This window comes from Periplaneta americana, chromosome 11 (assembly GCF_040183065.1).
Source record: "Periplaneta americana isolate PAMFEO1 chromosome 11, P.americana_PAMFEO1_priV1, whole genome shotgun sequence".
Classification (NCBI taxonomy): Eukaryota; Metazoa; Arthropoda; class Insecta; order Blattodea; family Blattidae; genus Periplaneta; species Periplaneta americana.
The window spans coordinates 65,715,908-65,999,601 of record NC_091127.1 but is presented as its reverse complement, the minus strand read 5'-3'; the positions used below and the strand labels follow the sequence as shown (position 1 = coordinate 65,999,601).

Sequence of the window (283,694 nt, the reverse complement as noted above, 5' to 3'; positions counted from 1 at the left end):
AATAATAATAGTAATAATAATAATGATAATTATAAAAATAACAATAGAAATAATCATAATAATAATATTTTTTATTTTTATTTTAGTAGGTTATTTTACGACGCTTTATCAACATCTCTGGTTATTTAGCGTCCGAATGAGATGAAGGTGACAATGCCGGTGAAATGAATCCGGGGTCCAACACCGAAAGTTACCCAGCATTTGCTCATGTTGGGTTGAGGGAAAACCCCGGAAAAAACCTCAACCAGGTAACTTTCCCCGACCGGGAATGGAACCCGGGCCACCTGGTTTCGCTGCCAGACGCACTAGCCGTTACTCCACAGGTGTGGACAATATACAATAATAATAATAATAATAATAATAATAACAATAATAATAGTAGTAGTAGTAGTAAAATAGTGCATACAATGAATACAATATTTTTAAGTACACACAGTAAGGAAAATTATGATTATATATAGCTCAACGTATCACATTATAGATATACCATTATCGGAAAATATGAAAACAAAAATATAATATAAGTTAAATATCACTAGAACATTAAAAAATGTGAATACGTGGAAACATGCAATACAACACTTGTCATAATAGTAAGTTAGTTTGGCAACTCGTCATAAGATAATTTTCTAACTTGGATTTGAAAGATTTCAATGTTAGGCAGCCCTTGACTTCAGGCGGCAGAGAGTTCCATTGACGAGAGGTAGCAACAGTGAAAGATGAGGAATACAGAGATGATGTGTACGTGGCGGACCTAAGTAAATAATGACGATCTACTATCAATTACAGAAACATTATACTCACAGATAACACTTTTTTCTATGGAAACTTCAATAGTTTAACAAAAATTTTTATGAGGATTTTTGTTCAATAATTTGTGCTCTATCTGCCAGAATTTTTGGCAGTTTATATCGTTTATACGCTGTCTAGTCATACCGACTTGTCATCACTTTACAAACTTATACATACAGGAATCATGTCTCACTTTCAGATCCAAAAATTCCATAGTTCTCTGACACACGCATCCAATACCGAAGACGAAGTGAAACGCATGGTAACATAGCCTTTCGCGCAATATTGTCAAGTTGTACACGAATATATGAAACTGTTGACTACTTTACTCCCACTTGATGAACGAAATAGCTAGTTATTATTATTATTATTATTATTATTATTATTATTATTATTATTTGATTGAAGAAATCAATTTAATTTGTATTTTTTATATTATTGCCACATGCTGCAATAAAAATAAAATACCTGGAATAAAATATAGCTCACACTAGTCTGAGCAACCTCATGTTCGGGAGGGGGAGGTAGTTTCTATAAATAACTATTTTTCACTAAAAGGCAATGTAAAAAAAAATAAATAATAATACAAAATATACTACCGTAGTCAGAAGATAGGAATTATTAAGATGTAAATCAGAGAGTGAAAACAAGAACAAAATATAACTTTGGGTGAATAAATTATTCTGACAATTTCGTTTATATGACGTTATTCCATTTTAGACCAATAAAGTGTAATGAAATTTTGAATTCCAACCAATCACAATCAAACATCGCGATAATTTCAGCAGCTAGATTTATCGCTATAAATTTATCGCATGGTCGTTATTTTGTTTAGTCTGTGTCGCCAACTGTTTCCCCGTAAATCGATGAGCATGAATCCATTAAGATGCATCTACACGGTTAAACGTTTCTCAGAATTCTAAGCATTCAAGCAATGAATGCAAGGTTGATATTTAATTTTAATATTAATATATTTGCAAGGGCTATTCATAAAGTAACTTCCGTTTTCATATAGCGTGCGTAACAACAGAGACAGTGGCGTCGCTCTTGCTATGGAGTATACCTTGAAGAAGTACGCATCGAGCAGCGGTAGAGTCAAGGTCGTGTCTTTGTTCTCTCTGAGCCACAAGCTGTCAAAATGTGTGATGCAATCGCAAATCCCGCCAGGTGTGAGGTACTGTCTGTAATAAGATTTCTTGTGGCCAAAAACTGTAAAGCTTGTGAAATTCATCGCCAACTTTGTGAAGTTTATGGACCAGGCGTAATGAGTGAAGGTGGTGTAAGACAGTGGTGCCGTATGTTCAAAAATGGGCGAACCAATTTCCATGATGAAGAGAGAAGTTGTCGACCGAGTATCGTGAAGGCAGATCTGATTCGTTTGGTTGACGAAAGGGTTAGAGTAAACCGCAGGTTCATCATGAAGACGTGGCTTGGCTCGAAGTGCTTTGACGATGACGAAGAGTTGAAAATCAGCGTCGTAGGTTGGCTTCAGTCGCTGGCGGCCGAATTCTACGACTGCGGAATTTGAACGCTCTCCAGACGCTACTGCAATTGTCTCAATGTTACTGGAAACTATGTGGAAAAATAAACTACAGTGTATACTTTCAAATGTATTGTAACCAAATTCTGTAACGTCATTCACAGGTTTGTAAAAAATAAACGGAAGTTACTTTATGAATAGCCCTCGTATGTAGTGAAGACGACGTTCAAAACACCTCGCCATGTAGACACAAAATCTTCATGCGTCTTGATTGAACGTACGTTTAAAACTTGATTATTTCAATATTCTTTCCAGATTGCATGCATACGCGCATGGAAAATTGAACTGTGTAGATGCAGCTTCAGTCCCGTTTCACACTACAGTGAGAATACGTTTGTCAAGCTATGGAAAGTGCTTTCCTGCAGCACGGAGTAACAGTCGAAATAAGGCACAGCTGACATTGGCCCGCTCCCACAGGTAACTAACCTAATTGTAGCCTATAAAATTTGTATTACGTGAATGAAATAAAAAAATTAATAAAAAGTCATATGTTGAAATTTATGTAACATCAGCACATATCAAACCCAAAGATCTTGTATAGTATTATATACAAGGTGTCTGATCGAACTTCATTCCTTATGGCGTAATAAAATACGTGTTTTAATTATCTATACAGAGATGGCTTCACTGTGTAGCAACATATATCTCACTGTAGTGTGAATACATAAGCATTGCTATATAGCTGTCTCCACATATATTATGTAACGATGAAGTACTAAAAAAGTACGAAATTCTACTTCCACATCTACATCTTTATGTTCTAATTCCATGTTCATTGTAGGCTGTCTGAAGAATAAATTAAATTATGGTTTCAGCAGATAATAAAAATGTATTTCTGTTATAATAATAAGAGAAAAGGGCAATATAAGTAATTAACATTGTTAAACCTGTATCTCCCTTTTCGCAATTGGTATTACTAATAACATTAAATTTCTTTATAGCAGTAATCGATATTCATCTATTTCAACTTCACAATGTCTGGATAGGTTAAGTGTTCGTAAATATACAATTATTAATATTTTGTGATCGAAATTTAGGGATATATTAGCCTATTTACATTTTTATTTTATTCACGAAATAAACCTAATAAATGTCATTCGAGTTCTGAGATAAATCTCAGAACTCTCGTCACATTATTACAGATAAGAAGAAAGAAGAAATAAATAAGGAAAAAGGACATGAATATTAAATGATTGGCTTAATTTTGTCTTAAATTTATCAGAATTGGAATTACGTAACAATTGATATAAGAGAAGAAGAATTCTCTCCGGCGCCGTGGATTGAACCCGAATCATTGGTTCTACGTACCAAGCGCTCTAACCATTGAGCTACACCGAAGTTCAATCCACAGCACCGGATCGAATACCTCTCCTCCAGTGATTCTCCCTTTGTGGCCTGTATGTATGTTGACATTTTATATTAAGTCAACTGCCTCTAATATCATTTGTTACCATAACAGATATATTCTGTAGTACCAAAAAAATTAATCTTTAGGTAGAATTATGCAGGCCTGGGTTTATTATCGATATGAACTTGTATAACCTTCCTTGTAACTCTGAATGTGATTTACTCCAGTGGTGGTGTAACACTTAGGTTCAGCTAAAAGATATGTCATATTTCTTTCGTGTAAAATTAACATGCGGTTCACCTTTATAATATTGACGAATATTTGTATAATATTTTACTGATGTATATTTATGTAAGTTATAGGCCATACGTTATCTCGTGAAATATACTTACACATGAAGGGAAGAGGGGAAGAGAAGGCCTGATGGCCTTATCTCTACCAGGTTAAATAAATAAATAAATAAATAAATAAATAAATAAATAAATAAATAAAATGTGGGCTGGGAAGATAACAGAACGTCTTGGCAAAATGTAGACTTCATTTAATAGAATGATCTGTATGTGTAAAATCTTTTACTAGCATCCTGCGCTATTCGACATGAAGTGACGTTACACAAAACTTTGTTGTGTCCATAGCATGAAGACATACGTGAAATGATCGTACTGCAAATTGAAATTCTGGATGTGCAAGTAGTGTGACGGTTACTTGATCGAATCACACGGGTCCTGTATGCTGATTGCATGGTGGGTAATCTATTTGTCATGGTGTAATGAAGTTATCAGCTCCAGTGTAAACAGAATCGGAACTCAAGAGAAATCTGCCAAAGTGAACTACACAGGATGTGAGCCCAGTCTTTGCAAAGTGTCAGAGCTGGGACTCCTTTGAGACTCTCAATTCAATTTCTTCACCCTAAAAGTCACTAACATTTCAAAAGGGGTTGGTCAGATTCACTTCCTAAACTTTGCCCCCAAGTGTTAGACTTCATGGCGCTTCACTGTCTCATCGTACATTTGACAGAAGTTTATTAAAATCATAAATTTTATGAAAATTAACAGCTACATAGCGATGCTTCAATTACTGTCTATTTATTACTAAGGACCGGATTTGTAGCTTTCGCCTATTGTTTTCCTTGCTTCCGAACTCTCAATTTCTTCAATACTTTTCCGAATTATGATCGTAGAAATCGTATTTGTAAATTTTATTCAACCTAAAAAACCTAAATTTGACCTTAGTACCTAAAAGACGTAAATCATTGTTGATAAGCGTTATCCTGTATTTACTGCATTATGTGTTGATTGTTTTTTTATTTTGAGAGAATTATCAATGCATTTCGAGAGAGGAAAAACACAGTCGACGTGAGGGAGGCCGCATCAATCCCTGAGGCAAAATCTGTACTTAGCAGTGACAACATCTATTTATGGCTCCCTTGCTGGAAATTAAAACTGAAGAAAGTATTGCAAAGCAATCCAGGGTTTGAAAAAATGAAAAATGTGTGTTCCATTCTGCAGGGGGAAAGCTTCAATTGTTAGTTACCGAGGGTACCTGCTGCATTGCCAGCGATGAAATTTGAACCTATGACGTCATGTGCTGTCTAAAGAACCATTTCGTTCTTGAAATGTATTTTGAGAGATGATAGAAAAATTTCTCTGTCGAGAATTTTGAAAAGTATTTGGTCATATATTGCAACCAGGTATAGCACCAGTAAAGAATGTTTTGTTTATCTGTTACTTTTTAAAATAATTCTTGATCAAGTTTGAACAAATTTAATTCAAAAGTTGTGTGTGTGTGTGTGTGTGTGTGTGTGTGTGTACTGTACCTTTTATCTAATGAAGACTGAAATTTATGTAGTTATATGAAGGCAAATTATATTAGACAAAATGTTAAATGTTGCAACAATTTATTCAAGACTACAAATAATATTAAAGGGGAAGGAACAAAAACTTCGTATGTTATAAAATTGGATAAATAGTTTGGTCCTTAAAAAGGTCAGTTTCGTGGTCCGTGTTGCCTTAATAAATATGTGTTTATTTTTAAACAATAACTGCAAGAATACATTTTTAACGAGCTGACAGGTTTTGCAACCTCTTTCACAGGTTAGATATAAAACCTAATAAAAACTATTTCACCTATTCCAAAACCTAAAATAGTCTTTTTAAAAACCTAAAAATCTGGTCCGTATTTATTATGTAATTTAAATGCACTATTCTCTCTTTACCACTGACAACACCACAATATTGTCGAATTCATTGTCGTCGCTGTCATTATCAATATCAACATCATCAGTAATAAAAAATATTACGAAATACTAGGGCATTCAATAAGTAATGGCAACAATACTGTAAATCAGCGCTCATAACGGTGAACATCGGAATATTTTACTCTTATTGGAAGTTATCTTGAACTTTCTGAGCGGGGTCAGAGGGGCAGTGGGAAGGAAGCGCGTAACGTGGGTGGAGCCAACCGAGTTGTTTGCGCATGCTCCGCATCATAATCTCTTGTCAAGAAACATAGAGCTATTTCCTTCACTGCGTACCAGTAGTATTAACATGGAGCACAACCACAGGGTAGGAATTATGGTGAAATCATACCACTGCGGAGAAAGTAGCGCTGTTATCCGCAACGGAAAAAGAGAAATTATCACAAATATAATTAAGTGTTGAGAGGAAGAAAAATTAAACAAATGTTTGATGGAACCTCTTGATAAGGAATATGAGAGAGCGGCTAAATACTCTGGCAAAAGTATTAGTTCCGTGAAGAGAATTAAGACGAATATCGCATTACAACCAAATGAACCTCACACTACTCCGAGAAAGAATAGGTATGTAATGTTTATAAATTATTGCTATAGTTATGTACAATAGTGTGTATACTGTGAGCGACATAAAGAATTACTGTTGTAAGTTATTATTTTGTTATAGTTCTGCAAAACATATTACTTCATTCCAGAATTAGGACTTGTGTAAAGTTGAAGTGGACGACTTCGATCAACATATCATTCGGGATACAATAGAAGAATTCTATCTTGTTCAGAAAGTAGTACCTACGATTAAGACGATAATTCCGAGTGGATGATGCCATTGACGAAATAATAATCAATTTTGGACCAAGCGATGAAGACAATGACGATCATGGCGCAATGATAGGGATATGGATTGTGTATAATTGTAAATTCAAATAATAAGCCTGTAAAATATTGTTATAAGAATATATACATATCAGCTCTAGGTGTAAGTTATGTAGGCCTATATAATGTATAGAAATAGCTGTAGTAACTCCGCCATTGCCGCTCCCCAGCCCGGATGATAGAGGAGGAGTGTACAAACGATTATATTTAGATACTTACTCATTACAGGTTAATTAAAACCTGCTACGAAACCATGTTCTCCTCTCAAAACCGGAGTGTCATGAGATAATGATGTCTGTAAAGAACCAAATTCTTTTACAGTAGAGAGCCGTAAAGTGAAAGAACCAACGTTTTATGAAAAGAGTCACGTTACCCGAGGGAGGGGCATCATTGCCGTGCCGTTACGTTGATGAGTACATGCCGTACCGAACAGTTCGAAAGACAGACTTATGGGATGTAAGGTTCAAGATAACTTGCAATAACAGTAGTACTACGTAATATAGAAGCGGAATACAGGGAATTTCCTGAATTGTATCAAGTAATACCTCTCTAATAATGTTCAGTAGATATGAACAAAGATGCTTCATAAAAATACAGGTTGCAAGATGAAAAAATGTAACCAGTGCTTTACGACATCACAAGAAACTTGTGGGAGGAAAGTCCTACCAAATTGAACTTTTGTAAGATGAGTGGAAGCGAGGCATTCCTTTCAATCAAGAGTTGGCATCCGAATAGTTTTACATATGTCAGTGAAAAAAGAGATCCAGAAATGATGCTGCAGATGAAGTCTACAGTCTTCCAAGGATTTGTCAACATACTGTTGACATGGCATAATTCCAAAAGCACCTAAATAAATTTAGTAAGAAACAGTAACTATGTTGCCATTACTTGTCGAATGCCCTAGTAGATTTGATCAGACATTATTAAACTGTAAGATTTTCCTTCCTTATGAAGTAATAGAGAATTTAGGGAGGAAGATTCATAGTTCTTTTAATATGTTTATTTTATTTCATTATATTTTCAGTTCAGAAAATACGAATATATATATATATATATTCTACATTTAATAAGACTGTTATGAATAACATGAATTTCATAAAAATAATTAGAAACATATTCTGGTAAATTTATTTAGACGCAGCAATAGCCGAATGGCAAGCGCAGTTGAAATATGATTTTAAAGTAGGATCGACGATTTTAAATACTATTCTATTTGCCGATGACCAAGTAGTCTTTGCTGATAAGGAGGACAAACTGCAGCTAGCTCTCTTTCAGCTAAACAAAACAATGTCCAAGTACAATCTAACTGTCTCTCATGAAAAAACGAAGGTCATGGCCTTTATTGGGAAATATCAGATACGTTCCAAAATTATCCTCAATAATATGATATTAGAACAGGTGCGACATTTTAATTATTTGGGGTGTGATATATCTTTCGATGAGGAGCGAGATCTCAAACAAAAGGTGCATAAATTTCAAAGTATATGTGGCACCATAAAACGAACATTAAAAAAAACAAAACACGAAGAGACACGGTTTTAAAATTTTATAAAACAATGGCAGTACCAGTATTGGCTTATGGAGTTGAGACTTGGGCCATGAACAGAAGTGATAAAAGAATAATAGAGACAGCTGAAATGAGATTCTTAAGATATGTCGCTGGCTGTACTCTTAGAGATCATATTAGAAGTGAAGATATAAGAGCACACCTGAATATTTTTTGTTTGAATAAGAGAATTGAAGAAAATCAAGTTCAGTGGAAGGAACATATATCCCGGATGCCGGATGAAAGATTAGTAAAACAGGTTCTGCAATATCGCCCAACAGGGGTGCGTGATATCGGCAGACCTAGGCGTCGTTGGGAAGACAACTTCTGAGACGAAACAGGCCAAATGGCCTATCTTGTTGTTGATGATGATGATGATGATGATATTCGAAGTGTAGGCCTACGTGGGAAAAACAATGTCACAGTTCTCTTAAAGGTGATGTCATCGCCTAATTCATTGCATTACTGCAAAATTTATTGGAGTTCTTGCTGAAAAAGCAGGAAAGGATGACTGTATCCGTGGTGATATTTCTCCTTCACCATTTTTGATAAGAAAAACACTAAGGTTTGCAGTCATGTACTGAATTAGATGATGACATCACCCTATGAGAATTGTGACCTGGATTGTTTTTCTCCTGTACTCTTCATTTACTTCTAATTAATACATTTTCACGATTACATCACAATTATTACTAAGTTAACATTTCGACTGAAAAAGATACTAATTTTATCCGCTATTGAAATTCAAAATTAATTTAATTACGAAACTTAAACCTATTAAACAGTGAACTTATTCCAGCGTGTTGATTTTGAATACTATGTATTAAGTTATCATTTTTCTATAGTGATTACTGCCACAGAGCGTTCGCCTGGAAACAGGTTTCACTCTGGTAAATTATGACTATCTTCTTATTTTACACAATTTTCAACTAGACGTTCATCCGTCAGTGTTCAGCCGCGCTTGGCGGCTGGAAGCACGGATTTTGCCGGCAGAGTCGGGTATTCATAGACCCATCAGTCAAGCACATAGATACTTCATACAAATTACAATTACAAAAACCACATACCTTTGTCATAGAATTTTTTGGAAATTATGTCCTTGTGGCACCACATATTTCTCACGCCTTTTAAGAAAATTTTCATTGACTCGCATTGGTTCTCCTTCTGAAGTTTCTGCATGTTCCCTTCTTATATTTTCTTTCAGTTCTTCCAGCATATGGGGGTTATTCCTACACACTTTTTTAAGTTGTGCCATAAATATAAATTGCTCTCGGTATTACAAGAATAGTCACTGTAAGATCTCGTAATTAATGTATCTAATAAAATAATAACCATGTGCCTCATTATTTGTTCAGGAATTGCAGTAACATGATAATATTAGTGTAGTAAATTTCTGTAATTGGATATTGGATAATGTTAATAATGGCTCTAATGATTCATATTTAATTTTTTTACGGAAGAAGCACAGTTTTATTTATATGGTCGTGTAGCGGCATAGAACAACAGATACTGGAGTGCAGTGAAACCCGATCTTGTCCACGAAATGTCATTGTATGACCAAAGAATTAGTGTATGGTGAGTAGTGAATCCTTACAGAATTGAGGACGTCCTCAGAAAAAAGGATGTAACATCACATTAATGAACTTAGGTGGAAAAAGTAATTTTGAAGCATTCATTTATCACAATAAATGTTTACATCCAATAGCTGAATAAACTTCTTTCCTTTATTAATATAATGGCGTTGCTATGAGATATAGGCCTAACGAAATGTACCCTTGGAATTATTTTCTTTCTCCTGAAACTTGTGTTACAGATTTGTTGGTTACACTCCTATTCTGGGGAGGTCTTCAATTACAGGACCATTTTTTAACACCGTTAATAGCTAGAGGTAAAGGGATAACATACCGACACCATTCCTGGAACAATTATTTGACGTACAAACATTTTTTGAACAACACTTTCTTATAGCGCATACATCAGATCTCTCGTTAACATTAATTGCGAACATTGTGAAGCTATGGTTATCAGGAAGAGAATACGGCCAGATGGTACCGTCTGCGATTGCTATTTATGGGTGGGGGAACTCAAAAAATAAAGAAAATGAAATGTATCAAAATAACCCGTATAGACTGGAAGAACCGAAAGAAATATAGTAAGGGAAATATCAGCAATTTCAAGAGAAGAAATAACGCGTGTTAATGACAGTCTTCTTAGAAGTTGTGAGAGATGTTTGGGGGCTAAAGGATAGCCTTTTCAAAATAATGTAAAACAAAGGTACAAGGTAGTTGTAATTTCCATGAGCAATTTATGCGCTTAACTTAAGGGGCTATGCATATCCGACTCTGTCAGTAAACAGCGTGCTTCCAGCCGCCAAGCGCTGCCACACACTCACGGATGAGAGTAATTTTGAATGTCCTGTATATTGACTTCGTTAACCGCTGCCTTTTCAGCAATAATTCCAAACTGATATAATACTTCGCTCGTGTTTATTTAGACATTAATATAGGCCTACATGGATTGAAGGTGTTGTTTTAAGAGTGGAAACCTCGTCGGAAGTGGGAGTATTAAGTGGTCACCAGTGTCTAGAAAACTTTTGAAGTTGGTATGTATATTTCGGATCTCTTCGCGTTTCTTTGTCCACAGAAGGATCTGCTTAGGGGATTGCATTTCTATGAACTGACTGCGTAACACACGAATCTGACAAGACTCGTGTACAGTCGTGTACTCGTACGTTCTTTCACTATTCAAAGGAGATTAATTTCTGCTGTGCTATTACACTGTTATTTATTTGATATGCAAAGGAGATTTCGCATACACAAAATGGTATTTATTTCATTTGCTATCTCTTTCCACATCATTGCATACAACTGGCTCAAAATTCGTCACCTGAAATATTAAAAACCGAGGTATGCTTGCAGAAGATAGAATCTTTTAGGTGTGACAGTTTTATGTTAATATTTATATTTAAAGCTTGTTACTGAAAAAATGATAAGTTCACATCAGCCTTACCTGTAATATGTAATAAAATTTTAAAAACTTCGGATGAAAATAAAGCGTAAATTTTAAGGAAGAATAAAGAAAGTACTATTTTGTTCTAGTGATGTCCAGATGTTAAATATAATTTTCCGCTAGTTATCAGTGTTAAATATTTTCTTTGTAGCAACAGATGTTGGAATGGAATATATGTTGAAAAATTCTCGGAACTGTGTAATAAAGCTAGATCTAAAACATGAGTACTTTTCTTTTCCAGGTAAGATGCTCATAGGCCCTACTGTTCCACATAGCAGTGTTGTATGGAAAATTGCAGTCTACAAGACTCGTTTGTTGTCCAAGGTATAGTCTATGCAATTATTCTTTTTTATATATAAAGTATGAAGAACACACATTATTTGCATGCATTTAGTCGTACATAAATACATGTCAGTGGCTAAAATGTGGCAGCTCTTATCTTCAAATTGGTCATTTAGTTTAACTACCATATTATTTTATTAACTACATCATTATTATGTTCACAAAATTGGTCAGTTAACTAATATTTTCACCTCGAGTAGAAGGTCCTGTAAAGCAGGAACATATATAAAAGTTTGTCTATTTCGAGAAAAATTTAAATATAAACAGTTTTTTAATTCACCTGAAAATTTACAGATACGAAATATCACTTAGTCATCGATATTCTAAATGAGCGAAATTTTCTACTAGTTTGTAGATTTCTCTCTATTGTTTTGTGATGTAGCATACTCTTCTAGGACTATCTTCGTCCATTCTTTTAGTTGTTTTCGTTATAATTGAAATATACTTAAAAAAATTGAATTATTAAAGAATAAAAATAAATTCTTACATTCGGCTTATATGAAAAGTATGAAACGACATCTTACTAATAAATTTATACTATCTAGTAAGTGTGAGACAAAATATGAAAGGTACTCTTATAATGACTGAGTTGTGAGTTTTAATGACTGTCATTGAATACTTGAAATGTGGAACAACAAAACAATAATAGGAAAAAGAGAACAATGAACACGTAGGTATTCTTTTCATTTTGAGATTTGTGATTTAAACATCTTATAATAATTAGAATTCTTTATGAAAACTTTCAGTGGAATTTTCTGCTTTGCAGCTCACTTGGTGTAGTGTAATTGTTTGGCCAATATACAAAATAAGTGTGAAACATTTAGCGAAATTAATAGAGTTGCTACTACGTGAAAAAGAGAAATAGGATTTCTTCTCATTTAGAAAGAGCAATACGCTGTGTACTTTCATCCTGCCAAAGGAATTTGTTCAATATCCTTCCTAAATTGCTTCTAAAATAATTTTATATTGCCTTTGTGAGCAATATAATGAATATAACGCTTTCGTAACTTTGTCTTTTCTAATTCAGATCCTACTATTTTATACTAAATATTGTCCAATATTTATGAAATTTTGTATGTTCAAAGACACCATGCCCTAGATCACTGTCAAATATTTATTTTGCATAGGTAAACTTGCATGTGACTCGAATAATAATGTTTTTTTTTATAGTTGTCAAATTAAGAAACAAATTAATTATAAATTTTGAAGGCAGTAATCATTACAAAACTAAAGGGAATTGTAGGAATAGTGATACTTGGTGTTATTTATCTAACCATTCTGCACCACATATTAAAATTTGATGAATTTAGAATTAAATTTCACTACAAATACATAGTTCTTAAAAATACTGAAATATGATAATTAAACATTTATTATTCAAAAACTAGGAAATTAATTACTTTCAAATATTTAATAATTCAATGCAATGTCGATGGGAACTTACCGTGAAAATTTGGTTGAAACCTGTGAAATAAAAACAAGTTGTGAAAGTGTCCCTTTAATGTTACCGCCTATCTATTGGCGCAACTTTTGGTTCTCACATTCGATTTTACACTTCCTTATGGGAATAATATCAAATGGTGGCATTATTGCAACCTGTCCTTTAAATCCGCCTTTGAATAATTGAATTTATTTCGGAAAATTATTTTATTATTGCAACATTTACATTCGGTAAAATTCTCATATCCTCCCATGACCAAATAAAAGATACTCACGAGCAAATAATGCATAAATGACTACCTCGTAATTCCCATTTAAGTTACACTTTGTTCGATTATCGGGCAAACGAAAATTTTTACGTTCTCTTTATGGGAATATGCCTAAGTCTCTTGTCATGTACCGACCTGTGTTATCACTGCGGTGGACTTGTGTGGTGCTAAACCCAATACCAGGTAGGCCTAAAATGTGTACATGATTACTATTGTCCTTTCGTGTTTAAATTCCACTGCTATAGACGCAGCAGAGTGGTCACAAAATGATATAGGAAAGAGTATCTGCCCCACCCGACAAAATGATCGCTTTTCCAAAGCATTATTGTTAGAAATTATAGTCTCATTTGCTATGTATGGCCGCAGAAGTAGTATTCATAACATTCCTTTCTGAATTATTAGGACTATTGTTTATTAAAAAGAATGAATATGCTTAGACAATTAATATCATCCACTTATATATCTTGTAATTACACTGTTATTGGTGATTAGTTCAATATATTGCAAAATAACGCTAGAAATTTTACAATACGCGAACAGCAATTGTAATGCCGACTTAATGGTATAAACTTCATAAAAAACTAATATACATTAGTACATTAGTTTCTGGTATCGTAAGAAAGTCCTATTGTGAACAATCTTTTAAATTAAAATTTATCCCTTAATTTGAGTAGACATATAACTGATTCCCTATGTTATATACACAGTGATCCGTTTGGTTATGGATAAAATAAAAATACCGTAAAACATTTAGTAATGAACTTTATTTGTTAATACATTGTGGAAACAACACTGAAAGACTGGAGATTCCTCAGAGCTCAACATGACCCCCATTGCGCACCCTCACAACTCATAACGGTGATGAAATTCAGCCAATGTCCGTTGAAACATAAGAGGAGTGATTTATTGAAAAACATCAATGTTCCTGAGTTTATGTGAATAGACAATGTATTTAACAAAACCCTACACGAAGAAGTCAGGATGGGTTAAATCTGGGGAGTATGGGGACCAAGCCAAGAGATAGCTGGTTCTCGTACTGGGTTCCGCCTGCGGCCTCCTGCAAGTTTCATTTTTTTTAACACAGAACCTGTTTCTACAAATGTTCGATACTACAACATGATGGAATCCTATTTAGGTACATTACGCACAACGTATTCACGTCGAAATTCTCTTTGAACTCTTTTAACACTCTCAAATTTAGCATAACAAAGAACACATTGTGCTCGCTGTTGATTTGTAGTAGCCATTTTAATCATCTACGATTTTCATTTGTCCTTTCAGAACATGCATTGTTCTCATATATGAAGAGTCGACTGCAAGAATGATGGATGTCACTTTCTTGTCGAAAATGAACCAAGACTGTCAATGCATAGCTTAAGACATATAGAATGTACATACAGAGTTATATGGCATTAACACTGATACTAATTGTCTAGTAATAATCGGAAAATCACAGTTAAGCTTCGAGCGCTAAGCATTTCAAACTTTCAGTAGCTTCTCCTGCAACATGTATTCCAAATGACATCCATCATTCTTGCAGTGGACTCTTCATATGGAAACTCCCATCTTTTAATCATAATATAACCAGTAAGAAATTTTTCCTACTGTCATAATAGCTTTATAATAATAAATTAATATTATATATTATACATATTATGTTACTGTTATTTAGTCAACTGTCCGAAGACATGTCTAGATCCCAAAAGTGACATTCAACAAAGCATTACTCATTAGGCAACTAGGCCAGGATATAATGAGGTAGGGTGGCTAGTTCCTTTCCCTCTCCATTGCATACATCGCTCTCTAGTTACATATTATACTAATCAGACTTCAGATATATACAAATACATTTTTCTTCCTCTGATACATATCGTCAATTGAGATTTACACTACTGCCTGATAATAAATGTAAGGTATGAGCCAGAGTCTCTGTCAGAGAAGTGTGTGTCTATATAGTCAGAAAATTAAACAAAAGACGGAATGTCACTCGCGAGATAACACAAGAACAGAATTGTCTCGAAACACGTAAAACGTACAAGAGAGAGAGAGACATAAAAATTGTTATAGCTGCCCTTTCTAAGTGTTACCATGAAGATACAGCCTACTGATCAATCAAAATAAGATAATATTTTAATTTATGTATGCTAGTAATTTGTAATGCAATAGTACAATAACTGTTTTTGTTTTGTTTATGTAACTTTGAGTGTGCAGCTATCGCTTTAAAAAATTATTCCATTTTAATTTTTAAGAATATAAATGTTTATGTAGCCTGCTCTAACTAAGGAGTCTCTTAAGATTTGCAGCCCGATGTCTTCTTTGTGATACTAATATCTTTAAATATCATTTGAGACGTCCTTTATAATTCTTTCTCGCAGAAGAAAGCCAACTTATATGTACATGTGACGTCACCCAGAAGTCCACTTCCACGGAAGACTATTCCACAATCTTCTGGTGCTCCGAGGGATGGTTCACCAGGATGCCACTTTACGAATCCAGTAGAATTCAGACTATTATCTGTTAAATTAAATAATATATCAAATATTTTATGGCACTTATTAGTTTCTTACAAGATACTCTATTTATATAGTTCAACACAACATATATTCTTTTTATTCGCTGTATTTCAGTAACCTATATTGGCGAAATGATATTGATATGATATCTGACAGTAGAAAAAATCTTGTGTTTAAAAGTCAGCTATTCGCAATAGATGTTTTATTGGTTTATGAAGGTATGATAACTTTGACAAACTGAGATACTCTTGAGTCAATATATGAATTCAAAATCCCAGTGGCCGGATGTGTGGCTTGTGAGTAGAAGGGCATTTTAGAGGAATGTGCCCTTTTTGAGTAAAACGTTTTATTGCATTCTCTGATCTGTTATGCATATGAGAACCAACTTGTAGTTCAATATTGTGATCATAGGGGTCAGGAGTACCCAAAATGTAAAGGAATCCATAGATCACATTATTACGGTTTGAATTTTCAACATCAATATTCTCGAAACTTGCATTTCTTGCACCCAACCCCTCAATTATTGTAATCAATTGCAACCATAATCCTTGTATAGAGTAACCCTAATCCAACGTAATTAGGACTTTCATGTTTGATTGGAAGCACTGTATGTTGCGGTCAGTTTTGTTCTATTCTATACCAATTCTTTCTTCTATATCTTCCAAAAATTAACAGAAGAAAACAAACATTGAAAGTATCAGTGCTAGTAGTGGTGTTGCATAGCGATTTATAAAGACACTAACATAAAAATATCCAAAATCAATGTTAAAAGGGATATAACTGAATTCATTTGACTTAGTAATAGATATCATAGTAGTAAACAAACTTGCCCTAATATAGTGGGTGCCCTGAAGGACTATGTATACCAAATATAATTACAAGTATTAGTGAATCCGTACAATTGTATGAAAATGTTTTCGTGAGATATATTATTATTACTTACATATTTACTTACTTACTTACTTATTGGCTTTTAAGGAATCCAGAGGTTCATTGACGCCCTCACATAAGCCCGCCATTGGTCCCTATCCTGAGCAATATTAATCCAGTCTCTACCATCATGTCCCACCTCCCTCAACTGAATTTTAATATTATCCTCCCATCTACGTCTCGGCCTCCCCAAAGATCTTATACCCTCCGGCCTCCCAACTAACACTCTATATGCATTTCTGGATTCGCCCATACGTGCTACATGCCCTGCCCATCTCAAAGTCTGGATTTAATGTTCCTAATTATGTCAGGCGAAGAATACAATGCGTGCAGCTCTGCGTTGTGTAACTTTCTCCATCCTCCTGTAACTTCATCCCTCTTAGCCCCAAATATTTTCCTAAGAACCTTATTCTCAAACATCCTTAATCTCTCTTCCTCTCTCAAAGTGAGAGTCCAAGTTTCACAGCCATACAGAACAACCGGTAATATAACATACTGTTTTATAAATTCTAACTTTCAGATTTTTTGACAGCAGAATAGATGACAAAAACTTCTCAACCGAATAATAACAGATGTTTCCCATATTTATTCTGCGTTTAAATTCCTCCCGAGTGTCATTTATATTTGTTACTGTTGCTCCAAGATATTTGAGTTTTTCCACCTCTTCTAAGGATAAATCTCCAATAATAATAATAATAATAATAATAATAATAATAATAATAATACTAATAATATAATTATATTATAAATTTACTGTATATATGTGATTTCTCAGAAGATAGATTGAAAATTTTAGAGCTATCAAATAAACAGTCTTGGCCAAAGAAGATTCAAGATTGAATTCTTTACAAAAATTAATAAATTTTTGTTTTTGTAATCGTGCCTCTAGCACCCACTAATAACCCAATAATTTCTAGTAGATAACGTCGAATACGATGCAGCAGCTGAAAAGGTACGAAGCCTAATGCAGTAGTAATAAGCAAAGGATTTGCTTCTAATTAAATCGAGGCCTTTCAGTGAGGAGGGGATCGATAATAGCTAATTTTTAGTCAAATCTGCTTTCAAAAGACGAAAATTCATACATGCGCAGTTATTTTTACGAATAAAGTAAACAGACCGGAATACTTTAAGATAACCTCGCAATAATGGGAAACATTAGTAAGCTAATTCTGAACATCAGTAGGTCTATTTTAATAAGATTTTCTGAATAACAAAAAACAGTAGGAACTTACTAACATATCCATACTTTCAGCTGAATCACACTGCAAAAAATAAAAATAAATTGAACTTGAACTTGGGCAATAATCAATTCTGTGAAAAAAAAAATAAGAAAATAAAATAAACTTTGTAACACATAAAGGTAGTTCAAGGAAAAATTGTTCCGGCGCCGGGTATCGATCCCGGGAACCTTCACTTAGCGAGCGAACGCTCTTCCGACTGAGCTACCCCAGGAACTATACACGACACCGTCATAATTTTTCCTTTGTATCCACACAACTCACATGAGCTGACAAGACGCCAGAACTCAACTATGAGTGCACACAAATACTCAGCTATCTAGTGGAGTGCAGTGTGTATTCTCAGTAACTGTTTCACGTTACTTACCTAATGCTACAGAACAGTATGAAGGAATCTAAAGACGGAAAAGTGGTGATCAGGCAAATTCTTTCAATGTTGCATGGGAAAATACTTATTTTTTCATAGCTGCTGGAGTAAATACTCAGTGCTTTATCTGCCACAACATTTTGAAAGGTAGAAAGAAACGTAACATAATGCGTCATTACGAGTCCAGACATAAAGATACTAAAGATATTGATCTTCAACAATTTAAATATCTCTCTTCAGGGAAAAGGCCAGCTCAGTGTTGCTATGTTGAATAAATTACGGGATTTCAGTCGTAAACTTACACTTTTCGTAAGTCAGTTTCGGGAAGGTAATGTGGCTTACTTTCGAACGATAGAAACTGCTCGTGATGAAGCCACGTTAAACGATTATGTGCAAATATTAATTGAAATTCAAAATGAATTTAATTCTAGGTTCCAAGATCTTGTCTTAAAGTCCACACCTGTGGAGGAACGGTTAGCGCGTCTAGCCGCGAAACCAGGTGGCCCGGGTTCGATTCCCGGGTCAAGTTACCTGGTTGAGGCTTTTCCGGGGTTTTCCCTCATCTCAGTATGAGCAAACGCTGAGTTACTTTCGATGTTGGACCCCGGACTCATTTCACCGGCATTATCACCTTCTCATTCAGACGCTAAATGACATAAGCTATTGATAAAGCGTCGTAAAATAACCTACTAAAAATCTTGTCTGAATTGGAAAGAAGATTAAAGTTATCATAATAAATTCTTCAACATCAGTTGAAACAATGCCATATAAGTTACAGGTGGCCTTGGTTGGCGCAGTTGGTATAGCGCTGGCCTTCTATGCCCGAGGTTGCGGGTTCGATTCCGAGCCAGGTCGATTGCATTTAAGTGGGCTCATATAACCTCGACAGTTGCGAGCGTCGTTAAATAAAACATAACATTTAACGATTTACAGCTCGGACTTATTGATCTTCAATGTGGCCTAAGGGGTAAAGATCGTTTGAATAATACTACTATCCTGGTTGAGTTTTACAAGACTAAACATTAGCAATAATATCCACGACTGCACAGGCTGGCTGTGAAAATGATTGCTATGTTTGGTTCAACATTTATATTTGTGAGAAACTGTTTTCTATAATCAACTTTAATAAAGGCAGACATCGAACATCTGTCACTGATGTTTCATTACGATCAGTAGGCTCTGTTCCTTTCACCTGCAACAGCATAAAACCTCGTTTTGATGTACTGATAAATAAAAATATAACAAAATGATATTGTATATTTAAGTAGGTATAAAATTTCTATTATTTCTGTAAAATAAATATTTCTATATTAATTAATAAGTCCAAGATAGTTTTGCAAACACTGAACGGGAATTCATTTCATAAACACTCGTACTAGTACTTCCATTTTTGTATATTTTGTACGATATCACCCCTTCTTCCAGTCCACCCTATATTGAGCGAAGCTAATATCTGCATTCCGCTTATGAGCTGTGAGCCGGCTCGGAGAGCGGAAAACTTGTGCAAGCCTGGTCTAAACCGTTATTCAAATACCAAAATGACATTTGACTTTTTGGTTACTTACACCCTAAAGATTGTGTTCTTAAAATTAATGCAGTTATACTCATTTCACTCTTTATCTATAATGATAATCTAATAGCTTGATATGCTAATATAAGCATAATGTAATACAATTTGACTTACTGAAAATAGTGACGTACTGCCCTTCAATATCTTTGTCGTGAAATCCAACGTATGCACAATTGTTTTTCCAGTCGGTATATAATTGTGGATGGGGATCCCAAAATGGCTTCAAAGCGTCGGACTCTTCGTCAGAATTTATTATTGCCAGATGAGTTCCTTCCTCGGCACACGCCTTGACTGCGTCGTTGAAGTCTTTGAAATCCGTGTGGAATTTGTAGAATCCCAAGCCGGGCACGAGCTCGTAGCCTGGACCTGGTCTCTGTGGAGGAGCTACAACAAGACCATCAAGAAGCATCTGATAAGATTCACGAAGCGCCTGAATAAGCTGCTGATATGCTGACATGCTCTTCAGTGTCCGTTACGATCCACATTCTTTCGTCGATATTGCATTGTTCCAAAAGGATTATACAACTTTGTAAGCTTCTAGAAATTTATTTAGAAAACATAGAGATTTGAGTTTAATGCCCTGTAATAATAAAACTCGCCAAGTTTTCACTCAATGTGGTTCAATGTGACTTCCTTTGGTAATGTGGGAGACATCCAACCTCAACTCAATTTCTTGCCAAACTCGCTGCAGCATATCCGGCGTTACTACCTCAACTGCGACGGTGATTCGATTTCTCAGCTCAGCGAGATTGGCAGGTAAGGATGGAACGTACACTTGTTCTTTAAAGAACCCTCATGAGAAGAAATCAAGCGGTGTCAAGTCGGGGGACCGATGTGTCCATCATGTCGGTCCTCCACGACCGATCCACCGAACAGGAAACCTGAAGTCGAGAAAATCACGGACGTTTTGGAGGTAGTGTGGAGGTGCACCATCCTGCTGAAATGGATTTCCCCTTCTTGACCATCTTCATCTATATGCGGGATGAGAAAATTTTGTAGAATATCTAGATAGACAAAACCACGATAATTTTTTTTCCTAGAAGAAGAAGGGGTCGTACTCTTTAGTTTCACTTAAGGCACTTCTCTTGTTCGACCACAGCATCATCGACACGTGGACGTCCGGGAGATTTGCCATGGGTAATAGAACAGCCAGTCTCAACAAAAGTACGGTGCCAAGAATAAATTGTTGCCCTGGTAGGAGGATCCTTGCCATACTGGGTACGAAATCTACACTGAACCATTTTCGCAGATTTAGTTTCTTCAAACAAAAACGCACAGCGAGCTCGCTCTGCACCTGTGAAAGCAGCCATTTTGAAATAAACTACGTTAGCACACGCGGTGACAGAAATAGGTACTACAAAAATATGTCAGTGAAAACTTGATGAGTTTTGCTATCAAATGGCATTGCAACCAGCTTCGTATGTTTTCTAAATAAATTTATATAAACTTACAGAGTTGTATAGTCCTTTTGGAATCACCGTGTATTAGTGTTTAACAACTATGGCATATTCCAGCCGCGGCGAAAATGTGACTCACGAGCACATTGAGGCCCGCAATGGTACCTGTACATTTCTCTTGCTTCCTATCTTCTCCAACCCCCACCCTCTCACTCACTGGAGTCAAACTCCGTTCCATTTGTATTTGTGTTTTACATGCGAATGGCGTATCGTCGCAATGTCTCTCTCGAAGCCATGTACCTCTACAAAAACGAAAGTTTCAAGTAGGATGGGAGAACGCATTTTTTGCTGTCAATATGATGAGAATATTAAATATATGATTTGTTGACAAGTATTACGAGGAAAACGGTTGTATAATATAAAACGGAAATATAAGTTACTACATGTTACTGATGAAACATTAAAAGGTTAAGTGTTGTTATTATTATCATCATCATCATCATCTCTGTACGTCGATCCTTTTTCAGTAGATGTACGAATAACGCGATTAGATCATCAATTTAAACTCACAGATTTACAGTGTGATGTTAAATGAAAGCTAGATGTAAGGGCTTGACAAATGTTGAACTTTTCAAGCCTTTGCCAAAAAATAAATATCCGAAGCTTCGTTCTTTCGCTTGGTCGTTGAAGCCATGTTCGCTACAACTTACGCTTGTGACAAAATATTTTCAACAATGAAAATAGTAAAAAAACAAATTTAGGTCATGACTGACAAACAAATACCTTCGTGATCAACTACGACTGGCAGTAAGTGACATAATTCCTGATTCTGAAACTCTGTCGCAGAGACATTGTGAAGAAAGTTAATTTTAGGTTGTGATAATGTGTCCTATGTTTTTTTGTTCATTTCTTTCTTTGTTACACGTACTAAACATTAGTTTGTAACCTTCTACTGTATAAAATTATATTGAAGTGCTTGACGTAAGGAAAATGAAAATCCGTTAATAAGTCAGACAGTTGCTTCACTTCCCCTTCGGGTGTCCGCCTCCCTCCATAGGTGCTATACACGTTGCAGGTTACACAGTGGCTCGTCGCACGATTACATTTTCGCCACGGCTAGCATATACCGTGTGAAATCGGACAGTAGCCTAAGCCACTTCCAATACGAAATTACTGTCATACGTCTCTGCATTGCGTTCATTGTCCATCTACATATCAGTGGTATTGAGATTGAAGCTTTACACAAGCTCACCTGTAATCTAGGGTACATCTAGGATTGACTCACTTCCTTTGCATTTCTTTGCAATATGATTACCAGAGCTGAGATTCCTTTAACTTGCGCTGTGCTGTAAACTATGGAGCGACTATGTTTCTAGAGGTAAGAAAGGGACAGAGAATACCTTTAAGATCCCATTCGGAAGCATTGCTCGCGTGTTTACAGGTACAATCGGATGAAAAATATTCTAGCAAGTCAGTGAACAAATATTCCATATGTACTTAATTTTTCATTATTGAGCAACATTTGCACTGCAATTTAACACAGTAAACTTCATAAAATTTTGAAAAGTAATTAATTAAAATACATACAATAAACTTCTATGAATATCGAATACTAATAACTACAGTTCGACATATATAAATAAATTGTACTTCTATGCATAACAAATACCAGTATATGGTTCACTGATCTTTATGACAATAAATTACAATATACATTCTGATTGTATCAAAAGAAAAAGAGGTGCAGTTGGGTGAAAAATCTTGTTGGGTACTTGTACTCCGTGACGTGGACGGGAGTTATTCCTGTTGTGTTTTAACATTAATTTTCATAAGTTGACTATGTCTTCTTGAATTACAATGTGATTGAACGAAATGTATTTTTATTCCGCTCTTATTTCCACATTACATACTTTACAAAATATATTACAACCTATGACACAAAAGTATTCCTGGCCAAATTCATTTACCAATATTTATCGCATGTTGTGTTTTCTTATTTTCGGTATATTTCTGAACAACGTAAGACTACGTTGTGACTACCGCTTGTGCTCGTAACAAATTAAATGTTCATGCACCTGAGTAAGGAAAACAAACCTTCACGGTATAACTCACTTTGATATCGTATTCTCGTTGCGAGTGTACGTTCGTAATTCTACACGTCAGACTACAGCTATAGTCTAGACACCACTAACCTATTTTCATTGTTTTGGTTAAATGAATCGCAGCTCTGATGATTACTGTCAAGGGTAACTATAGATCCATTTACCTATATTACAATATATATTGAAAGAAAAAATCCTCACCTGTGACTCTGGCTACTATCTGGACTGATTCGCTGTCGGTGCACTTCTCTATGGTGTGATCAACGTCCACTTCCAAAGGGCCCAGAACACTCTGCTCAGCGTCGTGTCCTAACTTCACCTGTTTTCAATTAATCATGAGTCTGTGTAAAGAGCGTAAACCTTTTCGGCAAACTGAAAATTTACTTATTAATACTTTCATTGTGGATGAGGAAGAAAAATGTCAGCTAGTGAAGAAATGCTCCTTTTATTAAACATTTTCATAAATTATTGATTATGCTAAGCTTTTTAATTCTACTGATATAATTATAAATTTTATTGAAATTTCTCTTATTAAGCAAGATATATACATATTGATATCCTAATCTATATGTATGTATGTATGTATGTATGTATGTATGTATATATATGTATATGTATATATATATATATATATATGTATATATATATATATATATATATATATATATATAATTTGAACTGGTAATGGAAATTACAGGAAAACGGCTGAACGGATTTTAATAAATGAACTGTCATTTTGAAGCTTGGCATCCAAGGATTTTCAGAAATATAGTAACTTCCAGTGAATCGTTAGTTTTCCTACATAATTTTCCTATTTTCCAAAATCCATCTTTCTTTCAGTTTTGAGAACTAATTGCATTTCAGCAAGGCCGTGATTTCAGAATAAAACAAAACGCACACTACAATAAACAATAGGTTATTACACGAAGGCCATGACCTGCAAGATTGCTGACGTATTTAGAGTTCAAATTCAATTGGTTATTAAAAACTTCAAGACTTGCTAAAATAATTAACAGGTCTCATTTTGGGGTGTGTAATTTTCTGATTACAGCTATGTATTGGATATTAAAATCTACAAAACTTGAGGTGGTTTGATAAAATTATTACTATTAGAAATGAAATATTATTATACAGTTAATGCCATTATGTGACAATTTTTCATTAATTATACATATTAATGCTATATTGATGACATGAAAGTGAAACATTTTTGGGTTATATAAGTAGATGTAGAGAATATCTTAAATTAGATCTTCATTTCTATAATTTACAGAGTGGCGGCTATTTTGCAAATGAACTTACAAAACTTACATAAGAGAGAAATGTTATTAACAATCAAATATTTTCATACTCATTAATCAAGTGGAGTTGGGTCTTTTTCATAAACTTATTGGCGGTGTGGTGTAGATATATTTATATGCGTCATTCTCTTCAGTATTGGCTCGAGAGAGCGCAAAAATTACAGTTCCTAAGGAAAGACCAAAGGTATTACTTACATTTAAAATTGAGGCCTACAAAATTTTGTAGTCTCCCGATCATTTCAGCAAGATCTCTTAACAGGATAAAATAATTTTACCCTCTGCATTTCATTTCAAGCTCTACATGCAGTATCTATACTAAGATGCTATGTCTATTGTTCGAAAACACAGCAAACCTGACTTTTTTAACTTTCACCTACAATCCACAATGACTTGAAATAGCTATTCTTTACTCACACATGAAAAACCCACTGATCGTCCTGACATTGTTACTTGCGTTTTTGCGTTTAAACTCAAAAACTGAAGGTGAATAAGTTCAAGAAAAAGTATTTGGCAATAAACAACATTCAGAGGGCGTATATTTCATTATTATGGAAGCAAATAAATTTCAAAATGTCTGGTATTCTTCATTGAAAATAAATCTGAAAAAATTTTATTTGAACGTCTAATGAACTAAGTTCGCAGAATTTGCTGCACAAGCCACTAGTTATTATATAATTAGAGGCGGATCTGTGTGCGGTTAGAAAACGAAACAAGTTACACGCGACGATAGCAGTAGAAACACAGTCCATGCATTGCATAGGACGCGAGCAGTAGCAACACAGTCAATGCACACTCAACTTCAGGGACAATGCACATAGATCCGCCCTCTAATTATAACTAATTGTTCTGACTGTTACATTTTTACTACGTAATACTGATTTGACCAATAAAACAGTAAGGGACGACGTGTTTCAACCAATCATGGCCACTTATTCTACAATTTTTATCACCTCCCTAGCATTTGTTTGTTTTTATCACATCCCTAGCATTTGTTCATTTGTTTTCCGACATTGTACTTTGAATAATTGTACCTTTTAAAATGATTCACGTTCATTTCATCATCCTTAATGAAAACGTTTCTGTCATTTATCTTGTTTATATTATTTATGTTATTTTACGACTTCTGCTGTATGAGATTATGGATAGTCACGTATCAGAAATTGTTTAGGCCTAATATATATTGATAACCGAAGTGGAATGCAACTGTTTTAATAAAAATGAAACTGAATCAACAAAGCCTTCTTGGCTAGTTCGTCCATAGAGTTATATTTGATACAACTGCTAACAAGAGAACAGCTGATCATAACACATTACTGCCATCTAGCGGAATATTTGTAATGATGAGATGGTCAAATAATACATTTGCAAGACAATTTAATATTATAGTAAGTCGATTATTATTTTATTGTATTAGAGTATTTTATTTCTTCTTATCTTTATATATTTTCTTCTAATCGCGTAATAGTCAATTAAACCCAACTCGAGATTTGATTTCTCTAAATAAATGAAAAACTCCAAGTGAGATTACTGTATATAAAATTACAAAATTTTCTGAAAATGTTCTCTTTATTAACCATTTTATAGTTTACTGATTTTGTTCAATTTATTAAAACTGCATTGTGAGTAGGGTGTCACATTTTCCGGTTTTATAAATCCTTAAGTTATGGAGCTACCAAATAACTTCGGACTTAGAACCACTGTTTAAACAACATTTTTCTGTGTATTTGGTTTTCCTAAGTTTTATAATTGAAGAGGTGGCTTCGAAACTCTCCTATGTCACAGTGATAAATTATGAGAAAAACGACAAAAATTGATAAAACAAATTTTAGGCTCGTAGTGCCTGCATTATTATTTTTTTTTCAAACGGATCTATGTCAAGACTTAGAAGAGTCTGTTAAACGGATTTACCTAAGTGTAACAACTCCAATGAGTACGCTATCTATAAGTTTTTTTGTTCTACTGCTTTCACCTGCAGAAGACAGTAGAACTAACCTTCGAAACGGTATGAATTTTTGCATTCACAATCATAAATAAAGATATCCAAATCTCATATCTTCTTTTTAACAATTGCTTAAAAAACCTATTTTTAACTCTGTATTATATTTATTTTGGATAAGATGTTTTTGAAGAATGTCGGTCACATAGTAGCTTTAATGATGCAACCATAATAAAAATTCCGAAGATGAAACCGTACGGAACAGGATTCTGTTGCAGATTAAGTATCTCTCCCAAAATGCTAATATAATTTCACAAATGTGCCATGATCGGGAATCCTGGTTTTAGGTCCGAATTTCACGTTTTCCTTTGCCAGTAATTAGTTTAAATGCTGTAATTCTCATACTTATAATCGTGAGGGGAGTAAAACTCAAGAGATTGTGAATACAATGCAGTAATAAATAATAGAAGTATGAAGTACGCTATTGAGATCTCTCTTTTCTTAGTCATTTTATTCAAAACTTCATTAGAATATTTGCAAAATTATTTTTTAATCCTTAAAATCTGTGTATTTAATATGTTTAGTGTTTATTCTTCAAAACTAAATGTAGGCCTGTTGTAATACCATATTTAGTATTCATGTCTGGAGAAACATATTTTAAACCTGTAGGCAATGTGCAGTGGAATATTTATAATTGTGTATGCAACATTAAAATAAATAATTTTCTGTGAACTACTATTAAATATTTTATTTTTTCTTTTCATCAAATTAAGAAGCCGAATTATCCTTTCGGTAGAATTTGAAAGATGAAAGATTCAAAACTGACACAGGTGCTTTAGCAGAGTGTACTGAAAGGAAAAAAAAATTCTAATAATAATTTATTTTATTTTAATATTATATGAAGTATAAAGAGAAATTGCTTTGTTGGAGTAAGATATTTACTGCGAGATTCTTAGAAATACTCATATTCAGCACTTGGTTTTTGAACATTCTATCTGTCCGTTTACCACTAAACAGCAATTTCTTCCCAACTTCTGGATGAATTTTGTTCAAATTCTGAACCTTCGAGTTACAAAACAATATACTGTCGAATAATGCACATGAAGTACAATAACTTTGCGGAAAAAGAATGCTAAGTCTTTCTTTGAAATCAAGAGCACAGAAATCTTTTAGTATGTTCACGATTTGAAGAGCCACATTTCTGTGAAAATTCTTTAAGACTGGTTTTCTACATCGCGGACAGTATGTACCCTTATTCTATGCTCTTCCACCATTTTAGTAGCCAATTATGATTTTTTATTTTTTATATGTAGAACTGTTTACCCCGTTTTCGAGTCATAATGTGATACATAAAATCGGATGGAGGTGTAATAAATAGTTTAAGAAACCGAACTATGAAAAAATATATAATTTTTTTCCAAACATGCGAGTAGACTAAATTATTTAACTTCCCTTCGTACAAATAGTAACGAATAGGCCTATGCTGTTTGATTCAATTTCCAAACAAATCGTAAATGGAATATATTACGAATTGAAAGCAAACGGTATTTCATCAAGCCACAAGAGCCCTTTATATCACATTGCGCAATTTTACAAAAGAAAAATGTAACAATAACAAGCGGACAAATAATAGGAAGTGTACTGAAATAGATTTCTTAATATTTTGGCAGTTTTCTATTCTTAAACACCTTGTTATGAGATTACAGAGGATTAGAAAACGTTAGCTAATCATTCTCACTCACTCTCTCTCTCTCTCTCTCTCTCTTGCAAGCACAAACATGATATTTGAGTGCTGTGTAGGAGTTTGCCAGGTTTACTAACTTCAGCGATCCAGTGACCTGAAGAGTTACGACGGCTGTTGACAGAGAACTTGAAGGCGGAGGATTGAGGGGAAATGCACCGTAATCCATTGGAAATCCCAGCACACCAAACTACCAGGAAACCCAGCAACATGATCTGTACAATCTTGGGTCTACAGGAACACATTCTGTAGTCCTACAATAATAAATACATAAGATTAAAGACATATGAGGCTTGGGTTAACCTAACATAATGGAAGTAAAACCGTCTGCTTTTGCATTGCCGAACATGAAGCATTTAAAGGAGTAGATGGATTTGAAGGTGTGGACAACATTGCTCTCATAATGTAGTTTCGAAACGTCGAAAGACACTCCAAACTCACAGTTGGATTGGTAGTTAATAGCTGGAAAGTAACACTTACTCGCATTTGTAGTATGTCATTCATTCGGTACATTTCAAAGGATTTTCACGACCCACTAGTGAACTTCGGATATATTGTGTGGGATGATAACGACTAAATTGCCAATGAAAAGTTAACCCTTAAATTCACAAAGTATTCTATAGGATACAACAGCTTAATAGGTTATCTATATATATAATTTGAACTGGTAATGGAAATTACGGGAAAACGGCTGAACGGATTTTAATAAACGACCCATCATTTTGAAGCTTGGAATTCAAAGTTTTTCAGAAAAATAGTAGTTTTCAGAGAAATGTCAATTTTTCAACATAATTTTCCTATTTTCCAAAATCCATCTGTCGTCAATTTTGAGAACTTGCTAATTGCATTCACGGCCTACTTGATGCTCGCTTCGCTAAAAGCGAAGGTAAGATCAAGTCGGCCGTGTTGCATTTCAGAATAAAACAAAACACACACTACAGTAAACAATATTACACGAAGGCCATGATCTGCAAGAATGCTGACATATTTAAAGCTCAAATTAAATTGGTTATTGAAAACTTAACTTACTAAAAATAATTTACAGGTTCGATTCTGTGGTGTGTAATTTTCTGGGTACAGCTGTGTATTGGATATTAAAAACTACAAAACTTGAGGTGGTTTGATGACATTATTACCATTAGAAATGGAATATTATTGTAGTTAATGCCATGATGTGACTATTTTTCATTAATTATATATATTAATGCTATATTGATGATTTGAAAGTGAAACGGTTTGGGGTTAGGCCTATATAAGTAGATGTAGAGAATAACTTAAATTACATTTTGATTTCTATATTTTACTGAGTGGCGGCTATATAGTATATATAGTAGGCCTATATGTTACTGAAAGCCATAAAACTTACGTAAGATAATAATATTATTAAAAATAAAATATTTTTGTAGTTATTAATCAAGTGGGGTTGGGTCTTTTTCATATATTTAATGGCGGTGTGGTATACATATTTGTATGCGTGGTTCACTTCAGTATGGCTCGAGAGAAAGAGTATCTTTCATTATTATGGAAGCAAATAACTTTCAAAGTGTCTGGTATTCTGCATTGAAAATAAGTCTAAAAAAATTTCATTTGAACGTCTAATGAACTTAGTTTGCAGCATTTGCTGCACAGGCCACTAGTATCCTATAATTTTAATAGAACAATAGAAAACAATTGTTAGGAAAATTAAATTTAACCAAAATTTCACAATACTATATTATTGTACAACACATAAATTAATATGGACAATGCGATAGTTTATTTTCTTCACAGTCCGACACGGTTTACTAAACTGGTGTGAGAAATGAAGTTTTGCCAATAAGGGTTAATGCTCCGAAATAATTTGAGCCATGGGATAAAAAAGATTTGAAAGAAAGCCACAAACATTTCCTTTCCAATATATCATTCCAAAATATGCCATTTTTTAATCGTTTGAAGTCTTCAAAGTTTGTTTTAATTAAAAGAAATGTATAATTTTTAATCTTACTGTATTAGTGCATATCGACTTGAACAGCGTGCAAACCATAGTCTAGTGTCTAAATCTACTGACACGAGCCTGTCGTATTTAAGTACACTTAAATGCCATTGACCTGGCCAGGGATCAAACACACAACTTTGGGCATAGAAGACCAGCGCTATAACAACTCGCTAATCAGGTCGACCGTACTTACTGTGATCAAAATTAGAATTATTGATCTTGTTGTATTCTGTTGGTAACAAAAATACAAGTTCTTGTAATTTTTTTATTTAAATTTCGTTTTTCAGAAATATTCAATTAATATTTCTTAAGTAACATGTTTAGGTCGTATTTATTTTTCGAAATAAAATATATGTTTCTAAGAATAAATTCTTTGTACACGTACAGACAGATTTATTTCAACTACTACGATACTGCAAATAAATCTGATGGGACACAATTTGTTTATTTATTGAGATTCGTTCAACAATAAAATTATTCTTAACCCTGACACATGGCGCACCGCCACAATTTTTCAATCCTTGCTCAGTACACTCATCCCTCCATCGTTCACGGTACGAGATATGTAAACAGTCCTTAAGGGCAACACGCTTCGCAAGGTCGCGCGTGTGCACGAGAGTCTTGTTCTAGATCGTGTAATATGGCATTGTTCTGTTTCTACTACCCTAGCACTTTTCAGATCAACCTTAAAATTTAAAATCCCCTACCTTTTTGTCACGCCTCTATTTATCAGTTAGTGCGTGGAGAACAATGTCATACGTTATCAAGAACTGAAGCGCTTTGCTTTGAATGTTGCCTGACTACATTATACCACTAATATTAGCCTACTGCTACAGGTTATATTCCTATTCTTACTACAGTTACTACTGCTGCTACTACCATTATCACTATCAATATGACTGTTCTCTCTCTCTCTCTCTCTCTCTCTCTCCTTGAGGCCGAGAGAGGAACATCCCTGTGCCCCACGACCTGAGGTCTAATGTGTGCCCATGGGATGAGTTGTAGCCCATCGACAGCACATATGCAGAAGCGACTTAATCGCTAACGCCCAGCGACCAGTCCCACCATCCCTCTAAGTCCGTATACCATTTCACACCAACAGCCTCCCCACAGTCCCCCCTCAAACGGTCTGAGGTTTAAACCACCCTTCTCGTCTCCTCAACGGTCTGAGGTGTAGACCCCCTCTCCCGTCGGGAGGGAAGGGGGTTCCGCTGCTGGGTCATCAGCTACCATGCTTGACATATCCATGGAGGCCGGCCGAGAGTGTCAGCAGCTCCGGAGGGCCGCCGCAGGCGCGATCTGAAAACCAAGGAAGGCAATCGGAATGATGAGGAAATGACGATGAGGCAGGAAAGGAAGTCGCGAGAATGAGTGGGGTTCTATGTGGCTGATAAAGTTACCTGATATTCATCCATACCAGCGAGGGAAAAACCCCTAAAAAATCTCATCCAGGCTACTCTTTCCAAGAGGGAAATCGAACATCGGCCCGATGGGTTCGGGAGAGAAGACGCTACCACAAGACCACAGCGGTGGACACTACTACTATTACAGCTATTACAAAGGATTATTTATGCTATTACTGCTATTAATAAAATAATCTTAATATCAACATTGACTGTAGTCAACAGTAATTTTATCATTGAAAAAAATGGATAGTCGAGTTCAGTAGTCTCACAAATATATTAAAATATTTTATTATGGTATTTACAAGTCGGGCAGCTTATTATCCAGTTGTTTTTAAATTCAGGCACCAAAGGATTTTAAAAGACCGTCATTAAGATGCTCAAGATCATCAAAACGCAACGACATACAACAAATAATAAGTAGTAATAAAATTGCGGTATATAGAATTATTTACACACTAGTGTTATGCGTATGATAAATGGAAATTTCATAATTTTACAATAGTAGTAATGATTTTTATTATGGAAATTTATGATAAACAATCTGCCTATCTTACAATTTATTTGATTTAATGAATAACCGGTAATCTCGTTGTTTAAGTAATGGGTTGTCAGTTAAACCAGCAAGCAAAAGAACAAATTATCATTATAACAAGTTATTTTATCCCATCCCTACCAAATACGGACGCAGTGTGACCATAGCCATTAGCAGTGACCATAGTTATAAGTAACCACACAGCGGATTTTGGCTCTCTACCATTGAGCTCTATACTAGACTGGAGGCACCACCGCAATGCTCATTCCTGTCTGAAAGCGTGACTTTTCGTGGGGTATTGCCCTCTCTTTCTAACTAATGTGTTTGAATGAGTCTTTCGTGAGGTTAATGTTGCACATGCGCAGTAAGCAATAAAAACCGTTAGTGTATGATAGCATTCACTGCAAGAGAGACAAGGACGACACTATGTTAGAAAGAGATAGCCAGGCGCTGAGCATTCGCGTCGCATTGAGTTTTGCCTCCAGTTTAGTATAGAGCTCACTTCTCTCTACACAGCGACAAGACGTCACGGAGGAAGTGTAGGAATGAGTTCAATGACCTCACTTTTTGACTTACTTACCGAAAACTGCTTATAATTGAGTCCTGTCACTTGTGAATTTCCAATCACGATTCAGAATTCTCAAACAATGCGGGCCTTTGTTTAATCCACAAATTTTACTAAATTTGTAATGCCTATATGTAACGGTACCACAATGACATTTAACTTATCGACATTGAAGAATCCGTTCTTGCGTCTTCAGTACCACGTGTATATTTCTTCTGGATGCTAGAAATATGGCGCCGTACTTTTATACCTTCTTGAGAACCTCATTAAAAGATTATCTTAGGTAATGCGATTATTAAAATGAGAACAGATTACCTGTACGTAAGCCCTTGTTATTCCATCCCACCTTGTACAGCTGCATCGTGATGTCATAATACATGTCTCTTTAACACTTTTCCTCGCTAAAAGGATTCGTTGATGAAGTCAGCTTTCATTTTACATAAACTAAAGCAATAATGTTTTTAATACAATGGAGGATGATTAATACAACTTCCAGAGAACTGATACAGGAGGTTTTATGTCAAAAAAGTGCGTTCGTGTGCTATTCTTAACAACTGGAAATGGTACTTATAGGGAGATACTATGCTTGTGTCCGTGCAAGAGGTATTGCATCTTGCAGTGATGCTGGCAATTATCATAACAAAGAGAAGAACATAATATGCTTTTTCTTGCCTTTTTGTGTCTTCCATAGTTCTTCAAAAATACATTTCTGAACTGGGTAATCCGATATATTTTCACGGAATGCAGGACACAAAAATCCTGTCTTCCTTGCCAATGATGTGGAACCGATACATAACTCAGAAACTTTGGCTGTTGCAGCCTACAAATGTGGCATAATACAAAAACACAAAAATATCTAATGGCGTGAACACCTTGAATACCTCAAATGTTCGTGTGTATAGAATGTGTTACTAGTGGAGAATGATTCAAATATTGGGGTACTTTGTCGACCCGTTCTGGTGCAATGATTTACCTCCAAATTGAATTTCAACATAGGAAGTAAGAAACAAATAGTCATTTTTCAGTGACAAAATTCATCTAAATACGTAAAGCTATTCATCCGTGGCTTCATATGAGACTCTAAAGCAATATAAAATGAACGGCTAATGAGTTATGAGACATTAATTGATGGGGTTCCCACCTATGTAGCATTTCCTCCACATCAGATGTTACATTTAATCCTCCTTCCCTAGTACAGTGACATAAGAATACGTTTGTAAAGGACCTTATCTAGATCGGTACTTCTTTTTACGAAAGTGAAGCATGGGCAATGAGAAATACTGATATCAGCAGAATAGAACTCCAATTACTCGCACAACCAGTTTCGCAGTTTATAAACAAGTACCAGCTGCAGTGAGAAAATCATGTACAACGAATAAATCGTAATAGACTTGCAAAAGCCATGCCTCAATATCGATCCCAAGAGAAGAGATCTTTGGACCGTTCAAAAAAAAAAAAAAAAAGTGGATTTTTTTCCAGAATTACTCACTGAAACCGTACGGGTTATAGGCCTTTTACCTGTTTGGATGATGATAATGATGATGATGCAGCTGATGATGATGATGATGGAGAAGAAAAAGAAGAAGAACAAAAAAAAAGGACGAGCATTTCAGCTTTACTTATTTTCCGAAAATCATATGCTAAGGTGTTCGCAATTCAATAATAATAATAATAATAATAATAATAATAATAATAATAATAATATAATTACTAACATTATTATTTATTATTATTATTATTATTATTATTATTATTATTATTATTATTATTATTAACAACGTTGTACATAAAACTGTGACACGGAATTAAACTTGTTATACAGTGTTTATGCATATTTTTTTGTTGTACAAATTGTTTTAAACTGCGAAAGGTGCCTGGAGAAAATTAAAACATCAAATTACGGTAGCTATTGTTTACATATAAGTTTTATCCTCAATAAAAATTTAGACAGAACTTAAAAACGTATTTGAATTTAAGCGAACAAATGAGAATTACATTTTTAGCTCTCACATATAGAAACGGATACATGAGGAATAGGAAATTCAATTAGTTGACAGTGGTATTTACGAAGGGCACAATCGTTTAGTATGAGAAGTACTCGATTATGTTAATTACCTATGCTGTAGATGCACTGATTTTCCTTTTACATTCCTTGTAATGTTGTTAGGGCGTTATTTGTGATATTGAAAGTGGATTGTATGAGTGACTCCCACTAGATTTTCGTGGGTACTCGCAAGTTCAGAGTACAGCCAGAAAATGCAATGGTGGGTTTATTTTACAATTCGATTCAACTCTGTTATCACATCACTTTTGTCTTTTGAATGGCTGAAGTATTTACTACCACACAACAAATGCAAGCTTTAGAAACTATAGTTACTGACCTGATTTCATGTAGTTATTTTTGAATCTGTGTATGAATTGTTAATAGTCGCATTTATTACAGAGTTTCCTTGCTTTCATTCTAACCTTAAAGGGATACTGAACTAATAATCACATTCTGGGATGATATATTCTAAATAACATGCATTTCATTAAATGCACAATGGAGCAAACTAGATCTCCCCCATGAGTAATGGTTTCCAACTAAAATACCTCATAAACGTGGATACTGGCGATGAATGTGACGTCACACTGCCACGCGGCACCTCAGTGAGTCCATTCTTTCTTTAGTTAATCATGTTACACTCATTGCAATTCATATCCAAATCGCGAAAAAAATACCGTTCTTATTTTCATAACAAAGTGTTAAAAACGTGTAATCTTACACAACGCAAGCCACGCGTGCGGCAGTGTTACGTCAGCAGCAATGGTGGACAAAATTCCTCTGCTCGTATATTGAGAACCATTTGATATTTTGAGTTGAGATTTTCAGTACTGTCATCAACTTCCTGTTGTCAACAACGTGATTTGAAAAAAAAAAAGGTTGTTTTTCAGTGCGTCTTAAGTTTACATTCAAATCTGTACATGGAATGAAGAATTAAAATCCCAGAATATGAGATCGTACTAAAGGATGATGATGATTATGATTATGTTTATAATAGTGATGTTAAATAGAGCTCGTCAGTATCTGTGACTATTCCATCCATTATCTAAAGTTCTTTAAAACAATAGCATAACTAAATACGAACACGAGTTAAAAACGTCATCACACTAAAATGGGGCATACTTATTCATTAATGACAAAGTGATTCGTTACATGCCATAAAAAGTGAACAGTTTATTAGGGCCTATTACACTCAAATCGTATTGAAGGAATGACTAAATTTACCGTTAGAACATTGAACCTAGTGCCCAGCATAAATGCATCGTTGTTCACCAAGCAATCACTGGCAGCGACAGAATATAAGATAAAAATCACTCTGTGTTTACAATTCACAATAAATTATCTATGATCAACATTTATAGTAAATTTTCTTCTAGATGTATGAGGATCGTTCCGAAAGCAATACTTCGTATTTATTTTCGCAGGACTACAACAGATGCAGAGAGTTTAGTAACACAGTTAAATGGAGCAAGATTTCAGCTGCATACAATTATTTTTCCTCATAGCCACCACCATTCGTTGTACACTTTTGTCCTGTATGGTCAGCTCGTAAAAATGTGAACATGCAGAAGAAAACCACTTTGTTACAGTTGTGATTACAGCACCCTTGTCTGAAAAATGTTGTCCACGTAGTCCATTTTTCATAGGCCCAAAGAGATGGAAGTCTGAAGACGCTAAATACGGACTATACTGTGGATGTGGTAGAACAGTCCAGCCAAATTTTGCATCGTGCTCTGAGGTCGCGAAAGCGGTATGGGGCCTGGTGTTATCACAGTCTAGTATATACAGTCACGAAGCTCAATATGTAATAATTATGCATCCGTAGATAGTTCCTAACCACTAGGATCGCTACTATCGTCTCATTAAAACAATGCGAAATAATACCTGCACAGTCTATTGTTCCTAGCTACCTCACAACTCAAGCTTCGTGACTGTATATACTAGACTGTGGTGTTGTCATGTTACAAGCTAAAGATTTTCTTCTCTAGCCTAACTCTGGAAATTCAGGCTTTGAGCTTAGCCACAGTCTCCTTGTAGCGTTCAGAATTGATAGTTTTTCCAGGATCTAGGTTATCCTAAAGAATCACATTAGTCTACACCTATCCTAGAAGACCGTCATTTTCGTCACTGTCGAAACGCACTACCCACCACTTCGCATCAACTAGGCTTATATCACCTCTGTACAGACGAATTATTTAGTCCTGACAGCTCACCGACGCGAAAGTGGGGAAGTAATAGGAGTAGTGGAGAGAGCTTCGGAGTAGAGATAAGGGTGAGCGATCAGTAAGGAAATGCGGTAAAGCTTAACTGTATTTGAAACATACCGCTCTACAGCACGTGTGACATCCGATCGCTCTGAATGCAAGCGACTGAGAAACCCGAACACCCCTTGGCGTAACTTAATGGACTCGCTTGACCCAGACGCACATTGTCGGCGACAGTCAAGACTAAATATTCGTAGTGTACACTATTAGCAATCGTCAATGGATGCAATAGTGGTGCAATTTGTTCGACAGTGAGGAATTCCATAACACATCTATGCTTCTTACGCATCTCTATATCAGATATGATTTTGGTAGACTGCCCTGCTGCCACTATTTGTCGCAGAGTAGCCAAACTAACAAGACATTAGCGTGAGGATTCAACCTTTATTAGAAGCCAACTGATATCTGGCTCAGACGTTACAAGTCAACACAAAAAATAGGCGGCATTATTTTCGTAACGACTCTCGTATTAAATTACAAGTTCGACAATTTATGTATTAATTTGTCCATATAAATCTTACTCATTGTACGTTTACAGTGTGTGTCGACACCTGCAATTAAAATTGTTTCAAAAAGTAATTATTTGTTCCATTAATACAGCTTACTGTATAAAATTACTTTTCCTAGTTTAGTATATGTGACACACACGGTATTTCTCTGCATGTTACCGGAGCATTGACATATTTCTTCACCCATTCAGCTATTTGATAAGTTGCTATGTGTACAATAATTACTTCGTAACCTTCTTTAGTTTTGTTTATCGGCTGTTTATAGACACTGACAGCAAAAACACCTCCTTGACATACTATTGGCGATCCGTAGTCACCATCCCAGTCTTGCAATCCTCGTTTTGCATAAGAACACAAATAATAATCAAAATTGAATAAAGAAGGCAATTCATGTTTCTCAAACATTTCAGAGCACAGATATAGACGGTTTATATAACTGTAAGTCAGAGATTTTGTAGACTCCCACCTAGTGAAGCCGTAACCCATAGTTTCACACTCCACTGAACTGAGCTTAAGTTTCAATAAAGATATAGGTATTGGGCCTACAAAAAGATTGAATTTAAATTTATTTGTAGTTTTGATAAGAGCGACAGATATCCCTGTTTCATTTTTGGTTTTGTTTCTGTTGTCCTGTTTCAGAATTCTCTTCCCGTAAAGTATTTGTGCACTTCTTGTTTCGTACCTCGCCCTGTAAGAAATTATTCCAGCGTGTATCTTGTACTGTTCTGGTGGCACTTCCTTCTTGATGCAGCAGTCTGCAGTTAGGACCCAAGTTGTAGACAGGATCGTTCCAGTGCAAAATGAAATGGAGAGATTTCCCACGACAATAGAAACTATAAATGGGAACTGACTTATCTCGGCTTGGAGACTAACAGTATTATGTTCGTCAAATGACGTAAACGCCAGAGCACAGTTCAGTAAAAGTAGCACATTAAAAATATTTTGTATCACTTTCACTTCCATTACAATTGGTATACTAGATTTTGTGGGAAATTGTTCGAAATCTGTTTAAATCAAAACCTAGTTGCTTTTCAACACTGATGACTTCCTTTTGTTGGTTCGCAGGTTAATACTCTTTGATTGTGGGATCGATTACAGTTACGATGTTAAAACATTCTGAAGAACACTAAACTTTGATCTAGTTTCAAAAATAACATACACTTCTTCACTCACACTATTTCCAAAATACAGTCTAAACACTGATTTGATGTCAACGACACACATGTTGAAATTTCATTTGTAATCTACACACTTGATATAGCATCCTCTCATGCACAACTCGGAAAGTTCTGGTTTCACGTAAAACATCGCCTGTACTGCAACGAGAGCTTCCGTAACTACTATCATAAGGAAATATAAAGTTAAAAGAAGCAGGCAAGTGGTAATAAAAAGGTCGTAATATAAGTTAATTAAAAGTCATGGAGACTGAAACAATGGCACTATTTTCTGATATTATTGGTAAAATTCAATCAAGCTTTTAAATATAATTGATCATTAATTTGAAGAAAAAACTGGTTTTGATAAAGAACTGTTACGTAACAATCAATGTACTATAAAGTGTCTTTTATTACGTTCTCTGATATCGAAATGCAGACGTGTTCCAAGTTACGCAAAGGTCTGTTTGAATAAATGCATGGAAATTAATGGGATGTTCAGTAAGTTCTTATGCTGTATTCAGATATGTGCAATAACTAATATTCGTTTCCCTCATTTTTGGGTATAATTGAATTTTGTATCAATTGTGACTAGTGCTGTTTATTTGACAAAAACAACCTGAGTTTACAGACACTTTCAGTGTTGAAATATATCTTTGTTATGTGTTCCTCAAAATAACAATTTTAATTTTACGCTAAGAAGGAAATATTCACTGTATATTATTTCACATTATAATGCATTATAACACTTAAGCCTGTGTTTTTCTGAACTAACGCATGCGAATTGAGAGGTCTAGGCTACCTTGCACCTCGCAATTGTCATACATCCTTTCAGAGAAACCAAGGCTTTACTTTACATTGAGTTGTATTCTGTGACGTAACATTTTTAGGCCTATGCATTAGAATGAAAATTTCTTTTCGTAAGATTTTTATCTTTGTTGGGAATTTAGCAAATCATGTTCTAAAGAAGAATCTTACAAGTTTTGCAGACTAATTGCATTAAAGGCCACTCCATACCAAATCCTTTGTAGCAGGCCACGGTCAGTGGCTGCTGTGATGCGGGCGCGTAGGTCGTCCAGTGTCGTGTCGTTGGAAATGGTGGTACGTGAACATGATCCATTACAAAATCCCACATGAAGAAATCACATGGGATCAAATCAGGAGAGCGAGGTGGCCAACGAAGCAGATGTTCATCCCTTACACATGCACGGCCTAGCCATCGTCGTTGCAATGCATCATTGAGATGGTCCCGAACTCTTTCGTGGTAATGCGAAAGGGCACCGTTCAGTTGAAGAATGAAGCCTGCTCTATCCTCTTCAAGCTGCGGGAGGAGCCATCGTTGCATCATATCAAGGAAGACATGTCCTGTCACAGTGCGTTCATTGAATAAATAGGGTTCATAAATCTTTTTTATGGAAATGGCACAGAATATATTTAATTTAAGGGAATCACAGAGTTGTTTACGAGATAATCAAGCACGCAGAAGTATTTATGTTCTGCAGTCAACGCCACTTTCCCTTATTGCTATGCTGTTGACTCCTTGCGGGCGAAAGTGGAAACAATGTGGGGAAATTGAACTTTAAAAATTTATCTTTCACAATACAATGCGTTCACTACATTTCACACAATAAATTAGTGAATTTGGGTCCACAATTTTTACTTTCCCTGTACATAGGCGTCAGAGTAATGAAGCAGTGTTAAACCTAAATCAATGCTACATCACTTTTTTGTAGAAATATGCCTGTCTTTATATCTTAAAATTTAGACACTAAAGTAAAGTTCTAGCAGAATCTTAGAGGAGGAGAAAGAATCGGGGAAGAAAGGAAATATCCCTCCGGGTCTGAAGCTCCATATCATATTCCCAGTACGACTCAACGTACAAGATGATACAGAACGTAACTGCAAGTAGTAATATTACTAATACACACTGCTTCATGAGGCCTGAAAGTCTCAATAAAAGCAGCATCTGAAAGTAAGGCAGTTACTGATAAGTAGGCGGTTGGCTTCCAGAGACACATTTGAACGCCGCTCTCATGTTCAGGAAAAAGCCCATATCCCTGACATCAACTCTGAGCCCCAAGCTGAGGCTTTCGCGTTGCTATGGATACGAAGGCCAAAGTTCTCACCAACACTTGAGGCAGAAATATCATTTCGGTTGCAGTATTCCTCAGCATTATTTTTCTGAAGTACCGGTACTAAATAAAAGAAAGAAATTGATCTGGAAAGCTGAAATTGACAAATTGTAAATGAAATTCGACTCTGCAATATGTATTGTGCAATAACTTACAATATCTCTGAACACTATAATACACAGTATCGTTAACATATGTTTAAATTAATACTCATTTTAAGGTAAACCACGGTTTTGGAGGTGCATCCAATTGGCAATTAACGAAAATATCTTCAAAGTTGACATTATCTATAGTGAAACACGTATACATAGTGTCCCAAAAACGCAATCAATTTCGTAAAGTTAAAGTATGTATACACGTGGTGAAAATGTTTTTCATTTGTAGTTCTACTTTTGTACGAAGCACTGGTTAAGATATAAATGATGTGTTTTTTGTTATTTCTATGCTTTTATATCCGAATAGAACAATCTGGTAACATACTTTTCTAGACTACACAGAAGTCGGTACAGAAACATTGCAGTAGGCTTTGTACTATTTTTATGTTTAAATTGTGTTTATTTGAGACAGAATGAAACACAGGATCACTCTGATTGATATTCGTTCCAGAAAACTGTCGTACACAATGACAGCTGTTGAAGCACCGGTAACGTCAAATTCTGCGCATAACAGATAATTTCGAGTGTTAATGATTCAAACATAAGCCTAGCCTACTACTACTACTACTACTACTACTACTACTACTACTACTACTACTACTACTAATACTACTACTACTACTACTACTACTACTACTGCTGCTGCTGATACTAAATAATAATTTTAATAAAATTATGATAATAATAATAATAATAATAATAATAATAATAATAATAATAATAATAATAGTTCGGTTAGATGGAGCTAAATTCATAGAAATAATCAAAGCGAAATAAATACTATTGTCTTCTAAGCTTTAACAGTCTTCCAAATGAAAGGACGCTAATTTCAAATGTAGATCTACGCATAGGCCTACCAGAAAGAAGTAACTAAAGCGTACAAGTCTACTCGGAATATTAGTTAAATATTAAAAATCGTAAAACCAGCAACCATACATTTTTGAAGAGCGTGATTTGTATCTATGTGCGTGTCAACATCTACTGGCGTCTGATCGGAGTTCATGGCATTTTAGAGTTGCCTATTGGAATAATATGGACGGCGTTTCAGGGACAACCTGTATAACTACACATAAAGTGTAACTTGCTTGTGAAGGGAAACATAATGACGTCTTGAATGCGGCCAGCAATGTTGTCGGCTGTATTGCATCCTTTGACTTTAGATGAGTCAAACTCACGTACTGACTGTGAATGTTGTATCCTCTTTGCCTGTTGGAGAACCAACAGTCTATTGGGAAATAAACAGTTCTTACTTTAATTCGGTTCGAAGTTTATTCTGAACACTCTCGTATAAGTTACCAAAAAAAAGAATCTGAAATATTCACGTAAAAGTGAAATTAAAATAGGGAAAAACAACTTAGAATTGGTTACTTAAATTACGATTAACCTTGTGATAATAACTTCTGCACACTATCACAATATTTTTAGCACGCAGAAACAGTGTTTCGACACAGCAGCGAATCTTTTGGGTTTAAACTCTTGACGAATTATTTAAATCCGGTATCTTCTCCCACTCTAAGCGACTTCAAGTCCCTTGATATAAATTTAATTAAAAGTTTATCCAATTTGTCACTATTCGATGGGCCAGCTAAAAGCTCGAGCTTCTGTCCAACAGTATTGCCTTCCCTAACTTCAAGCTCGCGAGGGTGAGAGCGCTTCAAATAGGCTGGCAAATTTGAAGTTTCACCACCTTTAGAGTGAACTTGTCTAGAATATCTCTCTTCAAATGTTTTTATCCTTACATTGCTGAGCTGAAATCCTGTCGATTTGATTATTTTTAATGTTTCTTTATCAGCTACAAATCCAATAATTTTTACATGATTAAAGTAATTTAAGTGAAGTAGGAATTTCTTTGTGAATTTGTGAAGATGATAGCATTGAACCATCTGTCTAATCGTACACTAATTTGTCTCATAAATCAATTTAATTTGTTGCCTTCCTATTTCTTGACCTTGGAATACTCATGTTCGTTTCTTCTGCCAATATTTGTCCTTTTTCCGTATTCTTCATTTCTGTATATTGCCTTTCTATTTACAGTAGTTTACTTTAGTCCCTGGAACTTTTGTACACATCTCGCGGTATATCTTGAGCGATAGTGGACACTGATTGAGCTAAAACGCATCAGTTATATTAGAAGTTTCTAGTTTTCTGTATACGAACGCCATTTAATGCTCTAGTTTAACGTTCACTGACATCACCCAACTATCAAGGTACACCACGAGATGTGTAGCTTATCGTAAAGGAATAACTATTTTGAAATATGTGTTATTTGTCTTGCTCGTGTTAAATTCTATCGTATCTGGTTAACATGTTTCGCCCTGTTAAACAGGTATGAGAGAATGTAACACGAGAAAGAGATATAACACAGATTCCAAAGTGATATAGTGTTAAAAGTTGTGTAATCAAGGTGAATAACTATTGTACTTTTCTCTTTTCCTTATTCATCACAGTACTTGATTACATTATAAACTAAGCGTCTGGCTTGACTGCGTAAAATAGTTGTTTACTGGAAGATATTTGTGGACCACATACATTATTAATACTTGTTAACAGACCAGTGAAATCATTTAAGACTGATAGCCGGAACGCGATAATCAGTGTCCCTGTCCTTCACCGATGCGTATTTTCGCTGTGTAGAGCAGTACAGTGTCAATATAGGAAATTTTGTTGTGATTTTGCCGTGCAAAATGACAGTTACTGCATATAAATTAAGTAAGTTAATAGTCTTTCCTAGAGCAAAAGGAAACCCAGAGCCTGAATAAATTATTTTTTAAACAGTAAATCTTAAAATATTCACGCCACACGTTTCTTTTACCCTTTTCTGAAATTCAGTTTAATATATTTTACATTAAACTACCGATCCGGAGTTGCGCTCGGGCGTGGGTTCAATTCCCGCTTGGGCTGATTACCTGATTGTATTTTTTCCGAGGTTTTTCCCAACCTTAAGGCAAATGTCAGGTAATCTATGGCGAATCCTCGGCCTCATCTCGCCACATATAATCTCGTTATCACAATCTCGTCGACGCTAAATAACGTTGCAGTTGATACAGCGTCATTAAATAACCAAGTAAAAAAAGTTTAACTAAATCGATTAGACTAATTGACAGTAACTGTTTGTGAATAAACTAGTGTTTCCAGAAGAACTACTAAATGTTTACATTAGTCGCTGAAAAACTTCACTTTTGCTGTGGGATTCGAAATTGAATTTAATTATATTAATTTTATCAATAATATGAAATTAATAAGCCCTTACACACGTGCTATGAATTTCAAACGTAGAAAAAATCTGTCGGCTAAGGTGGCACTTTAAGCGAAAGAGAGAGAGAGAGAGAGAGAGAGAGAAGGGGGGAAAATTAGAATAAACAAAAAATTACACACTTAGTAAAAAAAACGAATGTTAGCGGATTCGAACCCCTAAAAGATAGCCTACGATTTAAGAATTGCTCGGTGGACAGTGTACGTCTGCGCCACAGCACATACACAACCTGCTATCCTGTCCATAGGAAAGTTGTCGCGGCATCAGGTAACAGGAGATCTCCGATTAAAAGTGCGCAAACAAAAGCTACGGAGATTATCTAATCATGCGCAGCACTAATAACAAGAGAAACAAGCGATATTAACTTGTAAGCTTGTAAGAGGGTCTTTAGCTTGTAAGAGGGTCTTAGACTAGAAATGTTTAGTTTAAATGTAGTTCTGTTTATAAGTATGAATAAGGGTGTAATTGTTTGTCTTATTAGAACTGTTGTGTCAGTGAACCGTCATGAGTCAGTGAAGTTATGGTTTTACGTTGCAGTGAATAGTTTCGATCAGTATGAACCCATTAGCTTATTTAGCTTACTTTTCTAATATAATGTTTGGTTTGGAATACATTTAGGTGTATGGTGCAAAAAAAGTTTTGATATTTTAGGTAATAGTTTAATTCTGGTTCTAAAGTGTCAGTGAAATGTGTCACAGTGCCAGTACAATTGTGTGAGATGAGAGTAAAGTGAAAGATTATTATCAGTACCAATGTGAAACTTATGTAGGGCCTATACATATGTAGGTTGTAATGAAAAATTAGGGTCACTTATAGTTAGGTTATTTTATGTATTATTATTAATTGCAATTTTTATCCATAATTGTATTGTGTATATTATTGTATTGTGTATTTAATTGTATTGTTTATATTGTGTGTACCACTGCCACCGGTTGCTTGCTCACTTGCAGTGTAAATAAATACATACATACAACTAACAAATAAAGTGTTAAGATACATGAAAAAAGTAATATCAGTCTTTTTCCAAAATAAGATGTTATAATGGTGGTGTCAAAAAGTTCTGATGAATCTCAATATGGTCATGGTTGGTAGTCGAACACAGTAGCCAACCGTTCTGCAAGTCTGACATAACTTGTCGCACAATATAAAAGAGTTGCTTTTAGAAGTAGCCTAAAGTAAAACTTAATATTATAACTTGTGTGCAGTAAGAAACGCGCACAACATAATTGATATCAGGAGTGCGACACGACACAATAGTACGTTTAATCCATCATTTTATCAAATTAGGCTTGACTGCATGTATTTTTTAAGAACTGTTGATACTGTTCATGGGTACCTTATTAAGAGCGCCTTAACTTCAAGAAATGATTCAAAAGGTGGCATTTTATTGTCTACTCATCAATTTATGTCGCATTCTCGGAATATATTGCAGGACAAGTGGCGGTCTCTGGTATGTAAATAAATTGATTATTGCAGAGAATGAAATACTAGCACCTTCTCTCGCAAATATCTATGACATATTTTCAAGACTCTTAAAAAAGAAAGGTGCGTGCGCTTGATAAGCAAGTATGACTTTACTAGGGAGCGGTCATTGGTATAAACTTATAAAGAAATCATCATTATCCCTGTTACTACATAGTATTGATTCGTATTATTAGTGCATGCCATGATATTACATTAGCCTATTATTACGTAATATGACAAAGTCCTATTACGCAATATACCACATTATTATATACACAAATTTTTTGTACAAGGGCATATCTTTCAGTGCAAATCCGGCATCCCCCATTCTTTCCTATTTTCAGTCTTCCTCTTAGATTAGTCTATATATGAACCATTGTATCTTAATGCTGTCAATCTTCTGATATTTCCTTCTGCCCAGAACGTTTTTCCCGTTCACCGTTCCTTCCAGTGTATCCTTCAGTAGACAGTTTCTCCTTAGCTAGTGACCCAGCAAATTTCTTTTTCTCTTCCTGATCAGTTTCAATAAGTCTAGGCCCCTACCATTTTTTCTCTACCTACTCGTTCCAATGCAGCTTCATTTCTTATTCTGTCTGTCCATTTCATACGTTCCAGTCTTCTTCCTATCCACATTTCAAATGATTCTAGTCGTTTCTCTTTACTTCGTCGCAATGTCCATGTTTCTTCTCCATAAAATGCCACACTCTAAACAAACACTTCACCAGTCTCTTCCTTAGTTATTTTGCAGAGGCCCGCAAAACAAGCTTATTTTTCAATTAAAAGCTTTCTTTGCCATTGATATCCTCCCCTTCGTGTTAGTATTTATAGTACATACCAATAATTTCAATCTGTCCACTTGTTCTACTGTCTCATTTCGAACTCAACGTTTACCTTTTTTAGTTTTCTTCCGATAAGCATGTTGTTCATCTAATTTGCATATATTTTCTTCACATACTCCTTATAGTAACAAAAGAGCTATCAAAATCACATGATAGCCTTTTTCGAAGGTAATGGATTAACTAAATGCGCTCTGAACAGGTTTGAATTTAAATACGACGAATCCAAATAGCAGCCATGGAGAAAATAATTTCTCCAAGCGGCAAATTTCTCCTTGGGAAGATAATGACGGTGCTTCTATGGTGACAGCATGCAGTGTGGCCAATATTCTGCAACTTATATTTTTATAGATTCCGGAATAAATCATATTGATTAAAACAGTTGAGCGCTATAAAATATATATTTTTCTAATATACATACATATAGATATGTTAATATGTTTTATGTGCATTCAATTTAATTATTTATTTTGTAGTATTGGTTACAATATTTTTATACTTCTTTGTGACTTTAATGCTTTGTTATTATAAAGCAATTTTTTAATAGCTTCAGGTGATTGCCGCGATCTCTTTCTAATGTAAATACGGTATTTACAAGAGATATAATAATGCAAATAGGAGACATTTCAATCTCCAAACAGTTAATGTAATAGCTGTTATAATTAAAATTACCATGAAGTGCCGACATTTAAAAGAGACATTACAATTTATCCAAGAAATACAAACATTTTTCTTTCTTAAAATAAACATTGTCAGTCTTTAAATTACGGTTTATTTAACGACGCTTGCACCTGCCTAGGTTATATCAGCGTCGCCGGTGTGCCGGAATTTTGTCCCGCAGGACTTCTTTTACATGCCACTATGATTAGTGACATGTCGCATATAAGCTCACGTAAATGTCATCGACTTGGGCAGGGCTCAAACCCGCAACCTCGGGCACAGAAGACCAGCGCTATACAAACTGCGTCATTCAGGACGACTTATCGGTCTTAATTTTGATCCAATAAACTTATAAAAAAATTAAGTTGTTCATATGATTTTATCTTTATCTCTCTTAGAATGAAGTGAATTAATTCCTCGTTAAGACACTGACTTCGAAACTTAACTGGACTTTATCAGAATTTTATTACAGACATTAAAGAGCTAGGGTTATTTAATGCTACCAATAATCAAATTAAAGCCATTTCACTGTACAGCGTTATCAAGCGGCAATATAATTTTATGCTGTAATGTTTTGCATATGTATGTTTCGATATATTTTTTGGTAATACTGCATCAACAGATTATGGAAATAGATTGCTTTCTTAATTCACTTAGTCTATTATATATAGTACATAGTTATTTAAGTTTTAAATCCAAGTATGTGCATTTTGTCTGCACTTTAGGGAAGATAATAATTGATACTTTTCTAAATAAAACGAATTCTATAAAATACTGTACTATTCAATTAAAATTTAAAGACACATCGTAACAATAGGCCTAAGACTTCCTACTATCACAGCAGCGACATTGTACGAGTATTCTCAAAATTTCCTCTGTGCCTAATGGTACCGTGAATATCTTAGAATCCAATGTAAGTGATTTCGATTGTGATAGGGGACGAAAGAGTTTTATACGTAAAAATACTAACAAAAGACGTTTGACAATGGGAGGCATGAAATTGTGATGAAATACACCTAGTCCCGCTTAGAGGTATCGAGAAATAAGTGACAATTTCAAGTGTAAGTAATGGTTTATTAACATAACTTTTTACATAACTTGATGTAAGAACTCTCCGAGTTCCGGAGAATGCTGAATGAAACTCAATGTGTGCGTCTTGACTAGCTCTGGAGGCAATTAACGACGGTATTCAACCTCCCGCCAATTGTTTGTGGTATTTGTGGAGTCACTAGCGCAGCTGCATTTGTGATCCGTTGTCTCAGTTCCTCCAAAGTGTTAGCTCTGCCTCTTTAGTACAAGCATTCTTCACAAAGCCTCAGAAAAAAATGCAAGGGAATCAGATCGGATGACCTGATTGGCCAGGCAATTGGTCCTCGTCTTCCAATCCACCTACGGCTTTGTTTCTTCTGCTAGCCATAGCACACACTGAACCTTCTGTTGTGGTGTCCACATGTTGACCATGGCGTGTTCTCGTACAAAATGGCACCAGGCTTGTTTTAGCAACAAAGAAACGAAAATTACGTATGCAGCTGTTTTCAAACTTGTTGCGTAAATTTGGACAGTTTCCCTATTTTGTCAGACGTAAATCTCAACTATATCTTTATCTGATTTTAAGTGGTGAGCATTTATTTCTCGATCTCTCTAAGCGGGACACTGTATGATAAAAAAGCGGAATGAAAAACATACACGGAGGCGTCCATTGTTAAAAACAAAACTTTTTATAACTCTGTTGTCAACAGGTATTATGACTACATGTCAGTTGAAACTCATTTTCTCGGGGTGAGCGAAGCTTAACGGATATGAATGTAGATTGAGCAGGATGGACGAAAATGCTCATTATGCTGTAGGTGTAACATTAAAATCCCCTGTCAAGAACGCTCCTCGCTTGAGCGTTGACTAGAACATGAAGGTGTCTGAAGGTGTTTCGTAGGACGAAGATAATTTGTACACAACATTATGTATTTCGTGGACTTTTTTTTCTATGAATAGCTAGAAGGAGAATATTTTTTTACACTGGCGTTCGAAGATATTACTCGACCGAGGCCAGCGGAGTCCTGCAGTCCGCAGCGCCACTTGTACTGCTCCTGCGTTCGTATAGCGTCATCGCGATAGTTCACATTACTCCCGCGGCTCCACTCGCCTCGGTCGAGTAATATTTGATCTCTACTAATCGACAGCGACCGATAATTATAATTTGTTCGTGTAAATGTGGATTTTTAGTTATTAATTCTATTAATAGATGGCGAAGATAACACTCAATAGCACCTACATAAATATACCTGCATTATAGAATTAAACATTTCATTCCCCTATGCTGATTACAAAAGCACTAGGCGTAGTGGGAAGCAGCTGGTATAGTCAATTCAGAGTATAAATTATACTTAAAAAAAACTTCATCATTTCCTCCAACACCTTTTCATCCTTCCCAATAAAAATGTCACCTATTGAAAACTAGGAGAACTATTTCAAACTCTCCACACCTGTGGAGTAACGTTAGCGCGTCTGGCCGCGAAACTAGGTGGTCCTGGTTCGATTCCCGGCCGGGAAAAGTTACCTGGTGAGGTTTTTTTCGGGGTTTTCCCTCAACCCAATATGAGCAAATGCTGGGTAACTTTCGGTGTAGGACCCTGGACTCATTTCACCGACATTATCACCTTCATCTCATTCAGACGCTAAATAACCTAAGACGTTGATAAAGCGTCGTAAAATAACCTAATAAAATAAATAAAAATATTTCAAACATTATCCATTTCTTATATCTTTGGTCCCGACTAATCTCGTGGTAAGAATGTTCGTTTCTACGACCAAAACTTTCTAGGCCAGTGTGCGAAGCACGATCGTAAAACAAAATGCCGTATTTGTGATAATTTGCTATATTTATTCCATCTATAATTTAATCCTTAAATTCACAAAGTATCCTACAAGATACAACAGGTTAATAATTAGGCCTATAGGGTATAATTCTAATACAACAATAGAAAAAAAATGTAAGAAAATTAAATTAAATTTACTATAATATTGCACAACATATAAAATATGGACATTGCGATAGTTGTTTTCTTTATAGTCCGACACGGTTTAATAAACTAGTGTGAGAAATGAAGTTTTGCTAATTTAAGGGTTAAAATCCACTTTCGCCCATCATAAAGATAAAGATAAAATAATGTACCATAAAGATCTAGAATAAAAGCACTACAGAATAATTTAGAAAGACAAAAAGATTAAATATACAAGAATTGTTTGGTAAAACATCCAGATAAATGAAACCCAATAGAATAATCAATGGCCAAAATATAAATGATAATGTAATATTTGGATTGAATCCTTAAGAATATTCAATGATATTTTTTTAATTAAAAAAAAATCGTAGACCCAGTGCTTTTAAAATATTCCATGTGAATTTTGGAAGTGTGCCACGTGCACCAAACAAAAGACCAGAAACACTCCACTGACTAGTGGGAAGGTTATATTTCTCACTTACATATGGGATGCAGAACTCATAAATCGATTTCTTCTCCTCATCAACGTGTTTTGCCTGCAGGGCATCCCTCTCAAACCGGATTGTAGGATCAAGAACTATTCCCTTAGATTGAGTCCTGTGGATGGCTATGGCTACAATATCACACAGGGCTAACGGCTTCGAAGCTGGGTACCTGGTTCTAATGAAGTGCACTGGAAGCAATTTAAAACATGGGGGCATGAGATAGTTACTCTGCCTGCCATTAAAATTCACTTCAATCAAATCTCCAAGGTCTCTGCCTGCCATTAAAATTCACTTCAATCAAATCCCCGAGGTAAAAAAAGCTACAATATCTGCTCTTCTGTTCGAATCTATGGATGAAACGCAGTGGATCTCCTCGTACACCTTCCATCCACGACGCTTGAGGACATCAGCAGTACCGGTCCTGGCCTTATGGTGTCGACTGCTGCGCAGCAGCTCCGTTTTTCGACAGAATCCCAACACGTGACCAAGAGTTTCCGTCTCGTTGCAGCCAGGATGACGTCAACGGGTTGTGTTGAAACTTCTGCCGGGCACGGATCTAACCACAGATAGATTGCTGGACATTTTAATTGCATTAATGTATTCTGAAAGAGGTTAATAATTAGGCCTCTGTGATATAATTTTAATAGAACAATAGAAAAAAAATAGTAAGAAAATTAATTTTAATTTACTATTATATTGTACAACATATAAAATATGAACATCGCGATAGTTGTTTTCTTTACAGCCCGACACGGTTTAATAAACTAGTGTGAGAAATGGAGTTTTGCCAATTTAAGGGTTAAGATTCATTTTCGCCTAACGTAAGGATAAAGATAAAGTACTGTACTATAAAGATCCAGAATAAAAGCACTACATAATAATTTAGAAAGACAAAACCATTAAATGCAAGAATTGTTTGGTAAAACATCCAGAGAAATGCAAACCCAATAGAATCATCAATGGCCAAAATATAAATGATAATGTAATATTTGGATTGAATCCTTAAGTATATTAAATGAATTTTTTTAATTTAAAATTATCGCAGACCGAGTGCTGTTAAAAATATTCCATGTGAATTTAGGAAGTGTGCCACGCGCACCAAAAAAAAGACCAGAAACACTCCACTGACTAGTGGGCAGGTTATATATTTATCACTTACATATGGGATGCAGGACTCATAAATGGATTTCTTCTCCTCATCAACGTGTTTTGCCTGCAGGGCATCCCTCTCACACCGGATTGTAGGATCAAGAACTATTCCCTTAGATTGAGTCCTGTGGATGGCTACAATATCTGCTCTTCTGTTCGAATCTATGGATGAAACGCAGTGGATCTCCTCGTGTACCTCCCATCCGCGACGCTGGAGGACATCAGCAATACCGGTCCTGGCCTTATGGTGTCGATTGTTGCGTAGCAGCTCCGTTTTTCGACAGAATCCCAACACGTGGCCAAGAGTTTCCGTCTCGTTGCAGCCAGGATGGCAACAACGGGTTGTGTTGAAACTTCTGCCGGGCACAGATCTAACCGCAGATAGATTGCTGGACATTTTAATTGCATTAATGTATTCTGAAATTGATAAATTTGCTTTAGAAGGCATCCAGGAATTTGCCTTGGCGCACTCAGAATACAGGATAACACCTTTGCCCTTATGAGGTAATTTACACCATGATTCAAACTTCTGTTCCGCAAGATCTCCCTCAATTGTCGACCTTTAGTGTTGAGAGCATTAGAAGACTTATTGATGTTTAGTCTACGTAGACTCAGTTGCTGTTCAAGGTGCAGGTTCCTTTTCAAAGTTAAGATGCACACCATTAATACAGTGAAGATGATTAGGGGAGAGTCGGGTAGTATCGGACATCGGGTAATATCGGACAGTGAGTTTCTTTCATCTACCACACGATGATAGTACCTGATTGACATGGTTACGTTTCTGTGATGTCGCATAAATAAATGTAACCATGTCATTCAGGTACTACCATATGGTGGTAGATGAAAGAAACGCACTGTCCGATACTACCAGATGTCCGATACTACCCGACTCTCCCCTACAGATGTTATAATGTAGACTGCTGGCCTCCCACTCTGCACAAAGAATTCCCAAACTTCGGACTTTTTCACTTGCGTATAACATTGAATTTGGCGTATCATCGGGCAGCTTTATAATTTCCTTCACAGCACTTCTAATAATTTTGTCAAGATCTCGTAAGAATGTATCAGATAACTGAGGTAATGAAGCACGTTGCACAGGGTAAATCAAATTTGGCCATATATATTCGTTTATAACTTTTAATTTTTGGTCTGATTTCAATAATTTTGTTTGGACGAGTCCATGCAAGTCTGAAGATAGGTTTTTGATAGTCTTGGTTTTATTGAAGGAGATTTTGTCTGTGAAATCTATTCCGAGATATCGGATACGCTAATTTTTATCACGAAACTAAGAAACAACATAGCCTTGTAGAAAGATAATGTCATCTGCACATAGCTTGCTCTTTCGTAAAACTATTGCCTTGCTTTTAGCTGGATTTATGTGAAGACCAATTTCAGTTAAGCTTTAGTGCTACCAATTAAAGCAAGGTCATCAGCGAAGGCTAGCGCAGACAAATGAGGTAGTTGATCTGATAAAGAATAGCCATATTTAGTAGAAATATCATAATCAGTCAGATTTTGTGTCACATGATTAGTTGCCAAATTAAATAATATGGGTGATAACGGAGAACCTTGTGCTACGCCAAAATTTAAGGCTATAGGTTTTGTTTTTAGAAAATTTGATTCAATTTGAATAGTATTTGCTGATAACGAAGAAGAAATTAAATTGTAGAGATCCCGTGGAATGCTTGCATGCGTAAGGACTCTTTTTGTATGTTCATGTCCGATGGAGTCGAAGGCCTTAGATACATCAACAAATACGATACAGCAATTTATTATTATTATTATTATTATTATTATTATTATTATTATTATTTTATTTTTTTTTTGCTGATTGAAGACAACCATTAACAATTGATGAATTTATATGCGTGCCAGGCAGAGCCATAAATCCTCGCTGATATTGATTTAATGCAATATAACTTCTCAATTTTGAATAAAACACTCTTTCAATAATTCTTCGCAAGACAGGAAATATGGTTATCGGTCTCCAGTTTTTTACATTTTTTTCATCACCGCCATTATAAATTAAAACTGTCCGAGCGTGTTTCAGAGGAGAAGGCATACAAGAAAATTGTAACATTGCATTGGTAAATAAGGTTAGGAATTTCGTTGTTTTGAGATGCCTTAATATGCGAACAGTAACGCGGTCCGGGCCGGGGGACGTGTCAATCTTAATGCCATAAAGAGCCTTATGAATGTCTTCTTCAGTAACGGTAATGTTGTCTGGTAAATCACTATTAGGAGCGAAATTGGACAGTGGTAAAACATTATTTTCCGAGCAAAATACATCTTCAAAATGATCAGAAATAACATTAAGAGAATTTTGCAGCATTGTTGTTTGCTTGATTTTCGCAAAATTTGTCGGGCTGTTTTCCTTCTTTGATTATAAAAATTACACTGCGCCAACTCATATTCGTATTTTTTTCTATTTACTTCCCTCTTTCGAATAGATTTTCTCACAGGATTATTAGATGACTGAAAATTATACTTATATTGAGTGTTTAATTTGCGATTTTTGTAATGTCGTATAGCTGGATGTTGAGGGCCAGGCAGTTCAGTGGTTTCATCAAGAAAAAAAATTAATATGAGCAACAATTTATTCAGAACGTGAAAATTACCGGAACGTTTTATATCACAGTTTTGTTATTAGCAAAGGTGAAGGGCTGCAGATCTTTGGAGTTGTACAAGGATTGGCGTTATTGCAATGGATCCCATGATCATTCTTCACGATGACGGTGTTACTATTAGCAGTATGCGCCTTAATTAATAGCGGTGGCTGAAGAAGTGTAGCCAGTAGTTGCGAAATTAGATTATTTATGATTTAATTATGCAGAAATGTGAAGCATTTTCAGAAAAAGATATCGTGTCTTCTAAAATATCCAAGCATTTATTTACTATAAGGAATGAGGAAATTAAAATATTACGTCTAGTTGACTGATTATAAGCATTTTTACGACAAGAATTTCTTTGCTATATTAGCTGACAACTGCCTCTATATAAGTTACGAGTGTAACTCTGTCTTCGTGTCCAATGTAATTATGCCATCAGATTAGATTTACTTTGGAACAAAATCCTAAAAGTTAAATATGACTAGGGGAACATTCATTACTTTTCAAAAATTTAATTCATCTTAACCATTAAGAAAATGTAGGCTATCGAAATAGACCTTATTTTTAAGCAGAACTTTATTTTTCCGAAGACTAAGTATGCACTCTCAGAACTGCACATCTTTCTCGTGAGGAATAATTTAAAAGATCTTCTAGGTACAAAAAGATTAATTCTTTAGGAACATTATTGCAAACTGTGACCGAAATATTATATTTTGCATCATTAGCATTTTAAAATAATGGTGAGAACGTGGTAATTGCTTTTCATAATAGTCCTTCTGTTGGTAATTTTAAATATTCCTGTCAATAAATTTCAAATGACAGATTTCTATAATAACATGTTAAATAATAGAAGGGATTAATGTATACGAATTTTAATTTATTGGTCTGTCCCAATATTTTGGGTTTGCCATGCGACACAGAATAGCTCGAAATAAAATCTAAAATGAAAAATTATATAAACAGGTTTCAGACAAAAGTGATTAAGACATAAAAAAATAGAACCAAGTATAATTTAAACTGAATGTACGCCATAAAGATGCTGACGAAATATCGCTACAGAAAATTTTACAATAGTGGTGACGATGGCATCTTGAAGATCTCTCGTCAGCTTGTATTTTTCCCTCCGCTTTACAAAGGCTTTCGGAATGGTGCCTCTCGCTCCAAAGAAGAGACCGCTAACTGTGATTTTTTCAATGTTGTATTTCGCTAATAGGTACTGAATCGTGGGCTCGTAGATTTTTTTTTCTCTTCTTTCACTTCAGATGGTTGAGTGGCTGAGATTTCAAATCTGATCGTAGGATCAATTATTTCTGCTGTCTGTTTATTCATATTTATAGCTATGATATCGATCCTGCGATTGCTTCCACCATCAGCAATACAATGAACTTCCTCGTGAACGTATAGATTTTTGGATCGATTGGATGTTAAGTTATGCAAATATTAGAGATGTACATTTACTGGTACAGTACAATCTAAAATTAAATACTTACGTTTATGGGGTTAATTCTAATTTTGTAATTTTATAAATTTTAACCAAAAATACTAGGAATAATTTATTTTAAATTTTGTAATTTTCACACTCTTTGTCACGTTCTCATGTTCGTAGACTGCATTCTGCTACCACCTTGCAGAGCTGAAATGAAAGAGAAAATGAGATTTTATAACTCTCGATAATGAGGAGTGATCATTTTTTTAAACGAAATTCTGACAAAGAAAAAGAATGTTGCATTAAAACATGGTGATATTTATAATTTCATTTTGTGATTAAGTATATATGTATGGTATCTTCCCTGGCAAAGCATAGTCACTTACACCGATCTGTACATACGTGTATATAGCCTAGAACAAAATTCAAGTTATCGTTATGAAATTTTGTGTTTCATATGTAGAATTTTTTATTTGTCGTGTTGAACAAACTAATACGATAACCGAACATTTCGTGCTTTCATTTATTGGCGATATTGTGCGATTATATAATGGCTGTTAACTTAATTATATACGCACACGATGTGCAGTGTATTGCCCAGTTTACATAACAATTGAATTATGGCCAATAAAAACACGCTCGTATAAAATTAGATTTACTTTTACGTAGCTATATAATCTTTACGCCATACCAGCCGTATCGAGGCATGACAGCTTTCGTCATTTTGAAGAGATAGAATAAGAGTTTATGCAGTGTGCGTCAATTTTGTGGTTGTGTTATACGTAATGCGTTAGAAATAATCTAATAAATTTCAACCTGGGTTTCATCCTTCCCAGGAATTATAATACGCAGTATTTGGCTCTATTGGTAGAAGCTACTTTGTTCCAGAAGTTTCTGAGTTCGAATCAAGGAACAGGAGATATATGAAGAATGTTAGCATTTTTACAGTAAGGATTTAATAACATTGAAACGAAAATAACATTCGGGAATAAACTTACAGAAAATGTAATTTTAAGTTTACAGAATTGATTTAATAGTGATAAAAGGAACATGATTCTAAGTGAGAATAAAAAATGATTCATTCTTGAGTCAAATACCTTAAATAATACTTGAAGGACTAACAACCTAAATGTGCTAAGTGACAAATTTTCAAATTTCATTCTATTCAATCTAAGGAAGGAACATCCAGATGACAATATCATACTATATTGTCTCTGTCGTAGCTCAACTGTAAGTGACTCATTCCTGTGCCAAAATTTGGTGTTGTAGGTATCTCAACGTACATTTCGCAGTGTGTTTTTCAACAATATCTTAGAAAGTTGTTTCTGTCACTTAGCATATTTAGAATGTTAGATCCAAATTGTATATCAGTAACGATAAATAATCCCTTTTAAATTAACAAATTCTATATACACCTTACTCTTTCAAATTAGGAAACTTAATATAGTACTTTACCTTATTTCAATTTACAGTGTGATTTTAAACTTATAGTGCGGTTATGCACGTTGTACCTGCTTATTCTTGCGTGGTGTCTTGTAGTGTAGGTAGTGATGCTGTGTTTAGGATTAGTAGTGTCATGACGAAAAGAGTGTGCATTCTGAAATTCGATTGAGTATTGAGGGTGTGCTTTGAATGAGATTGTGTGCGCCTGTACAAGTATATTTCTCATTGTTCCAGTATATTTTAATTTTAGCTTCTGTGTTCAATATTCAAAACTTCCAAAGTAATATGCAATAGTTGTAACGATATCTACATTGGACAAACTGGGAAATCTTTTCAAACATTTCAAAACGAACACATCACAGCTATAACCAATCCACACAATACATACATCTAAGTAGAAAACATCGCAAACTCCAACCACAATTACAAAAATATAGAAACAGATAATGACAGTTTTACACGTTGAACCCCAGTGCGTGCCAATTGCAAACACACTTTCGTCATTGCCTAGGCCACATATTCCTCGCTACATGACACGAGCAAAACCTGACTAGAAGTTTGAAAATGCCGACGGATCACTTCGAGACTAATCATTGAGGTAAAGTACCATAATAAATTTCATAAATTAGTCCTGTGAAGTATATATATATTTAATTTAACAAGTTTTAATTGGATTAAGATTAGTTGTAAAGAATTATTTATGTATAATTGAGACGGTCAGAAGCAAAGGGGTGTAAATGCGCTTACTTTATTTTCCATAAAATATGATTAAAAGTTATTAAGCGTTCCTAAATTTCGTGAAATTGTAATTTTAAATATTGATGTTAAGCTACCGAAGTGGTTAATGTGATTGGGTTGATTCTTCTTCAGTAAATATATTTTGTAACGTGCGTTAGAATGGTTGTAATTATTAATTAAAATAAATGTACTTAGCTTTATTTGTAAGTTAGAAGTTTCGATTTGCATCTTAATAATACATTCTTAATAGAGTAAGCTATTGCTAACTTAAAAATTAATAAAGGAAAATGTTGTAATGTTTCAAATTTAATTTTTATTTTAGACATAAATTGTGTTTGATAACTCATATATTCTATACCATAACAATAAATCTGAAATCATAGTAACATAGTAACAACTTCAACTTAATTACAGTAATAAAATCCTATAACAAACTAGGAGTTATTCTATTGAATAATTTAAGGTCACGATATCCAACTTATTGTGGAACATGTAAAAAAAAAACTCTTTTAGAGTTTTGTTATAATGTTCGCAGTATCATGTTTGAAATAAGTCAGTCCATCAGAAAGATTTAAATATATGGTAATTTTAAAAGTTGTGAACAGGAAATATTTCTTTGTTACATATTTCGTTTAAGTACCTTTTTCAAAACTGTTGTATGTATTTCAATATTTAATGACATAACAATTGAAGGATTCAGAATCATAGTGGGCTAAGCGCCGTTTACTAAAACCGTAGAAAAAAAAGGGTTAAAATTAAGTTATTACCATATTTTAATGAAAACATATAGCAAGTAAAATGAAGTATACACATTAAAACTATAAGATATGTACAGTAAATCTTCATTAAACTATGGTATTCGCTTAACTTTAACCCTTGCTTTCTCCGTTTTTAATAAATGGCGCTTGGCCCACTATGGCTCTGAACCCTTCAAATTAGTCATAATTGTACGTCGCAATTTTTCCTTAAGTTTTATACATACCTATTCTGTTAAGTGAACTTGGCTTTTAAAGAGATAAATACTTAGGTACAAGAAATTTTTCTCTCAAATACCATTGTATATTCTATACACAATATGAATCACAATTTCATTTATCTTGTACCCCTGCACGTCATTTGTGTGTATGTATAATCATCTCGTAGCACCCTGTCTTGCTTGTGTATCACAGATTGTTGCGGATCTCTTGGCACTGCATTAACATTCCTTTGCATCATACATAGACCCAAACATGTGTTGCTTGTTCGTTCTGCTGCATTTTTTGTTCATCCCTCTTTAGATGACTACAGGAATGTCCTTCTCACAGAAGAATGGTAGAGAGTAAAAGCATGGTACATCTCTCGTCCTTCCCTCGATGTGGAATGTGACGCAGGATTCTCCTGGGTCAGCGTTGTCTGGCTCGTTCACAAACCAAATTGGGAAACCGGGGTTGAAAGGCTTGCCTAAGAAATAATAATGCAAATAATATTTTCACAAATTGCACGTCTAAATACAAACTTGTTACATTTTAAAATAAATCGTCCTCAAGATAACCAACATCACCAATACCACCACCAATATCATCATATGAAGGGTTCATAACCATAGTGGGCCAAGCGCCATTTACTAAAACCGTAGAAAACAAGGATTAAAACCAAGTTATTACCATAATTCAATGGAAACATATAGCAAGTCATATAAAGTATACACATTAAAATTAAATTATATGTCAATCTTCATTAAACTATGGTATTGACTTAATTTTAAACCTTGCTTTCTTCGTTTTTAATGAATGGTGCTTGGCCCACTATGGTTCTGAGCCCTCCATATCACCATCATCATCATCATCATCATCATCATCATCAACAACACATCATTATTGTCTATAAAATAAAGCATCCAGAATTAGTTAAATTTCTTACTTTTTATTGCTTTAACTTATGAACAGCGTTAATACTCATATTTGAATTGTATGTAACAGAAAATACATATAGGCATATACGCTTTAATAACATCAATGGTAACATACTTTTTTTGGCTATATTCGACCTATGTTAATAGCAAAAAGGAAAAAAAAATGTTTGAAACAAAAATTCGAATTCGGTTGCCAAGGGAACTTTTACGTCGTATCCGATAAAATTAGTAGCCTATTGGAAAGAATCCATTTCTATATACAAAGGGAATCTACATTGGGGATTGCACAGTGATTCCTGCACAATAAAAAAAATTCGATACAAAAGTTTAGTTCAATATTTCTAGGCTTTTAGTGCTTAGAGTGGAAGAAATATTGCTGTGGTTATACTTTAAATTACTTGAATTAATAATTTCCCTTTGTTGTCGTATTAGCTTCATCTTCCTACGATATAATTCAATCTAGTGGGGAAATCAAGAAGGTTTCGCAGCCCCGAAGTGGCAAAATAGCTAATGAACTAAAGTATTGTTCTGTTATTTATTCTCAATACATTTCAATAGGTACAGTACATAATTATCATCTCCCAAATTCTTCTTGAATAACAGATAATAGCAATATTGCGTAGATGAGGCATATTCAGTTACTATTACATTAAATTTATAACGCCACCTCGATAAAAATCCATGCATAGGCTATATCTATGACTGTTTAAAATCTCACGTGGATTTAGTTTCAAAGTTACTTGCTTCTTGTAAATGAATTAAGATCATAAAATGTTACAGAAATTCTTCTAACAATACATAGGCCTAGACTAGAGTTTCAACATTCCATCAATAGGTACATATTTAAATGAATCTTTTCGTAATATACTCGTAGTTTGGAATTTCTGCCAGTCTAACGCATCTGTTTGAAAACGGATTCAGTATCCTCTCTGACCGTTATAGTTTTTTTCTAGCTTCTTTCGAAAATGCTGTTGTTTACTGTAAAAAAGTACAAATTTAATTGTATGTCCACAAATACAAACTCATCATTTGTCGTTTCATACGTTACGAAGCTAAATTTTTCACAAGTTCGTCAATACACTGGAACGGATAAAATTACTTTTGTCAAGTGATATTGACCAGACATCAAGTTTCCTTCTGTTTGAAAAATATGCAGCCAGGAAGGCCAGTCTAACAAGCCAAAGACAAATGGAAAATAGTTTTACATATTCCGATTTCTCATCTTAGTATGCCTACAGATAGGTATGTACATCAGACGTGCGGTGGTGTCCATTGGTTTTGAATAAAATTATCGTTGTTTTGATTTTACAGGGATTTATATTTTTCGGTACACTAATGAGAGTATATGAAGGGTTCAAAACCATAGTGGGCCAAGCTCCATATATTAAAGATTTAGAAAACGAGGGTTAAAATTAAGTTATTGCCACAATTCAATGGAAACATATAGCAAGTAATATAAAGTATGCACATTAAAACTAAATGATATGTCAATGTTCATTATACTATTGCAGGCTATCCACTTATCTTCAACCGTTACTTTCTTAGTTTTTTAATAAATGGCGCTTGGCCCACTATGGCTTTGAACCCTTCACATCTACTACTCAAGCATGTGTCTGCTTTCTTTAAAAACTCATTATTTTATTGATAATTAATGACAGCCATATAAATAATAATAATAATAATAATAATAATAAATCTGTATGTTTTTTAATTTGATTATTTAAAGACACTGTATCAACTACGACGTTATTTGGCGTCGATGAGATTGGTGATGGGAAGATGGTATTTGGCGAGATGAGACCGAGGATCCGCCATAGATTACCTGGCATTCACCTTACGGTTGGGGAGAACCTCGAAAAAACCAAACCAGATAATCAGCCCAAGCGGGAATCGATCCCGCGCCCGAGCGCAACTTCATACCGGCAGGCAAGCGCCTTAGCCGACTGAGCCACGCAGGTGGCTATCTGTATGTTACATTCAAATTGTTAGAATCTTCATTCTTATATAGCAGAATCCAAAATATTAAGCATCACAATAGCCGATATAATTTCTTGAATTAACATGTATATTGCAACACAGCATTAACTCACCTTGCACAGTCGTGAACTGTCTTTTCTGCTCTGGATCATTCACGCCGATGTAAGCCTGATTCCTAAGAATAGATGCGGCCGGAATGTTAGGATGTCTCTGAAACAGCTTCAGAAACACCTGAACACGTTCCTTTGTGTCAGGTACAGCGAGGTGTGATCCAACTGCTGCACATGCGTCGCGAGCTCCTTCCCAATTCTTGTGACTTGGATCCAGCTTAAACCAACCCACCTGAAACATAAGATGTGTGATGATGATTTGTACTCCAAGTACTATTCTCGTACCAGAATTTTAACGTGTCATGAATTGTGAATCGCAATGTAAAACTACTATTTTTATCGAGAATATAGGTTATTTTCTTTTATTACAAATTTTGTGAACATTCATAGTTCGTAAATTGGTAAAATTATTGATATTTCCCTCTCCGGGATTAAAGTTTGCAATATCATCGGCAATTACAACGAACTGTCAGTGGCTGGAGTAGCCCGTCTGTATGTGCTGCAGTGCTACAGCACAATGATAATTTTTGCTCAAATATATTTGCAATACCATAGTATTTGGTGTGTCATATAACAATTTCCCGTGTTTATGTTCATGACGCGTTATAGAATGTTTAGTCTTCGCTCTTCGCTCTTTGGTGCCTCGGGGGGATCGTTTTTCTACTAAGAACTCTATATGAGAATGTAGACTATTAATGCGCATGTGCGAAACTGAAATCACTGTTCTGATTGGCTATTTTTACGCGGGGAAGTGCTGTAGTCAGCTTCAGCACGACACAGCTTGTAGATTGCAAAAGTAAAGCGTAACGAAAGAATGCTTGTTCGTGGAAGAACTCGAACTATGTACAATGTAATTCAAGTGACCGACTGCTGCTGCCATCTACCTGTTATTTGAGGTTCCTCCTGAATCAGTCAACACGCGACGGAAAATGGAATCCCAGAAAATTGAAGCGAAGAAAGTATGTGACCGTATAATTCAGGAAACAACTCATTGTTTCCAGTCTTTAATCTACCCAGACGCAACAAAACTGTTAAACAGCAATTTTTTTGACAATTTTAGCATATTTTTCCTGAACGCGAACTTGAAGTTGCTGTCAACAGCTATACTATACTGAACAAAAGAGTGTTAAAGACACAACTTAAGAGTTCTATATGGAAGACCCGACTTCCAAAATATAGATGGAGCTGTTGAATTGTTACACTACATAACATAGTCTCCAACAATTCACAGGATCCATTCTGTAAAGTAACGAAGTTGTTAAGTATTTTGGTTACAACACCATTTACCACTGCTGAACCAGAAAGATGCTTTTCTTGCTTGAAACGCATCAAAACGTTTTTAAGGAACACTATGTCCCAGGATCGTCTCACTGCTCTTGCAATACTGTCAATAGAAAAGAGTATGATGTTCAAGATGGAGGGATTTAACGGTAATTGACAAGTTCTATAGTAGGAAGGAACGTCGTAAGGACTTCATATTTCGTCACTAGGCGAGTCTCAAATTAAGATAAATACATACAAGTGTATACAGTAGGCCGATATAGAGATTGTAGCACTCACTATTTTGACCACCAGCCGCTACTGGTCAGTGGGCTCATATCGAAACCTGTATTGAAATTTCGCTGACAGAAGGCACGTCTTGTAAGAATGCCACACACCAAAAATCAGGTGCGAGTTTCAAATGAATGGTCCTAAGATCGAAGCTTCAATGTCGCCTGATAAAGCAGCCACGCATCTGCAATTGGGCACCCCTCCTCAGCAGTAATGGGGTAAAGTGGGGCGTCCTGTGATACTGCCAAGCGGTTGTGCAGAGCTGCACAAACCCAGAGATAAAACTCTATGCTTTTCCCTTAGGGTGCTATGCATAGACATTTCGCTAGCCCCGGCTATCGAGTGATTTCTTATACAGGATTCATATCATATCTCTAACACTGCTTTATGAATACGAAAAACGTTAGTTCGCTGATCACCTACCGGAAGCCCGCGCTAAGAATGTCTATGAATATGGCCCTTAGTGTTTTAACAGAGACTGCTGTCTCGATTCCGCAAAGTTACAGTTTGAACTCCCAGGTAATTTTTGAATATGGGCTTTCTATAATGTGTAGATCCTCTTAGCGAAATTGCAAGGTAGGTTACGATATTAGCTCACGAACATTTACCTTGTTAGTAAACCTACAAGTTGCCGAAAGATTGTGCGTTAAAGAATTATTTAAATAACTTTTATTCATATGAATAGGTTTTCATTACTTCAATTTCCTTTTAAAACAATTACTAACAAATTAAATTAAAAAACATTGTCTTTTAAATGGAATTAATTTTGTGCTTTTCAACAGCACTGTAGTACAGGTATCATGGAAACATAATTATCTTGTCATAATTTGAGATGATTGTAGTTTACGTAGTACCTATAAATACAAAAGATATTTTGATCGCACTTATAACATGGTCACGTGCATATACAGACAGATTTAAAGCTTAAAATGCAAATATAACAGATCCATGAGTAATTAGAATTAAAGTTTTTTTTTAATGTACTTACGCCTTTAAAATATTCGAAGCCATCTGGATCCTCAACTACTTCATCTGTCTCTTCACTTTCATCTTCTGACTCGTGGCTTTGGATTTGGGGATCTGGAAGTAGTCCGAGTGGGGGATGATATTCAGTTTGCTGAAATTGGTCGGCTGACCCCTCTTTTGTATTTTCGAAGTGTGGCATGAAATATTGCCCTGACTCGTCTTGATAGCGAGGAGGTAAAGTCAAAAGATCTACTTCTGGTAACATGACCTCTGAACCTTCACTTTGTTCATCTGTAAGATAATGCGTAGAAATCATGGTTCCTTCTTTTGGTGTTGCTATCTCTAAGTCTTGTCCATCATCCTCTAGAGGATATAGGGGAGTGTTAATCATAATTTCTTCTTTTGGTGGCAGCATTTCATAAAGATAGTTTGGTCGTCCGTACAACCAAGTCTGGAAAGGAGGTTTTAACATAATGTCTAATTGGGGAAGTCGAAGTTCTGGTCGCAGAAGAGGCATCTGAGGCTGGGGAAAGTATGAGTCGTAATCTTTCGTCTTGAAGTCGTCAACCGGTATGTCATTGTCTATTTCGTTGTTTGAAATCTGGTTTTCAGCATCGTCATTGTTGCTGAGCTGCTCGGACGGTGCTGCAGATGACTTCTCTATTTCGACATCATGTGAATCATCAGCGTCGGAATTGTCCTGCTTCTGGAATTTGATGCGGCTGATGTCCATTGTCCAATAACCGGAAGAGTTCTGGGCGCGTTCGCCGTGCTTGTGTTCAATGTTAACCTGTGGACAATTGGACAAAATAATTAATTAGACGGCCTCCATTGTAACTTAAATGGTAATGTTATATTCTGCAAATTCAGTGAACCTCAGTTCGGTTTTTGGCAAGAAACTGGGAATATTTTTGTTCTCGAATATCGGGACAGTTTGAAGATAAATCCCTGTGTTGAATTTATATGCTGTATGCCAAAGTATAACTACCCTGTAGCACATTAACTATTGGTCTATGATCTATGATCATTTTCTGAAATATTTTAGAAATGTTGTAACGCGTTATAAAATCCTCGACAAGCAAGTTAATAACTTGTACAGGAATGTATTGCCCTAGATCATATATGTAACAGGTAGAACATCGCTATGTTAAAATCGTTTGCAGTTTGAAGAGAACAACCGCCATGATCGCCACCTGTCCGCCGTAAACGAACACAAGATGGCAGTACAGTCGCTAATGCAATTCATATGGGAATTATGACGTCACTATTTATATAACAACTAGATGGGAGCGTAGTAAATCTGACAAAAGTTGTTAACGTCAAAGCCTATAAGGCCGACCTATCTGGGGTATATATGATCTAGGGTATTGCCTAGCAAGAAGTGAATTCGCTGATTTAGCTATGAACTTTGGTTAAAAGTTAGCACTTATTTTATCCGCACGTGGATACACATCACACTATTCAATAAGTAGGTATATTTATTCAGACCAAATAGAAGTAACATTGCCTGCATATGATCGTGTTTAATTCTAATTGGTTATCGATGAGGAAATGACAGAACTATTTTTCTTTGCGGAATTCCATTGTATTCACTTACATCGTTAGTACTGTTGAAGATAATCGGATGTGCTAATTGTAGTCTGTGTTAATTATGATGACACTATGGTTTTTCTTAAGGCATGAACGTCTTAAGAGTATTTTTTTCTACTTGGTTATTTAACAAAACTGTATCAACTACGAGATTATTTAGCGTCGATGGAATTGATGATAGCGAGATGATATTTGGCGAGATGAGGCCGAGGATTCACCATAGATTACCTGACATTTGCCTTACGCTTGGGGAAATGCTCGGAAAAACCCAACCAGATAATCAGCCCAAACGGGAATTGAACCCGCGCCCGAGCGCAATCTTAAGAGTATTTTTCCAACTGAAGATGAAATGCGGTTTTCAACAATTCAAAATCCTTTGCTTAGTGTTGGACTTTTGGCCGTTATTAAGCTTTTCATTGTCCAAGTCACAGATGTGCTCACGGCGGGCATTTTGCACTTTGGGCACCCAATGCATTGGGTGTGCGTGCGCTGAAAACTAACTGCACATGTCAACAGACGTGTCGGTCGCGTAAACCTAGCGTAACCAAGCAGAAACATCGCTGACGGTTTATGAAATGGATAGGTCTACTGATACGGTACCAGTATTCATTCATTCATTCATATTCATTCATTTACTTATGCATTACTCAGATACTTATTTCGTTAACGGACATTTATTTATTTATTTAACAAATTCAAATTAATTAAATATTCTTTTCAAAAAAATAAATGCTAATGCATAAAGCAAAACATTTTGTTGTTTAGATAATGTAAATATATTATTAATAGGTACGTGTCACAGTATCGTTGAAATTACTCCAGATTTTGTTAATCATGTTTCTTATATTCTATGAGTTTCAAATTAGAATGTGAATTAGATTTTCACATCAACATGAAGCTTTAAAATTCAGATTTCTCAAAACTTTAAATTTTGAGTTGTTTCCCTCTTGAACTGGGCCGTCGATATCCTGATTAAACCTAGCATAACAATTAAAGTAAGTAATATTAGTTAAATTGAGTGTGATGAGTGAAATTAACTAAGGAAGTAAACTGTTACGATAAATGGAAACGAAGTACAATTAGTGTCTTTCCATTAGCCTATATTATATTATAATGGTGATTTCAGAAAATCGTGATGAATTTGAGTATGATTATCACCGGGAGTCGAACGCAGTAGTCAACCATTCTAGAAGCGATCCGACGTAAACTAAGGTAAAACTTAATGTAAGTGCAATAAGAAACGCGCACAACAAATATTATTTTTTTTTTTAGAATTGGTATCATAACAATACTGATGTTCGGTAAAACCGCACACCACAGTAACAATAAATAAATTGGTGCCAGAAGGGCGACTACGTAACAGCTACTGGAGCATGGAGCTATGAAAGGAAATTATATATTCACCTATAGTCCCGTCGCTCTAATTTCCGGCAGCCAATCGCGTTGCAGGTCGGCTACATTTAAACGTGTGCGTCTTGTGATTCGCTGATTCATTTCTTAAGGCTCGATAAATACTTAATATAATCGCCCGCCATTTTAGCTCTTTCGTTGGCGTTCGCAGAAAGCACACGAAGACGTTATTTGCCGCTCAATTATTTGCTGAATTACATTGCGTATGATTTATTATCATAGGAGCTACGACATGATAATGTTTGACGGTGTGGCAAATAGATTCCTCGTATGGTAGCTCGGCAACGTAAGAACAAAAATGGCGAACGATACTACCTACCTACCTAGACTTTATAGAGCCTTCACTTTCTAAGACGTAAGCAAAGAGCCGGAGTCATGCCGGAAATAACAGCGTCGGGACTTTAATAGGAATGTATCCTCTATAAGCGAAATTTCCTCCGAAAAAGTTTTTAAGTTTTCAGAAAAATAGAGTCGGAAGTACGAAGTTAAGAAAAAATATTATACCTTGCAAAATATTCGACAGAGAGTAAAAAACACTTCAGTTATAAATAAAGAATTAAATAAGAGCATTAATTTATTATTGAATAAATTCATTACTAAATTGAATTAATAATAAAATTAAAGGAACAATTAAGTGAATGAAGCAAAATAATAACGAAGGAATTAAGATATGATTGAAGTACAAAATTAGTCATTGAATTAATGAAAAATGCATTACGAAAACATTAAATACATGGATATATAAATACATTTTCATATAACCATACGAGGTAATACTATATGAAGAATTATCTGAAACAATTAATTTATTAAGGAATATGAGAAATAATACTATATTTATTATTATATTATGTATGAAATAAATAGGCTTCAATGTAGAAAACGGATGAGACGCAGCTATATCGTTGCTCTAAGTCACAGTAGTCGGTTCGAATCTCGACTAGGAAATGAAACTATGTAATTTATTATTATAACGTACTAAATTATTTTATTGCGCCGGGCGTCAGGTAGACAATAGGTTAAGGGAGACCCTCTATGTCTTTGTAGTTTCAGGTAAAATAATTACAAAATGGACGCCCAGACCATTCAGGGATTAGAGCTTATGGATTTAATTAGTCATTGCTGTATGAATAATAATTACAGATTTAATTGCTGAAGAAAACAAGAAGACAAATTAGGATATTTTGAAAGAATTAAATATTGACCCAATTTTAGAGAAAATTCGACATTATAGACAGAAATGGAAATCTCATATAGTCAGGATGCCTGGAAAAAGAATACCACGCCAAGCACTAAATTACCACCCTTTGTGAACAAGATCTTTGGGCCGTCCGTTGAAACGATGGAGTAAGACCGTAACAGGCCACCAGGTTTAGTACGTGGTAGAAAGTTTAAGAATAATAATAATAATTAATGAAGATTGTATAAGTGAAAGAAATAAATGAAATACTAAGGAAATAAATAAACAAGTCAATAAGTAAGTAAATAAATACCAAAATAATTAAAGTGGATAAGACATTTAATTCAAATTGTAAAACAAAAAAGTGTCAAATTAATTAGACAATTTAAGGAATGAATGAATGAATGAATTAATTTATTTATTAATCAATCCATCTCTGTGAAGTAATGGTAAGCATGTCTGACCGTGAAACAAGAGGTCCTGGGTTATAATCCTGGATGGGGTTTTTTTGCCAAGTGTTTTCTCAACCAATTGAAGCAGAATTACCGAGTAATCTCCGACTCATTTCGCCATTATTAATTCGAATGCCATTGTCATCATTGCCATAGCCCGGGTTAAGTTCACGGAGTTGTGTGCTATATTTGTACAAGAGCACGGATGTTCGACGACAAAATCATTCTCAGAACAGGACTGGTGAGCACAATAAGCCCAAGGCTGCGGTGTACGTCATAAAAAGTATACATAAGAGATTTAAATAATATAATAATTATAATATAATATAATATAATATAATATAATATAATATAATATTATAATATAGGTCTAATAATTATCAGAGACTAATAAGAAAATAAATTATTTAAGAATACCCCTATCTGTGCAACAATTTTATTTCTTCGGTTTTATCTAAATAATAATAATAATAATAATAATAATAATAATAATAATAATAATAATAATAATAGAACATTTTCTCTGTTCATAAAAGGTCTAAAATAATTATAACATTTACTTTGTTTATGTGCATGAATATTGCACGTCAACAATAATTGTGATTAAAGAGTTAAATAGTAGATACCGCAATAATTAATATTCTTAAAACGTATTTACATGCCAAAGTTACCCACACTGAATACATGATTATCAAACAAACTTAAAAATAAACCCGTCAAGGTTCATTTTCTACGGGATAAAATTTGCAGTTAAAAATAAAATAAAAAAGTATAGAAAGGAATATAAATAGAAGAACTGTAATTAATCTGGAATAACAAACAAGGTATGAATGTTAAAAGCGATTCCTTTTTAAACCGAATATTTCTGCGTCAACTCAGTAAACTTTGAAAATAATTATAGATCTGTCAAAGTTACTCCATTTCACGGTATATCCCGACTTTGTGATCTCACTTTTAATAAGGACGTAATAATTCTAACAAAAATTGATATAACATGCAACATTTGTGATTTAGCTAAATCCTTGATCTAAATATGAAGGAAATCCAACATTGTTTAAAAATTAATCATTGCACAGAAACAATGTACCAAAAACCATTTTTTCTATACAAGGGATGCTAAAATATTTAGGGCCTATTTTCGTGGGTAATATCTCGAATTAATATTTTAAAACAGCATAATACTTTTTCTGAATACTGCGTATAATTATAAAATAAAATGCAGTGAAATATTATTATTATTATTATTATTATTATTATTATTATTATTATTATTATTATTATTATATCTTGAAAAGGCAAACGGATATACGGTATATGAATATGTTACGCAATAATAGTCTTGAAGTAGAAATACATCTATGGATGTAATCTGCGGCAATTATGGTACTAAGTGCATTTTTTATATCGCAATTTCACTTTTGGCTTATAGAATTCGGGTTGCTGAAATACCTCCATGTCGCCCAAATTCGCTGTCCAATTTCCCGAATCCGTGTCATCTGCCGTGAGCTCCAGGTCTGTCTCCTCTGCAGGCAAAACGGCGGCCTTGCAGGTGCCTAAGATGGCAGCTGATAAACACAACACCACTACCGCATGCATCGTGTTGGTACTTGGACTAACAAATGCAGCAGCTTGTAAAGAGGTGCTTCATTTTATAATGGCTCAGCGAGGAAGAGCAAGAAATTCATCTTTCCCCGTCACGAGGCCACCATTGTGCTTCCTCGTGTGGGAGTTTCGTAATATCAAACATCTTAGCCAAGGTCAAGCAATTCTCAGAAGAAGCTACACCAACACTTACGTACATTATAATCACAATATTTTCAGTACCTGTCGTGGTCTTCAAAATTAATGGTATTATCTTCTTTGCCACTCAAGCTACTATTAAATACAAACATTGCTTCCGCAGAAACATTGTTTTCCAAGCACTACAACTCAATTATTGCCAGGATTCGTCTTTTGTTTGTACATAGATGTTACTCCGAATACTGGAATGGATGGAAGTACAATGTTCAATATTTCTGTAACCTCCTCTTGTTGGTAATTTGTTAGATATACCATAACAAAATAAAACATTGGAGATAGAAGTCATGAAAAATACATACACGTAGGATTCCCCCAGTTCAGATTCTGGCCAAGATACTGAATAGTAAGTGACTTGCATTATTGAATGACCGTGACATTATCTTAGGTCCTTTTGTGCCTTAAAAGAAGCACAAGATATTTATAATTTAAAGGTTTAGTGGTTGCTTGCCACAGGACTCAAATTTCGTAACGTCGCACCCTAGGGATGGCGGGGGATTTTCATGGGAAATAATCTGTTCATTTGTCTACTACTTACTGAGAAGCTAAATCCTTTGGCTTAATTGAGATATCGTTTGATGTAGATTGTCGGCTTATGGAAGAAGATTTTATGAAGGAGATTTTGTATTTATAATTCCATCATTTTCTCTCTCTCTCTCTCTCTCTCTCTCTCTCTGAGGCCTGGAGGGGAACATCTCTGTGCACCGCGACCTATGGTCTATTGTGCGCCCCTGCAAGCCCACCGACCGCATCCAGCCGAACCGGCTTAACCGCTAACACCCTAATGACCAGTCCCGCCATCCCTCCAAGTCCATATACCATTCCACACCCAAGAGCCCCACATTCACCCCCTTAAACGGTCTGAGGTGTAGACTACCCCTTCCGTCTCCTCAACGATCTGAGTTGTAGACCCCTCTCCCATCGGGAGGGGAGTGGTTTCCACTGCTGAGTCACCAGTTACCATGCTTGACATATCCATAGAGGCCGAACGAGTGCATCAGCAGCTTCGGAGAACCGCCACAGGCGCGATCTGAAAACCAAGGAAGACAACCAGAATGATGAGGGAGGAAAGGAAGTGGCGAGAACGAATGGGGTTCCATACGCCTGATAAAGTTACCTGATATTCATCCATAGTGAGGGAAAACCCGATAAAACCTCGCCCAGGCAACTCGTTCCATCCGGGGAATCGAACCCCGGTCCGCTGGTTTCGGGAACGAAGACGCTAGCACGAGGCCACAGCGATGGGCAATTCCATTACTCTGATTTAAGTATTTAGTAATAGGTAGAGCAATTTCTAGGACGTCAAGCGTGGTGAAAGATGGATTCTGTGATCTTATTCGGTATCAGAGGTTTTACGTAAAACCGCTAATGACTTAAATGGAACAAACCCAGAAACGTTGTTGCCTAAGTTTCCCCGGTGTAAGCCAAAGTTCCCCCATTTTAGTACTCGAAATCATCTCTGACGATTACTTTTATTTCGTTATATCAAGCAAAGTGAAAAATGAAATTATGTAGGCATATTTCATTAAAATATATTCTTTGAAATTTATTTTCCCTTCATACAATATTATTTTTAGAAAAAAAAAATCCTGAGCAAGATTCACACAAATCATTAGATTTATATTTGACTTTTATTTAAGCACAGATCTTCTTTGTTTAACTCCTGAAGTAGTTGCCGTTTCGTTCCTTTTAACTCTCTTGAGGACTGAAAATGTCATTCTCATGGACTGCTGCTTTGGTCCTTCTGGTTCTCATCGAACATTCGAAAAAAGACGAATTTTCTCTGCGGCAGTTTTCATAGCTCTCACAACCATTAAAGGAATTTACAAAAAAATCCACTTAGGTCACTGCAAGAGCGCAATGAATATTACATGAAAAATAATAAATGAAATTATACGTCATTCGTTATCTCGTTAAGCTAAATGCAAGCGTGTGACGTGGCTTATAGTAAGAACCTTATGGTGGAGATAAGTGAGCTAGGTGTCTTCAAGTGGAAGCATAGCGAGGGAGGGAATCTTTTCAGTTTACTTTTTTCTTCTCCTTATGGTCAAGTAGATTTCACGAGGTAACAAATTACCTATACTTATTTTCAAAAGTAGGACTTCCCTAAGATGGAATCATTTCTTGGGTTTATGTATCGTTTAAAAATTCTAATTCACAAACCGGTTCAACTCTGAAGCAAATCAAAGAAAGAAGACCGTTCTTATTGGGTCCGTTTTTATTACCTGAACCTTGAGAGTACATAAGAATACCTTAAGAGTTCCTAATAAAGAGGGCGCTGAAATTTAAAACCCTGTAATAACAGACATTCATTTTATTTTGTAAAAGAACTAATCGGAAGTAAATTGAGATATGCCAAAACAATAAAATTCGGATGGAGAAAAAGATAAAACCAGAGACATTTCATTGATCAAATCTTATATAATCTTCCAAGGGCCACATCAATCTGCTGTTGCGATGTTCATGTTGATAACAAATCATGATTGCTTGGCAAGCCACCTGCACAGGATAGGAATTTCCCATACATCATCCAGTTTATTGCCTGATGCAAATGGAACACATTAAAAAATGCAAAGCATTGCTACGAGAAGTTGAGATTGTACAGAAATGTTCTAGAATTCAAGACGGTGAATGACTTCATTGTCAAGTGCCTAGGCTTTGGACTAGAGCCAACGAATTTGACAAGGCAGAATATAATTTTAATTAAAGCCATAGTAAGTTAAAAGTGATTATGAAAAATTTGAATATCTCAGGCCATGAGACTTCATACTCCTGTGTGAAGGGTCTCTCCTGGATAAATGTATGGTATCGTTCTTCTTAAAACTGTGAACTGTGGCTTATCGTAAAATTCTCGCAGACTTTGTCTAGCTGAATAGCTATTTTCTTTTGTTTGCAGACATTTAGAACTGTATCTTTGTATCGACATCTTCAAAGAGTTAGAAAAAAGAAGGCTTTCTGTGTGTTTATTTTAAAAGGTATCAAATATACAGGGTGATATTAAATTCAACTCACAAACTTCCAGCAGTTGTGAGGACAATCTGTTAAACAATTAGACTGGTAACCAGTGGTCAGAAACCAATAAATTGTTCACAAGGCACAAGCTATTTCTACTTTATCACCTTACTTTTACTTTTACCTCTAAAACAGTTATTTTTCATTTAAGAAAGCATAATTAATTAGTTAACAAAAGATGACATTAATACTTTATAAGAAACTGTACATACAAAAAAGCAAAATAATTAACACATGAATGTAATTGCACTATCATCTAACAGAAATTACTCTGCAGAATTTGTTCAGAATGTGATTCTCCATACTCCTCTGCACCTCAGTCATACCTCGTCAGATCATCGCAAGCATGTAAGGAATAACATTGCCGACTGTAGCAACGACCCTTCCTTTAAGGTCCTCGTGGAAACAACTGGAGTACGATAATTTTCAATCTTCATGTCGCCCACACAAAAAGATCTAACGAGCTTAGATCAGGCGATCTAGCAGGCAAGGATACTGGACTATAAGGCCCAATTCATCTATCACGAAATGCATTGTCAAATTATTCCAAACCAATGCACTGTTTAACTAGGTGATTAGTAAACGGAATGCCTTACGTTCTAGACTGAGTTGAGGTACATTATGAGCGCATATATTTAACAGGATGTAATTTTGTTATAGAATTCTTCCCTGGACATTTTCGATCCCTGTTGCTAAGAAACAAATAGTTTCGGCATGTGGTTTACCATCTCAAAATACTGGGTGAACAATCCTCCGCTCGCCCGCTTTGACTGCTTGCAGGTCTTGGGCGAGTCAAGCCGATAACCACTGTGAACGTGTGTCAGGAATTACGCAATAAATCTACCTAGAGTTTGTCATGTAAGTTATTACTAATATACACTTAAAAAAATAAACGCCAATATACTTTGAATCGAATTTCGTTTTGGAACTTTGACACAGGGAATCTCTCTTAAAATAATCTCTTTACAGGACGAGCCGATTCAGTACGCACGCATGAGTCATACATGAATACTCATTGGGGAATTTAATACATGAATTGAGCCATATTAACTTAACACACTGTTTTACATGGCCTAAAGAACAAGTGCTCATTTTGCAAAACTACAACTCACACCGACGCCTGACACGACCTTCAACGAGGTGGAGGCCGAAGGCTTAGCAGCTGGTTCCGCCGTCTAGACGTAAGTCGTGAAAGTGCGGGCGCGCGAAGGATTGTTCATCCACTACTTCTAATTATGAGTCTTGCTCTAAGCCAACAAAGAATTTAATTTCAATTTTTGTATTAGTAGTCTACATTATTAGCATATTCGTTTATTTAACGACGCTTTGTGTACATCCAGGTTATTCAGTGTCAATGGAATTGATAATAGGCAATTGATATTTGGCGAGATGAGGCCGACTATTCGCCAAGATTACCTGACATTCACCTTCCAGTAGGGGAAAACCAGGTAATCAGAGACTCGAACCTTCGCCCGAGCGCAAATTCGGAACAGAAAGCAAGCGTCTCTGCCGACTGAACTATGCCGGTGGCTCATTTCGAGCGAACAGTTTTCTTAAGAAAGACGTGTTTACTCCTACATCATACTTACATGCAAACATACATACAAACATACATGCTTACATGCATACAAACATACATACATACATACAAAAAATATGTTTTATTTAACGACGCTCGCAACTGCAGAGGTTATATCAGCGTCGCCGGATGAGCCGGAATTTTGTCCCGCAGGAGTTCTTTTACATGCCAGTAAATCTACTGACATGAGCCTGTCGCATTTAAGCACACTTAAATGCCATCGACCTGGCCCGGGATCGAACCCGCACATACATACATACTTACATACATAAATGCATGCATACATACATACATACATACATACATACATACATACATACATACATACATACATACATACATACATACATACATACATACATACATACATACACTTAGCGGCAAAAAGAATGGGCCGACTCTTGGTCGATAGAAATGCCAAGTTATATCGCGCGGTTCACTCGTGTAAACGTAATCCACTGCAAGGCATTGCTGTTGTGTCTCTTCATTGAAAGTCGTCCTTCTATAATGTAGTAAACCTTACGAGCAGTGTGTGGCCCAGTGGTAAGAAGTCTGACATCTGTACAGGAGATTGTGAGTTCGCCTCCCGGTGCGGTAAAATTATTATTTTTTTATTTTAAATTTTACTTAATTTATTAGTTTAAATGTAAAATGGCATTTCTTAACAAACTTCGTTATGCCTGCCTTGTAAAAATAGTATTGCCCATCACCTGTGGGCTATTAATAGGCGAGACCTGGCCTGTATAAACAAAAATACTTGTTTCACATCCTAAAAAACCGGACGCATATCAAACACAAATAAATAATTAAATTAAAAAAAAAACAATTTTTTAATATATTAACAAAACAAGGCCTGTGATGGAGACTAGTATCTCGTCCACAAACCACCTGCGTCAACAACTGCCCTCATTCTGCGCGGCATGGAGTTCACAAGATTATGGAACAGGTCTAAATTCTTAGTCATCTCCTCCCACGCATCTAGAACTCTGTCCCACAATTCCTCAGGTGTCCGAACGGGTGGTTGATCTGCCCAATTAGAGCGTAGGATCCTTTTGACTGCAGCCCACAAATTTTGAATCGGATTCATATCTGGTGAATTTGGAGGCTAGTCGACTGGGTCCACATCACGCCTCCTCGTAAACCATCTTTGAATCCGGTTGGCGGTGTGTATGGGATCATTATCCTGCTGGAAGAAAAGTGTTCCTTCTGGATATCATTTTCCGTTGTATTAACAGATAGCAGTAGACCTATTGCTTGAAAGAGAGAGGGAGGTTTATTATTTATTAGAGTTTGGGCATATTCTAAGAGATATCGCGACATAATTATAGCTTTGCGAGACACATATGATGGCAAATTTGTAATTAAAAAAAGAAGATTGGGGGAGATTCGAACCTTGAGCTACTACTATCAAATTGTTCAGACCAGTGCCGTAACGACGTACGCTACTATAACTTGTTAATATCAGTTCGGCATAATACGTACTTTCCCTGTTCATATTCGCTCCGGTTGATTTTGTATTTATCAATTTTATAATTATTTCACACTTCAAGGGCCCTGGTGTATCTAGAATCAACCCGCCATTCGATTTTATTACATATTTTAGCCTCTTAAACAAAATACAGCAAATTTAAATGGTTTAATATGTGTTACCTAGTGAACTACGGCTTTGACGAGATGAGCATGCGCAATGTTATGTCTCTGGAACTTAGAAATTGTCGGCCGGCCCATTCTTTTTGCCTCTAAGTGTACATACATACATACATACATACATACATACATACATACATACATACATACATACGGCTTTTAGAGAACCCGAAGGTTCATTGCCGCCCTCACATAAACCCGCTGTCGATCCCTATCCTGAGTAAGATTAATCCAGTTCCTAGCATCATATTCTCCTTTGCTATTGTCGTGCCATGGAATTAGTCTCATTCCGAGGCTTATGTTGGGGTTTCGTAACAAGCTGTTTTTACACGATGACGGGTTGTTAGCTCTTTGTCCAACCCACAATATGGAGGACCACCCCTTATCTGCTGTCCGTGACTGCTTATTCAATATATTCGCAACTATCCACCATATCTGAAGGCCGTCTCCTCTATCCTCAACCTGAGGACGCGACTTTCCGTGGGTGATAGGGACCCACAATATATAGCTTGTTGCTATCAGGATTTTCAAAATTATTTCAGAATTTTTTTGGTAGTTACTTATTGCCTCCACCATGATGAATGGCGAATGAATAATCTGTCTGACTAGTTAGGTAGTCATTAAAGTAAAAAGACAAGAAGTTTATAAAACTGATCAACATTATTATTCTCCAAGTACTCAAGAAGACAAGCTCTTGGTGATAATTCGAACAGGTGGGCTTTCCTTTCTTTATATTCACTTATAATACAGAAGCAACGTACTGCACAAATTTCACGAGAGGATCCCGGCAAGCGGAATATGGTCCTCGAGGGGTAAGAGGAGAGAAAGTTAGCAAGTCAGCGCCTCTGAAGGGGCAGGTGGATGGGGGTGGTATCATTGGCCAGCGGGGACAAACGAGACTCAGTCATTGGCCGGCCGGTTCCGTGCCGGGAGTTGTATGTAATATTGAGGGGAGGGGGACTCGTATTCTTGGTCAGATCTCCTGAAATTCGAATAGTAGCTCCGAGATCTTGGTTATTTGTCTGACAATGTGCACAATCTCACAAATTTCTTGTCAGGTTGAATGCCCTTAAAACGTAAATCATAATTAAGCCGTTACCAATTGAGAGGAGCTATTGATCAAATGTTTTTGCTATAGAAACCAACTAACCATAATTTTAAATTCTTCTAGGTTTAAACCCACTTATTATTTAGATCAATGAACATATAAAATATTAATTTGAAGAGTAATGATTTTATATTATGGTCATAAAGCATCAAATATATGTGTAATAATCAGAATAACATAAATTGTTTTAAAACCAAGTTCAGTTCGTCATCGATCTGAGATGCATATCGTTCCTACATCTTGCCTGTTCGGATCAAGTCGCCATACTGTTACGCATTGACCTTTATGACAATCTCCTCTGGCAGATCGACTCGATGTTCCATACTTGTCCATCCTTAATACGACGTTAAGGTCCAATTTTATTGTAGGCCACTTGACGTGACAGGCAATGTCATACACAGGCCGAATTTCTTTATGGATATCCTTTGCTGCCAGAACTTATGCCCAGAAATAAGGTAAAACTGAGCGTTGTTCGACAATGCAGTGCAGAGATGCTCCTGTCTTGCTACTGTTGCTTCTTTGTTTCGCTTGTACGCACATCAATTACCTTGACACTTGGATAATACCGCACTCTAGCGGTGATTTAAAAGTGTACCTCGCTACTTCGATTCGTAGCTCAATCACCGTATCTATTCATGAATCAGATCTCGGTGTTTCACAGTTAGGATTTGAGAGTATGTCCATTGCCAAGGTATCTTTAAAGAATTCCCTAATTCTATTATTAGTACTAGTGTAAGGTTTTAATGTAATTTTATTGACCATGTCCATAGCACTTTGTACTTATGCCAATAAAGCTGATTGATTGATTGATTGAGGATAATGAGTTTTGCATTTTGTTCTATTTCTATATCCATAATTATGAAATAAAATAAATTACATAGACCTAGATACAAATTTCTTTATTAATTTAATCTTTAATTTAGATATATGTTTGTGTTGTCTATCTTTTGAAGGTACTCAGTTATTAACTCACAATAATGTTACGCGCCAGTGTGACTTACATTATTTCTGTGTATCGTAGGCTCGTAGATAAACGTTATTCAACGATAAAAAACATCTGTATGAAGTTTCGGTCTATCTCTAGACCCGTTACTAGCTGAAACCTCTAGCACGGCAGATATTTACTATAGTGATGAGTAGACTTGTAATGTTGGTGAACGTTGGGATGCGTTACGGTGGTTTCAATTTGACTATCCGTTCACCAGTCAGTACTCTGGCATGCGTAAACAACGTACCTGCTGAATAGTAATGCCAAAAATTAAAGGTTCTCAGGCGCATATTTTTGCAGCGGAATTTGGTGTGTGCTTTGAAGTGAATGGCAGGAATATTGCATGTAAATGATGTCATACAAACATACGAGGTGACAAGCGATATTATATACAGAGATATTGTAGCACAAGAAAAGACAGGAGGAAACTCAAACCCAGGAATAATTCTATGGTAATTCTTCTACACATAACAAAATATACGTGAAAATATATTTTTGTAATGCTATGTACTTATATTTACTTTTAGATCTGTTATTTGCGTTATCGATCTCAGAACCAAGTCAATGGTCTCATCCTAGCTCACGTGCCCAGCCTAAGTACCATCCTGCAGTCAACTTTGTAATCTATTCCCAACAATACAAGCCTAGTGATGGGTCGCCTATTGTTAAATTATAACTGTGTTTCTCAACTAGAATTGTGTGTCTGTTATTTACAAGAGATCGTTAAATTGACGAACAACTACACTCTTCACATGTTTGGAATATCTGTTCCCTGAAACACAGAAGAGTTTTATGCATTTCAATTTTAACCACTTTCTTGACTTCAATCGGATTTGTGACTCAGCGCGCTGAACTTACACTCTCGCTTGCTGTAGCAAACAGTACAACGACTTTCGAGAACTAGCCTATGATTGAGCTCTACTTTCGTTCACATTTTAACCCTCCAGTACTCGCGCGGCATACATTTGTAATCCACTGCTGTTTATTACGTCATCACATCTCTGCTTCCAATGCTGATAGCGTGAAATTTTCAGTACCTTCCTCTTATAGTTTAACTCTGATGTCTGGAGTATTTGGATGTAATTGTGACACTTATCTCTGTAGTAATACATATGACCTACACATTTTAAAGTGGATTGCAATATTGTAATCCCTGCGAGTACTAACTCCAGTGTTTTTATCAGATGGGGATATAACAACATACTTTTCATTTCCTTATTTGTAGTTTGATTTATTCTGTACGTCCTTATAGGATAGTTTATACGTATTTTTTTGTTTTGTTTTGTTGTTTTTTTTGCAGTGGCCATATTATCCTTTCTTTACCTCAGTTTAATCTCTCGTTTTAGATTCATTCATACAACCCACGCCACACGGGCCTTAAAGGCCGCGACCTGTCGGGAGAGGAATTATTCTATGGCAGGCATGCCAGAAATGAGACACTGAAAGTGCAGTGTACTCGTATATGCGCGGAACGCCGGTCTGTGCAGATTGCGTCATTCATGTGTTGCTCTTACCAGTTCTTAGCCGGAGGGTTGTACAAGAATCTATTCTGCGCTTCAAGTGTTCAATTAATTTGACATTTTGATATTATAAACACACTTAGCAGAAGGAAAAAACACAATCAGTGTCTATATTTGACAATAATAATTGTAACACAAGAAACAATAGACTTACTCACTTCACAAAGCAGTCGTTTGTAAAGATTAATTTATTTACATGATTTGTATACAGTATTTGAAGAAGATATATTGCAGTAATTTCGAAACAACAAAAAACGAACACAGTATTTCATTTTACGTAGTAGGTACTGATTATTTCGAAGTAAGACTCTTTCATTGTTCGTCAAGCATTATTGGGACCATTGGTGTATAAATGTTAAAGAAAATATTTTACTCCCAATTACATGCAATAAGACATTGTGAGGCTTTTACACTGAAATCATTCCCTTGCTGCATGTTAATATAAATTCACATTATTATTACTAAATAGGATAAATTAAGCTTGAATTTAAATTTATATGCAAAATTATCAGGTCGAAATTTCGAATAGGTTTGCCACTTTAGAAAGTTCCGACGAAGTTGAGAAAGAATTAGATGTTAATAGCGTGTGGGAAAATATCAGAGATAGTATCAAAATTGCAGCTGAGCAGAGCATAGGTTATTATGAAACTAAGAAAAAGAAACCGTGGTTTGATGAAGATTGTTGCATGGTAGTAGAAAGAAGGAAACAGGCAAAATTGAAATTCTTACAGGATCCAGTTGAGGAGAATAGAGATAATTATTTCAATGAAAGACGGGAAGCAAGTCGTACACTTAGGAATAAAAAGAGAGGTTACTTGAAGGAAAAACTGAATGAGGTAGAAACAAATAGTAAGAATAAAAACATTCGAGATTTATATAAGGGTATAAAGGAATTTAAGAACGGATATCAGTCAAGGGTAAACGTGATCAAGGATGAGAATGGTGACTTGCTTGCAGACTCTTCATCAATCCTAAACAGATGGAAAAACTATTTTGCGCAACTACTAAATGTACATAGGCCAAATAGAAATGATCGGGACGATATTGAAATACAAACTGCTGAGCCATTTATACCCGAACCCACGATTTCAGAAGTCGAAATTGCGATAGAAAATCTGAAAAAGTACAAGTCTCCAGGTATCGATCAAATTCCAGCAGAATTAATACAAGAGGGTGGAAGTGCATTATATAGCGAAATTTATAAACTTGTACTTGCTATTTGGGAAAAGGAAATTGTACCAGAACAATGGAAGGAGTCCATAATTGTACCTATTTTTAAAAAGGGGGACAAAACGAACTGTGGTAACTTTCGAGGAATATCACTTTTGTTGACGTCGTACAAAATTTTGTCCAATATTCTTTTGAGGAGATTAACTCCGTACGTAGATGAAATTATTGGGGATCATCAGTGCAGTTTTCGGCGTAATAGATCGACTATTGATCAGATTTTTTGTATTCGGCAGATAATGGAGAAAAAATGGGAGTATAAGGGTACAGTACATCAGTTATTCATAGATTTCAAAAAGGCATATGACTCGGTTAAGAGGGAAGTATTATATGATATTCTTATTGAATTTGGTATTCCCAAGAAACTAGTTCGATTAATTAAAATGTGTCTCAGTGAAACATACAGCAGAGTCCGTATAGGTCAGTTTCTATCTGATCCTTTTCCAATTCACTGCGGGCTAAAGCAGGGAGATGCACTATCACCTTTACTTTTTAACTTCGCTTTAGAATATGCCATTAGGAAAGTTCAGGATAACAGGCAGGGTTTGGAATTGAACGGGCTACATCAGCTTCTTGTCTATGCAGATGACGTGAATATGTTAGGAGAAAATACACAAACGGTTAGGGAAAACACGGAAATTTTACTTGAAGCAAGTAAAGCGATCGGTTTGGAAGTAAATCCCGAAAAGACAAAGTATATGCTTATGTCTCGTGACGGGAATATTGTACGAAATGGAAATATAAATATTGGAGATTTATCCTTCGAAGAGGTGGAAAAATTCAAATATCTTGGAGCAACAGTAACAAATGTAAATGACACTCGGGAGGAAATTAAACGCAGAATAAATATGGGAAATGCCTGTTATTATTCGGTTGAGAAGCTCTTATCATCCAGTCTGCTGTCCAAAAATCTGAAAGTTAGAATTTATAAAACAGTTATATTACCGGTTGTTCTATATGGCTGTGAAACTTGGACTCTCACTCTGAGAGAGGAACATAGGTTAAGGGTGTTTGAGAATAAGGTGCTTAGGAAAATATTTGGGGCTAAGCGGGATGAAGTTACAGGAGAATGGAGAAAGTTACACAACACAGAACTGCACGCATTGTATTCTTCACCTGACATAATTAGGAACTTGAAATCCAGACGTTTGAGATGGGCAGGGCATGTAGCACGTATGGGCGAATCCAGAAATGCATATAGAGTGTTAGTTGGGAGACCGGAGGGAAAAAGACCTTTAGGGAGGCCGAGACGTAGATGGGAGGATAATATTAAAATGGATTTGAGGGAGGTGGGGTATGATGATAGAGACTGGATTAATCTTGCACAGGATAGGGACCGCTGGCGGGCTTATGTGAGGGCGGCAATGAACCTTCGGGTTCCTTAAAAGCCATTTGTAAGTAAGTAAGTATATAGTTTATTTGGAAAACGCTGAGAGCAAGTATCAGCAAGTTGGGAGCATTACTGAAATGAGTTAAAAGTGTGGTTCACAACCTTTGAAGCGAGGACATTTTCTTTACGTCAGGTTTAAAGGTTTATTAACGTAAGTATATTAACATAATATAATAACGTGAGATGGAAAATTCGCCATTATGTATTATTTTTCCAGAAAATTTTTCCGCCTTACAAATAATTGCTTTCTTCCTTCCCTTACAACCTCAAGACCCTCAAATGTATTCCTCACTCAATATTCTCATCACTTATCAGCTTATCAAATAAAACTTGTAAGTCGTCTAACCATTGATGGCTGTGTTGGTACAGACTCCAAAACAACGCTATTGTCACGTTTGTCCTGCCGTGAAAGTACTGATTAAGAAATAAAGAGCTGGCGAATATCATATTTTGATAACTTTACTAATCTGATTTAAATTCTCACATCCCTATTAGGTCCACGTGAGATTATGAAAACATTTCATTTTAAAATAATTACTGTTGGCTGAGGAAAACGTTATAACAATTGTGTTATATGATTCGTGAATTCTCTTCTTCGTTATATCTGTGGACTACTCACTTTATTTTTCATAACGCATTCACAATAACAGCTCAATGGGCACCCGTACTGATCTATGTTACTGACACCAAAGCTGTTCTGCTACTGCAGGTAATGTACAGCCTGTCGCCTTCCCCTCCAAGCCGATTCACTCCCTCGAGGTAGGGGAATAGGAACTGCACATCGCACAGAGACAAGTGCACAAAGTGCGCGACTGCACAATGTGCAGGGTTTTGACATGCCTGATCTATTGGATCACATACGTACTGTTTTGACCACATAAGGACATGGAGGGCCTGCCCGGATGACGATCAGCTCAATGCTAGGGCAACCTCCGATCAACACAAACATTTAAGATATTACACAACATTTATTCACACATATGAAAGGATTGCCATCCATGGACGGACTTTCAAGAGGTACAATCCCGGCATTTGCCTGGAAATAACTGAGGAAAGCATGAAAAACCTCAATTAGGATTGCCGTCTCCTGGGATCGAACTCCGGACCTCCCGAATGCAAGGCCAGCCCTCTAACATGCCGCTAGCCCGCTCGATCTATATTTTCCTACTTTATAAATAATTGCGTAGCCATATTTGATAATATAGAACAATAACTTCTTATATGAAACAGCCATACATTTGAACCCAATAGTGACTTACATTTTAGGAGTAAGAAGTTATAATTCTGTGGGCGGGAGGGAAAAGGTCTTAAGTAAAAATGTTATACTTTTCAGGAGAGCAGTAGGAAGATGAAATTGGTGTCAATTATAGAGTGTTTTTAATTAAGAGTTTTTTCCTGGATATTATTTGTTTATATTTCTTCTAAAATAGGTAATGTTGCTCATTTAACAATTTTCTTGATTATTTTCAAAAATAGCTGCACTTAAGCCCTTTTAAGAGTATAAGCCAAACTGAGTAGAAGGGACTATTAAACATAAGACCTTTTTCATGTCAAAATAAATGAGAAATGTAAATTATGAGAAATGCAAAATGGGTCTTAAACAATTATAGGACTGTTTATCATGGTTCTTAAAGTTTTAAAAGGAAAGGGCATCAGTATGTGATAAAATGGCTAAAATACAAGTTAGACCTTTTTAATAGGTAAACATGGAATGTAAACATGTGATGGTTTGTAAGGAATAAAGTATTAAATATTCTTAAGTACTTTATTCTGTGTGTGCTCGATTCAAAAAGTAATTAGGACTTTTGGTAACACTCTACAAATCGAGTCAGCCATCTTATTTGACTTTAGCCGTTTTACCAGATTGTAGAGAATTGTTTCCGCTTTCAGAATATATAAAAATTTCATTTCCACAAAATATTGACTTAAGACCTTTTTCCTCCCTGCCACAGAATTCTAAAGCGTATTTCATAACTACAAATTAAGCCTATATAATAACAAAAATAACAAGAAAGTTTTTAATTACTGTAGAAATGTTTACATCACAATAGGCCTACCACTCATTACACTGACATCACTGAAGGGTTAATCTAACACAAAGTTACTAGAACGACATTTCTACAGTAATCGATATACAGAGTGTCCGAGAAGTCCTACACTATAGGACAATCATAGTTTGTGTTTTGTATAAGGTTATCGCGCAGACATATTTTATCTGTGGATTACGTGATGTAACAAATCTTTAGTAACAAATTGTGCGAAAGTTTTTTTTTGTAACCAAAAGACCTGCATCTAATTGGGATACAGATTTGAAAAGCTCGTGTTTTCTCGCCATAAGTATATAATCAACTCTTCTACTTTGTGCGTGACAAGCGATTGTAGTAGGAGGAGGGGATTGAGCGAAAATTGTTGCATGTTTTCAGTAATTATACCACAATGTATAAATTTACATTATGTAATAAAATAAACTACATAGATAGCAAGCTCTTCAATTAAAGTACTTTTTAATTTACATACAGATCTGTTGTGTATCTTTCTGTGGTACTGAGGAACGAGCTTGCGGCAGTACAATTCCGTAGGTAAACATTATTCAACGTTAAAGAATGTACAAGTCACGAAATAGCATGGTAACCATCATACGAGCGTAACACCAAGGACATCAGTGAGCAGTATAACAAAACAAAATAGACAACCAGAAAATATTGTGATGTATGTATCTCGTATACATATCACAAATTTTAATAAACCATACTTTCAATAAACAAGAGAATATTTACATATTATACATCTTGATTGCACAACTTTTAACATGTATCACTTTGGAATATGTATGATAAGACTTTCTTGTGTTAAATTTTAACGTACCTTGTTAACATGTTTCGACCTATTTTTGGTTATCTTCAGAACTGGTCGTTGTTGGTCTTGGCGCCTCTTGTTTCCTGTGAGGGTGCGTTCTCAGTGTAGAGTGAAAGAGTGTATGTGTTTTGAAATTGAGTTGTGTGTTGAGAATATCGTTGGGGTGTGTTTTCGTGTGTCTGTATATTTCATATTGTTCTAGTGTGTTGAGTTTCTGTCTTTTTGGTTGGATGTGAAGTATTTTCATGTCTGTGTTGATATCTCTGTAGGTGTGGTTGGCATTTGTGATACAACCCCAACATAATAGACAACATAATACCCTAGATCATATATGTAACAGATAACTCCTCGCTACGTTAAAATCGGCAGCACTTTGAAGAGAACAACCGCCAGGATCGCCACCCGTCCGCCGTAAACGAACACGAGATGGCAGCGCAGTCGCTAATGCAATTCAAATGGGAATGATGACGTGACTCCTTATGTAACAACTAGATGGCAGCGTAGTAAACCTGACAAAAGTTGTTAACCTCAAAGCCTATAAGCCCGACATATCTGTTACATATATGATCTAGAATAATACGTAAGACAAAACAAAGCCACAAAAAACAGAAGAATACAACACAAACAAAAGAATACAAAAAATATATCACACTAACATACGAAAACAAAAACACACATACAATTGGAACCTCATTCAAGAAATTAAATTACAACATCGCATACAGAACAAGTAACACTCTACAAAAACATCTCAATACACAAACAACACAAAGAAACAAATACAACCACACAGGCAAATACAAATTCAAATGTAACACCTGCAACAACTTCTACATAGGACAGGCAGATCATTTCAAACACGTTACAAAGAACACATCACATCCATAAGAAAACTACAAATCACCTCCACATATGCAGAACACATCACAAATGCCAACCACACCTACAGAGACATCAACACAGACATGGAAATTCTACACATTCAACCAAAAACCAGAAACTCAACACACTAGAACAATATGAAATATACAGGCACTCGAAAACACACCCCAACGATATTCTCAATACACAACTCAATTTCAAAACACATACACTCTTTCACTCTACACTGAGAACGCACCCTCACAGGAAACAAGAGGCGCTAAGACCAACAACGACCAGTTCTGAAGATAACCAAAAATAGGTCGAAACATGTTAACAAGGTACGTTAAAATTTAACACAAGAAAGTCTTATCATACATACTCCGAAATTTACATATTATTAGAGTTAGATCTACGTAATATATAAATAACATCCACACTCTCAAAACCAAATAATTCTTAACGAGATGAAATTTAAATAAAAATAATTACCTTTGTTGAGAATTATTCCGCGCCGTGGCGTCGTGGTTTAACAAGGTATATTCGCGAAGTGCCTGACTAATAATGGTATAAAATCAAATTGGTTGGAAGGCTCAGCTGTAATCAATGTTTATAGTACCAATTGTAGCTGCCCATAGTGGTAATTATACAATGTTTATGAGCCTAGATAGATATTGGTATATAATGAACACGGAAGGAAACTTACTGTACTCAAACCACGAAAAAGTCTCAAGGGAATGAGACGCAGCGGGGTAATGCTGTGAATGAATGTTAATGTCATAAGATGTCATAAGGTCACACACGTGGGTACACGTATCTCTATTGGCTAACTCTCACAGCACAAACGATAACACTGATACAAACATATTTATACTACCTTAGTTAAAAAATTAGATCACTGTTAATCTCCTGGGGCCATATTAATAGACATTCTTAGCGTGGGCTTCCGGTGGATGATCAGCGAACTAACGTTTTTCGTATTCATAAACCAGTGTTAGCGATATGATATGATATGAATTCTGTAAAAGTAATCAGTCGATAGCCGCGGCTAGTTTAGCACGCTCGTAGCGCGGGCTAGCGAAATGTCTATGCATAGCACCCCTAGTCTTTTAATCCCTCCATACAGGAAATAACATATGCAGGAGAGCGCATGATTTTTAAACTGACATTATAACTGTAATATTATCTATCCACTTCGCTCCAATAGGTGACGCAACAGTAAGCACGTTCCTTTCAGGGTTAATCTCCTGGTTGGAGAACAGTATCTACAAATAATGATTATTCAATTAATTTTTAGCTGTCCTTACATATACTTAAACATGTTTGTGGTTGTTGATGTAGAAATCCGTCAAGCACTAATGTAAACGACAATAAGCACATTGGATTAATGATACATTTCTGAGACTTGAGCAACTCGGATCTTCAGAGTCCCAGATAACACTGACAAGAGCTTCAAAGGAATCACATTCAACTGAAAGTAGCTTTCTTCGAGGCATGCTTAATAATGTTAGTGAATATGGTGTCACTGAACTGATTAAGTGCATGCAGGCTGATGATAGTGTTACGGCTCTGGAGATCAACTCTCTCACAAAAACGTTTGGTGAACTTCCGTTGACGAAAAACGGTCGAACAAGGGAAGTTGCACCAGGTGGAGTGGTTGTTCCTTGTATGTGTTTTTATAATAATAATAATAATAATAATAATAATAATAATAATAATAATAATAATAATAATAATGATGATTTATTTTAGCTGGCAGAGTTAAGGCCGTAAGGCCTTCTCTTCCACTCAACCAGCAAAAAGTATCAAAAAGTTTACATACATATGTATCAACTTACAAAGAATTCAACAATTTGATTTAGATAAGAGCTACATGTATACAAGAGTTATTTACGAATTAAACAACAAAATACTATGAACTATTAATTAAACACTGAAATACAAACTATGAAGCAGAATTAAGCTAAAATGCATAGAATGTTAATATATTTCAAATAATGTTAGATAATGGAAAGAGATTATTATGAGACAATTTTGAAAATACAGCACTATCAGGATGCATATCTAAAGGAAGGAGTAATAATGCAGTCAGTGATAGTTTAAGTCAGTATGATTTGAGTGAAATGCTAAGAAGGGTATCTTTTAAGCTGTTTTTAAAAGTGTTTATAGTCTTGCAGCCCCCAATACTTTGTGACAGGGAATTCCATTGTCGCGAGGTGGATACTGTAAAAGATGATGAATAACGAGATGTTCTATGAAGAGGTATATTAACGCGCCACAGATAAGTGATCTGGTATTTACGTCGTGGTTAGAGTATACATAAGAGAAACGAGACGAAAGGTAATTTGGTGTTGAAGTGTGCAGAATTCGAAAGCGTAAAGAAAAAGAGTGTAAAGTTCTTCGTTATTTAAGTCGGAGCCACGAAAGACTTGGGAAGGACGGTGATATGTGATCATATCGTCGGATGTTGCATGCGTATCTGACGCACATATTCTGAACTCACTATACGGAATGCGCGACAGTTCGAGTCCTCCAATGTATGGAACCGTGCCCACTCAGCATTGTGATGCTCTTGAGAAGCTAATCACACAATACCGCCATTCTGGTTGGATGATCATCCACCTCTGCTTCGGCATGTGGCCATCGATCTGCTGGACGGTCTGCACTCCTGAAGGGCTGTTGTGCCACCGATTGTTATTATTATTATTATTATTATTATTATTATTATTATTATACAAATCTAGCTTTCAGGTAGTAGCTCCCTGTAAAGCAGGTTTGAATAATAATAATAATGATAATAATAATAATAATAATAATAATATTATTATTATTATTATTATTATTATTATTATTATTATTATATAAGTAAACTAATTAAGATTACACCAGTAAAAATGTTGTATAAAAGGTAGCGGACAAAGTAGCTGTCGGATGTTTGTCACATCCTAAAAACTCAAATTATTTTATTGTAGCCTACTACTTTATACAGAGTCAACAGAAAGCACTGTCATCAATTTCAGGGGGTTATTATTAGAGATGGTTCAAACAAAAAAGTTAACACAATTCCTTTTTGCTTCCTTTTCGTGATAAAATTTGTTTTATATGAAATATTTTATAGTGTGTTTTGGGAAAGCTATTGATTCAGTTCCCAATATGCTCAGTCAATATAAGACACCAGAGTATTATGATAATAAATGATTGAAATAATTTTAGTTTCCCCCCCTCCCTTTAAATGTGCAGAAATTTGATCCGAACAAATGTAACTTTTCGGACTGAGAAAGAATTGTAAAATGTTACATTTGTTCGAATGAAATTTCTACAAATTTATAGGACAAAACTGAAATTCTTTCGTTCCCTTGTTATCATAATACAATGTTCACTTAAATTGATTAAACATGCTGGGAATTAAATCAATGGCTTTCCCAAAATACGCAATGAAATATTTCATGTAAAACAGTTTTAATTACGAAAAAGAAGCAAAAATGAGCAAAATTGTATTAAGCTATTTTGTTTGAAACGTCTAAAAAATAGCCACCTGAAATTAATGACATTCCTTACGGTTCACCCTGTATATGCAAATGTTAACTCTGAAAAATGTGGCTCGAATATAAAATAGTATAATGTTTGTTAACATGCAACAGTGAACCAAAAATGCACGCTCTCATAATAGTAGCATGGAGCATGAAAATACAAGCATTTGTAAAATGATGCTGATAATATCAGAATGCATTGTTTATCCGGTCCAATTGAGTCGGTTACGCAATTCTGAAATAACCGGCCATGACTGTGCAGTATAAAGGAAAAAAAAACATATTTTACATAACATTCACTCATGATTAAGAAAACTTTTCCTCTACCATTTGTAGTACGTAACAACGATTAGAAACACGGACAGAATCACAGTACTTGTCACTACCTGATACCTAGGTTGAGTGTTTAAATTCCCATGAGGTCTAATTTAAAACTTCGTCTTATAAACCAAAAAGCACGACTTTAATTTCCTGTAGATTATATAACAGTGAAAGAGTGTCTTATGTAACAAACACTAGCTATACTCCGACTTACAGGACCATTTCATAGACATTTTTAGCGCGGGCTTCAAGTGGATGATCAGAGGTATCCCGGCGTAGCACGGACAGCAGCGCGTTTGTCTACCTGTCCGGAGTTGCAATCGTGCGTGGGTTCGATTCCAACTTGTGACGGTTACCTGTTTAGATTTTTCCGAGGTTTTCTCAACTATAAAGCGAATGTAAGATAAACTCTTGGCGAATCCTCGGGCTCGTCTCGCCAAATACCAACTCACTATCATAAATTCCATTGATGCCGAATAACCTAGTGGTTGATAGAGCGTCGTTAAGTAACCAATTAAAAATAATATAGAACTTACTTGGACAGTAACACGTCATTCAAAACATTAAATATATTGTAAGAATGAAATTTATGTAAAAGCAGAAAGATAGTAATGGGGTTATATAACGTAAAATGTCATGACTGTGAAATTCAGATATAATTACTGTTTTGTTTGTATCTTATTAATAAATACTCTCTCCCTCATGCAGTACATAAAATTAAAATGAACTACTATAACATTTTATAAACCAGAGATAGATGTTTTGCGTGTTATGTTAAAACATATTCCCTGACATAAGAACTAAGCACTACATTTTGGTCCAGGTTAATTCCCCAACCTCTAACTCCCTAATCATAGCACTGACTATAGTATCAAGTCATTAGAATATAGAATTAAAAGCCGCGCAAACGTCCTTTAAAGAGAAATTCTATGAGAAAATCTTTGTTAGCACATAACAAAGCAATGTGAATTGTGTTCTACACGTATGCATGTTCTAAGGTTGTAATGGAGTTCACATTACGAAAATAAAATATCATTATAGTGCTATCACAAAGAACGTTGCCTCTGTAATAAGCAATATTGAAAATATTACCCTCAAAATAGCCATGATTAATAATTTTAAATGTTGGTAAAATACGAGAGTTATTCAATAAAATGAAGGTAACAAGAGTTATCACGAGTGAAATATTGTTCGAATTTTCGGCCAGGCTGCATCAGAAGACTACAGCTTTATAACGTAACCTTCCCCCCTTAACAAAACAACTGAGAAAGTCATTAGTCATATATTGTTTAAAGTTGTGTAATCAAGATGTATATCCCAATTCACTTTTGTCATCCTTCTACAGTATTTTTATCTATTAATTAATTATTAACATTGTGTTATCATAATCATAATAATTGTTTACATTATCAAAACCTGCATTTCCGTCTTGCGTACCAAAGCCATAATCATTTCCATTTCAATCGTTTTCATCAAGCACCTTGATCATTTTTCACTTCAGTGTGGTGCAGCTCTTTAAATTTATGTCTTTGTTATCTAACTTCCTACATTCTTCATTTTCCTCTTCACCGTTCTGTGATATGATGATCATTTATACAGGCTTCCATTTAATTTTCAATCATTTACTTAAGTTCTTATAAAATGTTACCTATATACGCTGTTATTGCAGCTTGCAGTTCATAAAGTTAGAGTTGGCGATCTTCATACACTAAAAATGTGGCTACACTCTTTTAATAAAAGTATAGTGGTGTTAGGTCTGGGGAGCGTGGAGGCCATTTATGTTTAGAGATGCTGAGATCTCAAAAAATCTCATTGAAATATTGTAGGTATCTGTCAGCTGTGTTTGTGTGTCTTGTTACAAGTGTACTTGAATTCATCTTCAACTTGACCAATGTAACTGAAGAGTGTTAAAGAGAAATAACCTTCACTAATGGTTTTTTTCGCTAAAAATAGGATCAAAGATGCCACTTCTCCAATTGCAAACACGAACTACAATTATCTGATCATGTAATGATATGGCTTGTGAGATTTATTGCACGATTATATTGTTTTCTTTAAATTGTTGTTGCCGGAAAAGTGAAACCAGGTCTCTCCTCTGTTAAAAGTAATACAGTTTGAAACCGAAATACCTTAACTGTCTTTAAGGATGAGCCTATGTCAGTTCTTATACATTAGCATGACTTTATACGCGAACAATTTTAATTATTTTCGTACAGCTATGCAGCCTACATGTACCGATATCTGTCTGTTATGCTAACTTACATAACGATTTTAACGGACCCTGCATCATAGAGCTAAAAATATCCAGCAGCTTCTCCTCGGTCAGTTTAGACGTATCCCACTCAGTTCGACGTCCTTCACTGAGACTATTACACGGAATTCCTCGTTAAGGACACGAACTGCTTTACGATGTTACATTGGTGTTATTTTTAATGTCTACTGCATTAATTTTGTTTATATATCGCCTTCCCAAAACATACTAGTATATTCAGCAAGAAAACATTTTCTTCTCGAGAAATAACTGTTGCATCCACTCTACAGAATACAACAAATTCGACAATTATTTTTGAAGCGTAGTATTGAAATTGATAAAGTTAAAAATAATCGGTATAATTTTACTCAGGAATCAACATGGTAGTGGCTTTGAAATTATATCTACTGAAAAAAAGATTTATAGTCGGTTGAAATAATAACATTGTGAATTTCCAAGAACTCTGTATGTGAATCCTCAACTAGTGTCGTGCATTTCAAGCGCTATGTTCGTTTCAGGCTTGTCGAGCGTGACAAGAACCGAAGTATACTTTGAAGAAGCGGATCTATCCAGCTCGCTCGAATCTGCCCCTTCAAGCGCGCTGACATCTCCTATCCTCCCCTTCCATCACGTCATGCTTTTAGGTACGTAAGGGTTTTAGAACAAATCTTGTGAAGTTTTATTTACATGTAAATACAGGTAATTTATATTAAAAGTTTATCATTAAATATAGAAGGAATTACACGTACACATAGGCAAATCACATTTTGTTTTAAGAATATATGACTGTTTTATTATACCAATTACCGACGAAATGTAGCTATAATTACATTCTTCAAATAATATATAAATAAATCACAATCTCTCGGAAACAATAGATATGTGACTATACGGATGATGAAAGTATTATGACATGAATATATAATACAAAATAAATTTTACATATAAGTCCATAAAAATGATTTTATTTTCCTGCTACACATAATTATAACTTATAATACCCAACCTGTTAATAAATAAAATATATTATCATTTCATTTTCGTACTACACATTTCGTCGTCACAAATGATGACCACATGACACTAAAGGCTGGTCCACAATAAACCGGGAACGGAAACGACAACGAGAACCAGAACGAAAATATTGTTAAAATGTACGTATTTTAATGTGAGCATTCACAATTAATTTTCACGTTCCCGCTCCCGGGCTCCAGAACTCTTCTCCTTAATTGTGAATGCTCACATTTAAATACATTTATTTCAACAATATTTCCGTTCTCGTTCTCGTTGTCGTTTCGTTCCCGGTTTGTTGTGGACCAGACTTAACTGATGCAGAAAATGTAGAGTGGAGAAATAATCATACTTCCCTGTACGAGTGTACGGATATATTTCCACATATGCCATTCTTGTACTGAGATGATTAATTGCTGTGATCTGGCCGTGAACTTGAAGGTGGCAGCGAGATGTTCTCATTGCGTCACGAATAGCTGATGTTCATGTTGTTGGAACTAATGTGGAATATTGGAAGGTCGTCTGGACCGTAGAGACGTAATTTCTCCGAGGAAAAACCTGCTGCTTCGCGCGTGCGCATCGAGACAATTGCTTACGGCATTCAACGTGTTGTGTTCAAACAATTACCTTGGCTTGCAGACAAAAGTCGTACTTCAGTTTTCTTAGCACATATTGCGAATTGAAGAGAGATTTAAATTATGTAGACGTAACTTTTGATCTTTCCAAGTCTCAACATAGGCTATTATGTAACATCGATTTCTGTAATGAATTTGCGGTGCACCTCAGTTCTGTTCCATGTTCCTAGAAGACAAACTAACTCAGTCATGGAATGCACAGCAACTGAGTCCCAGACCAAGCATCAACTCAAAAAATATACTAAACAATATTTCCGTTCATAAACTTAGGACTATGTGCACAGTATCTGCAGGTAAGATCAAAAATTCAGTTCAGCATATCGCTAAATTGTCGTATAGGCGTAAATTGATGTTACATGAATTATAGTTACCCTTCGCAACTTGGCTGCTCTGGAATTTCATACTACTTACCAAGAATAATTAGGGTAGTCCTATTATTGTTAATATTTAGGATATTATATACGGTAGCTTACTGCATTTTATATGCAATACAAGCACATTGAAAGTTTTTACTGTTCCTAGATTTACTCATTATATTTGAACAATGAATGAATGAATGAATGAATGGATAATTGAAATAATGAGTAGATAAATAAACAATAGTACATTATGCACCGAGCCTATAATGGTAGTAATTAAGACGCGAGTATGTTTATGAATCGAGCACAAGCGACCGTCTTAATTACCATTATAGGCAAATTTCATACGACTTTTATGCTCGACCATATTTCTAACTTGAAATTATTTCATAAGTATTCATTTTATTCTTATCTGACTGGTGAGCGGAACTGACCTTGTGCAATATCTAGTAAATTGTAAGATGTGCGCAGACGCGAAAGTATTGATTTTTTCCTACAAACAAATGTAATTGACCTTGATATAATCTAGAGAGTGAAATAAACATCAATCTTTATATAACCTTGAAATTGATTCAGACATTGAAAAACGAGATGACAAATTGAATTTACCTGAATATTATTTACAATTAACGCTAATTATTATAGTAACAGAACATAACCTTCTGCGACAGTATTGGATCTAGCCTCCGTGACGTTTCGCTAGTTGTCTTTCGATTGCATATCCGAGAATAATCGATACTTGCTCTTTCATATTGTTCTTTGATTGGTGGAAGACCAGAACTTTAATGAATAGGTGTACTTTAATGAGGTCCATTAAAGGGCTGCAATCAGGTGTATAATTACTACATTTCGGCGTGGTCGAGCATATATATATATATATATATAGATAAATGACTAAATAAATAGTTATATAAATAAATTAATAATTAAATAAATATATAAATACATAAATAAATGAATGAATGAATAATTAAATAACTAAATTACTAAGTAATTAAATAAATAAGTAAATAAATAAATCAATAATGAAATTAGTTTAATGGCAAAGTATTATATGTCTGTGTTTTATTTCTTTTTTTTTTTTTTTTAATTATCAGTGAATACATTCACTTTTCTTAAAACAAATTTGGAAAAGTAAATTTTTATTGCGTCAAGTGTTGATTATTATGTTTAGACAATTAATAAATTAATTTAGTCTCATCACCTGCTGCAGAAGAAAGAACAAGAAGCTAATTTTAAAAATACAAATAATTACTCTTGAACGTACAACATTTCACACCTAGCCTACATGACAGTTTATGCTGGATTTGTTTCATTTGTTCACTCGTCAAAGTACATGTTCACTGTGTTTACAACAAAACACTACCAGGGAAAAATAATAATTGCAACTAGAAAAGAAAGACGTGGTCTGTAGTTGGAGCCATCCACGGAGTCAAGCAATAAACACGAAAAAAATCAATATATAATTATGAAATCATAATTTTAATTGTAAAGGAAACTTGTATAAAAGCAAGAATAGCATACTGAAACATTTCGGAATATATGGATGTAGATATTAACACTAAAAGATGGTGTGGTAAGGAAACACATTGTCATAAAGCCTGGGGGAGATAGTAGCTCATTATTATATTTGTCTATTTGAAATCTGATGAAATTCTGTTTTAATAGTAGGAGCCTAATTGATTTTTCCTAGTCACATTACTGCGAATTTTAATATAAATGGCCACTTTATAATTTTTTTTTTAATTTACAGTCTGCATGCCTCAGTACTGCCACTTTATAAGTTCTTCAGCAAGTTAATAAACACAAATATATTTGACTTTGGAGAATAAATATTGTTAATTTTCGAGTGAAATGACCCTTAGAAATATTTAATTGTTGCTGACGGCTATTTCTCAGCCTATAGATAAGGTGTGAATTCAGAATTTGATATTATATAAACTTATGTTTCTTTAATAATCGTAGAATTGTTGAACTCTTGCGTCCTTTGGTTGTATTCCCATTAAATCATAACGCTTGCAACTTCGCAAAGCTAGAATTTCATGCCACTTAACTAGGGTATTCTTTGACCCAAAGCATATGTGTTATAAATAATTAGGACATTTTATAGCTTTATGCATTTTTATATAAAAATATAAAAATTGGAGATTTATCTTTTGAAGAGGCGGAGAAGTTCAAATATCTGGGACCAACAGTAACAAATATAAATTATACTCGGGAGGATATTAAACACAGACTAAATATGGGAAATGCCTGTTATTATTCGGTTGAGAAACTTTTATCATCCAGTCTGCTGTCGAAAAATCTGAAGGTTAGAATTTATAAAACAGTTATATTACCGGTTGTTCTGTATGGTTGTGAAACTTGGACTCTCACTTTGAGAGAGGAACATAGGTTAAGGGTGTTTGAGAATAAGGCGCTTAGGAAAATATTTGGGGCTAAGAGGGATGAAGTTACAGGAGAATGGAGAAAGTTACACAACACAGAACTGCACGCATTATATTCTTCACCTGACATAATTAGGAACATTAAATTCAGACGTTTGAGATGGGCAGGGCATGTAGCACGTATGGGCGAATCCAGAAATGCATATAGAGTGTTAGTTGGGAGGCCGGAGGGAAAAAGACCTTTAGGGAGGCCGAGACGTAGATGGGAAGATAATATTAAAATGGATTTAAGGGAGGTGGGATATGATGATAGAGAATGGATTAATTTTCCTCAGGATAGGGACCAATGGCGGGCTTATGTGAGGGCGGCAATGAACCTCCGGGTTCCTTAAAAGCCAGTAAGTAAGTATGCATTTTTATATACACTAGTGTCTCTGAAAATTGCAACAACATTACGTAAATGAGCACCAATGTTATCACAGTTAGATCTCTCCTCTGTAGAAGCCTTAGCAATACCCATTGCAGGAGATGCAATGAGCATGAAACGTTACCCCACGTGCTAGGTTTCTGACCTCAGGGCGAATTACTGCGAAATGACAGACATAACACAGTCCGCTCAATAATAGCTAACAGATTAAGGGAACATGGTGAATACGAAGTATATGAGGAAGTTCAATGTCTTTCTACGGAAGGATCTACACGGCGTGCTGACATCATAATAATTGACCGAGATAAAAAAACTGGTCTAATTCTTGACCCCACTGTAAGGTTCGAAATTAATGAAGATCAACCAAAGCAGGTACATGAGGAGAAACGCGCTATTTATCTTCCATGCTGTGATGATGTCAGTCATAAATATAATATTCAAGATTGAAATGCCATTGGACTTCTGTTTGGTGCGCGAGGAACAATTCCCAAATTTACATTGGAGATCCTCAGAAACTTAAAGGTCCCTGAAAAGACTCTTCAGGCAATTGTATCAACCATTTTAAAATCTTCATTGAACATCATCAATCACCATCACTATTCATCTTTATAATACCTATTCAATGTATATTATTTATTTTCAATAAATTTTTATCGTTTTGATAGCTACTAAATCTTGTCGCAGAATATTCTTTTTAAAATTTCATTATGTATTATTTTAACAGTAATTTACATTTTCTTTTTTGTTCATTTGAATTTATTAGGATGCCGATATTTTAAATTCAAGATTTGGACGGCTATCATTTCGATGATATTCTCTCCCTGAGAACTGAATCAAATTTATTTTACATTTTACTAATATTGATGTACAAAAATGAATAACGTTTCAGATCAATACACATGAATACATTTGAGTAGATCAGTATTTTGCGAAACCTCCATGAGGCCTGGCCTGGTCAATGGCCTGCCGGGCTGCTTGTATACGTGCTCAAAGTTCATTGCAGCTGGCTACTGGATGCTGTTGGCATACTACTTGTCGACCAACCATATTCCATACATGTTCAATAGGTGATATGTCTGGCGAACGGGCAGGCCACTGAAGAAGCTGAATTTGCTGATCGTTGAAGAGAGTTTGAATATTCCTGACAACATGTGATCGGACATTGTCTTGCTGTAATGTAGCATCAGGAATGCTCTGAAGGAAAAGCATGACTTCTACCTCCACAACGTCCTCGATGTACGGGTTGCTGTTGAATCTACCCTCAATACGTAGCAGCCGAGATCGTGAATGATACCCAATGGTGCCCCACACCATCACGCCTAGCGTTCGGCCAGTATGGTGCTGAACAATGCAGTCTGGATGATTTCGCTAACCACGATATCGTCTAATGCGTATACGACCATCATTGTAGTCTAAGTTGAAACGGGATTAGTCAGAAAACACCACGTGTTGCCAATCTGCACGCCACTCTTTGTGTTTACGAGCCCATTGTAGCCTGAGACGTCGATGATCTAGGGTCAAGGGAATCTGCCGAAAAAGAGTGCGCAACTAGTCCTCTGTGAAGAAGACGTCGTTGAACAGGGGAAGCAGACAATGCTAGACCTGTTACAGTGCTCTACCGTTGTGATGAAGCTGAAAAATCCGTCACTACCATGCGGACGAGATGTCTGTCATCCCGTGGTGTCATCACAGATCGTGATCCACTGCCGGATTTTCGATGTGTCCGATTCTCTTCGGTCCACTGCTTCTACACTTCACACTTGAAAATATCCAGTAGGGGAGACTCGCGTAATTCCGCAATATTAAGAAGTAAATCTATTATATTTTTATCAAAATATTTATTGAAAAAATATTATCAAGGTATGTAGACATGGACGAAACCTTTCATTACCAAATGAGATAAAGAGACCTATTAAAATTCAAATATGTTTAGTTGTACATACGTTACAGTTGAACAAGAACAACTCGGGTAATTCTGGCTAATTCCGCAGTAGTAAATAATTATGAAATACATTATGAAGGCAACATAAAAGGGACAATTTATATGTAACAATGCTCACTTTCTTCAGAGTTGTGTAGCAAAACACGAAAAAGTCAACTTTCGATGCTTCACTGTATTGCCGACAGAGGTGATGACCAATATCCTTGTTTTTTTTTTCTATAGCACTTCAGAGGACATGCCTCCTGTTGTCAGCACCTCAAAACTTACGTTCACGCTATTCTAAAGCCGCAGTAAATTCATATACCCTTACTGCGGAATTAGCCTAGTTTCACCTACCCTATCTTAAATTGAGTAACCAAAAATTAATAACGTTATCATAATGAAACATATACGCAAGAATACTAAACAGGAAGGGTGTGGAGTGTACAAAATATGAAGTTTCTACCTTGTACAAAATAAAAATTTCACTCACCACCCTCCTCAATTTTCAAATGAACCTAAATGTTACATATGATTTTCACAAGGAAAATTAATACGAATATTTAAGCGTGTATGCTCTTGTTGAACACTTTTGGAAAGATCATATTCATGCAGTGAAAAATCGTAGAATAGCGAATTACTTTTAAGTGTGATTTCAAAAAGTAAATCATTTGTACTAATATTTTATGCATTCATTGGTAACCTGTGAAGAATGCATACAAGGTACACATTTTAAGGTACCAGCCAAAGTCGCAGAATGTCTCTATCGCTTAGTCCGAAGGATTGTGGTTTCGAGTTCCGTCTCGGGTATGCGTATTGTTTTCATAGTACAGTAGCTTGAGAAAATTAAAATGGCCACTTGCCGGTAACTTTAGTAAAATTAAAAAGAAAAGGCATAATGAGTGACAGTCACCTACCTACCTCAGGAGGGACCCAGATAGCGCGTTTGCCTACTGATCCGGAGCTGCGGAAGGCCGTGGATTAGAATGACATTCTCTGCACCACTGAGATTGTCTCTAATGGTAATACCTAGGGAGCCATGGCGAGATCCAAGCCTTTAGATAAAGCTGAAGTTACATGTGGATATATGCAGTCCCGGACATAAAGGGGAAGTGAAAGGGAATGAAAAAACCTCCGCCCATGATATTTTCGTTTATACCGCCTTAGAAACAAACGCTCAGTAGGTCACTATGCATCAGTGGTGGAGTTTGGGCGAATAGCGAGAGCCGAAGTTATGAAAGGGGAAGTGAAAGGGAATGAAAAATCTCCGCTCATGTCATTTTCGTTTACACTGCCTTAGAAACAAACGCTCAGTAAGTCACTATGCATCAGTGGTGGAGTTTAGGCGAATGGCGAGAGCCGAAGTTATGATGCCTGCATTATACAATCCGTCACTGAGCAATACTTACCTTCCTGTATACTCGCATGGTGCCGAACTGGGGAGTTAAGGGATAATCTGCAGTGACTCGATTGAGGTATTAGTGCCCATGCCTGGTCTATTCAGGTATCACTCAAATTCATAACTGTTATTTTGACGAATTTGTTTGTCGTTTGAATATTTTCATTAGCATACAAATGTTGGATCTTTTGTTTTTGTTTATTGCGTGTCATTTTAAAATTATTTAGAGTTAGTATGGATTATCCTATCTATAAGCGACAATGTCGTACGGATAAATGTTTCGCAATTCTTATTACAGTCATGGTGAAAATCTAATCACTAAGTTCCAATCCGTCGAACGCATGTAGCTCATTTCCGAGTTCTCCGTCCATGGTTAAGCTGTGGGACGCCTAAAATGAAGATGGTTGCATCAATACTTTAAGCCGAACAGGTATAAGTTCCAAATAATAATAATAATAATAATAATAATAATAATAATAATAATAATTTATTTTATTTTATTTTATTTTACCTGGCAGAGTTAAGGCCTTAAGACCTTCTCTTACACTCAACCAGATCTACAATTGATACAAGTGCATAAATAATAATAATAATGGTGATAATGATAATAATAATAATAATAATAATCTCATTATGAAGACGAAGACGAAACGGATGATGATGATGAGGGTGGTGGTGGTGGTGGAGTGTTAAATATATTTAAGACATTATCTTGATACTTCAAAGAAGTAATTTGTTTCACTTTTCATGGCGTGTTTTCCGCAGTATAGGTATTTCGAAACTTAAGTAATATCCACTCTTCCCACGAAAAGCAGTAAATGTGCATAGAATATTCATTGGTTTGCAACATATAAACTATGTATATGGAACTGTGATTACCACAGTATTTCAAAATCATTTCATCTACGCATTTAAATTATTAAGAAACCAGGATGATATATAGGCCATAATTTATCGTTTTTATTAAAAGCCTTAGCGTGCATTCTCAAGCACTCTTCTTTTCACTATCCCTGCATGCCTACTCCGATATTACCTTCATGCTTAGTCATAATACACTATGGAAAAACAAACATGAAATCTTCAAATGGTTTTAAGCACAAGAGTGTAATATGAAACAAATCACTTTTGTCCTATTTTCACAATACAGAACAATTGGTATTGTTTAACATCTAGCTCACATTGTCGGTAATAGTAACTCCATATAAAATTTATATGGCATAGCAAATTATTTATTATATAGCCACATTATAACAGTTATATTTTTTAAATCTTTCGGCCACAAAGCAGTGTAGAAGCATCTAGCGCAGGCCTGCACAAGGTTTGCGCTCTCCGAGCCGGCTCACAGCTCATGAGCGGAATGCAGATATTAGCTGCGCTCTGTATAAGGGTGGACTGAAAGAAGGGGTGATCTCGTACAAAATAAACACAAAAGGAAGTACTATTACGAGTGCTTGTGAAATGAATTCCCGTTTAGTGTTTGCAAAACTATCTTGGACTATTATTAATTAATAAAGAAATATTTATTTTACAGAAGTAATAGAAATTCTATAGCTATTTAAATGTACAATATAATTTTGTTATATTTTTATTTATCAGTACATCAAAACAAGGTTTTATGCTGTTGGCAGCTGAAAGGAACAGTAGCCTACTGATCATAATAAAACATCAGTTACAGATGTTCGATGTCTGCCTTTATTAAAGTTGATTATAGAAAACAGTTGCTCACAAATATAAATGTTGAGTCAAACATAGCAATTATTGTCACAGCCAGCCTGTGTAGTCGTGGATATTATTGCTAATGTTTAGTCTTGTAAAACTCAACCAGGCTAGTAGTATTATTCAAACGATCTTTAGCCCTTAGGTCACATTGAGGATCAGTAAGTTCGAGCTGTAAATCGTTAAATGTTAAATGTTATGTTTCATCTTTTAGATTCCTCCATACTGTACTGTAGCAGTAGGTGAGCAACGTGAAACAGTTACTGAGAATAGGCCTACACACTGCACTCCACTAGATAACTGAGTGGTTTCCCTCTCCTTTACCTATAGCAAGTCTATGTCATTCTGACGTATCTTCCTCTCCGTTTCGGCGAGCGGTAAACACCGCTCTCCCGCTCTGAAGGAGCGCGCGCGCTTGTCGAGCGCTGTTTGTACAGGCCTGATCTAGCGAAACGTCTTTGTAAGATATCAAGTATAGTTGACTAAGGCCATTGCTGGTATGGGTAATAGGGGGACGAGAGTATTGTTAATTAGAATGCCTCGAATGAAACTGAAATCTGTGAGACAAATGCATACTAAATCTTTAAAAAATTATATTAAACTAAGGCGATCGTCAGAGACTACTAAATAGTAGGAGGCCCAATTACAGCAAATTCGGTATCTCTAGGGCATAGATGTCAAATTATTGTAACTCGTACGAGGTAACCCCTGGCGTAAGCAACCCGCAGCGCATATTCTTTTAGGTCGCTTTGCCTATTTTATATGGAAAGTTATTGACCTTAGCAAAGCATGCTTGAAGTGCAATATCACCTGGTTCTATAGGCGTTTGGACACCCATGCTTTAGGGTGACGGAGACTACGTGCTCGCAGCGACGGAAAACCCAGAAGTGACGTTATGTAGGAACAAGGAAATTTAGCAAAGATGATTCCTTTTGGTTTTTGTGGTTACTTTGTCGGGGTCTAAAATTAATTTGTCTATAAAAAAGAACAAGAAGAAAACCGAGACACTCTGAGTGCTTTCAGCCAATAAGCTTATGGGAATAAAAAAAAAAGACACTAACTGCATATATTGCAGCTGAATTGTCACCAAGTACAATACTAAATTGCATTAACAAGTAATTTTGTAACAATTGACTGTGGATGGCGTTAGATTACACAAGGAAGAATTATTACAATGGAATTATGTAAGTATAATGGAAAATTGAATGAGTAGTTGTATAGCATTTACATTTTAATTTCAAATCTGTTTTGTATTCTATAGTTGTGTTCAAGTAATGAGTTACATAGTTGATTGCAGTAGTATCGGAAATTAAAACAGGAATTAATTCCAGATACAGTGGAGTCGGCCTAGGTAGCGTAATTGTTATAGGGTTCGTCTTTTGTGCCCGAGGTTGCGGATTCGATCCCGGCCCAGGTCGATGACATTTAAGTGTGTTTAAATGCGACAGGCTCATATCAGTAGATATACTGGCATGTAAAAGAACTCCTGCGGGACAAAATTTCCCGTACACTGGCGACGCTGATATAATGTCGGCAATTGCGAGCATCGTTAAATAAATCGTAATTTTTTTAAGACTGATATTCTGGCCCAACAAAACTACAGTACTGTAATTATGTTTAGGAAGTAGTGTTGTCACTTCAGACCAATATACTGTAGCTTTGTTAATTCGGCCATAGAAGATGGTGATATTATGTTAGTCATACATACAGTAAAATTCATTACCGTAAAAAATGCTGCTTGAAAACATCATCATATAAGTGGCAAAGTTTGATTTGTTATATTGAATTATTTCAACGTTACAATTGCTTGTTTGTTAAAATGTGTGTATGATAACGTTATGCAATTTGTGTTCTTCTGTTTTGTGTGTTTTTAGAAAATATAATTTCAATTAATGCTCCGCCATAAATGTTGTAACTGAAACCTTGTGCATCCCTCGTGTTTATCGTACGGCTCGTCCTCCCCCCCCCCCACACGTTACCTACACTTTGTTTACGTTTTTACTATGCCTAAACGAGACGCTCTACTGTAACAACAAATTAATGAAATAGACGTATGTGATTTATTTGGAAAAAATAGTTTTCAAACATTAATTTAAAATAATAAATGATTTCATTCAATAACTGAATATACGAGTACTTGTATCCTTAATCAGTCAAATGGTTCTGCTAGTAAATATAGTTCTAACGAAATATATTCCTGAAATTATTTTCTTTTGTCCTGAAACGTGTGTTATAGATCTTTTGTTTACATCCTTTTTCTATGAAAGTCTTCAATTGTGTAAATATATTCGAACTCACTTTGAACGTTCCAACGGAAAACCAGAGATGAATTTTTTAATAATAAATTTTGAAGTGTTCCGAACATGATTACCAGATTTGCATTCTCCCCATCTTCATCATAACTAACAAACAGAATATAGTTCTCTCCATGAATTTTTTTACATCGCTCCTGAAATTACCTGTCACGAAGGCGAACCGGGTTCGAGTTCTGGCCAGGTTTGGGATTTTTCCTTGATAAATCCATAATGACCTTGTGGCCGTCTAGGTCGCAGTTGAGCATCTACATCATTCCGCCACCATTTATCCCTTTCGTCATCAATCCATAGCATTCCTCTATCGCCGTCTGGCGACGCACGGAGGGGGCTGGTCTAGGGACTACTGGATTTGCCTGCTAGAAACCTGGGTACGTAGCGAACCTTAGTGTAGTCAGCCGGTGTGGGTTTGGGAATGCGCCTAGCTTGAAGGTTAGCGCAGTAGATCGTAACAGGTCGCAGTGCTGGGCCATAATGCCCCTCTCCCGCAAATTCCATTCCATTCCATACCTCTAGTTAGGTTGATGGCAAACAGCCGAAACTGGGAAAACTATATTTCGAGTGAAGTCAAAATTGGCTGCGGCAAGTCCTGCAAGCTGATACCGGTCTCTTATGCAGTTAAAATCCTATACGGTGCTTGTTTAACAGGTTCATTGCTCTGTGAGTGGTTCGTTTTGTAATTGTGGTGAGAAAACAATATAATTTAAAACAAATCATTTTAATTTACGATAGTTATAGGAAAAAAAAATATCCTGCTAGTGTAAATTTCGTTGTAATTATCCCGAGATAAAAGTTCTATCGTGTTCGAGGATACAATAATAAAATTAGCAAAGATTTGTGGCCTCCTTCATCACCATACCTAAACCTATTTGTAGGCTGTCCCTAAATAAAAAGCCTACGAATATAATTCATGAAATGTGGAACTACTTATTGAAGGAAAATATTCAAGAGATTTTTTCAACAGGATTTATTCATATTGAAGAGCAAAGGATGGAAACCAGGGTCGTGTGATGTAATGATGAATATTATTTCAATTATCTTTAATAAGTCACTAAATAAGTAGACCTAAGTAAGTAAAGTAATTTCTTAAAACAATACTTCACATCCGTAAGAAGTAGAGCTTTGCCGATGATAAAAAAAATATCAATCAGACTATTGGACACCCGTAATGGCATCAGTAAAAATCCGGAGACGTTTCAGTATCCCGTAATGATAGGACTGACTACGATATCGTGTACTAGCGGTTAGGAACTTTCAGGTCAATCTACCCAAAGAAAAATTGTGCATAGAATTGTGAAAAATATAAGTAGAACTATTTTGAATTTACAACTTTTAATGTGCATAATGTGAATGAAAATTTTGTTACATTTACTTTTGTAAATCCAAGTGTTTCATTAATTTTACCAACAGCTTTCTCTGCCGCATCTTATGTTAAATACAGATATATTTAGAGTTAAAGTTCTTTCTCGCAAAAGAACGCTAATTCGTCCGTACAAGCAACGTCTCCAAGAGTACCAGCCTTCCTCAGTATTACTAAGCAATTTCCTCCGTTGGGCTGCCCAGATTGCCACTTGGAATATCCAGTAGAATTTAACGGCTGATCTGAAAAATTGAAACAAAATTTTATTCTTTACTGCAACACCTTTTTGCAAAATCATTATAAAAAACATTGTTTTTAAAGCCACTTCTTTTCTTCACATCGGCACACATTTCGATAACAACGAGAGTCAAGTGGAAGACATAGAAAATACTGTACATATTCATATACAACAGCTAAGGATTAAATAATTATAGTATTCCTAGATGTGACGCTGAACTATGACTTCATCTTGTCTACGGTAACCTAGCTTAAAGTAATGTAACCTAACCTAACATAACGCAGCTCATCAAGTAACTTAACGTAATGTAGGAGAAGTAGTAAGCTTATATGAATATCCATGCCATAAAAACAGAGAGAATCAGCGAAAAGTTAACACACTATGCACGGGACGTCGGGGAATAGATTTCCCGCAATACATTGCTCGACTCACCGGTAAGCTGTAGCAGCATGGGCGGGCGTTCAGTTTCATTACGGTAGGCCTCAATTGTTAATTAAGAGTTGCCTAATAAATGGATGAATGAAGTTGAAAACTAATGTAGATCTATATTTCGTCAAAGCGGCTGTTGAAAATTATGTCCAGCATCGTGTTAAAAAATTCCGAAATATTCGTTATATTTCCGCCCCTGAAATTTCAGATATCACTCGTCTGATTTCATAATTAAAAGAGAAGAATCGAAAATATCATCATGGATAGATTGCAGCATCCACCGACAGAAATTTAAAAGGGCAGATGGATCCCGTTGTGTTAGCTGATGAACCACTGACACTTTCTAAGAATGAAAGTGCAGCATTTTTAGTCCCCGTAATGCCGATCAGTTCTTAGCGTATTCATTTAGCGTCTTATTGTTATTCTTGCACTTTGTTAGATAGTATCTTTCACATTTTAAATTGCACAATTCACATACACAACTTTCATACGGTTCCTGGTAACTTTTTGTCTTGCACAACTTATGGTGAAAACCATGTATCGCGAAGCGGGTTATTGCATGTCTTTGAGTCTGATTTTCTTTAGTCCAGTTCCTATCTACCATAGCACCTGTGGCGTAGAAATCGGGATCTATCGTACGGCGTTTATCTTCTCTTCTCTCTAGGAGGTCTTTGTAGGGTTGTGTCGATTGCAGTAGTATTTGGAGTCTGATGTCTCCTACGTAGAAAGTTTCTCTGGCCATCTAGTACACTAGCCTTGAAGGTGCGTTTCTTCCTATTCCTAGTGTGCATTTGAGAAAGCGTGCTTTGACTTTCTCTATTCTCTCTAGGTCGGTGAGGGTTAGTTTTTCCCATATGAGGGTAATTCCATATGTCACTATTGGTGTGATGACTGTCTTCAGTAGCACCATTGCTGTTTCCAGCAATACTCTGGTCAGATCGCTTATCTGGTGAATTGCTCTCGTGGCTGCTGCTGTTCTTTCCTGGATGTGGTAGCTGAATGAGTTGGCTGTCGATTGCAGGGTCACCCCTAGATATTTGAAGTTGTTTACTGTTGTTAACGGTGTGTCGTTAAGCGTGATCGTGTCTGTTGCTGAGGTCCCCCCCTCCTTCCCTAAATGTCATTTGGTAAGTTTTGTCTTTGTTTACGTGCAGTTTGTTCTGTTTCACCCAGTCCTCTAATCCTTTCAGTGCTCTTTGGAGATCTTCCTTGTTGGCGCTTCCCAGTATCATGTCGTCTGCGTTTAGGACGAGACCTGTTTCTGGCGAGTTTTAAGTTATTTGATTAACGTCAGCTGTTGCGATGTTGAATAGCAGGGTACTTTTTGTTTAAAGCAGACCCTGTTTCTCGCCATTTTCTGAATAACTTGGTTATGTACCATACTGTCTCGAAGTCATTGCAGCGTCACGGAACTGACGTAGAAACTTGAAAACTGTCATACGATTTCTTCTTTAGGAGAAATGTCTTGACTAGAAATATCGTTTGTGCAATACTCTATGTCACTATGCTGATAGCGAACACAAATAACACGAAATAAATAATGATAAATAAAAAATAGTAAGGCAAGACTAGTACGCTTCCCGCGCACTCCATCCCCACCAGTCTGAAATTTTAGGCCTATAGTAATGAAACTGAACGACCGCCCGCGCTGCTACAGCTTACCGGCGAGTCCAGCAATGTATTGCCGGCAATCTGTTCCCCGACGTTCCCTGCATAGTGCAATAACTTTTCATTGCTTCTCTCTGTATTGTATAAAGATAATGTCATTATTTACGAGCAATTAAGTACATATTCGTCTATTTTTTCTATTAAAAGTCTACTCCAGATATGTTGGGAAAACAAGTACTTAGACAAAGACAAAAAGCACGGTTCACAAGATACTAAAACTTGTAATATTAACCCTCATGCTACCAAAGTTTTTTTTACAACTTACCAAGAAAAGTAATACAATTTCCTCAATCAAAATCATATATCAATCATTGTTAAGCGATTGGAATGTTTATAAATGTATATATTATTGACTATTGACTTCAAAAGATGTACGCATTTAAAGTAATTTTTCTCTTTTTTGACAATACAGTGCGATTCAAAAGTCCCGTTCCGTTCTGTTGAAGGCGTAAACAAAAATTAATGAACTTTAAAATATGTTATTGATAACCCTCTGAGAGAACATATCTCTAAAATTAAACTTTCATTCCTTCCATTAAAAGGCAAACTCCTCAATTCTATATAGTTTTAACAAGGTAGGAAAGAAATTTACAAGCAATGAAAGTCACAGTATTAGTCTATAAAATAAATTGGAAAACATTTAAGATATTTGCTGATATTTATATATTCAAATACCATCTACATGAATAACTCTAAGACATTTATTTATAATAAAATAAAATCCTTAAAAATCGTTGAAAATTCTAATTCAATAAATAAATAAAAATATATACTATAAAAATAAATTTTAGTTCTCTTTTAATCAAATACTGGAATATCATCTACACTAAAATGAACATTTCGGGAAAAGGCTCTGCTAATAATTATTTCTAACAACATCACTTTTAGAATAACCATAACAGACATAAATAAAAATTTAAAAATATTGTAACCAATGATTATAATATATATAAACAATATGAATAATGATATAATAAAATAATTTGAAAGCAAACATAACATACAGAAAATTAAGCTACAAATTGAATTGCATATCTTGGAATTTTCATGACACAGACTGCCAAGGGGGGTAACAAGATTACCCCACTTCAGTGACGCGGATTACTTCTTAAAGTAGAATAATTATTTGTGCTGTTCATATTTCAAAAAGTTAGTAGACATATAATGGAGAAATATGTGGAATTAAAAAAATTAATATGGAGAAAAATGAAAATAATATTGACAAATCATCAGTGGGGTAATCCTGTTACACCTCTTGAGAGCAGGAGGGTTAAGAATGTTCGAAATGAAATTGAAATACAGTGAAAGCGAGCTTCAAGGAAGTTCCCCGCGAGAACCATGGAGGTGGCGTCATTCAATTGAAGGACGAACAGCTGTTCTTAATTTTTCCCGAAACGTGTGGAATTAATGACACTTGTTGCCTGCCCATTAAAGTAGAAGAATTGGCATAATAGGCTGTAGATGTGAAGGAAATGCTCATAGTTAATAATAATAATAATAATAATAATAATAATAATAATAACAATAATAATAATAATAATAACAATAATTATACTAATAATAATGAAGTGTTATTCGCTGCATGAATCATTGCCGATTTCGGGAGAGGCATTGGCACTGAATCATAAGATACGATCCAGTGTTTATGCTTTAGTTCGCCTACTGGCCGCCGGCAATTATTCGTGCAACGAGTTAGAATTTAGGCATTTCTCTCATCACGTCCGGGGAAAGTTCCAAACATCTTAATGTGTATTGTGGAATTCTCTTATTTTTTTTCAGTTTACTACTTAATTGGCTCTACATACGTATGTAACTTACTGAAAATTGTGACATATTCTCCTTCCACATTAATGTCATGGGCACCAATGTATGCCCATTCATTTCTCCAGTCGCCGAAGAGCTTCGGATGTTTCTGCCACATCACAGCCAAGACAAGAGCTTCTTGTTCAGAATTTAGAATGGCGAGATGAGCTCCTTCTTCCTCACATGTCCGTAAAGCGTCGTGCAATTTAGTACCCTTCGTATGCATCTTGTAGTACCCCAGTCCGGTTAATAAATCGTAGTCAGAACTTGGTTTCTGTGGAGGGGCTGGGAAAAGACAAACGAATCAACTTGTGTTAACATATTATGTGCAGGATTTACAGTACCCACAATCAGGACGATGTTTTGTCCTCGTAATTAATAAAATTTCGCCAGGCATGACTTGACTTCTTTGTATTGGAATTCACATGTAACTTTTCTTTACACTTAAAACATGGCCCATTTTCAAATTAATTTAATTCGGTTCTAGCAACTAAACCAGGCTTGCAAAACTGGGCGACAATTGTGGCGTTATGTCACTCATCGGAATACATTACTCACCCCTTCCATCCACCCCCGCGTCATTGACTTGGTAGGGGAGGGGATTTGTATTCAGTGTCTGTCTTATGTGATTGCGTACGGGCCACAGATACGTCATTCAACGCCGGTGGACTGTGGACGGGGAACCAACGCTTTCCCCATGCTTTCCATCCCCTCTCTTGCCAGATTTGTATCCCTGAACTAAACTGTAAATAGTTGGCACCAAAAAATTTAAACAGACCTATTTACATGTGTTCTTGGTTAATTTTATGACAGAATTAAATTATTTTATGATATTTGCTTGTTGAGTTATTCAATTTATTAATGTTGCTCTCACATAAATCCCTTCAGTATATTCAAAATATTATCAATCCAACAGTTTATCTCAGGAGTAAGAAACTGGGTTCTTGATCTGAGGCTGCGCTTGGAAATAGTTTTGAATCTGGCTTGAGAAATTTACCTATTTCGACTTTTTCCTAAGATTTCATCAACTGTAAGCCAAAACTCAGACAATCACTATCTTTTATTCGGGTTAGGTTATTTTACGGCGCTGTATCAACATCTTAGTTTATTTAGCGTCTGAATGAGATTAAGGTGATAATGCTGGTGAAATGAGTCCGGGGTCCAGCACCGAAAGTTACTCAGCATTTGCTCTTATTGGTTTGAAGGAAAACACCGGAAAAAACCTCAACCAGGTAACTTGCCCCGACAGGGAATCAAACCCGAGCCACCTGGTTTCGCGGCCAGACGCGCTGACCGTTACTCCACAGATGTGGACCTTTTATTCGATTCCACCTAGCTAAATACTGTATCATCTTCTTATCACCAATTCCACGTAAGCTGTATATCTGCGCAATTGATAAAGGCCTTTCGCAATTAATAATTTTCAATGCTAACGCACTAAATTCACATTCGGAAGATTGCAAGTTCAAACCCCGTGGCCGACCAATCTGACTGGCGTTTTTTCATGGTTTCCCTAAGTCACAAAGACAAGTGCCGGATTGGAAGTTTACTACATTCTGTCAATAATAAATCAATTTCGAAAACGAGTAAGGACTCAAGATATGGTATAATACCTATCTAATACATACTATAATGTTACTGTTTTTATTTCAGTGCAACCTGATACGAGACGCCAGGCAGCATTCAAGCCTAGATCATATATACCCAGAGAGGTCGGCCTTATAGGCTTTGAGGTTAACAACTTGTCAGGTTTACTACGCTGCTATCTAGTTGTTATATAAGGAGTCACGTCATAATTCTCATTTGAATTGCATTAGCGACTGTACTGCCATCTCGTGTTCGTTTACGGCGGGCGGGTGGCGATCCTGGCGGTTCTTCTCTTCAAAGTGTTGCCGATTTTAACATAGCGATGAGTTATCTGTTACATTTATGTTCCAGGATTGAAGATGAGTTTGAACATTAGTTAGACAGGGTTTTGAAAACATGAGTAAGGAATTTTAAAGATTATTTTACAGAAATGAGCAAATATTTTTTTTCAATCTTTTTGGCATTCCGGAACAAATGTAACTCAAACCAGGACATAGGACACACCATTAAAATCCAGAAAATTCCAGGGATATTCAGGACGTCTGGCAACCCTGTCTGTAATCATGGCTTCTAACAAAACGAAGTTCCTCTATTCTTATTTATCTGTAGTAATTTCAGTGTCCACAATCTACGAGTACAGTTCCAGAATTTGATACTAAATGTAGACTAATAGTATATTGGGTGACATGGTGAAAACTACTGTATAACGAGTAAGACTTAGGCCAAATATTTTTATCTTCCGTAAACTAAATCATTGACTATACACCTTTTTCTACTGAGACCAATATTCAATATAATTGGACCCATATCTTGAGTTATAAATTTTATTTAAGTAAGTAGATTCTCACCTGTAACGGTAGCCACTATAACAACGGAGTCGCTGTTGTCGCATTTCTCTGTAGTGTGATCAATGTCCACTTCCCACGGGCCCACTTCCTTCTGTCCAGCTTCGTGTTCTAACTTCACCTAATATAAAAATCGTTTATTTCTTATTGTACAATCAATTTATTTAACTTTTCATGAAAGTGGTCTTCTTTAGATTCCTGACACTGAAAAAGTGACTTAGGGAATGACATTTTATTCCTTTATCTTTTCATAACGATTTCTCTTAAAGTACAAATGATTTGTTTATATACTGTATCTACTATAGTAGAATTGTCCCTTCTTTCGACTTCTGACAGTTCGCATTTGGCGCGTGGCTAGTCACGTGGGTACAGGTTGTTGTCATGGGAACCAAAGTTAACCAAAAGTCCTTCATTTTCAGAGTGTTCAGATAAGTATCTTAAGTATTACCAAATGTTTTCTTATATTTCCGCCATTGCCTTATCATAATATAATATCATAGAGTGAAACTTTTTATATTACATATTTTATAATTTCTATGAACGTTTCCGTTACTACTGTGACATCATCAGATACATGTAATTTTCAATGTGGTAACCTCATTACCATGTCACATTGCTCAATGTATACTTCTGTTTAAAATGAGTCGCTGCTCCATCCGAAAATATTTTTACCACCTCAATGTTCGGAAGAATAGCCAAAATTTTCGAAAACACTTTTCGTAGACAAACATCCACTGCATATTTGTCATGCGCTACATAATCTGACACTAATGCAAAGGATTTCTTCTGAACTTCCCTGTCACCTTCCTGTCTAAACCAGGCAGCAGCAGTAAATATTGAGACCTGCTTATTGCTCCAATGAGCTGCCTGAATCTCATTTTGCTCTTTTCAGGTTTAATTACTGCACACTTAACACCAGTTCACGTGTAACTTCACCAAGGCCTTTCAAGTAACCAAGCACGCTGTGAGAATGAACAGGATAACAGCTGAGGGAGCGACATGTCAGTCACTCACAATGCCGTTGCGGAAAACGAAATCACTTTAGAAGAAAATGTTCTAATACTTTTTTTATTGGTGATGTAGTAATAATGCAGAATACCAAAGGAAATTTTAATCTGTCAATTATTGTGTTGTGTGGAAGAGTTTTTGTATGTTTCTTGTGACGGACTGACCCTAACTTACAGTACAAATAATTATAATGGTTTTAAATTATTTAGGATCTTAGGATACTTAAACTAATTTAATATTTACTTCAAAGAAAGACCAAAATATAGTATACAAAAAAGACGGCTCGAAATAAAACAAATTTACATGTCACAAATTGTGACACGAAACATAAGTATCTATACGTGTTTCTTTATGTGTTTGGAATATGACAAGATCTGCAGCAAGTTACAGACTAAAATAAAGAGTATTTTAAACATTATCTTACGAACTAAGGCAATTTAAAGTATAAAGAAACATATTTCTTCAACAAAAATAGTCCTACATTAATGTCAAGAAGTTCACCTCATTATGACATTTTCGTGGAATTGCTCTATATGATAAGTCAATGATGGAAATATAACAAACATTTATTTGATATTACTTAGACAGAGTTTGGCATTGGGAGTGGACCCAGATTTTAAACGGGGACGCTTAGTATTCATACGTCACTGAATCAACGCAGCGCGGTGTTCGGCGGGTAGAAAGGGGATGAAGAGAAATAATATGGCTCCCCGTGTGAGAGTAGAATCCGCTCTTGCTGCCTACCCCTGACAGACTTATCTGAAAACTCTGAAAATGAATTGGAAATTTCTACAAGCCATTAAAGCAAAAATTTATAAACAATATCTTAACCTCAAAATATATTAGGTGACCATATTGGAAATTAAAAGTATCTGATGATGTCACAATAGTGACGAAAACGTTAATACAAATAGTAAAATGTTTAATGTAAAGTGTTCCACTCTATGATATTATATCATAAATCAATGACGGAAATATAACAAAACATTTATTTGATATAACCAAAAGTAGCCAATCACTATTTCACTCCTCTTGCTCTCTTCGCCCAATCTTGCGCCAGTCTAGCCAAAGTAGGCTATCACAAATAATGCACATAACTGACTGACCGGCCCCTAGCAGTAGCAGCAAATTGACAACGTTGCCATGACAAATCATCCGTAAACCATACAGCTGATGAGCTGTCAGAAGTCGATAGAGATGTTAATTATACTATATAATAAATTTTTCGAGTATTGTAAAATTAAATTAAAGAAATTTTACGTAATGCTATACATAAGAATGTGTCTTTATTAGAAAAGTAGCTTAACACATCATTCCTACTTATTTTACATTAGCTAAGAAGAACGTTTTCCCCAGTATTTTTCTTGCACGAATTATTACAATAGAAACGGCACAGCCTAAAGAAAATATCTTCAGAACTAAGGTTTAAGACGGATTATACCTACATAATTATGATTGCCAATTCTCGCGGATAAAGTTCTTGCCGTATAGCGTCACTACAGTCTCGTAAGTGATGTTCCATGCAACAAGGAAATTAATTATTTACAGAGATGAAGAGAATCTTACCTGATTTAGAGAGAGAGAGCGAGAAGAAGTTTAATGTTTTATGGTATTTTCATTATTTTCTTCATTCATGTACTTTATTGTGGGCTTAACAGAACCATACATAATTTATTTCATGAATTATCGAAAAAGTTTATAAAATTGCATTTTATATTACAAAATTCAACTCAAAACGAAAATGACGGAACTTCAAAACAAAATGATAATATCCTAATACAGCAGTAGAAAAAATATTGAGAATTGTTTTTTGTAAAAGAGTTAATTTCTGGAAAATAGGGCGTAGCTTATTACGACATTTTATTTTCGTATAGTCTTAAGGTAATTATTAAAAGACATTGAACTGTCTGATGTTGCTGATACAAATTCAGGACGATATTACTGTGTAACACTATGAGCCGATTGTGTAAACCATTTAATCTTAGATCAGAGGTTAAATTGATCCTTGTTCTAGCTGAACTTGGAATTTTGTGTTGTATAATGTCTAATCTGAAATTAATTTTTCTTAAACTAAAGTTAACTTTGACTGAAGAAATTTCTCCGATTAAATTAGATGATCCAAGTTCAGTTATTTCTTTTCTGTTTGAAGTATATGAGTGGCAGATTGTCCAAATAAAATATCCATTACTATTATTTATTATTATTATTATTATTATTATTATTATTATTATTATTATTATTAATAGATATGGTAGATACATTTTTTTTTTCAATTTCTTGCCTTAATACACAAAGATTCTTATATTTTATAAAGCTCTATCGTGTTCAGCAGTATAAAATAGCATAACCCATAATTATATTATGTTTATAACAACCATTAATTATTAATGGATGTGATAGGTACATTCATAAATTTTCAATTATCTGTATTACTAAACGAAAATTATCGTTTTATAAAGCTTTATTATGTTTAGCGGTATCAAACACCATAACATGATAAAAATTTGGAGAACAGTCAACGTTCTTCTTATTGTCCACCATTATTTACAATGCGCAAAACAAACCAGTGTCTCCAACAGAGTGTACGGAAAGACGCTAGATTTCTCATTATTAACAAAGAAAGATTAAATTCTGTCACTATGGAGTGCTAAAAAGGTCGCTAAATCCCTATTTAAGCAATATAAAAGTTAAAAGAAATTGTCGTTGAAAAAGAGTTAAAGTCACTAGATTGGCAACACTGAACAAACCTGTACAACATGGTCCGCGCATCACATACTTCACCTGTTTATGCAATGGTGCCAAGTCCTTTTCACGTGAACTTACGTTGCATTTGAACCAAGGTAATTTGATTGCAGAAAAGTTTTATACAATAGAAGAAGTGTCTGAACTCGATTCACTTTCCGATCTTCGATCAAAGTTCATCTTTAGTCTGGGAGTTTTATACAATTGGGCCTATTAGGTCTTACAAAATTAGATTCTGATATGAAGCTATTGTTGAACATATCAACATTATACTGACCTCTGCTGTCCAGTGTCCTGTGTTGTTTCTTCGACTTAAGAGGGAGAACTTGAGTGTATGAGGAACCGAAGATGTGCATTGCAGTCCAGTGGAACTGTCAGGAATCCACAATACCAAGATATAAATTATGAGTCGATACATCTTCCAATACGTTCTTGAGTTCTATTCCAGTTCACTTGTGTTATCAGCCAGTTTATATACACTCCGCGCCATGCTTTCAAAGTAAAATCTGCTTGCCTTATTAATATACATTACTTGAAACTAATTACGTTGCAGTTGTGTATTAAGAGGTTTACTAGTTTAAGAAGTACAGATAAGTAAGAAACTAAGTGAACACACAAATTGAATAATATATAAGTGACACACGCTACCTTATCTTGTTTCTTTGTTATTATTGAAAGAAAACTTCAGATTTAAGCTCAATTACTAACACTGATTAATTCTTCACCGTTTCCAGAGACATACGCAAAGAGGTTACCGAGTTTTGGACTTTTTGAAAAAAAAAAAAAAGACATTTTGATTAGGGTATATTTTTATACATAATCGTTTTCTCTTTAAATATTTTACTGTCAGAGTAGTAAAATTTACATCGTCATAAGGCATAGTCCTCCTACTTCTCCTTGAATATAATCCCTGTGCTTGGTTGCTGCGTCACGTTCGAATTATAACAATGCTATCTTTATTATAGAGAGACCTACCGCCTAGTACCGGCCTTGTAATAAAATGAAACAGACACAATATGAAATTTAAATTGTTGTGAAAAATATAGAAGAGGTTGTTTTCACAGTTCTAATGTACAGATGTTGTTAAATATTGTGAATTGTCGATTTTAAACTCATTTTAAGAGCTGTGTTCACCTGTTCGTTAGTTTGAGTTCTGAATTTATTGTGAAACTTATTATCCAGGTTTTTTATATGTCTAAGCAACCGCAAAACTCAATTTTACTATTTTTTAATCAAAAAGTCTCGTAGTGATTCTCGCGACGTTAGTGAAAATTTCACATTGACAAAATGCTTCTTCGCAATCACATCGTATACGGTGAAACCATTCCGGAAGTTAAAAAAATGTAAATACCTAGGAATAACATTTAGCAACGATCTCGGCTGGGGGGGAACACGTTACTGACACAGCGGAAAAAGCATGGAGAGCGTTACACTTTGTGTTGAGAATACTAAGAAAAGGTTATGATAAATCCAAAGAGATTGCATATAAATCACTAGATCGCCCAGTAATGGAATATGGTGCTGCATGTTGGGATCCTTACAGATTAGAACATATTAAGACACTGGAAAAGATTAAAAAAAACGGGCTCTTAAATGTTGTAATAATTCACCATTAAACAAAAATTAGGTTGCAGCCGCCAAATTACTCTTCAAGGAACGACCACTCATATAAATTGAGGGAAAGAAGACAGGACGGACACTGGAAAGTTTTATTTTCTCAATGGTACTATCAGTGACTGGAATGCTTTACCTGCAGACTTACTAAACGCTTTAAAATAACCAAAAATATATTTAAAAATAGGCTTAAGGACTTTACTAATAGACGGTAGTATATTATACACGCTATTTAAAGGGTGTAATTGATATTTGTTATTGAAGTGTTGTATCAGTGAAGACGTGTGTGCCAGTGAAGTGTGTTGTGTAAGTGAAGTGTGTTTCTGTCAATGAAGCTTTATAGTTTATAGTGGCATTGCAAAGTATTTGAACAGTGAAATGTTTTTGAAGTTTTAGTGAAATCTGGATAGAATCAGTGAAATGTGTCGTATTTCCAGTGTAGTGAGTGAGTTGTCAGCGAAATGAGTGTAGTGCTGAAAGGTACTTGTGCAGGTATGAACATATCATACTCGTGGGTTTTACTCGTAGTTGGAACTTAGGGTTAAGATACAAATTAGATTTACTTTATATGATATTTTAAGTGATCGTGCTTCATTTAATTTAGGATTCCCCCTGTTGTTGTTATTTTTATTATTATTATTATTACTATTATTGTTATTATTATTATTATTATTAATTATTAGTAATATTAATTTATTATTAATTGTGTTTATTATTGTCATTATTCAGTGTAATTAGGTACCACTGCCACCGGATATATATCCATATGCAGTGTGAATAATACATACATACAAAGCAAGAATAAAAATTTGAGCGAAAGATGTCCCTCATGCGACTGAAAACATTACGAAAAAGTACTGACTAATGACAGGTTGAACACAAAGTCTACCAAAATAATCCATAAAATGTGGAGCCATCGAAGGACAAGAATCGCAAAGAGATTTCTTTTGATAATAAAATGAAATTACATAGATTCTCACCATCTTTTCAACAGAAATTATTCATATTTGAAAGCATAAGATGAACACTTCTCTCGTGTGATATAATGGTGAATATATTTTAAAAAACTAACAAAAATAAGTGCGTCAATAAAGTGATTTATTAAAGCAATATGTTTTGTCAGAAAGACGAAGAGCTTTGAAAAAGACAAAAACAGACTTATCATCCCGACTGTTGGACACCCGTAATGACATCAGTAAAAACCGGAGATATAATGTCATATCCTTTAATGATAGGATTGACTGTGATATTGTATGTTGGTGGTAAGGAACTTTCATGTCAACCTACTCAAGGAAATATGTGAACACAGAATTGTGGAAAATAAGTAGATCTCTTTTGAATTTCCAACTTTTAATGTACATAATATGAATGAAAATTGTGTAACAATTACTTGTGTAATACCATAGTTTTACATCAATTTTACCAACAGCTTTCAGTGTTGCTTTTAAAGTTAGATACAGATATATTTACAGTTACAGATCTTTCTCGCAAAAGAACGCTAATTCGTCCGTACAATTAACGTCTCCTAGCGTACCAGCACGCTTCATCATTACCAGACAATTTCCTCCGTTGGGTTGCCCAAGTTGCCACTTGGAATATCCAGTAGAATTTAACGGCTGATCTGAAAAATAAAAATAATCTATCAATGTTTACTGCAACCCCTTCTTTTGCAAATTTATTATCATAACAGCAATATTCATAAAGCTCCGTTTTTTCTTCATATCAACACACATTTCGATAATGGATCAGTCTTTCTTACACGAAATGTTTAGACGTACTAGTCTCTTGCAGAACGATGAAGATAGCCAAAATGTAAGAAATAGAAGAGAAATACTCATATACAATAACAAAGTATTGAAAAATCTATTATAGTGTTCCTTGATGGGATGCTGAACAGTGACTTTATCTCGACTACGGTAACCTAGCCTAAACTAACCTAACATAAAGGAATATTTCAGAAAACGTAACATAATTTAGAAAATTAGTAAATTTATACGAATATCCACACTTTAAATATAAATATATTATCATTATTTATGATGACTGCAATAAATTTCGCATTGTTCTGTTCTTTTGAATTATAGTCTACGCCAGATATGTTGGGAAAGCAAGTAAAGAAAGACATAAAGCACAGTTCACAAGATATTAAAACTTGTAACATTTGCAATGTTCCAAACGAAACTGGTATACAAAGAAAGTAAGCTTGTGTGTTCGGACCTTCAAGGGAGTTCCCCGCTTGAGAAACAATGAGGTAGAGCCGCCATTTGATTGAAGGTTAAACAGCTGTTATCGATTTTTCCCAAGACGTCTGGAATACACTATAGTTGTCATTTAAAAAATAATATAAATAATAATAATAATATAATAATAATAATAATAATAATAATAATAATAATTTAATTTAGGGAGTCATAACATTCGGGGAACGATCCAAACATCTTAATGTAGCCTATAATATTGCTGTTTCGTTCTCTTATTTATTCATTTAAGAATTAATTGGCTTCACATGCATACGGAACTTACTGAAAATTGTTACGTATTCTCCTTCAACATTAATATCATGGGCACCAATGTATGCCCATTCAAATCTCCAGTCGCTGAAGAGCTTCGGATGCTTCTCCCACATCACAGCCAAGGCACGAGCTTCTTGTTCAGAATTCAGAATGGCGAGATGAGCTCCTTCTTCCTCACATGTCCGTAAAGCGTCGTGCCATTTAGTACCCTTCGTATGCATCTTATAGTACCCCAGTCCGGTTAATAAATCGTAGTCATCAGAACTCGGTCGTTGTGGAGGAGCTGAGGAAAGACACACGAATCAACTGGTGTTAACATCTGGAGTATGAATACACTACAGGATTGGCATTACCCACAGTCAAAACGAACTTTTGTTCTTGCATTTCAGTAGAATGTGTGTGATAAATGTTCGCCAAGCTAGAGTTCATTTTTTATTGCACTGGAACTGATATCCATGATTACATAATATGTCATCTAGACTGATTCATAACTTCTCTGTACACTTAAAGATGACCCATTATAATATTAATTTAACCCTTAACAAGAAATACCGGTCTGCCAGACAGTATGGTATTTTGTTTGTAGAATATTTGCAACACTGCAAAATATTATGTCTTATCCATTGAGCTATATATTCTTTGGTCCTTCTTTAAATGTACTGTAGTGTGGTTGTAATGTAAGTCTCTTCAGTGCATTGTTGTTGCTGTTAAAGTATGTATTGTTTGCTATTTTTGCCGTTCTCACAGACCTTTATATCGTATTACGTAGTAGTTCGGCAACTTTAATATTGTTGTATGTATGTTTTATGTTTAATTTATTTTCGGTAATTTGTTATTATTATGTCCACAATTATTGCAATCATATTTCACCATGTCAGTTATGTCTACTGATCTTAATTTTCAGACAATAATGCAGCAAAGGTTAGAATATGAAGATGATATTGCTAATGAAAATGAAATAGGTGATTTTTTTGCCCAAATCCTAATTTTTATCATCCTTAGTGCTAATCAGACTGAAGTATCAGATTCAAAGTCAGATGACGAGTTGAAAGAAAGAGACTTACAAATCCCTAATGAAGTTGTCAGATAAGAATAAAGATGAAACAGCCCCACCTCGTTCTCCTAATACTTTTCCAAGTGTTATATTACTTTATACTTACAGGAATAGATTCTCACCTGTAACGGTAGCTACTATTAGAACGGAATCACTGTGGTCGCATTTCTCTGTAGTGTGATCAATATCCACTTCCCACGGACCCACTTCCTTCTGTCCAGCTTCGTGTTGTAACTTCACCTAATATCAAAATCGTTTATTTATTATTGTACAGTCAATTTTGAGCGCTTCATGAAAGTGGCCTTTTTTACTTCCCTAACATTTAAAAAGTGGCTTAGGAAATTACATTTTATCCTTTTGTATTTTGTCTCTGCATAGCGATTTGTCTTAAAATACAGGATGATTTTGTTCATGTCCAGTATCTACGTATTATAGTAGAATTAACGTTCTTTCGATTTCTGACAGCTCGCTAGCCGCGTGGCTTAACGGTCGGTGGCGCGCGGATTACGCATTGTCATGCCAACCAAGGTTAATCTTGGAAGTAACCAGTCACTATTTCACTCCCTCTACTCTCTTCGACAATGCAGTGCTGCCACATTGTCCAACATAACAAACGTGTCTGATTGACCGGCTCCTAGCAGTAGCATTAAATTGTCTACGTTGCCATGACAGCAGAACCGGAAGCCGCGCGGTATGCGAGCTGTGTCACAAGTGGAAAGAAACGTTAATTCTACTATAATTAGTTCATAAAATATCGCATCTAGGAAAGACGAGGGCCACAAATGCAAACATTTTATGAATTGATATAACACTGCTGCCTAATAGAGAAAAACTTGCTCTCCCTGTTTATACAGTGTGTTCCATTTACCTTGACCACCCAAAGTAACTTTGTACAGCAGCACCAAATGAAAAAATTGTTTCATACAAAAGTGTACAACTGAAAGAGGGAAATAAAACTGATGAGGAGCAATCTTGTAGCGTTATTAATGAAATGTGAGCACCTTGTTTCTTTTTAATTGCATTATATATTTATTATTAAACCGAGCGGGTTAGCGGCGTGGTAAAAAATCTGGTCTTGCATTCGGAAGGTCCGGGTTCGATCTCAAGGGCCGGCAATCCTAACTGAGGTTTTTCATGATTTCCTCAGTTATTTCCAGGCAAATGCCGGGATTGTACCTCTTGAAAGTCCGGCCATGGAAGGCGATCCTTCCCTTAATCCTTCATAAGTGTCAGTTAATGCTGTGTAATGTCTTAAGTGTTTGTGGCATTGATCTGATCCCTCATCCGGGGAGGCCCTCCATGTCCTTGTATGGTCAAGAATGTATGTATGTTATGCAATAGATTAATTCCTCTCCCGACAGTTTGCGGCCCTATAAGTCCCGTGTGGCATAGGTGGTATAAATGAACCTGAAAGGAAGAGGTTAAATTAAGGTGAAGAAAAAAAGAAAGAAAAAATGTATTATTCAATAATTTAATTAAGCTCGTCAAGACCTGTTAAAAATGTATCACAGTAGGCCATTCTAACAAAGAGAACGTTAATAAACGAAACGTTATTTGATACTTAGTATGTACAGAGGATATGAATTGACTGAGTTGGTGTAAACAATACATAGTACATTGCACGTACTCAGGACCGCGTAACCCATTCCACGTAGCTTTTGTTTTATTCCGCTGAACAGATGAGTGGTCTGTGCTACATTTGGTTTCATTTGTTTACTGTAAATCAAAGCTATTTACAGTGGGTTACCCTGGGTATCTGCAATGTACTAAGTAATTTTTACACCAACTTAAAATCAAACCACTTCTTTTGTACGTACTATGGACAGTAACCATGTCGTAAAGGTATAAAATAACGTTTCGTTTGTTAACGTTGGTGCATTTTTGAAAGGTCTTTGAGAGTTAGTACTCTTATCTCGTTAATAAATACGGGTACAAGGTTGCCTCCATATCAGTATTATCTCTCCCTTTCGGTTGTGCACCTTTTGTATTAAAGAATTTTTAATTTGGTGCTTGCGTACAAAGTTAATTTGGGTGGCCAAAATAAATGGGACATTCTGTATTTGGAAACAGGACATAATTGTGTCCGTTTGGTACTACTGAAAATCAAATGGACCTATTACATCATATTGAACTTCAAATATCTCATTAGTACACTTTTTACACTTTTGGCCGTCTTCTTCCCAAGGTACGATATGGTAAATGATCAAGTAAAACAAAGTTTAATACATAAGAATATGTCTTCATCAGAATAATATCACATCGTGGCTATACATTCTAAATTGACTAAGAAGAATTTCCTCCCCATCAATTTTTACACATAATATTGAAATAGAAACCATATAGTCTAAACAAAATGTCTCCAGAAACGATTGTTTAAGAGGGATTATATCTATTATTAACCTATAGAACTATGAAGAGTAAGTCAATCCTCAAGGACCGGCACTCCAGCAGTCTCTCGACTTTACAGTTTGTTAAACAAATTGCCACTTCTCGCGGATAACGTTCCTGCCGTATAGTGTCACTACAGTCTGGTAAGTGGTGTACCGTGCAACAAGTAAATTATTTATTTACGGAAATGAAGAGAATCTTATCTGAATGAGAGAGAACGAGCAGAAGCTTAATATGTTTTATGATATTTTCATTAATACTTTATTTTCACTCATGGATTTTGAAGTGGTCTTTTGCAGCACCAACATATAATTTATTTGATATATTATCGGTAATCGCTTATTAAAATATATTTAATTTCATAAAATACAATTCAATACGGAAATAACATAACTTCGGAACAAAATAGTACTTTCCTAATAGACCAACAGTAACTTAGTAGAAAAAAGTGGTGAAATTTGTTTTTTGATAAAAAGAAACTAATTTCTGACGGATATGCCGCGCCTTGTTGTGAGATTTTAGTTTCGTAGTCTTAGGATAATTATTCTAAGACTGCCCGATGTGTTTAATACAAATTCAGGACGATATTACCACAGTCTATTATATACAGTCAAGAAGCTTGAGTTGATGAGGGTACTAGGAACAATATACTGTGCAGATACTATTTCGCATTGTCTGTGATGAGGCGATAGTAGCGATCCTAGTGGTTAGCAATTATCTACGGATGCATATTTACTACTTATTGAGCTTCGTGACTGTATATACTCGACTGTGATATTACTCTGTTAGTCTGTTAGGTCTTAGAAATTTAGACTGTGATATGAAGACCTTGTTTACTGACCTCTGCTGTCCAGTGTCCTGTGTTGTTTCTTCGACTTAATAGGGAAAACTTGAGCGTATGAGGAACCGAAGATGTGCATTGCAGTCCAGTGGAACTATCAGAAATCCACAGCACCAAGAAATAAATTATGAATCGATGCATCGTCCAATACGTTCTTGACTTGTATTCCAGTTCACTTGTGTTATCTGCCAGTTTATATACACTCCGCGACATGCTTTCAAAAGATAATCTCCTTGTCTTATTAATGTACATTACTTGAAACTAATTACGTTGCAGTTGTGTAATAAGAGGTTTACTAGTTTAAGAAGTACAGATATGCGAGAAACTATGTGAACACATAAATTGAACAATATCATAGAGTGAAATATGTTTATTTTTATTGAGGAAAGAAAACTTCTGTTTTAAGCACAGTTACTAAAAGTGATTAGTCCTTGACCATTTCCAGGGGCGTACGCAAGGAAGGTTACCGGGTTTTGACGTCCCTTGGACTTTTTCAAAAAATTACATATTTAGATTTGAGTATTTTTTAAAATAAAAAATCGTTTCCTCTTCTCTAATGTTTCACTGTCATAGTAACAAAATTTACATCGAAATAATGCATAGTCCTCCTATCCCTCCTTGAATATAATTCATGTGCTTGATACTGCGCCACGTTCGAATTATAAAATGCTATCATTATTATATAGAGACCTACAGACTGGTACCTACCTTGCAGTGAAAGGAAGCTGATAAAATATAAAACTGAGTCAGGAATTTTCAAAAAGGACCATGTCCAAATTTTGTGCAAATTGAGTTTATACCCGTTTCTGGCTCTCCATACACTCTTCTTGGATTTCAGCATTAAAAGCAACCAATTTCTATAGAATGTAGAAATTTAAATTGTGTATCAACATGTTTGGACTGTTATATATTTGAACCATGCAAAAAGGTTTTGTGTTGTTTTCTTAAAATTTACTTTTTCGGACTTGGTCCCTTTTGCAAATTCCTGATTCAATTTAACTTGTTGCGGAACATATTCTGTTGGTTGTTTTGACAGTTCTGCAGTGCAGATGTTGTAATTGTGCATTGCCAATTTTAAACTCATTTTAAGATGGGTATTCACCCGTTCTTTAGTTTGAGTTGTGACTTTATTGTGAAAAGTTTGTGTAACGTTTTGGGTAATAATTGACGGTTAATATTTTAAGTATAAACTTAACATTATCGTTCCGGATTTTTGACACATCTAAGCTACCGCGAAGCTCAACTTTACTATTTTTAAGGAAAAAGTCACGCGAGGTTTGTGAAAATTTCACATTGACAAATGTTACTTCGCAGTCTCAGCGTGACGATGTTGTCGCGAACATTCTTATAGGAAATAGTTTCACATTCTCCTGTGAAAACTCAGCTGATGATGATAATGATAATAATAGTAATAAGAATAATAATAATACACAAAATTTTAAATACGCCTACCTATAATATAAATTGATAACAGTTTTAATAATGACCCCCCTTGACATAATTCTTCGTATGTTACTGACTGTTTTAATATGCAACACGCCCAGTACATGGTTCGTGTAACATCAAGAATGTTGCAGAGCTTAAAATATGTCCTATTTTGCACGGAAAATGACGCCCAAGAAACAGAGTCCAAATTATAGTGCCCTATCTCTCCTAGAAAGCATACTATGTCTCCTCATACTAATATCGCCGTTTCAGTTACGGAAGTTAAAATGATAGTATTGATGATGATTTTGAATATCAACAGAGTGGCAGTAGAATGATGGAAGAAAACGTCAGAAATCTGAAAGGAACCTCAGGAACCTTGACTTTGTCCAATACCAGGCCTGCAGAAGCCGTAAGTAGGGGAAATATGAAGTCAGCCTCACTCTACTTCTATTGGGGAAGATCGACTTCTGCGAAGAGTTGTTTATATTCTTTGCTCGTGCAAGATCTATCAGTGGCGGCACTGTAATTTTCAACACCCTCTTACCTAGCATCTCGTTTTGTTTACCTTTCACTACCTCGAACCCAGAACATGTACCTTCTCTCTATTCCTCTGCACAGAACATCCTTCTACTCATCATCTTTCAGCATATCTATTCCACGCCTCTGGAATTCTCTCCCTGACCATGTCAGAGACTGTCGGACAATATCAAAATTCAAATTTAAATTAAAAAATCACATTCTAGTTCGTGGAATTGCTTGTTGAACACATGTTAGGTTGTGCAACTTCACCTTAACCCATGACATATAGTAAATATTAACTATGCTGTTGTAAAATTGACAATTAATATGTAATGTATTTATTATTATTATTATTATTATTATTATTATTATTATTATTATTATCAGTTATCACTATCATCATTGCTATCTCTGTTTTCTTTCTTTTTTCTTATATTAGCTCGATGAGAGCTCTATAGTGTTCTTTTGACTCTGTTGACCCTCTACAGGGCTTTAACTTAATTTGTATTATTTTCATCAGTGTTTGTATTTCTTTTTTGTATTTATATGTGCTATCTGGTAGGATGGAAGAGAAGGCCTTATGGCCTTAATCCTGTCAGATTAAATAAATAAATTATTAATTATTATTATTAATAAATAAAGTCACTGTATTTATAATGCGTTATCTCGTTTCAAGGTTTACAATAATGCTAGATTTCCTATCGGTAGTTTCTTTAAGATTTCTTTGCACCTAGCCTGCTTTAGATTTTCGAAAACTTTCCTCCTATCATCACCTACGGAAACATAAATGTATAGCATTTAAGTAATGAACCCTGAAAGTCACTATTAAATTCAATTCAAAATGAACACAACGAGTGATATCCTTAATTTAACAGTATATAAATTAATAATCAATATACAGTTCGTAATAATGAACTTACCTGAAAGTTCGTCCATTCCTTAATTCTTTTATATGGGCTTTGTTGAAATGTGGTTTAATATTGAAATGACGAGTAGAAATAAATTGGATTGGACACAGGAAACAAGCAACTCTTTCGTCTTCTTCAGCAACAAAATAATCATAGTTTTATTTCCTTTGGAAGTAGTATTTCTTCACGGGTTTAGATTTTACCATGTTCCTGTTCTCTTCAAATTTGCAGCACGCGTATTGTGTATTTATTTATTTATTTATTTATTTATTTATTTATTTATTTATTTATTTATTTATTTATTTATTTATTTATTTATTTATTTATTTATTTATTTATTTATTTATCTATTTATTTGTCTGTCTGTCTGTTTCTGTCTGCCTGTCTGCAGTTCGTTAAAATGTTGAATGACAGCATTGACCTTCGGTCATATAGCTACCACTCACTTATCAACGTACAATTTATTTATCGTCCTATTACGAGTAAACCCAGTTAAGTCCAGTAATTCAAGTTTTGTAAAAATAGGAATTAAAACTTTATTACTACACGAAAAATCATAACAGATTCTTTAAATAAAGTAATTGGTTTGTTGCCTACAACATTTCGGACTTCTTCCATTTTAGTAGAATACAGAGCACGGAAAGACAAGTCGGGGGCTGTACTTAACTTATTTTACACAAAAAGCGAACTTAATCGCTTTTACTAGTAATAGAACGATATATACATAGGTAGACCTTCTTACATTATATGCACACATACATTTTAAAATTCATTTTACATGTCTTTTAACTCATTTATTTACTTCACTCGTTTTTCTCTTACTTTCCAAAGGTATGTTCCTAAGGATTTTATTATCTGTTCATTTGGTAGTTATTGATAGCATATTGTATACCTGGCGCCGCGAGAATGAATGTTGATGCAGTCGAGCGTAACTAGAACGCCATGACCGCGCTGGTAGAAAAGGTGGTTGGGGTAGAAGGGTAGTAAGGCAGTAGCTCTGAGGAGCTGCAGTTCTGCAGGTGTGTCCAATATAAATACGACCCCCCATCACAAGATTCGAATCCGGTTCCGCAGTCAACTTAAGCTAGTACTCCGTGAAGTGAACTACCGAAGCGACTTACATTTTGGCATAATTGCCGAAAAAATGGATTAGAATAAATACTCTGCAACTTTTAACTGAGATATTTAGGCAAAATAAGTGTGTCTGAAAATGAACGAGGGGAGTGGTCAAGTAATGTCGCTGATATTTTGGGCAGGGCATGGTTGCGCCCTACGGGCAGGTAAGATGCAGCAGATAAACAAGGGTCCCTGTTTTGTGGGCATAGTTGCGCCCCGATGAAATAGGTAGAGAAAAAGACATTACGGGAACTCGAGCCTCGTAATAAACCAATCTTATTGATTTCTTATTCGATTTAATATTCATTATCGATACCGTTAAAATGAATACCATGAAGTTGGCAGTACTTTATTAAGTGTTTTTCTGCTGTTTATTCAGTGATTATCGATAGCCTACTGTTAAAATGAACACTACGAATTTGGCAGTACTTTATTAGCTGACATATTCAAATGAGCGAGTCGTTCGAATATGAGGCCTTAGCAGTCTTGACATTTTATTAGTGATTTTCACACCGTCTGTGGCGTATAGTGAGGTTAATTTAAAATGAATGTTAAGTTTAGTGAAAAGAGCAAAGAATTAATAATTCACAATGGTTCTAAGATTCGATTTGCGAAACCCTGTACCGTAGGGTTAAGATATCGATGTACGAACAAAAAATTCAGTTCATTTATTGTGTGTGATCGATAAAAATGTTATTTTAAATAGTAACTTTGATAATATGCTACCTGATTTCAGTGCAGCTACCACTATAATATTTTTAAGTAGGCCTAATTTATTTATTTTATGACAATCACTTTCTTGTGTACTATGCCCATCGGGGCGCAACTATGACATGTCCATTCTGCTACCTGATTTCTTCGGGGCGCAATTATGCCATGTCAATTCTGCTACCTGATTTCTTCGCGGCGCAATTATGCCATGCTTATGCCTCCCAATTGACCGCGGGAGCAACTATGCCATAGCGGATATTTTATAGTGTCAATGTTGTGACGCTCAAAGGATTATTATTATTATTATTATTATTATTATTATTATTATTATTATTATTATTATTATTATTATTATTCTGAGGTCGAAGGAACTCCGTTAAGGTTGATTGAAGGAACATCTTTCTCGGGATAATTTTATGTAAATTATAAGTAGTACGTAAGGAATATTTCGCCGGCTTTATAAAATAACGTTACTAGAAAAGTAAACAGAAAACATCCGTTTCATATTATTCATATCAAACGAATTTTTCTGAAGCGTATATTATTACAGGGAGTTGTTCTTCCTTGCATTCCAGCCATGCCGATCCCTCGATCCCTTTTGCAATCTTCTCTTCGTCTAACATTGCTTTGTCTTCCACCTTCACGGATTTAGCTGTTCTTACATCTCTTGACTGTGAACCATCCCGAAAATTCTGAGAAAATCTGGAGTCTCGTCCGCTTTGAAGACTATCATCATCGCTTTGGTTCTACATTCATTATTCTGAACGGCGTCTTCTCCCTCGTTTGATTTAGAATTACGAAATTCCTTTTAATTATATCTGTAATTACAGAACCACTTCGTTCTTTAGGGGATGTGTTATATATAACGATATATTAATTACTGCATGGTTTTCAGTTTATAAGAGAGAAATACAGACACTACATTGAAAGAATTATGTTATATGAAAGTAACAAGTACAAGTTACCTTACGTTATATGATAAATAAACTTTTTCTGCAATTCTGAGTCGGAAATTTCACACGCGATCTTTGGTGAACGAATTTTAAGAAAAGTTAAAATTCATTATCACGATTCTTTACATCCAGGTGAATAAAACTACGGATGAAGTATTATTTTGCTACAAAAGAAGAAACTATTTCATGCTCGTAAGATCAATAGAAGTTTCTCTCACCGCTATTCTCTGTATATATACAGGCTGAGTCATAATTATGTTTGGAAAACGCGTGAGCATGCTCCTGTATCAAAAATAAGATCAACTTCCTTGTAGGCCTATGAAAATTTGTATGTATGTGTATCTATTTATTCACATTGCAAATGGGTATATACCCGGTGACAGTGTAACTAATTACACTCAATAATGACAATTAATAATAAACACAACTAATAATAGTACATTATGCAACGAGCTTATAATGAAGGTAATTAAGAAGTGAGTATGGATATTTATGAAACTAGCGCAAGCGAGTTTCATAATTTTCATACGAGCTTCTTAATTACCATTATAGGCGAGTTTCATACGACTTTTTATGCTCGACCATATTTCTAACTTGATATTATTAATTTTAATTGTATCTGACCTTCAGCAATGTTCCGTATGTTGTGAGATGTGCGCAGACGCGAAAGTATTGATTTTTTCCGAGGAACAGATGTCCACATTGACCTTGCTAGGCCATAAGAACCTACAGAGATAACACTGAAATTAAATTAGACATTGAAAAACGAGATGACAAATTGAATTTATTTGAATATTATTTACAATTAACGCTAATTATTATAGTAACAGAACATAACCTTCTGCGACAGTATTGGATTTCCAGCCTCCGTAACTTTTCGCTAATTCTCTTTCGATTGCATATCCGAGAATAATCGATACTTGCGGGTTTATAACGGTAGAAAGCTGACCTGTCATTGGCTGAACAGTTGTAACCTGAGTCGTCATTGGCTGAAAGACCTGTACTTTAATGAGTAGGTGTACTTTAATGACATGCATTAAAGGTCTGCTACCAGGTGTATAATTACTACGTTTCGGCATGGTCGAGCATAAAAAACAATAAATAATAATAATAATAATAATAATAAATTAAATGAAGCATGATCACTTACAATAACATTTAAAGTAAATTTAATTTGTATCTTAACCCTAAGTTCGATCTAAGACCTATGAGTGTGACAGGTTCATACCTGCACAAGTACCTTTCGGCACTACACTTATTTCGCTGTGAACTCACTCACTGCACTGATTCTACCTGATTTCACTAACACTTCTAACCATTTCACTGTTCAAATACTTTGCACAGCCACTTCACTGACACCAACACACTTCAGTTACACAATAGACTTCACTGACACTACACACTTCACTGTCAGAACACACTTCCTCACTGATAGAACAATTCAAATAACAAGATATCAATTACACCCTTTATGTAGTGTGTATAATATACTACCGTCTATTAGTAAAGTCATTGGCCTATTTTTAAATACATTTTTGGTTATTGGTAAAGCCTATAGTAAGTCTGCAGGTAAAGCATTCCAGTCCCTGATAGTACGATTGAGAAAAGAAAACTTTTCAGTGTCTGTCCTCTGTCTTCTTTCCCTCAGTTTATATAAGTGGTCGTCCCTTGAAGAGTAATAAAGCATTCCAGTCCCTGATAGTACGATTGAGAAAAGAAAACTTTTCAGTGTCTGTCCTCAGTCTTCTTTCCCTCAGTTTATATAAGTGGTCGTCCCTTGAAGAGTAATTTGGCGGCTGCAACCTATTTTTTATTTCTCTCCAGGCAGGCTCACCTCTGTATGTTTTGAACATTGCGCATAATCGAATTCGCGTTCTCCGGTCCGTGAGTGTGTCCCATTTTAATGGTGAATTATTACGACGGAAAATGCTTATATATTGGAGAAATGCTCATACTTTGCTTTTGTTCTTTTTTGTTGTCATAAGTACATGTTTGGAAACTTGTTATTTAACATTTACAAAAGGTGCTCAATGTTTCCCTTCGTAGCCGTGGAGCACTATAAAATAATTATATTATTATAATTTGACCTCGTTCTACTTTCTATTGTATAATTAACTAATATTCGCAAGTAATACTAGAAACGTCTGTACATACAGATTTTTTTTAAGGCAAAGTCCCAGACTAGACGTTGACTAACCCGGACTGCCTGTATGACAGACTGACGGCACAGATCAAATGGCCATCATAGGGACAAGAGAAATATTATTTATTTTCTTAATTAAGTATCTTACTATGTCCTTTTTTGTTCGTAGTGTATCACCAAACTTTTATCGAATAATGGTAAGCAGTAATCGTTATTGCGTGAATGTAATGGCACATAAGTTCTAGATTTTGTGATAAAACCAGCTCTTGAATGAAAGAGATGCTTTTATGGACACAATAAAGCTGCAACTATTGAGTGATTGAAACTTCCAAAGCCATATTACTTTCGTTTATGAGACAGCTTTGAATGTCGACGCAGGGGAAAGGATGGTGTTCAGATAGAATGCTTCACAGTAAGGAAATTAGCATTAGTTCTCTTCCTGTATTATTTCCGAGGCAAATAAAACTGTTCTCAGAATTTTGAAGCAAGAGGACAAAGTTCAAATAAAAATTACAAAACAGTCTGTTATAAAATTCCGTGCGTTTCTACTAATCCCATATTTACGAATAAGTTACTAAGACTACCTGATGGAAGTTGTAGTAAAGTATATACCTACATTAATTAAAATTACAGTTTACCACAAATTTCGGCATTAGTAACTCGGTAACTTTGTGGCATGTAGCCCCATAAATTCTTGTTTTTACACTTGGTTTCACATCATTAATTTCCATTTAAATTCATATTATAAAAGTCGGTTGTTCAAAAAAACATATTCTCTCGTCAAAGTTTTCTCATTTACATTGAACTGAATCATCGTATTATAGGAAAAAGTGTATTTCAATACGACTATAAAATATCGTCAAATTGCGTGGGAAAGAATGAAGCAGAGTTAATGATTAAGCATCACACAGTCCTTATTTGGACCATTCATTCATTCATTCATTCATTCATTCATTCTTCATTCATTTTCATAGTGTTCTGCCCAAGTGCAGGTCTTTCACTGCAAACCCAGTATTCTCAAGTTTTTCTTATTTTGTCCCTTTCTCTTAGTCTCCTCGTATGATCCATATATCTTAATTACGTCTATCAACTTCCATTCCTTCTGTTCATTCTTAATTACGCAGTTTCTTTTCAGCCAGTGACCCAGCCAATTTCTTTTTCTCTTTCCGATCAGTTTCAGCATCATTCCTGCTTCACCCAAACTTTCCAATACAGCTTCGTTTCTTATTCTGTCTGACCATTTCATAAGCTCAATTCTCCTTCATATCCACATTTCAATTGCTTCTAATCGCTTCTCTTCGCTTCGTAATAATGTCTATGTTTATATCCCATAAAGTGCTACATTCCACACAAAGCACTTCACTAGTTTATTTCTTAGTTCTTTCTCTACAGAAGATGCTCCTTTTTCCAATAAAAACTTCCTTTGCCATTTCTATTCTCCTTTTGACTTCCTGGCAACAGATCATGTTACTGCTTATATTACTTCCCAAGTATCAGAAGCTGTCAACTTGCTCTACTCCCTCATTATAATTCGTAAGTTTATCTTCTTTACTTTTCTTCCTATGACCATGATCTTTGTCTTGTTTACATTTATTTTCACCCCATACTGCACACAACTGTTATTTAGCTCTAGTATCATATCCCTTAGTATCATCTCCTCTTCTGCTAACAACGCCATGTCATCAGCAAATCTTATGTACTTTATTCTTCTTCTTTTTCCTACTATCACTCCTCCAATGTTATGAAAAAAGTTCTTCACTAAATCCTCTAAGTAGATGTTGAATACTGTAAGTGATAAAGAGCATCCTTGAGTTACTCCTTCTAACATTTCCTGTACTATCCTGACTTTGACTCGTTTCATATAAAGGTTACTGAACAGCCTTCTCTCTTTCCAATACACACCAATTTTCTTTACAATCCCAATCAGCTCATTCCAATCCACTTTGTCAAACGCTTTTTCCAAGTCGACAAATAATATATACATTTCTTTAGTTTTCTCTAGGTATATCTCGCCGATTGGTCGTAGCAGTCCAATTGCATCTCTCGTATCTTTTCCCTTTCTGAAGCCAAACTGTTCTTCCATCTTAGAATATAAACGTCGATTCAGTGTTCGCTACCTCTGATTGAAGTTGTGGCTGATTATGCTGATATGTACATCTATTATCAAGCAGTACATCTTACTTGACGATATGTGTCAGAGGAAAAACTGTTGTTTGTATACATTTAAGTCTCATTAGTGTAGTATGTAGCTAATCGGCTATATATGCAATGAAGGGGGAAAGGAACTGACATCCTACCCCATTATCTAGCCAAGTTGCCTCATAAGTGGTGCCATGTTGGTATCACTTGTCAGGTTCAGACCTATCTTCGGACAGTTGTCTAAACAACAACAGTTTCGCAGGAGAATTTTCTCCGAGTGTGATATGAGGCTGTTAGTCCTGAACTCGTCACATTTCTTGGCATCTTATTTGGATGTTGTTCATTTATTAATTTTATGAAAGACGCCACTAATCACAACTGAGATTTATACAGGGAGAACTGTACGTAATGTCATTAATTTCCGGGGGATTATTCTTTGACAAACTTAGACGATAAAATTTAATAAAATTTTGCTCGTATTTACTTTCTTTTTTAGATAAAAATATTGCTATATATGAAACATTTCATAGTGTGTTTTGGAAAAGCTATTTGTTTAATTCCCAATATACTCTGTCAATTTAAAGGTGAAGTTTATTATGATAAAAATTATTATTGAAAGAATTTTAGTTGTCCTTTAAATGTGTAGGAATTTTATCCGAATAAATGTAACGTTTCGTTCTGCAGATGAATTTTTAAATGTTTCATTTGTTCCGACCATATTTCAGCATATTTAAAGGACAAAACTAAAATCCTTTCAATAATATTATCTTAATAAACTGCTCTCTTAAATTGACGGAGCATATTGGGAATGGAAATAGTGGCTTTCCCCAAACACGCTGTGAAATGCTTCATATACTTTTTTATCCCTAAATGGAAGCAAAAGCGAGCAAACTTGCATTACACTTTTTTGTTTGTAATATCTCAAAGAATAACCCTCTGACATTACTTACGGTTGACTCAATATAATGTCTTTGTAAGACCGGAACGAGGTTTTGTTACAAATAGTTATGATTTCTAGTAAAGATGACGAAAATTATTCAGTGAAAATGGTGAGTTCGTGAAAAGGGAAGAAAAAATTTCTCTGAAATTATGTCTGATCCTGTAATATAATTTCAAATAAATAATTTGTGCGTTATTCTTATCTGCAGCTGATAATATTATGAATATCGTTGAATCTTTATTCTTCATAAAGTGATGGGAATTTAGCCATTTTAATGGTACAGAATCGGAATAATTGTCTTCCGTTTTTCACCTGAAAAGGAAAACGGTATTTGTTACATTGGGAATATCTCAATCACAATATTTTACCATGATTTAAAACATTTATTCCGAAATCATTCATCAGTATGCTAATGAAATTGCTCTACGTTCCTTATATAGGGATTAATGTATTATAACAATGTCCTAGATATGTAAAGAGACGTTATAGCCAGGCAACTATATTACAAACTGCGCAGAAATCAAACTGCTCCTAGCGGTCAGACTGGAGTAGGGATTATGTCATGTGGAACAATGACATCATGCGTGAACTCGAGAACGGAAGCGCTATGTTTTGAATGCTGCCTGGCTATGCCTACTCTTTTATTGGTGTTGAAATATCAGCTCTTTTAATACAATTTATTATCTCCCATTCTTTACACCTCCATTTCGCAGAAGAACGGTTGTTTTGCTTCACATGGAATATCTGCCAAAAGATTATTTTTTCTTACAATAATTCCACAGTTATGACCAGCACCAGTTGGTTCGCCGGGAAACCATTTCACGTATCCGGCTCCCACAAGAGTCTTATCTAAAACAGATGCCATAACGTATTAAATAACTTACAAATAAATGATACTTCACAATATATTGAGCTGATGTAAAACATGCAATAAGTAAAATACCTTAACACTTCGAAGCTCTTGCAGTCCACATGAGTTAAGCTTTATGGGCCGTATTCATAGACATTTTAGAGTGGACTTTCGGTGGATTATCAGCGTTTTTCGTATTCATAAACCAGTGTTAGCGATAGGATATGATTTGAATTCTGTACTAGTAACCAGTGGATAGCCGGGGCTAGCTTAGTACGCTCGTAGCGCGTGCTGCGAAATGTCTATGAATACCACCCTATAACTTTAAGATTCTTAAGGATTTGAAGGGCTACGTGCAAGAGAGATATAACTCCAAAGTTCACAATATTTCATTCTTCTGCCAATAGAGCGTATATGGAACAAAATTGTGGCATGTTTGGTACAAGAACGAAGTAGATCCGATGGAAATTAAGAGTGTTACAAGAGATAGAAACTTAGCTCGCTTATGTGTTTGGCGCTTAATCGCCTCTTCTAAGAAATGTGTTAAAATGGAGTTCCCCCCCCCTTCCACCAGGTCCTTCAATTCTTGTGTTACATTTTGGGTAACGAGATTCTTGTATTTCTCTCTGTGTTGAATTATAATTACATTAAGAAATGTATATGAAGGGTTCAGAGCCATAATGGGCCAAGGGCCATTTATTAAAAACGGAGAAAATAAGGGTTCAAGGTAAGTGAATACAATAGTTTAATGAAGATTGACATCATTTAGTTTTAATGTGCATACTTTATATTACTTGCTATATGATTCCATTGAATTATGGTAATAATTTAATTTTAATCCTTGTTTTCTGTGTCTTTAATATATGGCGCTTGACCCATTATGGCTCTGAATCCTTCATATTGCATATAAAGCTCACCTTATTTCTTAAGGAATATTAGACTGAGTTTTTTCAAAAAGTGTCCAAAAACCAATTTTTAGTTTTTATTCGAAAATATTCCTTGGATATATAGAGAGTTGGTAGTAAGAAGGTTTTTGCCTCCACGTCTTCTTTGATGGCCAGGAGCGAATTTTACTTAAGCCTGCTGTATACGTCAATATTGTATCACAATTCACAAATTTGCCTTTTTCACGGAACTACGCATTCAAATGTTCAACATTTTCCATGTGCATGCAGTTTTCATCAAATTCAGTAAATACATTCATACGTATCCATGCACATATTATCTAAGATCTAACGTTGAGAAATCCTAAGTACCGTAGAATGGGGTAACTTTGCACCAGCAGGAGTAACTTTGCACTATCTATGAAAAACTTTTTGTATAGATCTAGGGGTGTTTACGTGAACCAAATTTCTCTTTTCATTGCTTCCACCAATAGATGGTATAGGTATACATAATTTTTCCACTGTTTTTGGCCACAGAATTTGTTTATGGTACTTCTATACATGAGCAGCAAGACATGTGCATAATTTGATTGAAATATGGATCAAATTAACTATCTTTCATCACAGATGTTGTGCACAATCTCAAGATAAGTTATACGTATATCTGTCCCTTATTTATTCATTTAGACTTTCTTAGAGACGAAAATCCTGCAAATGACCTGAAAGGGACGATAGTATGGAATATGAATGGGAGGATGTAATTGGGAGAAATAAATCCACCCAAGAAAACGTATCAAGAAAGGGCTTGCTTATATTCCATTCAAGAACTTGACACAAAATAATATGTACATAATTTTTTACAGCTATTCACATGATGTTGTCCCGACTTGTCATTTGAAAGAACTGAAAATATTTTTGAAACAACATTATAGAAGAATGTTACCACTTATATTGAAATTTTGGGTAGTTTTTTTCAAAAAACGTTTTGTCCGTGTTGCTATTCGTAGCAGTTTTTGAATCTGTGTTTTAAATTTTTTCTGTTCCTTATACAGTATATTTTCATTGTTTAACATTTGGATGGTGCAATGTAACACCAGCAGTGGCAAACTTTGCACCACCCCTCTTAAAACTCTGGTGGTGCAAAGTAACCCCCCAACTATGGGTAACTTTGCACCAAAGTTTTGGCAGATTATAAATTTCAAAAGACATTTGTTTTAGAACATATGACTGGCTAAATACATTCCCGCATACCTCTAGAACGTATAAAATAAATGCTCACCTCAAGATTAGACATTTAAAGTCTACATACAGACTGAAAACAAATTTTTGAATAGAAAATGGTGCAAAGTTACCCCATTTTACGTTATCTTGAAAATTAGGAACTAAAAATTAATCTATAAATAAAAATTATGAAGTTATAAATGTCTTCTCTTCAAAATGATGAAGGATGAGTAGAACGGAGAAAAATTCTCTCCGGCACTGTGACCCGAACCCGGGTTTTCAGCTCTACGTGCTGACGCTTTATCCACTAAGCTACACCGGATTCTAGTTCCGATGCCGGATTGAATTATTCTCGGTTTAAGTTCTACCTCTCAGTTTCTCTTTGGTGGACTACCCTCACGTACTGTGTCACAGAATATGTGAATATGTCAAATGAATTTTAGTCGGAAAAGAAAAGACTATTGTCATGAACAAAATAGATTACTCGTGAAAACAATATTATAATTTAATTGAAACTTACTGAAGATTGTGACGTACTGTCCTTCCTTGTACTGGTCATGGAAACCTATATGAGCCCAGTTGTTGGCTCCGCCATCAAGAATTTTAGGATTCATATCCCAAAATGGTACCAAGGCTTGGGCTTCGTTCTCAGGGTTGATGATGGCGAGATGTGCTCCTTCTTGCTCGCACGTCTTCAACGCTTCGTGCCATGACTTTACATCTGTGTGCAGCTTGTAGTATCCCAGACCGGGAACTAAATCGTATCCAGGTGAGGTAGGCCCTCTTGGAGCAGAGGAAGGTCCTGAAATTATGTTGTTATTCTGCATATAATGCGAAATTACGAAGCATATGCAGTGAAGTAACTCATTAATATTTTTTATTCCTGGACCTGATTAGTGTCATAATAGTAGTATTTTTATGTAGGTTATATTACGACGCTTTATCAAAATCTTAGGTTATTTAGCGTCTGAAAGAGATGAAGGTGAAAATGCCGGTGAAATGAATACGGGGTCCAGCACCGAAAGTTACCCAGCATTTGCTCATATTGGGTTGAGAAAAAATCCCGGAAAAAACCTCAACCAGGTAACCTGCTCCGACCGGGAATCGAACCCGGGCCATTTGGTTTCGCGGCCAAACTCGCTAACCGTTAATCCATAAGTATGACTAATAGTAGTATTATTAATAGGAGTGGAAAAGTAAGATTATTAAACCACGCAGTATTTAATGTAGAATATGTTAAATAAAATGAATCACATACTTTTTGTATTATAAAGTTTTATGAAACTCAATATTTAAATACTGTATCTTTATTGACATTTTATCCGATAAATTACAAATATTTCAGTCTATAACTTATCTTACATAATACTCGATTATAAATCTAGTCATTTGGAGTACCTACAGCAGCAGTCATCAGCACATTGCACCTTCAGGCTAGTGTCGCTTACCCGCGGATAAAAGATACCCTAGTGTGCATCCGTGGCTGCTGACGGGTATGCTTTCTCCCTCTCCCTTCTACACGATGGTGCATATCTCGATACTCTCCTTACCCGTTACCCATATCAGCGAGTGCTGACGACCATTGATCTACAGCACTGCGGGATGTTCCTTTTCCTATTTTTGTGATGGCGAATTTTCTATTCATTTAGAAGTCGAAATAAAACATCAGAGTAATTTGAAGAACTTTATTCACTATTAAATTAAAATAAATGTTCAAAGTGAGGAGCGCTAGCTTCGTTACGTAGCGTGCAACGACGAATCATGTTTTGTCTTAATCTGGAAGATTCCGCGCTCTCCTCTTATGAAATCGAACTCTGTAAAGATTGCTCAGTAAGCTCAGTAGCCTTCACGTGCCTCATTGGAAAAAGTTACGAGGAGTGAGGTCAGGGGAGCGCGCAGGCCAAAGGACTGTGTATCCACTTCCAATACTCTCTGCCTAAAGATAACGTTCTGTGAGATATGCGCGAACCAGACGATCGATCTACGATGGAACACCGGTGTGCTGGTATCACATATTATTCTAGATACTCAATGCGTACAAAGGTCACCGTCATAAGGATAGGAAAGCGACATCTCACAGTGCTGTAGACACTTCAATTTTCATTTCCGGTCATGGGTTCCTTGATGAAAAATCATTGTGGCTACCGACTCCCTCCCGCTGTTAATTTTTCTTCCCGATTCCCTTCGAAACAGTAATATTGTAAATTTGCCGATTCCCTCCACGCCAAAAAGGAGATGCTGGAACTAAATACTCCGATTCCCACCCTTAAAGTCTGGCTGGTTGGGTGAGTGGGTGCCATGGTCTATCTATTTTTGGTTACATATCGTTGCGGACATGAATGCTCTAAGTACAATAGTGTCAATGAAAGCAGTCCATCTGTTAGTGAAATTAAAAACACCGTAATGTTTTCATTTTGAATTAACTAAGGAAAATGTAGAAAGTATTGGTTGATAAGTGTTCACGACTGCTTCCAACAATACTTGCACTTTCTTTATACACTGAAATATACATGCACATAAATATAAATATAAGTCAATAATAAAGACACCAATCGATTCAGTCGTTCAGTAGGCCTACATTTGTCCTTAAATTTGTGTTGGCAATATTGAGTGAGTTAAAAGTGGTGCGATATGTTCATTCGTTATATCAGTGCATTGGAGTGTAGACAATGGCAGATATGGAAAAAATCATGTCAAAGGGGCAAGGAATTAATTGTGTTGTGGAAATAAAAATTTAGCTTCCAAAACAACATTGAAGGATATGTGCGTTGAAAATCTGTAAGTGCTTTATGAAAACTGATTCAAACGATACAGTGACCATTGAATAAAACGTGCAACATAGTCATGATTGTGAAAATGATGGAAAATTACACCGACAAATTACTAGAAATAACATTAAAAGGAAAGCGGTTGAAGATATAAGTGAACGTCCATGGTAGATTCTTCACAAAGATGTAAGCCAAGACTAACTAAATTTTGGATTTGTTATTTGAGTCATATCCTTGACAGTCCGAAGTTTGTGTAAAGTGTGACGGAAAATTGTGTGTATGTCTAAGACATGGAGGGAATCGGACAGTCCGAAATCTGTGTAAAGTGTGACGGAAACTTGCGTGTCTGGTTAAGTCATTGGAGGGAATCGGACTACACTCAATTCAAACAACAAAAAATTGGAAGGATATAGAGCTGTACCCTCTTTGGGGAGGGAATCGGAATGTCATTTTGGGGGGGGAATCGGCGTCCCCCGAAAAATTTTCATCATATCACTCTTTACATTTCCACAAATTTTTGAAAAAGCAGTTCAGTTACATTCTGTATAATTTGATAAAGTTGCTACTACATCAATGTAAATAATATGGACATATGTATAGGTATAAATCTTAAAAAATTCAGGGTTTATTATTTTTAGACATTTTGTACTAATATAATTATTATTGTAATTGAAATATCAGTAAAACAGACGAACCCTCTTTCACCTAAGTGTTCTAAGTACATCATGGCAAGAAATGCAAGCAAAGTCTACCCTCATTACAGGCCTCGAGAGACACTTAGGTTTGCGGGATATTAAAAGGCTCCTACTTCACGTGACAATCAGCAGAAGTAGGCTAACAGTAGGGATGTCATTTCTACGTGCTGACTAAGAAAAAACCCTGATATTCAATTTTCTGTTGGAGGCTTAGTGAGCCCCAAGTCCATAACGCGGCCGGAGGAATTGATTCAATAGAACAAGTCCTAGATTCCTTCGGGAATTCAGTACGTGAGATTACGGCTTGTAGTGGAATGGCTTAATCGAAACGCTGTATGTATATCTGTGTACAAAAGGAATATTTACCAACAGATTTACAATAAAAAATTCTTACTCTTGCTACTGAGTACTGAACACAGACTTTAGAATCAATATTATGTTAAAAGACATCACTCTGGGACCGGTGTGACTCTACGAACATGTATCAAATAATTCTCATTTCCAGATACTGAGTATCACTGCGTTAAAAAGAATACTTTCTGCGTTAAAATATAAATAATGGAAATACTTACCGCTTACTGTAACGATTGTAGTGATTGTTTCAGTGTCCCCACATTTCACTGTAGTGTGCTCGATGTCCAAATTGAACGGGCCCACATCTTTTCTCTCAGCCTCATGTTCCAGTTTTGTCTAATAATACAAGTAAATTATTACATTGGTGTAAATCGTTCAGTAATGTGTGGTTATTATACAGTAAGTAACCAGGGAGAAAGAATTGCCATACCTACTGCACGTGCCGATTCTGTACGCACGTATGAATCGTACATGAATACTGTTCACCCAGTATAATACCTGAACTGAGTCATATTAACTTAATTCATACACTTCACTGTAGGGATGTGATGAAAACAGAAGAAAATATATAAAGATTAGAACAAATAAAGTACTCTAATACAATAAAATAGATATTAATTGACTTACTAAAATTCTATTTCACTAATGTTAGCTTCACCAAAACGTTTGAAAGGAGCCGTCATTTCCAGTTGATTATGCAGGAAACAAATGACGATCGCATAGCAGTGATGTCAACTGATGCCCACAGGAGGAAGCGCGCGCTTTAGAGCCAAGGAGAGCCTGAGCGCTTTACAGCGGCAAGGAAAGAGACAGACGAAAAGGTAGTATATGCCGCTTGGTCGAGCTATATACAGGGATGGCCAGCACTGATTCAATGCATAAAGGAAAGAGAACTTATTAAAACTATATCTATGTTAATTTTTAGATTTGTCAGAGAATTATAAGTGCATTATAAGAATGTAAGTTTTAATTTTAATGTTCATTTTTCACAAGTTTGCTTTTTTATTCAAAAGGAAAGTTTTCTCAACTTTTTTTTACAGAAAAGTGAAATTTTCAGATATGTTTGTTTAGTAGCCTTACTGGTGCTAAAACAATGTTTTCGTAAATCTAATATAAATAAATATTACTGAAGATAGTGTATTAAAATGTTTGAAAATATTCGCATGAAAAATGTTTGTAAGTAAATAAATTAACAAAGCAAATACTGTTACATCTCAAACAAAAGATATGTGCCTATGTGTTCGTAAAACGTCAGGTCTATAGCTTCAGCAGATTTCGAGATAATTTAATATTCTTATAACAGAAAGTTGCTCATCAATATCACCTAAAAGCATAATGCGATAAGAGTTTTATTATGTAATATTAGTTACAGTTAAAACATATATCTAGACAATTTTGCTTTGTACTATAATATTGTTTTGATTACTTCTATAAGGCTAAAGATATCATCAATATCAATTTCAACTTATCATGTCATATTCAGTGTCATTCTTTGGGATAATTCTTTATGAATGATGTGTTTAATTCACTTAGAACAGTATAGTTGAGGCATTGACATGGGAAAGGTCGTAACTGCCAAAAATTCGAATTTTTAGGTTTTTCATTGAGAAGGTGGTAAATGACCATGCCAATGGCACAGAGTAGGTAGTATATCCGTATGTAATGAAACGAAGTTGGAAACGTAGTCACTAGATGTTGTAAGTTGTATGTGCACAGCTGTTGGCGCGGAGAAGGTAGTAACTCCTTTTACAACATCAGAGTGTGTCTAGACAAATATGGGCTGGTAACTGTGCAGGGCAGAATAAGAATCGGATGATTCTAATGGTCCTGATTTACATTATTTGCCAAGAAACATTTTCATTCAGTGGACTTGAAATTCCTGGTTTCAGAACATTCCTACGTGCCATGTGATAGGCAATTTGACATCATAGAGAAAAGAAAAAAAAGATGCAAGACCATGGTTCCAGAAGAGGTAAGGCCTAATAATGTAATAATGATGAAGGATGAGGATTTCTTCGACTTTTCTGCAGAATGTGACAAGTTTTTGAATACAACTCCTATCAAAATCAGCACCCTCAACTGGATTAGACTCTCAAGAGCTGATTTTCCTCTAATAAAAACAAGACAGTCATTTAATGACCTTGAAATGTGGAAGAGCACAGGATTTTTAAGAAAGGACAGTCATTCACGTCAGTCACTAACTTGCAGTGCTTGCAACGCCTTGAAAGAAGACCAGTCGTCCCTGATGCCAAAAAGAGATACTTGTTACTTATGTTAGAATTCCTCGATGAAAAGTATCATGCATTTTACCGAAAAATTTGTGCATAATGTATAAATAACGTTAATTCTCAGTTTGGCTAAGGAGTGATTTCAATGTTGTATTTTCATAAAATAGGATTTCACAGATAAATCTGTGCCAGACTTTTAAAATTTCATATGTAACACTAACATGAGTGTGTTGTGTATATCAATTCTCGATGCCCGTGCGTCCTACTTTAAACGGTTCAAACCTACCCGCGCAAACTAGAGTCGCTGCTTTCTCTCTCTCAGAAAGCAGGTTGGCTCGCTTTTTTTTCCCCCTCTTGTGAGGGAGAAAGCAAAGATCGCGCGGCGACGAGTCACGTTGGCAATAGAAATACCCCCAGGCACTGTGACGTCAATGGCGTCCTCAACCACCATTGTTCCGAGGGGTATAAATATAACGCATCCCCGCGACTTCAGTCACTCGTTCGTCAGATGGCAAAGAGGTAGCTCTAGCGCGACCTCCGTCACTGACAGCAGTCTCCCAACCAGGCCTACGCTATGGTTGTCTTTTGTTCGGACGTGTCTGCACACGGCCACCACTCCGGGAACAGGGAGCCAAGCTGCGCCCCTGTCTCCTGTATTCTTTCCTACACTAGCCTCACTTCTTACGTAATCTAAACTTATTTTATTCTAGTCTCGCTACAAGCCTCATCACCACCTCCAACCCGCACACTTCTCTCCCCTGATCACCTTTCTCTCACCATCCTGACTTCGACTCCCAGCTCTTATCCCGGCTTGTTCGATTAAACACAACCATCTCCTCAGCCCCCCCTCTAGAGTCGGTAAGTCGCGAGTGCGCTCTGTTGATCCGTCGATGATAGAGGTCACCCTTCCCCGCTCCTGAAGTCGGTAAGTCGCACAGTACGCTGTGTTGATCCTCCGATGCCAGGAGCTTGTTCTCGAAGTCGGTAAGTCGCCCAGCACGCTGTGTTGATCCTTCTAACTAGAGAACTAACCTTCTACCTCATTCCATCTCTCTCGTTATCCTACCCCCACAACACACCTGAGAGCAAGCCGATTTTCCCCAGGCACTTCCGTTACTCCTACCTTCCTCTCACTCAAGTCGCACTTTACTATCACCCATCATAACTCTCCCCGCATCGAAGCCTCAGGACGAATTTCTAAACCATCAATTTCTATCACGACTCCCCCGTTACCCCTACCACAGAACAAGGAGGAAACCATAGTTACACTTTCACTGTTATTTCTGTAATAAACAATGTTACTTTAAAAACAGTCTTTCCTTTAAACTTCACCACAGTTTCGTATCACCCCACCCACAAACCACAGCCATCTTGTCACGTCACTCCCGTTTCCCCTCCCCACCTCGACAACACGTCGGAGAGCGAAACGACCAAGAGTCCGGCGTACGACAAGTGTATGCCTTTCTTTTAAAGCAGTTTCTGTAATAATGTAAGTGAGAAAGTGTTCATAAATTTTTTTTGCTTCCCCTGAAAAAGTTTGTTTTTGGCAGTTACTACCTTTCCCATGTCAGCGCCTCAGTTGTAGTTACAGTATTATGGAATTTGTGTGAATATTCCTTCTTTACTCTTTATTATGTTATTAACGTTTAAAACACAACTACAATATTAGGCTAAGAAATAGGTGTTTTAGAGAGAATATATAAAATAACAAACAGAAAGAAGCCATATAAAAATAACGACATAAAATTTCAAGTTCCGTCTGAAGTTTGTGCACCACTGTTTTCTTAATCCAACAGGCTGCTTATTCCTTCTAGCATACCTAGCGCTTAATGCCCGCGGACGACGTCAAGGTCAGAAAAATGCGCTTGCTTTGACATCACTGGCATAGCATATTTTATAGTACCCTATAGAATTTGTATTTTCAAATATTGGCAAACAAAGAAACAAATGCCAGGGAACTGATAAAAACGAACAAATGCTAGGGAAGTGATAAAATTGAAGCGATAAACAGCCATGATTGGTTGAAACACGTCCTTTCATCCCGTGTTATTCGTCAAACGTATTAAGACTTTGTATAAATGTAGTAGTCAATATAAATACATTTTTCTATACATCAGAGAAATTTAAGATGTTTATAAATACAGAATGTATCATTACGAAAGATTTAAGAAAATTAATAACTTTTACTAATAAATAAAGACGGTTATTTGGTTATTACTTCTTCACTCAATTTTGTGATTTGTATAATAAAAAATAAAACTTTAAACAAAAAGGTGATCCTATTAATTGTTTTAATTCCTTCATAATTAATAGCCCCCAGGGTAAAATGACGGTAATAGGCCTACAATCATTCTTTGACAAAATTATATAATTGTAAATGTGGACGAAAAATAAGTATGTGCTGTATTTTGTGCGTTACTGTTTAAATTATGTAAGGTGTTTCAACGACATTATTAGAAACTTTAAACAGATAGAGGTTGGTTTCAGGAAAGGAACTCATGTCCAGAAACACCTGGTAGGAATAATAATAATAATAATAATAATAATAATAATAATAATAATAATAATAATTAGGCTTACTAATGTGCTACACAACTAGAAAACAAAATACATAGATATTTATTTGTATTTGCATTAAATAGTGAAAACTCTAACTCGTACTAAAGAACTGTGAAAATTACATTGGCGAAAGAATGGCGTCTACTATTGGGATATTAATGTTAATGCAATGAGTGTAAAGAGAAACGTCTGAGATGAGATTTTGAGGCTATTAGCTGGCTACACTCTTATGGACTACAAAAGAGACAAACACAAGATCGGTTTGAAACATCAAACTTACGCCTATTGGAAAATATGTAACGCCAAAAAAGAATTGGTATTAACATCTCCACAAAATACCAAAAAAATAGATTTTTCAAAATAGGGTACATATCAGCTATATAAAGTTCAGGACTAAGGGATGACTCATCACAAAGTAGTTCTTAAAATCTGAACAGGCCCCATTTTTGAGGACGAAGAAGATATACATGACGTAAGTTATTTATTCTTACACAATATACAAATAAATTAAATGAAAGCGATCAAAGACCAAGCCATGAATTGAATAGAGGTTACATTTCTATGGGGAATAATATTCAATTTTTTATTTGAAAGTAAAACAAATTAATTGTAACTTCGCTGAAGTAGGACAGATCTTTGAAGCCTAAATCATGTTAGTTGATTTTAAAATTGAAGATGTTGACGATAATTATGAAAGATGATAAGAGGGAAAGTCAGAAGAAAAATTTGTTGGGCATTGGAAGTGAAGTGATTTACAGTGAGGATTAGGAAGTAAAGAAGTAGGCTAATGATATCTATGTATATTGTTAACATTATTTGTCGGTTTAAATGATTAAGATTGTCAAATGGAGCGTTGGGAAGAAAACCCAATAATGATATCGTAACAGGCCATAAATAATAATATTTGTAAGGAAAAAAAAAGTAAGATGTTTTTGCTATTTGGAACGAATTTTCAAATTTGATTAAAAATAGGAATGTACCCGGCAAAGATAAGAGCGGTAAGTGTTTCCATGTCATAATTTTATTTTTTCATCAAAATAAATATAATTATCACAAGGAAACGTTATCATGGGGGGGGGGCGTAGATAAAATGGATATTTTTTTCCACCATGTTAATAATGTCAAAACAAGTGCTTATACAAATTTTGGACACTGGAGCACAATTACGAGGACCGTAAAATAACTTCATCTGGAGCCGTTTACAGAAAGAAACCACAATTTCATGGAAACATTTATTGGAAGAGATACAACTGTTAAGCTATTTTCAACATATTTTCCACAGGAATTGAGACATTTATCATTCCGTGGGATCAACAGAGAGGTACAAATAGTTGTAACACACTGATTCCGATTTCAGGCGGCAAATTTCGGAGTTTAATAGTTTGGTCCCATGGTAAAAAATATATACTAGTTCGGTTCGGAACCAAGAAGTAAACAATACTAATTCAGTCTCGGGGCATTTACGTAACAGTACTAGTTCGGTCCCGGATAAAAAATAGAGCGGTACTGGTTGGAAATAACATTTTCCTTCCCATTTTATGCAGGCTTAGGAATGTCATAAAGCAGAGACGGATTAATTCGTGATTCGAGACACAAAACTACAAAATTGCCTGCCCCTTTCTTAAGGCATAGTTAAAAATGTTGACTATCACGTGCATTGTACATTATAAACCTTAGTCAAAACTTCTAAAACTTCAGAGTAGTCAGTGATACTAGGAGCTGTGTTTTTGGGAGAAATTTGTAGGATAGTGTTTTTATATTGATTTATTTTTATTGATTTAGATACAATTTCTGCCATCTTGTCTCTAATATATTTTTATTTATTTAATTAATCTGATCTTCTTTTTGTTGCTGAACTAATTTGTATGCATGTGTCAATTAGAATTCGCTTTAGAACGTCTATTAATGGCAAGATGTTAGAGTGATCGGTGTAGAATAAGCCATTTAACTTTGCATGGAAGGATTCACAACTGTTTCTCGTTCTTTCTGTTGTAGCTACGAATTCGGCCCGTACTTCTGGCGGGAAAGTAGCTTCAGGCTAATTGAACTCAAAGACGTTGTAGTTACATATCGGATGTACTCCTCTAGCGTATAATCGGTTAATTGCTGCACTCCTTGATTTTGTGGTTGAATGCTCATCGAGTCTTCAGTCTCTTTGATATATATAACTTGTCTATACCTGCATAGTTCGGACCGAATTAGTACTGTACCTTTCTGAACACCGGGTCGATGGTGTGATGGAACCGAACTAGTATGCACCCGCAAATTTCTACGACATATATATATATATATATAAATGTTCATCCCATGGTATGAGAAATGTCTCAATTCTGGTGTTGAATATGTTTAAAAATAGCACAACAATTGCTGTATCTGTTCCAATAAATCTATTGGTGAAATTAAGTTTTCTTTCTGTAAACGGCCCCAGGAAACTTATTTTTACGGCCGTCGTAATTGCGCTCGAGTGGCTAAAATTTGTATACGCACTTATTTTGACATTATTAACATGTTGGAAAAAAATTAATTGTTTCTCTGCCCCCATGAGAATGTCTGTTTGTCAGTGATAGTTGAGATATTAGAGTGCTGCATCGAGTTAAATCGCTCGCTTGAACTTGGTCGAGTGTCGCACCCTCGAGTGAGATACGATCGGTTGTGATACGCTCGTAATAAATAGAGACACAGTACAAGGTCATCTCACCGACATGTCTTATCTTGTATGGAAGGCGACAGATAAGATACACATATGTTTTGCTCACACGATAAAAATAAGACTTTATTTTCTGCGATTATGATAAACGTTTAATGGAACAGTCAATGGAACGTACCAAAACAGGAACATGAAGCTATAAATAAAATAGTATGAAAAACTTCGATATACAGTTATTATTCCTAATTAATAATTATTCAAATTTGATTTACCACATATATAATATGATAGGTCCATACATAGTGTTCCGCCTATATACTGCTACAATGTAGAAACATTATACAAAATGTTATTGATATAGCAGTAGATTAATAACAATATTAGTACAGAGATAACGTCACAGAAAATATAATGAAACGAATAATCATGCTGCACAACTGTTACAGACGCACTGTTACACTAATTATTAGAGATTATTATTTTATTATTACTATTAGTATTGTTACTATTATTATTATTATTATTATTATTATTATTATTATTATTATTATTATTATTATTATTATTATTATTACTAGAAAACTTGATACAGTTCTTGCATTATCGTGATTGTGTTCTCCATTTATAATAATTACATTTACATCCGATAACACCTATCAGATGTGGCAAAAACAAAATCACTCCTGTGTGGGGAAAAAAAAAATATATATATATTTACCTACAACATTTATATTACATTTTAAAGCAAGTTTTGTAGTTGTACTATGGAGAGGTTAGTTAAACACTGCAAGTTTTGAAATGATAAACATCTATGATGTTACTACACAGTTCATCACTGTAACTAGAACGAATGTTTAACGCTCGGCTTATACCGTTCGAGGATTTATCGGTCGTGACAATTTTACCCATCATGCATGTGCGCTACCTATCGGATTATGCTATGAACTACTTGTCGCTCGAGCGAAAACGTCCGATGCAGACCTCTGTAAGATATGAACTTGTCAGTGATTTTGTCGCTATAGTAAAGGATATTGGAATTTTTGTGGTCACATTCTCACTACATCCTTACAAAGGGAAAGGAAAAATATTGATATGTCAAGAAACGAACTTAATAATAATTTATGAAAGATACTGCTTAATGCAATAAGAAAATGAAAAGCAGTCAGTAGGTTTAAAAAGAAAGATAATAATATTAAGACCTCTCACCTCTGCTACCCAATGTCCAGTAGAGTTACGACGACTAGTGATGGAGATTTTGAGGGCTCTCTGAGGCGGAGAGGTGCATTGCTGCGCCTCGAGGCCCCAAGCACACCACAGCAAGACACAGCCAACTAGCACGCACCGAAACATTCTACTTGACCCCAATGGCTGCTATTTCTGGTTTATATATAGAGGCTCATGGATCAGTTTTTAAGATATGATTAGGAAGAATGTGCTCGGTGTTAACAGAAGTTAATAACCGTTCGTCTGTTGCAATTGCACCCGTGGCAGTTATAAGTTAGATATACAGAGTGTTCTCCACTCGCCATTCGTTCGTTGTTCGTTCGCTAAATGTGAACCCACCTGACGGTGAATATCAGGAAAGCACATGGCGATTTCTCGGCCTCACCTCGCGAAATACTATTTGGTTGTCACTAACTCCATGGGCGTTAAATGTCCTAGAGGTTGACACAGCGTGATTGGATAACCGAATAAAATATTAATTGAAATGTTAGAATTCATGTTAAGTTAAACTCCATTGCCGACATACATATACATAGGTACTTTGTTCTTTTCTCATTTTGGTTGTTTATATACCAAATCAGTAGTGTTGTTGGGATTTAATCGATTAATCGATAAATTTCTGTTGTAAGTTTAATCGATCAAAAATATTTAATTGAATAATCGAGTCGATTAAATTAATCGGTTGTAGTTGATATTAATTATTTATTATTTTGTTAATACAAACTCATATTAAAAATTCCGACAATATTTCTCTTGAAAATTGCTTGCTTAAAAACACAATAGTACTGTTACTTTCTAACTGTAAACCAGGTAGTGTAGGGAAAATCTTTGCACAAACAATTCAGAATGAGATGGAGATATGAGAACAGTGACCTAGTCTACCTCTATTGAAAGTTGAAACACAATGCGAAACATTTATTAAGTTTTATGGTTTTCCAAGAAAACTTTCACCTTGTTGTCAGCTCAACTTCCTAGCATATGAAATACATACTTTTCTGGGATTCGTCCCCCTCATCTCTTATAAAATAGTCATGTCTAAACTGTGTTTGTGTAAAGTGTAAACTCCATTATGTCATATGAGAATTTGAGAGGTAAACTCGGTGAAACGTTTGGATTTAAATTGAACGATCGTGGAGAAGTGCTTGACAGAAAAATAGTTTTTTCGTGTTTAGTGATGGAGGAAGCATTGTTACTAAACGTAGAGCAGCATTTAATTCGGAGCATGTGAATGTACTCACATTTTTAAAATAATGGATGAAGCAGTATTAAATAGGCGAGTCTTCATACTTTTTGTTATTTATGTTTGTCTCAAAAATTCCCGGACAACTGACATAATAAATTATAAGCCTCATAATAAATAAGTTAGTAAGTAATTACAATAGTTGTTTTGTAATATAACAATAAAATATATACAGATATACAACAATTAATACTTATGCATATCACCAAACACAAGTTACAGTATATTAAAATATTTTTAAATTCGATCAAAACTCGATTAATCCATCGATTAATCGATTAAATAGTTTCATCGACCAACGGCACTACAAATCAGTTAGGCTGGACCGGGTGACTACGCGTTCTTAGGCGGAACGGTTCGAAAGTTTGTGGGTTCGAATCCCGGGCCTGACATGGATATATCCTTCGTTAATCTTATATCCTTTGTATGTCTCCGTTGAGGCCCTATGCTCTACTAGGGGAGGTCCATAAACATAAATATCTGCGTCTAGTGTGTTGGTGTATGTATGGTCACTACACTCATTGGTGTGTAAGACGTGCAACGGGAGAAGGTTTAACGAAAACAAACTCTGTTTATATGTACGTATAGGCTACAAGATGGATGTGAAATAACCTTGGAGATTTAAAGGGACGGTAGGGTAGGCTGCACTTAAAAGAATAGAAAACCTATATCATGTTTTGTGTTTAAATGCACGGTTAATTAGAAAATTAAGTTTGAAATTTCAGCATTCCGGCAACTCGCCGCTGACACACTCTACTCGTAATACAGATGTAAGAGGTCAACGAACTCAGTGTATCTCGATAGGTAAGATGCTCTCTGCCTCGACGTTGCAACTTGTTCGCATGGCGCAGTGGCATGAAATTAGAGGTTTCTAAATTAAATTTACACGAAAATCGACGACGCTATTGAAATACGCCAGAGGGATAAATTATTATTTATTAGATTTCCTACTGATATGAACAAAAATCACGATCCTATAGGCAATAGTTACCGAATAAGTGGTTGTTAAACATTTTTGGAGGGAAAAAAAACTTTTTTCTGGAAAAAAAAAAACTATGAACATTCCACCAATATGATATTATAGTGTTTGTTACATACAATATGAGCTATTTGCTCTGAAAATCTGCTAAGCTATTACACTTCCACCCTGTATATGTAAGTTGAGTTGTTAAAGTCGCCTTTCGTTGGTATTATTCTCATTAATATTTTTTTTATCATTCTTAATATTATTTCATTCGCAGTCGACCGAACAGGCCTCGTCTTGCACTGCACGTCTCCATTCCTTAACGTTCGGGCATTTCTTCCAGCCAGGTAACCAATATGGCTACCAGGTATCAACCAGGCTCCGTCTTACATGTACCCAAAAAAAAAAAAAAAGTTATCTTGAATATACACTATTACACAGACCGCCGAGAACAGGTAAGTCTACTTGCACTATAAGCGCGAATAAATTCCGACCGACTAGAGGGCTATTCTGATTACTCAGAAGAGGGTAGATGGTTCCGTAACTGTTTAACTGTCCAATGTAGTATTTAATTCTACGTGAAATGATTTTGAAGGAATCGACTTTTCGCTGGATAGATTTAGCAAATAACTCAACTTGCGACTTCTGATTTTCTGATATCTTATTTTCCACCATGTCTTTATACAGAATGCCCATAAAGTCTGGAATCATAGGAGAATGATTATTTGTTTCGGCACTGGGTGGATGAAATGTTTCCCGGACACTGGATTGGGAGAAGGGTCATTATGGAGTGGACACCAAGGTTACCAGACCTAAACCCTATGGATTTTGCCATTTGGGGGATTGTGAAAGCTGAGGTGTATACAGAAAAAATTCAGGATGTGGAACATTTCCGTCAAAGAATTATTGCTGTATGTGCTGCTCTTAACCCACGTATGTTGAAGACAACTCAAAGAAATTGTGCAAAACGTATAAGAACGTGTGTTGAAAATGGTGGCAGATATGTGGAACACATTCTTTAATGTTAATATGTATGTATGTGTATTATGTCCTGTGATTGCAGACTTATGAACAACCTGTATTAGTAAGAACATTCTTTGATATTGGTTCACATCTTCTTCTGTGGTTCCTTCCATTTCAATGGATGCTTTTGATAATAACACGTTTGAAATGCACCCAGCAATGAATGATTTTCGCACTTTCCGCATGGAGCAGCGGTGGTCTGGATGAACTAAGTCATTACATGATAACGTCAAACACTAAGAGTTCACTTGCTTTTCACCTACATTTGACTTTGTCAAGAGGAAGAGAAGTATTGTCTTTAAATGCGGACCCGGACTTCACTTTATAACATGACCAAACTTCTGACTTGAAGTCAAGACGAATTAAAATGCAAGTGACGTTCTTGAATACTGCCCCTTAATGTTAGAATCCAGTGTTTGGTGCTACTCATCTGCTTCAGATTCTTTCTAAAATCTGAAGCATTCTTTATAATTTATTTATTTTTTTTGTCTTTAATATAGAAAAGTCAACGGTGCAGTTATGGCCACTCAGAAATAGGAATTGTTTCAAAGACTGGAGGAGTAACAGATCCTCCATAGCAGAAGAAATATATCTTTGTATTTTTATGACCTCCCTAAGCAGTGTAAGATCTGCCATTGTTATCGTAAATTCCAAGACATATATTGTGTATTCTAGCAACAAACATGCTTTACGAAGTTTGGTTTAGTGAAACTGGCATTTTATTAATAATTCACCTCAGCCAGGTAAATCCAGATTGTATTATAAATCTACTAATGGGATCGACAATATCTATAAAGATCTGTCACATTCAAACAAACGAAAACTATTTCTATGTTTCAGGAGAGATTGTTTATCACAAAACAGATATTATTTACATATGTGTTTTTGTTTAATGCATTTCTCTTTAACCAAGTTACTAGAACTTTTTAAAATCCTCATTTATTTAATTGATCATCTCTTTATGCCTTCGTCATTGGTGTATGTGAAATTAGTGTAGTTATTAGTGTAGTTGCCTAGTAATGAGTTAAAACATTTTTTTTTTCCACTTTTACACGTAAATTTCTAAAACAGTTATTAACCATTTAAATCAAAGATTATTTTGAATTAAAATGTCATACTGAACAAAAAAAAAAACAGAGGATTATAAATACACAAATATATTCAATTCTTCTGAAAGGAATGGTTACAAATTTCTAAAATATTGATGAATATTTGGAAGGTGAAATAAATATTAATATTTATGAAAAACACTTTCATTCGGTATAGTTTATTCATTTCTATGGTTTGAGATAGGAGATATTATGATGACATGCCAGACACTGCTTGATTAGGGCAAGCCTACATACACTGCGAGTACATGTTCGTTCAAAAGAGGTATGCTGCAGCATGGACGGAGATAGAGGATTCAGAACAGATTTGGCCGGCAGCATACTGCGTCGGATACCGCATTGTCTCAGACAGGACATTTTGTCTCGGACCGTCCGATGTGACAATGGTAATACGCATTCTTATCAGGCTGCAGCATATTTCATCGGACATTCTTTCCAGGACATTCATCCGATGCAGTAATGCTGCAACCTCATAAGAACGCGTGTAATCATCGTCACATCGGACAGTCCGATATACAAAACTGTCCTTTCCGAGACAGAATGTCTGATGTATGTATGCTGTATGTTTTCGGTCTTAGTGGGCTATTTGGAAAAATAAGCGAATCTTGGCCGAGTATAAGCACTGTTTTGCATGGATCTAGTAGAAAGGAAGAAACAATACTGAAGTCTTTGAAGCATACGGACTTCTTCATGGAATATGCACAGATTTCCTGTCTTGAAGGGAGATTGGTACAGGTTGGCTTCAGGTGTACGATGCCACATTATGCTTTGTAAATTATAAATTTCATTAAAACCATTTTCTCTGCAATAATTTATTTAATAGTATAGAACAAGAATTAATAGACATTCTTTAAGTACATATTCTATGACATTATATACAAATGAAAAATGTTGACTTTAATGGAACTATTACATAGCTTCTATGTCTGATATGTCTGAAGTTCTTCATAGCTCTATTTCGCAGAAGAATGGTTGCTTAGCAGTGCATGTTATGTCTGCCATTAGATTCTCTCTTCTAACGATGCATCCACAGTTTGAACCCACACCATCAGGTTCTCCAGGTGACCATTTTACATACCCAGCAGCAACAAGACTCTGGTCTGAAATGTTAAAAAGAATTATTTTATTAATTAAATCTAAGTGTCTGTATCTATTATGAGGGAAACGTATATCTTTAAATAAATAAATTAATTAAATAAATACGGATGAATTGCATGGATGGATGGATGGATGGATGGATGGATGGATGGATGGATGGATGGATGGATAGATAAATGGGCGGCTGGATGGATGGACGGACGGACGAATGAATGCACAGATAGGCAGGCAGGCATGCATAATAATAATAATAATGTGTTTGTTGCATATTAGATTTCTAAGATAATTTCCTAGTAGGATTACCACTTTTCCCAATTGAAAGTAAGGAAAATTTTGGTGATTAATAACGTAGGCTTTTCATTACTTTAAACTGAAAAAAATGGCGTTTTTGGAATTTAATACCTAAATTAATCCAGCACATCATTAATATTTCGTTTACCTCTAAGATTATAACATTTTGTTCAAATAGTTCTACATATAATTGCACTCAATATATTTATTTAGAGTAACATTCAACGCACTAGGCCTATGCATATTTACGATTTAATTTGCATTTATTAATTCCTTTAAAATTATCTTTTATATATATAAGAGAAATCTTTACAATAATGGTAGAAGTTCGTAAAAATCCGTAATGCAGCTTTAATTATATGAGAAAGACTCTTGATTTTCTATACCTGTTCCTTTACTATTCATAAGGGAATGACACTCTTAGTGACAATATTAATAATACTGTTCACTTTCACTACCCATAAAGACTTTGAGAAAAAATACGTTTTAGACGAAAAGAAGAAAATGGAAGACTTCGTGAACCTAAAGCTATAAACTGACGAAATTCAGTATTTTATTAATAAGCCTATACACTTCAAGAATAAATAAATAAAAATAACAAACTTCTGACTTAATTCTCTCCTAAAGAAAAAGCCATTTTGAAACTGAAATGGAAATATAAGGACTACATTAAAAATTGCGTTTTTGATTTAAATATAAGTATTAATTATTTAGATATTCATCATTACAAAAGTAATTTTCTTGAATAAAATGCCAATGTTTATATAGGGAATAAGGTGTACACTTCATATAATATATTTTTAAACTTCCCGTGCATGGAACACCAGTATGGTGTTTGAAATTTCTAAAAAAGGAACATGGTGAACACATTTTTAGATAAAAGGGGCAAAAATGAATTTTGGATTCATATTTTAATGTAATGGGGGTATTAAGCCCCAGCATATTATAAGGCCCATTACCTAGTTTTTCCATTACTTACTTACTTACTGGTTTTTAAGGAACCCGGAGGTTCATTGCCACCCTCACATATGCCCGCCATTGGTCCCTATCCTGAGCAAGATTAATCCAGTCTCTACCATCATATCCCACCTCCCTCAAATCCATTTTAATATTATCTTCCCACCTACGTCTCGGTCTCCCTGAAGATCTTTTTCCCTCTGGCCTCCCAACTAACACTCTATATGCATTTCTGGATTCGCCCGTACGTGCTACATGCCCTGTCCATCTCAAACGACTGGATTTAAAGTTCCTAATTATGTCAGGTGAAGAATACAATGTGTGCAGTTCTGTGTTGTGTAACTTTCTTAATTCTCCTGTAAGTTCATCCCTCTTAGCCCCAAATATTTTCCTAACCACCTTATTCTCAAACACCCTTAACCTATGTTCCTCTCTCAAAGTGAGAGTCCAAGTTTCACAACCATAAAGAACAACCTGTAATATAACTGTTTTATAAATTCTAACTTTCAGATTTTGTGACAGCAGACTGGATAATAAAAGCTCTGACTATCGCTTTACTTGTTGCAATGAAAATTTCCGTGTTTTGCCTAATCGTTTGTGGATTTCCATTTAACATATTCACGTCATCCGCATAGACAAGAAGCTTATGTAACCCGTTCAATTCCAAACCCTCTCTGTTTTCCTGAACTTTCCTAATGGCAAATTCTGGAACGAAGCTAAAACGTAAGGTGATATCACAGTCAAGTACATACGGTCACGAATGTCAATATGCGCGGAATATGATTGTGTGTCGTTTGACTTACTCCGTTTCGCATACTACAATTTGCCTTTTTATGTGAAATATTTTTAAATTCCTCACCTGCAACAGTAGCCACTACCAGGATTGAATCTTGTCCCTCACATTTGGCTATGGTGTGGTCAATTTCCACCTCCCATGGTGCAGAGTCATTGCTTCCAGCTCCATGACCCAATTTCACCTGTAAAAATGTCGTGTAAACATTGATTTCATAAGATAATTGTTATTCTTCACGGTGTGTTTCTTACCTGTGCGATCCAATTACCCGTCGAGTTCCGACGACATGAGAGAGAGAATTTGAGAGACTTGGAATCAGAAGAGACGCATTCCAGTGCAAATGAATCTCCAGTATAGCAGAACAGAAACAGAAAGATTTTGAGTAGACAGCGATACATATTGTGATCCAGATAGTTCCACTCAAGACTTTGATCAGGCGAAAGTTGCAATCCAGTTTATATAGAAACTGTGTAACGACTGACGTAACTAGATCATCGTTATAATACTATTTATATCAGATGGCATATTCTTATAATAAGAAGGAAGAACTTATTTCTATGACACAAATGTTCTGTACATACACTCTGTCAAGCCGTGATGGATGGAAATGTTAATTATCTCAGGAATAGGAGTAAATAATTATAATAGCTTTCGGAGGGAAAAAGTCATGTAAGGAACAAAAATTAATTTAATACAGAAAAGTTCCAACACAGTGATGTAACGGTTAGCATGTCTGATGATGGAACTAGTGGGCCCGGGTTCAAATCCTGTTTGGGACAAGTTACCTGGTTGAAATTTTTTCACGGGGTGTTCCCTCAAGCCACTAAAAGCAAATGCTGAATAACGTCCGCTCTGGACGCTGGACTCATCTCCCTAGCATTAACACCTTCATTTTATTAACATGCTACATATCCATAGTAGTTGATAAAGCGTTGTAAAATAACCAGTTAACATATACAGAGCGAATCAAAAGTCTGGAACCATATAAATATCTTCCATATGCTTGATTTTTGATTACAATACGTGTTACCGTTATTTGTAAGACCAAATACTGTACCAGTGACACATTCGATTCTAGCTCTCAGCTATCCCAAAAGCCGCCATTTTGGATGAAACTTTGAAATTTTAAATGGAAACGGGTCAAGTAGGTACACAAAATCATGTGAAATAAAAAAAAAACAATGGTTCAATCTGTTTTGAGATATATAATCGTTTTCAAGTCATTTAAAAGATAACTATCATAATGTCAAAGACATTAGTTACTGCATATACAGAAATTTTGTAACATGGTAGAGTACTAAGGAGGCTTTGGAAAAGGTATTTTTTTATGCAATTCTGTTAATTACCTTTTCCTGCTTTACTGTTTGGTTAACCTGTGATAGGCTATGCATTGTTGTGATTATTTGAAGTTTTCCTATAACAAATTTCTTTATTTTCTTGATGACATTATCGAAAGAGAGAAGAGTTGATATGATTCTTCATTCTGGTAAGTTAAGCCACAGAAATGTTGGAGCAGACTGGACGAACAGTTGCCTGGACATTGGATTGGTCGGCATGGACCAGCAAAACGACCGGTCAGATCTCCAGATTTAACACCCCTTGATTTTTTTTCTGGATTATATAAAGAGCTTGGTATATGAAGAGAAACTGAGAAATGTTTACAGTCGTCCATTGTAATATTTAGAGACACGTAAAGCAAGCACTCATGATTTATTTTTATTTTAAGTTCGTGATAAAATTGATGTTCTTTCATTTGTTAATTTCAACCTTTAATTAAACCTAAAGTAGCCTATCTTATTATGTTTTACTAATTGTACAAATAGAACTTCAATGGAACAATTACATAGCTTCTATATCTGATCTGTCTAAAGTACTTTATAACTCTATTTCGCAGAAGAATGGTTGCTTGGCAGTGCAAATTATGTCTGCTAGGAGATTCTCTCTCCTAATGACGCATCCACAGTTTGCACCCACACCGTGAGGTTCTCCAGGATTCCATTTGACATACCCAGCAGCAACAAGACTCTGGTCTGAAATGTTAAAAAGAATGATAACATTAATTTCACCTAGTGTTCGTACCTCTTATGTAGAAAATGAATATACTCGTATTTACATATGCCTTACTTACTTACTTACAAATGGCTTTAAGAAACCCGCAGGTTCATTGCCGCCCTCACATAAGCCCGCCATCGGTCCCTATTATGTGCAAGATTAATCCAGTCTCTATCATCATATCCCACCTCCTTCAAATCCATTTTAATATTATCCTCCCATCTGCGTCTCGGCCTCTACAAAGGTCTTCTTCTCTCCTACCTCCCAACTAACACTATATATTAACATAAGCCTAAAATATAAATTGATAATTATCCATTACAAATGTTTGACATCCACAAGGGAGTTCTCTATGGTGACCGAGTGATCAGAACTTCAGTATGTCACGCAGACGGTCCGGGTTTGAATCCTGGTCAGACTTGGAATTTTTCATTGATAGGTTAAATCCATAGTGAAACTTGTGGCGGACGAGGTTGCAATTGGCGTTTATTTCAGGCTTCTCCCGTTTCCCGTATTACGCATCTACATGATTGCGTCAACATTTCTTTATTTCGTCATCATTCAACAGCATTCTCCGAATACCGGCTGGTGACGCACGAAGGGGGCTGGCCTAAGGACGAACTCTGAGTACGCAGCGAACTTCAGTGTAGTCAGCCAATGTGGGTTTTGTAATGCGCCTAGCTTGAGAATTAGCGCAATAGATCACAAAAGATCGCAGTGCTAGATCATAGTACCGCCTCCCGAATATTCCATTCCAACCCACAAGGCAATGTCTCAAACATAAAACGCGATAATATAATGAAACCCATAACTTGTAAGTAGACAGCGGAAAAAAGTCATTCGGATGTGAAGGTAACTACTGTCATTCTCTGAGGAGTTTAGGGCTGAGAGGAATGCGGTTCCGACTAGTCTAGCGCGGTACTGGAGTGGGAGGGAACAGTGGCATCGCCAGTCTGGAAGGAAGTACAATCATACTGAAAACACTAGCCCAATTTACGAGAGCAGTATGCCTATTAGTTTTCTAACGTATTTTTGGCGAGCTAGAGATACAACCATTCGTACTTACGTGTTCAAAGAAGGAAAGTATTGTAGAACATTTTGTTTATTTATTTATTTAGTCTATTATTCATTTATTCTGGTGACGTTAAGGCCATCACACCATCAGAAATACAAATACAATAAAATAAATAATCATAAAAACCATAATAAAACTGCAATAATACAAATTAAAAGAAGAATCATACTATAAAATTGAGTGATTAGTAGAATTGAATTAAATTTGTAAAATAATCAAATTAAAAATAATAATAATATTAAACTGCCCCCCATTGAGGGTAGCCCTTACGGACTCAGTATATCCTCAAAAAAATTATTATACATATTATGCAAACATATATATTAAGTTTTAAAAACGGGAAACAAAGAAAAGGGAGTGAAAAATTACAATTGCTATTAATGTGGCACCATGTGATTAATTAGGATTTGGCAGGATTTTTTTAAAAACAATTGTCACAATGTCATCCCTCAGAGATGTTGGCAGAGCAAACTTCCGTTGAAATTCTTCGAAAAAAGCTGGTATAGTCCCTCGAGCACCTATGAGCAAGCCGAATACCTCAACGTGAATTAAGGCATATTTCATCTTGAAATAGTTGCCTGTAAGCTCTTAGATCGACTTCTTCTCAAGGTGGACCTCGGCTGACTGATGACATTCTACTTCAAAACGTATCGTGGGGTCCACAATGATGACCTGTTTAGTGGCAGCATTGTACGCTAAAATATATACTCGTCTCGTTGATCCATTTTCCACAGCATGTTTCCTTAAAAATGACTTGTAACGGTGAAATATTTAATATGAGTAATTCATATAATATTAACATAGCTAATATCAGGGAGATGTTTGAGCAAAAATTGCAACAAAATATTGAATATATTTATAACAAAATCACATAGGCCTAGGTAAACAATATGTATATGAAATATTCACACACTACTACAAACTGAAGACTGCATATTATTGGACGATTAATACTTCCCACACCTCTCGGCTCGGCTTGACTGTAGCAACAAAAGAATCTACCTGCAATCCCCCTGCACCGATGGCAAGAATACTCAGGTCCCAGCTCTAAATTCGTCGGAGGAAGACAGTACATCGCGACTATTTTGTCTCTTCAGAGGGTTGTTGTTTGCTTAAGCAGAGTAGGTACACAAGAGGCGCGTGCAGGCATAGGCCGAGGGAAATGTACATTGACACACGGAATAATCACTGAATATTGGTTGTACGTTGATATAACTATTGTAATTGCATATTGTCATAGCTACGTATATATATGATATGATGATAGAGTTTCAGTATAAGTAAGTATTACGTTAATTTATACTGTATATACAGTGCGTTCGCTTCCCCCTGCGGCCGGGCGATGAACAGCAAGCACGCGGAGCAGCAATAATATAGCCTACCAACGTGCTGCCACCCAACAGCGTCCAACATTTTGCAGTCAGTTGACCTAATTGCGTTCTGTTTCAACAATCAGTTTGCTCTACTGAAGCGCTTTAAAAAACGCCTCAAGGCCTGGCGTGTAGAAGAACTTCAGCGTGTGAATGGAAATTTTGTCAGAAGATGTGATCTTTTGTAACAAGGTTAGTACTCAAGTGATAACAATAAATGAGTAGGATAAGCTTGAGGATTGATACACGTCGCTAACTAATGCTCCGCGCTTGCTGGCCGGCAGCAAAGGGGAGCGTACGCACTGTACAAACAAATACACATATTTCTATGTACAGTACTTACCACGAAAGAGGGAAGATAGTCATGTCATCCCACGTCCTGGGCCGGATTTACATTGCAATGTACAACAATATACATCCGAAATTTGTCGAATGTGAAGTATTTCGACTTCATGGACGATTTTTGTATTGTGAAAAATTTTAAAACTGCTTTCAATATCCCATGATGTGATTGGGACATATTTAAAGTTTGCCAGTATCGTTGTTTCATAGTTCATTTATGTGTTCTAATTGTTAGTTATCATCCAAAGCACGTCTGATGAAACACACTGCAGAGTAACCAACTTTTTTTTTTCTTCAAAAAACGCTATTAAACTTTTCCTCCACTCTCGAGCTGACCGCTGATTCTCCAACCTTTATAATGGAATATTGAAACTTCTCATTATTCGACACAAATCCTGGCAAAAGTCATATTTCATATTTGAGGCGCAATTTGAGCTTGAACCCTTATTTTCTTCTAACAAAGAGCAACATTTTTCATATGTTTCTATGTATTACATTGATGTTCTATCAATTGTTTTGTTATCTTTTTTTTTAATGCACACATACATAACCGACAATTGTTTCACCAGTATCACTACTAAATTTGGACACCATATTCTTTTATTAAGAAATACACCCTATGTTTTTTTAACATCCGTCTTCGGCATTATGATCACTTCAATGAACAAAAATGAATAATATGTTCACGTATCTCAATATTCTCTGTTCACGTACGGACGAGGACTGACTGAGAACGTAGGGTGGCAGTTGTTTTCGATGTTCGCGTCGTGCTCTCTGCGGACGGTACCCTGTTGTACCTACTTGGGATGCATGCACACCTCATTTCATAGTCTATGCGTACGATACTTGTTAACCGTAAACATGTATTTTATTTGACTTTTTCCACTGTCTACTTACAAGCTTTAAAGGACAATATTCTTAGATATACATATTATTAAGGACGATCCATTTGAGAAGACACGAAACAAAAATGCTGTAACGCGAGAAATGTTGCTATATTTTATTCATCTGTAAATATATTGTAGAGAAGGATGGGAGTTTTGACTACAATAGATCTCTATGTGTCTACCATCGCGTATAAAACACATATCAGTTGATTTATAAATTCATTCTAAATACTCCAGAGTATATCATCATTGTAGCGGACTAGTGCAATATTTTCGATACTTAGTTACTGCTTTGAAAGTCATTCATCAGCGTTTTGTTTTCTGAGCATTCACAGAATATTTTTTACTTGCCATCTTTCAGTACATCACTCTGGAATTCTTTTCATGACATGTAAGAGACTTTTGATATTAAAGGTGAATGTCTTTCCATTTTGAATTGTGTAGTTTTTAAAGAAAAATTGTTCCCTTTAATAGAAATTCAATTAGTTGTGCAACTTTCTTGGTATGGAAAAGAATAAATTACATTAACATAAAAATGTCCCAGACTGCTACTAATGTTGCATAAAATTGTTCGACACTAGAGTGTGATTTCTGCGAAGAGTATTACAGTGACTTTTTCCAGAGTTACAATGTAACGAAACTACAGTATTGCGTTACTTACTGAATATGGTGAGATACTGTCCTTCTTTATACTGATCATGGAATCCAGCATGCGCCCAATCATTTGCGCCTCCGTCAAGTATTTTAGGATTCATATCCCAAAACGGAGTGAGTGATTTTGCTTCAGCTTCAGAGTTGATGATAGCGAGATGGGCTCCTTCTTGCTCACAAGTCCTGAGGGCTTCGTGCCAGGTCTTCACATCCGTGTGCAGCTTGTAGTATCCCAATCCAGGAACCAAGTCGTATCCCAATCCGAGTGGTGGTTTGAATGTGAAATACGGTGCTGAAATTAATGAAAATAATCTTTTATGCAAGAATGTGTGTAGTATTCAGTGTCATTTTCATTCTTACCTAAATAAGTCCAACATTGAGGTAGTGATTTCTAGAATATTTTGCTTGTGATTTATTGATTGAAAGCCCTATGCGTTTGATCCTGGGTCAGATCGATGGCATATAACTGCATTTAAATGCGACAGGCTCATGTCAGTAGATTTACTGACATAAAATAACTACTGCGGGACAAAATTCTGGCACACCGGCGACGCTGATATAACCTCGACTGTTGCGAGCGTCGTTAAATAAAACAGAATATTTTATTTAAAGCCCTATGCATGATTTCATGTTGTGTACATATAAGAAATGAAAGAAAATATATGTAGTGTGATGTGGCTTTAGTCTATTAAATTAACAGCCTACAATTTTACCTGATTCATAAACAAATATATACTATGTGATGTTAACTGCATTTGCTGCCAGAACTATAGATGTTAAAGCAGAGTCCCCGGAACAAAAATGATCTCTCATTTTCATTTAAATGTAATATATATTCTATCTGTGAACTAGACAGTGGTCATTGATGAAATCGCCAAATAATTATATAACTTATTATAACTTAAAAACAAAAGCAAAAATGTTGAATGTGCAGGAAGTTGACACTACAGAAATAATTTATTTAAGAAGGAGAAATTGAAACGTTGATTTTACATTTATTCATACAGTGAGTGGAAATCAGAAAGTATGCATTTGGATTGAAATGTGATTATCAGGATGATCGAGTTACGACAGTCGTTATAGTTCCTATATTGGCTAAACTGGATTGCTACTTTCGACTGATCAAAGTCTTGAATGGAACCATCTGGATCACAATATCAACAGAATATCTAGCAACCTATTATTTATCTGTCATGTATTTGGAAATGTCTTATCCTTGTTACAGACAACATTTAATGTTACGGGTCCTATTTGCTGTTGGTTCTCTGTCCTATCCATCCTTCATCATATGGTAATGCAGAATCCCTGCACGGGAATATCATATGTACTTTAGTACATCATAATAATAATATGATAAGCTTAAGTAATCACTTAGTGATTCAAGATGGCGCTCATCCCGTCGGATCCCCACTTAATCACTCGTAATGAGTGCACCTCTGTACATAGTGCGTTGGACATTGTGCCACTGTCACATAATTCTTTGATACAGTACATGAGGGTAGGCCACCAAACGGAAAACTGAGAGGTAGAAATTAAACTGAGGGAATTCGATCCGGAATCGGAACTGGAATCCGGCGTGGCTTAGTGGATAAAGCACCAGCACGTAGAGCTGAAAACCCGGGTTCGAGTTCCGTGCCGGAGAGAAATTTTCTCTGTTCTATACACGCTTCATCAAATGGTAACGCAGAATTCCTGCACGGAAATATCATGTGTACTTCGGTGCATCATAATATGATTTATTTTGTTTTTCCAATTGATTGTGGTGAATATTCTCCTAAAATTTCGTAGTCTGTTTTTCTTACACTGTTGGGGTATTATTAGAAAGAAGTGGAAGTAATAAATCTTCTAAAGGGTATGATTTTATACTTTTGCTTCCAATTTCGTTACTATTTCACTATTGTCTGCAGTAATTTTTGTCGTTTCTAATGTAGAAATTGAATTATTAATTGTTGCCAATAGCCATCGTTATTATATACATTATATATAGGACTTTCATTTCAAAATTTCCCAGTGTAAATACACAGTCTATTATATACGGTCACGAAGCTCAATACGTAGGGATTATGCATTCATAGATAGTTGCTAACCACTAGGATCGCTACTATCGCCTCGTTACAGACAATGCGAAATAGTACCGGCACAGTCTATTGTTCCTAATACCCTCTGCAACTCAAGCTTCGTGTCTGTATATACTAGATTGTTCTAAATAACTAATTATTTAAATTGAATTAAATATAAACAAAAACACGTCAATTTAGATATTGAGGGAAAAGTCAGAAACCAGGCTTAATTGTATTTTAGATATCACTCCCACCACCAGCCGCTCCAACTTTGAAATTTCAAATCGCACCACTATATTTTTATACTTAAATATGAAAGAACATTCAATTGTTTATACACCTCATTCATTTATTTCACATTTTTGCCTGGCAACCTGACAAGAAACAATTTATTTTACACTAAATCAAGTGTTCAAAATGTGCTCCATTGTTAGTTAAATAGTAATACAGTCCATTGTGAAACTCATAGCGAAAGTTTGGTGTTTTTCCTTACTAATCCGATTACATTCTTGGATTATTCTATTTTTCAGTTCTTGAATATTCTCAGGTGGAGAAGAATAAGCAACTGATTTCAAATGATCCCATACGAAGAAATCAATCGGCGTCAGATCTGGAGATCTCGTCGGCCATTTTACAGCACCTATCCTACCAATCGATTTTCCAGGAAATCTTCTATCCAGCCGTTGTCGCACACGCACTGCATAGTGTGGGGGAGCTCCATGCTGTTGAAAATGCAAATTCTGATCGTCCAACACCAGGTTTCCTTCATTGACTTGCTTCACTAGCGACAGTATGATAAGTGGATCAATTAAACTTTGTAATATGTTCAGATACAATTCTCCAGTCATGTTTTCGTCGATGAAAATTTGTGCAACAGTATCATCCCCAAAAATTCCAGTCCACACATTGATATTCTGAGGAAACTGGGTATTATCTTCACGAAGCACGTGATGATTTTCAATGTCCCAGTACCTGCAATTGTGTTTGTTGACAAACCCATTTAACAAAAAGTCGTATCATCACTAAAGCAAATATTTTGTGTCTAATTTGGATCATATTTAATTCTCTGAGATATCTATTCACAAAATTCTACTGTGCAAAAAAATTCGTCTTCGCTGAGCTGTTGGTGACTTTGTATTTTGCAGGGGAAAAATGTGTTAATTTTCAGCACTTTACGTATGGAACCAACCGAAATGTTTGTTACAGCAGCTACCTTTGGAATGGAGGGGGTGGATTCAGTAATGATATTACATAGTATTTATATCTAAGACCTTTCATCGAGTTTTCTAGGTTGGCCATTTGCTTTATTGCATACAGAACCAGTTTCTTCAAATTTCCTTATTTGATCGATGACATATCGGTGACTTACGTTTTTCTCAGGATGCCTCTCGTTGAAATCTCTAGCAGTGCTACGAACACAACATAAATAAATATGATTTCTATTCTGTTTTGAAGGGTATAGTCCATTTTACAAAAATTTAATGCACGAACGCAACTATTACAAGAAATGTTCAATGGTATTTATAGCTTCAGCTCTAGTCAACAGTAACAACAATCGAGGTTGTCGGACAACGATATAAAACAAAAGAGGTGAAATAAATGTGAAATAATTGATGTCCCAACTATTTGGCAAAACCTAAATGTCACACTACAGCTGGATTAAGACACAGTAGGAATTATGGACCAAGACTATATAATTCAGTATTGAGAAATAATCCAGACCTAAGCAATTTACACATTCTTAAGTTTAAAAATAAAGTGAAAATGTTTGTATGATATTTGATAAATTTTATTATTATTTTAAGTATTCTAGCATTATGTGTTACTAATATTTATTGTGTTTATCTGATGCATGTAACCTATAAGATAAAAAAATTTTATTAAATATAAATAGATCATTTTCTTAATTAATAACAGTGTATATCTCCAATAAATGATTTCTTAGCATCGCCATAGATACACTTGATTTTACTTGTCACTATCTCTGTTACTAGAGAGTTCTTGAAATTTATATTTTCCCCGCCATTAAAAAAATATTTTGATATGATACCTCTTGCACAAAAGGGGAGATCTATAACTGAAACTTGATTAATATATTTCGGTATTATTTGTATTTATCTTGGTAATAATGAACAGTTTGACTCGTAGACATTTTGTTTTTCAGCATGACCTTCCCAAGATTGTATGAGAAGATTCGAAGAGCACGGCAGTTACGTAGACCTTCGCCTCCCCCTACTACCAATAATACATAATACAGTATCAATACGGCGGTTGCTGTCGTCTGCGATCCAACGAACGTTTCTGTTGATTTTCGAGTTAATTTTTTTCCTGGTTATTATATGCTTATTTAAGTTGGGTTAACTCACGCTAAGTGGGTTTATATTTTATTTTATCCGTCTTAGTATTTATTTTATTATTGTAAATATTTTTGTTTTAAAACTATTATTTTTATTATTATTATTATTATTATTATTATTATTATTATTATGTCTATCATCAACATTATCATTGATCTCTGTAAAATTTATGTAGAGTATTGGACTGTACCCGAGCACGAGCATGTGCTCAATTCGGGTATCTATTTAATATGTATCATTTCAAATGTTAAATTATGAATAAATTTGAAATTTGAAATTTTGAAATTTGAAATGAATGAGATGTATAAATAATTGAATGCTCCTCCATATTTAAGTATAAACTATAGGGTGCAATTTGAAATTTCAAAATGGGGGGGGGGTGAAAACTAAAAAGAAATTAAGCCAGGTTTCACACTTCCACCTCAATATTTAAATTGAACGTGTTCCTTGTTTAAATTGAATTCAATGTAAATAATTAGTTATTCAGACTGGGAAGTTTTGAAAGGAAAGCTCTGTAGCCTATGCACATGCAGCCGTTTAGGAATAAAATGAACTACTCAAATATTAAAATATTACGTACCGCTTTTATAAATAACATTCCGTTATACACATGTATTTTAAATAAGGCTATGAAATTAACTCTTATAACAATTTGTTATGAGAAATTTTCCTCAGCTGTCTTCAGTATAATTAACCTTTAAACATTACAAAACGAAACACTCTATGTTTATAACAAAGCATTTAAACATTCTAAATTGCACAACATCAGAAGGAAAAAAATAAGTTTTGTTTCTATTTTAAATCATTAACACTGTTATCTTTAATGTAAAATATTTTAAATTCCTCACCTGAAAGAGTAGCCACTAACATGATTGAATCTTGTCCCTCACATTTGGCTATGGTGTGGTCAATGTCCACTTCCCAGGGTCCAAAGTCATTGCTTCCAGCTCCATGACCCAATTTCACCTAAAAAAATGTCGTGAAAACATCAATCTGATATGATGATTATCATTGTTCACGGTGTGTTTCTTACCTGTGCGATCCAATGACCCGTGGAGTTACGACTACTTGAGAGAGAGAATTTGAGAGACTTGGAATCAGAAGAAACGCATTCCAGTTCAAATGAGTCTCCAGTATAGCAGAAGAGTAACAGAAAGACTTTCAGTAGATAGCGGTACATATTGTGGTCTAGATGGTTCCACTAAAGACTTTCATCAGGAGAAAGTAGCAATCCAGTTTATATAGGAACTATTACGACTGACGTAACTGGATCATCCTGATACTCTCATTCCAATTCGATTGCATATTATTCTTAGGATAACAGGAAGACTTATTTCTGTGGGCTGTACAGTCTTAGAAAAAAGTTTTGTCGCATTGAAACTTTGTAAGTCCGAGAAAGGAGGCAATGCGCAAGATCAGAGGATGAGCGACCTGGTTCAAAAGAGAATGAATATTTGAGGTAGGTAATAAAATTAGGTGTGTTTCGTTGTATGTCTGATCACGCGCAATGCCTCCTTTCTGGGATTTATCAAGTATCTGTGCGACAAAACTTTTTTCTGAGAGTGTACATAAACTCTGTCAAGTCATGATAGATTCAAATTTTGAGTATCTCCACAATGCCTCTTGTTGAGAGAACACATATGAGCCGTTCAGAGCAGAAGTGATGTAAGTCAAAAATTGGGTAATGAGGGTTAAAGTAAAGATTCTGTAAAATACAACGCAAAGTAGCAATTAATATTCAATTTATTAAAAATATTATTAGTCAGTGGATAGCAAGAACGACAAATTAATTGCCACTTTGCGCTGTAATTTACAGAATTTTTAATTTAAACCTCATTATTCAATTTTGACTTACACCACTATTGCTCTGAACGGCTCAAATGATACTGACCACTATCCTAGCTGGATAAGGCTACATTCTGTTCTTTCAGAAGTTGAATATGACTGACTCTAAGGACCGAACTGAGGAACGTCACTTCACTTTCACTTACTCGTACATTCGACTTCAGAAATTAACTTACATTTGAAAACTTTGGTTGTTTCAGGAAACTATGTGACGATATATCACATAAACAGGGAGTATTTTTACAGGGTTTAAGGGATATAAGTGCCGTCCTTTTCACAGTCGTCGGGGACGGTTTATAGGATCAAAAAAGTTCATACAACATAGGGTCAAATCTTGATAGATATCCGAGAAAAAATATTTATTTTCTTGTTTTATTTGCGTTATACTGCTTATATCGTTAGTAAAATTAGGAAAACAATTATATCAGTAGATATATATGTAGCAAAGAGTTAATATTGGTTGAAATAAATATTTGTCTGTTCTATTACGTTTCCGTGAAATGAAATAAAAGTGCAGGCTTAAATTCGTTAATATTTTGGCTTGAGAGACGTGCAAAGTTCACCAGGCAGTACTCTGCATAGACGTAAGTACGAGTCAGCTCAGTTTAAGCTCCCTGTCCATAGCTCTACTGCCAAGCGGATGGGAGTTCAGTACAGGGTAATCGATAAACAACTTACAATGTTATTCACAGTTTAGTAATATAATATGTTATTAATTTATGGAGAAAGTCGTCGTAATTCAAGTGAGGTAAGAAGGATGTACCGTTAAAATTTTCCTCAAATAAGGTTACCTAATCGGCTAACTTTTGTAACAGTTTCTCACCTATTATTAGAAACTAAGGGCCGTATTCATAGACATTTTTAGCGCGGGTTTTCGGTGGATTATCAGCGTTTTTCGTATTCATATACCAGTGTTAGCGATAGGATATGATTTGAATTCTGTACTAGTAACCAGTGGATAGCCGGGGCTAGGTTAGTACGCTCATAGCGCGTGCTGCGAAATGTGTATGAATACCACCCTAGAAGTCTCTTACTCCGTTTCGAAAATCATATAATCAGAATTTTGTTTAAAAATGATACTGCTTTATGGAAGCGGGAGAGATTAAAATGTTGCATTAGAAAAAAATGTTCGTGTGATTTTGTGCAGAAAACCACTATTGTTTATTTCTTAGACGTACCATAAAAATGGAGCAATATTATTACATAAAATGTACATTTACCATACTATTCTATTAACCCATTAATGTACATGGCAGGTTTTCCTACCAAACAAGTTTAAAATATTTTAACAATGTATCAACAACTTTTTTGTTATGAATACTGCAATAATGGGTTCTAAGATATTCTCCGCACGGTATTTTCGAATTTTAACGACATAAGTGAAATGACTGCATCAGTACATGGGTTCGAAGTTACGATTCGACTTCTCTTCAAAAGATGGCTTGCAGCCAGATAGAAAGTGAATAAGTTGTGAACATTTTTGAAGTAATAAATCCCACCTGATTATGAAAATGTATAGGCAATAAACCATACTACTTAAATAACTTGTGATTGACATCATTTCATATTTTATTATGTGCTTTATTATAGACTACACTTTGATGGCAGGTTTTCCTACCACTGGGATATAACTTAGTCATTTATATTATAGCTATAGTGATCTGAATATTTTTTCATTTCACGGCTGGACACTGTCAATGAAATATGTGATATGATGTAAATACGGGGTAATGAGAATCCCAGACGACTGAATGTTGCCATTCTTCCTCCACGGGAGCAAGCTGAGGCCGAAACAGATGATGACTCTGTAAAGAGTGATGATAAAGTGGAAAATTATCCTGTTCAGTGAGTGACGCCCAATTAGATTCTGATTCTGATAACGAAAGTAAGGCACTACTACCATGTCCACCATCATCATCACCGCCGCCACCACCGCCGCCGCCACCACCACCGCCGCCGCCGCCACCACCACCACCACCACCACCACCACCACCACCAATATATTTTTTTTCCACAATTGGGGAATATATTTCGGCATTCAAAATTTCATACCATCCCAACCAAATGGATTATTTCAAGGAAACGCTACGGTGCGTTCCAGCTAATGTATCCGACAGAGTTCATAGACTTGATCGTGGACCAATGTAGGACCTACTGCATTCAAAAAATCTATCTGCTAGCTCTACAACAAAAGAGAATATTTTAGTTTTTCTTGGCATTCTTTTGATTTCTGGCTAAAATAAACTCCCACACAGGCGACTTTATTGGAGTACATTACTAGATTTACATAACATTTTGATTTCAGATTCAATGAGGGGGAATATTTTTGACGATATTATGAGACAATTCCATTTTGCTGATAATAAGGCAATTTCTAATAATCGCTATTACAAGTTTAGGCCAATTTTCGATATACTAAGTAACAAATAACTCACTAAAAATCTGTGACATTCCAGACACCTGAGTATTGGTGAAACAATTGTCCCGTATTATGGCAGACATTGAACTAAACAGTTCAATCGAGCAAAACCAATAAGGGTTGGTTTGAAGCTCTGGTCCCTTCTTACTGCAGATAACTATATGCTGCATGCGGAGTCATATTGTGGCAATAGTATACGAACTTACCAACTTCAGGGAAAGGACAGGATGTTGTTTTTGGACTTCTAAAGAAGGCTGATATCCAAAAGGGCAGTAATTTATTTTTATACATATTTCACGTCCATTGATCTTCTGCATAACCTAGGTGCTAAGGCATTCGAACAACAGGAACAATTGCAACAACAGGGTGTATACAAACAAATTAAAAATGCAAAAAAAGAGAGAGGAGCTATTGAGTCTGTTATTGCAGATGATGTAATTTTATTGCGATGGAATGACAACAGTGTAGTTACAATCGCCAGCAATATTGCCAAAACGATTCCTATTGGAAAAGCTAAACGTTGGAGTTCCAAGACAAAGGGGACGATTCAAATAAGCCAACCACACTCAGTTGCACTGTATAATAGATATATGGGTGGTGTGAATTCCCATGATCAATATGTAGCAACCTACAGAATAAGAATAAGGTCCAAGAAATGGTGGTGGCCCTTTTTTGCATGGCGTATAAATGCTGCCGTCGTAAATGCGTGGAGGCTTTATCGCACCTTGGGACATGATATCTTACTACTAACTTTCCAACAGAAATGCATTTCGCAACTCTTAGTCCAGTACGGGAAACCTAGAAATTCTCCTCGCTCAGCACTTCAAAATCGAGAAGCAACTCATGATAATGTTCTTTTGACAGGACAGATCACTGGATCATCCGTAGTGAACATCCAAATGCACGATGCAAGCAGTGTGGATGTCGTACAATATTCGTATTTGAAAAATGTAGTGTACCACTGCATCCAGAATGCCAGAAAATCTATCATACTGAAAATTCAGCAGGGCATTGTAAAATTAATCTTCTTTTTTTCATATATTTTCTCTAAGTAAGCTATTATTTCAAATATCCGTAGCGATTGTGCGATGTAGGCTATATCTTATGTGAATGAAGTGAAAAGTTCATAACATGCATGCTCTGCAAATATATAGCGAAGTTTTGACTATAATAACTTAATAAGTATATTTTGGATGCATTTATTTTCCAGTGGCAGGAAATCCTATCACTTCAATAATAGGCCCATAATAGCCTAATAGTGTCCGGATTATCTGGAAAAATATTCAGATGCTCATTTCATATCATTGTGATGGTAGAATGTGAATATTAGTTTAAAGCCCACAAAAAATGTTCTGGGCATTAATGGGTTAATGACATTGAAAATTTGTATTTGCTGCTCGTTTTATGCAGACAACGGTATTGTCATGGTCCACTCCTGCATTAGAACAGAGCATCTATTTTGTACCAGTATGTCCGTACCCACTTGAAACTTTACTATGTACTTCTAATCCCCCTCCCGCTTGAGCTGTATTATGTACTTCTAAACCCCTTCTTCCCCATTCAGTAACGTTGGAAACGTCTAATATTGCACACTTTTATAATTAGTTAAATATTGCAAATTAGGAAAATTGGAAGGAAATTTTTTTCTTCCCTATGACATGAATAATCATCAGTTAAAATAATGGCACTTATACCCGTTACACCCTGTAAATGTGACTTTTTGTTTATTGCAATTCTCTTTAACTAAATTACTAGAACATTTTAAAACTAGAATTTATTTATTTATTTGATCATCTCTTTATGCCTTCGTTGTAGGTGTATGCAAAATTAGTGTACGTAGTTGCCTAGTAATGCGTTAAAACATTTCTTTTTTCACTTTTTCACATCAGTTGATCAAAGAATATTTTGAATTAGTATTTCCTACTCAATAACAAAGATAATGGACTATAAATACTCAAGTATGTTTCATTTTTCTAAAAATAATAGTTACAAAATTCCTAAATTATTGATGATTATTCGAAAGGTGAAATAAATAAATATTCATGAAAAACACTTTCATTCGGTATAGTTGATTCCTTAACGAAGGCTTTGGTAGGGTTTAGGATAGCAAATTAATATTATGTCATGCCAGACACTGCTTGAACTTGCCTATACAAACTACGCGTATATGCTAGTTCAGATGAGGTATGCTGCAGTATAGACCAGGGATATAGAGCTGGCGGGAGAGGGGTGGAAAGCATGGGGAAAGAGTTGGTTTGCCGTCCACAGTCCACCGGCGTTGAATGACGTCACTATGCCCCGTACGCAATCACATAACACAGACAATGAATACAAATCCCCTCCGCTAATAAGTGAACAACACCGGGCTAGAAGGAAGGGATGAGTGACGTTTTCGATGAGTGACGCAACCAAACAATTGTCGCCCAGTTCTGCAAGCCTAGTATAGACCCAGCAACAGGATTCTGAACCAGTTATGCCGGCAGCACATTGTTTCGGATATTCTATCTCGTACAGGACAGTTTTGTCTGAGGTCGTCCAATTGGACGGTTATTACTTGAATTCTGCGTTTGATTATCTAAAACCTCCACGACCCGCAACAGTGTAGGGATGTATGGATTATAGAGTGCCCGCACCAGACCCTAATACACTTTGTACGTCTGATGTTCAATGAATGCACGAAAACAAAACAAAGCTGGGCGTTTGAAGATCAGTGATATAATAGAAGAATTGTAGCGACACTTCATTAGGAAAGAAGAACATGTATTTTATCAAAAAGAAGGAGACATTTTTATTTGAAACACTTATAATGTTTACAGTCGTACATTGTAATATGTAGAGACTCATAAAGCAAGCATACATAATTTGTTTTATTTTAAGATTGTGATGATATATGTTGTTTCATTTGTTAATTTCAACTTATAATTAAATGTAAGGGAATCTAGCTTATTGCGTTTTACTTATTGTAAAAATATAACTTTAATGGCACAATTACATAGCTTCTTTGTCTGATCTGTCTAAAGTTCTTCATAACTCTATTTCGCAGAAGAATGGTTGCTTGGCAGTGCATATTATGTCTGCTAGGAGATTCTCTCTTCTAATGACGCATCCACAGTTTGAACCCGCACCATGAGGCTCTCCGGGATACCATTTGACATACCCAGCAGCAACAAGACTCTGGTCTGAAATGTTAAAATGAATTATAACATTAACTTCATCTAGTGTTCGTAACTCTGATGTAGAAAATGCATGTGTTAACATAAGCCTAAAATATAAGATGAACAATTATTCATTACAGTTGCTTGAAACCCACAATGGAGTCCCCTGTGGTGACTGAGTGATCAAAACTTCAGTCTGTCACGCAGACGTTCCGGGTTTGAATCCCGGTCAGACTTGGGATATTTCATTGATAAAACAATAGTGTCACTTATGATGGACGAGTTGCAATTGGTGTTTATCTCAAGGTTCTCCCGTTTCCGGTGTTAGCCATATACATAATTTTATCAACATTTATTCATTTCGGCATCATTCAACAGCATTCTCCGAACATCGGCTGGTGACGCACGGAAGGGGCTGGCCTAAGGACGAACTCTGATAACGCAGCAAACATTAGTGTAGTCAGCCAATGTGGGTTTGAGAATGAGCCTAGCTTAAGAATTAGCAGAATGGATCAAAAAAGATCGCAGTGCTAGGTCATAGTGCCCCCCTCCCGAAAATTCCATTCAAAACAACAAGGGAAGATTTCAAACGTAAAACGCGGTAATATAATGAAACCCATAACATAAAGCTTTGAAGGACAATGTTCTTAGACATACATATTATACCGGATGATCCATGTAGGAAGATACGAAACAAATATGCTCCAACGCTGGTAATGTTGCTATATTTTATTCGCCTATAAATGCAGTGTATTGTAGAGAAGAATGTGTCTACCATCGCGTATAAAAGACAATTCATGTAGATTTATAAATTCATTCTAAATACTTCGTCATTGTAGCGGACTAGTGCAATATTACCGGTGCTCAGTTACTGCTTTTGAGAGTCATTTATCAGCGTTCTGTTTTCTGAGTATTCACAGAGTATTTTTAGTCGCCATCTTTCAGTACATCATTTCCAAGGCTCTGGAATTCTTTTCATGAGGTGTAAAAGTTTTGATATTAGAAGAGAATGTGTCTCCAGTTTGAACCATGTCGCTTTTAAAGAAAAATTCTTGATGACATGTCCTCTTTAATAGAAAACTAAATAGTTGTACAACTTTGTGTAAAATTGTTCGACACTACAGTATGATTTCTGCGAGGACAATTACAATGGCTGATTCCAGAGTTACAATGTAACGAAGCTACAGTCTTGCGTTACTTACTGTATATGGTGAGATACTGTCCTTCCTTATATTGATCATGGAATCCAACATGAGCCCAGTCATTTGCGCCTCCGTCAAGAATTTTAGGATTCATATCCCAAAACGGAGTGAGTGATTTTGCTTCAGCTTCAGAGTTGATGATAGCGAGATGGGCTCCTTCTTGCTCACAAGCCTTGAGGGCTTCGTGCCAGGTCTTCACATCCGTGTGCAGCTTGTAGTATCCGAATCCAGGAACCAAGTCGTATCCCAAACCGCGTGGTGGTTTGAATGTGAAAGATGGTGCTGAAATTAATGAAAATGATATTTTGATGCAAGAATATGTAAAGTATTCAGTGCCTTTTCCATTCTTGCATAAATAAGTCCAACATTGAGGTAATGATTTCTATGTTATTCCGCTTCAGGTTGGTTCATTGATCGATTGAATGATTGATTGATTGATTGACCTATGCATGATTTCATGTTGTGGAAATATAAGGTGAAAGAAAATATATGTAGTGTGATTTAGCTTTATGTCTATAAATTTAATGCATTTTTGCCTGAGTGATAAACAAATATATACTATTTTGTGTTAACTACATTTGCTGCCAGACCTTTAGGTGATCAGGCCGATTGCACTGAACAAAAATGATCTCTCATTTTCATTTAAATGTAATATAATACCTCATCTGTGAAATAGACAGTGGTCATTGATGAAATCGTCGAATCATTAACTTATATATTATAACTTAAGAACAAATCAAAAACGTTGAATATGCAGGAAGTTGACACTACAGAAATAATTTATTTAAGAAGAATTTGAAACGTTGATTTTGCATTAATTCATACAGTGAATGTGTAACAGAAAGTATGTAGTTTGATTGAAATGTGATTATCAGGATGATCTAATTACGACAGTCGTTATAGTTCCTATATTGCCTAACTGGATTGCTACTTTCGCTTGATCAAAGTTTAGAATGGAACCATCTGGATCGCAATATGTACAGAATATCTAAAAATCCACTATTTATCTGTCATGTATTTGGAAGTGTCTTATCCTTGGTACAGATAACATTTAATATTACGAGTCCTATTGGCGATTGGTTCTCTGTTCTATCCTCCAACATAAGGTAACGCAGAATTCCTGCACCGAAATATTATAAATATGATTGATCTTGTTTGTCCAATTGACTGTGGTGAATATTTTCCTAAAATGCAGTAGTCTGTTATTCTTACACTATTCGGGTATTATTAGAATGAAATGAAAGTAATACATTTTGTAAACACCATGATTTTATAGTATTACTTTCATTTTCATCACTATTTCACTATTGTCTGTAGTATTTTTCCTAATTTATGATGTATAAATTGCATTATTATTAATTATTACCTGTAGCAATCGTTATTATATGCATTAGGCTATGTATAGGACTTTCATTTCAAAACTTCCCATTCTAAATAACTAATTATTTACATTGAATTCAATTTAAACAAAAAACACATCAATTTAGATATTGAGGGGGAAGTCTGAAACCAATCTTAATTGGATTTTAGATTTCACCCCTGACTACCAGCTACCCCAACTTTTAAATTTTAAATGGCACTCTGAATTTTTATACTTAAATATCAATAAGCATTCATTTGTTTATACACCTCATTCATTTATTTCAAATTTTGCTTGGAAACCTGACAGGAAGCAGTTTATTTTGCACTAATTCGTATGTTCAAAATTTGCTCCAGTGTTGGTTAAACAGTAATACAGTCTATTTCGGAACTCCTCGCGAACGATTTGGTGTGTTTCCTTACTAGTCCGATTACATTCTTGGGTTATTCTATTTTTCAGTCCATGAATATTCTCAGGCGGAGGAGTAATAAACAAATGATTTCAAAAGACCCCATAGAAAGTAGTCAAGCGGCGTCAAGTCTGGAGATTTCGCCGGCCATTTTACAGCACCTCTCCGTACCAACCATTTTCCAGGAAATCTTCTACCCAGCCATTGTCGCACAGGCACTGTATATTCTGGGGGAGCTCAATCCTGTTGAAAATGCAAATTTTGTTCGTCCAACACCAGGTTTCCTTCATTGACTTGGTTCTCTAGCGACAGTGTGATAAGTGGATCAATTACGCTTTCTAAAATGCTCAGATACAATTCTCTAGTCAGGTTTTCGTCAATGAAACTCGGTCCCTACAATATAATCCTCAAAAATTCTAGCCCACACATTGATCTTCTGAGGAAACTGCGTATTATTTTCACGAGACACTTGAGGAATTTCAATGTCCTGGTACCTACAATTTTACTTGTTGACAAACCCATTTAAGAAAAAAGTCGCTGCATCACTAAAGCAAATATTTTGTGACAAATTTGGATCATTTTCAATTGCCTGAGACATCTGTTCACATAATTCTACTCATCTATCAAAATCGTCTTCATTGAGCTGTTGGTGACTTTGTATGTTGTAAGGGAAAAATTGGTTAATTTTCAGCACTTTATGTATGGAACCAACCGAAATGTTTCTTACAGCAGGTACTTTTGGAATGGAGGTGGTGGAGTCATTAATGAAATGACCTAGTTTTTCAATCTACGAAGTTTCATTGGGTTTTCTAGGTTGGTCATTTGATTTATTGCATACATAATGTTTCTTCAAATTTCCGCATTAGATCTAGGACATGTCGGTGACTTACTATTTTCTCAGGATGCCTCTCGTTGAAAGTTCTAGCAGTTATAGAGCACAGCAGTTTCAGGTCCATAAATAAATATGATTTCTGTTCTCTCTAGAGGATATACATTATTTTACAATAATTTAGAACACGAACACAACTATTACAAGAAATGGTCAATGGTATTATTGTAGCTTCAGTTCTGATCAACAGTAACAACAATCGAAGTTGCCAGGCAACGATATAAACAAAAGATTTGAAATAAATGAATGTGGCATATAAACAATTGAATGCTCTTCCGTATTTAAGTGTGAAAATATATGGATGTCATTTGAAATTTCAAAGTGGGGTGAATTGTAAAATGAAATTAAGCCTAGTTTGAGACTTGCCCCTCAATAATTAAATTGAACGTGTTTTTTGTTTAAATTGAATTCATTGTAAATAATTAGTTATTTAAACTGGGAAGTTTTGAAGTTAAATTACAGCCTTGTTTACAGATGCAGCCGTTTACAAACAAAACACACTACTTAAATGTTAAAATATTATGTACTTCATTTAAAAGTAACATGCCGTTCTCAACCCCTTGTGTTTTAAATAGGACTATAGTAATGTTATGACGGGCTATGAAAAGGGAGCAGTTAAAGCTAGTGATGGTACGGGGTATAGCTGCGGCGGGTGGAATGGTGTGAATTTCCCCTACAACTTGATGTAAGGAGCGGTACAGACTGTTCGCCGCTTACATTAAGTTGTGGGGGAAATTCACCCGCCGCAACTATACTCGATACCATCTCTAGCTCTAACCGCTCCCTTTTCATAGCCCGGTTGTGAGATATTTTTTCAGCTGACATCAGAACAATTAATGTTTAAGCTTTACAAAAATGAAACACGCTATATTAATCACAAAGCATGCAAACATTGTATATTTTACAATATCAGAAGGAAAAATAAAATTTTTTTTCTTCTTTTAATCATTTCCTTTTATGTAAAATATTTATAAACTCCTTACCTGCAACAGTAGCCACTACCATGATTGAATCTTGTCCCTCACATTTGGCTATAGTGTGGTCGATGTCCACCTCCCAGGGTCCAGAGTCATTGCTTCCAGCTCCATGACCCAATTTCACCTATAAAAATGTCGTGAAAATATCAATCTGATATGATAGTTTTTAATAATTCATACTGAGTTTTCTTACCTGTGCGATCCAATGACCCGTGGAGTTCCGACGACTTGAGAGAGAGAATTTGAGAGATTTGTAATCAGAAGAGACGCATTCCAGTGCAAATGAGTGTCCAATGTAGCAGAAGAATAACATAAAGAGTGTCAGTAGATAGCGATACATATTGTGATCCAGACGGTTCAACTCAAGACTTTGATCAGTAGAAAGTAGCAATCCAGTTTATATAGGAACTATAATGACTGACGTAACTGGATCATCCTGATAATCTCATTCCAATTCGATAGCATATTATTCTTAGGATAACAGGAAGACTTATTTCTGTGGGCTGTACAGTCTTAGAAAAAAGTTTTGTCGCATTGAAACTTTGTAAGTCCGAGAAAAGAGGCAATGCGCAAGATTAGAGGATGAGCGACCTGGTTCACAAGAGAATGAATATTTGAGGTAGGTAATAAAATTAGGTCTGTTTCGTTGTATGTCTGATCATGCGCAATGTCTCCTTTCTGGGATTTATAAAGTATCTGTGCGACTAAACTTTTTTCTGAGAGTGTACATAAACTCTGTCAAGTTATGATAGATTCAAATTTTGAGTATCTCCACAATGCCTCTTGTTGAGAGAACACAAATGAGCCGTTCAAATCAGAAGTTATGTAAGTCAAAAATAGGTAATGAGGGTTAAAGTAAAGATTCTGTAAAATACAGCGCAAGGTAGCAATTAGTATTCAATTTATTTAAACTATTAGTAGTCAGTGTATAGCAAGAACGACATATTAATTGCTACTTTGCTCTGTATTTTACAGTATTTTTACTTTAAACATCAGTATCCAATTTTGCCTTACACCACTTTTGCTCGGAACGTCTCAAATGATACTGTCCACTAGCCTGGCTGTATAGGCTACATTCTGTTCTTTCAGAAGTTGAATATGACTGACTCTAAGGACCGAACTGAGGAACGTCACTTCACTTTCACTTACTCGTACGTTCGACTTCAGTAGGTAGAAAACACGAAATTTTTATTCAGAATCAAAACTTAACTTACATTTGAAAACTTTGGTTGTTTCACAAAACTGTGTGACGATATATCACATAAACAGGGAGTATTTATATAGGGTGTAAGGGATATAAATGCCGACCTTTTCACAGTCGTCGGGGACGGTTTATAGGATCAAAAAAGTTCATTCAAACATAGGGTCAAAACCTGATACATTTCCGAGAAAAAAAAATATTTATTTTCTTATTTCATTTGCGTTATACTGGTTATATCGGTAGTAAAATTAGGAAAACAATTACATCAGTAGATATAAATGTAGCAAAGAGTTAATATTGGTTGAAATAAATATTTTTGTGAGTTCTATTTCGTTTCTGTGAAATTATATAAAATGCAGGCTTAAATTCGTTAATATTTTGGCGTGAGAGACGAGGAAACGTTCAGCATGCAGTACTCTGCGTAGGCGTAAGTTCGAGTCAGTTCAGTTCAAGCTCCTGTCCATAGCTCTACTGCCAAGCGAGTGGCAGTTCAGTACCAGGTATTCGTTGAACAATTTTCAATGTTATTCACAGTTTAGTAATATCATATGTTATTAATTTATGGAGAGGGTCGTCGTAATTCAAGTGAGGTACGAAGGATGTACCGTCAAAGTTTTCCCAAAGACGGTTACGTAATCGGCTAATAGTTGTAGCAGTTTCTCACCGATTATTGGAAACTGGAATTCTCTTACTCCGTTTCGAAAATCACACAATTAGAATTTGTTTAAAAATTGTATTGCTTTACGGAATCGGGAGAGATTAAAATGTTGCATTAGAAAAAAATAGTTGTGTGATATTGTGCAGAAAAACACTATTGTTTATTTCTTAGACATAGCATAAAATAGACCAATATTATTACATAAAATGTAAATTTACCATAATATTCTAGTAATGAGATTGAAAATTTTTATTTGCTGCTCGTTTTATGCAGACGAGTAGAAGGAAGGGATGAGTGATGTTTCCGATGAGTGATGCACCGAACAATTGTTGCCCAGTTCTGCAAGCCTGGTCCAGACCGAGGAACAGGATTCAGAACCAGTTATGCCGACAGCACACTGTTTCGGATATTCTATCTCGTATAGGACATTTTTGTCTGAGGTCGTCCGATTGGATTATTATTACTAGAATTCTGCGTTTGATTATCTAAAGACTCCAAGACCCCCAACAGTGTAGGGATGTATGGATTATATTTGTTCATGTTTTCATTGTGTTACTTAAATTTTACTGTTTATCTTGTTAGTGTTTTTAAAAATATATTTATATGTTTTTTCAAAGTATTCTGACGAAGCCTAAAACTGTATGTCTAATGGCCAAATAAATTGAATTGACTTGAATATAGAGTGTCGGCACCAGACACAAATACACTTTGTACGTCTGATGTTCAATGAATACACGAAAACAAAACAAAGCTGGGCGTTTGAAGATCAGTGATATAATAGAAGAATTGGGTAGCGAACACTTCATTAGGAAAGAAGAATATGTGTTTTATCAAAAAATGGGATACATTTTTATTTGAAGCACTTAATATGTTTACAGTCGTTCATTGTAATATGTAGAGACTCGTAAAGCAAGCACATATAATTTGTTTTATTTTAAGTTTGTGATGATATTTATGTTGTTTCATTTGTTAATTCTAACCTTTAATTAAATCTAAAGTAATCTATCTTATTGCGTTTTACTTATTGTAAAAATATAACTTTAATGGAACAATTACATAGTCTCTATATCTGATCTGTCTAAAGTTCTTCATAACTCTATTTCGCAGAAGAATGGTTGCTTGGAAAGGCATAGTGTGTCTCCTAGGAGATTCTCTCTCCTAAAGACGCATCCACAGTTTGAACTCGCACCATGAGGTTCTCCGGAATACCATTTGACATACCCAGCAGCAGCAAGACTTTGGTCTGAAATGTTAAAATGAATTATAACATTAACTTCATCTAGTGTTCGTAATTCTTATGTAGAAAATGAATGTGTTAACATAAGCCTAAAATATAAAATGAACAATTATTCATTACAGTTGCTTGAAACCCACAATGGAGTCCCCTGTGGTGACTGAGTGATCAAAATTTCAGTCTGTCACGCAGACGTTCCGGGTTTGAATCCCGGTCAGACTTGTGATTTTTTATTGACTATTACATCTTACTACGTCATACTACTTTTGACCAATAAAAAGGTACGAAAGGAGGTATTTCAAATAATCATGGCTTCTTATCGCAAAATTTTATCACGTCCCGAGCATTTGTTTAATTTTATCGCGTCCCTAGCATTTGTTTCTTTGTTTGCCAACATTTGAAACTGCGCTGGTCTGGACGTCAAAAAAAAAAAAAAATATATATATATATATATATATATATATATATATATATATATAATTACAAACCACTCCAGTCGATGCACAGCAGTTTCAAATATGACTCGCATTGGCATTCAAGAACAAGAATTAATAAAAATCGCTGATCATACCTATGCATCTTCTGAAATCCTATTTACAAATTAATGAAGAGCACCATTCGGAAATCCTGAATAAGTTGAATACACCATGTAGGCCTAAATCAACAAGTTCCATTTCTATTACGCACACGTCCAATATAATATCAATTGAACCACCAACCACATTCAAATTTGAATATTGTACATTCAATAATTATTCATTTTAAAATTATTCGCGTTATTTTTTATGTCATCGTCGTTAATTAAAACTTTTCTAACTCTTGTGTGTGTTAGTTAGGTTACGTTATAGCTTCTGCTATATGATAGTATAGATAGTCACGTATCAGAGATTGTTTAATATTAAGATTTATTGAAAATCATCTGCCAAGTGACGTTGATTACTGGGATTCGCATAATTGAAGTGGAATGCAATTGATTTAATAAAAAAGAGACTGAATTAACAAAGCCTTCTTGAATAGTAACATTACCATCGTGTATAGAACGAGAACTTCTCGACGAGAAGGCATTGCTAGTAATCATCACTCGCTACTGCCATCTAGCATGCATCTAGCGTAATATTTGTAATGTTGAGATGGTACAATAATACATTTGAAGACAGTTGTATTTTCGTAAGTCAATTAATATTTTATTGTATTGGAGTACTTCGTTACTTCTAATCTTTATATAAATTACTTTCTTCTAATCGTGTAATAGTCAATTAAATCCCCCTAGAGTTTTGATTTTCTCTAGATAAATCAAAACCTCTAGTGAGATTACTGTTGATAAATCCACAGTGACACTTTTGGCGGGGGAGGTCGCAATTGGCGTTTATCTCAGGGTTCTCCCGTTTCTTATTCCGTTAATATATCTACATTTCTTCCCCGAATACCGGCTGGTGACGCACGGAGAGGGCTGGCCTAAGGACAAGTAGGGTGGCTTTCTCGAAATCTGAGTACGCAGCGAACCTTAGTATAGTCAGCCTTTGTGGGTTTGGGAATGCACCTAGCTTGAGAATTAGCGCAGTGGATCATAAAAGATCGCAGTGCTAGGTCATAGTGCTCCCCTCCCGAAAATTTTAATCCAACCCACAAGGAAATATCTCAAACATAAAACGAGATAGTATAATGAAACCAATAACTTTTAAGCTTTGAAGGATAGTATTCTCAGACATAAATATTATACCGGATGATTCATTTGAGAAGACACGAAACAAAAATGCTCTAACACGAGAAATATTGCTATATTTTATTCCTTTCTAAATACAGTATATTGTAGAGAAGAATCACTGGAGAACCGCTTTTGCAAAACTTGCTAACTGCAAAATTTGCAAAATTGAGACTTTGATGGATTCGTTTACATAAGGCAGGCGTCTACATGATGTTAAAGACGTCTTAGTTAATTTTTATTACTTTTTCTTCATTGTAGTGTGTCAAAGTGCGATGGTTTTTCCAAAACTTCCTTTCTTCTATGTGAGAGTTACAGAAAAATTTTGCTTACTACAGTGTTTTGTCTCTCCTGTAAAATTGAGTTTTTTCAGTTAGCAAGTTTTGCAAAAACGGTCCTGGCCGTGTTTTGACCACAATAAATCTCTATGTGCCTAACATCACGTATAAAACACATCTCATGTTGATTTATAAATTCATTCTAAATATTTCAGAGTACATCATCATTGTAGCGGACTAGTGCAATATTTCCGGTACTCAGTTACTGCTTTGATTGTCATTCATTAGCGTTTTGTTTTTTGAGCATTCACAAAACATGTTCTACTCTCCATCTTTCTGTACATCACTTCCCAGGCTCTCGATTTCTGTTCACAATATGTAAGAGTTTTGATATTAGAAGAGAATGTGTCTTCATTTTGAACTCTGTAGCTTTTAAAGAAAAATTCTTGATGACATGTCCCTTTGAATAGAAAACTAATTGGTTGTACAACTCTCTTGGTATGACGAATAAATTACATTAAAATAAAAATATCCCAGACTGCTACTAAGTTGTATAAAATTGTTCGACACTACAGTGTGATTTCTGCGAGGCATATTAGAATAACTGTTCCAGAGTTACAATGTAACGAAGCTACAGTTTTGCGTTACTTACTGAATATGGTGAGGTACTGTCCTTCCTTATACAGATCATGAAATCCAACATGCGCCCAGTTGTTTGAGCCTCCGTCAAGTATTTTAGGATTCATATCCCAAAACGGAGCGAGTGATTTTGCTTCAGCTTCGGAGTTGATGATAGCGAGATGGGCTCCTTCTTGCTCACAAGCCTTGAGGGCTTCGTGCCAAGTCTTCACATCCGTGTGCAGCTTGTAGTATCCCAATCCAGGGACCAATTCGTATCCCAATCCGAGTGGTGGTTTGAATGTGAAAGACGGTGCTGAAATTAATGAAAATGATTGTTTATGCATGAATATGTTTAGTATTCAGTCTCATTTTTCATTCTTTCCAATATTGAGATAATGAATTCTAGAATAATCCGCTTCTGATTGACTGACTGATTCATAGATAGCTCTCTGCATGATTTCGTCTTGTGTATGTATAAGATGAAAGAAAATATAGTGTAATATAGCTTTATGTCTATTAAATTAATATTTTTTACCTGATTGATATACAAATATATACCATTAGGTGTAAACTACATTTCCTCCCAGATCTATGGATGATCAAACAGAGTTCACAAAAAAAAACTATTTCTCATTTTCATTTAAATGTAATACAGTGCTTTATCTGTGAACTAGACAATGGTGATTGGTGAAATCACGATGCTCTGAGAACCTATTATTTATCTGTTACGTATATGGAAGTGTCTTATCCCTGTTACAGATAATATTTAATAGCCCTATTATGGGTCCTATTGGCTGTTGGTTCATGCCTCATGACCTTGCTCAATTTAATCTCTGAAACTTGTACTAACTTTCATGAAATATAGAACATATAAAAATTATTAAAATGTTTTCCTTTCATGAAAAATAATTTTATTACGATTGAAGGAAACATGGTTTATCTTGTTGTCCAATTGACTGTGGGGAACATTTTCCTAAAATTTCATAGTCTGTTTTTCTTACACTATTCGAGTATTATTAGAATGAAATGAAATTAATACATTGTGTATACACCATGATTTAATAGTATTACTTCCATTTTCATCAGTATTTCACTATTGTCTGCAGGAATTTTCCTAATTTCTGATGTAGAAGTTACATTATTATTAATTATAACCAAAAGCAATAATTATTATATAGATTACACGAACGTTCAAAAGTTTTCGATCACCTATAACAACTATGGATTTGTGGTTAAAACATGGGTTTCGTTTTGAATATTCTACCATATCATAATGCTAGAGAGAGAAAATATTTATTTTTAGGGTTTATTTAGTATTTCCGATGTGTTTGTACATTGAAATAAAGTATATAGTTGTTTTCATGACTAATAGAAAACTATTGACCGGTAGTGTATATATACGCATGCAGCCGTTTCGAAATAAAATGAACTACTTAAATGGTAAATTATTACTTACCGGTACTGTATTTAAAATAACATGCCGTTATAAACATCTGTGTTTAAAATAAGAATATTAAATTAATAGTATGTTATGATGGTTACATCTTTACTTCAAAATATTGGCCTACAACTCAATGTCCAGAAATCGGCATCAATTAATATTCATAAAGGAAAACTACTTGAAAAGGATTTGTTTCTTCACCATGACTCGTATATAAACGCCATTGGACCAGAAGACACAATATAATATTTAGGAATAACTTTTAATGATGAACTGCAGTTTAATTCCGAAGAGTCGATATTTTCCCTTCGTCAGGATCTTGAACTTTTGGTATAGACACCTATGTTGCGGCTTGATCAAAAACTTAATATTGTTAATCAATATATCTGGCCCAAACTCATATATCCCCTGCAAATGGCTCCCTTACATAAATTATCTCGAAGTTTTTTGGAAGACGTTGATAAGATTCTTCGAAGCTCTGTTAAAAACATGCTTTTCCTTCCGGCTGATATTCCAAATAGCATGCTGTACGCTAGTAAAAAGTTAAAAGGACTTCAATTAATACGCGCTTCGTGGGAAGCTTTTCTTCAACATTGTAACATCTGTCTATCATTAATCAGAGCAGATAATCCGCATGTTAACATGATGAGACAATTAGATGTCTAACTCAAATCGTCGTGTGATTCTCTCTGCCTTTCTTTTCCCGAAGACTTTACTAAAGCTACAATTCGAAATTTTCGAGAAGAATTGCGAGGTCGTGAATATGAATCATGGAAGACCCTTTCAGGACGGGGAAAAGGTGTTGAGATGTATAGCGAAGTAACAGCCGCCAACAGTTGGATTGCAAACAAGAAAGGACTTTCGAATAGGGAATGGATATCTAGCCTGAAAATGACAGCAAATTTAGCAGCTGTTCGTTCCGTTCCCGGCAGATCACTCGACGGTACCCGGTGCAGACATGGCTGCCCGGAGATTGAAACTTTAGCACACATCTTGGGATTCTGTGAACAGGGATTGCTCTTGAGGAACTCTAGACATCATCTTGTAAGATCCAAAATTGCTGCCGCATTAAGAACTAAGGGCTTGATAGTACAAGAAGAAATCTCTTGTCTAGCTCAAAATGGGTCAACGAGACGAGTAGATATTTTAGCGTACAATGCTGACACTAAACAGGGAATCATTGTGGACCCCACGATACCTTTTGAAGTAGGATGTCATCAGTCAGCCGAGGTCCACCTTGAGTAGAAGTCGATCTATGAGCCTACAGTCAACTATTTCAAGCTTAAATATGCCTTAATTCACGTTGAGGTATTCGGCTTGCTCATAGGTGCTCGAGGGACTATACCAGCTTTTTTCGAAGAATTTCGAAGGAAATTTGTTCTGCCAACATCTTTGAGGGATGACATTGTGAAAATTGTGTTAAAAGAATCCAGCCAAATCCTAATTAATCACATGGTGCCACATTAATAGCAATTGTAATGTTTCACGCCCTTTTCTTTGTTTCCCTTTTTTTAAATTTAATATCTATGTTTACATGTGTAGGCTATAATAATTTTTTAGGATATACTGAGTCCGTAAGGGCTACTGTCAATGGGACGCAGTTTAGTATTATTATTATTAACGTTTAAAACTTTACGAAACGAATCACACTATATTAATCACACAACATGTAAACATTGTAAATTTCACAATATCAGAAGGAAAAATATGAATTATTTGTGCTTTAAATCATTCACAATATTGCCTTTTAAGTAAAATATTTTTAAATTCCTCACCTGAAACAGTAGCCACTACCATGATTGAATCTTGTCCCTCACATTTGGCTATGGTATGATCAATGTCCACCTCCCAGGGTCCAGAGTCATTGCTTCCAGCTCCATGACCCAATTTCACCTATTAAAAAGTCGTGAAAATATCGATCTGGTATGATAATTATCATTGTTCACGGTGTGTTTCTTACCTGTGCGATCCAATAACCCGTCGAGTTCCGAAGACTTGAGAGAGAGAATTTGAGAGACTTGGAATTAGAAGAGACGCATTCCAGTTCAAATGAGTCTCCAGTATAGCAGAAGAGTAACAGAAAGACTGTCAGTAGATAGCGATACATGTTGTGATCCAGATGGTTCCACTCAAGACTTTCATCAGTAGAAAGTAGCAATCCAGTTTATATAGGAACTATAACGACTGACGCAACTGGATCATCCTGATAATCACATTTCAATTCGATTGCATATTAATCCTAGGATAAGAAGGAACTATATTTTTATGAGCTGTACAGTCTTAGAAATAAGCTTTCTCACATAGACATTTTATGTCCCAGAAAGAAGGCAATGCGTCCTAGCTCATAATAAGAATATTATGGTGTGGGAAAAGCGAGCTGGCTATCTGCAAGTGGAAGTGTAGCGAGGCAGGGTAGTTTCCCAATTTACTTCTGCTTTCCCCTTATTCGCGGGTAGGTTTCACCAGATATCAGAGTGCTGCATTGAAATTAAAACGCTCGCTTGAACTCGGTCGTGTGTCGCACCCTCGAGTGAGATACGATCGGTCGTGATACGCTCGTAATAAATAGAAGCACAGTACAAGGTCATCTCACCGATATGTCTTGTCTTTTATGGAAGGCGACAGATAAGATACACATATGTTTTGCTCACACGGTAAAAATAAGGCTTTGTTTTCTGCGTTTATGGCAAACGTTTAATGGAACAATCAATGTAACGTACCAAAACAGTAACATGAAGTTATAAATAAAATAGTATGAAAAACTTCGATATATACTTATTATTGCTAATTAATAATTATTCAATATATTATTTACACATATATAATGTGATAGGTCCATACATAGTGTTCCGTCTATATATTGTGACAATGTAGAAACGTTTTACAAAATATTATTGATATAGCAGTAGATTAATAACAATATTAGTATAGAGATAACGTCACACAAAATATGATAAAACGAATAATCATGCTGCACAACTGTTACAGACGCAAGGATTAATACACTAATTATTAATCATTATTATTAATATTAATATTATTATTATTATTATTATTATTTTTATTACTACTAGAAAACTTTATAAAGTTCTTGCATTATCGTGATTGTGTTCTCCGTTTATAATAATTACATTTACATCCAATAGGATCTATCAGATGTGGCAAAAACAAAATCACTCCTGTGTGGGAAAGAAAAAAAAACATTTACCTACAACATTTATATTACATTTTAAAGCAAGTTTTGTAGTTGTACTATGGAGAGGTTAAACACTGTAAAGTTTTGAAATGATAAACGTCTATGATGTTACTACGCAGTTCATCACTGTAACAAGAACGAATGTCTAACGCTCGGCTTATACCGTTCGAGGATTTATCGCTCGTGACAATTTTACCCATCATGCATATGCGCTACCTATCGGATTATGCTATGAACTACTTGGCGCTCGAGCGAAAACGTCCGATGCAGACTTCTGCCAGATATCGAATGATCTTTATTTAGGAGAAGCGGATGAACGGACATGAAACTGTAATAACTGCATCATGAGATAACAAATGACCAATACCACTTCACATGTCCAGCAGCAAAGAGGTTCTGGTCTGAAATTAAAATGATTGCATAATATGTAATCCTCATATACCTATCACACAACCTTCAGGACACTTCAACGAGAATCTGTTCCTCTACCAACAAGTCCAATCAACCGAGCAGGAAAAGAGTAAATAAAAACAGAAAAAATGTAAGCCTTGAAAGAAATTAAGCTGTGCCTACACTATACATTCCAACTGAGGAAATTACATTTAATGAAAACCCCCTCAGCTTGCCTCAGCGGTGAGGCCTACGTGGAAAGATTAGGGCATGCACATCATTCAATCGCGGGAAGTACAGTTGGTCCAATCTAGCGACCTGCGTGCGAGGACAGTCCCAGTCCGTACCCTTCTTGGAATTGGGAATAATAGAATAGAAGATCTAACATTATGACTGAATTCGTTGTTTTTGGATCACATAATTTTATTACTATATAAATAACATTTTCGACTTGCATTCGAAGCATTTCAGCCATTGAACATATTCCAGATAGTACAAATTACATAGTGACGAGACGTAACTTGCGTAGTAGAGTCCCGATTCCCATTACTGCTATTCATCGGAGAGTTTTATATGCATCACTATGAAGTGTTCTGTTATTGTAACAATATTTCGAATATGTGTGTCTAATGCCTACCCACTTCACTTTCGTTATTTGGGTTTCCCATATTGCGGACAAATGGCAGGACTGTGACTCATATACTCAAGAAAACATCTTTGCTTTCATTATATTATTTCTATGTATGTATTAGTACTTATTGTATTTAATCGTATTGTTCTGAGACTCATGAATTTATGATACTTAAGAGAGAACATTTCTGTTATCGAAACAATTACATGTCCCACAGAACGAATTCACTGGTCTCTGTGTTACCATTATTACCATAAAAATTATAGAAAACAATTTATTCCGTTTATAATATAGGTAATGTACAAGTTAATAAATTGAAAATACCCATAGTCTATACGAAGTTGCTTAAAAGAGTAAGGTAACAAGTTCTCTCATGGACAAACTTTATTTCACAGGCAAATAAACTGAAAGGCCTACACTCTAGTAGAACACTTTACGCATTACTTTTCAACTCAGTCACCATGCTTGTCCAAATACTTGTTATAACGGTACATGAAGATGCTAGCATTGAAGAAATCTGCGTAAAGGCCCTGCAGCCACGTCAGGACGTGTTGCTGAAAGACCGTGTCTGTGTTGAATTGCTTACCATTCAGGTGCTTCTTCAACAATACGAAAAGGTGAAAACCACTAGGTAAAATGTCGGGACTGTAGGGAGGTTAATCCAGTACTTCCCACCGGAAGTGCCGTTTCGCACCGTACACCTCAAAAAGTTCAGGACGAATTCCTGCTTGTGAGGTGCCCTTCAGACGCAAAAAACAGAATCACACTACATAATTTCACGTTTTATCATGTTTCCGTGCTCACAGCCATTATACAACTGATATTGCAAGAAGCTGAGCAAATATATTCACAATCTAAAGTCCGGGTCAGCTTACTTAATACCTTAAGGGTGAAACCTTACCATTTTCCCCCATTACTACATAAGCTAGTGGATTATGGTGACTTTTGAGTTTGCAGGTAGAATTTTCTTATGCCAACTTCGTTTCGAATTTCGGTATTGAGAAATACTACAACTGGTAGTGATTTTATAACTGTTTTGTCGGCAGCAGTGACACAAGTTGTCGGTAGTTTAAATTATGAAAATTCAAATTGTTCTAGATTTTTAAGCCCATTACTGGAAGGTAGTGGGAGAGAGAAGAACGCAAAAAGGAGAGCTGCCCTTGAAAAAGAGGTACCGAGCGGTAACAGCACTAAATTAATTGTAGATCAACAATATTCTATTTTTAGTTTTAATTTTATTTTTATTTATTTGGGGGAGGGCAGCTATCCTCGACAGGAATAATTCATTTTTCATATATAGAACTGTACAGACGGTTATTTACAATTAACAAGGGATGTCTTAAAGCATTGATACAAAATCTTGAGATAGTGCTCCTTGCACCAAAGAGAAAGCCAATTACTTCCCAGCGACTAATGGGTATGTGCTATTTCTCTTCCAGATAAGTAAAGCAGCGTTCATAATGCCTTTTCTTTTCCTGATCTACTTCTTGTGGTTGTGATTCAGTACCCTCAAATTTGATAGTGGGATCAATTATGAAGCCATTCTTTTGATTGTTATCAATTGCTTTGATGTCGGCACGTTTGGTGGAGCCAGTGGATGAAATACAATGTATTTCGTTATAAACTTCAAACTTTCCAGACTTCTTGAGACATTCAGCAATTCGGCTCCTAACTAATATACCAATAATTAATTAATATCAGTATTAATATTAATACATAATAGTTATTGTATGTGTTGCTTTGTGTTGTGGTTACAATTTCAAGATTAGAGTCAGGTAGGCTAAGTGTAAAGAAAAATAACATATTTCGTGTGATACATGCCCTTGGGTAATCGGTAGAAATATCATTTCATATTTTAATTAATTTCTTTCATGTTTAGACTTTTATTACAATGATGGAGTAAATTTTCTAAAGCATACATTTCAAAGTGGCACTCGTTTTTGGGAATTCATACTAATCATTTCACGTGATCAAACAAAATACATTTTTAGGTTAGGTCTCGTGATTCGTAAACTGTTTAATCAAAGCAATGAATTTCATATTGTCAGACGAAATATATTTTAATATTAGGTAATACAATAATCTACTAACTACTAACATAATGTGCGAGAGCTTCAAAAGAAAAATATACGCTTTCACAAATTATTGAATCTTTTAGAAAACACTTCTCCAATATAAAGATGAGATGTGGTAAATAAGTAAAACATCGTTATTATTAATACTATATTATTATTATTATTATTATTATTATTATTATTATTATTATTATTATCATAGTACATGGCATTGTGTAATTTTATCCTCTTTTGGTGATATCTAATATTAGTTGGCAACACTGAAGAGACGGCCAAATTAGTCTTTTAGGAATTACTCTTACGTCATCCTCAGTATAATGGCTGCATTACAAAGCTGCGGTCTACTGCTACGGCCCTGGTGGAAAATTCGAACAAGACGGGCACTATGTCGCCCCTGACAACTCTGGTCACAAAACTTTTTAAATCATCTTCGTAATAGAGACGAGTAAGAAAATGGGAGTATTGGGATCATTCATTTAATTCATATTACGTATGTACATAAGTATTACCATATCATTTAATACAGTATTCTCTATTAAATATCAGTAGTTTAATATCAAAGACGGACATCTGTCATCTCCATAGTTTTGATCTAGAGGTAATTTTTTAATTCACAGTGTTCTTTGTAATATTTAACACAATTTGTTTTATAAATGTAGTGTTAGAGTTTGCATATGGTATCACTATAACTGGAAAGAACATGAAAAATTGTATAAAAACCACAGCTACCTAAATTTCGATTGAGGTCAGATGTCCGTTTTTGATATTACGCTACTCATATATACCAAAGCATATTTACAAGTTTTGCTCACAGAAAAACTCTGCATTTTGCTACTCCAAGAGAACTGTCTTCTTTAGAAATACATCCACAATTGTATTCGGATCCTGGTACTGGTTCACCGCGATGCCACTTGGCATATCCTGCGTCATACAGGCTCTGGTCTGAAACAGTGATTATTATGTCAGCTTAATTATGATTTTCATATGAACAGAAATAATAAACATTTATTTTTCTTTATCACGATGGTTTACATATTCATGCAAATTGATTTTATTGTTTTCTATGACAGCAAGAAAGATTCAGTCGTTCATGTTACTGCGTGGAAAATTTTCTTTACAGGCAGTGATCGAAATAATTTTACAAAAGAAGAATTGTGTGTATATATTATTATTATTATTATTATTATTATTATTATTATTATTATTATTATTATTGTATTTATTATTAAATTCTCTTGAAACATTTAAATGTACTGAAATCAAAATGCATCCATATCCATTCTTTTAATTAATAATTTTAAGTTCCGATTTTAATGTTAAGAGAATCATGATAATTGAGGTTTGTCAGGACAGGAAAATGGATGTGCTGTTGTTTTCATAAGTCCCTCGTCGTAGCGTCGCAACTAAGACATCATGCCTAGGATTCGCGCTATTCATTAGCGCTGGTTTGACACCTCATGAAATTTTATCAGTGTATGGGACCGTTACCCTCCCTGCATTGTAACGAATTTCATTCATTCATTCATTCATTCATTCATTCATTCATTCATTCATTCATTCATTCATTCATTCATTCATTCATTCATTCATTCATTCATTCATTCCTAATGTTTTTCCCAAGAGCAAGTAATCTTCTCTCGCTGACCATTCCAGTGGATCCTTCAGTATGCAGTTTCTTCTCAGCCAGCCAGCTTCTCATTTTTTCTTCCTTATCAGTTCCAGCGTCATTTTTTCATCAGTCACTCTTTCTAGCGCAGCTTCGTTTCTTATTCTGTCTGTACCATTCACACGCTTCATCCTTTTCCATAAATTTCGAATGCTTCTATTTCCTTCTCTTCACTTCGTCATAATGTCCATGTTTCTCCACCATACAGTGCTACACTCCACACAAATCACTTCACGAGTCTCTTTCTCAGTTCTTTCTCCTGAGGTCCGCAGTAGATGGGGCCTTTTCTATTAAAAGCTTCCTTTGCAATTTCTGTTCTCCTTTTGACTTCCTGGCAACAGCTGATGTTACTACTTATAAATACACGCCAAGTATTTGAAGCTGTCCAATTGCTCTACTGACTTCTTTACTTTTCTTCCTATGATCTTGGTCTTCGTCTTCTTTGCATTTATCTTCATACCATACTGCTCACAGCTGTCATTTAGTTTCAGTAAATTATCTCTTATAATCATCTCCTCTTCTAACATCTCCATACATCAGCAAATCTGATGCACTTTTTTTTCTTCTTCCTCCTACTATCACACCTCCCATGTTCTGAAAACAGTTCTTCACTAAATCTTCCAAGTAGATGTTGAACAGGATAGGTGATAAAGGACATCCTTGACGTACTTCTCTTCCTATATCGCTTCCTTCTGACATTTCTTCCCTTATCCTGACTTTGACTTGTTTCATATAAAGGTTACTGAAAAGACTTCTCTCTTTCCAGTCCACATCAATTTATTTTGGATATCCATCGGTTTATAGCAATCCACTCTGTCAAACACCGTTTTTATGTCCTCAAATGCTATATCGTCGTTGTTCCTGCAATAACTGCTATGTGACATATTTATAGATTTTCAGATTTTTGTTCTATTAAATAATTAAAATAGTGATACAGCAAATAATAAAATCCTCTATGTGTAATTATATTTCTTTGTTTCGAAAATGCAAGAATTCACAATCTCCTATGTGCGGCTGCTATAGGATGAATGAATGTTATTGCAGGAGTTATTGCAGGAACAACGACGATATACCTGTACACTTCCATATTCTTCTATAGCTATATTGGGCAGCTAAGATAGGTAACAAAATCCTTTTTCGAAAACCAGGTATAACATCTTGGGAATAAATTTCTGTCTACACGATGCCTCCATTCTGGTTGGATGATTGTTTACCTCTACTGAGACAAATTGACGTGAAGCCAGTACCAACTAGTCCGGCTTGGTCCTTCATGGGCCCTTAGTCTCACGGATAAACGGATCTGTTCACTTAATGCTGATGGACATTTCTCGGTATTGCAGTCAGTGAAATTTTCGTGAATTTCAATAACTAAATATACCTAATATTAAGGGAGTATTGCTCATTGTAATGTTGCATTAAATGAAGAATACATTAAAAAATAGCCACAACAAAATTAAAATGATAACTATTAACGTACATAGCATGCATTTAAGTAGAAAATATTAATCTTCTCCGGTGGTCGGCAAAGATTACGTCATATAAAATGCAGTCCGCAATACACAGCAAAGGGGGAGGTAGGAAGGGGAGGATACCAAAAACAGCTTAACTTGTAATGAGTAGAGAGCGGAATTTAGGCAAAAACCTGTTTTTTTTTCTTGATACATACAGGTTTAAGATTTAATATTTACTTTTTCATGGAAATATAGGTACAAATAAAGGAGTATTATAGTGCCTAAAAATGCCTATTTCGACGTTAGTACATATTTTTAGGTTTTTAAAATTGTTGCATCGTTTTTCGTAACTGTTTACAGTTCCCTTAACATCCTGTACCGTTTACATTCCAAGACGGATAACAACTCCTTTCTAGCAGACAACACAATAGAGAAGTACCTCCGGGCCACTCCATCTCATCCTCACAATCTTTCAATCCTAAATTCCAACTTCCAGTCGGCCCGGGTAGCGTAATAGGTATAGCGCTGGCCTTCTGTGCTCGAGGTTGCGGGTTCTATCCCGGCTCAGGTCAATGGCATTTAAGCGTGCTTAAATGCGACAGGCTCATGTCAGTAGATTTTCTGGAATGTAAGAGAACTCCTGCGGGAAAATTATTATTATTATTATTATTATTATTATTATTATTATTATTATTATTACTACTACTACTACTACTACTACTACTACTACTACTATATTACTACTACTACTACTACTACTACTACTACTACTACTACTACTACTATATCTTCCTCTGCCTGTTAGCAATTTAACACAAACACTCTGGGTTGTAACCGAATAAGCATTCTCTTACACTCCAAGACAGATAACAACCCCTTCTTTTTACTCACCATTTGTAAGTACAGCAGTGAGCGACACAATAGCCACAATAGGTGCTGATCATCTACTATGAAGAAACTATGAAATGTGATTGGTGAATGAAAACACTAACTTCAAGAAAGAATGTCTTCATTTTGTGTATGCATGTGTACCTTTGTGAAATGTGAAATTTGTGGAAGTTTCTTTTAATCCAAGAATTTTTCATTAAATAAATGTTGAATCTTATATTAGTTACATTTTTTAAACAAACAAAAAACCCTATTTCTCATTTTATAGAGGCTAAATAAAGGAGTATGAGTCTATATCAGGCACCTAATATGCCACTTTTTAGGGCCTAAAATTCCGCTCTCTAGTCGATAGCTAAGAGGAGGGAAATCACGCCTTACCCCTCTGCTCTACTTGTATACACATGTTTTGTCTCGCGAATTAAGAAATGCCGACCACTGACCTACACGAATTTCGATCTGGATATCTTCTGTTAAACAGTCTGACACCAGAACCATAAAAATTATTTCTTTTCTCTCTTGAAGTATTTACACCATTTTTAAATAATATTTGATTCCTAAACCTTACTATTACCTTAAATTCTCAGTACACTTTGTAGTTTTATTCTCTTCAGATCTGTTCAACAGTGACATAAAGGGTGTCATATTTTGTAGCTAATAATAAATACTTACTGAATATTGTGACGTATTGTCCGTCTACGTAGTTGTCATGAAATCCGACATAAGCCCATGTGAAATCGCCCATGTTAGTCAGAACTTTGGCTTCGTATTCAGAATTGATAACAGCCAGATGAGTTCCCTCTTTCTCACAGATGTTCTGAGCTTCGTGCCACGTTTTAGGATCTGTGTGAAATTTGTAGTATCCCAGACCAGCAACAAGGTTGTATCCCAGCGAAGCATTTGGTATGAACGTCATTGATGGAGCTGTAAGGGATAAGAAAAATTTCATAAAGTAATTTTTATAAAATATAAGTGATGTAAGTATGTTACAGTTACGGCCGTGAATATTAGTAGAAGCCAAGTGCATAGTCCAACCAGTAGAACGCTTTGTTTAGACGGAATTGCTCGCAATTTTTCGTAGAAATGCTTTGGTTTAACATTCAGTGTCACAAAAATTATAACAATGATTTCGTAGAAATTTGTAGCTTTCTTACTCCCTTAACGAAAGAGTCTTTAATTATTTCAGCTCAACTTCTTCTTTTTCTTCTTCTCCTTCGTCTTCCTTCATGCGTTAGACATGATTGACATATGACTTTATACGCAGTCTCCTGTCTACCATGTATATTAGTTTCAATTTTTGTAATGAAGTCGTTCCATCCTTCGCTTTGTATTTTTCTACACTCTCTTTTAGTTTCCGCTGCTTTCCTCTTATATTCTAATAGACTTTCTTTAGTTTTTAACTGTAAATGTTTTAGATATAATTCTTACTTTTGTTTTACAAGAGATTTTATTTCGTCTGTCCATTTATAAAGTCCCTTCTTCTTGGGTCTTTGTAATTTCTTTTTTCCGAGCGCGTCCATTGCTGCATTTTACATTAAAGATAAAGATAAAGGTAGCCTATTGTGTCCCATGTATGGCAAAAGCCTCCTTAAATAAGAGAAAGCTCTATTTGCCTAACGTGGTGATCTAGTTCACGTTAGACGTGATATTTAAGTCTAGGAACTTGAATTTCTTTAACAATTATTCTCTCACTGTCTTTCGCAGCTTCCTGTCTATACACAAATGTCCTTCGAGTAGTTTCCATTTTCTTCTGTCTCTTGCCTCTCTGGACCATTGTTGACCTGCCTGTTCTTTGAAGAAGTCTGTCCATCTGCGCCGAGGTCTGCCCTGAAGTCTCCTTCCTATACGGTGGTTCCACCTGGTAGCTGGGTATGTCCATCTGTTGCCTGGTTATTTTATATTACTTTTCTTAATTGTAGCCGTTCCTCTTCTATATTTTGTTTGCTTGAATATATTTTTTAACTGTTCGTCTAATTTATTTTGATATAGCACTCCTAAATGTTTCATCTTGTAATAAGTATATTTTATATATCTCATTTTCTTGTGGTTTTGTTTTTGTTTTAACCCATTTTAATCGAAAGGCGATTTTTGCTTGTAGTAACTAGTGATCAGTACTTATATCATTTCAGCTCAACAGTAAAACTTTAAAATAAATAAATTTATCTTGTGGTCTCCTCATATCTGGTTCTTCTGGCCTATATTGATACGCCATTTTTTAAAGTTTCCCATAATTATTATACAAGGAACAAGTAATAAGTTTCCCAACTGCGCTAAATTTAATGTAGGCAATCCACAGGACACATAAAACGAAGAAGTTATCTAGAACGAGGGAAACACCTGGAATCTATACTAAATGCATCAATTGAAAGACAGAGAAGACACTAGCAATAGGACATTTATAGAGAGATTGCATCAAAAATCGCAATATGTCCTTCACATGCTAACACATAACATGTGTTCTCAGTTCTTAAAGACATTCTCACGCTGTTTAATAGTCTGACTCAACAGGCATGGAAGCAATAGTATCGAGTGAAACGCGCATGAATATTTGTCACAATAAATCAATAGATCAATATGAAAAAAGCGTAGTAAAATGAGTCATTAAAAAGTATGCTAATGAGTACGAAGGGTATTTGTGAGGTATTCTAAAATAATTATGTTATTCCCAATGAATATTTTTAATTTCGAAATTTTTTAAGTCTACATATTTCAATGCGTCAGAAAATTACTGAATATGCGTAATGTAGTATATTGCATTTCCTTAGATGCATGATAATCAAAGAATTAAACTTCAATTCAACGAATACAGTTTTTACCGTTTATTTATTTGCATCACCGCTACTGTCTAATGTACCCAATTGAATTTGTTTAGAAATATGGTAGTCAAAGAATTAAATCTCAATTCAACAAATATAGTCGTTACAGTTTGTGTATTTGCATCACCACTTCTTCATGTTACTATGTTCAGTTCCGGAAGTAAATAATTTTTTTCTTAAATTGATACGCGTAAACTATATGAGGATTCAAAATAAAAAAAAGTAATTTATTTTCGTAGTAACGATCTGTAAGGGGTTAGGTACAGCTTACAGCAGTAAAATTTTTGGAATTATTGAACATTTTTTTCCTCCATTATTATAACTTCTACAATAATGAAAATTGGTATGTGTAAAACACTGTCCTTCTGCTATGTGAAAAAAAAGTATTTTTACGATTTAAAAAAATTGTTTATATACAGGGTGTTTAAAAAATACGGGGCATAATTTCAGGTATGTATTTCCCACATGTAGACAATAAAAATAGTTCATTACAACATGTGTCCGGAAATGCTTCATTTCCGAGTTATGGCCTTCACAACATTGAAATCCACCGGAACATTTTTCTTTCCGCAGGTCGTTGTCATTACAGAAGATGTTCAAAATGTCCACCTCCTGCTTGAATACAGACCTCACATCGATGTCTCATTGACCTGCGAACACGATCCCAAACTCCAGGAGTATTGCGTATGTCCTCAGAACATGCCACAATTCGATTCCGAAGGGATTCCAAATCAGGCACCGGAGACGAATAAACCAATTATTTTAAATGGCCCCACAAGTAGAAATCGAGAGGGTTCACATAAATCAGGTGAGCGTGGAGGCCAAGCAAATGGGCCACCTCTACCTATCCATCGATCAGGAAACCTTCGATCCAAGTACCGGCGAGCCGTACAACTGAAGTGTGCAGGAGTGCCATCTTGCAAGAAGATAATGTGTTGACGATTGATCAGTGGAGTGTCTTCTAAAACATGAGGTATGGTGTTTTCCAGAAAGTTTCTGTACGCCTGCCCCGTAAGTCTGTTTACAAGTACATGGGGTCCAACTAATCGATCACCAATGATACCGGTCCACATGTTGAGGGAGAATCGCACCTGGTGATGAGATGGAACAGTTGCACGTGGTTTTTCATACGCCCATACATTGTGGAAATTTGTTATGCCATCTCGTGTGAACTGTGCTTCATCTGTGAATAATACTAAGGCAGGAAAGTTCGGATTTACACCACAATGCTGCAAGAACCACTGACAGAACCTAACTCGTGCAGGGTAATCTGCTGGTGACAGGGCCTGTACACGTTGCAAATGATAAAGATACAATTGATACTCACTCTTTCAACAGTCTCCAGACAGTCGTATGAGGAACATTGACTTGCAACGCTACCCTTCGTGTGCTGATAGAAGGAGTCATGTTCACAGCCTCCAGAATCTCCTCCTGTACTTCTGGAGTTGTAGATCTTGGTCGTCCCCTTCCCAAACCAGGAAAGTTAAATTTTCCATACTCGCAGAGACGGTAATGGAGACGTACAAATGTCTTCCGATCTGGACATTGTTGCTGTGGGTAGCTACCTCTCCTGGTACAAACGACGAGCCAGCGCAGCATTGCCGTCCGCCTTACCGTACATGAAGTGTATCTCTGCCAGCTCTTGATTTGAATACATGTCGCACAATCTAATGCCTACACAACACTGAATGTAACCTTCGCCTCGGAATGAACTGTCAGAGTGCCCTCTTAATGTCTCCTTTGACGGCAACGACCTGCGGAAAGAAAAACGTTCCTGTGAATTTCAATGTTTTGAAGGCCATAACTCGGAAATAAAGCATTTCCGGACACATGTTGTAATGAACTATTTTGATTGTCTACATGTGGGAAATACATACCTAAAATTATGCCCCGTATTTTTGAAACAGCCCGTATATATGTATTCTTCAAATTTCAAAATGTGCTGTTCACTTTGCAGTGATGAAGCGTTTCCCTCGTAACGCATAAACTTTTAAACTTTTTAACGTTTTCTCCCTTTTATTTTATTGCTGAGAGTCATGTTTACAATATCATGCTCTTTCAACTACAGGGACATCATTTTATTTTTACTTGCATTTTTATTGTACCTGCATTTCTGAATGTACTTCACTCTCACCCCTTCACTAATGTCCTTGCTCCCGTCAGACACACAAACTTACGGCCGCTGTTGCATTCGAAGTCTTCAAGCAGTGAAGTAAACACTGCAGTGTATAGTGTGTTTCATAAATATGATTGCGTTTTCTATAGAAGAAAGAACCTACATTAATAATATCGTACTAAAGAATTATATTCAAGAAACGATAAATTCTATTTCAGAGAATATGCTTCAAAATGTTTTTAATAATATGCGTACTGAATTGAAGCCTGCATTGTAATGAACGGCAACCATTTTCAGGAACTTGTTTAAAAATTCAGATTAGCTTTTTTTGAATTGAGGTGGCTAGAAGCAAAGGAATGCTATTGACATTTGTAATAACATGAGTTAAGTGCATCCAGTGTAAGCAAAAGTATCTAAAATTTTAGTGGCAAAGGGATATTTTAATCGCATCACACATTAAAATTTAAATAAAAAAATTCAACGATTTTACGAAAGCTTAAATAATTAAACCCCATTTTCTCAAAAGTAACTTAAGTGCACTTACAGCCCTTTACTTATGACCCCCTCAATTTAACTGCACTCTCTATATTGTATGGTAACATCAATAATTAATATGCTAAATAAATTAGACATTACATAACGAACATAGCCGCCTGAAAAGTTGAGTTTTTTAAAAAATGTTACTCCTCTACTGTATTTTGATAAATTCCGTAAAAGTAATGATCAAACTGAAAATCGTAATATCGTATTTCCCTACAACATAAATGGATACACTACTTTTCTCTCCTCCTATACCTAGTAAAATGATTTGGTTACATATTGCACTAGTAACATCAAACTCCTTTAATGGAAGGGGGCTACAGTGTTTCCGAGTATACCCAGGTTAATGTTAAAAATGTTGGTAAAAACAAATTGATGTCCCTGTACATTCCTTAATAAATATTTTTTTTTTAATTTTGTGTTAGAATAAAATACTGATATTTGACCATTTTGTAAAAGGAATTTATTTTTTATCACACAATCTATCAAAGATAGAGAAGTGGTCTTGCATTATTTTGTAGAAATGACATGCATTAATACACACAAGAAATTTCACCACAGAATGGTGGATAGTTTCTGAGTTATGTGGGAAAGGATTTATCACTGCACAGTGAACTGAATTTAAAAAAAATTGTAAATAATTTTTTTAAATCGTAAAAATATTTGTTCGTATAGCAAAAGGAGAATGTTTCAGACATACTAATTTTCTTTATTGTACAAGATACAGTAATGGGGGAAAAATGTTGAATATTTGCAAAATTTTACTGCCGTAAGCTGTACCTAACCCCCTAAGAAGAGGAACTGGATAATATCAATTCATAGTAAACGAGTGCATACTCTCACCTGTAATAGTTGCCACTAAAAAGACAGAATCCTGTCCCTCACACTTCATTATGGAGTGATCGACATCCATCTCCCAGGGTCCAGAGTCCTTGAGTCCAGCCCCGTGACCCAACTTCATCTGTAACAAGTAAAGTGCTACACACATCGCTCTCAATTGGTACTTGTACCCAAAGTTCACGTAGTGCCTCGTACCTGTGCGATCCAATGACCCGTCGAATTCCGACTACTTGACAGAGAGAACTTGAAAGAACTGGAACCAGAAGAGAAGCATTGCGATGCAAAAGAGACTCCAAGACATCTGTATAGCAACAGAGAACAGACCAGGATGTAGCGATTCATGTTGTGTTCCAGATGTAGCCGCCGATGGTTTGTTCAAGGAAGGGAAGCTATCGGGTTTATATAGGAACTAGGACAACTGACGAGTTTGGATTATCCGGATAATCCTGATTATCTTTCATTAAGCTGTTATAGTGTTATTTTCGAAGTGGTATTTTTATCATTACAAAAGCCTTAAAATGCTGTGCTGTCGTATTATTCAAGAGAGACTGCTTCTACCATGCCAAACAACCAAAGTTACAGAGTTTTTCGCGTTGGTATTTTCTTATAATTATAAATCCAGCTTAACTTATACTCAAATATTCGGGGTTGTGCATGGAAATACTTATAGTTACGCCATAAATTTTTAAAATTCTAAAAACTACAGAAGGATATTTGTAGTATCCTTGAAAATTAGTTATGACTAGAGACCGTATTCTGGCACAGGGTGTATGGAGATAAGGTTATTTGTTCATAGATTATATTGACGTGACGTTATTTTACGCCAGTGACACAAGTACGATATTAGGGAACACTCGCATCTTCATTGTGATGTAGTTGACGTTCTATTCAAGATGTAAAAGTAGACCCCGCAGGTATTCTCGTGATAAGAAATTCTACTACGATGACTTTTCCTACAACTTAAATTATTTACTCATGTATTTGATTTATTTTTATTGGCAGAGTTAAAGCCTTCTACTACACTCAACCAGAATACAAATAAATAACAAATGTTGTAAATAACAGCAATACAGAAAATAATAAAATAGTAATAATAATGATATTATTATTATTATTATTATTATTATTATTAGTATTATTAATAGAAATAATAACAGTTGCAATAATAGTAAGAGCAATTAATGTAGATGCGTTTAGATAATGTAATTGTGTCAAGGGAACCGTTCCAGATCGTGTATCTTGAATTTAATGAAAACGTATATTTAAGCTCATTTTCGATCATTAAGGAACGCAGTGATAGTCCTTCGTTTCGCTTTTTCCTTGACTTGACAATCGACCCTACTTATGCCACTTCTTGCGCGCACTCGGATTTTTATGGCCCCGCGATACCCTACCACAGACCTCACATTAATTCTCTAGCCAATTTCTTTTCTCTTATTTGCGCCCTTTCAAACAAACACGACGCGTTAATCCGTGTACTTTCGAAACTACGATGCAAACAAAAATGGAAAAGTGATGACTTAAACCCTTTCAAAAATTACAATTAAGTTTTCCTCAGTTTACGCTTTCAACAAATTCATTCATCACTGTTTTGCTTTCAAGTCACACATTTCATCTTTCGAAGTTGAAATGAGTTTACCTTGTCGTTCGGTTTCCTTACATTTATTATGTAGGTCTAATTGCATTTGGTTGCTTTTTTTAAATCTATCATAGTCCACCACTGTGAAAGTGACGGTTAACACATCTAAACGTAAAACGAGCGAGACTTGGTTAAGATCTTGGTGGAGACAAGTTACCTGGTTGATGTTTTATTCGAGGTTTTCCTTCAAACAATTGAATTGATAAGCAAATTTCGGCGTTGCAATTCGGATTCAATTCGCCATCCCCTCTTTCATTAATCCCTCTTTCCCCTCCTTCATTATCACCTTCGTTTTTTTTTTTTCTCTACTTTTCGGATTTGCTCCGATGTAGAGTCGGCTGCGGGCCGCCACTGGAATTTAACCCTGTGGATATGTGGTCATTCGTTGTTGGTGGTAGTACTATACACCGCGGGCTCTCCACTGGACTCGTGGTAACTCATGGGACCGGATTGAGGCCTTCGTGGAGAGATCAAGGAATCATATAGGCTGTAGGGTAGTTGAGAGGCGGCGCAGAGGGGGATCTCTATCGCGGGAAACATTAGGACATGGACACCATTTAATCGCGATAGTACAGTTGGCCCACCCTAGCGACCTTCGTGCGAGGACAGTCCTAGTCCGCACTCTTCCCTGAAGGAGGACTAATAGAATAGAATACCTGTGACTGAACTCTGGACTTGGATTCGAAGCATTTCCATCTTGAGTGCACATAGTACAAATTACGTAATGACGAGACATACAGTAACATACGTGTCGAGTCCCAGGTCCCATTTCTGTTACTCGTCGGATAATTTAAACTCTCCGCTGGAACATGGCAGGTCTGCAGTCCACTTTGCAGTTATATTATTCCATCACAATCTGAAGTGTTCTGGTGTTGTAACAATACTTCGAATGTTATACTAAAGAAAATGTAATCTTTACTTTCATTATATATTTGTATGTAATAGTAATTAATGTATTTATTTACATAGTTTAATATATTTAAAATACCTATATACGAGGATGATATAAAAATTAAGGTAACAAGAACTCTCATAATCAAAATTTATTTCACTTACTTACTTACTGGCTTTTAAGGAAGCCGAAGGATCATTGCCGCCCTAACATAAACCCGCCATTGGTCCCTATCCTGAGCAAGATTAATCCAGTCTTTATCATCATATCCCACCTCCCTCAAATCCATTTTAATATTATCCTCCCATCTACGTCTCGGTCTCCCCAAAGGTCTTTTTCCCACCGGCCTCCCAACTAATACTCTATATGGATTTCTGAATTCGCCCATACGTGCTGCATGCCCTGCCCATCGCAAACGTCTGGATTTAATGTTCCTAATTATGTCAAGTGAGGAATACAATGCGTGCAGCAAACACAGGCAAATATATTGATAGGTCTACATAGTGCTCATTACTGGTATTTATTCCTTTTCAACATTGTCCCCATGCTTCTCCAAACACTAACAACGGTACATAAAAATGCTAGCATTGAATAAATCTGCGTCCCTGCAGCCAGATCTTGACGGTTTGTTAAACGGCCGTATCGGTGTTGAATTGCTTACCACCCAGATGCTTTTTCAACAGTCCAAAGAGATGGAAAACCCTAGGTGCCAGTCGGAGCTGTAGGGAGGATAATCCAATACTTCTCACGGAAGCGTCGTTTCGCACCGTACACCTCATAAAGTTTACGATGAATTCCTGCTTGTGAGGTGCCCTTCAGTCGCAAAAAAGAAAAAACCGGATTGCACTATGTAATTTCACGTTTGACCATGTTTCCGTGCTCACACCATTTTTACAACTGATATTCCGAGGATCTGAGCAAACGTATAGCCACCTATTAGCTTTATGGCAAAGCTGTGGTCTACTGTTGCGGACCTTGACGGAAAATTCGAACAAGAGGGGGAATGTCACACGTGAAAGGTCTTGTTACCTTACTTTTTGAATCGCTCTCGTAATAAAGACGAGTAGGGATATAGAGGTATTAGAATCATTTATTTACTTCATATACGTATGTACATAAGTATGACCATAATTTAATATTCTTCCTGCAGTATGGACCATAGGAAATTTACAAATTTTTCTCACAGATAAACACCAACGTGTCTTTCAAACGTGCAACTCCAAGAGTACTGTCTTCTTTAGAAATACATCCATAATTGATTTGGGATCCTTGTGCTGGCTCACCACTATGCCATTTGGCATATCCGGCATCAGACAGGCTCTGGTCTGAAACATAGATTATGTCAGATTAATAATTATCATAAGAACAGAAGTAATAAGTCATTTATTTTTTTTTACCACAATGGTTTACATATTCATGCCACTATTACTACAGGAAATATTTAATCTGTTCGTGATATTACTGCGTGGAAAGTTGGCTTTACAGGCAGTGATCGAAATAATTCGGTCAAGGAAATGTGTATATGTAATTGTATATTATTATTATTATTATTATTATTATTATTATTATTATTATTATTATTATTATATTAAATCCTTTTTAACATTTACATGTTTGTGGAAATGACTACTTAAATTAAAATTCAGCCATAATCACTAATTTGAATATAATTTTCTTTGCATATTACCCAAAATATCAAAACCTTTTGTACACCATACACCAAAATGTATTTAAAACTAAACATTATATTAGAAAAGTAAGCTAAGTAAGCTAATATTAGCCTAACCCTTCTTGGAATTGACCATTTAAGTTCCGAGTTTAATCTACGGAAAGATTAATTTTTGGTCCTACAGAATATATCTGTTAAGGTAATAATTATTAGGGATCGATGTCCATTAGCACATCGTCTTCTTCTAACAACGCCGTATCACCAGCAAATCTTATGCACTTTATTCTTCTTCCTGATACTATCATTCCTTCCATGTTCTGAAAACAGTTCTTCACCAAATCCTCCAAGTAGATGTTGAACACGGTAGGTGATAAAGGACATTCTTGACGTAATCCTCTCCCTATTTCACTTCCTTGTGACATTTCTTCTGATATCCTGACTTTGACTCGTTTTTGCATATAAAGGTTAGTGAACAGCCTCCTCTCTTTCCAATCCACACCAGTTTTCTTTAGGATCCCCATTAGTTTATTGCAATCCACTATAAACACTTTTCCTTTGTCGACAAATACTATATACCGGTACACTTATTTATTCTTCTCTAGGTATCTTTGGCAGCTGTAATAGGTAGCGAAGTCCGGTTTCGAAAACCACCTATAACGGCTTTAGAATCAACGTTCTGACCACACGATATCTCCATTCTGATTGGATGATCGTTTACCTCTACTGAGACAAATGGACTTGAAACCAGTAGCCAACTGGTCTTTCATGGGTTGTTAGTCTCACGGTTAAACGGATCTGTTCACCTAATACTGGCGGAAATTTACTGTTATTAGAGTCGGGTCAAGTTTCGTAGATTTCAATACCGTAACTAAATATACATAATAATAAGGTAGTATTTCTCGCTATAATGTTGCATTAAATGAAAAAAGAACACTATTTGTCTATTACTTTAGAAAATTAAAAAAATATCCATAACAAAATTTAAATGACTATTTCGTATATATGACGTCATTCCATTTTCGACCAATGAAGTGTGATGAAATTTTGAATTCCAACCAATCACAGTCAGACATCGCGATAATTTTTGCAGCTAGATTTATCGCTATCAATTTATCGTATGATCGTTCTTTTCTTTAGTCAGTGTCGCCAACTGTTTCCCCGTAAATCGATGAGTATGAATCCATTAATATGCATCTACACGGTTAAACTTTTCTTTCAACTTTACGCATTCAAGCAATGAATGCAATATTGATATGCAATATTAATTAATATATTTACGCAGTGAAGACGACGTTCAAAACGGCTCTCCATTTGGACAAAAATCTCCATGCATCTTAATTGAACGGAGGCCTACGTTTTAAACTTGATTCTTTCAATATTCTTCCAAGATGGCATGCACGATTGTAGGCTAACTGGAGAAAATTACACTCCTTCATTCTGATTTGATAACTGCTTTTTCAGCAATTAATTTCATTAACATATTAATCAGGTTGTTTGCAATTATTATAAAATGTTGAAATTAAATTATGATTTCAGCAGATAATGAAAATGTATTTCTGTTATAATAATAAGAGAAAAGCGCGGTACATGTAATTAACATTGTTAAACCTGCATTTCGCTTTTCGCAATTGGCATTACTAAATAACATCCAACATCGATATTCATCTATTTCAAATTCACAATGTCTGAATAGGTGAAGTATCGCAAATATATAATTATTAACATTTTGTGAGCGAATTTTAGGGATATATTATTTACATTTTTATTTTATTCACGAAATAGTCGTAATAAATGTCACTCGAGATCTGAGATTTATTGGGAAATTTCAGACCTCTCGTGACATTACTGCAGATAACTATTAACTCAAAATAGCATGAATATAAATAAAAAAAATTAATCTACACCATTGGTGGGCAAAGATTATTTATATAAAATGCTGTCCGCACTACACAGTCGAGGGGAAGGTAGGAGGGCGAGGATACGCAAAATGCTTAACGTTGAATGAACTATATTCATGGCTAAGTGTAAGGAGATCATGCCATAACCCTCCGCCATGCTTGTATATTAACGTGTTGACTCGCGATTCAAGAAATGCCGACCACTTATTTACACGGACTTCGATCTGGATTTCTTCCGTTAAACATTCTCACACCAAAACTATAAAGAGTATTTTTGTCCTTTGTTGAAGTTTATACACCTCTTTTAAATAATATTTAATTCCCAAACATTACTAATATATTAAATCCTCAATAGTCTTTGTAGTTTTATTTTCTACAGATCTGATCAACAGTAACACAAAGGGAATGGCATTTAAGTGTGCTTAAATGCGATAGGCTCATGTCAGTAGATTTAGTGGCATGTAAAAGCAGTCCTACGGGACAAAATTCCGGCACATCCGCAAAGGTGATATAAACTCTGAAGTTACGAGCGTCGTTAAATAAATCTTCTTTTTTTGTAACAAAAAGGGTCACATTTTGTAGCTAATAAATACTTACTGAATATAGTAACGTACTGTCCTTCTACGTATATGTCATGAAATCCGACATAAGCCCATGTGAAATCGCCCATGTTAGTCAGAACTTTGGCTTCGTGTTCAGAGTTGATAACTGCCAGATGAGCTCCCTCTTTCTCACAGATTTTCTGAGCTTCGTGCCAGGTTTTACGATCTGTGTGAAATTTGTAGTATCCCAGACCAGCAACAAGGTTGTATCCTAGCGAAGCACTTGGGATGAACTTGTTTCCTGGCCCTGAAAGGTATAAGAAAGATTTCATGAAGTAATGTTTATGAAATATAAGTGATAAATATTTCACAACAAAATTAAGTATATTACAGTTACAGCTGTGTACGCCGAGTTAGCTCTGTGGTAGCTTGTCTGCCTCCAGACTAACAGGTCCGAGTTCGATTCCCGGGACTAGGAGAGATGGCTGTGCACAACTTCTAGTCACTAGATTGTGCACCAATATGCCTGGGTTAAATCCCAAATCCCTCCGCAGTGCATATGAAGGGAAGGCATATGTCACTGTTGATAGTGATTCGTCCGTCGGATGGGGACGTTAAGCCTGGCGGCCCCCTTGGTGCTACTCGACAGGAGTAGCCTATGTGCCGGTATCGGGTTTCCCCTTCTCCCTTCTTCATATTCATCATCATCATAATCACTCATTCCAGACACTACACTTACACGAACACTTACACATACACTCACCTTAGTACACGACATAACTCTCTACAAATATATATCATGTACAGCGTGACCCGCGGAAGTGGTGTACAACTAGATAATGGGTCACAGTTGTGCCATCTATCCGCAGCATGCGGAACCTGAATCACGCAAGTGAAGTGGGTGGGCATTAGATACACACACACACACACACACACAGTTACAGCCGTGAATGTACATAGCCCAGCCAGTAGAACTCTTTATTTAGATCGAATTACTCGCAATTTTCAGTAGAAATGATTTGGTTTAACATTCAGTTCCAAAAAAAAAAAAAAAAAAAAAATCAAACGATTTCATAGATAGTTATAGCTTTCTTATACAATTAACTTATTTCAGCTAAACAGTAACAGTTTAAATTGTATAACTCTATCTCCTGGTCTTCTTGCACCTAGTTGTCTTAGCCTATATTTATGTGGCATTTTTAGCAACTTTCCATAATTATTACACAAGGGACAATCAAGGGAACTGTCCTGAATGTAGGCAACACACAGGACATAGGAAACGAAGAAGTTAACTACAGTCAGGGAAACGCCTTGAATCTATAGTAAATGCATCACTTGAAAGTCGGTGAAGAAGACTAGATATAAGACGTTTATGAAGAGAAACCAGGAAAAATCTCAATAGGTCCTAAATAGGCCTACGTTTGCATAAAATCACGTGTTGAAACTCAGTTCTTAAAGACAACCTGACGCTGTTTGATAGATTGACTCAACAGACATGGAATCAATGATATTGGGTGACGCGCATGCATATTTAAAGGTACAATAGACACAAGTACAGTTCGGAAATATATTGATATGCACCTTTTATTAGCATTCTGTTTACATGTTCCAACATATTTCAGTAATATTTTTGTGTTTCATAATTAAATGAATATAAGTTTAATTTACATAAATGAATACTGAATACTGAACAGTTGGAGGAAATATGTAGAAAAACTATATGAAACAGGGACTCATCTAGACAACTTAGCTATAGAAGATGAACGAGTCGTATCAGAAGACGAAAAAGGATTCTGTATTCTAAAATAAGAAGTTCAGCTACAGTTCAAGGAAATGAAGTATAGGGGAGCATCAGAAGTTGATTGCATCCCCATTGAATTAGTGAAATGCTCAGATGAAGATAAGAAGGAAATTCAATCGCCATGCAACAAAATATATGACAAAGGAAAAGATTTCACGGAGACAGTGTTCCTGCCAATACCGTACAAAAATAATGTAAACATATATAATGAGTCCAGGACTATCACTCTGATATTGCACTCAACAAAGATTCTATAGCGAATACTCAATTGATGTATTTATTCTAAGATGGAAGAAGAGTTGGAAGTGTAACAATTTGATTACAGGAAGGAAAAAGGTACGAATGATGCAATTGGACTCATCTGAACTATGTGCAAATGATACCTAGAGAAAAACGAATAAATGTATATAGAATTTGTGGAACTGGAAAAGGCGTTTCACAGAGTTTATTGGAAGGAACTTATGCGAATCCGGAAGAAAATAGGTGTGGGTTGGAAGGATAGGAAACTTTTCAACAATATTTAAACAAGTAGTCAAAGTGACAACAGGAAAAGAAATTTTAGAGGGAAGTGGAATAGGAAGAGAAGTACAACAATGATGTTCTTTATCAACAAACCTGTCTAACATCAACTTGTATGGTTTGGTGAATAAGTGTTTCCAGAACATGGGAGGGATGACAATAGGAGAAAGAAGAATGAAGTGACTAATAATTGCTAATGATGTGGCATTGTTAGCAGAAGAGGAGTGGATAATAAGGGGTTTGCTAATGGAACTAAGTGACAACTATGAATAGTATGGGATGAAGATAAATGCAAACAAGGCGAAGACCATGGTTATCGGAAGGAAAATGAAGAAGGTAAATTTGCGAATTCGAAATGAGGCATTGGTACAAGTTTACAGTTTCAAATAATAATTTGGGTGTAGGTACTTTAAGTAGTAACATGAGCTCCTGCCAGGAAATGAAAAGGAAGATCGCAACGGCAAAGGGTTCTTTTACTACAAAAAGCGGCGCCTTTGGATTTCTGGAAAAAGAACTAAGGAAGAGACTAGTGAAATGCTTTATGTTGAGTGTGGCATTGTATGGACAGAAGCAAGGACATTACGGCTGAAGAGAAACCACTAGAAGCACTTAAAATGTGAAATCTGCAGGAGAAAAATGGAGCAAGTGAAGTGGACCAACAGAATAAGAAATAAAGCTGTGTTGGAAAGAGTGGGTGAAGAAAAAATAATGCTGAAACTGATTACAAAAATAAAAAGATATTAATTCGGTCACTGGCTAAGAAGAAATTGCATACTAAAAGATGTACAGGAAGGAATAGTGAACGATAGAAATGTTCGGGGCTGAAGGGATGTTACTTGATAGACAGCATTAAGATATAGGGATCGTATGCAGAGACAGGAAAGCGGGAATGATTGGAGAATGCTAGGTTTGCAGAGAAAGATAACTTCGGGCGAAAAACGTTGAATGAATACTTTATCTTAGATCTATTCCTTCGTGGTAAATGTAATACATGCACACTAAGGACCTGTAATTAATATTTACATAATTTTTCGTTAATAATTCAATCATAAACGCACACATTGTCAAGGCCAAGGTGTAAAAGATATATATATAATAAAAGATCACTTATGGAAAAATGAAAAATGGTGTTACAAACTGATCATTTACTTTTGATACAGTTCATCCCAGAAAAGTTTTGGAGAATTCAACGAAATTTGAGTGCAAAATTATGGAAATCGTTCACGAAACTTACGAAATCAGTTATTCTCCAGTTTATTTTTTACATTAAAAATTATTTTCCATTTTCTCTTTTATCTTGCTAATTTAAATATTGGAAGAAGTGGGATATTAATTCGGGTTGAAAGAATTTAATTGTTATTAATGTGTTTTCACTTTTACATATTTACATGCTTATTGCAAATTTGTAGTAACAGTGTAAGTTTCAAAATATACAGGGTGAAAGACGTATAAATTCATTAATTTTAAGAACAGAGTCTTAATGTTGTATGTAACCAAAAAGGCAAATATCATTTCGGTATTTGAATAACGGTTTAGCCGAAAAAAATATTTTTCTTTGAATTTTGAATCCCATTTATGGTAAAACTATTGGTATTGAGACGTATGACTGGCAAGATATTAACGCGAAGAACAAGCCGAAAAACTATTCCTTCGTAATTTCCTCAAAAATGGCTCATTTGTGTGAAAACGTAAAAAATTAACGGGACCTGTTTTGTAAGCAATGTATACAGGAATTATTTATTACCCTGGTAGCAATACTTTCCTTCAGCTCTAGTTATAACACAAGTGAAGCGTTTTCTTTAAATGACAAAGCAAAATTTTTTCGGCTTCGTTTTCGTGTTAATAGGCTATCTTACCACACATACGTCTCAATAACCAATAGTTTTTGCAGAAATGAGGGTCAAACTTGAGACACGACTTATTTTCTTTAGGCTCAATTGTTATTCAGATACCAAATGACTTTTTGGTTACTTACAAACTAAAGATTCTGTTCCTAAAATTAATGTAGTCACACCTCTTTTACCTTTTATAGGCCTATAAGTCTATTAACTGTTGTGAACAATCTCTGTTATCAATTATGGATCATACTACACCTTATTTCTATTCAATTAGACCAAAATTAAAAAATAATGTCTGAAGATAGAACTTCTCTCTTTCCCCGCAATTTGTTTCATTAATAATACCTACATTACTTGTTCAGTGTCTAGTTCTAAATAATGTTCTGTACTTTATCTATTTGGGTCACGAAGATAGAGTGTTTGCTATTAGTCCTACATGTGATACAAATAATATAAATGAAACACTAAATTATATAAAACTAGTTTGGAGTTGATAATAGTATTATATCATTATCATCTAAAGATTTGCGGAAACATTCCCCTTATCCGAAACAACAGAAATGAAATACCCGTTTTTGCCTTTTCCGTCGACTTTTTGCATACGTTCATTATCATTTCTGGTTAAATGTATTTAGTGTATAATTGACATATTTCAACGAAATTTACTTCAATCCAATCAGTTGCTTATATTCATCGCTGTGGAGTGACTGTTAGCATATGTGACCATAAAACAAGCGGGCCCGGATTTAAATCCTGCTTGGAACAAGTTAAGGCTGATTCACAATAAACCGGGAACGGAAACAACAACGAGAACGAGAACGGAAAAAAATGTTAAAGTAAATGTCTTTAAATGTGAGCATTTACAATAGTTAATTGTGAATGTTCACATTTAAATACATTTACTTTAACAATATTTCCGTTATCGTTCTCGTTGTCGTTTCCATTCCCGGTTTATTGTGAACCAGCCTTTACTTGACTGTGGTTTTTCTCTGGTTTTTCCTCAGGCGATTAAGAATAATTGCTGTGTAATTTTCGGCGCTGGATTCTCAACTTATTTCGCTGGCATTATCGATTGTGAGATATTCTAAAATATTTTATTTCTAATGAATATTTGTAAATTCGAGATTCTTTAAGTCTAATCTGAGAGCGTTTGGAAGTTACTCAATGTGTGTAATGTAGTATATTGAATATGTTTAGAATATGTGGCAATCAAAGAAGTAAATTTCAATTCAACAAATATAGTCTTTACCGTTTGTTTATTTGCGTTACCGCTTCTTCATATTACTATGTTCAGTCCAAGAAGTAAATAAATGTATTCTTAAATTGATACGCGAAAAATATATGAGAATTAAAAATAAAAAGCCTTTACTTATTTTTGCAGTAAGATCTTTAAGAAGAGGAACTGGATAACAAAGAATTCATAGTAAACGAGTGCATACTCTCACCTGTAATAGTTGCCACTAAAAAGGCAGAATCCTGTCCCTCACACTTCATTATGGAGTGATCGACATCCACCTCCCAGGGTCCAATTTCCTTGAGTCCAGCCCCGTGACCCAACTTCACCTGTAACAAGGGAAGTGCTGCACACTTCGCTCTCAAATGGTACTTGTACCCATAGTTCAAGAAGTGCCTCCTACCTGTGCGATCCAATGACCCGTCGAATTCCGGCTACTTGACAGAGAGAACTTGAGAGAACTGGAACCAGAAGAGAAGCATTGCGATGCAAAAGAGTCTCCAAGACATCTGTATAGCAACAGAGAACAGACCAGGATGTAGCTATTCATGTTGTGTTCCAGATGTAGCCGCCGAAGATTTTGTTCAAGGAATGAAAGCTATCGGGTTTATATAGGAACTAGGACAACTGGCGAGTTTGGATTATCCGGATAATCTTGATTATCTTTCATAAGGCGGTTATAGTGTTATTTTCGAAGTGGTATTTTTAACAGTACACAAGCCTTAAAAATGTAATAAGTGCCTTCGTATTATCCAAGAGAGACCGTTCCTACCATGCCAAACAACCGAAGTTATAGAGTTTTTCGCTTTGATGTTTTCTTCTTATAATTATAAATCCAGCTTAACTTCTACTCATGTTTTCGGGGTTGTGGATGGAAATACTTGTAGTTACTTCATAAATTTTGAAAACGTTAAAAAATACAGAACTATATTTGTAGGTAAGTTGTGACTAGGGACCGTATTCTGGCCCAGGGTGTATGAAGATAAGGTTAGTTGCTCGTAGACTATATTGACGTGACGTTATTTTTCGCGCGCTATACAAGTACTATTAGGGAACAGTCGCATCTTTTTTGTGATGCAGTTGACGTGCTAATTATTATTTGAAAGTAGATCCCGCAGACTGTTCACAATACGTTCTGGTGTTAAGTAATAATACTACGATTACCTTTCATACAATTTAAATTATTTAGTAATGTATTTAATTTATTTTTACGGATAGATTTAAGACCTTCTATTACTCTCAACCAATATAAAAATAAGTAGGAAATATTATAAATGACACCAATACAGAAAACATTAGTATGTTATTAGTAGTAATATTAGCAGCAGCAGCAGTAGTAACAATCGTAATAATAGTAAGAGTAAATGTAGATGTGTTTAGATAACGTAATTGTAACAAAAGAACCATCCCAGGTCGTGTAACTTAAATTTAATTAAACTGCATATTTAAACTAATTTTCGTTCGCTAAGGAACGTGATGATAGTCGTTCGTTTCACTTTTTCCTCGTTTACGAAATATATTGACTTGAATATCGACGCTACTTATGCCACTTCTTGTGCGCACTCGGATTCTCATGGCTCCGCGATACCCTACCAGAGATCTCACATTAATGTTCTAGTCAATTTGTTTTCTCTTAACGCACATTAATAAAGTAGTAGTGCAATCCATGGCATCTTTCACTCATTCATACACAGTCCAAATGCATAGGTATGGTCCACACCTGTGGAGTAACTACTAGTGCGTCTGGCCGCGAAACCATGTGGCCCGGGTTCGATTCTCGGTCGGGGCATGTTACCTGGTAGAGGTTTTTCCGGGGTTTTCCCTCAACCCAATATGAGCAATGATCTCATTTTAATTATTTGGATGCAATTTAAATTAAGTAACATATTAAATGATTTATCCTTCTATCAAACACGAATGTTCCCTGGATCAAATGTCCTATTTTAATTATGTAATTACTTTATATTTATTTCTAACGGGTGCAACGGAGCGCACGGGTACGGCTAGTTACATATAAATCCTTAGATATTATACGATAAGTCACTGACTGAAAAATAAACAGACTTATCTGAAAAACCCCCAAAATGAATTTCAAAATCAATTTTTAATGCCAATTTTTAACTCTCTTTGCAATTTTGATATTGTATATTTATTACATATTTTGAGGTTTTTAGTTCCATATTTATGTACATATTTTTAGGATCAATATTAGCCTGTATATAAATCCGGACTCCACTTATAACAAGAAATATAGCGTGCACACATTCCTCAGTCTATGTCTGGAGTCTCCGTTGTCACTTACCTGTGCGATCTAGGTCTCTCTGAGGGAACTGGACTCTCGAAGAGAGCATTCAAGTGTAATGGAATCTCCGAGACAAACGAAGATCAACTCGGAGAAGAACAGGAGTCAACAATACGTATTATGTTCCAGATGTCGTTAAAGACAACATTGGTCACACGGATATTGCAGTCGAATTTTTAACATGGCTGGAATTATTTATGAATCTGGATCATCCTGATGAAGACTCGGGACGCTGTTTGTCTTGAAGATGGTGTGGTCAGTGTGTATAATTACATGTAACAATGACAAAATATTATGGTGGGTTTACACGTGCATGGGCCACTTAACACGCCAGTCTTTTTGCGTTAGTAAAGGTTTACACGGGTTTCTTTATTTTGCCTCGCCAGTGCCATTTTCAAATGAGGCTGGTACCGGAATGTTGCAGGAGGACATAACATGTCAAGTGAAGTTTAACTTGTTCATAGCGCTTGCCTAATAGTCGTAACTTTGTTGGATGAGGAGATGATTTCTAACTTGGAATAAAGAAAAGACATAAAAGAAGATTGCATATTATGGGTGAAAAAATGGTTGTTCAGAGGGAGAATTTAAATACATCTGCGAGAATTCTGAAAGAAATTTTCAACAGATACCTACTAATGTTACAGATGACAACAGACAATTCTGATTATCTACTACAACATGTAATAATAATAATGATAATAATAATAATAATAATAATAATAATAATAATAATAATAGTCCGTGGCGACACAGCCCATGAAGGGCCCAAACCATCAATCGGCTGCTGACCTCACGTTCACATGCCGATGTAGAGGTGGACGATCATCCAATCAGAATGGATGTATCATGTGGTTAGCACGACAGTCCCCAGCCGTTAGGCCTATAGCTGGCTTTCGCAACCGTATTTCGCTACCTATCGTAACTCCCAAATTGCATCACGATGCTGGGTGGGCACCGGTTCCATAGACTGGCCGAAATTTCATGAGAAAATTTCTTCCTCCGTGAGGACCCGAACCAGCGCTCATTCCGTAACGCGAGTCCTAAGCAGGATGCCTTAGACCACTACAACATCTAGTAGTATCATTATATTCAAAAGTTTGCTACCGACATAAGAGATGCTTTACTTCCAAAATTGAAATCGGAAATTACGTTGGTATATTTAGCACCTGGAAATTATTTTGCTCCATTATAAATTTTCGTTTTTACGCTGTATGTATAGGCCTACATATATGGTGGCGTGGAAGGGCCTTAACACCACCAGAATAAATAAATTTATTATTATTATTATTATTATTATTATTATTATCATTAATATTTGTATTCTGTTCCAAAGTATAAGTTACAATATAAACTTCTAGCCAGAAGTTCAGATATTATCTTCACTGCGCTAAGTAGAACAAGCGGACAGCTTAAAATACTTGGGGTGTACTATAAGCAGTAACATGACTGCTGCCAAGAAGCCAAAAGGCAATGGAAGCTTTTGACAGAAAATTGAGTATCTTCTGCTGACCTCAGGAAAAAGAACTAGAGAAGACACTAGTGAAGTGCCTTGTGTGGAGTGTGGCATTATATGGGACCGAAACATCGACATTAGACGACATGAAGAGAAGTAACTGTAATTGAATATGGAGAAGAATGGAGCGTGTGACGAAAGATTAATCCTGAAACTGATTAGGAAGAGGAAAAGAATTTGGCTTTATCACTGGCTAAGAAGAAAATGCGTACTGAAGGATGCACTGGAAGAAATGGTGAACGGGAGAAGAGTTCGGGGCAGAAGAAGAAATCACGTGATAGACATCATTAACATGTATGGATCATATGCAGAGGTTAAGAGGTAGGCTGAAAATAATGAAGACTGGAGATTGATGGGTTTGCAGTGAAAGACTTACCCTTAGATAGAAAACTATGGATAAATTAATGAGTATATTATTTGCATAGATAAACAGCACGCACACACGTCAAAATCTCATATTCCAGTAGATGGCACTTAGCCCCTTTTGAATTTCCAGTCTTAAATTGTATATAAATTAAGATTGTAATGTTTTTATACAAATTTCTCAAAAATTTCTGAAGACTGTCTTTCTCTTATTTGCACCTCTTGATACAAAATCCTATCAGCAACTGGAAACCATGTTACTTTAAGTTTGTTATATCATCTGAACCACCGTCAGTTTTCATGCTTCTTGTTACTTTCCTTATATCCGGAGTGTACGCCTCTCGTATGAATTTTGGGCAAAAAACGTATTACGGCGAACGCCAGTAGGGGAAGTTATCCCCACCCGTGCCGCTCGGCACCTCGCTCGCATGCTCTCTCTCTCTACTATCTGTCCCGCTTCGATGGATCACTGCCTACCACATTGTAATGCGCATTAGATAATACGCATTAGACAACTGTCCACAACCACAATGCCATACGCATTAGACAATACGCATTAGACAACTGTCCACAACATGTACTGACACAACACAACACAATGTAATGTGGTTTTCATTAAACAACACTCACCTGTTAACTTAGTCTTTTTTTCCCACAGGTTGGACACTCGTAATGACTAGTAAGTAGTCCATGCTCCTCACAGTACCTTACCGTATCCGCCTTCAAATTCTCCCTGGACATTTTCAGGAAGAAGTACACGTCTTCGGTACGGATCATCACTACACGTGGTTACGTCTGTACACGAAGTTGGACACGGACACAATGAAGCCACCCCCGTAGTCAACCCCTACCAAGCGACATTCACAAGCCCACCAGTTTCTACCCACGCTACTCGGTCATTGTCCCCTTCTACAATACGTTATGGCAGTTCCCTTAAACATAAATAGATTCATTTTCCCTTCTACCCCCAACTCGCCTCGGTAGCCGAGAGGTCTAAAGCGTGAACAAAAAGCGTGCGTTTAGGTTTAGTTACGAACTTTCTCGGATCGAATCTCCCCTCCTGCGAAGTCGTAAGAAAAAAAAGAGAGAGAGAGACATGAAGCAAGGAACAGAGAAGGAGAGGCTGGAGAGAGAGAGAGAGACTGACAGGATGAAGTTCCTCTTTTGCTTCGTAGATGTCGTTACTCTTTTTGTTCCACTTTCCTACACTAAATGTCACCCCACCCTAAACCCCTATTTCCCGCTAGGGTGTGTGGTGAGCTTGTAGGGGAAAAGTGGAAAGGGGACGTGGGCGGAGCTTTGCGTTCGTCATATTACGTTTTTCCCGAATTTTGTTTTTGCTTTCACCTCGGCAATTCCGAATCCATCAATTTTCAATGCCCTTGCCATGTTTTCATAAGCCTCTATTCTGGCATCTCTATCTTTTTTTTTTTTTTTTTTATAAAGATTAGAGTTCAGATTCCACAAACATAGGTGTTTTTCATATACGTAAAGAAACTCTGTGACTATCTCAAAATTACGCTTACTCATTCATATAAATCAGATTTATAAAACTTGATGCAAAGACATCAGCGGACTTTGTACTGTACAATACTGGCGTTCCGATGACAAACTTCATGTTTACACGTGCAACAGAAATGTCCCCTTGCGCATGCGTCGCCACTGGCGCATTGAAAAGTTAGAATGCCACTAACTTTTCGAAACCTTGCATGCAATGTTTAAACTTGCACGCCAGTAAAGGTTTACACGTGAAAGTTGATTTTACTTGCGCGCCAATAGCTATTGGCGCCAATGAATTCATGCACGTGTAAACCCACCATTATATTCATATAGAGCAGTGGTGGGCAGATCTTGAGATACTACCCGCCACAAAGAGGATAGTTTGTGTGGTAGGGGAATCTACTTCACCCCTTTCATATGCAGTGGCGAACTGTAAGGGAAACATAATATAAGGTATGAGCACACATTATCTCTTCCGTGTGTTAAGAATGCTCTCATCAATGTTGTACAATTAAATTAATTATTTCATTTTATATGGTTTTTCCGGTAAGCAAGTTGTGATACTATATTAAATTAACATGGGCCGTCTGTGCTTATCTAATTTTATATAAATTGATTATAACATGAACGTTTTCGGCACTAATGTGCCATTTTCAAATGTATGAAAGTTTGCCTAATTACATTTTCAAATAGATGCACATGAACTGTGTAAGTGAGACATATAATGTGTACCCTTGATGATTTGAACATAACATGACATGTAAAATACTTTTATATAGATAATTAAAACACTCAATTATTACTAACAATTAAAACCTATCAACTGATTTGTTCTTCTGCTATGTTGTCCATCTTTTGTAGAACAATGTGGTTAGCTTGACGTTAATATTTTGTCAAATGCAGTTATCCAGTCATTAAAATTGTTAAATTACACTGTGATATAAAATGTTAAAATGTTAAAATACTTAATGTTGACCTGTCTTATTCATTGTTATTGCACCAAGGTTCCTTGTTTGATCACTTTCACATGATGAAGCACTTTACCTAGATGGAACATGGTAAACAATATAAGTTACAGTGATACCTGGTTATTGTTTTTCTTCGGTTTGCCGTTGTTGAAACATTACAAATTCATAGTTGTCACCATCCGATTATCAGCCTAGCCTTGTTTACTGCGAACATAAAAGTATTAACGTCAAGCTAACCACATTGTTCTACAAAAGATGGAAACATAGCAGAAGAACAAATCAGTTGATAGGTTTTAATTGTTAGTAATAATTGAGTGTTTTAATTATCTATATAAAAGTGTTTTACGTGTCATGTTATGTTCAAATCATCAAGGGTACACATTATATGTCTCACTTACACAGTTCATGTGCATCTATTTGAAAATGTAATTAGGCAAACTTTCATACATTTGAAAATGGCACATTAGTGCCGAAAACGTTCATGTTATAATCAATTTATATAAAATTAGATAAGCACAGACGACCCATGTTAATTTAATATAGTAATTAAATTAATTGTACACATTTTACTACAAGAAGTTGATATAAAAATAAAGATAATTACCTTAAGATCCATGCTGACTTAGCAATGTCCGAACTTTCATCTGAAGCTGGTGAATACACTATGAATTGGGAAAAATTATATTTCAATTGCTCATCCACCAGAGATGAATTATCTTCTATTTTCTCCCTATAGTTAGTACGACGAGACAAACTAATGCTTTCATATTGTTCCTTTTGTTCAGAGGCATAACACTCGCCACACGTATTAAACACGTATTAACAAATTCCCCGTCACCAAAAGGTTTCAATGATTTTGCGACTTCCTATGCAACTATGTAACTGGCAAGAATTTTCTTTTGTGTTTGAGTCAAGGCATTCGCTTCCTCTCTGTTCTGGTTACTTAATATTTCGTTTTTTAATTTTTCAAGCCACTCCGTATTTTCCGGTCCTAAAAATTGAAATGAAGAGAAATACTGGAGGAAAGAAAACAGAAAAGATGGAGTGAAATTTTGTTAAAAAATTTGTGAAAACAGAAAAATGATCTAGCTAATATTATTATTTTAGCTTATTGTGTTGGTATTAAACTTAAAACTACGATTATTTACCTGTAATTAAGCTATGATTCTTACGACAGGCATATAATGTCTGTGTATATTGCTTCTGTGGTTCCTATAACGATTTGGTTGCATAGTAAGCATATCACGTTTTCTCCATGAGGACAACAGAAGAATTTTTCTTCCCATACTACTTGGAATGGGCGTTTATGAGTATTCAACAACGCAAAAAAACAATCCGTCACATCGACTAAGGATCCCTCACAGAGGGGGTGGAAGTTGGTGGAGGAACGTGATGTCAGAACCCTCCCCGTTACCGGATGTAATCATGATTACCAGTTTGCCCGCGTCTGTTATAGGAGATGGAAAGAACTTATTACATTAACTCACAGAGATAATAGATGAAGTCAATGCCAACAATTTTTATTTCAAATAAGTTTTTTGATACGTAAAATAGTTTTTGTAACATGTTATAAAGGGTATCAGTGCTCTTTGAGGTCATTGCTACTCAGTGGGATACGTTTAACTTAAATCATTCACTCCACAAGACTTGCGAGAAGATAATGTAAACAAAAACGTCTCATCATATACGTGTCGATAAAAATTGCTGTAGATCAAACCTAAAGTAATTATCCAATTAATTAATTACGCAAATTGTTTTGTTCCTGACATTCTTTATTACGCTACAATATTTGTCACTCAAAATTTACTACCATGGAACTTAACATTCATTGTACCTGTTGATTTCTTTGCATTTTACGTGAATACAAAATAGTAAAGAAGGTACATTTTTTACATTATTACGAGTACATATTCTGTAACTAAATCTCCATTTAAGTTATCTTTTATGTAACTGAAAATAAATTAATTGAGAAAAGTAATTAAGATTACATTAACGTTAACTAATGTGTAAAGTGTTACATATGAGCGTAACTTGATCCAAACATATCTGATGAGACGTTTTTATTTACATTCTCCTCTCGCATGTCTTACACTCCCCCCACTTCGAAGCAATGACCTCGAGGAGCACTGCTATCTTTGCAGCGTTGCATGACGTTACATTTAGTATTCTCGAAACTATTGGATGAATGAAAAACTTATTTGACAGAACTTGTTTGCATTGACTTGATCTATTACCTCTGTGAATTAATATAATAGGTTTCCTTCTATCCTGTATAGATTGTTCACTTTCCCAAGGATTGAAACTGAATGTCTTTATTGACCCGTCTGTACAAAAAGTAAATGCACTACATATAGCTTCTTTTTAGTTCGTGAGTTATAATATATAAGCGCATTTATTAATCTCGTGTAGAGGAAATAATAGTAACAGCTTGATTTTAAACGTCCAAATTTATTTTATGTCTAATTGCTTGTGATACTGTAGGACAAGAGAAATAATTTTATTATCTTACATTTTTCAGAAAATTTAATATGAAAACATTTTTTATACTAATCATTAATGCATTCTTGTAATCGTTATAATCATTTATGTTTGTAATTCTGAAACTCTTCATTACGATCTGTCTCACACATCAGTCTATTTGTTAATTATAGAGAGGGTCCATTATTATTTCACATAGTAATTCATCAGAGTTCCTTTTCACAAAAGAATGGCTGTTTTTCATTGCATGGTATATCTGCTAGAAGATTGTCTCTCCTAATCACAAGTCCACAGTTCTGGTTGACTCCGTGAGGATCTCCAGGGTACCATTTAACATATCCAGCCCCAACCAGTGTTTGATCTGTAATAAATAATCAATAGCAGTACTATTGTAATTTTTTCATACTACGGTGGAAACGTGCGAGATATTATAAATTTCATGCAAATATATACACATTTTCAGTATTCCGAATACCAAAAAGCGGTTTATACCATTCCATTCCTCTGCTTTTCTTTTGCCCAATTCCGTAGATAGTTTCTCCTAAGTTATTGGACAAATTTAGTTCATATTTTGCCCAGAATTATGTACATGACACGCAATCATGCATACTGAAAGCGGCACAAAATGGCGACAATTAAATATATATTATAATCTCGTAATAAATTACAGAAATACTACAAAACATCATTTCAATTTTCATGCCATTATCAGATTATTCTATTAAGGCGATATGATACTAGGTTTCAATAAATGCTACAATTTTCTTTGTGTTTCTTTAAATTTTACAAAAGCTAGATAGCTATTTTTAAAAGACATGTGCTCAATTTTTCTCAAATATTCATGTTGAAAATGAGCGGAGAGGATTTTTTTTAAGAAATAATATTTTATATTTCATCAAACATTTACGAGCATTGTGGCCTCCTATGAAGATAATGAATTTCCTAAAAGTTTTCATGAAAAATAACAGCTTTCTTAAAATAATAATCTTATTTGTAAATAAATTCAAAATTTAATGCAAGACTTGTGAATATATGCGTAAGATTTCATTATTCTACGTGCAGTCACCCAACAATTAATAGTAGCTTAAAATCTAAAGAGGCTGATTTCAAATAAAATTACTTTAAAGTGTTTAATATTTCCTGAATATCTTTAATAACGTATCTTTATGAGGAGGGGTTATCACCATCACATCATCTAGTTCAACCGCCAACTTCGAGGACAAGATTTCTTTAGTAGCCTAAGACATAGACCTACATGTGCTGCATTTGGATTATTCTTTAAGCCCTGCTATCAGGGAAAATTCGAATTATTGTTATTAACCAAATATGGTAGTACTTAGGGTTGAGATGCAAATTAGATTTACTTCAAATGTTATTTTAAGTAATTGTGCTTCATTTAATTTAGGATGCTCATTATTATTATTATTATTATTATTATTATTATTATTATTATTATTACTAATCATTATCAGTATTTATTATTAGTATTATTGTTAATCGTATTTCTATTAATTGTGTCTATTATTAATAGTCATCATTGAGTGTAATTAGTTACCACTGCCATCGGATATTTACCCATTTGCAGTGTGAATAAATAAACACACATACACCTGATCCAAATTTCGCTGAGTGTCTAATCCATAAGCAGCAAAATAACTTCTGATTTTCTGTAACCGATAAACACTACTTCCATGACATTATAAACGAAAATGAATATAAAAATGATGCAGAAAAAAATCTTTGTCTGATCAAAACAATATCAGGACGAAAATATACAATCAAATCTTAGAGTTTTCTGAACCATTAAGTTTACAATCAGGTCGGATGGTATATTCACAGATAGAAGACGTAAATCCAGTCTCAGGGATATCAGGCAGTACTGTAATGCAAACATTGAACTACTCCAAACCACTGTTTAGCCATGGGCCACATAAGATCAATGGGCAGTTAATACAAGAGGTACAGGTGGAGTACGGGAGCTTAAATATTTGGTAAAGTAGAGTCACCAAGTACTGGTCAGAAAATGTAAAAATTGAATTCGAGGAGAATTTATGTTATTTGGTTATTTAACGCCGCTGTATCAACTGCGGGATTATTTAGCGTCGATAGAATTGGTAATAGCGTGTTGATATTTAGCCAGATGAGGCCGAGGACTCGTCGTAGGCTACCTCGAAATAAACCCAACCAAGTAATCAGCCCAAGCGAGAATTGTATCCGCGCTCGAGAGAACCGGCAGGCCAGAATGCGACCGGCGCGGCGGTCGGGACTAGGAACTAGTTCCTTATTAGCTCGCAGCGGGAAGCCCTACTGACATATATATACTGGATAGATATGGTCCCACGACACTTCATTCCCTGAAGAAAATGGCAGATCTAGCTATCGAAAGCTTGGAAAAAATCTGTAGTGCTCGGGAAAAGTGGCAAAAGTCAAAAATGTTAATTTTACTGGAGAAGGAAAAAAAACTGTCCTCACACTGGTTTATGTGGATTTGATTTTCTTCTGTATGAATTATTGTAATGGGAGAAATACTTATGTCACTTTTCCCAAGCGAGCAGATGTTCCGTAAGTTGTCAATAAATTAATGAAAAATTTTTGTGGAAACTGACTTATGCCACTTTTCCAAGCACTGCAGAAATATCCAACTCATCTGGATGAGAACCCGAGAGCAGTTATTCTATTTTATAACACCTTACAAACTTGTAAGTCCTGTGTACCAATCACAGGGACATTCATCAATAAACAGAACGATACTTTACGTTCACTATTCAAAACATGTAAGTTTAAAAACTAAAAAACAAGATGGTATTCCATATTTGTAATAATTAGGCTTCGTATTCCAGCTACCTAAAGACTGAAGTTAAAGACACATTGAGTATATAGTACGCCGAACACAGGTAATGCAATGGATAAGTTTCTAAACAAACAGGTCGTCGCTGCGTGTTCGTGGAGTACAGTCAACTGCCGTCATTCAGACACTATACAAGTAAACACATGCTTGAGCCGTGATGTTCATTTTCGTTGTGATCTTTGCAGTGAATAATAACGTGCATTCGTAAGTTACGGAACTTGAACATATGCGGATGTCACTTGAAATGATTTTATATTGCAAGAAATTCTTTCAATAGCACATGACGTTACTGGTGCATGATGTAGTGTAAAATATTACTACTGTCTGATATTTTTTCGTGTTTCATTAGGATATTGCATGTCGCTCATGACTGAAACCCACTAATTTTCTATGTACGTATTTCTCTAGAAATTCCCTAAAATGTAATTTTAGTGAATTTATTAATGGGGATGTTCGCACTGAACATCATGGTAGGCTACACAGATCCATGCTAAACGTTGAGTTAATATTTTCATAATCTTCAGATTTTGATGGTACTGTTTTTTTAGATTACATTCAACACACTTTCTGTACCTTTTAGTATTGCAGCGTCTTTCAGTACACTGTTTTTTCATATTTACTTTTATTTCATACAATTTATATGTAATGTTGTCTATATTGACATTGAAAATATTAGTTCAAAAATTTCAATAATACCTGCAATATTGCACTTTTGTGCGTCTTACCTAAGGACTTTTTACCTCTGCAATGAACCTTCAATCAGCCACAAAGATGTAGTTGTTTAAAAATACGACTAGTAAGAGCAGTGATCGATAAGACTACTAACTATGACTGCGTCCCGATTTTGACTTTCTAGAGAAAGAGGACAGAGGATGCGTAACTATTTTGTATACGAACGTACCTGTTCCAGTGCTGTGACGTTATATATACTTCGAATCAGACAACTTCATTCCAGTTTATAGGTAGCTGAAATACGGAGCGTAGTAATAATTCTTCTACAACATATGAGACCAGATTCAGATGGGCAGTAGATGTAACAAATATGGATGAATCTATTGAAGTATTATTTTTTGAGAAAAAAGAACTGACAGTTTTTGGACGACCGATATTGAAATGTATTGAAATATTCGAAAAAAATATAAGGCCACTATCTTCGAAACTGGCAAAAGACAGAGATCGATGGCAACAATAATTCGAGGAGGTCATAGTCCACATCGGACTGTAGTGCGATAGATGGATGGACGGACGGATGGGTGATGGCTGGATGGATGGATAGATGGATGAATGAATGAATGATGAGATTATTATCAATCTGTTCTTATTGAATGAATAAGTAAAAAAGGACAAAACTTTACTTACTGAAGATTGTGAGATATTCCCCTTCTTTGTATAGATCATGGAAACCAGCGTGAGCCCAGTCATTTGGTGCGCCATTAAGAATCTTAGGATTCATATCCCAAAATGGTGTTAAAGCTTTGGCCTCAGCTTCAGAGTTGATGATAACGAGATGTGCTCCTTCTTGCTCACAAGCCCTGAGGGCTTCGTGCCAGGTCTTCACATCCGTGTGCAGCTTGTAGTATCCCAGTCCAGGAACCAAGTCGTAACCTGCTGCAGGTGGTTTAGATATAGACGACGGTGCTGAAAAATATCGTTTTACTATATACAGAGTGAATCGTAAATAATGTCATTAATTTCAAAGGCTTATTCTTTAAGATATTGCAAACAAAACAGTTTAATATAGTTGTGCTCGTTTTTGCTTCTTTTCCGAGATACAAATTGCTTTGTATTAACATTTCTTAGAGATTTTTGGGGAATGCAATTGATTTAATTCCCAATATACTCCGTAAATTTAAGAGAGTAGTCTATTATGATAATAAATTATTGAAAGAATTTTATTTTTGTCCTTCAGTTGTGCTGAAATTTCATGCGAATAATATTGTAACATTTTAAAATTCCTTTTCAGGAAGAAAAGTTACATTTGCTTGGATCCGTATGTTGCAAGGAGAAACCTCAGAGTTTCAGATCACTGCAATCTTTCATAGTTCGATTTTAAAAATGAGTAGTACGTTGACTTCTCTAATCGATCCGTTATGTATATCCATGCTTTTTGAATAAAGAGGAGTAGTACTTTGTCTTTTCTAACCAAGTCGTTATGTCTATCCATTCTTTTTGAATAAAGAGAGTAGTAAGTTGGCTTCTCTAATCGAGCCGTTATGTCTATCCGTGGTTTTTGAATAAAGAGAGTAGTACGTTGGCTTTTCTAACCAAGTCGTTATTTCTATCCATGCTTTTTGAATAAAGACAGTAGTACGTTGGCTTCTCTAATCGAGCCGTTATGTCTATCCATGGTTTTTGAATAAAGAGAGAAGTACGTCGGCTTCTCTAATCGAGCCGTTATGTCTATCCATGCTTTTTAAATAAAGAGAGTAGTACGTTGGCTTCTGTAATCGAGCCGTTATGTCTATCCATGGCTTTGAATAAAGAGAGTAGTATCTTGGCTTTTCTAACCAAGTCGTTATGTCTATCCATGCTTTTTAAATAAAGAGAGCAGTACGTTGGCTTCTCTAATCGAGCCGTTATGTCTATCCGTGGTTTTTGAATAAAGAGAGTAGTACGTTGGCTTTTCTAACCAAGTCGTTATTTCTATCCATGCTTTTTGAATAAAGACAGTAGTACGTTGGCTTCTCTAATCGAGCCGTTATGTCTATCCATGCTTTTTAAATAAAGAGAGAAGTACGTCGGCTTCTCTAATCGAGCCGTTATGTCTATCCATGCTTTTTAAATAAAGAGAGTAGTACGTTGGCTTCTGTAATCGAGCCGTTATGTCTATCCATGGCTTTGAATAAAGAGAGTAGTATCTTGGCTTTTCTAACCAAGTCGTTATGTCTATCCATGCTTTTTAAATAAAGAGAGCAGTACGTTGGCTTCTCTAATCGAGCCGTTATGTCTATCCGTGGTTTTTGAATAAAGAGAGTAGCACGTTGGCTTTTCTAACAAGTCATTATGTCTATCCATGCATTTTAAATAAAGAGAGCAGTACGTTGGCTTCTCTAATCGAGCCGTTACGTATATCCATGGTTTTTCAATAAAGAGATTAGTACGTTTGCTTTTCTCACCAAGTCGTTATGTCTATCCATGCTCTTTGAATGAAGAGAGCAGTACGTTGGCTTTTCTAATCGAGTCGTTATGTCTATCCATGTTTCGTTATGTCTATCCATTCTTCTTGAATAAAGAGAGTAGTACGTTGGCTTCTCTAATCGAGCCGTTATGTCTATCCATGGTTTTTTAATAAAGAGAGTAGTACGTTTGCTTTTCTCACCAAGTCATTATGTCTATCCATGCTCTTTGAATGAAGATAGCAGTACGTTGGCTTTTCTAATCGAGTCGTTATGTCTATCCATTTTTTTTAATAAAGAGAGTAGTACGTTGGCTTCTCTAATCGAGCCGTTATGTCTATCCATGCTTTTTGAATAACGAGGAGCAGTACGTTGGCTTTTCTAACCAAGTCGTTATGTTTATCCATTCTTCTTGAATAAAGAGAGTAGTAAGTTGGCTTCTCTAATCGAGCCGTTATGTCTATCCATGGTTTTTGAATAAAGAGAGTAGTACGTTTGCTCATCTCACCAGGTCGTTATGTCTATCCGTGCTTTTTGAATAAAGAGAGCAGTACGTTGGCTTCTCTAATCGAGCCGTTATGTCTATCCATGGATTTTGAATGAAAACATTATTACGTTGGCTTCTCTAGTCGATCCGTTATGTCTATCCATGCTCTTTGAATGAAGAGAGGAGTACGTTGGCTTGTCTAATCGAGTCGTTATATCTATCCATGTTTTTTTTAATAAAGAGAGTAGTACGTTGGCTTCTATAACCGAGCCGTTATGTCTATCCTTGCTTTTTGAATAAATAGAGTAGTAAGTTGACTTTTCTAATCGAGTCGTTATGTCTATCCATGTTTTTTAATAAAGAGAGTAGTACGTTGGCTTCTCTAACAGAGCGGTTATGTATATCCATGCTTTTTGAATAAATAGAGTAGTAAGTTGACTTTTCTAATCGAGCCGTTATGTCTATCCATGCTTTTTGAATAGAGAGAGTAATACATTGGCTTCTCTAATCGAGCCGTTATGTCTAGCCATGCTTTTTGATATATGTATGCTCTATACAATAATATTATTCTACTTTTTCCACATTTGTTTATCAAAGATTCCCATCTAAGTTAATTTGCCATATCATTTCCACGTATTTAACAAATTTAGCTGCTCTATATTGGTTTCTTTCTAAGAGATTTATTTGATATATTCTGTAGGAATCCGAATATGTTGTTCCGTATTCTATTAAAGGTCGCACTAACATTACGTATGTAATTTCCGTCGAATTGGGGATATGCTTTTTCAAAATACTCTTAATAAAGTGAAGTGCCCTCCATACGTTTCCCGTAACATTATCAATCTGATCTTCTCAAGAAAATTTGGAGTTTAAATATATTCCTAAGTATTTAAAACATAGTTCTTGCTGAATTACAATACTATTCAATTCCTATTTTAGAAGAATTTCCGCAGGAGTTTGGAGTTTTACAACTTCTTACCAAATTAAATTAGTAATCTACAATTACCTGTTATGGCATTATTAGCAGAAGAGGAAATGATACTGAAGGATATGCTCCTGGAGCTAAACGACAGCTGTGAGCAGTATGGGATGAAGGTAAATTGAAATAAGACGAAGACCATGATCATAGGAAGAAAAATACAGAAGATGAACTTGCAAATTCTAAATGAGGCAATAGAGCAAGTGGACAGCTTCAAATACTTGGGATGTACTATAAGCATAACATGAGCTGCTGCCAGGAAGCCAAAAGGAGGACAGCAATGGCCAAGGACGCTTTTAATAGAAAAAGGAGCATTTTCTGCGGACCTCTGGGAAAAGAACTAAGGAAGCGATAGTGAAGTGCTTTGTATGGAGTGTGGCATTGTATTATGAAGCAGAAAAATGGACATTACTACGAAGTGAAGAGAAGCGAATAGAAGCATTTGAAATGTGGATATGGAGAAGAGTGGGACATGTGAAGTGGACAGACAGAATAAGAAATGAAGCTGTGTTGGAAAGAGTGGGTGAAGAAAGAATGATGCTGAAACTGATCAGGAAGAGGAAAAGAAATTGGTTGGGTCACTGGAAAAGAAGGAACTGCCTGCTGAACGATGCACTGGAAGGAATGGTGAACGGTAGAAGAGTTCGGAGTAGAAGAAGATATCAGATCATAGAAGACATTAAGATATAGGGATCATGTGAGGAAACGAAGAGGAGGGCAGAAAGTGGGAAGGATTAGAGAAGGCTGGGTTTTCAGTGAAAGGCCTGCCCTTGGGCAGAACACTAAATGAACGAATGAATTACCTGCTATTGTAGCTGCTATTGTAATGAGATCTGAGTTGTCGCACTTCGATGTAACGTGGTCCACATCCACTTCCCAGGGTCCAACCTCTTTGCCTTCTGCATTATGTTCTAATTTAACCTATATACAAATTAGCTCTATTTTAGTAAGTTAATTTATTAGCATTCGAAAAATTGGTGTAACCTATTACAGGTATGTGAAAAAATTAACATTTGCCGAATATTGCCACATTTAATTCCTATGACGTAGTTATTAAATTAAGAACTACACATACTTGAATTTTTTTAAGTTCTTGCAGCAATTCAATTAAATGTATTACCACAGTCTAGTATATATAGAGTCGCGAAGCTTGCGTTGTGAGTGTGCTAGAAACACTAGACTGTGCCAGTACTATTTCGCATTGTCTGTAATGAGGCGATATTAGCGATCCTAGTGGTTAGCAACTATCTATGGATGAATATTTGCTACGTATTGAGCTTCGTGACTGTATATACTAGACTGTGGTCTTACTAAGATGTTACATAACAAGTTAGTTGTGAAGTTTTAATTGTCTTTAAATATTTCTTGTTGTAGACTAATAAATGAGGGTTTTCAGTAGGGCACGATGGATTTGTCTTCAGCGTTAATGTAAACGATTTAGGTTCCTGAAAACAATGGTGAAGGTCTCTAGTTTCGGAATTGTTTATTTGTGAAAATACAGCAATTTTAACAATCTGGATTGCATGTCGTTCTTGCGCGCAGCTTGCTCATAACCTGCACTAGAGGTGACGAAACTATTTTCTTCCATCCCTGTTAGAAATCTGGAAGGGGAATATGTTCACATTTGCATGTAAGACGAAATGGGTAATATTCAGTGTAAACCCATCTGTATATGATCTGATTCAGGTTCTGGCTGATACGTATATCTATTATCAGGCAGTACATCTCACATGACGATATGTGTCAGAGAAAGAAAGCATCACTTATGAGCCAATTAAGCCAGGAGATAATGAGATAGGGTGGCTAGTTCCTTTCCCCCTCCTTTGCGTATATCGCCCACTAGCTAGATATTACACTAGTCACACTTCAAATGCATACAAAGAATTTGCACCCGTAGAACAACACTGCCACAACTAAAAAAAAGTCACTTTTGAGATAATCGCATTTCAAAGTTTTGATTCGTAATATTAATAATCCTTTTCAACACCGATTTATCTCGCGTAGCCTCTGATTGAAGCAAGTTAGAGATATGACGATTTTAGTTTGTGGTAGAGGACTATTCTACGAACCAGAAAATGGGCGTAGGGGAGAGTTGGGTAGTATCGGTCATCGGGTAATATCGGACAGTGGGTTTTTTCATCTAACACAAGATGATAGTACCTGAATGACATGGTTATGTGATGTCGCATACAGAAACGTAACCATGTCATTCAGGCACTATCATCTGGTGGTAGATGAAAGAAACGCACTGTCCGATATTACCCGATGTCCGATACTACCCAACTCCCCCCTAACTCAAAACAGCCAATTTTTAAGTTGTGGCAGTGTTGTTCTAGGGCTGCGAATTGTTCTTCCTCTGACACATATTGTCAAGTGAGATGTACTTCCTGTAAATGCAGGGTGTTTCAAAAATACGGGGCATAATTTCAGGTATATATTTCCCACATGTAGACAATCAAAATAGTTCATTACAACATGTGTCCGGAAACGTTTCATTTCCGAGTTATTGCCTTCACAACGGTGAATTTCACCGGAACGTTTTTCTTTCCGCAGGTCGTTGTCATTACAGAAGATGTTCAAAATGTCCACCTCCTGCTTGAATACAGACCTCACATCGATGTCTCATTGACCTGCGAACACGATCCCAAACTCCAGGAGTATTGCGTATGTCCTCAGAACATGCTTCAATTCGATTCCGAAGGGATTCCAAATCAGGCACCGGAGACGAATAAACCAATGATTTTAAATCGCCCCACAAGTAGAAATCGAGAGGGTTCAGATTAGGTGAGCGTGGAGGCCAAGCAATTGGGCCACCTCTACCTACCCATCGATCAGGAAACCTTCGATCCAAGTACCGGCGGGCCGTACGACTGGAGTGTGCAGGAGCGCCATCATGCAAGAAGTGAATGTGTTGACGATTGATCAGTGGAGTGTCTTCTAAAACATGAGGTATGGTGTTTTCCAGGAAGTTTGTGTACGCCTGCCCCGTAAGTCTGTTTGATTTGAATACATGTCGCACAGTCTAACGCCTACACAACACTGAATGTAACCTTCGCCTCGGAATGAACTGTCAGAGTGCCCTCTTAATGTCTCCTTTGACGGCAACGACCTGCGGAAAGAAAAACGTTCCGGTGAATTTCAATGTTGTGAAGGCCATAACTCGGAAATAAAGCATTTCCGGACACATGTTGTAATGAACTATTTTGATTGTCTACATGTGGAAAATACCTGAAATTATGCCCCGTATTTTTAATCACCCTGTATATGTACATATCGGCTAGAACCTCAATCAGAGGATGGAAGAAGATGAATGGTATGAAATCTAAATTATTTTTCTACAGTGGAGAGAAAGAAAATGGACCGAAATTGACCGTGGCAATGAAAATTCCAACCGGATTTTGCCTAAGCAAGTGTGGAAAATCACGGAAAAACCAAAGTCAGGTTGGTCAGTCCAGAATCGAACCACGGACCTCCAGAATGCGGGGCTTATACGGAACGCATGAGCCACCTCACTCGGTACTTCTTTCTTAGCAATCGTATTAATATTAGTGTATAGTTAGTTTCAAGTTACCTCTGCGATCCAATGACCTGTGGAGTTGCGACGACTTGTTATTGAGAACTTGAAGGCACTGGAGCGCGGGGATGTGCAGTGATTCGCCGCGGGGCCTCCAGCACTCCAGAGCAGCATGCAGATCAGCAGCTCGCACCTGAACATCCTGCTTGACAGCAGACCGCCAACAGGTCTGGCGAGCAGCTCTGCAACCGCCCGGTTTATATAGAAAGGCGCCACGATCATCAGCATTGTAAATCTGTTTCTCAAAATAGACAATAACGAAAAGAAACTTGCTTGTGCCAGATGTAAACTATCGCATGTAGACTGAGGATTGCACCAATGCAAGTTGAATCAAAATATGGTTGTAGCCAGGAATTTAATAGAAATTGAAGACAGATCAAAATCATTGGTTTGTTTCCCAGTCTCTTCTAAAACTTGTGTTTTACGTAATTGAAAGGAAATAATTTAAATTAGGCACAACTGAGAACCAGGAGTAAATAAGAATTGAATGTAAGATCATTTTCGAATGGTTAGGAATAGTTTGACAAAGGAGAAGACACCAACATGCTCTGTCTTGTTATAACTAGGGCCGTGACATCGGTATATTTGTATTAGTCTCAAGTGAACGTAAGACGCCGGAGAGAATGTAGTCGGCGTTTGAAGTACAGGCAGCGGAAGCGAATTTGACACACGCCTAAACGAGCACGTTCCGTGTTTTGTATACAATTATTGCGTATTATAAAATCAAGACAATACAATCATTGTATAATAAGGATTAATAATAGAAAGGTCTAAAATGCTGGTGAGGTTGAGAATAATAATTGTTGGAAATCATACTTAAATTGTCACAAAGTGGTAAAGTATAAGTCTGAAAAGATGTTTTTCTTTATGTTTAGAGTTTTCCATTATAGTTTTAGAATGCTGAAAACGTATATGGCATACAATTTTTCTTTCCCTACATTTAACTGTTACATTAATTTATTTATCACATCTATTCCGTATCTTACTTTTCTTGCATGTTGTTCGCTTAGTTTCGGTTGCTGCTGCAAAAACAATAACATTCATTTTCAAAGTTTCAAATGAAAATTACCGCCAGGTGTCGGACAGTATAACCTTGTATGCGTACAACATCGGCTGAAACCAAGGGCGCATATGTAAAATATTTCACATCATCATCTATATGCTCTAATTTGGCTGTGGTTAAAGATGTTGAAATCAGTACAGCATAAACATAGTATATTAGTCTGTTATCGAAGAGATTAGGCCTACTAATTACAAGGTTATTTCAGAGTGAAGTACGAAAGAAAAGCAACTGGTCCACGTGGATGTACAGTATCTGTGCATAAATGCTCTAAACCGCAATGCCTTCGGCACTGACAGCTAATGGATGAATGGATGGATGCATGCATGCAGGGACGGAAAGAAAAGGAAAAAAAGAATAACTAAATTTTAAGCGCACTCACTGTCATGGTGGTTTGTGATAGTGGATAATAATTTATGTTATCTCTAAGGCGCTAGGAGTCCATCGCTGTTAAGTAACAATAAAAAGAGCGGGTTCGAGTTCAAATCCTGGTTGAGGTTTTACCGAGGTTTTCCCTCAATCAATATAAGCAGAATTTCTGTTAACTTTTGACGTTACACCTTGGATTCATTCCACTATCATAATTACACTTCTCCTTTTTCAACATCGTCTCCGTTTCTTTCCTAGAATTCGAACTCGCTCCAATGTACAGTCGGCTGCGGGCCACCACCGAAATTGAACCCCGTGGATATGTGGTCATTCGTTGTTGATGGTAGCGCTATGCATCGTGGGATCTCCACTGAGCTATGTGAAAAGGTAAAAGGATGATATAGACTGTAGGGGAGTTCGGAGCGGCTCGCAGGGAGATCTGTAGCGCTGTAGGCCTTAGAGAATGCACACCATTCCATCTCGGATAGAGGAATGGGCCCATCCGAGCGGCCTTCTTGCGAGGACAGTCCCAGTCCGTGCCCTTCCTCTGAAGGGGGACTAATGGATAGATAGAAGCCGGTACGGCATTTGACTTACTCCACAGAAGGAACCTAAAACAATTTTGAAACGAGTCAATTTATCTGGGAATGCAATCACTAGGGACAGTATTTTGTCTCAGGACGTACGGAGATAAGGTTAGCTGTTCATATACTATATCGACGTGACGTCATATTTGACGCGTGCCGCAGCATCTTGTTTGTGCTGAAGTTGACGTCCTTTTCATGGTTAAAAACTAGACTTTATTGACAGTTTGCTATGAATTATAGTGATAAAGACTGATACTACAATTATGTTTCCTACAATTTAAATTACTTGTTTATTTATTTAAATAATTTATTTTTACTGGTAGAGTTAAAGTGTCTTTTCGCTAATTCTCTTTCGATTGCATATCCGAGAATAATCGATGCTTGCGGTTTTATAGAGGTACAAAGCTGACTTGTCATTGGCTGAGGTTTTATAACGGTACAAAGCTGACTTGTCATTGGCTGAACACCTCTACTTTAATGAGTAGGTGTACTCTAATGGCAGTGTTTTAAATTAAAAAAAATGTTATTTTGAAACATATACGAAAATAACTTAGCTTGTTCTTTCGTGGACCATTAATTTGTGAAAGTTACTTAGACTTTTACGGCGTATTTAAGAAACATTGCTATAAAGTACCAGAAGAAAGAGGATATAAAACATGCATTCATATCAAATTGGCGTAGACCCTATATGTATTTCGATATATTTTGATATGTGTCTATGTTCATTTGGTAGTTGAGGCGATTATATTGGAGCAATCACTCTGAAATTCACGTAAGATTCTCTCCATATCGTTAAATAAATAATTCACTAGTTATTCGAAAAATCATTTGTTACACTTTGGTGTACTGAGACGGCAAGAACGTTATGAGAGAGCTGGAAATTTGCTTGGCAGAATGTAGTTTCGAAAGATTGAAGGAATGTCAGTCGCTTGAATCTGACTTGTTCTGTAGTCCACACTCCTCATAATTGTCATGCATGGCACATATCTAACACAAATAAAAAGTAATAGCCTATGAAAACAATAAGAATATTTCATTTATTATCTCGTTTAAATACATTTATAGTGGTATTAAAATACAGTATTGAAATCATAAACAATATTTATTTACCTGAATACAAGACAGAGATACATATATGCAATTATATTATTGTTCTTTCTGGTTATGTATGCGATTTAATCATACGCATATAATATTATAATACATACATATTACACTTGTAACATTTTCATTCTCTGTTTTATCTTGAGCTCGATTTCGTGAGTATAGATCACGGTAATTCTATTTCGCAAAAAAATCCAGTTTTGTAAGTACAAGACTCATCAGCTAACAGATTCTCTTTCCGAGAAGCCATTCCGCAATTTTGATTTGTTCCACCATCAGGATCATTGCCATACCACGTAGCATAACCACTTTCAACGATTGTTTTATCTGTAAAAAGATAAATGGTGATGATAAACATTACAACTTTACATACAAAATATAGCAGCATATTAGACATTGAAATACAGTATGTTTGTTTTATTCTGCAATATGTGCTGGAATTAAAACTACAATCTGATCATATCATTCATGGCATTTTACTAATAGGCTAAATACGACGATCTTATACTATACTTGAAGAGAGATAACACATCAGTGCCTATGAAAAGTAGTCTGATTTCCTAAATAAAAGTAATAAATCAATAGACATGATTACAGTAGTATTTCTAGTAAACTAATATGTAATCGATGCTTTAATAAATGAGGAGCTTATTTTCAAAACCACTCTTGTCCATTCCCATAACTTTGTGGAAAATGACGAAAAATGTTTTAGGTCTAAAATTTCTTATCACCTAGGCAAGAGACATTATGAAACCAAAGAGGTTGGGTGCATTTAGAATAAAATACGAGTATGAGGCTCTTTGATTTCAAGGTGGAACTATTAATTTCCAGGAATATTTGCTGTTTACAAGAGAAAGTTTTATTCCAATAGTCACTTTTAACCCATGATTTTAGTGGTTTAGAGTTTAGAAACCAAACCATGACAGTTGTATGTAAAGTTTTAATTTAAAACTTTATGGATACAGAAGCTCATTTTCGTTATCAAGTGGACAAGAGACGTTTTGAATATGAGCTCCTGGAATAATTAAAAGAATGAAATAAGAAAACCACCAAACAGGCACAAAGAATGTTGCAAATGGAGAAAAAATTCAGAAAATTTATTGAAATAGAATCAATTTAAATAACAGTGTAAGTAGAAATGTAGAATATGAGAATAATGAAACGAACTGCAAAGAAACCAATTGGAAAGGAAAGAACGAATATTGTAGTTTATTAATTTAAAAAGTAAAGAATAAAGAAATACAGTTAATGAAAATAATGGACGTAAGGAAAAGTTCAATGAAATACGAGAAGTTGAGACAAAACGTTTGTTTGTTATAAATAATATGGCAAATACAGTTTCCTTATTGAATACAATGTCCCCGATCCCTTTTTCCATGCACTTTTCAATACGCATTGAAAACGATCTGAATACGAATATTAACGAATATGGAAGCTGAAGTTTCGAAAGTAGTTATGTTGTCATCGACATGCTAGCATGTTGGTCACTCTGTAGGCCTTAGCTATAAAAATTGTTGTGGTTTCTTAATAAGGCACATGAAAACTTAATATTCTGGCTGTTAATCAAGAATGGTAATAATGGGTTTCAGGAAAGTACTAAATATTATGTGTTACAACACACCTCTTCAACATACGTAATTGAGATCGCTGTTTATAAAACAGCTGACACATCAAACTAATTACTATCGATCACGCGGTTAGCGTATTGAGATCATTTTGAATGCGATAGGGCTTTCATGCAAATTTGAATATAATCGCACTCTAAGTGTATCGAACTCAGATAATTTTTAATCCCCGTTTTTATGGAATTTCCAGTACGTAATCATAGCTGTCTGCCAGGTGGCCCGTGACACGGGAAGCGTAATTTCAACATTTCGCAATTGAGATCGATAACGACTGACAGGGAAGAAGAGATTTTAAATTTGGTCGAGAAAAACCCGGGCAGAACCAGTCGCTTGGTTTTGTAATACGTAGCCTTTTGTTTACGTCTCACGTTGGATAAGTTCAATGCCTCCGTGCGGAATCTTGGGCATTGTGATGTAGCCAGAGTGTTAAAACTTTCGATGCAATTATTTAAATAACCATACAAATAAACTCAAAACAGCTACCGGCGTGAATAAGTCCGTTAAGGCGCTTGCCTGTCGATCTGAAGATCCGCTCGAGCGCGGGTTCGATCCCCGCTTGGGCTGATTAACTGGTTGGGTTTTTCAGAGGTTTTCCCCAACCGTAAAGTGAATTCCAGGTAATGTATGGCGAATCCTTGGCCTCATCTCGCCAAATACCACATCGCTATCACCAATCTTATGGACGCTGCATAACCTCCTCGTTGATACAGCGTCGCTAAATAACCAACTGAAAAGCTCAAACGTATAATGGATTTTGTTTATTTTCATGTAATCTGTCCCTCCTTTCAATGTGTAAGGTTATATCGCTTCCACTATATATATATATATATATATATATATATATATATATATATATATATATATATATATATGATATATATATGTGTGTGTGTGTGTGTGTGTGTGTGTGTGTGTGTATCTAATGCCTACCCAATTCACTTAAGCGATTCGGGTTCGCATATTGCAGACAGATGGCAGGACTGTGATCCATTTTTATGTTGCACACCACTTCGGCGGGTCATGTCATGCATGATGTGTATCTGTGGAGAGTTATGTCATGTTGTAGTGTGTGCCGTTTTAGAAAAACGTTTTGTTGCACAGATACTTCATAAGTCCCAGAAAGGAGGCATTGCGCATGATCAGACATATAACGAAACAAAACTAATTTTATTACCTCAACTAGTTGTTCTCTTGTGAACCAGGTCACTCGTCCTCTAATCATGCGCATTGCCTCCTTTCTGGGGCTTATAAGTTATAATGTAGCTGTGCGACAAAACTTTTTTTCTGATACTGTACTTACTTTCTTTGTCATTGTACTGTAGTTTATTTTATTTGACATTCATGTATACACATAACCGATATACTCAATATTTCCATGAATATTGTGTGGAAATAAGTGAGTGAGGGGCGTAAAGCAAACAATGTTATTTTGTAAATAATGGGATAAAGTGAAAAAAATAACAGTCAAAGAAATATACTGTAGTATTGAAAACAATAGAAGGAGATAAGAGAAGAAAGACGTTAAGGGGACCCGGAAGCGAGTGTTCTAAATTTTCAACAGCCTACTTTTTACTTTTTTTCTGGAGATATCAAAGATATCTGCATGGAATTTTTGTATGCATATTTACAATACTCTAGTGAATAAATATTGAGCAGTACATTGAAGCTGGATAAGTAATTTGGTCACAATAAAAATTTTAATTCTGGATAAAAACAAAATAAAATTAAAAGCAGTGTCGCATTCAAGCACCAATATCTCTGGTTGTATTAATCACATGGGAGAATTTGTCATTTCCTTGTATCAAGAATGAGGGGGTAATTATAATATACCTAAAATTACTACTACTTAAGATACATGCAACATTGATTAATATAATTGATTAAATTAATTAACTTATAATTATGCAGATATATTTGATATCTCCTGAGAAAAAATAAGAAGTATGTATATGTTGAAAATATATAAAACTAAGGTAGCCTATGGGTCCCCTTAAGAAGTAGGTACCTCTGGAGTACGAATTCAATTTTAAGGATGATGATGATGATGATGATTATTATTATTATTATTATTATTATTATTATTATTATTATTATTATTATTATTATTCCATTTCCTTATTGAAGTTATGAAAACTTAAAACACATTCAGAAAACCTAATTTTTATTTATAATCCAAGTATTCGGGTAAAATTTATCATTAATATTACTTTTGTGCGAGATCGTGCGTATTTGCTTGGTTTCCGCACAAAACCAATCCGCGGTAAGTCTAAAATTCCACATTCATTATTCCCAACCTTTACACACATAACAATTTTTCTCTTCTTACCGCTAAACTGACATATTGATTTTACTGGTTTCGGCTACTAACATATTTTTAGAGACGTTCAATATAGTAATAATTATAAATTGGAAACTTACCACTGCAATTTCACCTAAATTGCACTGTTAATTATTGTTTTTAAATATTTGCAAAAATTAAGTAAACTCTACAACTCCACTAAAGTTACTGGATTCGTGATGCAAGTAACATTAAGGAAGCCGTGAAAAAATCAACAAGATTCCAGATGCCGATGTTATTACTGCAATATGTTATATAAATAATATTGTTAAAATATTAAAATGAAAAATAAATCATTACATAACCTTACCGTTTGTTGTAAGTTTGCATTTATGGACTGGGGGGGGGGGAAGACAGACGTATATCACGGCTTGATGGAGTATAGTAAACACAGAAAGCATTTTAAAGCAACAATGTTGAAGATAGATATTTTTGTTTTACAAATTTGCCGTCATTGAACAGAAACCAAGATGGGGATTTCATCGCAACTAATTAGAAATTCCTCTGTCAGGTATGTAATAAACGATCTTCGCACAAAATAATGTACGATACACGAGCGGTATGTTTTCTTTCAATTCTCGGTAATTAAAAAAGCTCAACTACGTTTCGCTTTTTCAAACTTTTCCTCGAACATGAAAACTTCAACATACCGTTCTTGTAACGCATATTACTATTACCATTAAATTTATGTAATTTAGATTTTTTTCTTTCCTATAAACAGCTTTATAGCGTTTCATTTATTAATACACATATAAGTGACGATATATTTTTCACATTCGTTTTATGAAGAAATAAATTATTTTGCAAATCATTTTAAACAATGAATAAAATTTAATTCATAGTTTATGTTTAGAAAATTCTGTCTAAGAGGATAAATAGATTGGTGACTATAGATACACTTGTACTTACTGAAAATAGTTACATATTCTCCCTCTTTGTAGGAGTCATGGAAACCCACATGTGCCCATTTACTTTGTTCTGTATCTCCAAATTTTGGATTTCTGTCCCAGAATATTCCCAGAGCCTTGGCCTCTCTTTCGGAGTTCAACACAGCTAGGTGACCACCTTCCTCCTCGCAGACTTTCAAGGCTTCATGCCAGGTTTTCAAACTCGTGTGAAACTTGTAATAACCCAATTCTGGTATCAGTTCGTAGTCTGCAGGGATACGTGCTGGTTCTCCAGGGATACCAGCTGGTTCTCCAGGGATACGTGCTGTTTCTTCAGAAATACTTGCTACTGTCTCTGATGCTGGTGGTGCTGAAATCAAAAGCTCAGTTTGTACTATATTTCAGAGTAATAATTATAATAGTTATGACGAAATAAAGTAACGTAAAAATCAGTGAAATCTTGTTTACATTCTGGGTAAGGAAGGGCTCTTCTAACGATCAAATATTCCAATACATTCCCGAACTTATAGGGGAAAGTAGCTTAAATCGTACAGGCGCCAAAATCGTACCACTATTAGTATTGAGGAAATAATTATATGTAGGAGCCATCTGGGGAATTTTTCACGAAATACAAATATAAACTGATACTTGTTCAGTTTCCCACCTTTCGCCCAAGACCAGAAGTGTATTAAGTCGTGCTTAATAGTAAGTTCTGATTTTTCATATAAGATTTTGTTACTCTTTCGTAAGCTCTTATTGAAACACTGAGTTAGTTTAATGAATGTCTTCTATTACACGTAGCATTTCATTACTTAAATGGTAAAAATAGTCACTGTAACAGCTTGGTTTATGTTATAATATGAATAGTTTGTTTGGAGTGCTAGTTTCCTATATCGTACCTTTAAAAGGTTGCTCATATCGTACCAGTAAGATTTTGGCAACGTGAACAATTAATGTTCGGTGCCTAAAATTTTTAAATTTCAGAATAGATAATGACCACACGAGAATACGGAAAATGGGAACGAAGTAATTTGCTTAAGGCATTGGATGAATTTCATCCCGGAGCAGTGGGAATTAATGAATGTTGCCGTAAGTGCTAAATTCCCAAACCGACTCTCAAGCGACATTTGATAGGCAAGGTAAAGACAAGTTGGATCGTCCTGCAAACGGGCCCATCAACGGAAGGAATACAGCTTTTCCGCGGGAAATAGAAGAGGAATTGGTCAAACGTATTCTGATGTTTGGAGATCAGATCAGCCATCCACGAGTATCAACAAAGTTGATCAGCCACCCATCAGTACCAGCATTAACCAGCCTTCCACCAGTAAAAGCACTGACCATCCAGTCACCAGTAACAACATTGTTCAGCAATCCACGAGTAGAATCATCAATCGAAAATCACCTACACTTACTAAATACTTGATTCCATTGAATTAAATTAGTCTTCTCCATAAACCAAATATTTCAGTTCAAAAGAGAACAAGAAAAGTTGCTCAGCAAGCTGTTGTGTTAACTTCAAGCCCCTATTAAAATCAATTGCAGCAGAAGAAACAGAAAAAATAAACTTAATAGAAGAAAGAAGAATAAGAAGGAAATCAGCTATCAAAAAGAACGAAAAAAGCTTCTAATGTGATTCATGTTGATGTAAAAGAAGAGGACTGTTGTGTTTTATCTGCAAAGAAGCTGTCATTGAAGATATGATTCTCTGCTCTGTCTGCAATCAACGGGTGCATGGGACATGTGCACGAGTTTCTACGCCCCAAGAACGTTCCCATTTTGTTTCTGACATGTGTAACGACAGAATCTGAAAATAGGTAACTTTCAGTTGTGTTAGAAAGGATTTTACCTTGAGTGAATTGTATATAGACCTACTGTAAATTGAATGGTAATATGTATAGCTCAACTGATGAATTGTTTATGATTATAAATTGAATTAATCTACTTGATATTAATTGCACAAATTTGTATAGTTTAATGAAAGTATGCTACTTTGTATTGTATATATTTGTATAGTTTTGGCCGATGAATTGTATATGCTTTAAATTGAATAGTAATCTATATAGCTCTACTGATAAATTGTTTGTGTTTGTAATTTGAAGTAATTTGCATGATATGTATTATCAATTTCTGTATATCACAACTGGTTGAATTGTTTATGCCTTAAATTTAATTAAATTGTTTTGTATTATAATATAGCTCAACTTATGAATGATCGTTTGCGTTTGTAAATTTAATAATCTGATTGGCTATGTATTGTATACTTTTAGTAGAGCCATCGATGTTGCTCAGTCGACAGACTCGCTGGGCTGCTGATCCGGAGCTGCGTTCGGGCTTGGGTTGGATCCCCCTTTGGACTTTGGTTTCTTCGGAGGTTTTCCCCAGCCGTGGGACTGAAGCCGGATGGTCTATGGCGAGTCCTTGGCATCAACCCCTTTGATTTGATTACCCCCTTTGATTTGATTACCTGGTTGAGTTTTTCCGAGGTTTCCCCCACCGAAAAGGCAAATGCCGGGTAATATTTTGGCGAATCCTCGGACCTCATCTCATCTCACTACATCTCGCCAAAATGTAAAAAAATGTAAAAAAATTGTACAAAATTGTAAAAATTGTAGAAAATTACTAAATTGTAAAACTATAAAAATTTGTAAAAATTGTAATTGTAATATTGTAAAATGTTGACATGTTCCACATCTTAAAGCTTCATTGCTCATGTAAGATCTATGGAATAAAATAAATGAATGAATGAATGAATGAATGAATGAATTACGTGTTTTCGTCTTAGTAGATATTAAAATTTTTATACTTTTACATTACAAAAATCTTTGTATTTTAAAACATTTCAGTTTTTCATTTAATAAAATGACATAATAAATGACAACAATATAATATATGCATTACGTTTTTTCATGTAGCGTAGTTCTTATTTTAAAAATTATATGTGATATTTTAAAAATGGGTATGATTTAAGCAACCTCCAGATACGATTTAGGAAACTGGGCGCATAAATCGTACCACTCGCAGAGTTTTAAATATTGACTTATAAAAACAATTTATATTTGTTGAAAAATTTCGAAGAAAATATATTTTGTTTCCCATGGTACTGTCTGAATGTCTAACAATAATCTGCAATTAAAATTCCTTCACATTTCGAAATAAATAAAGAAAGAAAGACTGAAAAGTGGTACGATATAGGCAACCTTCCCCTAAATGAATAGTTATTCACAAAGAAATTCGTAGAGGATTAAGACTTCTTACTTTGAATTAAGTTAGTGTGCAAGTACGATATTAGGATAATCCTCTCAGAAATTTTGTCTAATTCTAGACTCTGTCCTGTCCTTTGGTATCATCAGTTTAAACGATGAGAGTTCAACGTATTCGTGAATAAAGTACTAAGGAAAATATATGGGGCTAAGAGGGATGAAGTGAGAGGAGAATGGTGAAAGTTACACAACGAAAAACTGTAAGCATTGTATTCTTCACTTGACGTAATTAGGAACATTAAATCCAGACGTGTGAGGTGAGTAGGGAATGTGACAGGTATGGGTGTATCCAGAAATGCGTATAGAGTGTTAGTTAGTAGATCTGAGATTAAAATACCTTTGGGGACTCCGAGACGTAGAAGGATTTGAGAAAGTTGCAGTATGATGGTAGCGACTGGATTTAACTTGCTCAAGATAGGGACTGATGGCTGGCTTATGTGAGGGGTTCTCTAAAAGCCATGTTTAAGTAAGTAACAGGTTGAAGGTTCAGAATTACGCAGGGAGTTGTGTGAAGAAGTGATTGGAACAGCTAAGTTCGGAAGAGTAACACATTAGAATTTTGTTTTCGATTCTTCGACTATTACTTTTATTCAGTTTTTGTATGAATTATCATTTAATAGTTTTTATTTCTGAAATCTCTTCTAATTCATGTATTTGTGATGAAAGTGTTTTGCAAGTTATTGATATCTGTGAGGACACGTGTTAACTCTGCGTAACGTATTAGGATATGAAGCAGCGATCATCAGCACAGTACACCCTCGGACTAGCGTCTTTTACCCGCGGATAAGACATTGCACTATCCTGCATCCGTAGCTGCTGGCCGGGTATGTTTTCTACCTCTCCCTTCTGCACGAGGGTACATATTTCCATGCACTACTTACCCTTTACCTATTTCAGCGAGTGCTGAAGATCACTGATATGAAGGATGCAAACTAGGAAGAGTCAATTCTGAGGATTTTTCAAATTTATATACGATACTGTTAGTAAGATTTCAGTCACCTCATTTTGGAATGAATGGTTTGTTAAATATGAACAAAATTTGTACCTTAATGTGTGGGCACACATTTCATACGCATAATGACAGGCCAAGACAGTCAGAGAAGCAGGTAGAAAATGTGGCCACAGTTAATTTTACGGTAGCAGACATGCAGATAATTTTTAAGAAATGGAAAAATTGGAATGATGTAAAAAGGCATTAATCTTCGACAGAGCTTTGAAGTTGATTGTTACGAAAATTCATGCATTCTAACTAATTTAAACATTTGAAGGGTGCACGGGAAAAACAATATATGTAGAAAAAAATAATACGAGATGAATATGGCATCCATGAAAGAAAGATTGACACTTTCTGTAGATGTGGTGAACCGAGCGGAATAAGTGAAGGGTTCAGAACCATAGTGGGCTAAAACCCTAGAAAACAAGGGTTAAAATGAAATTATCAACAGTAATCTCACTAGACGTTTTGATTTATCTAGAGAAAATCAAAACTCGAGTGGGATTTAATTGACTATTACACGATTAGAAGGAAGTATATAAAGATTAGAAGTAACGAAGTACTCCAATACAATAAAATATTAATTGACTTACGAAAATTCAACTGTCTTCAAATGTATTATTGTACCATCTCAACATTCAACTGTCTTCAAATGTATTATTGTACCATCTCAACATTACAAATATTACTCTAGATGCATGCTAGATGGCAGTAGTGTCCTTATACAGACAATGTAATGATTACTATTCAATAAATCTTAATATTAAACAATCTCTGATACGTGACTATCCATAATATCATATAGCAGAAGTTCTTTTTCATCCTCTCAGAGCAGAAGCTATAACATAACCTAACTAATATACACAAGTGTTAGAAAAGTTTTAATTAACGACGATGACATAAAAAATAAACATGAATAATTTTAAAAGGGATAATTATTGAATGTACAATTTTCAAATTTGAATGTGGTTGGTGGTTCAATTGATGTTATATTGGACGTGTGCGTAATAGAAATGGAACTCGTTGATTTAGGCCTACATGGTGTATTCAACTTATTCAGAATTTCCGAATGAATAATTTTAAAAGGAATAATTATTGAATGTACAATTTTCAAATTTGAATGTGGTTGGTGGTTCAATTGATGTTATATTGGACGTGTGCGTAATAGAAGTGGAACTCGTTGATTTAGGCCTACATGGTGTATTCAACTTATTCAGGATTTCCGAATGGTGCTCTACGTTTATTTGTAAATCGGATTTTAGAAGATGCATAGGTATGATCAGTGATTTTTATTAATTCTTGTTCTTGAATGCCAATGCGAATCATATTTGAAACTGCTGTGCATCGACTGGAATGGTTTGTAATTATATATATATATATATATATATATATATATATATATATATATATATATATATATATATATATATATATACTTTTGACGTCTAGACCAGCGCAGTTTCAAATGTTGGCAAACAAAAAACAAATGCTAGGGACGCGATAAAATTAAACAAATGCCAGGGACGCGATAAAATTAAACAAATGCTAGGGACGCGATAAAATTGTGCGATAAGCAGCCATGATTGGTTGAAATACGTCCTTTCGTACCGTTTTATTGGTCAAAAGTAGTATGACGTAGTAAGAATTTAATAGTCACCATAATTCAATCGAAACATATAGCAAGTAATATAAAGTATACACATTCAAACTAAATGATATGTCAATCTTCATTCACTTAACTTTAACCCTTGCTTTCTCCGTTTTTATAAATGGCGCTTGGCCCACTATGGCTCTGAACCCTTTAAATGTTAGTCTGCCTGAAAATGGCGATTGAATAATCAGTGTGCAATGGAAAAACCATGAATGTCTTTGTAACTGCGTAGAATAACAATGAATGTCAGTTAATGAAACAAAAATGTTACACTGGCGAACGTTTCGACCACAGTACTGGTTCTAAAGAACAACACATCTCCAGCTTAAAATCTCCAACCTTATGAATTCAAGCTTCCTCATTATTTGTATGAAAATCTCTTACCTATCAGCCATTCTAAATACAAGGACCTTATGTTATTGAAAAAACTACTGTGATGTTCAAGCTAAATATTATTTTGGAACTTTACCACACAGCGAACAAGTTAAAGACAACTTAAAATGAAATGCAGTGCCCATATCGATTTTCAAAGGTTATAATTATAAGATATTAATAATGTTAATCAGGACTGCACTGTGAATATAAAACGTTGATGTTACTGTGACTCATTGTTTTTACTCTCTATTTGACATGCATTGTTCTTCATTTTTACAGTTTGCTATTGTAATAGATAAACCTACAGTATAATTACATGTTGCATTTTCATGTACAGTAGTGGAAAAAAAACCGGACCGACCCTTGTACCTGATACAAAAGAATCCTGTGCTGTGTATTATGTCAAGCTGTGGTAATTTCAATATGGATATTGAAGTCATAGGTATATATTGCTGTTTAGTGTGAAAATACGCAGTTATCTTTGCCGAATAGAGGTAGAAATGTAATATTGATCCCAGATCAAAATAAAACTCTCTAAGTTTTTTCGTCTGTACGTTTGAGGCACTGAAGAAGACAAAAGACGGTAAGAATCGAATAAATGCGATAAATTTCATTGTTACAATTAATTATACAAGATGGATGTGTTTTGTGACTAGAAAAATTTGAATCTGTGACTCTGAAATCACCTACAAGGGTCGGTCCGGTTTTTTGTAGCCACTACTGTACATGTTCATTGATGTTGTATCTTCTACTGTCAAATGGATGCTTGTATCAGTCAATAAATTTGGCTACAGATGGGTTTCAATTCCTAGGAAACCCAAAAAATGACATCTATCGTTTTTGCCCTGGCCCGTTCATTTATTTACACATAAATATTGTACTATATTATAATTCTTGATGTGTAATTGGCTTAGACTTATTTTATTATTCCATAAGCCCTGATTTTTTTTTCTAATGAATATCTTACCGGTTAGAGTAACGAGTATGGATATGGAGTCGATGTTTTCACATTTCTTAGTAGCATGGTTGATGTCTACTTCCCATGGTCTTGTATCGTTTGATCCAGCCTTATGATTTAGTTTCACCTACAAGATTACAATAATTTAATATAGTCAGCTGCTGATGAAGACAATAAAATATATCAGTGGTGGTTCTAGTGGTTTTGTAATAAAATATGTCGATGTTGGCAATGGTGCTGTTGAAGATGTAAACTTATGACATAGGAGCAGATATTTATGTATATATATATATATATATATATATTTAATCTGAAAGAATTAAGGTCATAAGGTCTTCTCTTCCATCCTACCAGATAGCACACATAAATACAAAAAAATAGAAACACTGATGAAAATAATACAAATTAAATTAAAGCCCTATAGAGGGCCAACAGGATCAATAGAACACTATAGAGCTCTGATCGAGCTAATACTTACAAGTGCCTTTTATGGAACCCGCAGGTCCTTTGCCGCCCTCACATAAGCCCGCCATCGGTCCCTATCCTGTGCAAGATTAGTCCAGTCTCTATCATCATATCGACCTCCCACAAATCCATTTTAATATTATCCTCCCATCTACATCTCGGGTCGACCTGGTTGGCAAGTTGGTATAGCGCTGGCCTTCTATGCCCAAGGTTGCGGGTTCGATCCCGGGCCAGGTCGATGGCATTTAAGTGTGCTTAAATGTGACAGGCTCATGTCAGTAGATTTACTGGCATGTAAAAGAACTCCTGCGGGACAAAATTCCGGCACATCCGGCGACGCTGATATAACCACTGCAGTTGCGAGCGTCGTTAAATAAAACATAACATTTTTTTTTTCTACATCCCGGCCTCCCCAAAGGTCTTTTTCCCTCCGGCCTTTCGTTGATAATGATGTTGACATTCAAACGCAATAGAAGTTGAGTAATGTTGTTGATAACAGTCATGGTGTATGCTGCAGCGGTTCACAACCTGTAGTCCGCGGTCTCTTCATTATGTTATTGCATACATTTTCCAACGTTCTAAAACATATTGTGTCTGTTTTAACTTTTAATGAAATGTATTTCCTTTATGTATCTTTCATTTTAAACATCTATACCACTACGAAAGTAAACATAAAAATAATGTGCACTCTCTTTTCCAGTTGTCTTTAGTTACTACACAAATATTCTCAAACGGTTAAACAGTGTTTTGTAGTAAAGATGTGCCCTCAAGTGAAGTTATAATTCTGTAATATCTAAAGAAAAATTGTTAAGCATTATTGTGAGTAATTTTGAACATTTGCTTCGGAGACATAACTTTGCAATATTAATAGTAGCCTACTCGTTCTTTACGAAACCGGTCAAATCAAGAAAGCTTCTGTACATGCCAGAGGAAAGAGTAAATCTTTCATTTTTCTCGTATTTTGCTTCTTCCTGCGTTGTAGGGATTACAGCCTTGCATCAGACAGATCCAAATTTTGAATCTCCTTGATCGTGTGGCTGGCACGGAATAGAACCACGGATGAGACAATACAGAAAATCACATAAGAAGGGACAATTACCCAGTCTCATGCCTGTCTGTTTATGCCTGGATAGAATCATGGACTGCTTGGATGGGAAGCGTATACAAGGTGGAAGTGTAATAATCCTGCATATTTTCAGAGCGAATAGCTCATGTTATATATAGCAAAAAATTGTAATACCATAATGTTGGTAACTATTGCAAGTAGGATCGTGATTTTTGTCCATATCGAGAAAATCTAATAAAGAATTGTTTATTTCTGTGGCGTAGTACCGTAGCATGAACAGTTTTCGTGTAAATTCAATTTTAAAATCACTCATTTTAAGCCACTGAACGATGCGAACAGATTGCAACTTTCCCGGGAGGGAGAGGTTCACCTATAGTAGTCTTTTCAAGGTCACTCGCCACTACGACAGGGTTGTGGTTCCCGTGGTAATTACAGCAGCTGTCAGCTATAAAAAAGATCTACTAATAACTACAACCTTGGGATACTTACAAATATTACAACGTTCTTCGTTAAATGTTAAGTTTATGATACTATACGTAAAATTCAGAACTCTGTGTCACAATATGTTCATAGTGAAAGAGATACATACAAGTGGTAAGCCTATACTCCGAAACTGTAATATTAAACATGCTTCTTGAAAAATATTTAAATAGTTAATTATGTAATATATTACTTTCCGCCTCACGTAATGAATAATACTTTCTAAATTATTGCTATTTTTATATTCTGAAATATGGAAAACAGGTTTATAAAAATTAGATTTTTGAAATCATTGAAATGTAATTATCTCACACTTCAAATATTGCATAGAAAATGTCTACTTCGTTTGTAAGTATTGTAAGGCACTTAATTTTATTATACTTAAAAATCTTTCGGTATTCACAAATTGTCAAGTTTGTACTTATTGCTTCCACTAAAAAACTGTATTATAACATTAAAATAATGATACACGTTAAAAAAGTAAACTCAATAGTAAAACAAAATAAAAAATACAACATATTCTTTTAGTATGTTTACTATGAAGAGAGACTAGCAACTTTATTTCGAAGAATCGAACTCTCAGTTGAGATTTCAGTCATCAAGCCACTATAGAAAAGACGAACCACGGATATGGAAAATGTCATAAATGGCTCACTTTGACATGCCTGACCTAGGGAGACAGACTTGAGTTTGTTTTTTTTTACATCTGTATTACGGAAAGAAGAAAGTGGGATGTGTTAGCTGCGATGTTGTCAGACTGTTGAAACTTCCAACTTAATTTTCTAATTAACATTACATTTAATGACAAAACGTAAGACAAATTTTCTATTCATTTAAGTGTATCCTATCGCCCCTTTCAAAATGCAGGGTTATTTCTCTTCTACTCTATATATTGCCCACAAAGGTAAGGAAGATAAAGTTAATATATATTTGTTACGTATTTTCTGGACGCCGAAGTAACTGAGTTATTGAAATTCTTGTGTGATATATTGAACTTTATTTGTACAGCTTCATTTTTAAAACTGACGCAGTTCTGTATTCGTGTAAACAAATTAGTTTCATTGCACAAGACAAAATCACAACTAATCAAAAATCGTGTAGAAATCAGAAAGTAAGTATTAATGCATATTACGTGGCTACTTAAGTTCACAGAAACAGAATAAATTCTACTTATTCTCGAGCTCAGACGTTTAAGAGTTCTAAATCGGAACGCCTTCATATCTCACAATTGCTCTAAGTATAATCAGATCTCGTAGCTCTCAATGTGAGTGATGATGATAACGATGATGATGATGATGATGATGATCACGGTGATGGTCGTATTAAACTTAATACTTTTGTTCTATTGTAACGCGTTTGTTCAGAAATACAGCAGACAGCAGAGTTTGGTTTGATATGTATAACGGAATTCAACATCTACATTCTTCACACAGCATATTTATTTTACTTCACTACGACCAAGCACTGCTATCTAGTATGTCCAATGGACTTACTGTTCAGCTAGATGCATTCCAAACCTACACCAACCGACTACACTAAGGTTCGATGATAGCCAAAATTCGGGAAGACACACTCATTCTTTCCTAGATTATGCCCCTCTGATAGGCGAATGCTGAGGAATGATGTCGGAAAAGAGATAGAACGAAATTACATTGATGTCTAACATGGGAAAACGAAAAACCCTGAGAAACACCCCATCACAAGTTACTAGATAGATAGATGGATTTATTGAGCAATATTATATACACAGATTTTATATTACCATAATTTTCTCTAAAATCCAATGCACGGGTCTTCTGACAGTACGTGGTTTTTCCCTAAAACAAGTCCTGCTTTGTAGGTTCCCCCCCACCTATGATTATATCCAACTACTCTCTAAACGAACACACATATTAAAATGAAAATGGCACAATAAAACACATTATATAATGTATCCTAACCTAAAAGACATAAAAGTGTACAGTTGGGTAGATACTATTATCCCCTCCTCAGTTCGCGTCACAAACTTCAACAGCTGAAATTCTAATCTTTCTCGCCTTCAATAGGAAGAATCCAGTCTTTTGTTCCCATTCTCTATTCCTCATGAGGTCAAGACATGCAAGCGAACTCCTATTCTGACTTAGCATCGAGGACGGCAGATATTTTCTCCGTACAGTTCCAATTCGACACACTGTAATAAAATATGTTTATAGGAGTCCTTTTATCTGCAAAGCGGGGAAAGACGCTCCCCTTCTTTGTTGACAATTTTATTATCCTTCCATGCCCCCAATCTTTCACCATGAAAGGAGTCTATGGTCCGTTCCAGAAACCTGTAGAGTAGAGAGACGAAATAAGACCTCTGCGCAAGTGGTATGTGAGAAGGCTAGGACCAATGACCGCTCTAGGAACACGCATTGGTTGAACGAAGCTACCAATCGCTTGCAGGGAGGGGATCCTTTCTATCTGAACTCTCTACTACGAGAATCTTACCCCTTAGTGGCCTCGAGCTGATGCTACCCTCAGTACACTCGGGCACAGATAGACCCCGCCCCCATATGCGCCAAGTCACTTTACAGATTGCTGGGACTGACCATAGTTACTTTGATTGTCTAATTTCGGTTTAAAATCTTCAGAACGGTGGGAAGGTTTGGTCGGAAAACTCAAATATTCTGTTTGCTTACCTGAGCGATCCAGTGACCCGAAGAATTTCGATGACTCAACATGGAGAGGTTGAAATCCTTGGAAGGATCGTTAGCACATTCTAAAGCTGATGAGACTCCAATACACCAAAACTGAGCACAAATCAGTAGCAGACACCAGAGCATTTTGCGTGATGCGAATGTTCCACAAGCAATGCACAGTTTCGCTAGAGGTCCAGCTTATATACTACAATCATCAGGGTCATTGTGATTATTATATTAATTACAGATCTTCTAGCAAGTGTTTCACAGCTGTACGATATATTGTGTTATACTGATAAAGAGATTAATAGTAGTAATCGGAATTACATGCAAGTGTATTAATTTCTTGAAGTAAACTGTAGTGTCATTCCCGTGAATTACGGAGACATTCCGAAATGATTTTTATAATGTTAACACATTCGCAGTAGACTAAATATTCGTCTGTATGTATGAACGTGCCTCATATTTTATCAACATTAATCTCACTAGAGGTTTTGATTTTATCGATAATTCTGCGAGTGGAACACGAGCAGATTTATCTAGAGAAAATCAAAACTCGAGTGGGGTTTAATTGACTATTACACGATTAGAAGAAAGTATATAAAGATTAGAAGTAACGAAATACTCCAATACAATAAAATATTAATTGACTTACGAAAATACAACTGTCTTCAAATGTATTATTGTACCATCTGAACATTACAAATATTACGCTAGATGCATGCTAAATGGCAGTGGTGTGTTATAATTATGTGATGTTATCAGGTGTGCCAACTATGGAATCTTCATTGAACTCTATAGACGGTTACTAGTCAAGAAGGCTTCGTTGATTCAATTTCATTTTTATTAAAACAGTTGCATTCCACATCAATTATCCGGATCCCAGTAATCAAAGTCACTTGACAGATGCTTTTCAATAAATCTTAGAATTAAATAATCTTGATACGTGACTATCCATAATATCATATAGCAGAAGCTATAAAATAACCTAAATAATATAAAAACAAGTGTTTTAATTAAAAGTTTTAATTGGGGATGATGAAATAAACAAGAAAAGTTTTAATTAACGATGATGACATGAAAATAAAGATGAATAATTTTAAAAGAAACAATTATTGAATTTTCTAGTGGTTGGTGTTAGTGTTTTATATTAGACGTGTGAGTAAAGAAGTGCAAGTCGTTGATGTACATGGTGTATTCCTCAACTTATTCAAGATTTCCGAATGGTGCTCTTCATTTATTTGTAAATAGGATTTCAGGGAAGATGCATAGGGATGACCAGTGATCTTTATTAATTCTTGTTCTTGAATGCCAGTGCGAGTCATATTTGAAACTGCCGTGCATCGACTGGAGTGGTTTGTAATTTTCTGTTTCTTTTCTTTTTTTTTTTTTGTTTGTTTTTTTATGTCCAGACCAGCGCAGTTTGAAATGTTGGCAAACAAAGAAACAAATGCTAGGGACGCGATAAAATTAAACAAATGCTAGGGACGCGATAAAATTGTGCGATGAGCAGCCATGATTGCTTGAAATACGTCCTTTCGTACCCTTTTTTATTGGTCAAATGTAGTATGACGTAGTAAAAGTGTAATAGTCAAAGTAATTGTGTGCTGAACATGGTATTCTCACGATTGAAACAAGTTTACAATAATTTCAACATCAGATCATGTTGATAAAGACAACGTAAACAGTTTTTTCAATAACTCCCCTGTTCCTGTCTGCTTTTCCGTAATTCTCCGCAGTTTGTAATCATCGTTGCAGGTGATAACAATTCTAATCAGAAAATTGTACAATTATATTTCATGGATCTCATATGACAAATATTTTACGAAAAAAGAAAGAGAACATTTCAGTATTTAAAGAGAGGCACCAGAGAACGAGAAGGAGGAGAGAAGAAAAAGTTGTGCAGGACGAGTAAAAAAAACAATTAGTTGTTTATATTTTTTTAAAGAAGAGAAATCTGAATTCACGCTTAATTTTAGTGTAATAATCGATATAATTTTTCATAAATAATCTTTAATAATCTACACATGATCACTATAATAATTGAAGGGCTCCCTGCAAAAGGAGTTAGCTCCACTTTTATAAAGTTGTGAACAAAAACATTTTTAAATTTTAAAATTTTGACTGAGAAGCAAACATTCTGATGGGGACAGATAAGAAAGTTAAATTTTTTCCTTTCACCATGTTAATAATATCACAAGAAGTGCTTATACAAATTTTGGCCATTCGACCGCAATTAGGAGGGCCGTAAAAAATAAGTTCGCCAGGGGGCCGTTAACAGAAAGAAAACAATTCCATTGGAATAATTTATTGAAACAGACATAATAATTGTTGAGCTATTTTTCAACATATTCCCCACCGGAATTGAGACTTTTTCATATCATGGGATCGACAGAGAGGCGCAGACGGCTGTCAAACGCTGGTTCCGATCTGAAGCGGCTGACTTCTACGACACAAGGATACAAAAATTGATCCTATGCTATGACAAATGTCTCAATTCCAGTGGGGTATATGTTGACAAATAGCGCAACAATTGCTGTATCTGTTTCAATAAATTCATTCATGCAATTATGCTTTTACTGTAAACATCCCTTGGGAAAATCACTTTCTGGAAGACTTCGCAATTGCGGTCGAGTGGCCAAAATTTGTATAAGCATTTCTTTTGACATTACTAACACGGTGGAAGAAAAAATTGTAACTTTCTTATCTAGCCCCATTAGAATGTCTGCTTGTGAGCTTCTTTCCTTGTTCAGAATATGTACTAGGCCTATGAGTTTCATTTACTTATTACAGTCGTCAATTTAGGGGAGTAAAATAGAAACAAATAAGGAGGTACTCCCATTTTGCAATAAGTAATGTCATTATTTTCAGAGGGTTGCTCTTTCAACGTCATGCAGCACAACAGACGTCCAATTTTTCGAAATTGAGATGTTAATGTGGAAAGTTTTAGTGGAATGAAGTGGAAAAACCCCGACGGAAACACTCACGAGCTTGGCTTTGTTCACTACAAATGCATCTCCATTATCATCGAGATTTGAACTCTGGTTCATGATCATCACAAAACAGTTCAATGCCAACTGAGCTACCAACATGCCAATTAGTGTGATATTATCAGCTGGTCCACAATATTGTAATTATTTTTCGTCAACTGGATACTGTCGAAAAAGCTTCTGCCAGTGTACATATTCATTTTGAGACACTTCTTTCAACATTAATAACTACTATTGTGTGAAAATTCTCTTCTCTTAACAGTCTCCGCATAATTCTATGAAATACTTTGTGTCACAGAAGAACCTCTCAGAGATCTCGTAAGATTAAGCGCTTTTTCAGTTAACATCCTTTCGTGTACCTCTATTTGATGTTGGCTGTTACATCTCACTTCACGATGTGTGTCAGAGAAAAAACAATAAATTGTTTGTATCTATCTGAAGTCGGACTAGTGTAATATGTAGGTAGTCAGCGATATATGCAATGGAGGGGAAAAAGAACTTTCCACCCTACTCCATTATCTCTGGCCTAATTGCCTCCTAAGTGGTGTCGTGTTGGTATTACTTGTGAGGTTCAGATCTGTCAGTTAACTAAACAACAATTCTTTCGTGATTTTCTCATGTGATGGTATGAGTATGATAGATATAATCACTGAGATTACTTCAGTACTTTCATGTTTTGCTCCAAATATTCTCTGAGAATATTCTTAATTAGCATTTACTTTCACGTTAAATTCAATTTTTTAATATAATTGTTTTGTTTTTCTAACACATCTCTATTAATAATGTTTTTAGAAAGTTGTTTAATTAGCTTTACCTATTTTAATAGTTTTTCATACTTTTAATGTGAATATATGCAGTATTATGTAATTATTGATTTCTAAATTGCTATGTTCTGTGGTATTGGCTGGGAGAAAGAGAATTCTTGATGGCCTTAACTCCTCCAGAATAAATAAATAAACAAGCAAGCACGGCAAAGCAAGCAAGGCAAAGCAAGCAAGCAAGGCCAAGCAAGGCAAAGCAAGCTAGCAAATAAAGAATGAAGTAAATAAGTAAACAATTAAGTAAATAAGAAAATGCGCAAAGAAAAATACATAAATACCTAAATAGATAAATAAATTTTAAATATATAATATATATTTAAGTAAATAAGTGAGTGAATGAGTGATTGAATAAATAAATAAATAAATAAATAAATAAATAAATAAATAAATAAATAAATAACTTGAAATACATCAATGGGTAAAAAAAAGTATATAAAGAAATAAAGAAGTAAAGAAATTAGGTAGTAAGGAAGTGAACAAGAAAGGAAGTAAGCAAGTAAATATGCGAAACATGATAAGTATTCTGTACAGAACTGATAAACATCTACTTCATAAAGCGACCTAAAACTGCATTGTTCTAAGTTTAGTTCGAAATATCATTGATTGCAATTACCGCTACAAAATAAAAGTCCAATTAACTCTTTTAAATCTGATATAGACTATTAGGCAAAGTCATGCTCCTTCCTCTCTCCAGGAAGTTCGTTACAAAATTGTTTCAGTGGTTTCTGTCCCACTCCGTACATCATGTTTATGTAGCTTACTCTAACAAGAAAAAAAATCAATTTTACTATTATTTTATTTCATAAAGCTTTATAGTAATAATCACAGATGAACACTTGTTTATATCTAGTAGAGTATGTTATCCCAGCAGAGAACGAAATTAGAAACAAATTTTAAAAATGTAATTTCTCTCTCCAATGCAGGTGGACTAAGTTGTGTGAATCGCTCCGAACAACTTGCCGCAGAAACACGCTCATATTATCTGAGCCCTCTGCAGCTAAGATTATGAATTCAGAGTTATACTGTAGATATTTCAAGTACATTCCATAATTTCAATTGATGTCTCTGCTAGCCTATTGATAGTTGTTTGCGAGTATGTGGGGATCCTGTTTCTGAGGCTCAATCATTATCGCACTGATCTTGCAGTCAGGTGGCCTTCGTTCGATTTGTGGCGAGTTTGTGATAGAATTTTAGGTGCAGATATAGTCGTTAAAGAGAGCTTTTTTTTCCTTTTCTTTTTATATATTCCTATTCCCCTCTTTTATTCTGCCAAAACTCCCCACCATCCCATCATTTTATCCTTAACCTGTACTAGTTAAAAATTGACATTCTGAGGATAGGACGGGTTTCCTCTGCTGATATAGGAAGGTTTTCGAACTCCGAACACTAGAGCTTGAGTACTAATAATCAAAGGATAAGATGTGGCTCTGTCAGAGCTGCGGCAGGAATAACATTTTCTGTCGGACTGTAACAATAACAATATATACAGATTTGTCATTTGTTTGGTTTACCGACCAAAGCCATGTGGATCGCCGGTGCTAGTCTATCGTCTGCCGTCCACTCTGCTCGCCGATTTCCCTTCGCGTTGGACGCGTCCATGCTTGTTGTGCATTTGTGTGATTATTGTGAGTGTAGTTTCGTCTGAGATATCGCATAAAATTGCTCGCTATTTGACTCTGGAAGAAAGAGTGTTTGTGTGCAAGATATGTCATGACTCATGAATATGAATCGTCTCGCCGGATTTGTACGGAGTTTATTGCAAAATTTCCTAGTATTTCACCTTCGACGAGGCTGGCAGTACATAAGTGGGTGAATAAATTTTGAGTGCACGGGATCAAACCGAAAAACGCCCTTGACGTCGATCACTTCTAACAAAGGCTAGATTAGATGACTTTGACGCTATTTTCGAACGTTCGTCACAAAAAATTGCTAAAAAATTTTATCGGCAGACTGGTGTGTCTGTATCATCTGCAAGAAACGCAACACATTTATCACATCTTAAATCTTATAACTATACCACAATGCATAAAAGAAAGTGATCCACGTTTGCGAGTGAATTATTGCAAATGATTTTCAGTAGATGTGCAAGGTTCTTTATTAGTTTCATCATTTTCATTATTTTATAAGAATTTTACATTTACATGTGCTTCACAGAATTACACTATATTTTGTTTCCTTTTATTACTATCTTATATACGGTACATATAAATATTATTATTATTATTATTATTATTATTATTATTATTATTATTATAACTATTTCTTACCAATGTTTATTATTGTCACACTAACTATGTAAACAAATGTATTCAATCAGAATTAGAGTCTGGCTGGGCGGAAGAGAAGGCCTACTGGCCTTAGCTCTGCCAGATTAAATAAATTATTATTATTATTATTATTATTATTATTATTATTATTATTATTATTATTATCGTGTTTTTTCAACAATCATATTTAATCGTGGGTGTAAAGGGCTCTTCGTTGTCGGCATTATAACACACACTCTTAATTAAACTGATGTGATAAGAAGTATAGTCTGTAAATTCTGTCTTCAAATCCCGAAACCACCGAGTGATTTTACTGCTTAGAGAAAGCCTATGCCAGTCATACTCCGTAAACTTAAATTGACTTCACCTGATTTAGACAATGAGGGAATACATTTCGCTTTCTATGTATTAAGAAATAACTCACATCAGTATTTTTCTGAAAATACCTTTGTGTAGGGCTGAAGTTCTTGACTTGGGATCCCACCAGAGATAAAATCTGCACAAACGGTCGGTTGTAACTTCTTAAAATTCTTCCGGTTTGTCAAATTATTTTGATATAGGCCTATGTGTTGATTTTCACATGTTACAAAATAAAAACTGTATTTGAATATTTTAATAATAATAATCATCTTTCGTTCTTGTTTCAGGTACGTTGAATGTCTCTATTTCTACTGGTCGGCTACTTTAATGGTAAGCTTAACATTATGAAATTGTTTTAATATTCAAGCATTTAATTCGGATACATAACTTGTCACATTCTTAAAATCAGGATCATAAATACTGTATTATATTTCCTGAAATAATAATTGATGATCATCAATCAATTCAGTAGAAAACATATAAGAAGGTGTTGCAAATATTAAGATTTTCGTACAAATATCGGGAGAGAAGGGAAATTATACATCAAGGACTGTACGAGAACTTAAGAGGAAATCCAAAACTAAGCCACCTTTCAGCAATTTTGCTGATTTACATTTAACCTGTCTGTCTTTAGGATGTCTCTCAGTTTCGATTATCATCACCATCATCTAACCGATAGTTTCGGAATCGTAAAATTAGTACCTCCCTAGCGGAGGTCTCAATACTTAAAAGGAATTTAGTTACATTTATTTTCCGACAGGGAGCAGAAGAACAAATAGTAAGCTCATCGTCTGGAATGACACCTAGTATGCAAATAAGGTATAACTAGGACACCAGAGAGGAAAATTCGAGTACAGAGGGTCTAATTTAGGCTTGGAATTCTTTAACATGCCGGAAAATTCCCACACGGAACACACAGCTTAAAATCCCTCCCGGAGGACTTGCGCTCCGGATTTTTGCGTCCTGGAAAATCCATCGATTCCAGCAGGGCTTCAAAGGTCAGACAGTGGTAAAAATGTCGAGCAGAAGAATAGTAAATTAAAATGATTTTGAGATTATAATGTAGAAGAAGATCACACTTTCTGACTTGAACATATTTATTTATTTATTTATTTATTTATTTACTTATTATTTATTCTGGTGTAGTTAAGGCCATCAGGCCTTCTCTTCCACAACACTAGGAATGCAAATACAATAATAGAAATAAACGAAAAAAAACACTATATACAAAGTAAAGCTACGCAAGAAATAAAGAGAGAGAGAGAGAGAGAGAGAGAGAAAACACTATAAACAAAGTAAAGCCACACAAAAATATACACAGGTTGAAGTCACACAAACTTCAAATGAGTGATTAAGTATCATAATTAATTCTATCCTAACTAATTAACTAACCTAAACAAGAAACGTGTGATTTTAATCTAGATTAAAAAAGAAAAAGAAAAAAAAACACAAATCAATACTTCTAGCAATGCCTAAAAACTATTAACTAAGACAAAATTTTCCAATTTAATTTTGAATTGTGATAAAGTCCGGCAGTCCCTGACGTCATTAGGTAAGGAATTCCAACTATTCCGAGATTCTGTTATAATGTACTTAACACATGTATTGAATATTATTTTTTGTCGGATCTTAATAAAATATTAATTATTATTGATCATTTTTAATTTAAATAAATTGTTTACTTTTGGACGCTATCAATTTTATTTGATCGCCGTTTGTTATTTATCGATAGGTGTCATTCATTTGTTATTATTCGTATTTGTCGATAGGCGTTATTCATTCGTTATTTACTTACCGCACTTTGTTAAAAGTTTGACTTACAAGGCCTACGAACAACATCGGTAAGGTTGTTCAAAAACACGATCGGTCGAAATAGTATATTACGATACAAGTTTGGGAAATGCTTCTTACAAATTCGAAGGAAAGTTTGGAAAAACTATATTATTTTCTTTCAATATCATCTTGCATATTAGTATGACTAGCCGTACCCGTGCGCTCCGCTGCACCCGTTAGAAATAAATATAAAGTGATTACATAATTAAAATAGGACATTTGATCCAGGGAATATTCGTGTTTGATAGAAGGATAAATTGTTTAATATGTTACTTAATTTAAATTATATTTAAATAGTTAAAATGGAATCATTTTGGTCCAGAGAGCACTCATTTGGTGCAATGACAATTCCTTTAACATGTTTCTCAATTTTTATTACATGCAGCCATAGTTCAATGAATATTGACATCATTTACATTTAATGTGTATACTTTATTTTACTTGTTATATGTTTCCATTGAATTATGGTAATAACTTAATTTTAACTCTTGTTTTCTACGTATTCAGTAAATGGCCCTTGGCCCACTATGGTTCTGAACACTTCAAATAACTTAAATAACATAAATTATATTATATTACATTATATTATATTATATTATATTATATTATATTATATTATATTATATTATATTATATTATATTATATTATATTATATTATATTATATTATATTATATTATATTATATTATATTATATTATATTATATTATATTATATAAAAAGTGTGTTGATAACGGATGTACCCCGATAAGTAAGTTTTCAATTTGTTATGGGGGCTCTTGAATCTGAGGAGGAACAAATTTTATTTTACAACAGGGCAACATAATCTGCTTGGCTCATTACCCAAATTTTTTGCATTGCATTTAATGCATATGTATTTGATTATTTTAACTCGATTCAATTGAGCATAGTTAAAATTTGGATTATAAAATAATGAAATGCTAAGCTAACATATTATTACTGCATATTAAATGAATACACTCTCGTTGTTCGTTAATTCTCTGAGTTATACATTATTTTAAGAAATACAGGAAACGAATACACAGAATAGCCTATCAAGTTTTCTGTGCATAAGAAGCTATTTTAATCTTACCTGTCCTCAATTCACTCAGACGTTACTGTAATAACATTATAGCATTATGTCCATACAGAGAAACTACATTTTCCAATGGTGAAATAATAATTAATTATACAAATCGGTTAATTTAGCTTCCGATATTGCTTCATACAAACACAGAAACATTATCTGTAGGCTATGATTCATAGCTTTCAATTGTTGTTGACCAAGGCCCCTTATAGACGAAGTCATTTGTTTATTTCATTACACGGCCTTGGATGGCAGTTATTTTAATTTTAAAACTCATTTATCTCATTAAATATCAGTCCTATCAAACTTTTCAAAGAATAAAACTTATCGGAAATGATTTTTAAAGAAATTTTTGTTATGTAATATTTTTCATAAAAATCAATAATAAGCGAGATATTTCGATTTATTTAATTCAGGTCCCCTTATAACCCCCCTTTTAAATAATGTATTTTGAATGCCATATAGCCTATAATCTAAGTTACAACGAACTTAATTTATATTACAATTTTCATCGACATCCGTTTAGCCATTATCGCGTGAAAAGGTAACAAACATACAGACAGACAGACAGATATACAAACAAAAATTTCAAAAAAGCGATTTTCGGTTTCAGGGTGGTTAATTATATATGTTAGGATCAATTATTTTTGTAAAATCAAAAATTACCAGAAAAATTTCGGCAACAGATTTATTATTAGTATGGAATGCAAGGCTGTATTTTAACTTTCATAACGCTGCTCAAACTTTTGATGCAAGCTGTACTTATCTTTCTGTCTCTACTCAACTCATTCCTCCAACCTACTGCCACAATCCCTTCTTTCATCTGCGTTCAAAGAATAACGAAACGTAAAAAGAAATGTTTAATCTTGTATACATAATTCAGTAAACACCCAAGTTCGCTTACTGAATCCTTTCTTTAGAATTCATGTTTATGGGGATACTTGGCTATTCTTTGCACTTTTACTCCGTGTTCTTGTTGGAAAAAAGTCAGCTAACTCTGCATAGGTTAGAGGTTATGCTTAAAGAGAATATTGTGTGTTATTGGCACATTCGGAATGCGGCTGAAAGAAGCAATACACATTTCTTTTCAGAATACTTGTATACAAACTCCAATAAAACTAACACACTTCCGCGATGAAAAATAACTGAGGTAGAATTTCTCAAAGAATTTCTGGTCTTTGTCTACAAATTTCGAAGATGTGTATTTTAAAACTTTTCAGTTCATAAAGAGATAAAACGTATAACTATCTTCAAGGAAGTTGTAAGCTCTGAAGAATATAGTTATAATAACAACTTTCATATGTTAAAATGGAAACTAAGTGGAAAATTACGTAGTTTACCAGCAAGACTATAATGAAAAAGTACACACAATGAAGCACATAGCACAGGAAATGGATACAACCTCAACATAATAAACAGGATCATAAAAAAGAAGAAAACATAACTGCAAGTAATAAAGAAACACAATACAAACACTAAAGCACGAAAAATATATCACACTAACATACTAAAACAAAAACATAGACAAGATCGCATCTTCAATTAGGAAATTAAATTAAAACACTGCATATATATTCTGGCTATCATGCACATCTCTTATCAGGCATTACATCTTAATTGAAGATTTGTATCAGAGGAACCACAATTATTTGTATTAGTGTAATATGTTACTAGTCAGCGATTTATGCAGTGGAGGGGGAAAAGAACTCGCCGCCCTACCCCATTATCTTCTGACGTATGTCATGAGTGAAGCCTTGTTGGTCTCACTTATGAATTTGATAACTAATTATGAAGTCAAACCTGTCTTCGGAAGTTGACTAAACAACAAACAACAATATTATTATTAAGAATGTATATATATATATATATATAGGTAGGTAGTTAGCTAGGTACATGGATGGATGGATAGATAGGTAGGTAGATAGATAGATAGATAGGTAGGTAGATAGGTAGATAGATAGATAGATAGACAGACAGACAGACAGACAGGTAGGTAGGTAGGTAGACGGACGGACGGGCGGGCGGATGGATGGATGGATGGATGGATGGATGGATGGATAGATGGGTAGGTAGGTAGATAAGATAGACAGACTGAGAGACAGACAGACAGACACTGCGATTTTCGGCCTGAAGATAGTTCAGTATTACTTCTTAACACCAAAGAAAATTACCGAAAAAGTTTAGGTTACAATTTTTATTATTAGTAATGGGTAAATTCATAGTCCCGGGACTTGCGGTGCTATGTTCAGCATTCGAACCGAGGGTCGCCGATTCAAACTCGGCCGGTAACTATGGATAATGAAGGGTGATTTCATCCTTAGAAGTCCGAATGGAGAAGCTTTCTCCGGGAACAATGTAAATTTCTGCTTCTCTGTGTCATAGATTGACGGCACAGAAAGAATGTTTAGGAAAATTTTTCTGTCATTTCTCGCCAACGTTGTATTTAAACGTCGAGTAACATCTGAAACTGAAATTGTAGTTAAATGAAATACGACCGCTGCCACTAAAAATGAGCAATTGTTCACAACAAACCAACTATTCCTATAAAATATTTAGAGACATCACATATATGCAACTGAAGAATTACGCCACTGTAGAGTTGAAATATTATTGGAAAGTTACGGAAATGGTATAATGAAAATACTAAAAGTTTTATTAATCGGATTTTTTCACTCTCATTCTTCGCTAATTAAATTTCATGTCGATTTTCATTCTAACAGTACAACCGTGTTACCACAGTAAAACATTCTGTTTAGTTCATATAAAATTCGTGTTGACTGGAACACGTTTTAACATTTTTAAAGTTTCAACGTTTCCAGACATTGGCACCTCTGTAAGTTTGTGGTGTACAGCAACTTTGAAAATTCTTTTCTTACATATAATTAATTTAATTCTGAAGCAATATTTGGGCATTAAATATTTTTATCTGCACATGGGAATGAAATATAGGGCCTTCTCGATGATTATGACTTTTTCTTTATATCAATACATTAAGCACTAATATAATTTTGATAAGACGTGATTCACATTAATTTCAGTAAATGAAATACGACAAGTTAAGACTTCCTCACATAACCACTGCGTCCATTAGAGGAATTCAGTATAAGAATATTGAAAATCAATAACGTATGTATCTTTGTCTTTTAAAATGAAATTTTGCCATTTTTTCGAAGGCGAGCTTTTATGTAAGTATATTTAAAAGTATTACTCTCACCTGGAATAAAAAATTTGGTTTGAATTGTACCATTTTCGCCTAAATAAATATATATATATTTTTATTTCAAGTTGAATTCAAATGTACGTTGTCAGTTTTCTTCATTAATACCAAAAATATTGTTTTGAATTATGACATTTCACAGTTTAAAATTGCGAGATTTGACGTATATATCTATATGTATGAAGTTGCGTTTTCGATTCAAGATTGCAATGTAAGATTGTGAGATCCATTGCTCTCCTCTAGGTACGTGACATACTCTTATTATTATTTTAAAGATGTAACATACTGAGTGAGTGTCATGTAACATTGAATCTTTTATTGTTTAGAATATTTCCTTTGCTTTGTTGTTACCGTATGTACGATTATAATATTACACATTCCCAAACAGAAGTAATTATATAACAACAGATATTGCTGATATTGAAACACATTTTCAAACCTAATCAATTAAAAAAGAACAAACTTATCATTACAACAGCCTCACCTTTGCTGTATGTACCAAAATTTATACACTTCTGTTACAAATTTTAAAAGACTAAATACTGCAGAGATGTAGTATCCAAAAAGAACAAGACTGCCGTACAACAGTTTCAACTTTCCTGTCCGTGCAGCAGTTTCAGCTTTGCTGTATGTACCAAAATTTTTATACATCTGATATAAATTGTAAAAGATTAAATACTGCAGAGATGCAAATATTATAAAAGCAGCTGATTGCACTTTGTTAAGAAACTTTACAAGAATTAGAAAAGACATTTATTTTGAAAACAAAGAATCAGATAGGCTATTACAAAGGAAACTAGATACAAACGTATAGGCGGACAATGAATTTAAGAACACGTTACTGATCTAACCAAAAACATATCAATTCACAAATTACTTCTATACACAATAAACGACCAACTCCTATTATGAATGGTTAACAATACAACTCTTCTCCAACTCTTAAAATTTATTACAGACCGGAAGGAAGGAGAAGACCAGGAAGACCTTTAAAACGTCTAACGATTTGAATGTATGTGTCGAAATGGACCACATTAGTGGACATTGTGCCACTGTCATACATCTATGACGCAGTGCATGAGGGTAGGTCACTAAAGGGAATCCAAGAGGTGGAACTTACACTGAGAGGATTCATTCCGACATCGGGATGGGAATCCGGTGTGGCTTAGTGGATAGACCGTCAGCACGTAGAGCTGAAAACCCCGGTTCAAATCCTGATGCCGGAGGGAATTTTCCTCCGTTCCACTCATCTTTCATCACATGATGACGCAGACTGTCTGCATGGAAATTTCATACGTACTTCGGTACATCGTAATAATATAATGGGTACAAGTGATGTCTTAATAATTATGGCATTATATACAGGCTACTTGCGTTAGTATCTTACGCCTGTAATAATTTTATATTTAGGGGAGAGTTGGGTAGTATCGGACATCAGGTAATATCGGACAGTGCGTTTCTTTCATCTACCACCATATGGAAGTAACTGAATGACATGGTTACGTTTCTCTATGCGACATCACAGAAACGTAACCATGTCAATCAGGCACTATCATCGTGTGGTAGATGAAAGAAACTCACTGTCTGATATTATCCGATGTCCGATACTACCCGACTCTTCCCTATCATCTTCCTTAAGGATATAATAATAATAATTTATTTTTTTAATCTGGCAGAGCTAAGGCCAGTAAGGCCTTCTCTTCCTCCCAGCCAGATTCTAATTCTAATAGAATACAATTGGTTACATAGTTATTACATTAATATCTAGACCATAAAACAACATGAAAGTAAATAATGAAAGTTGGATAAGTAATGTTAGTATGACAATAATAAACAGTGGTAAGAAGAAATAGTGATGATGATGATGATGATGATAATAATAATAATAATAATAATAATAATTTATTTATTTATTTATTTACTTATTTATTTATTTATTTATTTATTTAATCTGGCAGAGCTAAGGCCAGTAGGCCTTCTCTTCCGTCCAGCCAGACTCTAATTCTAATAGTTATTACATTAATATCTAGACCATAAAAGAACATGAAAGTAAATAATGAAAGTTGGATAAGTAATGTTAGTGTGATAATAATAAACATTGGTAAGAAGTAGTGATAATAATAATAATAATAATAATAATAATAATAATAATAATAATAATAATAATAATAATAATAATGAGATAATTTAAATATTTATTCTGTTATATTATATAACTATTAAACATTGAAAAAAATGAAACAGCTATTATTGTGAACAAGAATTGTTAGAAAAATATTTCGTTAGTCTGTTCTTAAATTGGTTTGATGTCTGACAGTCCCTGACATTACTCGGTAGGGAATTCCAAAGCCGAGGAACAGCCACAGTGAAAGAAGATGAATATGAGGATATTCGGTGGGAGGGAATGGATAATATTGAGGAGTGTTGTGATCGTGTGTCTGGGTTATGGTGGGTGGGTAAATTTTGAAAACGAGACGCAAGATAGACAGGAGTGGAGAAATGCAATATGTGAAAGAGAAGGGAAAGACAGTGGATTTTCCTACGATTTTCTAGATGGAGCCAGGACAACATTTCGATGGAGGGGTGGTACGTGATCAGCCCGGCGAATATTACAGACAAAACGGACGCACATATTATGAACACGTTGTAGTCTCTGCGCCGAAGTAACGCTTAGGTCAGTAAGCAGAATATCACAGTAATCGAAGTGGGGCATCACGAGTGTTTGCACTAAGAATTTTTTCATGGAAAAGGGTAGAAAATTCTTCAATCGCCTAAACGAGTGGATTAATGAGAATACTATTTTGTAGGTTTCTGCAACTTGAATGTTCCAATTTAAACTTTTATCCATATAAATACCTAGATTTTTTACTGATTCACTGAACGGAAATAAATCAATGTTAGTAAAATATTTTTCTTAACTATGTTATATTACCTTTCAATACTGACAATTTATACGTTCCTTTTTATAATAAAACGTGAAATGTTTTCTCAGGGTAATCCCAGTTATTGTCTCTCTATGAATTGGCATACTACACCAGAAAAAGTCTTCTATAAATACCACCCATGTATCACTAAACCAGAAACTGAAGTTATGTTACAAATGTCATCATTTCTTTATAAAATCTATGATTATCATTATCATCTCCATCAGTTTCACTGTTACTAGAAAACATACAGTATTTCACAAGTGATATTGATTTAACACTAATAAAATAATTAAAAATAGCATTGTATTAGCAGTATTAGTTTTCTTTCAGTGGTAAAGAAAACTAAGTACAGCATGAGAGAGAAAATAACTGATCTCCTGTAGTGTGAATCTATATTAAGTCCACCTTCGAGCAGTGCCTGGTCCACAAGACTAGGGAAAGGAAGTTTATTTTGATCCCAATTTAGCTCTTGAATATATGTTTGTTATATTATTTATAACACCTTACCCATAAACACAGAAAAAGCAACAAACAAACAAAACACTGGAAAAACGGAGCGGAGTACTGCATGAGAAATTATTCATTCGCTTTTTAACTTAAGCTGTTACGAATCGACCGACGTCTTCCGAAGATGAGATGTAGTAGAAGGCAGTCTTACTAGAAAAATAGCATTTCTTTAAATGTTATATACACTCTTGGAACATAGACCTACTTGATTTTTTTTTTTATCTTAAACATACCTAAATATTTTCTTTTATAAAATGAAATACAGAGTACATCAGAATAATTGTAATATAAATCGGATGAGATAACATTATTATACATCTGGTAATACAGTCTGAAATTTCGGAAGTGTAGCTGAAATAGTTTTTCTGCGAAGTTTACGATTTGAAGTTGAAAAGTGAAGGCTTCAGAAATCAAAGTTTTATGTTAAATGAAGGATGGATGGAGCGGAGGAAAATTCTCTCCAGCACCGGGACTCGAACCCGAGTTTTCTTCTCTACGTGCTGACGCTTTATCCATTTAGCCACACCGGATTCCAGTTCCGATGCCGGATTGAATCCTCTCAGCTTAAATTTGAATTTTGAATTCATTTTTGTAAGTATTTCAATAAGGTATGTCATAATGAAAAATACAAAAGTAAAGTCTGATATTTCCGTCTTTGACTTATTTATTAAAATGTCAACAAAGTTATTTTTGCTAATACATTCTTACTACACGTGAACGTTTTCGCTCCTTGTTATGGGCATCATCAGACAACTGTGTGTGTGTGTGTGTGTGTGTGTGTGTGTGTGTGTATATATATATATATATATATATATAGTGAATAAATCAATATTACATATTACATATTGCAAGAGTTTAACCAAATTTTAAATTTTAAATTTAAAATGTTAAATGTTGAATTTTAAAATTTAAAAACTTTTTTAAACTTATTAAAAACCCTTTCGAATTTAAAAGTAAAGATAATTAATGAACAAAATTACATATAAAATTGTTTTAAAACATGCATTATTTAATAATATTATACTAAAATTGTCTATGGCAGATAACAAATTTTACAAAAACATGCTTCACTATGTTATGGGTAGATTATTAAATGTGTATTTTGCGCAGTGATGAATGTGGAACAACCTGTAGGTGGCACTTGTTTCTGAATGTGGATTAAGTTCCACCTCTTAGTTTTCCTTTAGTGGCCAACTCTCATGTACTGTCACAGATGTGTGACAGTGGCACAATGTCCAACACACTGTGTGCAGAGGTGCACTCATTAAGTGGCCGGGATCCGACAAATGAGTGTCGTCTTAAATCACTAAGTGATTATTTATGCATATCATATTATTGTAAAGTACCGAAGTATATATATTTCCGTGCAGGAATTCTGAATTGCCATATGATGGAGGATGGGTAGAGCGGAGAAAAGTTCTCTCCTGCACCGGGACTTGAACCCGGGTTTTCAGCTCTACTAATTAATAATAAATCCTAAAATAAAAATTGGATCTAAATAAGAAATTAAAGATAATATATAATAACAAAAAAAAGTAAAAACCGAATTTCTTCGTGCTGACGCTTTATCCACTAAGTCACACCGGATTCCAATTCCGATGCCGGATTGAATCCTCTCAGTTTAAGTTCGACCTCTTAGTTTCCCTTTAGTGGCCAACCCTCCTGCACTGTGTCACAGATGTGTGACAGTGGCACAATGCCCAATACACTAAGTGCAGAGGTGCACTCATTACGAGTGACCAAGTGGCCGGGATCCGACGGAATGAGCGCCGTATTAAATCATATTATTGTGATGTACCGAAGTACATATTATGATATTACCATGCAGGAATTCTACATTGCCATATGATAAAGGATGGGTGGAGCGGAGAAGTTAAATGTTTATTATTGGTTATTACGACGCCGTGATTTCAAAAGCACATTTATTAAATAGCGCTATTCTCGAAATATATATGTCATATATAAAACTTCTAAGAACGAACGCTGTTTAATGTAAGAAAAAAAATTAAATTTTTACCACATAAACTACCATCCACCCATATATTTCTAGGTGTGTCAAATATCTGTCAACGGAATGGTATCAAAACAACTACAAGTCATTTCTTGGGTACGATTTTATTGGAAAAATACATTTCGTTTAGTATTTTATTTTCAGTTGACAGGAATGAACAATCCTCTACATCAATATTGATATAGGATATAATACAGAAGTCCACACCTGTGGAGTAACGGTCAGCGCGTCTGGCCGCGAAACCAGGTGGCCCGGGTTCAATTCACGGTCGGGGCAAGTTACCTGGTTGAGGTTTTTTCCGGAGTTTTCCTTCAATCCAATATAAGCAAATGCTGGGTAACTTTCGGTGTTGGACCCCGGTTTCATTTCACTGGCATTATCACCTTCATCTCATTCAGACGCTAAATAACCAGAGCTGTTGATAAAGCTTCGTAAAATAACGTACTAAAATAAAAAAATAAAATATAATACGCAATATCTATTTATAACAGACTGGATGAGTCTAGTTTTTACGCCATCATTAATGTAAGAACTCCAACGGGAATATTCCTTTACTCTCTACTTGCGTTTCTTTCGGCTAATGCTTTCTTCCTGTCTGCACTTCTACAAGAAGGGACTGTAGTTGAAGATTACTATTTTCTTTCTTTCTGTTGACATGTTCTTAGTATCGCCTATACAGAAATGCAACATAAGATAGAGCTTGGGAATAAAAGACAGAATGAATGTTTTTTTTTTTTTTTTTAAGAGAGATAGTCACGAAACGAAATAGATGGGAAAAAAGGACAAGACTTTAAAAAGGGGGAGAAAAAAAAAAAGAGAAAACTTTGGAGCAAGCAGTAAAAGAGGTGCTTACACCAGCAGGAATATTCGGAGAGGATTTGCATTTTTTTATTTTTTTATCTTTTTGCTTATAAACTCTGTTATGTGTTTGTTACACTCTCAAGTCGGATTCTTACGCTACAATGTTTTAGATTTTTTTTGTACAACTGAAATTGGATTCAGGCCGAATATGGTTAGGACTTAACTTAGATTATACAAACGTATAAATAATTTGCAAAGTATGAATATTCAGCGATCCATTACTTTTTGTGCTTCGCTTTCATGAGGTACAAATATAACAAACGATCTATTACATTTAAAACATGATACTTCAAGGTTTGTACATTCTGTAAACAAGATCCTGCTTAGAGCAAGAAGGGATTTTCTCTAATTAATATATTCATTACTATTTCAACGACCGTCACCACTGTTGTCATCTTCGACTACTACATTAAGCAAAAACATATTCCATATTTAAAAATAACTTTCTGTGAAGCTCTATATAGTAGAAGTATGGGAAGTTTGCGTTTATGTTACGTTTATGTTTGTTTCATTGTGAAAAATTATTTGTTGTAATACTAAGTGTGAGGGGGAAAGGAACTGACAACCCTATGTTATTATCTACTGGCCTAGTTGCCTCATGAGTGATTATTAATTGATATCACTTATGAGTTTCAGCCCTGTTTTCGGACAGTAGACTATACAACAACAATATTAGGCGTATCGAGAGATAATTAGGACGAAAATGTGTAAGAATGCTTTTTTCTTAATGTAACTGCTATAAAAATATTCTTTGTTTCAAATTATAACGAATTCTAACCATATTGCACAAAATTACTCAATTAACCACATACATTGCAATAAACGTGTCAAACTAGCACCACACTTAATTCAACTGCATACAAAACCAGTTATCTGCTAGTATGACTCGCGGCGATCGATCTCGAATACGCCGGGAACACATTTAGATCAGTTTCGGCTGTTTCTGATGAACCTAACTGGCGGACACCCAATAGTTTTATCAGAAGATGTTATGAGATCACGGTTGACATAACATGGTAATTTACATTCTTCTGACCGAGCGAGTTGGCTCATGCGTATCGCATGGGACTCTCATTCGGGAAGTCCGTGGTTCGATTTGAACAGTTGATTAAGCCACGGTCCATTTTCTCTTCCCCTCCCGTGTAGAAAAAGAACTTATATTTCATATCATATCGTTCATCTCATTCCATAGACATACAGTATTTAGGTCAGGACGCATGTCTTCATCCGCTTACGGGAGGGGGCGTCCTCTCCGCAACCGTTCCTGAGTTCCCAGCCTTCCACAATATTTCTGCCAGGATTCATTTCTTAAGAGCACTTCTAAGGGCGCTTCGACACCTTGGAAGGGCCGTTGGAATGGATCCTGTGCTGCTTGGTCACCTTAGCAATATGAACTTAGAGAGGGGTGGAGGTAAGAAGGTGAGAGTCACATGCGGCCGGAGGGCTGGTACACTCTCATCCTCATTCATCCATTCAATTCGGGGTGCACAATAGGCCTCAGTATGGCCGACGTGCAAAGAATCTTCCTAATTCGCACGTAGCCACCGTGACCTTACCTAACCTAAACTAACCTACATTATTCTCTAATAAACAGTTCTACAATGTTAAACGTGGTAAAAATCTTCGTCCTGTGCCGCACAGGAGAAATTTTCAAAGTTTTAGTGCTACATATCGTTACCGTCATTAGAGAAGGAAAGAAAAGAGACTGCATATTTTGTACTCGATGTAACTCTGGTAACTGGTCCAACAATTTATGAGCGTTTTTGCAAAAGTCAGTAGATGCAGAAATCAAGATTTTACAGAAATTACTATTTTTAATTTGAACACGCAAATATTTATTTTACAACAACAATTTTCACAGGAAACATTCTTTTTTCTGAGACAATGGAAGTAGATTTGAAGAACATATGCATTTGTTTTATTACGTGTCAGTTTTAGGCACAAAAATAAGAATTTTTTCAAAATTCGATAGATGCAGTCTATCTTCATATGTATCTCATTACAACACCAATAAAATTAAAGAAAATCATTAGTCTCAACACAAAAAATATAATTTTATAACAAAAATCTAATGGAACACATCTACTAGAACTGTTGTGTGGAAGTCCTTTGCGTCACCTGTTACTTAGAAATACTGCATGACTTTGTTGATGTTATTCTTTTTTTCTTTTGACACCATTTTGACTTTTAGAAGAACAAGGGAGTTTAACATACTACCGCATGTTTTAATTCTTGGTTTTAGCACACACGCTGCCACTTCACACGATGTACTATAAGTGTCCTGCACTGTAACAGAAACATTAGGATGTTTACCCGAAGTTTTGCTATAAGTCAGCGGTGGCGAAATTGTAGTCGTGCGCCGAGCCACTGTGTAACCTGCAACGTGCATAGCACCTTTGGAGGGAGGCGGACACCCGAAGGGGAAGTGCAGCAACTGCCTTACTTATTAACGAATTTTCATTTTCCTTACGTCAAGCACTTAAATATAATTTTATACAGTACAAGGCTACAAACTAATGTGTAACGAAGAAAGAAATGAAAAATAAATTAACAATATCAAAACCTAAAATTAACTCTCTTCAGAATGTCTCTGCGACAAAGTTTCAAAATCAGGAATTATGTCACTTACTGCCAGTCGTAGCTGATCACGAAGGTATTTGTTGTCAGTCGTGATCTAAATTTGGTTTTTACTATTTCAATTGTTGAAAATAATTTTTCACAAACGTAAGTTGTAGCGAACATGGCTTCAACAGAGCAAGCGAAAGAACGAAGCTTCGGATATTTATTTTTTGGCAAAGATTTGAAAGTTCAACATTTGTCAAGTCCTTACATCTAGCTTTCATTTAACATCACATAGTAAATCAGTGAGTTCAAATTGAAGAGATAACCGCATTATTCGTACATCTGCTGGAAAAAGGTCGACGTACAGAGATGCTGATGATGATGATGATGATGATGATGATGATGATGATGATGATGATGATGATAACAATAACACTTAAACTTTTAATGTTTCATCAGTAACATGTAGTATAATGCCTTTTTATGTTATACAACCGTTTCCTTGTGAACAAATCATACATTTAATATTCTCATCATATAGACAGCAAAAAAATGCGTCCTCCCATCCTACTTGGAACTTTCGTACATGGTTTCGAGAGAGACATATGCCACTCGAAGGTCAGAGACAAAATTAATACAAATGGAACGGAGTTTAACTCCAGTGAGTGAGAGGGTGGGGGTAGTGCGGAGTTTAGAAGCAAGCGAAATGCACAGCTATCACTACGAGCCTCAATGTCTCGCGAGTCACGTTCTCGCCACGGCTGCGTAAGTGATGACTCGCTGCGGAGTCATCTTACAGGGCAGTGTCGATCTTAATACTTTTCGAGCAATCGATTTTTAGTCCACGATTTTCCAGTCCTTGTTGAGATTCTTGACTGTGCCATGATTTTCCAGTATCTTGTGGTAGCCATTGGGGGTCAGTGTGTCTTCCATTCTTTTGTACTCTTTCTCTATCGGAAAGAAATGAAGAGTAAAAATACTGCTTTGCTCCAAAAGCAATGAGAGTTGCCATCATAATGCTATTCTTGTTCTGACTGGCAAAAGAATCAGAAAACAGACAGAATATCACAGCATTGGAAAACGCTCTTATTTAAAACTCGTCTGAAATCACTCGTGAATGAATACTGTTTCGAAAATTATTTCACTTCATATTCGCCCATTCACTGTCAAGTTGGATGGGAGAAATAGATAAATAGTTTTCGTCTCAGTAATTTAGAGTTACGTGAGAAATCCTAAACAGTGAAGCTTCAGTTTGGGGAGGGAGGGAGACCAAATAGCTTCCGCCTCAGCGATCTACAGCTAGGCGACAAAATAATAGCATTTAACTTCTGCCAACAACCCCTAAGAAAGTAAATTGTCTGAAATAATGTGCTGAAAACTATTTTATTTCAATTTGCATATATTTAAAATGACTCGAGGATCTAGCGAGTTTTGCTTTAACTAAGTAACAGCATGCATCGAGTTTTGAAAAAAAAAAACCTGGCAAGTTTGGCAGTTTCTATACTGCATGAATCAAGTTTTGCTAAATCCCATTGTATAGGTCGATTCTGAAGCTAGAAAACTTACAATATCCATATGTAACTCATTTTCGGAAATTTCTGCATCTATCGATTTTTGCAAAAAAAAAAGCTTCTCAATTAGATTCCACACTAATTTCGTTTCCTAATGCATGAAAGCATCTGAAATGTTGGATGTTTGTCTGTGAAAATATGTGTAAATACAAGAATTTCCTTTGGGTATGTATAGTCTATAATAATTTTGCTAAAACATTTATATTTTATGTAATAGAGTAAATCCATGAATACGAGAAGTGTAGTGCATTTAGTCTTTTATTCAATTTGTATTTTATGATATAGTTTGCCAAGAAGTATTTTCCATTGTTAAAGCGGATATACTTTTTCAGGTAAGAGTTTCTGACCTTTGAAGCTTTATTTTTCTTGCGAAGCGAGTAAGCCAGTATTACGTCCAATTCTTTTCAAAATGGAACTGTTATGCACTCTTTTGTTTGTTTCAAAACGTCGGAAATGTTCAATGCAAGAACTTCAGCATTCGTCAAGTGGCCAAGAAAACTTTATAACACATCTTAAGAGAAGTTTGAAGAGAGAGACAGCAATAAAAACATCCAGAGTGTTCTACAGATTGACTTAGGTTTTTTCTTTAAAAGTACTTCAGAACAATAAGACACTAGCAACAAAAGCAGTGTGACTGATAGGCTTTTGTTCTTTCGCTTGAAATCCTTTACAAGTGAAGTTGGCAAAGTGCTTAGACATCGAAAGGTCTGTAGTTTTTTTTACAAGTAAAGCTTAGGAAAACGAAATCAGAAGTTACTCTCGAAAACTACAGTAGAATTACACAATTTTTTTTACTAGATTCTGTTTTCTATTGATTTGTAACTGTACATTAAATGTCAATAATAAGTAAGAACTCGTATGATATAGACCTGATTGTATTAGACACAAACAAACTTCTTTGCTAAGGAAGCTGTCTACTGTAGACTACTGTATAAATTTTTATCAACGTCATCCAGGCAATTATGTCATAAAAATGTGTTTAATTATAATTAGCTAACGACCTAAATCTATGTCAGCCCACAAATTGATTAACTTGCGAGATTTTTTTAAAATCTATTCCAATGCCACTTTGTCTAATTTTGTGTATGTTCTCACTGGATTAAATCTTAAATTCTGTTCAATTTATCGTATTATTGTTTGCTGAAGTTATTTTGAACTTAAACGGAATTTTTAAGGATATATTACGAAATATGTTCGAGCTACTAGAAAGAATTAGGTTTACAACATACATATCCTTAAGCTTGTGTGAGGTTGCCTGCTCGAAACTTGGGTACGCAGCGAACCTTAGTGTAGTCAGCCGGTGTGAGTTTGGAAATGCGCCTAGCTTGAAGGATAGCACAATATAGGTCTATCTAGAAAGGTCACAGTGACTTCCTCCCGAAATTAAATTCACTTCAATCCTATTCAAGGGGGTGCATAGATCACTACTGCTTAAAACTTCTCAGAATGCTTATAGTAGTGTGTACTGACATAGCTGAAAACATTTACCGGAATTACAATATTCCCTATTAAAAGAAAATTAAACAGAAATCTATTGCAGGTTAAACTCTTAAAGTAATTGCGAAAATGTACCAGAACATAGCTGAACAGGAAAGCGGAATTTGGCGTACCAAGCCAATACTTTCTACATACTATTTTGACTTTTTTGACAACTTCCTGAAACGTAATAATTCATAGAATGAACATAACTGTCCGATAGTTGTCAGATCCCTTCCTCAGACGAGTAGGCTATCTGATATACCCGAGCGGAGGCTACATCATCTAGATCACCAGTCTGTCATGCAAGCAGTTCACATTCGAATCTCGTTGAGGAAATGGTCTAGAAACGAGCGGGGTTTTCTACTCCAAACCCGGTTACACCAGCGTATAGGGAATTACAAGTATGGAAAGTCTGATTAGTGTAATATGTTACTTGTCAGCGAAGTTTGCAATGGAGGGGGAAAGAAACTAGCTACCCTTTCCCATTATCTTCAGACATAGTTCCCTCATGAGTGACGTCTTGTTGGTGTCACTTAAGAAGTTCAAACCTGTCTTCGGATGGTTCACTAAACAAACAACATGTATATGGACACTGCACATCTGTATAAAAGGTCTCGCAAGCACGGAATACCGACGGAAGGAATAAGAATGAAACAATGCGATAAGAAAGAGTGGGCGACAGGAAAGGTCACAATATAACTTTAATGATATTCAAGAGTACAGTCGGAAAAGGAATAACATCGATATAATCAGTCTTGCGTTGTGATAGTTACATTACGACTTTAGTTTGTTCCATTGCATGTGAACACGTGTCTTGTATCGCACGGTATAATTCT

The 283,694-nt window shown here is 35.4% G+C and overlaps 11 protein-coding genes across 12 annotated transcripts; all 11 read right to left on the bottom strand.

Annotated features, from left to right (window-relative positions):
• Window positions 1–14,155: 14,155 nt before the first annotated feature.
• LOC138709067 (hemolymph lipopolysaccharide-binding protein-like) lies at window positions 14,156–33,186 on the bottom strand. 2 transcript variants are annotated; one of them, XM_069839570.1, is made up of 5 exons: window positions 32,999–33,186; window positions 28,586–28,759; window positions 23,729–23,846; window positions 20,143–20,412; window positions 14,156–15,924 (listed from the first exon to the last, which is right to left on the bottom strand). In XM_069839570.1, exons 2-5 carry the CDS (start codon window positions 28,748–28,750, stop codon window positions 15,767–15,769), a joined length of 711 nt encoding a protein of 236 aa, XP_069695671.1. In that variant the 5' UTR covers window positions 28,751–28,759; window positions 32,999–33,186; the 3' UTR covers window positions 14,156–15,766. The 2 variants fall into 2 exon arrangements, with proteins under 2 accessions (XP_069695671.1, XP_069695670.1); XM_069839569.1 differs by lacking the exon at window positions 32,999–33,186 and adding an exon at window positions 31,711–31,780.
• Window positions 33,187–59,502: 26,316 nt separating this feature from the next.
• On the bottom strand, window positions 59,503–71,132 carry LOC138709066 (uncharacterized). The gene is made up of 4 exons (XM_069839568.1): window positions 70,880–71,132; window positions 64,821–65,588; window positions 62,285–62,513; window positions 59,503–59,743 (listed from the first exon to the last, which is right to left on the bottom strand). Exons 1-4 carry the CDS (start codon window positions 71,024–71,026, stop codon window positions 59,577–59,579), a joined length of 1,311 nt encoding a protein of 436 aa, XP_069695669.1. The 5' UTR covers window positions 71,027–71,132; the 3' UTR covers window positions 59,503–59,576.
• Window positions 71,133–106,379: 35,247 nt separating this feature from the next.
• On the bottom strand, window positions 106,380–117,798 carry LOC138708605 (hemolymph lipopolysaccharide-binding protein-like). The gene is made up of 4 exons (XM_069838716.1): window positions 117,642–117,798; window positions 113,618–113,735; window positions 111,198–111,467; window positions 106,380–107,286 (listed from the first exon to the last, which is right to left on the bottom strand). The coding sequence occupies exons 1-4, from the start codon at window positions 117,780–117,782 to the stop codon at window positions 107,138–107,140; spliced, it is 678 nt and encodes a 225-aa protein (XP_069694817.1). The 5' UTR covers window positions 117,783–117,798; the 3' UTR covers window positions 106,380–107,137.
• Window positions 117,799–120,311: 2,513 nt separating this feature from the next.
• On the bottom strand, window positions 120,312–152,217 carry LOC138708524 (uncharacterized). The gene is made up of 8 exons (XM_069838640.1): window positions 152,044–152,217; window positions 143,622–143,739; window positions 140,107–140,388; window positions 137,332–137,480; window positions 125,775–126,035; window positions 122,668–122,785; window positions 121,502–121,774; window positions 120,312–120,599 (listed from the first exon to the last, which is right to left on the bottom strand). Exons 1-8 carry the CDS (start codon window positions 152,185–152,187, stop codon window positions 120,451–120,453), a joined length of 1,494 nt encoding a protein of 497 aa, XP_069694741.1. The 5' UTR covers window positions 152,188–152,217; the 3' UTR covers window positions 120,312–120,450.
• An 8,498-nt stretch (window positions 152,218–160,715) lies between these two features.
• LOC138708523 (hemolymph lipopolysaccharide-binding protein-like) lies at window positions 160,716–174,213 on the bottom strand. The gene is made up of 5 exons (XM_069838639.1): window positions 174,076–174,213; window positions 171,364–171,531; window positions 171,179–171,296; window positions 165,924–166,205; window positions 160,716–161,566 (listed from the first exon to the last, which is right to left on the bottom strand). Exons 1-5 carry the CDS (start codon window positions 174,211–174,213, stop codon window positions 161,412–161,414), a joined length of 861 nt encoding a protein of 286 aa, XP_069694740.1. The 3' UTR covers window positions 160,716–161,411.
• A 3,124-nt stretch (window positions 174,214–177,337) lies between these two features.
• LOC138709064 (hemolymph lipopolysaccharide-binding protein-like) lies at window positions 177,338–182,943 on the bottom strand. Its single transcript, XM_069839566.1, has 4 exons — window positions 182,780–182,943; window positions 182,593–182,710; window positions 178,952–179,233; window positions 177,338–177,773 (listed from the first exon to the last, which is right to left on the bottom strand). Exons 1-4 carry the CDS (start codon window positions 182,924–182,926, stop codon window positions 177,619–177,621), a joined length of 702 nt encoding a protein of 233 aa, XP_069695667.1. The 5' UTR covers window positions 182,927–182,943; the 3' UTR covers window positions 177,338–177,618.
• A 2,316-nt stretch (window positions 182,944–185,259) lies between these two features.
• Window positions 185,260–191,842, bottom strand: LOC138709065 (hemolymph lipopolysaccharide-binding protein-like). The gene is made up of 4 exons (XM_069839567.1): window positions 191,682–191,842; window positions 191,497–191,614; window positions 188,312–188,593; window positions 185,260–185,688 (listed from the first exon to the last, which is right to left on the bottom strand). Exons 1-4 carry the CDS (start codon window positions 191,826–191,828, stop codon window positions 185,534–185,536), a joined length of 702 nt encoding a protein of 233 aa, XP_069695668.1. The 5' UTR covers window positions 191,829–191,842; the 3' UTR covers window positions 185,260–185,533.
• A 4,508-nt stretch (window positions 191,843–196,350) lies between these two features.
• Window positions 196,351–206,942, bottom strand: LOC138708604 (hemolymph lipopolysaccharide-binding protein-like). The gene is made up of 4 exons (XM_069838715.1): window positions 206,523–206,942; window positions 206,331–206,448; window positions 200,688–200,939; window positions 196,351–196,955 (listed from the first exon to the last, which is right to left on the bottom strand). Exons 1-4 carry the CDS (start codon window positions 206,667–206,669, stop codon window positions 196,822–196,824), a joined length of 651 nt encoding a protein of 216 aa, XP_069694816.1. The 5' UTR covers window positions 206,670–206,942; the 3' UTR covers window positions 196,351–196,821.
• A 2,986-nt stretch (window positions 206,943–209,928) lies between these two features.
• Window positions 209,929–219,504, bottom strand: LOC138708603 (hemolymph lipopolysaccharide-binding protein-like). Its single transcript, XM_069838713.1, has 4 exons — window positions 218,763–219,504; window positions 218,571–218,688; window positions 213,023–213,274; window positions 209,929–210,183 (listed from the first exon to the last, which is right to left on the bottom strand). Exons 1-4 carry the CDS (start codon window positions 218,907–218,909, stop codon window positions 210,026–210,028), a joined length of 675 nt encoding a protein of 224 aa, XP_069694814.1. The 5' UTR covers window positions 218,910–219,504; the 3' UTR covers window positions 209,929–210,025.
• A 7,929-nt stretch (window positions 219,505–227,433) lies between these two features.
• Window positions 227,434–238,715, bottom strand: LOC138708522 (hemolymph lipopolysaccharide-binding protein-like). Its single transcript, XM_069838638.1, has 4 exons — window positions 238,485–238,715; window positions 235,717–235,834; window positions 231,691–231,969; window positions 227,434–227,844 (listed from the first exon to the last, which is right to left on the bottom strand). Exons 1-4 carry the CDS (start codon window positions 238,713–238,715, stop codon window positions 227,690–227,692), a joined length of 783 nt encoding a protein of 260 aa, XP_069694739.1. The 3' UTR covers window positions 227,434–227,689.
• A 2,802-nt stretch (window positions 238,716–241,517) lies between these two features.
• Window positions 241,518–258,525, bottom strand: LOC138708602 (hemolymph lipopolysaccharide-binding protein-like). Its single transcript, XM_069838712.1, has 4 exons — window positions 258,367–258,525; window positions 253,705–253,822; window positions 246,480–246,827; window positions 241,518–241,934 (listed from the first exon to the last, which is right to left on the bottom strand). The coding sequence occupies exons 1-4, from the start codon at window positions 258,508–258,510 to the stop codon at window positions 241,774–241,776; spliced, it is 771 nt and encodes a 256-aa protein (XP_069694813.1). The 5' UTR covers window positions 258,511–258,525; the 3' UTR covers window positions 241,518–241,773.
• Between the last annotated feature and the right edge of the window lie 25,169 nt (window positions 258,526–283,694).

What these genes read in the sequence shown, in the direction of transcription:
- LOC138709067 (XM_069839569.1), bottom strand. An exon ending in CAGGTCACTGGATCGCTGAA is followed by an intron (nt 23,847 to 28,585) that starts GTTAGTAAACCT and finishes AATTGAAAACAG; the next exon opens with GTGAAGTTAGGACACGACGC. An exon ending in GATAGTAGCCAGAGTCACAG is followed by an intron (nt 20,413 to 23,728) that starts GTGAGGATTTTT and finishes GTCTTGTTGTAG; the next exon opens with CTCCTCCACAGAGACCAGGT.
- LOC138709066 (XM_069839568.1), bottom strand. Translation starts at nt 71,026, where the DNA reads ATGCATGCGGTAGTGGTGTTGTGTTTATCAGCTGCCATCTTAGGCACC. An exon ending in CGAATTTGGGCGACATGGAG is followed by an intron (nt 65,589 to 70,879) that starts GTATTTCAGCAA and finishes AATTGTCCACAG; the next exon opens with GTTAACATTGAACACAAGCA. An exon ending in GCTTCGAATATTTTAAAGGC is followed by an intron (nt 62,514 to 64,820) that starts GTAAGTACATTA and finishes CTTATGTTTCAG; the next exon opens with GTGGGTTGGTTTAAGCTGGA.
- LOC138708605 (XM_069838716.1), bottom strand. Translation starts at nt 117,782, where the DNA reads ATGTATCGACTCATAATTTATATCTTGGTATTGTGGATTCCTGACAGT. An exon ending in CAGGACACTGGACAGCAGAG is followed by an intron (nt 113,736 to 117,641) that starts GTCAGTATAATG and finishes TTTTTATATTAG; the next exon opens with GTGAAGTTAGAACACGAAGC. An exon ending in TATAGTGGCTACCGTTACAG is followed by an intron (nt 111,468 to 113,617) that starts GTGAGAATCTAC and finishes GTCTTTTCCCAG; the next exon opens with CCCCTCCACAGAAACCAAGT.
- LOC138708524 (XM_069838640.1), bottom strand. Translation starts at nt 152,187, where the DNA reads ATGTTTCGGTGCGTGCTAGTTGGCTGTGTCTTGCTGTGGTGTGCTTGG. An exon ending in ACAGTACGTCACAATCTTCA is followed by an intron (nt 137,481 to 140,106) that starts GTAAGTTTCAAT and finishes CATCTGTTTTAG; the next exon opens with ATAAGACTCTTGTGGGAGCC. An exon ending in CAGGACACTGGACAGCAGAG is followed by an intron (nt 122,786 to 125,774) that starts GTCAGTAAACAA and finishes TTTTGATATTAG; the next exon opens with GTGAAGTTACAACACGAAGC.
- LOC138708523 (XM_069838639.1), bottom strand. Translation starts at nt 174,213, where the DNA reads ATGCCGAAATATATTCCCCAATTGTGGAAAAAAAATATATTGGTGGTG. An exon ending in CGGGTCATTGGATCGCACAG is followed by an intron (nt 171,297 to 171,363) that starts GTAAGAAACACA and finishes ACATTTTTTTAG; the next exon opens with GTGAAATTGGGTCATGGAGC. An exon ending in ACAGTATCTCACCATATTCA is followed by an intron (nt 161,567 to 165,923) that starts GTAAGTAACGCA and finishes TTAACATTTCAG; the next exon opens with ACCAGAGTCTTGTTGCTGCT.
- LOC138709064 (XM_069839566.1), bottom strand. Translation starts at nt 182,926, where the DNA reads ATGTATCGCTATCTACTGACACTCTTTATGTTATTCTTCTGCTACATT. An exon ending in CGGGTCATTGGATCGCACAG is followed by an intron (nt 182,711 to 182,779) that starts GTAAGAAAACTC and finishes ACATTTTTATAG; the next exon opens with GTGAAATTGGGTCATGGAGC. An exon ending in GGTAGTGGCTACTGTTGCAG is followed by an intron (nt 179,234 to 182,592) that starts GTAAGGAGTTTA and finishes CATTAATTTCAG; the next exon opens with CACCATCTTTCACATTCAAA.
- LOC138709065 (XM_069839567.1), bottom strand. Translation starts at nt 191,828, where the DNA reads ATGTATCGCTATCTACTGACAGTCTTTCTGTTACTCTTCTGCTATACT. An exon ending in CGGGTTATTGGATCGCACAG is followed by an intron (nt 191,615 to 191,681) that starts GTAAGAAACACA and finishes ACTTTTTAATAG; the next exon opens with GTGAAATTGGGTCATGGAGC. An exon ending in ACAGTACCTCACCATATTCA is followed by an intron (nt 185,689 to 188,311) that starts GTAAGTAACGCA and finishes TTAACATTTCAG; the next exon opens with ACCAAAGTCTTGCTGCTGCT.
- LOC138708604 (XM_069838715.1), bottom strand. Translation starts at nt 206,669, where the DNA reads ATGAATCGCTACATCCTGGTCTGTTCTCTGTTGCTATACAGATGTCTT. An exon ending in CGGGTCATTGGATCGCACAG is followed by an intron (nt 206,449 to 206,522) that starts GTACGAGGCACT and finishes TACTTGTTACAG; the next exon opens with ATGAAGTTGGGTCACGGGGC. An exon ending in TTTAGTGGCAACTATTACAG is followed by an intron (nt 200,940 to 206,330) that starts GTGAGAGTATGC and finishes TATCCCTTACAG; the next exon opens with CTCCATCAATGACGTTCATA.
- LOC138708603 (XM_069838713.1), bottom strand. Translation starts at nt 218,909, where the DNA reads ATGAATAGCTACATCCTGGTCTGTTCTCTGTTGCTATACAGATGTCTT. An exon ending in CGGGTCATTGGATCGCACAG is followed by an intron (nt 218,689 to 218,762) that starts GTAGGAGGCACT and finishes CCCTTGTTACAG; the next exon opens with GTGAAGTTGGGTCACGGGGC. An exon ending in TTTAGTGGCAACTATTACAG is followed by an intron (nt 213,275 to 218,570) that starts GTGAGAGTATGC and finishes TATACCTTTCAG; the next exon opens with GGCCAGGAAACAAGTTCATC.
- LOC138708522 (XM_069838638.1), bottom strand. Translation starts at nt 238,715, where the DNA reads ATGCTGATGATCGTGGCGCCTTTCTATATAAACCGGGCGGTTGCAGAG. An exon ending in AATAGCAGCTACAATAGCAG is followed by an intron (nt 231,970 to 235,716) that starts GTAATTCATTCG and finishes GATATTTTTCAG; the next exon opens with CACCGTCGTCTATATCTAAA. An exon ending in GGAATATCTCACAATCTTCA is followed by an intron (nt 227,845 to 231,690) that starts GTAAGTAAAGTT and finishes TATTTATTACAG; the next exon opens with ATCAAACACTGGTTGGGGCT.
- LOC138708602 (XM_069838712.1), bottom strand. Translation starts at nt 258,510, where the DNA reads ATGCTCTGGTGTCTGCTACTGATTTGTGCTCAGTTTTGGTGTATTGGA. An exon ending in CGGGTCACTGGATCGCTCAG is followed by an intron (nt 253,823 to 258,366) that starts GTAAGCAAACAG and finishes GTAATCTTGTAG; the next exon opens with GTGAAACTAAATCATAAGGC. An exon ending in AGAATATGTAACTATTTTCA is followed by an intron (nt 241,935 to 246,479) that starts GTAAGTACAAGT and finishes ATCTTTTTACAG; the next exon opens with ATAAAACAATCGTTGAAAGT.